General features: G+C 33.9%; 10 protein-coding genes and 4 long non-coding RNA genes across 19 annotated transcripts in view; 2 read left to right on the top strand and 12 right to left on the bottom strand.

Moving 5' to 3' along the window:
- LOC145280197 (putative exonuclease GOR) overlaps positions 1-105997 on the bottom strand; it is a 210008-nt gene extending 104011 nt beyond the window's left edge. Inside the window, exons 1-4 of one of the 2 annotated variants that reach the window (XR_013868570.1) lie at positions 105781-105997; positions 84845-85267; positions 60963-61385; positions 29922-30344 (exon numbers count right to left, since the gene is read on the bottom strand). The gene's annotated coding sequence lies outside the window, so the exon portion shown is untranslated. Of the gene's footprint in view, positions 1-29921; positions 30345-60962; positions 61386-84844; positions 85268-105780 lie in introns of those variants that run through there. The other variant, XM_080131966.1, reaches the window with a different exon arrangement.
- LOC145280207 (putative exonuclease GOR) lies at positions 26602-28465 on the bottom strand. The gene is made up of 2 exons (XM_080131986.1): positions 27975-28465; positions 26602-27707 (listed from the first exon to the last, which is right to left on the bottom strand). The coding sequence occupies exons 1-2, from the start codon at positions 28074-28076 to the stop codon at positions 27588-27590; spliced, it is 222 nt and encodes a 73-aa protein (XP_079988112.1). The 5' UTR covers positions 28077-28465; the 3' UTR covers positions 26602-27587.
- Positions 52074-53589, bottom strand: LOC145280205 (putative exonuclease GOR). The gene is made up of 2 exons (XM_080131984.1): positions 53281-53589; positions 52074-52995 (listed from the first exon to the last, which is right to left on the bottom strand). Exons 1-2 carry the CDS (start codon positions 53416-53418, stop codon positions 52876-52878), a joined length of 258 nt encoding a protein of 85 aa, XP_079988110.1. The 5' UTR covers positions 53419-53589; the 3' UTR covers positions 52074-52875.
- LOC145280203 (putative exonuclease GOR) lies at positions 80618-83668 on the bottom strand. Of its 2 annotated transcripts, XM_080131981.1 has the most exons (3): positions 83601-83668; positions 82894-83001; positions 80618-82608 (listed from the first exon to the last, which is right to left on the bottom strand). In XM_080131981.1, exons 2-3 carry the CDS (start codon positions 82936-82938, stop codon positions 82489-82491), a joined length of 165 nt encoding a protein of 54 aa, XP_079988107.1. In that variant the 5' UTR covers positions 82939-83001; positions 83601-83668; the 3' UTR covers positions 80618-82488. The 2 variants fall into 2 exon arrangements, with proteins under 2 accessions (XP_079988107.1, XP_079988106.1); XM_080131980.1 differs by lacking the exon at positions 83601-83668 and having other exon boundaries at positions 82894-83031.
- On the bottom strand, positions 102684-104905 carry LOC145280202 (putative exonuclease GOR). Of its 2 annotated transcripts, XM_080131979.1 has the most exons (3): positions 104508-104905; positions 103801-103908; positions 102684-103515 (listed from the first exon to the last, which is right to left on the bottom strand). In XM_080131979.1, the coding sequence occupies exons 2-3, from the start codon at positions 103843-103845 to the stop codon at positions 103396-103398; spliced, it is 165 nt and encodes a 54-aa protein (XP_079988105.1). In that variant the 5' UTR covers positions 103846-103908; positions 104508-104905; the 3' UTR covers positions 102684-103395. The 2 variants fall into 2 exon arrangements, with proteins under 2 accessions (XP_079988105.1, XP_079988104.1); XM_080131978.1 differs by lacking the exon at positions 104508-104905 and having other exon boundaries at positions 103801-104121.
- Positions 105998-112772: 6775 nt separating the features above from the next.
- On the bottom strand, positions 112773-113141 carry LOC145280370 (uncharacterized). Its single transcript, XM_080132141.1, has one exon. It carries the CDS (start codon positions 113139-113141, stop codon positions 112773-112775), a length of 369 nt encoding a protein of 122 aa, XP_079988267.1.
- Positions 113142-129043: 15902 nt separating this feature from the next.
- Positions 129044-194976, top strand: LOC145280211 (uncharacterized). The gene is made up of 2 exons (XR_013868579.1): positions 129044-130559; positions 194119-194976. It is a non-coding gene; the product is annotated as an uncharacterized LOC145280211 (long non-coding RNA).
- On the bottom strand, positions 149056-150095 carry LOC145280206 (putative exonuclease GOR). Its single transcript, XM_080131985.1, has 2 exons — positions 149917-150095; positions 149056-149601 (listed from the first exon to the last, which is right to left on the bottom strand). Exons 1-2 carry the CDS (start codon positions 150012-150014, stop codon positions 149442-149444), a joined length of 258 nt encoding a protein of 85 aa, XP_079988111.1. The 5' UTR covers positions 150015-150095; the 3' UTR covers positions 149056-149441.
- On the bottom strand, positions 150236-151105 carry LOC145280210 (uncharacterized). The gene is made up of 2 exons (XR_013868578.1): positions 151032-151105; positions 150236-150425 (listed from the first exon to the last, which is right to left on the bottom strand). It is a non-coding gene; the product is annotated as an uncharacterized LOC145280210 (long non-coding RNA).
- Positions 151190-195219, bottom strand: LOC145280195 (uncharacterized). 2 transcript variants are annotated; one of them, XM_080131961.1, is made up of 4 exons: positions 155603-155736; positions 152586-152708; positions 152286-152454; positions 151190-151732 (listed from the first exon to the last, which is right to left on the bottom strand). In XM_080131961.1, the coding sequence occupies exons 1-4, from the start codon at positions 155627-155629 to the stop codon at positions 151569-151571; spliced, it is 483 nt and encodes a 160-aa protein (XP_079988087.1). In that variant the 5' UTR covers positions 155630-155736; the 3' UTR covers positions 151190-151568. The 2 variants fall into 2 exon arrangements, 1 of the variants encoding a protein (XP_079988087.1); XR_013868569.1 differs by lacking the exons at positions 151190-151732; positions 155603-155736 and adding exons at positions 191690-192112; positions 195093-195219 and having other exon boundaries at positions 152354-152708.
- Positions 195220-213014: 17795 nt separating this feature from the next.
- Positions 213015-225811, bottom strand: LOC145280209 (uncharacterized). Its single transcript, XR_013868577.1, has 2 exons — positions 217101-225811; positions 213015-213638 (listed from the first exon to the last, which is right to left on the bottom strand). It is a non-coding gene; the product is annotated as an uncharacterized LOC145280209 (long non-coding RNA).
- A 1432-nt stretch (positions 225812-227243) lies between these two features.
- Positions 227244-287164, top strand: LOC145280194 (RNA exonuclease 1 homolog). 2 transcript variants are annotated; one of them, XM_080131959.1, is made up of 8 exons: positions 227244-227345; positions 284482-284549; positions 284681-284849; positions 285301-285438; positions 285538-285621; positions 285926-285999; positions 286601-286708; positions 286994-287164. In XM_080131959.1, the coding sequence occupies exons 2-8, from the start codon at positions 284535-284537 to the stop codon at positions 287111-287113; spliced, it is 708 nt and encodes a 235-aa protein (XP_079988085.1). In that variant the 5' UTR covers positions 227244-227345; positions 284482-284534; the 3' UTR covers positions 287114-287164. The 2 variants fall into 2 exon arrangements, with proteins under 2 accessions (XP_079988085.1, XP_079988086.1); XM_080131960.1 differs by lacking the exon at positions 227244-227345 and adding an exon at positions 228415-236678.
- Positions 228306-238561, bottom strand: LOC145280200 (uncharacterized). The gene is made up of 3 exons (XR_013868575.1): positions 237926-238561; positions 229832-229916; positions 228306-228437 (listed from the first exon to the last, which is right to left on the bottom strand). It is a non-coding gene; the product is annotated as an uncharacterized LOC145280200 (long non-coding RNA).
- Positions 258567-259157, bottom strand: LOC145280369 (uncharacterized). The gene has a single exon (XM_080132140.1). The coding sequence runs from the start codon at positions 259155-259157 to the stop codon at positions 258567-258569; it is 591 nt and encodes a 196-aa protein (XP_079988266.1).
- Positions 287165-288358: the final 1194 nt, after the last annotated feature.

Here is a 288358-nt window from a genome sequence, read left to right as displayed (position 1 = left end):
TTGATACAGAGCAAAAGGTTCGATTTTTAGGAAAAAAGCTAATATTAAAGATGGGATGTAGTGTGGTGGAGTTATCTCCCCGTAGTGATTTCCAGATGTCTATTTCGAATTGTTAGTTTTAAATTAAAACAATGTAATTAATATAAAATATATTTTAATATTGAAAGTAAGCACTTGATTAAATAAAATAAACGAACAAAATATACATTTTTTGGCAAGACTGTAGTTTAGGTGGAAAAATAATCTCGACCCCTTTATCACATAAAAGGAACTAATTTCCCTAATCACCGGTACGTTACCATGTCAATAATATGGTATTTCAGAAGTTTTTTTGAAAACTTAAAGAAGACCAACTTTTTACTTATTTATTTTAAACCGTTTCACGATCTTTTTTTCACAATATCTTTTTCTCTCATTTTTTACTTCTTTATTTTAAACAACATTTTTTAATTTTAAACAGAACATTTCACGATATCTTAAGCACCTATTTTAGTACGGTAACAAAAATCACGTGATTCAATTTTTAATTAAAAAAAATATTGTTTAAACTTAAACTTTAAAAAGTCTGATAATTATTTCTATTTATGTATTGTTTATCATTAAGGTACTAGTGTAGAGAGTGATCCGGACGTAAATAATAACGTTATTATTTAAAAAGCCATTCTTAACATGGGGAAGGGAGGGTGTTTTGTGCCTATTCTATACTTTAACCTTACAATTGAATAATAATAATAAAAAAAAAAATATAAAACTTTAATTAAACTTGGAAATACGATTTAAAATTAGCGCGGATCACTCTCTGCACTAGCACCTTCATTAAAAAAAAGTATTCATTGTGTACAAAAAAAAACAACAAAAAAAAAAACGGAACATATAAGACATTTAAATATGAATAGAACTTTTCATAATTGTAACACCTTTTTTTATTTTAATTAAACGCAATATAAATAGAAGTTTTTCGTAAGTTCTTTTCAAAAACAACTTCTGAAATACCTATATTATTGTTTATATATTATTGACATGGTACCGGTGATTAGGGAAATTAGTTTCTTTTATGCGATAAAGAGTTCGAGATTATTTTTCCACCTAAACTACAGTCTTGCCCATTTTTTAGAAAGTATATTATTTAGTTACGGGCAAAAATGGACGAGCTAGTTTTGAAAGCCGATTTATCATAATTTTTTTGGAGGTTGTCGACTACTTTTTGATTGTATTTGAAAGATTAAGGACTAAACTTAATTTCCAAAAGGAAAAAATATTTGTACACATGGGGGGGGGGGAGTTATGAAAATGTGTTCACGGCGAGCTACCCAATTCAGCTAAATTTTGAAGTTAAATAAATTCATTGTAAAAAATCCTTTAAAAGATAAATATTAGTTTTCTGGGTCTATTTCAAAGATAATTAGTAAAGTTCTAAGATATTGAATTAAATCTAAAAAAAAAAAACACCTTGTTTGTACAAAACATAAATTAATTAGTCCAAAACCGAGTGATTCTGGCGTTCGCAGAATGCAATAAACTACATTTTGTAAACACGAAAATTACGAAGGCCCAAAATATGTCATGTAATTAAAAGTTCTTTTATTTTTTTGATTCGTTTTAAAATTGTAAACAAATCAAAACGGCCTTTTCAAGGTATTCACATTAAAACAAAATGATCGGACGAACGAATAATATATTTAAAAAAAAAATGACCAAAACCAACAAACGAAACCTGCGTATGTTAAAATAAAAAAAAAAAAACACGTGCGTGTTTTAAATTACTAATTGTTAATTTAGATATTCACAGTAAAAATGCTGGTGCTACCAGATCAGGCTGTCTACTGACTTCCTGAGATGAAACGCACCTACATAGATGTCTTTGTTTTTTTATTCCCTTTTGCAAAACTTAGTCATGTTCTGCGAAAACAAAAACAAAAACAACATTCTCCTCCCCTTCCCCTCCCTCGTTTTCTTTTTCCTTCACCTCCTCACCCCTTTTTTTTTTTTTTTTTTTTTTTTTGCCTAGTTGGTAGGGCGATAGAACATACCAACTGCCCCCCTGCCGAGGGTAAAAATCCTTCAATGGGACCACCAGTTGACCGTTGGTGGCAACCCGTAATGCATTAAGAACGGGATCCTGGTGGTTGAGTGGAACATGCCTAGGAAATAATAACATGATACTACAACACACCACTTTGGCCCTTACTAGGCTAGACGGGAGGTTGGATAGGCCCGATCCAATCAATCGGTTGGTCATGACAAGCACTAATTCAGACAATCCAAACAAAAACACACTAACACTCAACATAAACAATAAACTGAGTTAATAAGCGATGGCTGAAGGGTCAATCAAGCTGGGAAAAAGGTAACCATCAGGAATAATAAAAATACAGGGAAATCCCATACTTGGGTGGGCATAACCATATATTGTGAATGCTTGGAAACCTCCCCATGTTTGAGTATACCAGCTATGTAGCCCTGGAGAACCGAGGCGAATGGGATTTACCCCCTCATAGTTCTTCCCCATAAGGGGCTCCGAGGAGGGTGGGGAGCATGGCTGATGAATTTTTCAAAAATTATTATGAATGCCAAAAAATCCAAGAGACCACACACAGAAATTGACTCTGACAGCGACAATGAAGATACAAACTTTCCAAGATTCATCGTGCTAGAAGCAACGTCTAATATACCGTTAACTAAAATGTCACCCTTCATTATCCAAAAGGTAATATCAAGCAAAATAACACCTAAAAATGTCAAAAAATTAAGGAATGGTACCATATTGGTAGAAGTACAAAATAAAAAACAGGCCAAAACTCTACTTCAACTACAAAAATTGCATGAAACAAACATCAAAGCTTATCCACACCAAACACTAAACTACTCCAAAGGAGTCATAAAAAACCAGGAAATCTCCGTCTGCACAACAGAAGAAATCAAAACAGAACTAAAAAACCAAGGGGTCACAGATGTAAAAAGAATCACATTTAAAAAAAAAGGAGAGGTAATATATACAAACACTTATATATTAACATTCAATTATCCTCAAATACCAGAGACCATCAATATAGGTTATGAAAGAACGAAAATAGAACAATACATTCCAAAACCTTTACAATGCTACAACTGCCAAAAGTTTGGACATAATAAAGACCAATGTCTAAGATTCTTCACATGTGGAAACTGCAGTGAAAAAAACCCAGACCACGATGAAGAAGACTGTCCAAATAAAACCAAATGCACAAACTGTCAAGAAGAGCACCACTCTCACTCAAAACAGTGCAAAATATATAAGCAAGAGAAGGAAATAATAACAATCAAATATCAAAAAAATATAACCTTCCAAGAAGCCCGCAAAGAAGTCACAAATCGCACCAAAAACTCATATGCCACAATAACCCAACAAGCAAACAAAATGTACAACTACAATGAACTAAACCTTGCTCCAGAAATTGCAAACCTAGCAAAAGAACTAAAGAACATACTTGAAGAATTAAAATCCTTTTTATCAGAACTGAAAATAAATTCTAACAGCCAAATAAAAGTCAGAAACGAACAACCCAGTATAAAAGAAAACGAAACAAAGGAAATCAGAAAAACTTCCATCAATATTGAGGAATCAATCTCTAAAGAAATGAAACCTCCTCAATTATCAAAACGTGAAAGATCCAAGTCACTAACAAGGACAAAAACAGATGTTAAAAATAAACACACAACAACAGAAAAAATGGAAATAGAACAGAACAACAAAAAAACTACCCCCCAAAAACAAAATGACAAACAAAAAACAGAATTAGTATTAATTGAAAATGAAAATAAATTTGAACTAGTTGAAACTGGTAGCCAAAAAAGACAGTCAAGACAAAGTAAATCTAAAAGTCCCAGACCAAAACCCAAAAAAAGCCTCTCACCAGAAACAAGAAACAGACCATCCACTTCCAAAAGAAACACCCAAACTAACATCGAAACTATGGACGTAGACATAAACACCAACAGTCCAAAACCAAAAGAAAATATAAACCATGACTAACAAAATCCTACAGTGGAACATAAGAGGATTAAAAATTAATATCGAAGAAATGCAAATACTTATCAAATCCTTATGTCCTGCAATAATTTGCCTACAGGAAACACACTTAAAAGAAAATGACAAAATTAACATAAAACACTACTCAATATACAACCACATAAACAAATTATCATGCAAAGCCACCGGTGGATCATCAATACTGATAAACGAAAACATTCCACACAGCAAAGTGAACTTAAAAACAAATATGCAAGCTGTTGCAATAACTGCAACACTACACAAAACAGTAACCCTATGCTCACTCTATATACCACCAAATGAAACAATAAACGAAACAGAATTAAACAATATAATCAAACAACTACCTAAACCTTTTCTACTGTTGGGAGACTTCAATAGTCACAATATATGGTGGGGCAGTAAAAAAAACAACAAAAGAGGCCAAACCATAGAAAAAATAATTAACCAAAATGATCTATGCCTACTCAACAACAAAGAGAATACATATATGCACCCACCAACGGGAACCCTATCAGCAATCGATATAACACTATGTGACCCAACTATATACATGGATTATAGCTGGAGAACACATAAGGATACATGCGGAAGTGACCACTTCCCAATCATAATAGAAAACGAGAATCCCAAGCCAGAAGACAAAACACCCCGCTGGAATTTACAAAAGGCAAATTGGGAAAATTTCCAAAATACATGTCAATACAGATTAATACCTGAAGCGAATCCTGACTTAGAACACATCACATATTTCAGCAACACCCTACTCACAATAGCCGAGGAGAACATACCAAAAAGTTCCACTACTACAAAATATAACAAACCCTGGTACAATAAAGAATGCAAAGAAGCTATAAGAGCCAGACGTGCAAACCTAAGGAAATTCAAAAACAGTCCAACGAAAGAAAATTTGGACACCTATAAAAACAGCAAAGCCAAAGCACGGAAAACTATCAAAGAATCAAAACGGAACTCGTGGAAAGACTATGTAACAAAAATTAATCAAAACACAAAACCCAAAAAAGTATGGGAGATGGTCAGAAAAATAGCAGGAAAAAATACAAAGAACCCTATTAAACACCTTATATGCGACAACACAAAGATTACCGACAAACAAAATATCGCAAATAAATTAGCAGAACAATTCTCAATGAACTCATCATCAAAAAACCAAAATAAAAAATTCCAAGCTATAAAGAAAAATGAAGAAAAAATAAAAATAAACTTCAAATCAAAAAATGAAGAAAACTACAATCAATTATTCAACAGTGCAGAACTAGAGGAGGCAATAAACAAATCTCCCGATACAGCAGTCGGCCCCGACGAGATCCATTATCAATTCCTCAAAAAACTACCAAAACCATCACTGGACTACTTATTACAAATTTACAATGAGATATGGATAACTAACAACATTCCAAAAAACTGGAAGCAGGCAACAGTAATCCCAATACCCAAACCAAAAAAAGACCATACAAACCCAACAAACTACCGACCCATTGCACTAACTAGTTGTTTGTGCAAAACTTTTGAGAGAATGATTAACGAAAGGTTAAATTGGTACTTGGAAAGCAAAAATCTAATTACAGAAAGCCAGTCGGGTTTCAGGAAAAATAGAAGCCCCACCGATCACTTAATAAAACTGGAAACACGCATAAGAGAAGCATTTGCAAAAAAAGAACATCTAATAGCAATTTTTTTTGACATGCAAAAGGCGTATGACACCGCTTGGAAATACGGAATCCAAAAAGACCTGTATGAACTAGGACTTAGGGGTAGAATGCCAGAAATTATCAGAAATTTCTTAACAAATAGAAACTTCCAAGTACGGATGGACAACACTTATTCAGTCCAAAAAGATCAAGAAATGGGGGTCCCCCAAGGCAGTATCCTGTCTGTCACCCTCTTCAACATTAAAATAAACAATATCATAAAAAACATAGACCCAGGAATTGAAAACGCCCTATACGTGGACGACCTACTTATATACTACCAATCTAAATATATACAAACAGCCGAACGCAAACTACAACTCTGTCTGAATAAAATAAACAAATGGGCCATAGAAAATGGATTTACATTCTCAGAGGAAAAAACTAAATGCATCCACTTTTGCAAATTACGAAAATTCCACCACGACCCCAACCTGAAACTGGATAACAAGAACATCCCACTCACCGACCAACATAAATATTTAGGTATTATATTCGATAAAAAATTGAACTTTATACCGCATATAAAATATTGAAAAGCAAAATGCCAAAAGACAATGCAATTGATCAAAGTCCTAGCACACACCGATTGGGGTGCAGACAAAGTCACATTATTGAAATTATACCAAACTCTAATCAGATCTAAAATGGACTATGGATGCTTCATCTATGGAGCAGCAAGGAAGTCCTACATAAAAGAACTAAATACAATCCATCATCAAGGATTAAGATTAGCCTTGGGAGCATTTAGAACCTCTCCAGTAGAAAGCCTCTATATAGAGGCCCACGAGCCTCCACTGATTCTAAGACGACAGAAGTTAGCGCTACAATATTACCTAAAGCTGGTATCAAGTCCAACAAATCCTGCATATCAATGTACCCTTCACCCACAATACACACATCTCTTCAACAAGAAAGAAAATATCAAGCCCTACAGCCTCCGGATAAAAAACCTTCTCACAGAAGCCCAAATGGACATTACAAAAATACATAAATATAACAAATCAAAAACTCCACCCTGGATGATCAAACAACCACACATAATATTAAAATTAAATAAATATCCCAAAACGAAAACCCACCCATCAACCTTCCATGAAGAACTACTTATCATCCAGAATACATACAAAGAATATACACAAATTTACACTGACGGATCAAAAGATGGAGATAAAGTAGGATGCGCAGCCATCCACAAAAAAATAAAACTAAAGAAAAGGCTCCCAAACGAATCTTCTATTTTCAGCGCAGAAGCAACAGCCATAGATTCGGCACTGAATATAATAACCAATGATGACCATCAAAAATATATCATATTTACTGACTCACTTTCAATACTCATATCTCTAAAAGAAAAAAAAATGACAAACCCACTTATTACAAAATTGCTAAACAAAATAGATGCCATAACCATGAAAAAAAACATTATCTTTTGCTGGATACCAAGCCATATCGGCATATACATGAATGAACAAGCAGATAAGGCAGCAAAGGAAACTCTGCAACAAAACCACATAAGTGGAAAAATCCCCTATACAGACCTAAAGACTAAAATAAACACATTTTTGAAGAGAAAATGGCAAGAAAACTGGAGCTCATGCACCAAAAACAAACTATTCCAAATAACACCAAATATTGGAACGAGAAACACCAAAAAGTTAACAAGAAAGGAAGAGGTAGTAATGACCAGACTGCGAATAGGTCACACTCACATCACCCACTCACATCTACTAAAAGGGGAGGAGACACCAAACTGTATAACGTGTCAAGAACCCTACACAATACACCATATACTGACAAACTGCATTGACCTTGAACAAATCCGAACAAAGTATTACCAAGAAAAAAATCTGAAAACAATATTAAACAAGATTGATCCCCAAAAAATTATCAATTTTCTGAAAGAAACTAAAATATACTCAAAAATATAAGGAAAGACCCCCCCCCCCCAAAAAAAAACCTTAAGAAGAACAAACCAATATTTAACACAACATAACGAACCTTTCGGCATTAAATGACCCCAAAGTGGTTGATATGCCGTAAAACAGAACAAACAAACAAACAAACACAGTAAAAATGAAATAACCAAAATACTTACAATCTTGTGGGTGTTGTCTGTAAACATTTTAAAGTAAGTTTAAAATGCAATGAAACATTTAAACATCAGATCTTTACGTTATGGTTTAAATTTATATCCGAGCTTGCCAGTATCTGGCCAAACGTGGTCAGAAAGTTTTTTTCCCGCGTAAAAGGATAAAGGATTAAACCCTTATCCTCGAGTGACCTCTTAGCCTTGATGCCTATGTAAAAAAAAAAAAAAATCCATAATGGCTGATTTCAACGTGCTCTCATAAAAGCATGTTTTTTCCGCTGTAAAAAAAAAAAAAAATCTACTCCATAAAATTAAGTTAAATTTTTTTTCGAATACGAATACGTGCAATATAAACATTTTTTTTCGATATTTTCATTTTTTAATGTCTTGATTAAACCGTACAAGTACCGACATTTTAAATGACAAGAAATATTTTTCATCAAAAAAGAAAACTAAAAGAAAGCGGTTCATTTCTTTGTGTGTGTTATGTAGTTTTTAATGCTTTTTAATTGATCTAAAAAATTAAGTTTTCACGAGCGGTTTACAAAAACATTTATGATTTTTGTTCTTTTTTATGGGGGTGGGATGTAGAACTCGTGTAGTTTAACTCTTGCTTCTGAAGTTTAATTAACCGTTTTTCCGTAAGTAAGGTGCCGACGTTTACTGAGTAAAATACCGTTTAATATTTCACAAAAATTCTGTTTACATTGGATAGGGGGCGGTCGAGGGGCTGGGGTGGTGGTGGTGGCCGTTGCCATATCAAACGAAATTAGACTGCAGGATTAATGAAATTAGTGGGTTGTCAGTTGAAAGATGAATATTATGAAAGGATTAGACACAATTTGAATTCGCATAAGGATAATTTATGGTTAGATTTTGCAACTATTGCCTCACAATTTCATGTGCAGCTACCTTTACAGAGAGTATCTATTATCTTTTGAGACAGCTTCCAGGCCAACTATGTCCATGCCTTTTTCTTATAAATTCTATCTTATACAGCGTTTCTTTTGTTAAAAAATAGATGCTATGTTGCATTTAAAAAAAATTTGCATTTTTATGAAATGAGCTATAAATGATATTAGTTTCAACATGTATGCTATTGTTGCTTGTCCTAAAAACAAACCTCAGATTTGAGTGTGTGTGTGGGGGGGGGGGGGATCATAATGTATATACTATTAATACTACTACTTATGATGATAATTATATCCTCCCAAACTGTTGGATATGGTAGACTTTTTAGCATGTTGATTTAGAATAAGTAGTTTATGCACAATTGATGGTTGAATATGGTTAAATTTGTGCTCATTTTTGCACTAAATACTAGCCACTATAATTCCCTAACTGTGCATTGACTGTGTACTATTAGTTTGCTGTATCTTTATTATAACAAAGTCCATACAGAATTTAAGTCAGATTGGCACAGTAGTTTCCAAGAAAAAGTGGAACAGACAGTGACTAAAATAAATATAATATAGATGTAATTGCACAAAATTTGACATAAACTTTAAAATACTGAATACAATTAAAGAATATCTATTATTTTGATTACTATTCTCATCTCCACAATATTTCGGTTGATGTAAGCAAGGTTAAGTCTAATTAGTACCAGATGGGTGATCATTTGAGAATACCAGGCGCTGTATGTAGGACATTGACACTTTCTGCAGCTCCTCCATCCCACTTGGCCTCCAGCTATCTCAACTCTGTCCTGCCGCTGGATCAGGCTGGTTGAAACGAGAGTAAGGCTGGCTCTACATAAACCATTTTCACTTTAAACTCCCAGTGCGAGACCTGCATCATCCATAGGATGATCAGATAGTCTTTGTCGTTGGGTGATCATTTGGGAATACCAGGCGCTATATGTAGGAAGACTTTGATACCTCCCTACAAGAGCTACAAAAACTTAGCATCATCTCCCCTGATGAGGATATACATGCGACTGGGAACCGCTGTTGAATTTAATATTCCCATGAAACTTCCTCCTTTTCTCAATTCGTTATTCATGAGGGAGTAGAAGTGTTAATCTTTGTTATTTTTACTTATTATTGCCTGTAGTGAAGATTGAATTCTCAACTGTTGTTTAGAATTAACAAATGCCTCATCTGTTACTACCTGGTCATGTCTGATGGAATGTGAACAATCTACCCTAGTTTATAAATAACGGGCTCAGTTTGAAATTCTGTATAGATTCTTGGGTTCAAAATAAGAATTCCCAAGTTCCTAATAAAAACTTCTAACAAGCCTTTAATCTAAATTATTCCCCTCACTTATTCACACAAACCTTTCGGTGGCAACTACTCTAAAACCAAATATTGTTTAATAAATGAGTTGGGACTTTTTTTTTTTGTTCTATAGTTCAACTTTATAGATTATTTTGCGCGAAAGAGTTATCCAATTGCATCTTTTCTTTTCCGACATTGGTTGCAACTTCGATTGCCATAGTTACAACTAATGCATTTATAATCCTCTCGAGTTATTTCCCTTGCCTTAGGAGTTAAATTTAAAAAAAAAATCGAAAACACTGAGAATTAGATTATTTGAAATAATATGGAAATAAGTTATTTCCATATCTGCTACATAATGAATTTAGTTTGTTTATTTTTCAATAAAATATATAGTTAGCATTTAGTAGACTATTTTTTTTGGTTCAGTATTTGTTTTTAAAATATATTTGAAAATTCAAGTTAGCTATAAAAACGGTACATTTCAACAAAAAAGAAAAAAAACTGATACTTATGGCGAATGCGGTCTGTGCTAAAATAACGTTATTGTTTAGAAACACATTCTTAATATGGAGAGGAGACAAAAAAAAACAAAAAAAACTATTCTGTAATTTCATCTCATAGTTTAATAAAGATATCGTAAAAATTGAATTTAACTTGAAAAACCCAATCGACCGTCAACTCAAGACGAAAATTATTAAAAATGTAAAAGAGGTGGGGATTACTTTGTTGATATAATAAAGAGACATTGGAAAATTTGAATTTTGCGTACAAAAAAACAAACAAAAAACAGCTAATCAGAATACGCATTTACTTGCTTATAATCAACCAATCAGAATGATTGTAGTACGTATAAAAAATCAAGATGGCGGCTCCCGGTGAAAACAAAATATCTAAACGAAGCCAAACTATATTCTATTACATATTGGCAAAATAAAATCTCGCATTTTCTTGTTCATTTTATTTTTTTTTAACTGTTTTAGTTCAAGACTTAATCTATTATGAATAAATATGAAATTACTAAGTGTTCAGAGGGTGAAATATGCTAGGATAATATTTTTTTATTTTAAATCGCAATATCGAAAACATGAAAATACGTCGTTTGCTTTGAGGAATCGCAATTGTAATAGCACAAAATAAATCTAAATTATAAATCAGTAATTTTCGTAATTTCAACGCTTTTAAGTAATCTAATCTGGGTAAATTTATTGTTACTTCTCCCAACCTCTATGATTTTCTAAGTAATTATTTTAGATGAGTATTCATGAATACATTGAGAAATTTAGCTGAAAGAAAAAAAATATATATATATTAGAATTTTAGTATGGGGATATATTTTCCGGGCCATTCTAACTTTTACAGGAAACTAACTAATCTTTTTATTACTAACTCTTAGTCCAAGTGGCAAAGACATAAAATGATATGTAATAGTCTAAAAATGTAAAACCTCCCCAAAAAGAATATACTGTAAGAAATTGCTTCCCTACACACCCAATTTCCTCCTCCCTGCAGATAGCAAATGAAATTCCACAAAAAAAAGCCATACCTTTTAAAACTCAAATTTTATTCAAGATGTATCAGTAAATGAAAGTTCTTTGGTTCACAGTAAGTCCCTTGCAAAAACAGTGGCTGAATTTGCTATCCATACGTAGTGGAGCCTTTAGTTATGATTCCTCTGTGGGAATGTTAGTTTGGGGTTTCCTTAAACGGATGTCCATGGTGAACACGGCGTGAATGTTTGTCACCCAATATGGCATATTTTAGGACCTCGTGGTCTCTGGAAGAAATAGGAATAATTTCCTATAATCAAATATATCAAGCCGAACACTGTAGAATATCCACATTGGGTAAAATACGTTCAGCAATTATGTCGTCTCTGTATTTAGAGAAATGTCCTTCGTCCACCTACTGCATGGTGTCCAATGAAGGTAAAATCCTGGCACTCTATAACAGAGCACCGCTGTGAGTTTTTACAATACATAATTTATCTGACATAGTAAATAGGAAAAAAATGGTTATCTGCTTTAAGAGGCAAGAATGGTCCGAAAATGAGGGATCATTGTATGTTAAATTTATGTGAAACTGATCTTTCATTCCAAATTTTTTTTTTTCTTTCTGTCAAATTTTTCAGTATATTCATATATAGTTGCATAAAAATAGAATTTCAAACCTTTTGGAGAGTGGCGAGGCAAATTGTTAATCCATAATAATGTCCTGCAATAATTTTATCTATTACGTCTTAATATGCAAATTTGTTTTTTTAATATACGGCAACAGTTTGAAGAGCATTTGTGATCAAAATTGTTGATTGTTTTTTACTTCTGATCTGTGGTGCAATGGGGAAAATAGCTTTTAATTTTATGAATTCTAAAACCCAAAACCTGCTTTCACTACCAATGTTGAAACCGTTTTCATCATAATCTAGTAGGGAGGGTAATGTCAGACGTTCATAAGAACAACATATTTATTAACTGCAAAGAATTTTCCTTACATCGGAGTTTTCATAAGCAGAATTTCTTTCCAAGAATTTTCCATCTGTGAAATGTTACCACAGAAATGCTTCCGTATGCGTTACAACTTAGTCGTCTTCACGTTCAATGTCAACAGACATATTGTCATAAATAACTACTTTTATTAATTTTATTTATCATTTTCAATTCGTGCACAGTGCCTTACAACTTACAATCTATTCATTAACCTTTATCTTGAGCTTTGATAAGTATTGACTCTTCAGTAACAAATAAACGCATTACACATTAAAGTTTTCTATTAATTTCAGACATGATTATATAAACATTTATTGATTTCATTAATAATGATTCACTGGAGGAGATAATTGTAGAATTTAAACTAAGAAATACTTCCTCCCCCCCCCACAGCAATTTACTTTTAAAGGATGCGAAAATAAAAATTTTCATGAAATGTTTTAGATTTATCAAATAAGTAATGAATATTGTTTTAAATCTAATATTTTTGGTGTGTGTGTAAGTTATTGATTTCAAATGCTCATGAAATGGTCTAGACATCAACAGTACTTAGCTACTAAAAAGAATGAGTCACCAACGAAAAAAAAAGGTGGGCTCTGCATTCTAATTTCATTAACTATATATGCCAGCTAGACCAAAATATGAAAAAAAGCTAGAACTGGCAAAAAGTAAAACTATAATGTGCAGAATATCTGGAAAAGAAACAGAAAAGCTTGTAAAATGTTCAATAAATTCTAAAATTACAATAAGAAAACGGACACATCGCATGGAAATGAAAAAAAGCCAAAAAACAAGATTGTGTAGCAGTTAATGAGTAGTACAATAATTCCTGGTACTTGAGGAAACCAAGCTAACTTGAAAAGACTGGTAAAGCATTTAAGGTTTTTGTCAAATTTGTTCACAACCAAACAATTGAAACCAAGAAATAACGAGACTGAAAAGTTTAAAAGACTGTCAAGCAGATACAAGAAATGAATGGTGTTGATACTTACTCATATAAAACAATATTTAAGACAAAAGTTGATTAAAAACTTCCCAATTTTGTTAAGTAGTCCTAAAATGTGGTCACAGGATGACCTTGACTATGTGAATGACATTTCAAGGTTTTCTCCTGTAGAGTTAAGAGTACTCCATGAGGAAACCAGACCACAACATCAAGTGAAACACACTAATCACAAAATGACACCGACTTACAATCACTATTAAAAACATCATGCACTCTCAAATTAAAATTCTGTTTATGAATCAGATATATACTATTAAAAAAGTTAAACCTGTGTTATGACCACCAGACAATAAATTTGCAAGAGGCTGAAAAAACAGTATGCCACATTTGATATAATTTTCTTGCATGGATAGATAGTGCATATAAAGCGTTAGTACAGAAAAAAAAATAGTGGATATATTTGCCTCTGTCCATAGCAAACTTTTGTCTATTTCCCAAGACATATTTTTAGCTTCTAATGGATGGACATTGATGGCAAAATATTTTTATGGTTGTACACCATCTTTCTAGATCTGCACAATTGGTTTATAAAATGCTTGGAACATTGTGCTTCTAACTCAATTTTAAATCAGGACACTGCCACCCCCCCCCCACTTTTTTTTGTTTAGTCTTTGCAGGTGGGTATGCTGACATGTATCAAGGTTGAATTTGGGTCAAATACTTTGACGGTTCCACTTCACTCATAAAATGGAGTGTCTATTCCGAAAGCCATTCTTACCATGGCGAGGTTGATCATGTCTATTCCATACAACGTTCTTAACACGAAGAGATTAGGGATGTCTATTCCAAAATATGTTCTTAACATTAGGACGTTGGGGATTGACCAACAACAACCGTAGTTGATTTTTTTATGAAGAGGAGGCATGCATCCCACTGGGCAACACCGGTTAACAAGTCCTGCTAGTGATCAATGTGGTCAAGCAATGTGAACTCTGGTCTGTACCAAAATGATCAAACATAGTTATAAACATGATTGAAAACATAACCTCCTCGGTGTAGGTAAAAACAGCTATAATTTTGTGACGAGTCATATTGGTATAATATAAATGACTCTACATGAGAAATATCAAGATTTAACAAACAAATCTATTAAGTTATACAGAATATTGAAGCAGTATTACAGAAAATGTTTGAAAAAAAAAAAAGTTTGATTTTCTACAAATATTCTTGACTCTGAAATAGACTATAGATATCAAGTCCAATATAATAAAGAATTTAATTGGAAATAAAATATTTGTATGTTAATTGGTTTGGGGTTCTACTAGGGTTTTACGTAAGTCATCATGTTGTATTTGAATGATTGTCAGCCATCTTTAAATATGGCTGGCGTTCTCGCACATGCACAAGATTTATGCTTGTGAAAAACAGTATAATGTTCAGGAGTCTGACATTCATTTGGCACCATCTTTTCTTCCGCAAAAGGTCACAGAATCAAAAATCTAAAAGGATTTTGACCTTTGGGCCCATAGAAATAGCATAGTCCATATTTTGCATAAGTATCAAAAATATACATTAAAGAAAAATGGAGAGTGTAAGGAGATTATATAGCGATATAATTACAAATATTTTCGCCTTAAAAACATATTTTATGAAGTTTTAGAGGTTTTGATTAAATACGGAATGTCCAAAGCATTTTAATAGAATGTGCTTTGGTGAACTTCAAGCACTCAATATAAATATCACTCGACTAAACCGACAAGCAGCAACATCCCACCCTTACACTATAGAGATCCCTAGATGTTGAAATTCCTTTTGCTCAAATAGTTTCTTCCTTCAAACTTTAAGACTCTGAAATTCCCTCCCAGGTTCCTGTTTTCCTGACTGTACACACATGCACAAGTTCAAGTGTAATGTGAACAGACATCTGACTGCTCAACTCCCTACAAATTTGATTGCACAAAGTAGCCTCTTATGTCAAAGTGGCACTGTGCCTTGTTTTGGAGACTTCATTGTAATCCCAAAGTTATAGAATCAGTCTGTTGATCAGTCATAAAAATTTAGAAGAAAAGATGAAGAAGGTTACATCTGAAGAACCATCAGGTATCGTTGCAGCAATGTTTAATCATAGTAATCCAAAATGATAAAATAAACAAAACGGATTTTAAGATTTTGGTAGAAGAGTGTGAAAAAAATAATTTTTTTTTTTTTTTTGGGGGGGGGAAGAAAAAGAATGAATTTTAACTGAAAGGGAAAGGATGTATTTATGCAAATTAAACTCCAAACAAAACAAACATTTTTATATATATATATATCTTTAAATAAGATACGCGGAAGATTCTCTAGAGCCCTTTCGGCTATCACTCATCAGGAGGAAATCGATAGCGTAACAAAATATTATCTCAAAAGTTTAGAGAGTTCTAAAGGGGAACTATTGAATGTGCCAAAAGTATAGGGACAAACTAAAATTAAATTTATTTTCGTTTAAAAACGATTAAAATATTGGCACAACGAGGGGAGAAAAAAAAAGTGGAACACCTTGCTTATGGATTTTGGGGAGATCATACATTCTGGGACGTTGTGATCCAGAGGGTCTAATCCTGTCATAGACGTCCTTGCAAAAAACATTCTTTTTAATTAGTTCAAGTAGACGCCTTTGCATTTTGACTTCGTTCTTGACGGATAATACTTGCAAGAACAAGGCCAAAATGTAAAGGCATCTACTTGCACTATTTAAAAAGAATGTTTTTTGCAAGGACGTCTATGACAGGATTAGACCCTCTGGGTCACAACGTCCCAGAATGTATGGTCTCCCCAAAATCAATAAGCAAGTTGTTCCATACCGTTGGATGAGACTATACGTATATGTACCGACGTGCTGTATGGTGGTCGCCTGACCACTCCATATTTTTCTGAAGAGAGTCTGATTGAACTCGTTTTAATGTGTATAAAATCTGTGGAGTTTAGTTTTTGTGATATCATGTATTGTCAGGTTGACGGGGTTTCAATGGGGAGTCCGTTGGCCCCAAGTTTAGCGGATATTTTTGTTGGATATTATGAATCCATTCTGTTTAACTCTATAACAAAACCCACTACATATTTCAGATATATGTTGACGACACTTTTACTATTTTTCCATCGCAAGGTAAAGCGTCAACATTTTTAATAGGTTGAATTCTTTGCATGGGGCTCTAACTTTCACTATGGAAAGTGAGAAAGATAATTCCCTTCCCTTCTTGGATGTTCTTGTCGAACGTTCAATGGGGTGGGAGAGCGTTCTCACTACAATTTATAGGAAGCCGACATTTACTGGCCTATATGTGAACTGGTTGTCTTTTTTACCAAAATCATGTAAGATTGGCTTAATTAATACTTAGGTACATAGAGCCCTCATGATTTGTTCACCTAACAGACTAGAGGCCGAACTCGATAAGATCAGGGAAATATTCATCAATAATGGTTATCCTGTTGACCTTATTGATGACTGTATTTTCAAAAAGGCTGCGGATTTTAAATCCCTTAAAATGTTTGGACCTTTGAAATGCCCGGTTTATTTAAAATTACCGTGGATTGGGGATAAGAGTAATAGACTTTTCAAACAGATTCGCAGACGTATTTACCACTGCTTCTATTCTGTGTTGTTGCTTTTGGTATATACTACGAGACCTGTTTTTCCTTCTTTTCACAAGGATAGTTTGCCTTACATCCAAAATAGCAATATTGTGTATCAATTTAAATGCCAGGGCGATGCTGGTTATGTTGGGCGAACATCCTTGCATCTTTTGACTCGTATAAACCAGCACGTTCCATCTTAGATCAGACATGGGAGGATGGGATCTGGTAGTCTCCCTCCTTCTGCAGCCTTGGACTCTGCTATTGGCCAGCATTTGGTTGACAATCCATGCTGTGCTGATAGATATAAAATCGAATGGTTCAAGGTGCTACATACAGCGGACTCCAGAAACCATTTAAAGATTTTGGAGTCTGTCTCTATCGCGGTGCGTAAACCTTCTTTATGCCGGCAAAAAGAAACGGCGAACGCATTCTTTCTCTTTGGGGAACTTTGAATCTTTTCTCCCGCCTTTTTTTTTTTTCTCCCCTCGTTGTGCCTATAAAGTTTAATTTTACTTTGTCCCCGTACTTTTGACACATTCAATAGTTGCCCATTAGAACTCTTTCAACTTTCGAGATAATCTTATTTTGTTACACTATCGATTTCCTCCTAATGAGATGATAGCCGAAAGAGCTCTAGAGAATCTTCCACATATTTTATTTAAAGCTTTATACAAATTTTGTACCTCCAAACATTTAAATATATAAATTTTATTTAGAAAAAAAATAATTTTCATCACGGTGAATAAGTCAAGACTCAGTGATTTTCTCCTGTCTGTGTCAAAAGCACTAAATTATTTTTATTTTTTATGAAAATTCTATTTGATTATTTTTCATAATTTTCGGTGTACAGCATTACTTTTCAATAATAAGTAAGTACCTCATACATTTTTGATGCTATGTTTAGACTGAGACGATCTGAATTTTGATTCTTATCCAGAGTGCCCTTTTTGGAGAGCTAGACTTTCCCCACATTGCCTAACTGTTTCCTTATGAGGAGACGAGTTCATTTATTATTTTAAAACCAATATCAACAGTACAGATAGATGAAATTTTAATAGGTATGTATTTAAAATTACAAAACTATTTTATTTTTAACTCAGGAGTCATCACTTATGAAGGCCAAAAAGACACTCAAGGATGGTTGATAAAATTCGTGGATTGTCAGTTGTAAGATGAAGAATATTATGAAAGGATTGAAAATCATAAATGTTTGAATTCTTATGAGAACAGTTCATGGCAAGTATAAAGTATTTGAACGTATAAAAATTACATAAAACTACAATGTAAAAAGATTAGCTAATTATGCAAAGCACAATTCAAATAATAGTTTATCACCAGAAAACAAAAATAAAGAAATTATTCTGGAAACATTCTATGTTTCATGAGTGAATTTAGTGAAAAAGTTAAAATTTAGATTGAAAAAAAAATCATTAAAAAAAAAAAAGGTTTTCGGCTAAATGTTAATTTTTGATTTTTGTCTAAGATTCAGAACATTAACTTTTAATTTTCTATTTTTATTGAATTCCAAATTTATTTTAATAATTCATAAGCACCAACTTTTCAGATTATAAATTATTTTAAACAAAGGTATTAATGGTTCCTCTACTTGATTTTATAAACTAGTGTTTAGTTCCTGTAAATCATATTTACAAAACACGTTTATGTTTAACTTGTCTAGAAAACTCACTTAAAAGTTGAACAAGTCTATTAAAAAAAAAAAAAAAAAAAAGGAGCCAATTCTACCCTTTGCAACCAAGGCTGCTAAACCCCAATATTTCCTCCTGTATCAGAAAACACGCTATATGATATACATATATCTGTACGTGATGTTGCCAAGTTAATCAAAAACCTTGATTCCAGTAAAGCAACCGGCTCTGACGGTATTCCAATTATAGTACTCAGAAAACTTCAACCAGAACTGGCACCCATACTTACAAAACTGTTTAAACGATGTCTTAAGGAGAATAGCTCCCATCACCCTGGAAAATCTTATCAGTATGCCCTATATTTAAGAATTCAGGTGATCGCTCATCCCCCTCTCAGTACAAGCCAATAAGTCTCCTATGCGTGTTGGAATCTGTGTTAAATACAGAAGTAATCAACCATCTCAATAAAAATAACCTTCTTGGTGACACTCAATATGGTTTCCGTTCTGCTAGATCTACAGCAGATGTGCTTACAGTTATATCTCATAGGATTAGCAAACCTCTCGACGGAGGCAACCTTTCTAGGGCAGTCGCTCTTGACATATCAAAGGCCTTTGATAGGGTATGGCATAAAGGTAGGTTTACTTCACAAGATCTCTAGCTATGGTATAGCTGGAAATGTCTTCTCAATTATTAAATCATTTCTTTCTGATAGGTTGATGAGAGTAGTAGTTGAGGGGCAAAAATTAGAAGCTCACAGTGTTATATATTCGTATCATCGAGAGTTCTCACTAGGGTTATCATTGAGGGGCACTTTTTACGTTTGGGGTATAACATAAAAAAGGATTCCGTGTGCGTATGATTGTCTCTAATATAAATGGTTGTGTATTTGATTATCATAAAGGGAATCGTGTATGTGACATGTATTTTCAGAACCTACCTCTGCTTCTTCGATGTTGGACCATTTGGAAATTTCTCATCCTGGAGGGAGACTTGATACCTGTTTGACGAAGATTTATCACTCCAAGACGATGAATGGGTTTTATAGTTTTTATTTCACTTTCCCCAGAGGTCCTGCAGGAGGTGGAAGTGAAATCGGCTTGTGTGGGTTCTTCTTCACACACGTCAGCGTTCGTCTCCCCCCTCCCCAGTTAAGAGTGGCAGACAACTGAAAACCATCCGTCTTCTTCAAAGCCCAAATCAAATCTCACAGATCTAGCAAACCTGACCACGTCACACATACGTAATCTGGTTAGCTGACCTTCGGTTCTGGTAAACGTGTCTACCTCCACGTTTACTCTCCTCTCTCTCTCTCTGTAACATTCCTTCCCCCCTTTTTATCAAAATGTATGGCGAAGGCATACATTTTCTACTTCCCACATTTACTAAGAATGGGATATATATGCTCACCCCACTTGCAAAGAAAACTGTCATACCTTTATTCAATATACTAAGTAAAATAATATCAACAAATAATACCATGTGGTGCTAATCCTTGCGCCCTCGAAGGTCAACAACTCCCTGTGACCCCATGGTCTCTTCATAATTTAAATCAGAATTTCAGGAGCATCCTTTACTCCCGTCGACACTACGCGTGATCGATAAATTCTCGGCAATCAACCGAATAATAAAATCGAGGTCCATCTGCCTCTTCAAAACGGACTATCATCGTCCTCGGCTTTACAGATCAGCTTTTCTTCCCATAGGTAGCACACACAAAAAAAAATTTCCATCCCAAGCCTTATCCTATTCATCATAAGCCTACTCTTATTACTAGTATTTTGTGGGAAACAAAAAACCTCTTAACATTCCATATGGTGGGTAGCCTTCTATTTTCCTAAGTACTTGCATACATATTTCATTCATCTTCTCTTGAGCGATTCGTAACATAATGGCCACGTCAGCCATTGCACCCTCTCTGCCCCTTACGCCATGTCAGAGGGCATTTCATTTGCTCCCTGAAGTTGATTACAACTAGATCCGCTCACGCTGGACAGAATACATTCCGTTTACTGCTATGTCAGAAAAAACTTCTTTTTTTTTTTTCCAAAGTCTGTAAGCGCAACCTGCCTTGAAGACACATAGCTTCACGGAAAACATCGGATTTCCACACATGAAGTACTCAAACTTGCTCCATGTTGGTTCTATTCGAAATCAATAGAAATCACGTTAATAAAAATAAAATTCGAATCATTTCTCGAGAATAATGAAATTAATAACTACCCATGTAATTCAACACCTCTCCAAAATTCTAACATGCTTGCCACAGAAATTAAATTCCATTCACGCCCCACTTTTTTCTTTCATTTCTTCATATAGTTTATTTAACCCTATATTTATCCTTTTTTTTTCTACCTTACTTATGTGGTCAAAACGTCACTCATGTCGAATAGAACATTTATTCTACTTTTCGAAAATTGAAATTAATACCGACTGAACCTTTGACTCTTCCGAAACTTTTTTTTTTTTAATTATTTATTACACTGTTTAAATCTTATTTCTTTCTCTTTTTCCCTATTTTATTATTACTATTATGATTATTAATTAATTAATTAACAACACGTTCTTTCTTTTATTAATCATTCTTTCATTAGACCCCATAAGCAAAGATTCCACCTCCCCATTCTGCGAAAAAAAAATACATGTCAAAGAACAAGAAAATTCTGCCAATACCGTTTGACAACACATCAATTACATAAAAATAATAAATTAAAAAATACAACAATATCCTATAAGCAATCACAAAGTCCCATCTCACTAACAACAAAATTCCAAATAACAAAACACAGATTCGTGGAAACCCATTTGACCACGTCATCAACTTGGTCGACTGTATAGTGCATCATCTTTTACCATTCCACAGAATTCAAAATTTTAGAAAAATCAAAGTCGTTTACAAACAATACCTAGACATTTACAATTAAAATACCTAGTCGTTTCTAAAATAAAATAAAACGACTCACTTATAAAGTCTCAGACAATCCTAACACTCGATGGAACTAAAATTGTCCATGTCAGAAAAAAAATTCCTAAGAAATAAAATCGTACAATTAGTGAAAAAGGAAAAAAAAAATCACATTTCAGAACCTATCCATTGTTTTTCATCAAAAGTACATATTGTTTTTCCTTAAAAGTTACACTTGGTTCACAGTTTAAAAATGCAACAAAAATATTCATAACACATATTTGTGATTGACGTGTTTATCTTTTGGTAAAGGCTCATTCCTGACGCACACATACTACAGTCATATGTTCTATTTCTTTTTTTTTTTTTTTTTTTTCTGGTTTTCTCACTGGCTGTTGTTGAAAAATTTACAGAATAAGGCCATTCTTTGTTTTTCCCTTCTGATTTTGACATTAAGTGATATTTTTCTTCGTTCATAACGAGCTAATTCCTAATACGATAAAAAATTTTTTTAACTATTTTCTATATATAAAGTTTTACATTCTGTGTGTCTGTATGTCTTCCTTTTCTTTCTTCGTGAACAGGTTGTATGTGTGTATTGCTTTTCTTTTTTTTTTCTTTTTTTTAATTATTTTTCTAATTCGCCTAGTGTTTTAATGGACCCTACGTTGTGTGTGTGTGTGTGTGTGTTGATTTGTATTTTTTTTTCTACTGTTTTTTCTTTTTCGTTTTTTTTTTCATACATTTTATTGTTTTTCTTGTCCTTTTTTTTTTTTTTTCCTTTTTTTTCCCCGTGGCAACCGAAGTCATTTTTTTTCTTTTTTTTCTTTTAAACCCACCCTTGCTAGGTGGTCTGGTCAGTTACGGCACCAAATTGAATATTTGTTATATATTGGTTAACATTGAGGGGCAGGGGCACCATTTAAATCATTGAGGGGCACTTTTTACGTTTGGTGTATAACATAAAAAAGGATTCCGTGTGCGTATGATTGTCTCTAATATAAATGGTTGTGTGTTTGATTATCATAAAGGGAATCGTGTGTGTGACATGTATTTTCAGAACCTACCTCTGCTTCTCTGATGTTGGACCATCTGGAAATTTCTCATCCTGGAGGGAGACTTGATACCTGTTTGACGAAGATTTATCACTACAAGACGATGAATGGGTTTTATAGTTTTTATTTCACTTTCCCCAGAGGTCCTGCAGGAGGTGGAAGTGAAATCGGCTTGTGTGGGTTCTTCTTCACACACGTCAGTGTTCGTCTCCCCCCCTCCCCAGTTAAGAGGGGGAGACAAGAGAAAACCGTCCGTCTTCTTCAAAGCCCAAATCAAATCTCACAGATCTAGCAAACCTGACCACGTCACACATACGTAATCTGGTCAGCTGACCTTCGGTTCTGGTAAACGTGTCTACCTCCACGTTTACTCTCCTCTCTCTCTCTCTCTCTCTCTCTCTCTCTCTCTCTCTCTCTCTCTGTAACAACAGTATTAATGCTGGAGTCCCTCAGGGGCCATCCTGGGCCCAACTCTTTTCCTGATCTACATTAATGATCTTCCAAATCACATCCTTATATCATTTGTAGACATTTATGCTGATGACACTACCATTTATGGTAGCACATCTAAGACAGTAAACGACAAAGTTCTATCTGATTCTCTCTCCTCTGATCTTAAGCACGTGGTACAATAGGGAAAGGAGTGGCTGGTTACTTTTAATGCATCTAAAACCAAGCTTCTCTCTTTACATCATCAACATTCTGATCCACATCTGGCATCAATTGAAATGAATGGCTCTCATATTCAGGAGGTCTCAAGTTTTGACAAGCTTCTGGGTTTCACAATTACTCCTGATCTTAAATGGAACATGTACATCAAATCTGTTACCAAGGCCGCTGGAAAAATGGTGGGATCTTTCTATCGATCCAGTAGATATCTCACTGCTGATGCAATTCTCTATCTATATAAGAGCCAGGTACGTGCAAGGATGGAATACTGTTGCCACATCTGGGCAGGAGCTGCTAGAAAGGACTTGTCCTGCCTTGATAGAGTTCAAAATAGACTTCGTAGCCTCGTAGGAGATGTCCTTTTCTCTTCCCTGCAACCTCTATCTCACAGAAGAGATGTTGCAAGTTTGTCTCTGATGTATCGTTATTTTCATGGAAAGTGTTCGACTGAGCTTCAGTCTATGGTCCACTCACCAACTTTCACAAGAAACACTCATCTAGCTGAAAACACTATCAATAATTAACCCCACTCTTTATCTGTGCCTAAACCCAAATGTAGATTCCATGAACAAAGCTTCTTTTTTAGAACTGCACGCCTGTGGAATTGTCTTCCGCTTTCCTTCTTTCTGGCTGACTACAATATGATTGTCTTCAAGTCTAACGTAAACAAGTTCTTGATGAGCCGTTCTATGTAAGTTAACAAATTTACCGAATTTCCAGTACTAATGATTACTTTATTGTCCAATTTCTACTGTACACCCTTTCACCCTTATCCTCGAGTGGCTTATTGGCCTTCATAATGCGGTGATGCCTGTGTAAAAAAAAAAAAAAAAAAATCTTCAATAGGGTACATAAAAGTGGTGCGAAACTTGCATAATTTTGATTTTAGGAAGTGCTTACGTTTAATGAGTTTTAAGAAGAAATTGAAATTCAGGGAATCTTGCTTAATTGCTATCTAATGACTATGGATTCAATTTAATGCAAATCTTAAGTATGTGAATTTTCAAATTGGAGGTTGTGCTCATATTATGCCCCCTAAAATTCCTTTAAACTATTCCTAAGAAGGTAAAATTTAGAGAATATTTATTTTACCCATCGAAGGTATCCGAATTTTCATGAAAGGCATCCACTTCTTCTTTGCCACCTTTGTATAAACTAAATAAAACTAAATATATCCCACATTACCTACCCTCTTGCCTAACAGCTGTGTTTCGTCATTAATAATGATTGGTTAATTAGTTTAGGAGTGAATCCTATATATATATATAAACATATATACAAATGGAACTTTATATATAAAATAGAGAACATTGTTTTCAGTACTTGCACGAATGCAAACATATTTTGACTTCCAAATCTCATCAGGCCAATGTATAGATTTTTTTCATTTTATACAATATTTGAATACTTTAACCATAACCCTCCTCCTCCACCACCACCACATTCCTCAGTCAATCAAAACTTGAAAATTTTCCCCCTACCTCCTCTGGCCTTCCCTATGAGTTTCCTTGTACTTGATGTCCCCAGGTCAATTGACCCAGCTCCTCCCATGTGCTAGTTGCATTCTTAATGGGTTCATTTCTCATAGCTTTTTCAATAAAGTTCTATTTATAGCCTTGGTACCGTGGCTATTATTTTTGTTTCTAACAATTTTACCTGTGTTCTTGTTATCGAGCTAGGGTGAATATTAGTTTGTCAATCCTACTGTATTTGAATTATAGTAATTTGAGTCCTATTTGGGGTTGATTTAATATACACTTATAAGTAATTCTCTTAAGAGCTTATTATTTACACATATATACAGCATAATTACGTTGACACACTGGTTCCTGTTAAGCGACGTTGAACCTGATCAGTACTAAAATGGATGACCATTTAAGAAGTACCAGATGGTGTATGTGCTCTCTACTATATATTATTTTCAATGAACTTGGATTTTTCCTTTCCACTGGAATCCAGCAGTTTCAAGTCAGGAGTGGTGCAGATGGGAATTTTACATCCCTAGCTTCGCAGTTATATGAGCAAACATTTTTGCAGGAAGTATCCATTGTCTTTCAAGACTCAACAGAGACCATGAATGTTGAGTGTTTAGCAATTGAGCATCAAGTACCATTCTTATAGTCTTTAAAAAAAAAAAGTATTTTAATTGAAAGCAAGAGGATGTATGCATGCACAGTAAGATCAAAAGAGAAAAAAAAACATTTTACGTATAAAAAATTTATTTACAAAAATATTTTTACAATTTTTTTTTTTTTCTTTAATTTTTTGCGTTGCTTCTGTTTGACGATTTTTTAAATTGAATGGAAGTTATTTTTGAGCTGCCTTTAAAATAATATAAAATATTTTTTGAGGAAGAGTGTAAAGATCAAAAAAATTGTATGGAATCTACACGAATGAAACATTATTCTAATGATGTAAAAAAAAAAAAAATGGGAGAAAATAAGGGAAAAAATGTTGGATATAATGTTACTGTGTTTTAAAGTCAGAAAAGAGACAATACAAAACACATGTTAAAAATTACACAAAACTAGAAGTTGTCTAATCGATTTTTTTTTAGTTAGTATAAACGTCTCCAATTTAGAAAAAAGTGAATATAATTCGTTTTTTGGGGTTAAATGATGTTGTGGATGAGTGATTGTTTTGGTAATTGTAAAATGATCGTGTTCGAGTTTTTCTTGTATTTTTATTTATTCTTTTTAACAAAAAGAAAATTGATTGGTAAAAGTGGCTTGTTTAAAATGGATGAGTACTTTTTTTGTATTGCACAGTTTTTGTGGAGCAAGTGAAACCATTCGGCTTGATTGAAGATGACAGTGTAAAGAATGTTATTCGTTTTCTCGAGCGATTCATCAGATGCAGATATTTCATTGTGATACAAGGTCTTTTCTCAAGAATTTCAGGTTAGTCAAAAATGTTTTCTAATAAAAGGGAAATGGATTTATATTCTTGAAAATTCAAGATGCTGCCATAATTCCGATACTGTCCAAATCAAAAATGTTATTCTGCAGTTGAGTAAAACTGACAAATTTGATTCGAGTAGAAAAAAACCATAAAGGTAAGAAAAATTCCTGTAATCAATGCAATTTATATTGAGCATCTATTAATACTTTAGTAATTGATAAGTGATAGAATTTCCTCAAGTCTCCTTCTTAATTTACATGGAGTATAATAATTTTCTATGGCTTCCTGTTGCAGTTGATGATGGACTAATTTCATTGCTGCAATGGCATCTTCTTTACTGTCATGACCATCGGCTGAAAAACAAAACCAAGACAAGGGATTACATTGTGACTCTTAGAAAGTTTTAAAGACTTTTCAAGCATTTAAACTATTGAATAGAGTCATTTATGGCTTTAACATTCTTAACAAATCTTCATATATTGAAAGTTTTGAATGCAATAAATACAGTGTTGAATATACTTACGATTATCCTGGATTTTCATTTGGAGATGATCTTGTGCCAATTTTTTCAGTCCTGTCTTATACGAGTTTCCCGACAAGCGTGCGTACAGAACTGACGTATCAACCACGTTACTGTGGACGATCTAAAGAAAAATAAAAAGTATTAAATCAATGCTAAAAGATTCAAGGAATCACATATTTAACAATGCATGAATAGAAAGAATGCCTCCTCTGCTTTAAATTAATCCATTCAAAATAAATTCTTGTTTTAAAAAGGAAAAGAAAGCTTAATTTACAATGTGTACTTTGTAGGAGGATGTAAAAAAGGTTCTTAATTAGACTATAATTTCTCAATGCTTACCTTAAGGGACCTCAAATCGCATTCTAAACTATGTCCAACAAGGATCGTATGTGCGGAGATATACCGTAAAAGTTGATCCTGTACATCTCTCAACGATGTAGTTACGTTTTTTAGATCTGATTCTTGAATTCCACTAAATCTAAAAGAAAAAAAATGTACACATTTACAAAAAATTATAACCTTTTGATTGGAGTGTCAGATTTACATAATATCAGCTAAAACCCATTTTAATCTAATGAACATGAGGGGGCAGGGTTAATACACTTTTTAACCATATTAGTGCTTAAAATATTTTGTGTGGTAAAATACACTGTCATATTCATATGCAAATCTTTCAATTATTTCGATGAATGATATTTCAAATACGTTGAAATTAAGAGTCCATATATTTTTCATGTCCATGATATTTATAAATGAAAGAATAACAAAAACAAATTAGCTGAAGGTAATTACCACGTATTATAATCCAATATTTGATTATCTGGCTTGACGAACGTTTCATAAACAACATCACATTCCGGATTGATGAGCGTTACTTGAGCAACTTCCATGCCAGCTGTAGTATAGATCTGTTAAATAGTGGAGAAGAAAAAGTTATGAATTTCAAGTCTGGTACAAAAAACTTGCTGAACTTTTGAGATAGGCAATTATTTCAAATGGGATGACTATACTCCTTTTAATATGATCACAAAGCACAAATAGGTTTGAGGTTTGGTTTATCAATTTACAATGCAGTTTTATGTTATTGAATGCAATTAATTGAATAAAAGCTAGGTACAAAATATTTGGGGGAAAGATTGTGTTATGGTGAGACAAGATTAAAAAAAATAACTTACCAGCTCACAATCCAGAGAAAAAACCTGCAGATGCATATGTGACATTGGATAGAAAACTGTTTTTGTATCCTGATGTGTCAAATTTATTATTGTGATGAACATGATACTGAAAATAAAGTGGGAATGCAATTACCATTAAGCATAGAAATTTAGCAAATAAGTTAATTTATACTTTATAAAAAAAAAAAAAACTAAAAGGAATTAGTAAATAATCACAATTAAAATTATAAATTAAAACAATGATAAAATTACAACAACAAATCAATAAAAAATAATTATTTACAACTATACAATATGCATTAAATAAAAATATTGCATTTGTCCAGAATTCCCTCTACATACCTGTGACAGAAAGAAAATATTTTATTCTAATAATCACATAAATTCATCAAATAGTATTGTTTTTATAAATCAAATTTTATTAACCGATTAATGGGAATTTGTAGGCATTACAACAAAAATCTCGCAAGTTTGAATTATGTTAAGTTATTTTGTTTTTTTCTTGACTGTTTTTAAAATGGCATCGCGAGATATTTATTCCTTAGCTAGCCATAAAATATAATTTTTTGTTTTAAAATAAATCTACTTACACAATTAGTGATTTTTGGGATATGCTATTCTCTTTCTGACATGGTTATGTAAAACAAATATAGTCCTTTGTATATTTTTTAACATAGGCAAAATTTTGAACAAGAATCAAAATGTTTACTTACTGGAGCAACTGGAGTTAACTTTTCCATTGCAACATTTATAATGCTTCTCAAAACTATTTCCACCTGGAAAAAACAAAGATTTTATGCATTAAAATTAAGGATACATAAATTTCCAACATAAATTGTATAAAAATTAGAATGGTCACCATTAAAAATAAATATCAATTATTCTAACCATGATAAAATTGTTATCTACAATTCATTATGAATAGTATGCATTCAAAATTAATTTGAATGTAATAAATGTAAACAATTATATTTTCAATGAATTTTCTTTAAATACTTTAGATATACACCTGAACGATGTTGGGTAAACACGGCTAGTATTATATGTTGAAAGAGAAAAGTATAAAAACAAAGACTTACATTGTTTTGTGGCCAATTTTGCCCAGTGGTATGAGCAAAAAATATTTTCAAATGTGTTGGAACAGCGAACACAACGTCTTGCATCATCTTGTGAGAAAAAAAAGGAGAAAGGGGTGTTTATTTTCATATCTAATCACTGAAAACCATAGAAAATTTATAGAAAAATGTTTTGATATTTACTGGCAAAAAATACTCTTCGTTTGTTCTTTCAGAATGATAGAATTTTGTATTTCCTGTACCATCAGGACGGGGGAAATGGTTTTCTCGTAGCTCTTTTTCGGTTAATACATAAGACTCTAATCTTAGATACAATTCAATACCTGCAATAGAAGACAATAAGTTTTGATAAAAAATAGTACATTCTTAAAAACTTAATAAGTAAATATTTTGATTCTTGTTCAAAATTCACCCTAGTTTTAATTTTATAAAAAAAATCATCTTATGCAATTAATAAGAATTCATAGGTATTACATAAAATTAGAAGTATATAATAATTAAAAAAAAAAAAAAAAAAAAAAACTGAAAACAGACCTATTATTGAGTAAACAATAAAATATGGCTTCCATAATAATTATATTGGATGACAGCATTTATTTTTGAATAATGAAATCAATATTTTTACTTTTGTTGAAAAAAAAAAAAAAAAAAAAAATTTTTAATGGAAGCTAGTTTGTGCCAGAATATGTAGAGTAAATTTTGTTTTTAATTTTTTTGTTAAATATCTTGTTATTGTAAAGTCACATGATATTTTTCTTTCAATAAGAGAAAAAAAATACTGATTTCTAGCTATTTACAAACATATTTAAAGCAAGATAGACAAAAATTACCCCCTCAAAAAAAAAAATACTAATAATGAAGGATAACAAACCGGTCAGTTGACGTGTCACTTTCTGCATTATTGGAACTAACGGAAGACTCTTTTCCGGGTGCATTCGGCTAGTTATATTGCATAATATTTGAATCCTGTTTATAACATTCTCCAAGCTTTCAATATTGAATTTACAATTCATAAGTAGTGCGCTCACCTCCGTAGCAGCCTAATGGGAATGAATAATAAAAAGAGGTAAATATATTAAAATTTTCAAATAAAAGAAATGTTATCAATATATTTCTTAAAAACAAACAAAAAATGACATTTTTAATTCATAAAATTCTCAAAATAGCTTACCATTCTAGATGCCATAAGTTGAGAAGTACCATTTTCAATGTACGCCTCAGCAACAAATGTGGTACATATATTGCGGAAATCTTGTGGTAATATTTTGCCTACTAGGTCAGAAAAATACAATTTCTGCAAAGAAAAATAGGTTTTGTTAAAATATGTCAGCACTTATACTCTAATAGTAAGAATTTTTGTTTGTGACATCATTTCAAGAATAAAACGAAGTCACATAAGCATTAAACATGTAAAAGTATAAAATAAACTTTTAACATTTAACAAATGATATCAACCGAAGAGTTAGATTCTTTTTTTTTTTTTTTTCCCCGAGGGTTTCATTTAAAACTAACTTGACAAACACTTGTAATATATATCATCGTATAATAATTAGCTCACTGTGATTGACATTAAAAATATTTAAAATGTTTAAATTCAGTGTTATTTCTCGCGGTTGATGGTAGCTAATCGAGCCACAGATGGCTCGTGTTGCCGAGTTCGAATCTATCGACTGGTGTTAATCGTGACACCTTGCACTGGAGATTCCCGAAAGGCTGAAACACTAGTGTCTGTAGGTATTTAATTATTATAGTAAAAAAAAAAAAAAAAAAATATATATAATTATATGTAAGCCCCTTCAAGAATACTTAAGGATGGCTACTGTCTGTGGAATAACTAACTTTGTGGCGAGGTTCGTATCTCATGACCGGCAGGAATTGTCACAACCTACGCTGATGATTGCATAAGCATTAAACAATAGTGTCTGTAGGTATAAAAAATAATTATTGTTAAATTATATACAAAACATATTCAAGTTGATAAAAATTGTAACATTTTATAAAGTTGAAGAGTTTAAAGACTTAAAAAATATTTCACATTAATCGTTATAAAATATTTTTCTTTATCAAAATGAAACTACTTGATCAATTTACATGAATTTGGGAATATGACGTTTTCCAGTCCATGACGAATACATCAAAGATTTTTCAGTATTTTTTTTAATTATTAGGTTGAATTCTAAATACCAACTAAATATCCATTTCTAAAAACATTAAAAATAAAAGCAATGTTTGTGCAAGGTCCACACTCGTCAAGTGCCAATATTTTATTAAAAATAAATATCTATTTATAAAAAGATTTAAAATAAATGAGCAATTTTGCCTCTTTTTTTTCTTAGTACTTATACAGTTTAATTAAGACATTAAAAAATGAAAATATCGAAAACAGGTTATATTGTACGTTTCTGTTATGGAAGGAAGTCCTCCGGAAAAAAATTCCACTTAATATCATCAAGTAATTTCTTATTTACAGCGAAAAAACTATTGATACAGAGCAAAAGGTTCGATTTTTAGGAAAAAAGCTAATATTAAAGGTGGGATGTAGTGTGGTGCGCTTTAACTGGAGTTATCTCCCCGTAGTGATTTCCAGATGTCTACTTCGAATTGTTAGTTTTAAAATAAAACAATGTAATTAATATAAAATATATTTTAATATTGAAAGTAAGCACTTGATTAAATAAAATAAACGAACAAAATATACATTTTTTGGCAAGACTGTAGTTTAGGTGGAAAAATAATCTCGACCCCTTTATCACATAAAAGGAACTAATTTCCCTAATCACCGGTACGTTACCATGTCAATAATATGGTATTTCAGAAGTTTTTTTGAAAACTTAAAGAAGACCAACTTTTTACTTATTTATTTTAAACCGTTTCACGATCTTTTTTTCACAATATCTTTTTCTCTCATTTTTTACTTCTTTATTTTAAACAACATTTTTTAATTTTAAACAGAACATTTCACGATATCTTAAGCACCTATTTTAGTACGGTAACAAAAATCACGTGATTCAATTTTTAATTAAAAAAAATATTGTTTAAACTTAAACTTTAAAAAGTCTGATAATTATTTCTATTTATGTATTGTTTATCATTAAGGTACTAGTGCAGAGAGTGATCCGGACGTAAATAATAACGTTATTATTTAAAAAGCCATTCTTAACATGGGGAAGGGAGGGTGTTTTGTGCCTATTCTATACTTTAACCTTACAATTGAATAATAATAATAAAAAAAAAAATATAAAACTTTAATTAAACTTGGAAATACGATTTAAAATTAGCGCGGATCACTCTCTGCACTAGCACCTTCATTAAAAAAAAGTATTCATTGTGTACAAAAAAAAACAACAAAAAAAAAAACGGAACATATAAGACATTTAAATATGAATAGAACTTTTCATAATTGTAACACCTTTTTTTATTTTAATTAAACGCAATATAAATAGAAGTTTTTCGTAAGTTCTTTTCAAAAACAACTTCTGAAATACCTATATTATTGTTTATATATTATTGACATGGTACCGGTGATTAGGGAAATTAGTTTCTTTTATGCGATAAAGAGTTCGAGATTATTTTTCCACCTAAACTACAGTCTTGCCCATTTTTTAGAAAGTATATTATTTAGTTACGGGCAAAAATGGACGAGCTAGTTTTGAAAGCCGATTTATCATAATTTTTTTGGAGGTTGTCGACTACTTTTTGATTGTATTTGAAAGATTAAGGACTAAACTTAATTTCCAAAAGGAAAAAATATTTGTACACATGGGGGGGGGGGGTATGAAAATGTGTTCACGGCGAGCTACCCAATTCAGCTAAATTTTGAAGTTAAATAAATTCATTGTAAAAAATCCTTTAAAAGATAAATATTAGTTTTCTGGGTCTATTTCAAAGATAATTAGTAAAGTTCTAAGATATTGAATTAAATCTAAAAAAAAAAAACACCTTGTTTGTACAAAACATAAATTAATTAGTCCAAAACCGAGTGATTCTGGCGTTCGCAGAATGCAATAAACTACATTTTGTAAACACGAAAATTACGAAGGCCCAAAATATGTCATGTAATTAAAAGTTCTTTTATTTTTTTGATTCGTTTTAAAATTGTAAACAAATCAAAACGGCCTTTTCAAGGTATTCACATTAAAACAAAATGATCGGACGAACGAATAATATATTTAAAAAAAAAATGACCAAAACCAACAAACGAAACCTGCGTATGTTAAAATAAAAAAAAAAAAACACGTGCGTGTTTTAAATTACTAATTGTTAATTTAGATATTCACAGTAAAAATGAAATAACCAAAATACTTACAATCTTGTGGGTGTTGTCTGTAAACATTTTAAAGTAAGTTTAAAATGCAATGAAACATTTAAACATCAGATCTTTACGTTATGGTTTAAATTTATATCCGAGCTTGCCAGTATCTGGCCAAACGTGGTCAGAAAGTTTTTTTCCCGCGTAAAAGGATAAAGGATTAAACCCTTATCCTCGAGTGACCTCTTAGCCTTGATGCCTATGTAAAAAAAAAAAAAAATCCATAATGGCTGATTTCAACGTGCTCTCATAAAAGCATGTTTTTTCCGCTGTAAAAAAAAAAAAAATCTACTCCATAAAATTAAGTTAAATTTTTTTTCGAATACGAATACGTGCAATATAAACATTTTTTTTCGATATTTTCATTTTTTAATGTCTTGATTAAACCGTACAAGTACCGACATTTTAAATGACAAGAAATATTTTTCATCAAAAAAGAAAACTAAAAGAAAGCGGTTCATTTCTTTGTGTGTGTTATGTAGTTTTTAATGCTTTTTAATTGATCTAAAAAATTAAGTTTTCACGAGCGGTTTACAAAAACATTTATGATTTTTGTTCTTTTTTATGGGGGTGGGATGTAGAACTCGTGTAGTTTAACTCTTGCTTCTGAAGTTTAATTAACCGTTTTTCCGTAAGTAAGGTGCCGACGTTTACTGAGTAAAATACCGTTTAATATTTCACAAAAATTCTGTTTACATTGGATAGGGGGCGGTCGAGGGGCTGGGGTGGTGGTGGTGGCCGTTGCCATATCAAACGAAATTAGACTGCAGGATTAATGAAATTAGTGGGTTGTCAGTTGAAAGATGAATATTATGAAAGGATTAGACACAATTTGAATTCGCATAAGGATAATTTATGGTTAGATTTTGCAACTATTGCCTCACAATTTCATGTGCAGCTACCTTTACAGAAAGTATCTATTATCTTTTGAGACAGCTTCCAGGCCAACTATGTCCATGCCTTTTTCTTATAAATTCTATCTTATACAGCGTTTCTTTTGTTAAAAAATAGATGCTATGTTGCATTTAAAAAAAATTTGCATTTTTATGAAATGAGCTATAAATGATATTAGTTTCAACATGTATGCTATTGTTGCTTGTCCTAAAAACAAACCTCAGATTTGAGTGTGTGTGTGTGGGGGGGGGATCATAATGTATATACTATTAATACTACTACTTATGATGATAATTATATCCTCCCAAACTGTTGGATATGGTAGACTTTTTAGCATGTTGATTTAGAATAAGTAGTTTATGCACAATTGATGGTTGAATATGGTTAAATTTGTGCTCATTTTTGCACTAAATACTAGCCACTATAATTCCCTAACTGTGCATTGACTGTGTACTATTAGTTTGCTGTATCTTTATTATAACAAAGTCCATACAGAATTTAAGTCAGATTGGCACAGTAGTTTCCAAGAAAAAGTGGAACAGACAGTGACTAAAATAAATATAATATAGATGTAATTGCACAAAATTTGACATAAACTTTAAAATACTGAATACAATTAAAGAATATCTATTATTTTGATTACTATTCTCATCTCCACAATATTTCGGTTGATGTAAGCAAGGTTAAGTCTAATTAGTACCAGATGGGTGATCATTTGAGAATACCAGGCGCTGTATGTAGGACATTGACACTTTCTGCAGCTCCTCCATCCCACTTGGCCTCCAGCTATCTCAACTCTGTCCTGCCGCTGGATCAGGCTGGTTGAAACGAGAGTAAGGCTGGCTCTACATAAACCATTTTCACTTTAAACTCCCAGTGCGAGACCTGCATCATCCATAGGATGATCAGATAGTCTTTGTCGTTGGGTGATCATTTGGGAATACCAGGCGCTATATGTAGGAAGACTTTGATACCTCCCTACAAGAGCTACAAAAACTTAGCATCATCTCCCCTGATGAGGATATACATGCGACTGGGAACCGCTGTTGAATTTAATATTCCCATGAAACTTCCTCCTTTTCTCAATTCGTTATTCATGAGGGAGTAGAAGTGTTAATCTTTGTTATTTTTACTTATTATTGCCTGTAGTGAAGATTGAATTCTCAACTGTTGTTTAGAATTAACAAATGCCTCATCTGTTACTACCTGGTCATGTCTGATGGAATGTGAACAATCTACCCTAGTTTATAAATAACGGGCTCAGTTTGAAATTCTGTATAGATTCTTGGGTTCAAAATAAGAATTCCCAAGTTCCTAATAAAAACTTCTAACAAGCCTTTAATCTAAATTATTCCCCTCACTTATTCACACAAACCTTTCGGTGGCAACTACTCTAAAACCAAATATTGTTTAATAAATGAGTTGGGACTTTTTTTTTTTTGTTCTATAGTTCAACTTTATAGATTATTTTGCGCGAAAGAGTTATCCAATTGCATCTTTTCTTTTCCGACATTGGTTGCAACTTCGATTGCCATAGTTACAACTAATGCATTTATAATCCTCTCGAGTTATTTCCCTTGCCTTAGGAGTTAAATTTTTTAAAAAAATCGAAAACACTGAGAATTAGATTATTTGAAATAATATGGAAATAAGTTATTTCCATATCTGCTACATAATGAATTTAGTTTGTTTATTTTTCAATAAAATATATAGTTAGCATTTAGTAGACTATTTTTTTTGGTTCAGTATTTGTTTTTAAAATATATTTGAAAATTCAAGTTAGCTATAAAAACGGTACATTTCAACAAAAAAGAAAAAAAACTGATACTTATGGCGAATGCGGTCTGTGCTAAAATAACGTTATTGTTTAGAAACACATTCTTAATATGGAGAGGAGACAAAAAAAAACAAAAAAAACTATTCTGTAATTTCATCTCATAGTTTAATAAAGATATCGTAAAAATTGAATTTAACTTGAAAAACCCAATCGACCGTCAACTCAAGACGAAAATTATTAAAAATGTAAAAGAGGTGGGGATTACTTTCTTGATATAATAAAGAGACATTGGAAAATTTGAATTTTGCGTACAAAAAAACAAACAAAAAACAGCTAATCAGAATACGCATTTACTTGCTTATAATCAACCAATCAGAATGATTGTAGTATGTATAAAAAATCAAGATGGCGGCTCCCGGTGAAAACAAAATATCTAAACGAAGCCAAACTATATTCTATTACATATTGGCAAAATAAAATCTCGCATTTTCTTGTTCATTTTATTTTTTTTTAACTGTTTTAGTTCAAGACTTAATCTATTATGAATAAATATGAAATTACTAAGTGTTCAGAGGGTGAAATATGCTAGGATAATATTTTTTTATTTTAAATCGCAATATCGAAAACATGAAAATACGTCGTTTGCTTTGAGGAATCGCAATTGTAATAGCACAAAATAAATCTAAATTATAAATCAGTAATTTTCGTAATTTCAACGCTTTTAAGTAATCTAATCTGGGTAAATTTATTGTTACTTCTCCCAACCTCTATGATTTTCTAAGTAATTATTTTAGATGAGTATTCATGAATACATTGAGAAATTTAGCTGAAAGAAAAAAAATATATATATATTAGAATTTTAGTATGGGGATATATTTTCCGGGCCATTCTAACTTTTACAGGAAACTAACTAATCTTTTTATTACTAACTCTTAGTCCAAGTGGCAAAGACATAAAATGATATGTAATAGTCTAAAAACGTAAAACCTCCCCAAAAAGAATATACTGTAAGAAATTGCTTCCCTACACACCCAATTTCCTCCTCCCTGCAGATAGCAAATGAAATTCCACAAAAAAAAGCCATACCTTTTAAAACTCAAATTTTATTCAAGATGTATCAGTAAATGAAAGTTCTTTGGTTCACAGTAAGTCCCTTGCAAAAACAGTGGCTGAATTTGCTATCCATACGTAGTGGAGCCTTTAGTTATGATTCCTCTGTGGGAATGTTAGTTTGGGGTTTCCTTAAACGGATGTCCATGGTGAACACGGCGTGAATGTTTGTCACCCAATATGGCATATTTTAGGACCTCGTGGTCTCTGGAAGAAATAGGAATAATTTCCTATAATCAAATATATCAAGCCGAACACTGTAGAATATCCACATTGGGTAAAATACGTTCAGCAATTATGTCGTCTCTGTATTTAGAGAAATGTCCTTCGTCCACCTACTGCATGGTGTCCAATGAAGGTAAAATCCTGGCACTCTATAACAGAGCACCGCTGTGAGTTTTTACAATACATAATTTATCTGACATAGTAAATAGGAAAAAAATGGTTATCTGCTTTAAGAGGCAAGAATGGTCCGAAAATGAGGGATCATTGTATGTTAAATTTATGTGAAACTGATCTTTCATTCCAAATTTTTTTTTTTCTTTCTGTCAAATTTTTCAGTATATTCATATATAGTTGCATAAAAATAGAATTTCAAACCTTTTGGAGAGTGGCGAGGCAAATTGTTAATCCATAATAATGTCCTGCAATAATTTTATCTATTACGTCTTAATATGCAAATTTGTTTTTTTAATATACGGCAACAGTTTGAAGAGCATTTGTGATCAAAATTGTTGATTGTTTTTTACTTCTGATCTGTGGTGCAATGGGGAAAATAGCTTTTAATTTTATGAATTCTAAAACCCAAAACCTGCTTTCACTACCAATGTTGAAACCGTTTTCATCATAATCTAGTAGGGAGGGTAATGTCAGACGTTCATAAGAACAACATATTTATTAACTGCAAAGAATTTTCCTTACATCGGAGTTTTCATAAGCAGAATTTCTTTCCAAGAATTTTCCATCTGTGAAATGTTACCACAGAAATGCTTCCGTATGCGTTACAACTTAGTCGTCTTCACGTTCAATGTCAACAGACATATTGTCATAAATAACTACTTTTATTAATTTTATTTATCATTTTCAATTCGTGCACAGTGCCTTACAACTTACAATCTATTCATTAACCTTTATCTTGAGCTTTGATAAGTATTGACTCTTCAGTAACAAATAAACGCATTACACATTAAAGTTTTCTATTAATTTCAGACATGATTATATAAACATTTATTGATTTCATTAATAATGATTCACTGGAGGAGATAATTGTAGAATTTAAACTAAGAAATACTTCCTCCCCCCCCCCCACAGCAATTTACTTTTAAAGGATGCGAAAATAAAAATTTTCATGAAATGTTTTAGATTTATCAAATAAGTAATGAATATTGTTTTAAATCTAATATTTTTGGTGTGTGTGTAAGTTATTGATTTCAAATGCTCATGAAATGGTCTAGACATCAACAGTACTTAGCTACTAAAAAGAATGAGTCACCAACGAAAAAAAAAGGTGGGCTCTGCATTCTAATTTCATTAACTATATATGCCAGCTAGACCAAAATATGAAAAAAAGCTAGAACTGGCAAAAAGTAAAACTATAATGTGCAGAATATCTGGAAAAGAAACAGAAAAGCTTGTAAAATGTTCAATAAATTCTAAAATTACAATAAGAAAACGGACACATCGCATGGAAATGAAAAAAAGCCAAAAAACAAGATTGTGTAGCAGTTAATGAGTAGTACAATAATTCCTGGTACTTGAGGAAACCAAGCTAACTTGAAAAGACTGGTAAAGCATTTAAGGTTTTTGTCAAATTTGTTCACAACCAAACAATTGAAACCAAGAAATAACGAGACTGAAAAGTTTAAAAGACTGTCAAGCAGATACAAGAAATGAATGGTGTTGATACTTACTCATATAAAACAATATTTAAGACAAAAGTTGATTAAAAACTTCCCAATTTTGTTAAGTAGTCCTAAAATGTGGTCACAGGATGACCTTGACTATGTGAATGACATTTCAAGGTTTTCTCCTGTAGAGTTAAGAGTACTCCATGAGGAAACCAGACCACAACATCAAGTGAAACACACTAATCACAAAATGACACCGACTTACAATCACTATTAAAAACATCATGCACTCTCAAATTAAAATTCTGTTTATGAATCAGATATATACTATTAAAAAAGTTAAACCTGTGTTATGACCACCAGACAATAAATTTGCAAGAGGCTGAAAAGACAGTATGCCACATTTGATATAATTTTCTTGCATGGATAGATAGTGCATATAAAGCGTTAGTACAGAAAAAAAAATAGTGGATATATTTGCCTCTGTCCATAGCAAACTTTTGTCTATTTCCCAAGACATATTTTTAGCTTCTAATGGATGGACATTGATGGCAAAATATTTTTATGGTTGTACACCATCTTTCTAGATCTGCACAATTGGTTTATAAAATGCTTGGAACATTGTGCTTCTAACTCAATTTTAAATCAGGACACTGCCACCCCCCCCCCACTTTTTTTTGTTTAGTCTTTGCAGGTGGGTATGCTGACATGTATCAAGGTTGAATTTGGGTCAAATACTTTGACGGTTCCACTTCACTCATAAAATGGAGTGTCTATTCCGAAAGCCATTCTTACCATGGCGAGGTTGATCATGTCTATTCCATACAACGTTCTTAACACGAAGAGATTAGGGATGTCTATTCCAAAATATGTTCTTAACATTAGGACGTTGGGGATTGACCAACAACAACCGTAGTTGATTTTTTTATGAAGAGGAGGCATGCATCCCACTGGGCAACACCGGTTAACAAGTCCTGCTAGTGATCAATGTGGTCAAGCAATGTGAACTCTGGTCTGTACCAAAATGATCAAACATAGTTATAAACATGATTGAAAACATAACCTCCTCGGTGTAGGTAAAAACAGCTATAATTTTGTGACGAGTCATATTGGTAGAATATAAATGACTCTACATGAGAAATATCAAGATTTAACAAACAAATCTATTAAGTTATACAGAATATTGAAGCAGTATTACAGAAAATGTTTGAAAAAAAAAAAGTTTGATTTTCTACAAATATTCTTGACTCTGAAATAGACTATAGATATCAAGTCCAATATAATAAAGAATTTAATTGGAAATAAAATATTTGTATGTTAATTGGTTTGGGGTTCTACTAGGGTTTTACGTAAGTCATCATGTATTTGAATGATTGTCAGCCATCTTTAAATATGGCTGGCGTTCTCGCACATGCACAAGATTTATGCTTGTGAAAAACAGTATAATGTTCAGGAGTCTGACATTCATTTGGCACCATCTTTTCTTCCGCAAAAGGTCACAGAATCAAAAATCTAAAAGGATTTTGACCTTTGGGCCCATAGAAATAGCATAGTCCATATTTTGCATAAGTATCAAAAATATACATTAAAGAAAAATGGAGAGTGTAAGGAGATTATATAGCGATATAATTACAAATATTTTCGCCTTAAAAACATATTTTATGAAGTTTTAGAGGTTTTGATTAAATACGGAATGTCCAAAGCATTTTAATAGAATGTGCTTTGGTGAACTTCAAGCACTCAATATAAATATCACTCGACTAAACCGACAAGCAGCAACATCCCACCCTTACACTATAGAGATCCCTAGATGTTGAAAATCCTTTTGCTCAAATAGTTTCTTCCTTCAAACTTTAAGACTCTGAAATTCCCTCCCAGGTTCCTGTTTTCCTGACTGTACACACATGCACAAGTTCAAGTGTAATGTGAACAGACATCTGACTGCTCAACTCCCTACAAATTTGATTGCACAAAGTAGCCTCTTATGTCAAAGTGGCACTGTGCCTTGTTTTGGAGACTTCATTGTAATCCCAAAGTTATAGAATCAGTCTGTTGATCAGTCATAAAAATTTAGAAGAAAAGATGAAGAAGGTTACATCTGAAGAACCATCAGGTATCGTTGCAGCAATGTTTAATCATAGTAATCCAAAATGATAAAATAAACAAAACGGATTTTAAGATTTTGGTAGAAGAGTGTGAAAAAAATAATTTTTTTTTGGGGGGGGGGGGGGAAGAAAAAGAATGAATTTTAACTGAAAGGGAAAGGATGTATTTATGCAAATTAAACTCCAAACAAAACAAACATTTTTATATATATATATATCTTTAAATAAGATACGCGGAAGATTCTCTAGAGCCCTTTCGGCTATCACTCATCAGGAGGAAATCGATAGCGTAACAAAATATTATCTCAAAAGTTTAGAGAGTTCTAAAGGGGAACTATTGAATGTGCCAAAAGTATAGGGACAAACTAAAATTAAATTTATTTTCGTTTAAAAACGATTAAAATATTGGCACAACGAGGGGAGAAAAAAAAAAGTGGAACACCTTGCTTATGGATTTTGGGGAGATCATACATTCTGGGACGTTGTGATCCAGAGGGTCTAATCCTGTCATAGACGTCCTTGCAAAAAACATTCTTTTTAATTAGTTCAAGTAGACGCCTTTGCATTTTGACTTCGTTCTTGACGGATAATACTTGCAAGAACAAGGCCAAAATGTAAAGGCATCTACTTGCACTATTTAAAAAGAATGTTTTTTGCAAGGACGTCTATGACAGGATTAGACCCTCTGGGTCACAACGTCCCAGAATGTATGGTCTCCCCAAAATCAATAAGCAAGTTGTTCCATACCGTTGGATGAGACTATACGTATATGTACCGACGTGCTGTATGGTGGTCGCCTGACCGCTCCATATTTTTCTGAAGAGAGTCTGATTGAACTCGTTTTAATGTGTATAAAATCTGTGGAGTTTAGTTTTTGTGATATCATGTATTGTCAGGTTGACGGGGTTTCAATGGGGAGTCCGTTGGCCCCAAGTTTAGCGGATATTTTTGTTGGATATTATGAATCCATTCTGTTTAACTCTATAACAAAACCCACTACATATTTCAGATATATGTTGACGACACTTTTACTATTTTTCCATCGCAAGGTAAAGCGTCAACATTTTTAATAGGTTGAATTCTTTGCATGGGGCTCTAACTTTCACTATGGAAAGTGAGAAAGATAATTCCCTTCCCTTCTTGGATGTTCTTGTCGAACGTTCAATGGGGTGGGAGAGCGTTCTCACTACAATTTATAGGAAGCCGACATTTACTGGCCTATATGTGAACTGGTTGTCTTTTTTACCAAAATCATGTAAGATTGGCTTAATTAATACTTAGGTACATAGAGCCCTCATGATTTGTTCACCTAACAGACTAGAGGCCGAACTCGATAAGATCAGGGAAATATTCATCAATAATGGTTATCCTGTTGACCTTATTGATGACTGTATTTTCAAAAAGGCTGCGGATTTTAAATCCCTTAAAATGTTTCGACCTTTGAAATACCCGATTTATTTAAAATTACCGTGGATTGGGGATAAGAGTAATAGACTTTTCAAACAGATTCGCAGACGTATTTACCACTGCTTCTATTCTGTGTTGTTGCTTTTGGTATATACTACGAGACCTGTTTTTCCTTCTTTTCACAAGGATAGTTTGCCTTACATCCAAAATAGCAATATTGTGTATCAATTTAAATGCCAGGGCGATGCTGGTTATGTTGGGCGAACATCCTTGCATCTTTTGACTCGTATAAACCAGCACGTTCCATCTTAGATCAGACATGGGAGGATGGGATCTGGTAGTCTCCCTCCTTCTGCAGCCTTGGACTCTGCTATTGGCCAGCATTTGGTTGACAATCCATGCTGTGCTGATAGATATAAAATCGAATGGTTCAAGGTGCTACATACAGCGGACTCCAGAAACCATTTAAAGATTTTGGAGTCTGTCTCTATCGCGGTGCGTAAACCTTCTTTATGCCGGCAAAAAGAAACGGCGAACGCATTCTTTCTCTTTGGGGAACTTTGAATCTTTTCTCCCGCCTTTTTTTTTTTTCTCCCCTCGTTGTGCCTATAAAGTTTAATTTTACTTTGTCCCCGTACTTTTGACACATTCAATAGTTGCCCATTAGAACTCTTTCAACTTTCGAGATAATCTTATTTTGTTACACTATCAATTTCCTCCTAATGAGATGATAGCCGAAAGAGCTCTAGAGAATCTTCCACATATTTTATTTAAAGCTTTATACAAATTTTGTACCTCCAAACATTTAAATATATAAATTTTATTTAGAAAAAAAATAATTTTCATCACGGTGAATAAGTCAAGACTCAGTGATTTTCTCCTGTCTGTGTCAAAAGCACTAAATTATTTTTATTTTTTATGAAAATTCTATTTGATTATTTTTCATAATTTTCGGTGTACAGCATTACTTTTCAATAATAAGTAAGTACCTCATACATTTTTGATGCTATGTTTAGACTGAGACGATCTGAATTTTGATTCTTATCCAGAGTGCCCTTTTTGGAGAGCTAGACTTTCCCCACATTGCCTAACTGTTTCCTTATGAGGAGACGAGTTCATTTATTATTTTAAAACCAATATCAACAGTACAGATAGATGAAATTTTAATAGGTATGTATTTAAAATTACAAAACTATTTTATTTTTAACTCAGGAGTCATCACTTATGAAGGCCAAAAAGACACTCAAGGATGGTTGATAAAATTCGTGGATTGTCAGTTGTAAGATGAAGAATATTATGAAAGGATTGAAAATCATAAATGGACACTGTTTGAATTCTTATGAGAACAGTTCATGGCAAGTATAAAGTATTTGAACGTATAAAAATTACATAAAACTACAATGTAAAAAGATTAGCTAATTATGCAAAGCACAATTCAAATAATAGTTTATCACCAGAAAACAAAAATAAAGAAATTATTCTGGAAACATTCTATGTTTCATGAGTGAATTTAGTGAAAAAGTTAAAATTTAGATTGAAAAAAAAATCATTAAAAAAAAAAAAGGTTTTCGGCTAAATGTTAATTTTTGATTTTTGTCTAAGATTCAGAACATTAACTTTTAATTTTCTATTTTTATTGAATTCCAAATTTATTTTAATAATTCATAAGCACCAACTTTTCAGATTATAAATTATTTTAAACAAAGGTATTAATGGTTCCTCTACTTGATTTTATAAACTAGTGTTTAGTTCCTGTAAATCATATTTACAAAACACGTTTATGTTTAACTTGTCTAGAAAACTCACTTAAAAGTTGAACAAGTCTATTAAAAAAAAAAAAAAAAAAAGGAGCCAATTCTACCCTTTGCAACCAAGGCTGCTAAACCCCAATATTTCCTCCTGTATCAGAAAACACGCTATATGATATACATATATCTGTACGTGATGTTGCCAAGTTAATCAAAAACCTTGATTCCAGTAAAGCAACCGGCTCTGACGGTATTCCAATTATAGTACTCAGAAAACTTCAACCAGAACTAGCACCCATACTTACAAAACTGTTTAAACGATGTCTTAAGGAGAATAGCTTCCCATCACCCTGGAAAATCTTATCAGTATGCCCTATATTTAAGAATTCAGGTTATCGCTCATCCCCCTCTCAGTACAAGCCAATAAGTCTCCTATGCGTGATGAGTAAGTTGCTGGAATCTGTGTTAAATATAGAAGTAATCAACCATCTCAATAAAAATAACCTTCTTAGTGACACTCAATATGGTTTCCGTTCTGCTTGATCTACAGCAGATGTGCTTACAGTTATATCTCATAGGATTAGCAAACCTCTCGACGGAGGCAACCTTTCTAGGGCAGTCGCTCTTGACATATCAAAGGCCTTTGATAGGGTATGGCATAAAGGTAGGTTTACTTCACAAGATCTCTAGCTATGGTATAGCTGGAAATGTCTTCTCAATTATTAAATCATTTCTTTCTGATAGGTTGATGAGAGTAGTAGTTGAGGGGCAAAAATCAGAAGCTCACAGTGTTATATATTCGTATCATCGAGAGTTCTCACTAGGGTTATCATTGAGGGGCACTTTTTACGTTTGGGGTATAACATAAAAAAAGGATTCCGTGTGCGTATGATTGTCTCTAATATAAATGGTTGTGTGTTTGATTATCATAAAGGGAATCGTGTGTGTGACATGTATTTTCAGAACCTACCTCTGCTTCTTCGATGTTGGACCATCTGGAAATTTCTCATCCTGGAGGGAGACTTGATACCTGTTTGACGAAGATTTATCACTACAAGACGATGAATGGGTTTTATAGTTTTTATTTCACTTTCCCCAGAGGTCCTGCAGGAGGTGGAAGTGAAATCGGCTTGTGTGGGTTCTTCTTCACACACGTCAGTGTTCGTCTCCCCCCTCCCCAGTTAAAAGGGGGAGACAATGGAAAACCGTCCGTCTTCTTCAAAGCCCAAATCAAATCTCACAGATCTAGCAAACCTGACCACGTCACACATACGTAATCTGGTTAGCTGATCTGCGGTTCTGGTAAACGTGTCTACCTCCACGTTTACTCTCCTCTCTCTCTCTCTCTCTCTCTCTCTCTCTCTCTCTGTAACATTCCTTCCCCCCTTTTTTATCAAAATGTATGGCGAAGGCATACATTTTCTACTTCCCACATTTACTAAGAATGGGATATATATGCTCACCCCACTGGCAAAGAAAACTGTCATACCTTTATTCAATATACTAAGTAAAATAATATCAACAAATAATACCATGTGGCGCTAATCCTTGCGCCCTCGAAGGTCAACAACTCCCTGTGACCCCATGGTCTCTTCATAATTTAAATCAGAATTTCAGGAGCATCCTTTACTCCCGTCGACACTACGCGTGATCGATAAATTCTCGGCAATCAACCGAATAATAAAATCGAGGTCCATCTGCCTCTTTAAAACGGACTATCATCGTCCTTGGCTTTACAGATCAGCTTTTCTTCCTATAGGTAGCACACACAAAAAAAAATTTCCATCCCAAGCCTTATCCTATTCATCATAAGCCTACTCTTATTACTAGTATTTTGTGGGAAACAAAAAACCTCTTAACATTCCATATGGTGGGTAACCTTCTATTTTCCTAAGTACTTGCATACATATTTCATTCATCTTCTCTTGAGCGATTCGTAACATAATGGCCACGTCAGCCATTGCATCCCCTCTGCCCCTTACACCATGTCAGAGGGCATTTCATTTGCTCCCTGAAGTTGATTACAACTAGATCCGCTCACGCTGGACAGAATACATTCCGTTTACTGCTATGTCAGAAAAAACTTTTTTTTTTTTTTCCAAAGTCGGTAAGCGCAACCTGCCTGGAAGACACATAGCTTCACGGAAAACATCGGATTTCCACACAGGAAGTACTCAAACTTGCTCCATGTTGATTCTACTCGAAATCAATAGAAATCACGTTAATAAAAATAAAATTCAAATCATTTCTCGAGAATAATGAAATTAATAACTACCCATGTAATTCAACACCTCTCCAAAATTCTAACATGCTTGCCACAGAAATTAAATTCCATTCACGCCCCACTTTTTTCTTTTATTTCTTCATATAGTTTATTTAACCCTATATTTATCCTTTTTTTTTCTACCTTACTTATGTGGTCAAAACGTCACTCATGTCGAATAGAACATTTATTCTGCTTTTCGAAAATTGAAATTAATACCGACTGAACCTTTGACTCTTCCGAAACTTTTTTTTTTTTTTAATTATTTATTACACTGTTTAAATCTTATTTCTTTCTCTTTTTCCCTATTTTATTATTACTATTATGATTATTAATTAATTAACAACACGTTCTTTCTTTTATTAATCATTCTTTCATTAGACCCCACAAGCAAAGATTCCACCTCCCCATTCTGCGAAAAAAAAATACATGTCAAAGAACAAGAAAATTCTGCCAATACCGTTTGACAACACATCAATTACATAAAAATAATAAATTAAAAAATACAACAATATCCTATAAGCAATCACAAAGTCCCATCTCACTAACAACAAAATTCCAAATAACAAAACACAGATTCGTGGAAACCCATTTGACCACGTCATCAACTAGGTCGACTGTATAGTGCATCATCTTTTACCATTCCACAGAATTAAAAAATTTAAGAAAAATCACAGTCGTTTACAAACAATACCTAGACATTTACAATTAAAATACCTAGTCGTTTCTAAAATAAAATAAAACGACTCACTTATAAAGTCTCAGACAATCCTAACACTCGATGGAACTAAAATTGTCCATGTCAGAAAAAAAATTCCTAAGAAATAAAATCGTACAATTAGTGAAAAAGGAAAAAAAATCACATTTCAAAACCTATCCATTGTTTTTCATCAAAAGTACATATTGTTTTTCCTTAAAAGTTACACTTGGTTCACAGTTTAAAAATGCAACAAAAATATTCATAACACATATTTGTGATTGACGTGTTTATCTTTTGGTAAAGGCTCATTCCTGATGCACACTTACTACAGTCATATGTTCTATTTCTTTCTTTTTTTTTTTCTTTCTGGTTTTCTCACTGGCTGTTGTTAAAAATTTACAGAATAAGGCCATTCTTTGTTTTTCCCTTCTAATTTTGACATTAAGTGATATTTTTCTTCATTCATAACGAGCTAATTCCTAATACGATAAACATTTTTTTTAACTATTTTCTATATATAAAGTTTTACATTCTGTGTGTCTGTATGTCTTCCTTTTCTTTCTTCGTGAAAAGGTTGTATGTGTGTATTGCTTTTCTTTTTTTTAAAATTATTTTTCTAATTCGCCTAGTGTTTTAATGGACCCTACGTTGTGTATGTGTGTGTGTGTGTTGATTTGTATATTTTTTTTCTACTGTTTTTTCTTTTTCTTTTTTTCTTCATACATTTTATTGTTTTTCTTGTCCTATTTTTTTTTTTCTTTTTTTTCCCTGTGGCAACGGAAGTCATTTTTCTTCTTTTTTTCTTTTAAACCCACCCTTGCTAGGTGGGCTGGTCAGTTACGGCACCAAATTGAATATTTGTTACATTGAGGGGCAGGGGCACCATTTAAATCATTGAGAGGCAATTTTTACGTTTGGTGTATAACATAAAAAAGGATTCCGTGTGCGTATGATTGTCTCTAATATAAATGGTTGTGTGTTTGATTATAAAAAAGGGAATCGTGTATGTGACATGTATTTTCAGAACCTACCTCTGCTTCTTCGATGTTGGACCATCTGGAAATTTCTCATCCTGGAGGGAGACTTGATACCTGTTTGACGAAGATTTATCACTACAAGACGATGAATGGGTTTTATAGTTTTTATTTCACTTTCCCCAGAGGTCCTGCAGGAGGTGGAAGTGAAATCGGCTTGTGTGGGTTCTTCTTCACACACGTCAGTGTTCGTCTCCCCCCTCCCCAGTTAAGAGGGGGAGACAAGAGAAAACCGTCCGTCTTCTTCAAAGCCCAAATCAAATCTCACAGATCTAGCAAACCTGACCACGTCACAGCTGACCTTCGGTTCTGGTAAACGTGTCTACCTCCACGTTTACTCTCTTCTCTCTCTCTCTCTCTCTCTCTCTCACAACAGTATTAATGCTGGAGTCCCTCAGGGGCCCAACTCTTTTCCTGATCTACATTAATGATCTTCCAAATCACATCCTTATATCATTTGTAGACATTTATGCTGATGACACTACCATTTATGGTAGCACATCTAAGACAGTAAACGACAAAGTTCTATCTGATTCTCTCTCCTCTGATCTTAAGCACGTGGTACAATAGGGAAAGGAGTGGCTGGTTACTTTTAATGCATCTAAAACCAAGCTTCTCTCTTTACATCATCAACATTCTGATCCACATCTGGCATCAATTGAAATGAATGGCTCTCATATTCAGGAGGTCTCAAGTTTTGACAAGCTTCTGGGTTTCACAATTACTCCTGATCTTAAATGGAACATGTACATCAAATCTGTTACCAAGGCCGCTGGAAAAATGGTGGGATCTTTCTATCGATCCAGTAGATATCTCACTGCTGATGCAATTCTCTATCTATATAAGAGCCAGGTACGTGCAAGGATGGAATACTGTTGCCACATCTGGGCAGGAGCTGCTAGAAAGGACTTGTCCTGCCTTGATAGAGTTCAAAATAGACTTCGTAGCCTCGTAGGAGATGTCCTTTTCTCTTCCCTGCAACCTCTATCTCACAGAAGAGATGTTGCAAGTTTGTCTCTGATGTATCGTTATTTTCATGGAAAGTGTTCGACTGAGCTTCAGTCTATGGTCCACTCTCACCAACTTTCACAAGAAACACTCATCTAGCTGAAAACACTATCAATAATTAACCCCACTCTTTATCTGTGCCTAAACCCAAATGTAGATTCCATGAACAAAGCTTCTTTTTTAGAACTGCACGCCTGTGGAATTGTCTTCCGCTTTCCTTCTTTCTGGCTGACTACAATATGATTGTCTTCAAGTCTAACGTAAACAAGTTCTTGATGAGCCGTTCTATATAAGTTAACAAATTTACCGAATTTCCAGTACTAATGATTACTTTATTGTCCAATTTCTACTGTACACCCTTTAACCCTTATCCTCGAGTGGCCTATTGGCCTTCATAATACGGTGATGCCTGTGTAAAAAAAAAAAATCTTCAATAGGGTACATAAAAGTGGTGCGAAACTTACATAATTTTGATTTTAGGAAGTGCTTACGTTTAATGAGTTTTAAGAAGAAATTGAAATTCAGGGAATCTTGCTTAATTGCTATCTAATGACTATGGATTCAATTTAATGCAAATCTTAAATATGTGAATTTTCAAATTGGAGGTTGTGCTCATATTATGCCCCCTAAAATTCCTTTAAACTATTCCTAAGAAGGTAAAATTTAGAGAATATTTATTTTACCCATCGAAGGTATCCGAATTTTCATGAAAGGCATCCACTTCTTCTTTGCCACCTTTGTATAAACTAAATAAAACTAAATATATCCCACATTACCTACCCTCTTGCCTAACAGCTGTGTTTCGTCATTAATAATGATTGGTTAATTAGTTTAGGAGTGAATCCTATATATATATATATATAAACATATATACAAATGGAACTTTATATATAAAATAGAGAACATTGTTTTCAGTACTTGCACGAATGCAAACATATTTTGACTTCCAAATCTCATCAGGCCAATGTATAGATTTTTTTCATTTTATACAATATTTGAATACTTTAACCATAACCCTCCTCCACCACCACCACTACATTCCTCAGTCAATCAAAACTTGAATATTTTCCCCCTACCTCCTCTGGCCTTCCCTATGAGTTTCCTTGTACTTGATGTCCCCAGGTCAATTGACCCAGCTCCTCCCATGTGCTAGTTGCATTCTTAATGGGTTCATTTCTCATAGCTTTTTCAATAAAGTTCTATTTATAGCCTTGGTACCGTGGCTATTATTTTTGTTTCTAACAATTTTACCTGTGTTCTTGTTATCGAGCTAGGGTGAATATTAGTTTGTCAATCCTACTGTATTTGAATTATAGTAATTTGAGTCCTATTTGGGGTTGATTTAATATACACTTATAAGTAATTCTCTTAAGAGCTTATTATTTACACATATATACAGCATAATTACGTTGACACACTGGTTCCTGTTAAGCGACGTTGAACCTGATCAGTACTAAAATGGATGACCATTTAAGAAGTACCAGATGGTGTATGTGCTCTCTACTATATATTATTTTCAATGAACTTGGATTTTTCCTTTCCACTGGAATCCAGCAGTTTCAAGTCAGGAGTGGTGCAGATGGGAATTTTACATCCCTAGCTTCGCAGTTATACGAGCAAAAATTTTTGCAGGAAGTATCCATTGTCTTTCAAGACTCAACAGAGACCATGAATGTTGAGTGTTTAGCAATTGAGCATCAAGTACCATTCTTATAGTCTTTAAAAAAAAAAGTATTTTAATTGAAAGCAAGAGGATGTATGCATGCACAGTAAGATCAAAAGAGAAAAAAAAACATTTTACGTATAAAAAATTTATTTACAAAAATATTTTTACAATTTTTTTTTCTTTTTTTTAATTTTTTGCGTTGTTTCTGTTTGACGATTTTTTAAATTGAATGGAAGTTATTTTTGAGCTGCCTTCTTTAAAATAATATAAAATATTTTTTGAGGAAGAGTGTAAAGATCAAAAAAATTGTATGGAATCTACACGAATGAAACATTATTCTAATGATGTAAAAAAAAAAAAAAAATGGGAGAAAATAAGGGAAAAAATGTTGGATATAATGTTACTGTGTTTTAAAGTCAGAAAAGAGACAATACAAAACACATGTTAAAAATTACACAAAACTAGAAGTTGTCTAATCGATTTTTTTTAAGTTAGTATAAACGTCTCCAATTTAGAAAAAAGTGAATATAATTCGTTTTTTGGGGTTAAATGATGTTGTGGATGAGTGATTGTTTTGGTAATTGTAAAATGATCGTGTTCGAGTTTTTCTTGTATTTTTATTTATTCTTTTTAACAAAAAGAAAATTGATTGGTAAAAGTGGCTTGTTTAAAATGGATGAGTACTTTTTTTGTATTGCACAGATGCTGCCATAATTCCGATACTACCCAAATCAAAAATGTTGTTCTGCAGTTGAGTAAAACTGACAAATTTGATTCGAGTAGAAAAAAACCATAAAGGTAAGAAAAATTCCTGTAATCAATGCAATTTATATTGAGCATCTATTAATACTTTAGTAATTGATAAGTGATAGAATTTCCTCAAGTCTCCTTCTTAATTTACATGGAGTATAATAATTTTCTATGGCTTCCTGCTGCAGTTGATGATGGACTAATTTCATTGCTGCAATGGCATCTTCTTTACTGTCATGACCATCGGCTGAAAAACAAAACCAAGACAAGGGATTACATTGTGACTCTTAGAAAGTTTTAAAGAATTTTCAAGCATTTAAACTATTGAATAGAGAGTCATTTATGGCTTTAACATTCTTAGCAAATCTTCATATATTGAAAATTTTGAATGCAATAAATACAGTGTTGAATATACTTACGATTATCCTGGATTTTCATTTGGAGATGATCTTGTGCCAATTTTTTCAGTCCTGTCTTATACGAGTTTCCCGACAAGCGTGCGTACAGAACTGACGTATCAACCACGTTACTGTGGACGATCTAAAGAAAAATAAAAAGTATTAAATCAATGCTAAAAGATTCAAGGAATCACATATTTAACAATGCATGAATAGAAAGAATGCCTCCTCTGCTTTAAATTAATCCATTCAAAATAAATTCTTGTTTTAAAAAGGAAAAGAAAGCTTAATTTACAATGTGTACTTTGTAGGAGGATGTAAAAAAGGTTCTTAATTAGACTATAATTTCTCAATGCTTACCTTAAGGGACCTCAAATCGCATTCTAAACTATGTCCAACAAGGATTGTATGTGCGGAGATATACCATAAAAGTTGATCCTGTACATCTCTCAACGATGTAGTTACGTTTTTTAGATCTGATTCTTGAATTCCACTAAATCTAAAAGAAAAAAAATGTACACATTTACAAAAAATTATAACCTTTTGATTGGAGTGTCAGATTTACATAATATCAGCTAAAACCCATTTTAATCTAATGAACATGAGGGGGCAGGGTTAATACACTTTTTAACCATATTAGTGCTTAAAATATTTTGTGTGGTAAAATACACTGTCATATTCATATGCAAATCTTTCAATTATTTCGATGAATGATATTTCAAATACGTTGAAATTAAGAGTCCATATATTTTTCATGTCCATGATATTTATAAATGAAAGAATAACAAAAACAAATTAGCTGAAGGTAATTACCGCGTATTATAATCCAATATTTGATTATCTGGCTTGACGAACGTTTCATAAACAACATCACATTCCGGATTGATGAGCGTTACTTGAGCAACTTCCATGCCAGCTGTAGTATAGATCTGTTAAATAGTGGAGAAGAAAAAGTTATGAATTTCAAGTCTGATACAAAAAACTTGCTGAACTTTTGAGATAGGCAATTATTTCAAATGGGATGACTATACTCCTTTTAATATGATCACAAAGCACAAATAGGTTTGAGGTTTGGTTTATCAATTTACAATGCAGTTTTATGTTATTGAATGCAATTAATTGAATAAAAGTTGCTGATTTACTCAAAGCTAGGTACAAAATTTTGGGGGGAAAGATTGTGTTATGGTGAGACAAGATTTAAAAAAATAACTTACCAGCTCACAATCCAGAGAAAAAACCTGCAGATGCATATGTGACATTGGATAGAAAACTGTGTTTTTGTATCTTGATGTGTCAAATTTATTATTGTGATGAACATGATACTGAAAATAAAGTGGGAATGCAATTACCATTAAGCATAGAAATTTAGCAAATAAGTTAATTTATACTTTATAAAAAAAAAAACTAAAAGGAATTAGTAAATAATCACAATTAAAATTATAAATTAAAACAATGATAAAATTACAACAACAAATCAATAAAAAATAATTATTTACAACTATACAATATGCATTAAATAAAAATATTGCATTTGTCCTCTACATACCTGTGACAGAAAGAAAATATTTTATTCTAATAATCACATAAATTCATCAAATAGTATTGTTTTTATAAATCAAATTTTATTAACCGATTAATGGGAATTTGTAGGCATTACAACAAAAATCTCGCAAGTTTGAATTATGTTAAGTTATTTTGTTTGTTTCTTGACTGTTTTTAAAATGGCATCGCGAGATATTTATTCCTTAGCTAGCCATAAAATATAATTTTTTGATTGATTGATTGATTGATTGGTTTTACGGCATATCAACCTATGTGGTCATTTAATGCCGGAGTCCTTTTTTTTTTTTTTTTTTTATTTTTTTTTTTAACTTTTTTTATTGGGAGAGGGGGAATGACTTTTTCAGCCTTTCCTCCCTTTTTTTATAAAATTGAACTAAGAAATTAAATGTATTTATACATGGATGTGTATATTTGGGTGACTTTAAATTTCCTTAAATTTTCTTATATAAATTTACTTTCCTTAGGTATGCTAGAATATTAGCTGAGTTGACCTTTTCAAAAAGGTCTTCCATATTGCTTTCTGTATAATATAATTTTCTAGTTGGGGCAAGGTCATCACACCCAACTAGGATATGTTTTACTGTGAGTGTCTCCTGGCATGGGATGCACTCTGGCGCCGATTCTCCATTTAGTATATATATAAGAATGAGTAAAATTGGTGTGCCCTATGCGCAGCCGAGTCAGTATCACATCTTCTCGGCGTGATCTCTTGATGTCCGGACATCGTTCCTTAAGTTCAGGTTTGATTGAGTATAATTTGTTGCCCTCTTGCTGACTCCACCGCAGTTGCCATTTTTCCTGTATGTATGCTTTTATCTGGGGTCTAAGATCAGTATGTGGAATCTTAAAATTGTCAGTTGGAAGGTGAGAAGATCTTTTTGCAGCTATATCTGCCCTGTCATTGCCTTTGATCCCCACATGGCTGGGGATCCAGACAAGAATAATGTTTTTAGTAGTTGAAAGGATATTGATTTTTTCTATTAATTTTGTTGTTAGTGGATTTTCTTGTTTTTGATTTTGTATAGATAATAGGACTGATAGAGAATCTGTGAGAATGATAAAGTTTTTGGTGGTTTCCTCTGAAATTATGTTGAGTGCTAGATCGATAGCTATAGTCTCTGCAGTGAATATAGATGCTTCATTTTGAAGATTTCTCTTCATTGTGGTTTTATGGTACGTTGCTGCACATCCAGTGTGATTGTTGCTTTTAGACCCGTCTGTGTAGATAAAGGTGTAGTCTGAATATTGTAATTTTAAATGTTGAAGTTCGTCGTGGTATTCAATAGGGTTTGTGGTAGATTTGGACTTTTTGTTTAGGTTGAGTTTTATTTCAACTTGTTTCATGGTCCATGGGGGTGTTTTAGGCAGTATGAAGTTGTGAATGCTGGAGATTGGAATTTTCGATTCTTCAATGCTTTCCTTCATTCGGAGCCCGAACGTTTTGATAGTTTTTCTTCTCATGTTAAAGAGTTCTTCATATTTAGGATAGAAGGTACATTGGTATGCAGGGTTGTTTGGGCAAGACTTCAGTTTCAGTAAATATTGAAGGGCTAACTTTTCTCGCCTTAGATCTAGTGGGGGTTCGTGTGCTTCCGTGTATAGACTGTTCACGGGGGAAGTTCTGTATGCTCCTAGGGCCAATCTTAGGCCAGTATGGTGAATAGGGTCTAGGCTTTTTATATATGATGTTCGGGTTGATCCATATATGAAACAACCGTAGTCTAGCTTTGAGCGGACTAGTGCTCTGTAAAGTTTAAGGAGTGTTTCCCTGTCTGCACCCCAATCGGTATGTGCTACCACTCTCAAAAGATTTACAGCTTTGTTACATTTTTTTTTCAGATAGTTTATGTGTGGGATGAATGTTAACTTTTTGTCAAATAAAATCCCTAAGAATTTGTACTGGTCAGTAACGGGTATGGGCATTCCTTCCATGGTTAGGACAGGATCATTATGCATGTTTGCAGAAATGCATGCATTTCGTTTTTCTTTTGGAGAATCTAAATCCATTCTCTTCCGTCCATCTCATTACTTTGTTTAAGCACAATTGAAGCTTCCTTTCTATTATAGATATATATCTAGATCTACAGCATATTAAGAAGTCATCCACATATAGGGAGCAATCTACCCCAGGGTTAAGGTTTTTTACAATGTTGTTAATTCGGATACTGAACAGGGTCACTGACAGTATACTCCCTTGAGGTACTCCATTCTCTTGTTCTTTCAAGTCTGAGAGAGCTGTGCCAACCTTTATTCTGAACCGTCTATTTTTAAAAAAATTTTCAATAAAAATTGGCATTCTGCCTTTTAGTCCAAGCGCCTTCAGATCCCTTGTAACACCGTACTTCCACACAGTATCGTAGGCTTTTTCCATGTCAAAAAACACTGCTGTTAAATGTTCCTTCCTTACAAAGGCTTCTCTGATGAACGTTTCAAGTCTGATTATGTGGTCTATTGAACTTCGGTTTTTCCTGAATCCTGTTTGAAATTCTGTAATAAGATTCTCTGTTTCCAGGAACCAGATTAGTCTTTTGTTTATAATCCTTTCCATGGTCTTACAAATGCAGCTTGTTAGAGCTATTGGCCTGAAATTCAATGGATCTGAGACGTTACTTGATTGGGATTGGATGTTTGAGTTTTCAGATTTGGGGATTGGTATTATTGTGGCCTCTTTCCAGGTCTCGGGTACGTTTCCACTGGACCATATAATATTGAAAATTTCAAGTAGGTATTTCATTGAGGTTTCTGGAAGTTTTTTGAGGATTTCATATGGAATTTCATCGGGCCCTGTAGCTGTGTCATGGGATTTGGTTAGCGATTCTTTTAATTCAGGCAAGGTAAGAGGTTGGTTGTATTTTTCAGTATTTTGTGATTTAAATAGAATTTTCTTTTTCTCTTCCTTTTCCTCTAATCTTTTTGAATTTCTCTGTCTGTCACATGATGAAATTTTTGATAAATTATCTGCCAGGTTATTGGAAATGTCTTTTTGATTGGTGTATATTTTGTTGCCTTTAGAGATGTGGGATATTGGTGTACTACTACACTTTCCTTCTATTTTCCTCATCATGTTCCAAACTGTTTTCGCCTTGGTATTCACATTAATTTTGGATATATAATTTCTCCAAGTTGTTCTTTTGGATTCCTTTATGATTCGTCTGGCTTTTGCTCTGTTGTTTTTGAAGAAATCCAGATTTTTGCTTGTTGGATACTTTTCGAATTTTCTCAAGGCAGCTCGTCGAGCTCTGATGGCTTTTCTGCATTCTTTTGTGAACCAAGGTTTGTTGTGATTGTTGGTTTTGGTTGTTTTCGGTATGGTATTATTTGCTATGTTTGTGAGTGTTTTAATGAAGTAGTTCAAATGGTCATCTTCATCATTCTTTTCGATAATTAATTGGTGTTTGCACTGTTCCTGGAAGTCTTCCCAATCCGCTTTATGTAGGTTCCATTTGGGTGTTTTTTGTTCAGTGCTAGTACTTAGACTTTCCAGGATGATTGGGAAATGATCACTCCCACAGGTGTCATTGTGTACTTTCCAGTCATAGTCCATATATATGGAAGGATCACATAAGGTAAGGTCAATGGCGGTGAAAGTACCTGTTGCTGGGTACATATAGGTGTAGTTTTGATTATTAAGGAGGCATAGATTATTTTTATTTATTATGTTTTCTATTTCTTTTCCTTTTTTATTTGTTTCTTTACTTCCCCATATTACATTGTGACTGTTGAGATCTCCTAGTAGAAAAAAGGGTTTAGGGAGTTGTTTTATTAATTGAGTTATCTCAGTTTCGTTGATTGTATCTTTTGGAGGGATGTATATTGAGCAAAGTGTTATAGTTCTATGTAGAGTCACTGACACTGCAATTGCTTGCAAGTTTGTGTTTATATTTATTTGTCTTTGAGGGACTTTATTCTTCACAAGTATTGATGTGCCTCCAGAAGCTCTGTCCGTATCTTTATTTATGTAGTTGTAAGATGTGTAGTGTTTTATGTTGATGGTATTATTTTCTTTCAGAAAGGTCTCCTGTAGACAGACAAGTGCTGGGCTCATATTTGTTATTAATAATGTGAGTTCATTTTGGTTTGCTTTTATCCCTCTGATATTCCATTGTAATATTTTGTTCATCATTTGGAATTGTGTTCAACTTCCATCGTCTCCAATCCCTCAAATCTATTTTCTGTCGGAGTCCCTGTTCGAGATATAGATCGGGATCTTTCTTTTCCTGTTTTTGTTTGTTTTGTTTTTTTTGTCTGGGGGGATTTTTGATTCTTTTCTGGCTTGTGATGTGTTTGATGGTTGTTCGGTTGTTTTTGTAGAAATGGTTTGTGGTTTTGTTTCTTTTTGTGGTTCAGTTGTGTCTTTACTTAATATTATCCTTGGATTGGTTGCAGACATTGCACTATTCATTTTCCTCATTTCTTCTAATAGTTCTTTCATTTCCTTTATTAGTTTGCTTAGGACATCAATTTTCTTGTCAGTTGTATCCGTTACATGTATATGACCATTTTGATTGTTGATTGGATTAGTTTTTTTTTGTTGCATCTGCATATGTTTTAGTTTTGATGATTTTCCTGGCCTCTGGGTAGGATATATTCTTTATATGTTTTAGTTTGGTCACTTCTTTTTCTCTTTTCCATATTTCGCAATATCTAGAGCCAGCGCCATGGTTTCCCAGGCAGTTGGCACACTTGAAATCTTTTCTGCAGTCAATGTGTGGGCCACTTTCTCCACATCTTCCACACACTGGTAATCGTGTGCACCGATCTTGATGGTGTCCAAACTTCTGGCACTTGAAGCATTGGAGGGGGTTTGGAATATAAATTTCTACATTTATTTTCATATATCCGACTTTCACTTCTTTGGGTATGGTGAGGGAATCGAAAGTTAGTATATATGTATTGGTATCGATTTTCTCACCGTTTTTTTTTTAATTTGAACTCTGCGAACATCTAACACATTCTGTTTCTGTAAGTTTGTCCTGATTTCCTCCAAGGGACAAAGTGCAAGTTTGTAGCTTTTCACTACTCCTTTGCAGGTATTTAGGGTTGGATGTCTGTAGCATTTGACTTTGATGTTTTCAAATAATTTTAGTTTCAATATTTCTTTAGTTTGTTCTTCGTTATGGGTTTCTATTAGTAGGCTGCCGTTAAATTGTTTTTTAATAGACTTTGGTTTTAGAGTTTTAAGATTTTTTTCAATTTTAAAAGGTGATAGTTTGCTCAAAGGAGTTTCCTCCATTGATTCTATTACTACGAATGTTGAGTTCCTTGGTTTTATCGTCTCTTCGTCAGAGCTACTGATGTCAGAGACATCAGAGTGGGTTCTCTTTGGGTGGTTGGGTGGTTTTTGGGAGGAATAAGCCATATATTTTGTTTTCTTTTTTCGTCATCTTTGTTCCCCACCCACCTCGGAGTCCTATTTGGGAAGAGCCTGGGGAGAAACCCATTCGCCCAGCCTCTACAGGGATACAATGATGATATAACCGACTTTGGTGGTATCATAATGATTATCTGTTCTCTCTTGATATTGCTATGGGATCTGTAGCAATCCTGAGGGGTTTACAGCCTCGTCATCGATATTCACACCTAATCGATTGACCCTCAGCCACCGCTTTCCATCATATATTAGGGAGTAGGGTTATTTGTGGGAGAGGGGGGATGTGTTGTATTAGTAGTGAGTTTTTGGAATGGGCAATATATGGTGGGGCTTGGCGTGACTGGCCGATTGGTCGGATCGGGCCTCTCCGACCGCCCGTCTAATCGAAGTAAGGGCCAAAGTAATGTGTTGCGGTGCCTAAACTTCTATGTATCCTAGTTTAGGTTCGCTCAATCACCAGGATCACGTCCTAAGACTTTACGGGTAGCAACCCACGGCTAACTGGTTGCCCCATTGAGGGATTTTTACCCTCTGCAGGGGGGCAGTCGGTATAATTTTTTGTTTTAAAATAAATCTACTTACACAATTAGTGATTTTTGGGATATGCTATTCTCTTTCTGCCATGGTTATGTAAAACAAATATAGTCCTTTGTATATTTTTTAACATAGGCAAAATTTTGAACAAGAATCAAAATGTTTACTTACTGGAGCAACTGTACATCCTATGGAGTTAACTTTTCCATTGCAACATTTATAATGCTTCTCAAAACTATTTCCACCTGGAAAGAAACAAAGATTTTATGCATTAAAATTAAGGATACATAAATTTCCAACATAAATTGTATAAAAATTAGAATGGTCACCATTAAAAATAAATATCAATTATTCTAACCATGATAAAATTGTTATCTACAATTCATTATGAATAGTATGCATTCAAAATTAATTTGAATGAAATAAATGTAAACAATTATATTTTCAATGAATTTTCTTTAAATACTTTAGATATACACCTGAACGATGTTGGGTAAACACGGCTAGTATTATATGTTGAAAGAGAAAAGTATAAAAACAAAGACTTACATTGTTTTGTGGCCAATTTTGCCCAGTGGTAGGAGCAAATATTTTCAAATGTGTTGGAACAGCGAACACAACGTCTTGCATCATCTTGTGAGAAAAAAAAAAGGAGAAAGGGGTGTTTATTTTCATATCTAATCACTGAAAACCATAGAAAATTTATAGAAAAATGTTTTGATATTTACTGGCAAAATACTCTTCGTTTGTTCTTTCAGAATGATAGAATTTTGTATTTCCTGTACCATCAGGACGGGGGAAATGGTTTTCTCGTAGCTCTTTTTCGGTTAATAAATAAGACTCTAATCTGAGATACAATTCAATACCTGCAATAGAAGACAATAAGTTTTGATAAGTAATAGTACATTCTTAAAAACTTAATAAGTAAATATTTTGATTCGTGTTCAAAATTCACCCTAGTTTTAATTTTATAAAAAAAATCATCTTATGCAATTAATAAGAATTCAGAGGTATTACATAAAATTAGAAGTATATAATAATTTAAAAAAAAAAAAAAAAAAAACTGAAAACAGACCTATTATTGAGTAAACAATAAAATATGGCTTCCATAATAATTATATTGGATGACAGCATTTATTTTTGAATAATGAAATATCAATATTTTTACTTTTGTTGAAAAAAAAAAAAAAAAAATTTTTTAATGGAAGCTAGTTTGTGCCAGAATATGTAGAGTAAATTTTGTTTTTAATTTTTTTGTTAAATATCTTGTTATTGTAAAGTCTCATGATATTTTTCTTTCAATAAGAGAAAAAAAATACTGATTTCTAGCTATTTACAAACATATTTAAAGCAAGATAGACAAAAATTACCCCCTCAAAAAAAAAAAAAAAAAAAAAAAAAAAATACTAATAATGAAGGATAACAAACCGGTCAGTTGACGTGTCACTTTCTGCATTATTGGAACTAACGGAAGACTCTTTTCCGGGTGCATTCGGCTAGTTATATTGCGTAATATTTGAATCCTGTTTATAACATTCTCCAAGCTTTCAATATTGAATATACAATTCATAAGTAGTGCGCTCACCTCCGTAGCAGCCTAATGGGAATGAATAATAAAAAGAGGTAAATATATTAAAATTTTCAAATAAAAGAAATGTTATCAATATATTTCTTAAAAACAAACAAAAAATGACATTTTTAATTCATAAAATTCTCAAAATAGCTTACCATTCTAGATGCCATAAGTTGAGAAGTACCATTTTCAATGTACGCCTCAGCAACAAATGTGGTACATATATTGCGGAAATCTTGTGGTAATATTTTGCCTATTAGGTCAGAAAAATACAATTTCTGCAAAGAAAAATAGGTTTTGTTAAAATATGTCAGCACTTATACTCTAATAGTAAGAATTTTTGTTTGTGACATCATTTCAAGAATAAAACGAAGTCACATAAGCATTAAACATGTAAAAGTATAAAATAAACTTTTAACATTTAACAAATGATATCAACCGAAGAGTTAGATTCTTTTTTTTTTTCCCGAGGGTTTCATTTAAAACTAACTTGACAAACACTTGTAATATATACCATCGTATAATAATTAGCTCACTGTGATTAAAAATATTTAAAATGTTTAAATTCAGTGTTATTTCTCGCGGTTGATGGTAGCTAATCGAGCCACAAATGGCTCGTGTTGCCGAGTTCGAATCTATCGACTGGTGTTAATCGTGACACCCTGCACTGGAGATTCCCGAAAGGCTGAAACACTAGTGTCTGTAGGTATTTAATTATTATAGTAAAAAAAAAAAAAAAAATATATATATATATAATTATATGTAAGCCCCTTCAAGAATACTTAAGGATGGCTACTGTCTGTGGAATAACTAACTTTGTGGCGAGGTTCGTATCTCATGACCGGCAGGAATTGTCACAACCTACGCTGATGATTGCATAAGCATTAAACAATAGTGTCTGTAGGTATAAAAAATAATTATTGTTAAATTATATACAAAAAAAAATTCAAGTTGATAAAAATTGTAACATTTTATAAAGTTGAAGAGTTTAAAGACTTAAAAAATATTTCACATTAATCGTTATAAAATATTTTTCTTTATCAAAATGAAACTACTTGATCAATTTACATGAATTTGGGAATATGACGTTTTCCAGTCCATGACGAATACATCAAAGATTTTTCAGTATTTTTTTTAATTATTAGGTTGAATTCTAAATACAAACTAAATATCCATTTCTAAAAACATTAAAATAAAAGCATTATTTAACAAACATTTCAACATAAATATTTTTTTGTTATAAAATATTTTGGCACTTGATGACGAGTGTGGACCCTGCGTAAGCATTGGTCTATTTCACCACAAAAAAACTTTTTTAGGCCCCCCCCCCCCAATCCAAAGAAAATGCCAAATTAATTTTAAACTCCAAATTGTTACACGTACTGACATGGGTTCGACACCATATGATGGCTCGTGACGTCTCTGAGGTATTGATACCATTGATAAATGGTAGTCACATTTAATTCTCATAGACAGCAGCAACAACACCAGTGATCTGTTTAGACCAGACATACACAATTTTTTATAAATTCTTGTAAAGTTAACTTGGAGTTTTCTAAAAAAAAAAAAAAGATCCTTTTTTAATAGATGTCTTCTGACTCTCATGAATTTTGCAGCGAAAAATTTTTGTGTCACGAGATTTTGAGAGTCATCTCCTGATAACAACCCCTACATTGCATCGTAAAGGCAAGTATTTTTCGTTCTTTGAGGAAATTATGAGAAGAATCAAAGTCCTTTGTCCACTTAAATAGTTGCGTAAGTATTTTTATTATAAATGTACAAAAAAAAATATTTAGTATGAAAAATAAAGTAATGAAATAAAATAAATTTGGAATAAAATAAAAATAAATTTAAAATGAAATGAAAACAAGCACAAAATAAAAGTATGAATGAAATTTACTCAAAGAAAAAAGTCAAAACAAAACACGCTCGATTATTGGAGTTTAAAATCAATTTGACATTTTCTTTAGCTTTTTTTAAAATATTTTTTTGGCCTAAAAAAGCAACTTTTCATGGCTAAATAGACCAATGTTTGTGCAAGGTCCACACTCGTCAAGTGCCAATATTTTATTAAAAATAAATATCTATTTATAAAAAGATTAAAAATAAATGAGCAATTTTGCCTCTTTTTTTCTTAGTACTTATACAGTTTAATTAAGACATTAAAAAATGAAAATATCGAAAACAGGTTATATTGTACGTTTCTGTTATGGAAGGAAGTCCTCCGAAAAAAAATTCCACTTAATATCATCAAGTAATTTCTTATTTACAGCGAAAAAACTATTGATACAGAGCAAAAGGTTCGATTTTTAGGAAAAAAGCTAATATTAAAGATGGGATGTAGTGTGGTGCGCTTTAACTGGAGTTATCTCCCCGTAGTGATTTCCAGATGTCTACTTCGAATTGTTAGTTTTAAAATAAAACAATGTAATTAATATAAAATATATTTTAATATTGAAAGTAAGCACTTGATTAAATAAAATAAACGAACAAAATATACATTTTTTGGCAAGACTGTAGTTTAGGTGGAAAAATAATCTCGACCCCTTTATCACATAAAAGGAACTAATTTCCCTAATCACCGGTACGTTACCATGTCAATAATATGGTATTTCAGAAGTTTTTTTGAAAACTTAAAGAAGACCAACTTTTTACTTATTTATTTTAAACCGTTTCACGATCTTTTTTTCACAATATCTTTTTCTCTCATTTTTTACTTCTTTATTTTAAACAACATTTTTTAATTTTAAACAGAACATTTCACGATATCTTAAGCACCTATTTTAGTACGGTAACAAAAATCACGTGATTCAATTTTTAATTAAAAAAAATATTGTTTAAACTTAAACTTTAAAAAGTCTGATAATTATTTCTATTTATGTATTGTTTATCATTAAGGTACTAGTGCAGAGAGTGATCCGGACGTAAATAATAACGTTATTATTTAAAAAGCCATTCTTAACATGGGGAAGGGAGGGTGTTTTGTGCCTATTCTATACTTTAACCTTACAATTGAATAATAATAATAAAAAAAAAATATAAAACTTTAATTAAACTTGGAAATACGATTTAAAATTAGCGCGGATCACTCTCTGCACTAGCACCTTCATTAAAAAAAGTATTCATTGTGTACAAAAAAAAACAACAACAAAAAAAAAACGGAACATATAAGACATTTAAATATGAATAGAACTTTTCATAATTGTAACACCTTTTTTTATTTTAATTAAACGCAATATAAATAGAAGTTTTTCGTAAGTTGTTTTCAAAAACAACTTCTGAAATACCTATATTATTGTTTATATATTATTGACATGGTACCGGTGATTAGGGAAATTAGTTTCTTTTATGCGATAAAGAGTTCGAGATTATTTTTCCACCTAAACTACAGTTCTAAGATATTGAATTAAATCTAAAAAAAAACCCCACCTTGTTTGTACAAAACATAAATTAATTAGTCCAAAACCGAGTGATTCTGGCGTTCGCAGAATGCAATAAACTACATTTTGTAAACACGAAAATTACGAAGGCCCAAAATATGTCATGTAATTAAAAGTTCTTTTATTTTTTTGATTCGTTTTAAAATTGTAAACAAATCAAAACGGCCTTTTCAAGGTATTCACATTAAAACAAAATGATCGGACGAACGAATAATATATTTAAAAAAAAAATGACCAAAACCAACAAACGAAACCTGCGTATGTTAAAATAAAAAAAAAACACGTGCGTGTTTTAAATTACTAATTGTTAATTTAGATATTCACAGTAAAAATGAAATAACCAAAATACTTACAATCTTGTGGGTGTTGTCTGTAAACATTTTAAAGTAAGTTTAAAATGCAATGAAACATTTAAACATCAGATCTTTACGTTATGGTTTAAATTTATATCCGAGCTCGCCAGTATCTGGCCAAACGTGGTCAGAAAGTTTTTTTCCCGCGTAAAAGGATAAAGGATTAAACCCTTATCCTCGAGTGACCTCTTAGCCTTGATGCCTATGTAAAAAAAAAAAAAAAAAAAATCCATGATGGCTGATTTCAACGTGCTCTCATAAAAGCATGTTTTTTCCGCTGTAAAAAAAAAAAAAAAAAAAATCTACTCCATAAAATTAAGTTAAATTTTTTTTCGAATACGAATACGTGCAATATAAACATTTTTTTTCGATATTTTCATTTTTTAATGTCTTGATTAAACCGTACAAGTACCGACATTTTAAATGACAAGAAATATTTTTCATCAAAAAAGAAAACTAAAAGAAAGCGGTTCATTTCTTTGTGTGTGTTATGTAGTTTTTAATGCTTTTTAATTGATCTAAAAAATTAAGTTTTCACGAGCGGTTTACAAAAACATTTATGATTTTTGTTCTTTTTTATGGGGGTGGGATGTAGAACTCGTGTAGTTTAACTCTTGCTTCTGAAGTTTAATTAACCGTTTTTCCGTAAGTAAGGTGCCGACGTTTACTGAGTAAAATACCGTTTAATATTTCACAAAAATTCTGTTTACATTGGATAGGGGGCGGTCGAGGGGCTGGGGTGGTGGTGGTGGCCGTTGCCATATCAAACGAAATTAGACTGCAGGATTAATGAAATTAGTGGGTTGTCAGTTGAAAGATGAATATTATGAAAGGATTAGACACAATTTGAATTCGCATAAGGATAATTTATGGTTAGATTTTGCAACTATTGCCTCACAATTTCATGTGCAGCTACCTTTACAGAGAGTATCTATTATCTTTTGAGACAGCTTCCAGGCCAACTATGTCCATGCCTTTTTCTTATAAATTCTATCTTATACAGCGTTTCTTTTGTTAAAAAATAGATGCTATGTTGCATTTAAAAAAAACTTGCATTTTTATGAAATGAGCTATAAATGATATTAGTTTCAACATGTATGCTATTGTTGCTTGTCCTAAAAACAAACCTCTATTAATACTACTACTTATGATGATAATTATATCCTCCCAAACTGTTGGATATGGTAGACTTTTTAGCCTGTTGATTTAGAATAAGTGGTTTATGCACAATTGATGGTTGAATATGGTTAAATTTGTGCGTATTTTTGCACTAAATACTAGCCACTATAATTCCCTAACTGTGCATTGACTGTGTACTATTAGTTTGCTGTATCTTTATTATAACAAAGTCCATACAGAATTTAAGTCAGATTGGCACAGTAGTTTCCAAGAAAAAGTGGAACAGACAGTGACTAAAATAAATATAATATAGATGTAATTGCACAAAATTTGACATAAACTTTAAAATACTGAATACAATTAAAGAATATCTATTATTTTGATTACTATTCTCATCTCCACAATATTTCGGTTGATGTAAGCAAGGTTAAGTCTAATTAGTACCAGATGGGTGATCATTTGAGAATACCAGGCGCTGTATGTAGGACATTGACACTTTCTGCAGCTCCTCCATCCCACTTGGCCTCCAGCTATCTCAACTCTGTCCTGCTGCTGGATCGGGCTGGTTGAAACGAGAGTAAGGCTGGCTCTACATAAACCATTTTCACTTTAAACTCCCAGTGCGAGACCTGCATCATCCATAGGATGATCAGATAGTCTTTGTCGTTGGGTGATCATTTGGGAATACCAGGCGCTATATGTAGGAAGACTTTGATACCTCCCTACAAGAGCTACAAAAACTTAACATCATCTCCCCTGATGAGGATATACATGCGACTGGGAACCGCTTTTGAATTTAATATTCCCATGAAACTTCCTCCTTTTCTCAATTCGTTATTCATGAGGGAGTAGAAGTGTTAATCTTTGTTATTTTTACTTATTATTGCCTGTAGTGAAGATTGAATTCTCAACTGTTGTTTAGAATTAACAAATGCCTCATCTGTTACTACCTGGTCATGTCTGATGGAATGTGAACAATCTACCCTAGTTTATAAATAATGGGCTCAGTTTGAAATTCTGTATAGATTCTTGGGTTCAAAATAAGAATTCCCAAGTTCCTAATAAAAACTTCTAACAAGCCTTTAATCTAAATTATTCCCCTCATTCACACAAACCTTTCGGTGACAACTACTCTAAAACCAAATATTGTTTAATAAATGAGTTGGGACTTTTTTTTTCTATAGTTCAACTTTATAGATTATTTTGCGCGAAAGAGTTATCCAATTGCATCTTTTCTCTTCCGACATTGGTTGCAACTTCGATTGCCATAGTTACAACTAATGCATTTATAATCCTCTCGGGTTATTTCCCTTGCCTTAGGAGTTGAATTTAAAAAAAATCGAAAACACTGAGAATTAGATTATTTGAAATAATATGGAAATAAGTTATTTCCATATCTGCTACATAATGAATTTAGTTTGTTTATTTTTCAATAAAATATATAGTTAGCATTTAGTAGACTATTTTTTTTTGCTTCAGTATTTGTTTTTAAAATATATTTGAAAATTCAAGTTAGCTATAAAAACGGTACATTTCAACAAAAAAGAAAAAAAACTGATACTTATGGCGAATGCGGTCTGTGCTAAAATAACGTTATTGTTTAGAAACACATTCTTAATATGGAGAGGAGACAAAAAAAAAACTATTCTGTAATTTCGTCTCATAGTTTAATAAACAGGATATCGTAAAAATTGAATTTAACTTGAAAATCCTAATCGACCGTCAACTCAAGGCGAAAATTATTAAAATGTAAAAGAGATGGGGATTACTTTGTTGATATAATAAAGAGACATTGGAAAATTGGAATTTTGCGTACAAAAAAAACAAACAAAAAACAGCTAATCAGAATACGCATTTACTTGCTTATAATCAACCAATCAGAATGATTGTAGTATGTATAAAAAATCAAGATGGCGGCTCCCGGTGAATTTGCCCTGGATAATGACCAGCGCCACAAGCCCAAGGGGGTCATAGAGGCTGTTAATGGTGGACAAAACACCTCTGCGTGTGTAGGGTTTCCTTTCTGAGGAAACATTGAAGGTGAAGCAGTCACTTATAGGGTCCCAATCGAGCCCTAGACTGCGTTGGACAGGCAACACATCCACATCAAGGTTCAAATCCCTGATGTCACTGGCGAGGTCCTCAGTGGGGAAGGCATCCAGAACCTCCTTGTGGTTGGAGGCTATTTTGTGCAATTTCAACTGACTTCTTCAGGACTGTACGGGTTTCCCTCAGCAAGGAAATGGCATCCGCTGCAGTAGGGACTGATTTTAGTCCATCATCCACGTAAAAGTCTCTGCGCACAAATTGGTTAACTGCAGGGCTGCAATCGAGGTGTTCTCCAACCGACTTCCTGAGGCAGTATGTTGCCACTGCGGGTGAAGGACTGTTGCCAAATACATGGACTTTCATCCTATATTCAATAACTTCCTTGTTGGGGTCATTGTCCTTATGCCATAAGAACCGCAGAAAATTCCTGTGCTCCACTGCCACAAGAAAACAGAAAAACATTTGCTCAATATCAGCCATAAATGCCACCGCCTCCCTGCAAAAACGAACCAGTACTCCTATGAGGCTGTTGTTGAGATCCGGTCCAGTTAGAAGAACATTGTTTAATGATACTCCGTGGTGTTGTGCACTGGAGTCGAAGACAACCCTTATTTTGTTTGGCTTTTTGGGATGGTAAACACCAAACATTGGCAAATACCATCTCTCCCTCCTCGTCCTTGAGTGGTGGAGCAATCTCTGCTTGATTGTTATCAAACATTCTCTGCATGAAAGAGTTGAAATCTTTCTGGAGCTGCGGTCTTTTCTTGAACTGCCGGGTCAAAGAGTTGAGATGACTCACTGGTGGCTGTCGGTTGTTAGGGAGTCGTAGCCGGGATGGTTTGAGTGGGAGAGGCGCCACCCAGCTGCCCTTGTCGTTCTTCCTTACTCCCTCTTCCATTAGATTGAGGAAGATTGTATCCTCTATGGAGTAGGCCAGTTGTTCATCTGCCTTGGTCAGCCGGAATACTGAGTTACCCAACTTAGTCTTGTGATGTTGCTCCGTGGTTTGTAATGCGTTGGGGCAAGGCTCAAAGTTTGTTGGTCGGCTCCTTCCCTGGGTGTTGGTGAGGAAGGTGCTCACAGTATCAGGTTTGTGGGTGCGACCAAGGCACACATTGCCCACTATCACCCAGCCCATGGCTAACTTCTGAGCGTAAGGCGCGTTGCGAGGGCCATTGACTTGGGAGTGGACCTTGTGTACGTCAATGATGTCGCGGCCCAGTAGCAGCAGGATAGGGGCTTCATGATCCAACTCCGGAATTTTCTTTGCCAGGAATCTTAAATGTTCATGATGGCGCGCGGTTTCGGGTGTAGGAATTTCGGAACAGTTGTTGGGCACCTCTGCACATTCAATGAGTGTAGGAAGAGGGAAACTGGCACGTCCATCCAACGATTCAATTCGGTATCCCTGGATTCTCCTTCCGACCATCTCCATTACACCTGCACATGTTCTGAGGAATAAGATAAAGATGGACCATGGATGTTGAATAAGTCGAAAAATTCAGGGTGAGCAAGTGATTTATTGCTATGTTCGTCAATAATGGCATACATCCTTTGTCCTTCGTATCTTTGTCCCTCAGGGTATACATGGACCAGACAAATCTTTGAACAGGATTTGGCGAACAAGTTATCACCACAAACCTGTGTGCAGTGGGTTGCAACACTACTATTCTCCCCGCCATGAGTTTGCATGGCTCCTGACGTTGGAGCTTGTATATCAGGTTCGGGGTGAAGAGCAGCGTTGTGACTGTCATTTCCGCAATCAGAGCACCTCAGTTGGGATTGACAATTTCGATTGGTGTGACCGGGAGAACAGCATCTGAAGCAAAGGTTGTTTTGTCTTAGATAGGCCTGTCGGTCGGGAAAGGGTTTCTTTCTAAAAACCCGGCAGCTGCGAAGAGGGTGAGGCAGATTGTGGATGGGGCACGTTTCCTTTACGCTCCTGGGTGCAACTTGAGTGTTATGTACGGAAATCTCTTTCTGTGCTGAGGCTCCGAATCTGTCCATCTTCTCTGAAGACCAGGTGGTAGGCGTTAGACGAAAACTAGGGTCGTTCTTGTCCTCCGCTTGTTGCTCGATAAATTTTGCGAACACGAAGAATGGGGGAAAAGGTACTTGGTGTCTTCGTTTGTAGGCAGTGCCATGGGAAGTCCACTGGTCCTGCAGTGTGGGAGGAAATTTCTCCACTATTGGCCTGATGCCACGCGCAGTATCCAGGAGGGCAAGCCCAGGGAGATCACCGTCATCTTTGGCAGCCTGGAGTTCGAGGAGGAGGTCGCTTAACTCCCGTAGCCAGTAGTAGTCCCTGGTCACTCTTGGGAACTTGTTCAGCCTTTCAAGGAGGGAGTCTTCTATGGCTTCTGGGGACCCATAGCACTTCTCTAAGCGCTTCCATATTTCTTGTACACCCTTCTCTGGATAATTGATGTAGACTGTCCTCAAGCGGTTTGCATGTGCAGCAGAGGCAGACCCGAGCCAATTTACCAGCAGGTCCATTTCCTCACTTGCTGTCAACCTCATGTCGAGGATGGAATTGCGGAAAGAGGTTCTCCACGCCCTGTAATCTTTGGCTTTGTCCAAAAACTTCAGCATACTTGAATGGAGAAGCTCTCTCCTCGCAAAGTACTGCATCAACTGCCGAGAGTGGTCAGGAATATTTTCTCTGCTGCTTTCTGTATGCGGCTGTGCGTTTGCATGGGAGTTAACGAGGTTGCTCACATTTCTATACGGTCCAGATGCTGGAACGGGAAGCTGTGTGAGTAGAGGAGTTTCAGGAGGAGGTATAGCAGGAGTTTGTGCTGGTTGCAAGTGGCTGTGTATCGTCAAACCAGCAACATACTCTTCGTGCACTGCATGGGGTCAGCAGGGGTCCGGTCGACGTGAAGAAAGTCAGATCCTCGTTCACTGTTGGAGACATGCTCCTTGAAGGTCTGAACTGCAGCTTCTTTGATTGCAATCTCCTTAGCAGCCTGTAGGGCCCTCTCTTCAGACTCCATTTTAATCCTAGCTTCTCGTAGCTGGTTTTCTCTTTCTACAAAGAGTAGACTGGCTTTAGCCATCTCGAGTTCAGCTCGAGCGACCAAGGCCTTTGAAGAAGCAAAGGAGACTCTGGAGTGCGCTTTGCTTGAGGTGGATTTTCCTGCGATAGCGTTGTGGTCTGGGGCTAAAATCGACAAAGAGTGAAGAGGTTTGGTGCGAGACGAGTCTGCGAATGAGAGCAGGTCTAGTTGGCGTAAACCAGAAGAGCGGTCGAATAGCGAAGCCTCAAAACTGGAATCACGTCAGCCGAGGGAAAAGGCGGTCCTACTACGTTCCCTTATGCCACGTGGAGACAATGGGTTTTTTACTGTGCTGTCCTCGGCAAAATGCCTGTCGACACCTTGTTTTAGACAGCCAGTTAACTCAAACCCACCAAAAAACAAACAGACACATTTCGTTAGGGGAAAGTACGAGTATTTATTGCTGAATTAGGTAAAAAAACCTGAAAATAAAACAGAAATAACAAGGTATGAGTTTACTGTGACGGAAAGGACATGTATGCATTAAGAGAGCGGGCTGCATGTAACTAGGCAAAGAGGAGAAAGATTGATAGAAATCTTGCACGACCGTGTCGATATTGGCGTAGATGTAGGGAATGGTAAACTGTTCTAGACATGATAGAATATACTTAGATAAAATAATGTTACTGCAATGAGTAAAGAGATTGGAAGGCATGAAAAATAAACGAACATGAGAACTTATCTAGCAACAAATGAGAAAACTATAAGATAAAAAAGGGAAGGAAGATTATTAGAAAGGCAAGGAAAACAAACAAATAAATTTAAATCCTTAAGTGAAGAAATAATATTAGGTGAAACCGCGAGAAAGCACAGGCATAATCGTTCACGGTTGATAGTTTAAAGGCTTCCAAATCCCTTTCAACTGGTAGTTCACGAAATAAAGAACTTATTGCTCGCCTCCCTATGAGGGAGAACTTGACTCAAGGTCGGTTCAATGTGGGGGGAAAACCAGTTTCCCAAATGGGGGCGCTCGACCTAGCGGTTATCCTTTACGGAGATGGTCCCGACGTCCGCCTCGTTCTGAGTTCGGGGAGAGTCCGTCTGACGTAGGCGGTGTGGAGGCAGAAAATTACCCTAACCCTAAAATATGCGATATGTCACAGACAGATGCTTTTACAAATATTGTGAAACAAATCACAGAATTTTACAGGGTTAACTAACCACGTGGAACTATTCTAATCATGTGGACTGTTTTTTTTGTTTTTAAATTATTTGAACTGTTTATTTTGTAAAATTCCAATTATTTGAACTGTTGAATCATCAGAAATTTGAACTGTTTAAAATAAAAAAAAATAAAAAATTCTAATTATTGGAACGGGTTTCTTTCTCCTTAAGTTAACAACTGGGCACTTTATTGAAGGGGTAATTTTCTGCCTTGACACCGCCTACGTGAGACGGCCTCTCCCCGATCTCAGAACGAGGCGGACGTTGAGACCATCTCCGTAAAGGTTATCCGACCTAGCCAACAAATATAGTTGCAGAGAACCGAAATGCTAAAGGAATTCAGCATACTTCAAATATTGCCCCAATAAGAATAACGTCAGTCTAAATAAATTGCTTATTACATGAAAGCACATTATTCTATGAGTAGAAGAGTAAATTCAGTTTAAACAATACAAAGAAAAACTTAAATTTAAACCTACCCAGTTATGTTAGCGGCATGAGGAGCGAGAAATCAACACCTTTTGTGCTGGCAGGCGAACTGAAAGAGCGTGGATTCGAAAGGCCCGCCAACAAGTGGCTGAAGTCTCATTGATGAGAATCGATAAACAGAGTAATTTTTCCATAAAATTAACCAAAACAATACCTAAAGTTCCTTAAATAGAGATATAGCGTGAAAGAAAGGAGAAAGAATAAAAAAAAAAAGGGAAAGTTTAAGATAACGTCACAGCAAACGAGAAGTCAAAAGTACGGTGACAAGTAAAATATGTCCCCAATAAAAAAGGTCCTTTTGCAAAACATGACACAAGTGGCAAAGACATAAAATGATATGTAATAGTCTAAAAACGTAAAACCTCCCCAAAAACAATATACTGTAAGAAATTTCTTCCCTACACACCCAATGTCCTCCTCCCTGCAGATAGCAAATGAAATTCCACAAACAAAAGCCATACCTTTTAAAACTCAAATTTTATTCAAGATGTATCAGTAAATGAAAGTTCTTTGGTTCACAGTAAGTCCCTTGCAAAAACAGTGGCTGAATTTGCTATCCATACGTAGTGGAGCCTTTAGTTATGATTCCTCTGTGGGAATGTTAGTTTGGGGTTTCCTTAAACGGATGTCCATGGTGAACACGGCGTGAATGTTTGTCACCCAATATGGCATATTTTAGGACCTCGTGGTCTCTGGAAGAAATAGGAATAATTTCCTATAATCAAATATATCAAGCCGAACACTGTAGAATATCCACATTGGGTAACATAAGTTCAGCAATTATGTTGTCTCTGTATTTAGAGAAATGTCCTTCGTCCACCCACTGCATGGTGTCCAATGAAGGTAAAATCCTGGCACTCTATAACAGAGCACCGCTGTGAGTCTTTACAGTTCTGTGTTCATTGTTTGAGTTGAAAAATAAAAGCACGTGTAACAAAATTAGCGCCAAACTGGCGCATTCAAATTGAACCAATCAAAGACCGTCTAGCAAATCATGTTAGGCGGGCAAACAAAATGGCGTTGATTATGGAATTTCTCACAATAGATAATTTATCTGACATAGTAAATAGGAAAAAAATGGTTATCTGCTTTAAGAGGCAAGAATGGTCCGAAAATGAGGGATCATTGTATGTTAAATTTATGTGAAACTGATCTTTCATTCCAAATTTTTTTTTTTCTTTCTGTCAAATTTTTCAATATATTCATATATAGTTGCATAAAAATAGGATTTCAAACCTTTTGGAGAGTGGCGAGGCAAATTGTTAATCCATAATAATGTCCTGCAATAATTTTATCTATTACGTCTTAATATGCAAATTTGTTTTTTTAATATACGGCAACAGTTTGAAGAGCATTTGTGATCAAAATTGTTGATTGTTTTTACTTCTGATTTGTGGTGCAATGGGGAAAATAGCTTTTAATTTTATGAATTCTAAAACCCAAAACCTGCTTTCACTACCAATGTTGAAACCGTTTTCATCATAATCTAGTAGGGAGGGTAATGTCAGACGTTCATAAGAACAACATATTTATTAACTGCAAAGAATTTTCCTTACATCGGAGTTTTCATAAGCAGAATTTCTTTCCAAGAATTTTCCATCTGTGAAATGTTACCACAGAAATGCTTCCGTATGGGTTACAACTTAGTCGTCTTCACGTTCAATGTCAACAGACATATTGTCATAAATAACTACTTTTATTAATTTTATTTATCATTTTCAATTCGTGCACAGTGCCTTACAACTTACAATCTATTCATTAACCCTTATCTTGAGCTTTGATACGTACTGACTCTTCAGTAACAAATAAACGCATTACACATTAAAGTTTTCTATTAATTTCAGACATGATTATATAAACATTTATTGATTTCATTAATAATGATTCACTGGAGGAGATAATTGTAGAATTTAAACTAAGAAATACCCCCTCCCACAGCAATTTACTTTTAAAGGATGCGAAAATAAAAATTTTCATGAAATGTTTTAGATTTATCAAATAAGTAATAAATATTGTTTTAAATCTAATATTTTTGGTGTGTGTGTGTAAGTTATTGATTTCAAATGCTCATGAAATGCTCTAGATATCAACAGTACTTAGCTACTAAAAAGAATGAGCCACCAACGAAAAAAAAGGTGGGCTCTGCATTCTAATTTCATTGACTATATATGCCAGCTAGACCAAAATATGAAAAAAAGCTAGAACTGGCAAAAAGTAAAACTATAATGTGCAGAATATCTGGAAAAGAAACAGAAAAGCTTGGAAAATGTTCAATAAATTCTAAAATTACAATAAGAAAACGGACACATCACATGGAAATGAAAAAAACCCCAAAAAACAAGATTGTGTAGCAGTTAACGAGTAGTACAATAATTCCTAGTACTTGAGGAAACCAAGCTAACTTGAAAAGACTGGTAAAGCATTTAAGGTTTTTGTCAAATTTGTTCACAACCAAATAATTGAAACCAAGAAATAATGAGACTGAAAAGTTTAAAAGACTGTCAAGCAGATACAAGAAATGAATGGTGTTGATACTTACTCATATAAAACAATATTTAAGACAAAAGTTGATTAAAAACTAACCAATTTTGTTAAGTAGTCCTAAAATGTGGTCACAGGATGACCTTGACTATGTGAATGACATTTCAAGGTTTTCTCCTGTAGAATTAAAAAGTACTCCATGAGGAAACCAGACCATAACATCAAGTGAAACACACTAATCACAAAATGACACCGACTTACAATCACTATTAAAAAAGTCATGCACTCTCAAATTAAAATTCTCTGTTTATGAATCAGATATATACTATTAGAAAAGTTAAACCACCAGACACAATAAATTTGCAAGAGGCTGAAAAGACAGTATGCCACATTTGATATAATTTTCTTGCATGGATAGATAGTGCATATAAAGCGTTAGTACAGAAAAAAAAAATAGTGGATATATTTGCCTCTGTCCATAGCAAACTTTTGTCTATTTCCCAAGACATATTTTTAGCTTCTAATGGATGGACATTGATGGCAAAATATTTTTATGGTTGTACACCATCTTTCTAGATCTGCACAATTGGTTTATAAAATGCTTGGAACATTGTGCTTCTAACTCAATTTTAAATCAGGACATTGCCACCCACCCCCACTTTTTTTTGTTTAGTCTTTGCAGGTGGGTATGCCGACATGTATCAAGGTTGAATTTGGGTCAAATACTTTGACGGTTCCACTTCACTCATAAAATGGGGTGTCTATTCCGAAAGCTGTTCTTACCATGGCGAGGTTGGTCATGTCTATTCCATACAACGTTCTTAACACGAAGAGATTAGGGATGTCTATTCCAAAATATGTTCTTAACGTTAGGACGTTGGGGATTGACCAACAACAACCGTAGTTGATTTTTTTATGAAGAGAGGGCATGCATCCCACTGGGCAACACCGGTTAACAAGTCCTGCTAGTGATCAATGTGGTCAAGCAATGTGAACTCTGGTCTGTACCAAAATGATCAAACATAGTTATAAACATGATTGAAAACATAACCTCCTCGGTGTAGGTAAAAACAGCTATAATTTTGTGACGAGTCATATTGGTAGAATATAAATGACTCTACATGAGAAATATCAAGATTTAACAAACAAATCTGTTAAGTTATACAGAATATTGAAGCAGTATTACAGAAAATGTTTGAAAAAAAAAAAAAAAAAAAAAAAGTTTTATTTTCTACAAATATTCTTGACTCTGAAATAGACTATAGATATCCAGTCCAATATAATAAAGAATTTAATTGGAAATAAAATATTTGTATGTTAATTGATTTGGGGTTCTGCTAGGGTTTTAAGTAACTCATCATGTTGTATTTGAATGATTGTCAGCCATCTTTAAATATGGCTGGCGTTCTCGCACATGCACAAGATTTATGCTTGTGAAAAATAGTATAATGTTCAGGAGTCTGACATTCATTTGGCACCATCTTTTTTTCCGCAAAAGGTCACAGAATCAAAAATCTAAAAGGATTTTGACCTTTGGGCCCATAGAAATAGCATAGTCCATATTTTGCATAAGTATCAAAAATATACATTAAAGAAAAATGGAGAGTGTAAGGAGATTATATAGCGATATAATTACAAATATTTTCGCTTTAAAAACATATTTTATGAAGTTTTAGAGGTTTTGATTAAATACGGAATGTCCAAAGCATTTTAATAGAATGTGCTTTGGTGAACTTCAAGCACTCAACATTAATATCACTCGACTAAACCGACAAGCAGCAACATCCCACCCTTACACTATAGAGATCCCTAGATGTTGAAAATCCTTTTGCTCAAATAGTTTCTTCCTTCAAACTTTAAGACTCTGAAATTCCCTCCCAGGTTCCTGTTTTCCTGACTGTACACACATGCACAAGTTCAAGTGTAATGTGAACAGACATCTGACTGTTCAACTCCCTACGAATTTGATTGCACAAAGTAGCCTCTTATGTCAAATTGGCACTGTGCCTTGTTTTGGAGACTTCATTGTAATCCCAAAGTTATAGAAGCAGTCTGTTGATCAGTCATAAAAATTTAGAAGAAAAGATGAAGAAGGTTACATCTGAAGAACCATCAGGTATCGTTGCAGCAATGTTTAATCATAGTAATCCAAAATGATAAAATAAACAAAACGGATTTTAAGATTTTGGTAGAAGAGTGTGAAAAAAATAATTTTTTTGGGGGGGAAAAGAAAAAGAATGAATTTTAACTGAAAGGGAAAGGATGTATTTATGCAAATTAAACTCCAAACAAAACAAACATTTTTATATATATATATATATCTTTAAATAAGATACGCGGAAAATTCTCCAGAGCTCTTTCGGCTATCACTCATCAGGAGGAAATCGATAGCGTAACAAAATATTATCTCAAAAGTTTAGAGAGTTCTAAAGGGGAACTATTGAATGTGCCAAAAGTATGGGGACAAACTAAAATTAAATTTATTTTCGTTTAAAAACGATTAAAATATTGGCATGAGGGGAGAAAAAAAAAAAAAGTGGAACACCTTGCTTATGGATTTTGGGGAGATCATACATTCTGGGACGTTGTGATCCAGAGGGTCTAATCCTGTCATAGACGTCCTTGCAAAAAACATTCTTTTTAATTAGTTCAAGTAGACGCCTTTGCATTTTGACTTCGTTCTTGACGGATAATACTTGCAAGAACAATAAGCAAGTTGTTCCATACTGTTGGATGAGACTATACGTATATGTACCGACATGCTGTATGGTGGTCGCCTGACCGCTCCATGGTTTTCTAAAGAGATTCTTGTTGAACTCGTTTTAATGTGTACAAAATCTGTGGAGTTTAGTTTTTGTGATATCATGTATTGTCAGGTTGACGGCGTTTCAATGGGGAGTCCGTTGGCCCCAAGTTTAGCGGATATTTTTGTTGGATATTATGAATCCATTCTGTTTAACTCTATAACAAAACCCACTACATATTTCAGATATATGTTGACAACACTTTTACTATTTTTCCATCGCAAGGTAAAGCGTCAACATTTTTAATAGGTTGAATTCTTTGCATGGGGCTCTAACTTTCACTATGGGAAGTGAGAAAGATAATTCACTTCCCTTCTTGGATGTTCTTGTCGAACGACAACGGGTGGATGTGGGTGGGGGTCTTTCTCACTACAATTTGTAGGAAGCCGACATTTACTGGCCTATATGTGAACTGGTTGTCTTTTTTACCAGTACATAGAGCCCTCATGATTTGTTCACCTAACAGACTAGAGGCCGAACTCGATAAGATCAGGGAAATATTCATCAATAATGGTTATCCTGTTGACCTTATTGATGACTGTATTTTCAAAAAGGCTGCGGATTTTAAATCCCTTAAAATGTTTCGACCTTTGAAATGCCCGGTTTATTTAAAATTACCGTGGATTGGGGATAAGAGTAATAGACTTTTCAAACAGATTCGCAGAAGTATTTACCACTGCTTCTATTCTGTGTTGTTGCTTTTGGTATATACTACGAGACCTGTTTTTCCTTCTTTTCACAAGGATAGTTTGCCTTACATCCAAAATAGCAATATTGTGTATCAATTTAAATGCCAGGGCGATGCTGGTTATGTTGGGCGAACATCCTTGCATCTTTTGACTTGTATAAACCAGCACGTTCCATCTTAGATCAGACATGGGAGGATGGGATCTGGTAGTCTCCCTCCTTCTGCAGCCTTGGACTCTGCTATTGGCCAGCATTTGGTTGACAATCCGTGCTGTGCTGATAGATATAAAATCGAATGGTTCAAGGTGCTACATACAGCGGACTCCAGAAACCATTTAAACATTTTGGAGTCTGTCTCTATCGCGGTGCGTAAACCTTCTTTATGCGGGCAAAAAAGAAACAGCGAACGCATTGTTTCTCTTTGGGGTACTTTGAATCTTTTCTCCCGCCTTTTTTTTTTTTTTTTTCTCCCCTCGTTGTGCCTATAAAGTTTAATTTTACTTTGTCCCCGTACTTTTGACACATTCAATAGTTGCCCATTAGAACTCTTTCAACTTTCGAGATAATCTTATTTTGTTACACTATCAATTTCCTCCTAATGAGATGATAGCCGAAAGAGCTCTAGAGAATCTTCCACATATTTTATTTAAAGCTTTATACAAATTTTGTACCTCCAAACATTTAAATATATAAATTTTATTTAGAAAAAAAATAATTTTCATCACGGTGAATAAGTCAAGACTCAGTGATTGTCTCCTGTCTGTGTCAAAAGCACTAAATTATTTTTATTTTTTATGAAAATTCTATTTGATTATTTTTCATAATTTTCGGTGTACAGCATTACTTTTCAATAATAAGTAAGTACCTCATACATTTTTGATGCTATGTTTAGACTGAGACGATCTGAATTTTGATTCTTATCCAGAGTGCCCTTTTTGGAGAGCTAGACTTTCCCCACATTGCCTAACTGTTTCCTTATGAGGAGACGAGTTCATTTATTATTTTAAAACCAATATCAACAGTACAGATAGATGAAATTTTAATAGTTTTGTAATTTTAAATACATACCTATTTTATTTTTAACTCAGGAGTCATCACTTATGAAGGCCAAAAAGACACTCAAGGATGGTTGATAAAATTCGTGGATTGTCAGTTGTAAGATGAAGAATATTATGAAAGGATTGAAAATCATAAATGGACACTGTTTGAATTCTTATGAGAACAGTTCATGGCAAGTATAAAGTATTTGAACGTATAAAAATTACATAAAACTACAATGTAAAAAGATTAGCTAATTATGCAAAGCACAATTCAAATAATAGTTTATCACCAGAAAACAAAAATAAAGAAATTATTCTGGAAACATTCTATGTTTCATGAGTGAATTTAGTGAAAAAGTTAAAATTTAGATTGAAAAAAAAAAAATCATTAAAAAAAAAAAAAGGGTTTCGGCTAAATGTTAATTTTTGTCTGTAAGATTCAGAACATTAACTTTTTAATTTTCTATTTTTATTGAATTCCAAATTTATTTTAATAATTCATAAGCACCAACTTTTCAGATTATAAATTATTTTAAACAAAGGTATTAATGGTTCCTCTACTTGATTTTATAAACTAGTGTTTAGTTCCTGTAAATCATATTTACAAAACACGTTTATGGTTAACTTGTTTAGAAAACTCACTTAAAAATTGAACAAGTCTATTAAAAAAAAAAAAAGGTTATAACCTGAAAATTTAGAGCTAAATCATTGTAATAAAAAACTATTTAAATTAAAATGGGTTTTAGAGTGAAGGTGGAAGAAGAGTAAAACAATGGGGGGGGGTATAATAATAATAAAAAAAAAAAAAAGAATTTTAATTGAAAGCAAGAGGATGTATGCATGCACAGTAAGATCAAAAGAGAAAAAAAAAACATTTTACGTATAAAAAATTTATTTACAAAAATATTTTTACAATTTTTTTTTTTTTTGCGTTGTTTCTGTTTGACGATTTTTTAAATTGAATGGAAGTTATTTTTGAGCTGCCTTCTTTAAAATAATATAAAATATTTTTTGAGGAAGAGTGTAAAGATCAAAAAAATTGTATGGAATCTACACGAATGAAACATTATTCTAATGATGTAAAAAAAAAAAAAAAAAAAAAATGGAAGGAAATAAGGGAAAAAATGTTGGATATAATGTTACTGTGTTTTAAAGTCAGAAAAGAGACAATACAAAACACATGTTAAAAATTACACAAAACTAGAAGTTGTCTAATCGATTTTTTTTAAGTTAGTATAAACGTCTCCAATTTAGAAAAAAGTGAATATAATTCGTTTTTGGGGGTTAAATGATGTTGTGGATGAGTGATTGTTTTGGTAATTGTAAAATGATCGTGTTCCAGTTTTTCTTGTATTTTTATTTATTCTTTTTAACAAAAAGAAAATTGATTGGTAAAAGTGGCTTGTTTAAAATGGATGAGTACTTTTTTTGTATTGCACAGATGCTGCCATAATTCCGATACTACCCAAATCAAAAATGTTGTTCTGCAGTTGAGTAAAACTGACAAATTTGATTCGAGTAGAAAAAAACCATAAAGGTAAGAAAAATTCCTGTAATCAATGCAATTTATATTGAGCATCTATTAATACTTTAGTAATTGATAAGTGATAGAATTTCCTCAAGTCTCCTTCTTAATTTACATGGAGTATAATAATTTTTTATGGCTTCCTGCTTCAGTTGATGATGGACTAATTTCATTGCTGCAATGGCATCTTCTTTACTGTCATGACCATCGGCTGAAAAACAAAACCAAGACAAGGGATTACATTGTGACCCTTAGAAAGTTTTAAAGAATTTTCAAGCATTTAAACTATTGAATAGAGAGTCATTTATGGCTTTAACATTCTTAGCAAATCTTCATATATTGAAAGTTTTGAATGCAATAAATACAGTGTTGAATATACTTACGATTATCCTGGATTTTCATTTGGAGATGATCTTGTGCCAACTTTTTCAGTCCTGTCTTATACGAGTTTCCCGACAAGCGTGCGTACAGAACTGACGTATCAACCACGTTACTGTGGACGATCTAAAGAAAAATAAAAAGTATTAAATCAATGCTAAAAGATTCAAGGAATCACATATTTAACAATGCATGAATAGAAAGAATGCCTCCTCTGCTTTAAATTAATCCATTCAAAATAAATTCTTGTTTTAAAAAGGAAAAGAAAGCTTAATTTACAATGTGTACTTTGTAGGAGGATGTAAAAAAGGTTCTTAATTAGACTATAATTTCTCAATGCTTACCTTAAGGGACCTCAAATCGCATTCTAAACTATGTCCAACAAGGATCGTATGTGCGGAGATATACCGTAAAAGTTGATCCTGTACATCTCTCAACGATGTAGTTACGTTTTTTAGATCTGATTCTTGAATTCCACTAAATCTAAAAGAAAAAAAATGTACACATTTACAAAAAATTATAACCTTTTGATTGGAGTGTCAGATTTACATAATATCAGCTAAAACCCATTTTAATCTAATGAACATGAGGGGGCAGGGTTAATACACTTTTTAACCATATTAGTGCTTAAAATATTTTGTGTGGTAAAATACACTGTCATATTCATATGCAAATCTTTCAATTATTTCGATGAATGATATTTCAAATACGTTGAAATTAAGAGTCCATATATTTTTCATGTTCATGATATTTATAAATGAAAGAATAACAAAAACAAATTAGCTGAAGGTAATTACCGCGTATTATAATCCAATATTTGATTATCTGGCTTGACGAACGTTTCATAAACAACATCACATTCCGGATTGATGAGCGTTACTTGAGCAACTTCCATGCCAGCTGTAGTATAGATCTGTTAAATAGTGGAGAAGAAAAAGTTATGAATTTCAAGTCTGATACAAAAAACTTGCTGAACTTTTGAGATAGGCAATTATTTCAAATGGGATGACTATACTCCTTTTAATATGATCACAAAGCACAAATAGGTTTGAGGTTTGGTTTATCAATTTACAATGCAGTTTTATGTTATTGAATGCAATTAATTGAATAAAAGTTGCTGATTTACTCAAAGCTAGGTACGAAATTTTTGGGGGAAAGATTGTGTTATGGTGAGACAAGATTTAAAAAAATAACTTACCAGCTCACAATCCAGAGAAAAAACCTGCAGATGCATATGTGACATTGGATAGAAAACTGTGTTTTTGTATCCTGATGTGTCAAATTTATTATTGTGATGAACATGATACTGAAAATAAAGTGGGAATGCAATTACCATTAAGCATAGAAATTTAGCAAATAAGTTAATTTATACTTAATAAAAAAAAAACTAAAAGGAATTAGTAAATAATCACAAAATTATAAATTAAAACAATGATAAAATTACAACAACAAATCAATAAAAAATAATTATTTACAACTATACAATATGCATTAAATAAAAATATTGCATTTGTCCAGAATTCCCTCTACATACCTGTGACAGAAAGAAAATATTTTATTCTAATAATCACATAAATTCATCAAATAGTATTGTTTTTATAAATCAAATTTTATTAACCGATTAATGGGAATTTGTAGGCATTACAACAAAAATCTCACAAGTTTGAATTATGTTAAGTTATTTTGTTTGTTTCTTGACTGTTTTTAAAATGGCATCGCAAGATATTTATTCCTTAGCTAGCCATAAAATATAATTTTTTGTTTTAAAATAAATCTACTTACACAATTAGTGATTTTTGGGATATGCTATTCTCTTTCTGGCATGGTTATGTAAAACAAATATAGTCCTTTGTATATTTTTTAACATAGGCAAAATTTTGAACAAGAATCAAAATGTTTACTTACTGGAGCAACTGTACATCCTATGGAGTTAACTTTTCCATTGCAACATTTATAATGCTTCTCAAAACTATTTCCACCTGGAAAGAAACAAAGATTTTATGCATTAAAATTAAGGATACATAAATTTCCAACATAAATTGTATAAAAATTAGAATGGTCACCATTAAAAATAAATATCAATTATTCTAACCATGATAAAATTGTTATCTACAATTCATTATGAATAGTATGCATTCAAAATTAATTTGAATGAAATAAATGTAAACAATTATATTTTCAATGAATTTTCTTTAAATACTTTAGATATACACCTGAACGATGTTGGGTAAACACGGCTAGTATTATATGTTGAAAGAGAAAAGTATAAAAACAAAGACTTACATTGTTTTGTGGCCAATTTTGCCCAGTGGTAGGAGCAAATATTTTCAAATGTGTTGGAACAGCGAACACAACGTCTTGCATCATCTTGTGAGAAAAAAAAAAGGAGAAAGGGGTGTTTATTTTCATATCTAATCACTGAAAACCATAGAAAATTTATAGAAAAATGTTTTGATATTTACTGGCAAAATACTCTTCGTTTGTTCTTTCAGAATGATAGAATTTTGTATTTCCTGTACCATCAGGACGGGGGAAATGGTTTTCTCGTAGCTCTTTTTCGGTTAATAAATAAGACTGTAATCTTAGATACAATTCAATACCTGCAATAGAAGACAATAAGTTTTGATAAGTAATAGTACATTCTTAAAAACTTAATAAGTAAATATTTTGATTCTTGTTCAAAATTCACCCTAGTTTTAATTTTATAAAAAAAATCATCTTATGCAATTAATAAGAATTCATAGGTATTACATAAAATTAGAAGTATATAATAATTAAAAAAAAAAAAAAAAATGAAAACAGACCTATTATTGAGTAAACAATAAAATATGGCTTCCATAATAATTATATTGGATGACAGCATTTATTTTTGAATAATGAAATATCAATATTTTTACTTTTGTTGAAAAAAAAAAAAAAAATTTTTTTTAATGGAAGCTAGTTTGTGCCAGAATATGTAGAGTAAATTTTGTTTTTAATTTTTTTGTTAAATATCTTGTTATTGTAAAGTCAAAGGATATTTTTCTTTCAATAAGAGAAAAAAAATACTGATTTTTAGCTATTTACAAACATATTTAAAGCAAGATAGACAAAAATTACCCCCTCAAAAAAAAAAAAAAAAAAAATACTAATAATGAAGGATAACAAACCGGTCAGTTGACGTGTCACTTTCTGCATTATTGGAACTAACGGAAGACTCTTTTCCGGGTGCATTCGGCTAGTTATATTGCGTAATATTTGAATCCTGTTTATAACATTCTCCAAGCTTTCAATATTGAATTTACAATTCATAAGTAGTGCGCTCACCTCCGTAGCAGCCTAATGGGAATGAATAATAAAAAGAGGTAAATATATTAAAATTTTCAAATAAAAGAAATGTTATCAATATATTTCTTAAAAACAAACAAAAAATGACATTTTTAATTCATAAAATTCTCAAAATAGCTTACCATTCTAGATGCCATAAGTTGAGAAGTACCATTTTCAATGTACGCCTCAGCAACAAATGTGGTACATATATTGCGGAAATCTTGTGGTAATATTTTGCCTATTAGGTCAGAAAAATACAATTTCTGCAAAGAAAAATAGGTTTTGTTAAAATATGTCAGCACTTATACTCTAATAGTAAGAATTTTTGTTTGTGACATCATTTCAAGAATAAAACGAAGTCACATAAGCATTAAACATGTAAAAGTATAAAATAAACTTTTAACATTTAACAAATGATATCAACCGAAGAGTTAGATTCTTTTTTTTTTTTTTTTTCCCCGAGGGTTTCATTTAAAACTAACTTGACAAACACTTGTAATATATATCATCGTATAATAATTAGCTCACTGTGATTGACATTAAAAATATTTAAAATGTTTAAATTCAGTGTTATTTCTCGCGGTTGATGGTAGCTAATCGAGCCACAGATGGCTTGTGTTGCCGAGTTCGAATCTATCGACTGGTGTTAATCGTGACACCCTGCACTGGAGATTCCCGAAAGGCTGAAACACTAGTGTCTGTAGGTATTTAATTATTATAGGTAAAAAAAAAAAAAAATATATATATATAATTATATGTAAGCCCCTTCAAGAATACTTAAGGATGGCTACTGTCTGTGGAATAACTAACTTTGTGGCGAGGTTCGTATCTCATGACCGGCAGGAATTGTCACAACCTACGCTGATGATTGCATAAGCATTAAACAATAGTGTCTGTAGGTATAAAAAATAATTATTGTTAAATTATATACAAAAAAGATTTAAGTTGATAAAAATTGTAACATTTTATAAAGTTGAAGAGTTTAAAGACTTAAAAAATATTTCACATTAATCGTTATAAAATATTTTTCTTTATCAAAATGAAACTACTTGATCAATTTACATGAATTTGGGAATATGACGTTTTCCAGTCCATGACGAATACATCAAAGATTTTTCAGTATTTTTTTTAATTATTAGGTTGAATTCTAAATACGAACTAAATATCCATTTCTAAAAACATTAAAAATAAAAGCATTATTTAACAAACATTTCAACGTAAATATTTTTTTGTTATAAAATATTTTGGCACTTGATGACGAGTGTGGACCCTGCGTAAGCATTGGTCTATTTCACCACAAAAAAACTTTTTTAGGCCCCCTCCCCCAATCCAAAGAAAATGCCAAATTAATTTTAAACTCCAAATTGTTACACGTACTGACATGGGTTCGACACCATATGATGGCTCGTGACGTCTCTGAGGTATTGATACCATTGATAAATGGTAGTCACATTTAATTCTCATAGACAGCAGCAACAACACCAGTGATCTGTCTAGACCAGACATACACAATTTTTTATAAATTCTTGTAAAGTTAACTTGGAGTTTTCTAAAAAAAAAAGATCCTTTTTTAATGGATGTCTTCTGACTCTTATGAATTTTGCAGCGAAAAATTTTTGTGTCACGAGATTTTGAGAGTCATCTCCTGATAACAACCCCTACATTGCATCGTAAAGGCAAGTATTTTTCGTTCTTTGAGGAAATTATGAGAAGAATCAAAGTCCTTTGTCCACTCAAATAGTTGTGTAAGTATTTTTATTATAAATGTACAAAAAAAAATATTTAGTATAAAAAATAAAGTAATGAAATAAAATAAATTTGGAATAAAATAAAAATAAATTTAAAATGAAATGAAAACAAGCACAAAATAAAAGTATGAATGAAATTTACTCAAAGAAAAAAGTCAAAACAAAACACGCTCGATTATTGGAGTTTAAAATCAATTTGACATTTTCTTTAGCTTTTTTTTAAATATTTTTTTGGCCTAAAAAAGCAACTTTTCATGGCTAAATAGACCAATGTTTGTGCAAGGTCCACACTCGTCAAGTGCCAATATTTTATTAAAAATAAATATCTATTTATAAAAAGATTAAAAATAAATGAGCAATTTTGCCTCTTTTTTTCTTAGTACTTATACAGTTTAATTAAGACATTAAAAAATGAAAATATCGAAAACAGGTTATATTGTACGTTTCTGTTATGGAAGGAAGTCCTCCGAAAAAAAATTCCACTTAATATCATCAAGTAATTTCTTATTTACAGCGAAAAAACTATTGATACAGAGCAAAAGGTTCGATTTTTAGGAAAAAAGCTAATATTAAAGATGGGATGTAGTGTGGTGCGCTTTAACTGGAGTTATCTCCCCGTAGTGATTTCCAGATGTCTACTTCGAATTGTTAGTTTTAAAATAAAACAATGTAATTAATATAAAATATATTTTAATATTGAAAGTAAGCACTTGATTAAATAAAATAAACGAACAAAATATACATTTTTTGGCAAGACTGTAGTTTAGGTGGAAAAATAATCTCGACCCCTTTATCACATAAAAGGAACTAATTTCCCTAATCACCGGTACGTTACCATGTCAATAATATGGTATTTCAGAAGTTTTTTTGAAAACTTAAAGAAGACCAACTTTTTACTTATTTATTTTAAACCGTTTCACGATCTTTTTTTCACAATATCTTTTTCTCTCATTTTTTACTTCTTTATTTTAAACAACATTTTTTAATTTTAAACAGAACATTTCACGATATCTTAAGCACCTATTTTAGTACGGTAACAAAAATCACGTGATTCAATTTTTAATTAAAAATTTAAAAAAATATTGTTTAAACTTAAACTTTAAAAAGTCTGATAATTATTTCTATTTATGTATTGTTTATCATTAAGGTACTAGTGCAGAGAGTGATCCGGACGTAAATAATAACGTTATTATTTAAAAAGCCATTCTTAACATGGGGAAGGGAGGGTGTTTTGTGCCTATTCTATACTTTAACCTTACAATTGAATAATAATAATAAAAAAAAATATAAAACTTTAATTAAACTTGGAAATACGATTTAAAATTAGCGCGGATCACTCTCTGCACTAGCACCTTCATTAAAAAAAGTATTCATTGTGTACAAAAAAAAACAACAACAAAAAAAAAACGGAACATATAAGACATTTAAATATGAATAGAACTTTTCATAATTGTAACACCTTTTTTTATTTTAATTAAACGCAATATAAATAGAAGTTTTTCGTAAGTTGTTTTCAAAAACAACTTCTGAAATACCTATATTATTGTTTATATATTATTGACATGGTACCGGTGATTAGGGAAATTGGTTTCTTTTATGCGATAAAGAGTTCGAGATTATTTTTCCACCTAAACTACAGTTCTAAGATATTGAATTAAATCTAAAAAAAAAAAACACCTTGTTTGTACAAAACATAAATTAATTAGTCCAAAACCGAGTGATTCTGGCGTTCGCAGAATGCAATAAACTACATTTTGTAAACACGAAAATTACGAAGGCCCAAAATATGTCATGTAATTAAAAGTTCTTTTATTTTTTTGATTCGTTTTAAAATTGTAAACAAATCAAAACGGCCTTTTCAAGGTATTCACATTAAAACAAAATGATCGGACGAACGAATAATATATTTAAAAAAAAAAATGACCAAAACCAACAAACGAAACCTGCGTATGTTAAAATAAAAAAAAAACACGTGCGTGTTTTAAATTACTAATTGTTAATTTAGATATTCACAGTAAAAATGAAATAACCAAAATACTTACAATCTTGTGGGTGTTGTCTGTAAACATTTTAAAGTAAGTTTAAAATGCAATGAAACATTTAAACATCAGATCTTTACGTTATGGTTTAAATTTATATCCGAGCTCGCCAGTATCTGGCCAAACGTGGTCAGAAAGTTTTTTTCCCGCGTAAAAGGATAAAGGATTAAACCCTTATCCTCGAGTGACCTCTTAGCCTTGATGCCTATGTAAAAAAAAAAAAAAAAAAAAAAAAATCCATGATGGCTGATTTCAACGTGCTCTCATAAAAGCATGTTTTTTCCGCTGTAAAAAAAAAAAAAAAAAAAATCTACTCCATAAAATTAAGTTAAATTTTTTTTCGAGTACGAATACGTGCAATATAAATATTTTTTTTCGATATTTTCATTTTTTAATGTCTTGATTAAACCGTACAAGTACCGACATTTTAAATGACAAGAAATATTTTTCATCAAAAAAGAAAACTAAAAGAAAGCGGTTCATTTCTTTGTGTGTGTTCTCTAGTTTTTAATGCTTTTTAATTGATCTAAAAAATTAAGTTTTCACGAGCGGTTTACAAAAACATTTATGATTTTTGTTCTTTTTTAGGGGAGTGGGATGTAGAACTCGTGTAGTTTAACTCTTGCTTCTGAAGTTTAATTAACCGTTTTTCCGTAAGTAAGGTGCCGACGTTTACTGAGTAAAATACCGTTTAATATTTCACAAAAATTCTGTTTACATTGGATAGGGGGCGGTCGAGGAGCTGGGGTGGTGGTGGTGGTGGCCGTTGCCATATTAAACGAAATTAGACTGCAGGATTAATGAAATTAGTGGGTTGTCAGTTGAAAGATGAATATTATGAAAGGATTAGACACAATTTGAATTCGTATAAGGATGATTTATGGTTAGATTTTGCAACTATTGCCTCACAATTTCATGTGCAGCTACCTTTACAGAGAGTATCTATTATCTTTTGAGACAGCTTCCATGCCAACTATGTCCATGCCTTTTTCTTATAAATTCTATCTTATACAGCGTTTCTTTTGTTAAAAAATAGATGCTATGTTGCATTTAAAAAAAACTTGCATTTTTATGAAATGAGCTATAAATGATATTAGTTTCAACATGTATGCTATTGTTGCTTGTCCTAAAAACAAACCTCAGATTTGAGTGTGTGTGTGTGGGGGGGGATCATAATGTATATACTATTAATACTACTACTTATGATGATAATTATATCCTCCCAAACTGTTGGATATGGTAGACTTTTTAGCCTGTTGATTTAGAATAAGTGGTTTATGCACAATTGATGGTTGAATATGGTTAAATTTGTGCTCATTTTTGCACTAAATACTAGCCACTATAATTCCCTAACTGTGCATTTGTTAAAGAGCATCTCTCCTCTCTCTCTCTCTCTCTGGCTCTTTCATACTCTCTCTATTTTCTCTCTCTGTGTCTCTATTAGATAGTAGATCGAGAGGGAGAGGGTGGGAGGAGGTCAGAGAGATATTTTTGTAGTAAATCCACGTTGCAGGAAGTGACGTTTCATCTAACCGGATGTCATGTGATGCTACGTGGCAAGGTTGGTGAAACGTTGAGTCTCTCAGAAAAAGCCGAGCCGAGCAGAAGTCTAAAATGGTTCTCTCCTAAGTAAGGGGGGAGATGCGCGTCCCAGACGTGGGACGTGGTAGGTACCCACAGTGGAGACCATCGATGGCGACATCTGCAGATCATGCCTGGGAGAATAAAAGGTTGAAAACCCAACAGCTGTCTTCATCTTGTGTATTCCGGTGAAAACAGCAAGAGAGCTCCACCCAGATGAAGACTCTCCCAGAGCAGCAAAACCAGGTATGAACTTCTATGTATAAACACATACATCCACAAGTGTCCTAACCACCAGACAAACGGTTTAAGGGATCTTGGGTCCCGTTCTCTCGTCTCTTAACACTTGTAATATCTCTCTCATCGTCATAAACTTTTTCTCTTCATTAGTAAAATGGACACGTCATCACCAGGGTACCAGTATCCCTCAAGTAAAGTGTCAAAGTCCAAATCCGTTTCTTCTCCCTCCCTTAAATAACATATATGTTATTTAAGGGAGGGAGAAGAAACGGATTTGGACTTTGACACTTTACTTGAGGGATACTGGTACCCTGGTGATGACGTGTCCATTTTACTAATGAAGAGAAAAAGTTTATGACGATGAGAGAGATATTACAAGTATACATATATGTTATTTAAGGGAGGGAGAAGAAACGGATTTGGACTTTGACACTTTACTTGAGGGATACTGGTACCCTGGTGATGACGTGTCCATTTTACTAATGAAGAGAAAAAGTTTATGACGATGAGAGAGATATTACAAGTGTTAAGAGACGAGAGAACGGGACCCAAGATCCCTTAAACCGTTTGTCTGGTGGTTAGGACACTTGTGGATGTATGTGTTTATATATAGAAGTTCATACCTGGTTTTGCTGCTCTGGGAGAGTCTTCATCTGGGTGGAGCTCTCTTGCTGTTTTCACCGGAATACACAAGATGAAGACAGCTGTTGGGTTTTCAACCTTTTATTCTCCCAGGCATGATCTGCAGATGTCGCCATCGATGGTCTCCACTGTGGGTACCTACCACGTCCCACGTCTGGGACGCGCATCTCCCCCCTTACTTAGGAGAGAACCATTTTAGACTTCTGCTCGGCTCGGCTTTTTCTGAGAGACTCAACGTTTCACCAACCTTGCCACGTAGCATCACATGACATCCGGTTAGATGAAACGTCACTTCCTGCAACGTGGATTTACTACAAAAATATCTCTCTGACCTCCTCCCACCCTCTCCCTCTCTCTCTCGATCTACTATCTAATAGAGACACAGAGAGAGAAAATAGAGAGAGTATGAAAGAGCCAGAGAGAGAGAGAGAGAGGAGAGATGCTCTTTAACACATTGACTGTGTACTATTAGTTTGCTGTATCTTTATTATAACAAAGTCCATACAGAATTTAAGTCAGATTGGCACAGTAGTTTCCAAGAAAAAGTGGAACAGACAGTGACTAAAATAAATATAATATAGATGTAATTGCACAAAATTTGACATAAACTTTAAAATACTGAATACAATTAAAGAATATCTATTATTTTGATTACTATTCTCATCTCCACAATATTTCGGTTGATGTAAGCAAGGTTAAGTCTAATTAGTACCAGATGGATGATCATTTGAGAATACCAGGCGCTGTATGTAGGACATTGACACTTTCTGCAGCTCCTCCATCCCACTTGGCCTCCAGCTATCTCAACTCTGTCCTGCCGCTGGATCAGGCTGGTTGAAACGAGAGTAAGGCTGGCTCTACATAAACCATTTTCACTTTAAACTCCCAGTGCGAGACCTGCATCATCCATAGGATGATCAGATAGTCTTTGTCGTTGGGTGATCATTTGGGAATACCAGGCGCTATATGTAGGAAGACTTTGATACCTCCCTACAAGAGCTACAAAAACTTAACATCATCTCCCCTGATGAGGATATACATGCGACTGGGAACCGCTTTTGAATTTAATATTCCCATGAAACTTCCTCCTTTTCTAAATTCGTTATTCATGAGGGAGTAGAAGTGTTAATCTTTGTTATTTTTACTTATTATTGCCTGTAGTGAAGATTGAATTCTCAACTGTTGTTTAGAATTAACAAATGCCTCATCTGTTACTACCTGGTCATGTCTGATGGAATGTGAACAATCTACCCTAGTTTATAAATAATGGGCTCAGTTTGAAATTCTGTATAGATTCTTGGGTTCAAAATAAGAATTCCCAAGTTCCTAATAAAAACTTCTAACAAGCCTTTAATCTAAATTATTCCCCTCATTCACACAAACCTTTCGGTGACAACTACTCTAAAACCAAATATTGTTTAATAAATGAGTTGGGACTTTTTTTTTCTATAGTTCAACTTTATAGATTATTTTGCGCGAAAGAGTTATCCAATTGCATCTTTTCTCTTCCGACATTGGTTGCAACTTCGATTGCCATAGTTACAACTAATGCATTTATAATCCTCTCGGGTTATTTCCCTTGCCTTAGGAGTTGAATTTAAAAAAAATCGAAAACACTGAGAATTAGATTATTTGAAATAATATGGAAATAAGTTATTTCCATATCTGCTACATAATGAATTTAGTTTGTTTATTTTTCAATAAAATATATAGTTAGCATTTAGTAGACTATTTTTTTTTGGTTCAGTATTTGTTTTTAAAATATATTTGAAAATTCAAGTTAGCTATAAAAACGGTACATTTCAACAAAAAAGAAAAAAAACTGATACTTATGGCGAATGCGGTCTGTGCTAAAATAACGTTGTTTAGAAACACATTCTTAATATGGAGAGGAGACAAAAAAAAAACAAAAAAAAACTATTCTGTAATTTCGTCTCATAGTTTAATAAACAAGATATCGTAAAAATTGAATTTAACTTGAAAATCCTAATCGACCGTCAACTCAAGGCGAAAATTATTAAAATGTAAAAGAGATGGGGATTACTTTGTTGATATAATAAAGAGACATTGGACAATTTGAATTTTGCGTACAAAAAAAACAAACAAAAAACAGCTAATCAGAATACGCATTTACTTGCTTATAATCAACCAATCAGAATGATTGTAGTATGTATAAAAAATCAAGATGGTGGCTCCCGGTGAAAACAAAATATCTAAAAGAAGCCAAACTATATTCTATTACATATTGGCAAAATAAAATCTCGCATTTTCTTGTTCATTTTATTTTTATTTAACTGTTTTAGTTCAAGACTTAATCTATTATGAATAAATATGAAATTACTAAGTGTTCAGAGGGTGAAATATGCTAGGATAATATTTTTTATTTTAAATCGCAATATCGAAAACATGAAAATACGTTGTTTGCTTTGAGAAATCGCAATTATAATCGCACAAAATAAATCTAAATTATAAATCGGTAATTTTCGTAATTTCAACGCTTTTAAGTAATCTAATCTGGGTAAATTTATAATTGAACATTGTTATTTCTCTCCCAACCTCTATGATTTTCTAAGTAATTATTTTAGATGAATATTCGTGAATACATTGAGAAATTTAGCTGAAAGAAAAAAAAAATATATATATATTTTAGAATTTTAGTATGGGGATATATTTTCCGGGCCATTCTAACTTTTACAGGAAACTAACTAATCTTTTTATTACTAACTCTTAGTCCAAGTGGCAAAGACATAAAATGATATGTAATAGTCTAAAAACGTAAAACCTCCCCAAAAAGAATATACTGTAAGAAATTGCTTCCCTACACACCCAATTTCCTCCTCCCTGCAGATAGCAAATGAAATTCCACAAACAAAAGCCATACCTTTTAAAACTCAAATTTTATTCAAGATGTATCAGTAAATGAAAGTTCTTTGGTTCACAGTAAGTCCCTTGCAAAAACAGTGGCTGAATTTGCTATCCATACGTAGTGGAGCCTTTAGTTATGATTCTTCTGTGGGAATGTTAGTTTGGGGTTTCCTTAAACGGATGTCCATGGTGAACACGGCGTGAATGTTTGTCACCCAATATGGCATATTTTAGGACCTCGTGGTCTCTGGAAGAAATAGGAATAATTTCCTATAATCAAATATATCAAGCCGAACACTGTAGAATATCCACATTGGGTAAAATACGTTCAGCAATTATGTTGTCTCTGTATTTAGAGAAATGTTCTTCGTCCACCTACTGCATGGTGTCCAATGAAGGTAAAATCCTGGCACTCTATAACAGAGCACCGCTGTGAGTTTTTACAATACATAATTTATCTGACATAGTAAATAGGAAAAAAATGGTTATCTGCTTTAAGAGGCAAGAATGGTCCGAAAATGAGGGATCATTGTATGTTAAATTTATGTGAAACTGATCTTTCATTCCAAATTTTTTTTTTTCTTTCTGTCAAATTTTTCAGTATATTCATATATAGTTGCATAAAAATAGAATTTCAAACCTTTTGGAGAGTGGCGAGGCAAATTGTTAATCCATAATAATGTCCTGCAATAATTTTATCTATTACGTCTTAATATGCAAATTTGTTTTTTTAATATACGGCAACAGTTTGAAGAGCATTTGTGATCAAAATTGTTGATTGTTTTTTACTTCTGATCTGTGGTGCAATGGGGAAAATAGCTTTTAATTTTATGAATTCTAAAACCCAAAACCTGCTTTCACTACCAATGTTGAAACCGTTTTCATCATAATCTAGTAGGGAGGGTAATGTCAGACGTTCATAAGAACAACATATTTATTAACTGCAAAGAATTTTCCTTACATCGGAGTTTTCATAAGCAGAATTTCTTTCCAAGAATTTTCCATCTGTGAAATGTTACCACAGAAATGCTTCCGTATGGGTTACAACTTAGTCGTCTTCACGTTCAATGTCAACAGACATATTGTCATAAATAACTACTTTTATTAATTTTATTTATCATTTTCAATTCGTGCACAGTGCCTTACAACTTACAATCTATTCATTAACCCTTATCTTGAGCTTTGATAAGTACTGACTCTTCAGTAACAAATAAACGCATTACACATTAAATTTTTCTATTAATTTCAGACATGATTATATAAACATTTATTGATTTCATTAATAATGATTCACTGGAGGAGATAATTGTAGAATTTAAACTAAGAAATACTCCCCCCCCCCACAGCAATTTACTTTTAAAGGATGCGAAAATAAAAATTTTCATGAAATGTTTTAGATTTATCAAATAAGTAATGAATATTGTTTTAAATCTAATATTTTTGGTGTGTGTGTAAGTTATTGATTTCAAATGCTCATGAAATGCTCTAGATATCAACAGTACTTAGCTACTAAAAAGAATGAGTCACCAACGAAAAAAAGGTGGGCTCTGCATTCTAATTTCATTAACTATATATGCCAGCTAGACCAAAATATGAAAAAAAGCTAGAACTGGCAAAAAGTAAAACTATAATGTGCAGAATATCTGGAAAAGAAATATAAAAGCTTGGAAAATGTTCAATAAATTCTAAAATGACAATAAGAAAACGGACACATCGCATGGAAATGAAAAAAACCCAAAAAACAAGATTGTGTAGCAGTTAATGAGTAGTACAATAATTCCTGGTACTTGAGGAAACCAAGCTAACTTGAAAAGACTGGTAAAGCATTTAAGGTTTTTGTCAAATTTGTTCACAACCAAATAATTGAAACCAAGAAATAATGAGACTGAAAAGTTTAAAAGACTGTCAAGCAGATACAAGAAATGAATGGTGTTGATACTTACTCATATAAAACAATATTTAAGACAAAAGTTGATTAAAAACTAACCAATTTTGTTAAGTAGTCCTAAAATGTGGTCACAGGATGACCTTGACTATGTGAATGACATTTCAAGGTTTTCTCCTGTAGAGTTAAGAGTACTCCATGAGGAAACCAGACCACAACATCAAGTGAAACACACTAATCACAAAATGACACCGACTTACAATCACTATTAAAAAAGTCATGCACTCTCAAATTAAAATTCTGTTTATGAATCAGATATATACTATTAAAAAAGTTAAACCTGTGTTATGACCACCAGACACAATAAATTTGCAAGAGGCTGAAAAGACAGTATGCCACATTTGATATAATTTTCTTGCATGGATACATAGTGCATATAAAGCGTTAGTACAGAAAAAAAAATAGTGGATATATTTGCCTCTGTCCATAGCAAACTTCTGTCTATTTCCCAAGACATATTTTTAGCTTCTAATGGATGGACATTGATGGCAAAATATTTTTATGGTTGTACACCATCTTTCTAGATCTGCACAATTGGTTTATAAAATGCTTGGAACATTGTGCTTCTAACTCAATTTTAAATCAGGACACTGCCACCCACCCCCCCACTTTTTTTTGTTTAGTCTTTGCAGGTGGGTATGCTGACATGTATCAAGGTTGAATTTGGGTCAAATACTTTGACGGTTCTACTTCACTCATAAAATGGGGTGTCTATTCCGAAAGCCGTTCTTACCATGGCGAGGTTGGTCATGTCTATTCCATACAACGTTCTTAACACGAAGAGATTAGGGATGTCTATTCCAAAATATGTTCTTAACATTAGGACGTTGGGGATTGACCAACAACAACTGTAGTTGATTTTTTTATGAAGAGGAGGCATGCATCCCACTGGGCAACACCGGTTAACAAGTCCTGCTAGTGATCAATGTGGTCAAGCAATGTGAACTCTGGTCTGTACCAAAATGATCAAACATAGTTATAAACATGATTGAAAACATAACCTCCTCGGTGTAGGTAAAAACAGCTATAATTTTGTGACGAGTCATATTGGTAGAATATAAATGACTCTACATGAGAAATATCAAGATTTAACAAACAAATCTATTAAGTTATACAGAATATTGAAGCAGTATTACAGAAAATGTTTGAAAAAAAAAAAGTTTGATTTTCTACAAATATTCTTGACTCTGAAATAGACTATAGATATCAAGTCCAATATAATAAAGAATTTAATTGGAAATAAAATATTTGTATGTTAATTGGTTTGGGGTTCTACTAGGGTTTTACGTAAGTCATCATGTTGTATTTGAATGATTGTCAGCCATCTTTAAATATGGCTGGCGTTCTCGTGCATGCACAAGATTTATGCTTGTGAAAAATAGTATAATGTTCAGGAGTCTGACATTCATTTGGCACCATCTTTTCTTCCGCAAAAGGTCACAGAATCAAAAATCTAAAAGGATTTTGACCTTTGGGCCCATAGAAATAGCATAGTCCATATTTTGCATAAGTATCAAAAATATACATTAAAGAAAAATGGAGAGTGTAAGGAGATTATATAGCGATATAATTACAAATATTTGTAAATATTTTCGCCTTAAAAACATATTTTATGAAGTTTTAGAGGTTTTGATTAAATACGGAATGTCCAAAGCATTTTAATAGAATGTGCTTTGGTGAACTTCAAGCACTCAATATAAATATCACTCGACTAAACCGACAAGCAGCAACATCCCACCCTTACACTATAGAGATCCCTAGATGTTGAAATTCCTTTTGCTCAAATAGTTTCTTCCTTCAAACTTTAAGACTCTGAAATTCCCTCCCAGGTTCCTATTTTCCTGACTGTACACACATGCACAAGTTCAAGTGTAATGTGAACAGAAATCTGACTGCTCAACTCCCTACGAATTTGATTGCACAAAGTAGCCTTTTATGTCAAAGTGGCACTGTGCCTTGTTTTGGAGACTTCATTGTAATCCCAAAGTTATAGAAGCAGTCTGTTGATCAGTCATAAAAATTTAGAAGAAAAGATGAAGAAGGTTACATCTGAAGAACCATCAGGTATCGTTGCAGCAATGTTTAATCATAGTAATCCAAAATGATAAAATAAACAAAACGGATTTTAAGATTTTGGTAGAAGAGTGTGAAAAAAATAATTTTTTTTTGGGGGGGGGGGGAGAAAAAGAATGAATTTTAACTGAAAGGGAAAGGATGTATTTATGCAAATTAAACTCCAAACAAAAACATTTTTATATATATATATATATATATATCTTTAAATAAGATACGCGGAAGATTCTCTAGAGCCCTTTCGGCTATCACTCATCAGGAGGAAATCGATAGCGTAACAAAATATTATCTCAAAAGTTTAGAGAGTTCTAAAGGGGAACTATTGAATGTGCCAAAAGTATGGGGACAAACTAAAATTAAATTTATTTTCGTTTAAAAACGATTAAAATATTGGCACAACGAGGGGAGAAAAAAAAAAAGTGGAACACCTTGCTTATTGATTTTGGGGAGATCATACATTCTGAGACGTTGTGATCCAGAGGGTCTAATCCTGTCATAGACGTCCTTGCAAAAAACATTCTTTTTAATTAGTTCAAGTAGACGCCTTTGCATTTTGACTTCGTTCTTGACGGATAATACTTGCAAGAACAAGGCCAAAATGTAAAGGCATCTACTTGCACTATTTAAAAAGAATGTTTTTTGCAAGGACGTCTATGACAGGATTAGACCCTCTGGGTCACAACGTCCCAGAATGTATGGTCTCCCCAAAATCAATAAGCAAGTTGTTCCATACTGTTGGATGAGACTATACGTATATGTACCGACGTGCTGTATGGTGGTCGCCTGACCGCTCCATGGTTTTCTAAAGAGATTCTTATTGAACTCGTTTTAATGTGTACAAAATCTGTGGAGTTTAGTTTTTGTGATATCATGTATTGTCAGGTTGACGGCGTTTCAATGGGGAGTCCGTTGGCCCCAAGTTTAGCGGATATTTTTGTTGGATATTATGAATCCATTCTGTTTAACTCTATAACAAAACCCACTACATATTTCAGATATATGTTGACAACACTTTTACTATTTTTCCATTGCAAGGTAAAGCGTCAACATTTTTAATAGGTTGAATTCTTTGCATGGGGCTCTAACTTTCACTATGGAAAGTGAGAAAGATAATTCACTTCCCTTCTTGGATGTTCTTGTCGAACGTTCAATGGGTGGGGGTGGGGGTGGGGCTTTCTCACTACAATTTGTAGGAAGCCGACATTTACTGGCCTATATGTGAACTGGTTGTCTTTTTTACCAAAATCATGTAAGATTGGCTTAATTAATACTTAGGTACATAGAGCCCTCATGATTTGTTCACCTAACAGGCTAGAGGCCGAACTATATAAGATCAGGGAAATATTCATCAATAATGGTTATCCTGTTGACCTTATTGATGACTGTATTTTCAAAAAGGCTGCGGATTTTAAATCCCTTAAAATGTTTCGACCTTTGAAATGCCCGGTTTATTTAAAATTACCGTGGATTGGGGATAAGAGTAATAGACTTTTCAAACAGATTCGCAGAAGTATTTACCACTGCTTCTATTCTGTGTTGTTGCTTTTGGTATATACTACGAGACCTGTTTTTCCTTCTTTTCACAAGGATAGTTTGCCTTACATCCAAAATAGCAATATTGTGTATCAATTTAAATGCCAGGGCGATGCTGGTTATGTTGGGCGAACATCCTTGCATCTTTTGACTCGTATAAACCAGCACGTTCCATCTTAGATCAGACATGGGAGGATGGGATCTGGTAGTCTCCCTCCTTCTGCAGCCTTGGACTCTGCTATTGGCCAGCATTTGGTTGACAATCCGTGCTGTGCTGATAGATATAAAATCGAATGGTTCAAGGTGCTACATACAGCGGACTCCAGAAACCATTTAAACATTTTGGAGTCTGTCTCTATCGCGGTGCGTAAACCTTCTTTATGCCTGCAAAAAGAAACGGCGAACGCATTGTTTCTCTTTGGGGAACTTTGAATCTTTTCTCCCGCCTTTTTTTTTTTTTTTCTCCCCTCGTTGTGCCTATAAAGTTTAATTTTACTTTGTCCCCGTACTTTTGACACATTCAATAGTTGCCCATTAGAACTCTTTCAACTTTCGAGATAATCTTATTTTGTTACACTATCAATTTCCTCCTAATGAGATGATAGCCGAAAGAGCTCTAGAGAATCTTCCACATATTTTATTTAAAGCTTTATACAAATTTTGTACCTCCAAACATTTAAATATATAAATTTTATTTAGAAAAAAAATAATTTTCATCACGGTGAATAAGTCAAGACTCAGTGATTGTCTGTGTCAAAAGCACTAAATTATTTTTATTTTTTATGAAAATTCTATTTGATTATTTTTCATAATTTTCGGTGTACAGCATTACTTTTCTATACCAAGTAAGTACCTCATACATTTTTGATGCTATGTTTAGACTGAGACGATCTGAATTTGGATTCTTATCCAGAATGCCCTTTTTGGAGAGCTAGACTTTCCCCACATTGCCTAACTGTTTCCTTATGAGGAGACGAGTTCATTTATTATTTTAAAACCAATATCAACAGTACAGATAGATGAAATTTTAATATGTATTTAAAATTACAAAACTATTTTATTTTTAACTCAGGAGTCATCACTTATGAAGGCCAAAAAGACACTCAAGGATGGTTGATAAAATTCGTGGATTGTCAGTTGTAAGATGAAGAATATTATGAAAGGATTGAAAATCATAAATGGACACTGTTTGAATTCTTATGAGAACAGTTCATGGCAAGTATAAAGTATTTGAACGTATAAAAATTACATAAAACTACAATGTAAAAAGATTAGCTAATTATGCAAAGCACAATTCAAATAATAGTTTATCACCAGAAAACAAAAATAAAGAAATTATTCTGGAAACATTCTATGTTTCATGAGTGAATTTAGTGAAAAAGTTAAAATTTAGATTGAAAAAAAAAAAATCATTAAAAAAAAAAAAAAGGGTTTCGGCTAAATGTTAATTTTTGTCTGTAAGATTCAGAACATTAACTTTTTAATTTTCTATTTTTATTGAATTCCAAATTTATTTTAATAATTCATAAGCACCAACTTTTCAGATTATAAATTATTTTAAACAAAGGTATTAATGGTTCCTCTACTTGATTTTATAAACTAGTGTTTAGTTCCTGTAAATCATATTTACAAAACACGTTTATGTTTAACTTGTTTAGAAAACTCACTTAAAAATTGAACAAGTCTATTAAAAAAAAAAAAAGGTTATAACCTGAAAATTTAGAGCTAAATCATTGTAATAAAAAACTATTTAAATTAAAATGGGTTTTAGAGTGAAGGTGGAAGAAGAGTAAAACAATGGGGGGGGGTATAATAATAATAATAAAAAAAAAAAAAAGAATTTTAATTGAAAGCAAGAGGATGTATGCATGCACAGTAAGATCAAAAGAGAAAAAAAAAACATTTTACGTATAAAAAATTTATTTACAAAAATATTTTTACAATTTTTTTTTTTTTTGCGTTGTTTCTGTTTGACGATTTTTTAAATTGAATGGAAGTTATTTTTGAGCTGCCTTCTTTAAAATAATATAAAATATTTTTTGAGGAAGAGTGTAAAGATCAAAAAAATTGTATGAAATCTACACGAATGAAACATTATTCTAATGATGTAAAAAAAAAAAAAAAAAAAAAAATGGAAGGAAATAAGGGAAAAAATGTTGGATATAATGTTACTGTGTTTTAAAGTCAGAAAAGAGACAATACAAAACACATGTTAAAAATTACACAAAACTAGAAGTTGTCTAATCGATTTTTTTTAAGTTAGTATAAACGTCTCCAATTTAGAAAAAAGTGAATATAATTCGTTTTTGGGGGTTAAATGATGTTGTGGATGAGTGATTGTTTTGGTAATTGTAAAATGATCGTGTTCCAGTTTTTCTTGTATTTTTATTTATTCTTTTTAACAAAAAGAAAATTGATTGGTAAAAGTGGCTTGTTTAAAATGGATGAGTACTTTTTTTGTATTGCACAGATGCTGCCATAATTCCGATACTACCCAAATCAAAAATGTTGTTCTGCAGTTGAGTAAAACTGACAAATTTGATTCGAGTAGAAAAAAACCATAAAGGTAAGAAAAATTCCTGTAATCAATGCAATTTATATTGAGCATCTATTAATACTTTAGTAATTGATAAGTGATAGAATTTCCTCAAGTCTCCTTCTTAATTTACATGGAGTATAATAATTTTTTATGGCTTCCTGCTTCAGTTGATGATGGACTAATTTCATTGCTGACATGGCATCTTCTTTACTGTCATGACCATCGGCTGAAAAACAAAACCAAGACAAGGGATTACATTGTGACCCTTAGAAAGTTTTAAAGAATTTTCAAGCATTTAAACTATTGAATAGAGAGTCATTTATGGCTTTAACATTCTTAGCAAATCTTCATATATTGAAAGTTTTGAATGCAATAAATACAGTGTTGAATATACTTACGATTATCCTGGATTTTCATTTGGAGATGATCTTGTGCCAACTTTTTCAGTCCTGTCTTATACGAGTTTCCCGACAAGCGTGCGTACAGAACTGACGTATCAACCACGTTACTGTGGACGATCTAAAGAAAAATAAAAAGTATTAAATCAATGCTAAAAGATTCAAGGAATCACATATTTAACAATGCATGAATAGAAAGAATGCCTCCTCTGCTTTAAATTAATCCATTCAAAATAAATTCTTGTTTTAAAAAGGAAAAGAAAGCTTAATTTACAATGTGTACTTTGTAGGAGGATGTAAAAAAGGTTCTTAATTAGACTATAATTTCTCAATGCTTACCTTAAGGGACCTCAAATCGCATTCTAAACTATGTCCAACAAGGATCGTATGTGCGGAGATATACCGTAAAAGTTGATCCTGTACATCTCTCAACGATGTAGTTACGTTTTTTAGATCTGATTCTTGAATTCCACTAAATCTAAAAGAAAAAAAATGTACACATTTACAAAAAATTATAACCTTTTGATTGGAGTGTCAGATTTACATAATATCAGCTAAAACCCATTTTAATCTAATGAACATGAGGGGGCAGGGTTAATACACTTTTTAACCATATTAGTGCTTAAAATATTTTGTGTGGTAAAATACACTGTCATATTCATATGCAAATCTTTCAATTATTTCGATGAATGATATTTCAAATACGTTGAAATTAAGAGTCCATATATTTTTCATGTTCATGATATTTATAAATGAAAGAATAACAAAAACAAATTAGCTGAAGGTAATTACCGCGTATTATAATCCAATATTTGATTATCTGGCTTGACGAACGTTTCATAAACAACATCACATTCCGAATTGATGAGCGTTACTTGAGCAACTTCCATGCCAGCTGTAGTATAGATCTGTTAAATAGTGGAGAAGAAAAAGTTATGAATTTCAAGTCTGATACAAAAAACTTGCTGAACTTTTGAGATAGGCAATTATTTCAAATGGGATGACTATACTCCTTTTAATATGATCACAAAGCACAAATAGGTTTGAGGTTTGGTTTATCAATTTACAATGCAGTTTTATGTTATTGAATGCAATTAATTGAATAAAAGTTGCTGATTTACTCAAAGCTAGGTACGAAATTTTTGGGGGAAATATTGTGTTATGGTGAGACAAGATTTAAAAAAATAACTTACCAGCTCACAATCCAGAGAAAAAACCTGCAGATGCATATGTGACATTGGATAGAAAACTGTGTTTTTGTATCCTGATGTGTCAAATTTATTATTGTGATGAACATGATACTGAAAATAAAGTGGGAATGCAATTACCATTAAGCATAGAAATTTAGCAAATAAGTTAATTTATACTTAATAAAAAAAAAACTAAAAGGAATTAGTAAATAATCACAAAATTATAAATTAAAACAATGATAAAATTACAACAACAAATCAATAAAAAATAATTATTTACAACTATACAATATGCATTAAATAAAAATATTGCATTTGTCCAGAATTCCCTCTACATACTTGTGACAGAAAGAAAATATTTTATTCTAATAATCACATAAATTCATCAAATAGTATTGTTTTTATAAATCAAATTTTATTAACCGATTAATGGGAATTTGTAGGCATTACAACAAAAATCTCGCAAGTTTGAATTATGTTAAGTTATTTTGTTTGTTTCTTGACTGTTTTTAAAATGACATCGCGAGATATTTATTCCTTAGCTAGCCATAAAATATAATTTTTTGTTTTAAAATAAATCTACTTACACAATTAGTGATTTTTGGGATATGCTATTCTCTTTCTGGCATGGTTATGTAAAACAAATATAGTCCTTTGTATATTTTTTAACATAGGCAAAATTTTGAACAAGAATCAAAATGTTTACTTACTGGAGCAACTGTACATCCTATGGAGTTAACTTTTCCATTGCAACATTTATAATGCTTCTCAAAACTATTTCCACCTGGAAAGAAACAAAGATTTTATGCATTAAAATTAAGGATACATAAATTTCCAACATAAATTGTATAAAAATTAGAATGGTCACCATTAAAAATAAATATCAATTATTCTAACCATGATAAAATTTGTTATCTACAATTCATTATGAATAGTATGCATTCAAAATTAATTTGAATGAAATAAATGTAAACAATTATATTTTCGATGAATTTTCTTTAAATACTTTAGATATACACCTGAACGATGTTGGGTAAACACGGCTAGTATTATATGTTGAAAGAGAAAAGTATAAAAACAAAGACTTACATTGTTTTGTGGCCAATTTTGCCCAGTGGTATGAGCAAATATTTTCAAATGTGTTGGAAGAGCGAACACAACGTCTTGCATCATCTTGTGAGAAAAAAAAAAGGAGAAAGGGGTGTTTATTTTCATATCTAATCACTGAAAACCATAGAAAATTTATAGAAAAATGTTTTGATATTTACTGGCAAAATACTCTTCGTTTGTTCTTTCAGAATGATAGAATTTTGTATTTCCTGTACCATCAGGACGGGGGAAATGGTTTTCTCGTAGCTCTTTTTCGGTTAATAAATAAGACTCTAATCTGAGATACAATTCAATACCTGCAATAGAAGACAATAAGTTTTGATAAGTAATAGTACATTCTTAAAAACTTAATAAGTAAATATTTTGATTCTTGTTCAAAATTCACCCTAGTGTTAATTTTATAAAAAAAATCATCTTATGCAATTAATAAGAATTCATAGGTATTACATAAAATTAGAAGTATATAATAATTAAAAAAAAAAACAAAAAAAACTGAAAACAGACCTATTATTGAGTAAACAATAAAATATGGCTTCCATAATAATTATATTGGATGACAGCATTTATTTTTGAATAATGAAATATCAATATTTTTACTTTTGTTGAAAAAAAAAAAAAAAAATTTTTTTAATGGAAGCTAGTTTGTGCCAGAATATGTAGAGTAAATTTTGTTTTTAATTTTTTTGTTAAATATCTTGTTATTGTAAAGTCACATGATATTTTTCTTTCAATAAGAGAAAAAAAATACTGATTTCTAGCTATTTACAAACATATTTAAAGCAAGATAGACAAAAATTACCCCCTCAAAAAAAAAAAAAATAAATAAAAAAAATAAAAAAATACAAAAAATACTAATAATGAAGGATAACAAACCGGTCAGTTGACGTGTCACTTTCTGCATTATTGGAACTAACGGAAGACTCTTTTCCGGGTGCATTCGGCTAGTTATATTGCGTAATATTTGAATCCTGTTTATAACATTCTCCAAGCTTTCAATATTGAATATACAATTCATAAGTAGTGCGCTCACCTCCGTAGCAGCCTAATGGGAATGAATAATAAAAAGAGGTAAATATATTAAAATTTTCAAATAAAAGAAATGTTATCAATATATTTCTTAAAAACACAAAAAATGACATTTTTAATTCATAAAATTCTCAAAATAGCTTACCATTCTAGATGCCATAAGTTGAGAAGTACCATTTTCAATGTATTCCTCAGCAACAAATGTGGTACATATATTGCGGAAATCTTGTGGTAATATTTTGCCTATTAGGTCAGAAAAATACAATTTCTGCAAAGAAAAATAGGTTTTGTTAAAATATGTCAGCACTTATACTCTAATAGTAAGAATTTTTGTTTGTGACATCATTTCAAGAATAAAACGAAGTCACATAAGCATTAAACATGTAAAAGTATAAAATAAACTTTTAACATTTAACAAATGATATCAACCGAAGAGTTAGATTCTTTTTTTTTTCCGAGGGTTTCATTTAAAACTTGACAAACACTTGTAATATATATCATCGTATAATAATTAGCTCACTGTGATTAAAAATATTTAAAATGTTTAAATTCAGTGTTATTTCTCGCGGTTGATGGTAGCTAATCGAGCCACAAATGGCTCGTGTTGCCGAGTTCGAATCTATCGACTGGTGTTAATCGTGACACCCTGCACTGGAGATTCCCGAAAGGCTGAAACACTAGTGTCTGTAGGTATTTAATTATTATAGTAAAAAAAAAAAAAAAAATATATATATATATAATTATATGTAAGCCCCTTCAAGAATACTTAAGGATGGCTACTGTCTGTGGAATAACTAACTTTGTGGCGAGGTTCGTATCTCATGACCGGCAGGAATTGTCACAACCTACGCTGATGATTGCATAAGCATTAAACAATAGTGTCTGTAGGTATAAAAAATAATTATTGTTAAATTATATACAAAAAAAAATTCAAGTTGATAAAAATTGTAACATTTTATAAAGTTGAAGAGTTTAAAGACTTAAAAAATATTTCACATTAATCGTTATAAAATATTTTTCTTTATCAAAATGAAACTACTTGATCAATTTACATGAATTTGGGAATATGACGTTTTCCAGTCCATGACGAATACATCAAAGATTTTTCAGTATTTTTTTTAATTATTAGGTTGAATTCTAAATACAAACTAAATATCCATTTCTAAAAACATTAAAAATAAAAGCATTATTTAACAAACATTTCAACATAAATATTTTTTTGTTATAAAATATTTTGGCACTTGATGACGAGTGTGGACCCTGCGTAAGCATTGGTCTATTTCACCACTAAAAAACTTTTTTAGGCCCCCCACCCAATCCAAAGAAAATGCCAAATTAATTTTAAACTCCAAATTGTTACACGTACTGACATGGGTTCGACACCATATGATGGCTCGTGACGTCTCTGAGGTATTGATACCATTGATAAATGGTAGTCACATTTAATTCTCATAGACAGCAGCAACAACACCAGTGATCTGTTTAGACCAGACATACACAATTTTTTATAAATTCTTGTAAAGTTAACTTGGAGTTTTCTAAAAAAAAAAAAATCCTTTTTTAATGGATGTCTTCTGATTCTCATGAATTTTGCAGCGAAAAATTTTTGTGTCACGAGATTTTGAGAGTCATCTCCTGATAACAACCCTACATTGCATCGTAAAGGCAAGTATTTTTCGTTCTTTGAGGAAATTATGAGAAGAATCAAAGTCCTTGGTCCACTTAAATAGTTGCGTAAGTATTTTTATTATAAATGTACAAAAAAAAGTATTTAGTATGAAAAATAAAGTAATGAAATAAAATAAATTTGGAATAAAATAAAAATAAATTTAAAATGAAATGAAAACAAGCACAAAATAAAAGTATGAATGAAATTTACTCAAAGAAAAAAGTCAAAACAAAACACGCTCGATTATTGGAGTTTAAAATCAATTTGACATTTTCTTTAGCTTTTTTTAAAATATTTTTTTGGCCTAAAAAAGCAACTTTTCCACTTAATATCATCAAGTAATTTCTTATTTACAGCGAAAAAACTATTGATACAGAGCAAAAGGTTCGATTTTTAGGAAAAAAGCTAATATTAAAGGTGGGATGTAGTGTGGTGCGCTTTAACTGGAGTTATCTCCCCGTAGTGATTTCCAGATGTCTACTTCGAATTGTTAGTTTTAAAATAAAACAATGTAATTAATATAAAATATATTTTAATATTGAAAGTAAGCACTTGATTAAATAAAATAAACGAACAAAATATACATTTTTTGGCAAGACTGTAGTTTAGGTGGAAAAATAATCTCGACCCCTTTATCACATAAAAGGAACTAATTTCCCTAATCACCGGTACGTTACCATGTCAATAATATGGTATTTCAGAAGTTTTTTTGAAAACTTAAAGAAGACCAACTTTTTACTTATTTATTTTAAACCGTTTCACGATCTTTTTTTCACAATATCTTTTTCTCTCATTTTTTACTTCTTTATTTTAAACAACATTTTTTAATTTTAAACAGAACATTTCACGATATCTTAAGCACCTATTTTAGTACGGTAACAAAAATCACGTGATTCAATTTTTAATTAAAAATTTAAAAAAATATTGTTTAAACTTAAACTTTAAAAAGTCTGATAATTATTTCTATTTATGTATTGTTTATCATTAAGGTACTAGTGCAGAGAGTGATCCGGACGTAAATAATAACGTTATTATTTAAAAAGCCATTCTTAACATGGGGAAGGGAGGGTGTTTTGTGCCTACTTTAACCTTACAATTGAATAATAATAATAAAAAAAAAATATATAAAACTTTAATTAAACTTGGAAATACGATTTAAAATTAGCGCGGATCACTCTCTGCACTAGCACCTTCATTAAAAAAAGTATTCATTGTGTACAAAAAAAACAACAAAAAAAAAACGGAACATATAAGACATTTAAATATGAATAGAACTTTTCATAATTGTAACACCTTTTTTTATTTTAATTAAACGCAATATAAATAGAAGTTTTTCGTAAGTTGTTTTCAAAAACAACTTCTGAAATACCTATATTATTGTTTATATATTATTGACATGGTACCGGTGATTAGGGAAATTAGTTTCTTTTATGCGATAAAGAGTTCGAGATTATTTTTCCACCTAAACTACAGTTCTAAGATATTGAATTAAATCTTAAAAAAAAAACACCTTGTTTGTACAAAACATAAATTAATTAGTCCAAAACCGAGTGATTCTCTCTGGCGTTCGCAGAATGCAATAAACTACATTTTGTAAACACGAAAATTACGAAGGCCCAAAATATGTCATGTAATTAAAAGTTCTTTTATTTTTTTGATTCGTTTTAAAATTGTAAACAAATCAAAACGGCCTTTTCAAGGTATTCACATTAAAACAAAATGATCGGACGAACGAATAATATATTTTTAAAAAAAATGATCAAAACCAACAAACGAAACCTGCGTATGTTAAAATAAAAAAAAAAAACACGTGCGTGTTTTAAATTACTAATTGTTAATTTAGATATTCACAGTAAAAATGAAATAACCAAAATACTTACAATCTTGTGGGTGTTGTCTGTAAACATTTTAAAGTAAGTTTAAAATGCAATGAAACATTTAAACATCAGATCTTTACGTTATGGTTTAAATTTATATCCGAGCTCGCCAGTATCTGGCCAAACGTGGTCAGAAAGTTTTTTTCCCGCGTAAAAGGATAAAGGATTAAACCCTTATCCTCGAGTGACCTCTTAGCCTTGATGCCTATGTAAAAAAAAAAATTAAAACAACAAAAAAAAAATTCCATAATGGCTGATTTAAACGTGCTCTCATAAAGCATGTTTTTTCAGCTGTAAAAAAAAAAAAAAAAAATCTACTCCATAAAATTAAGTTAAATTTTTTTTCGAATACGAATACGTGCAATATAAACATTTTTTTTCGATATTTTCATTTTTTAATGTCTTGATTAAACCGTACAAGTACCGACATTTTAAATGACAAGAAATATTTTTCATCAAAAAAGAAAACTAAAAGAAAGCGGTTCATTTCTTTGTGTGTGTTATGTAGTTTTTAATGCTTTTTAATTGATCTAAAAAATTAAGTTTTCACGAGCGGTTTACAAAAACATTTATGATTTTTGTTCTTTTTTATGGGGGTGGGATGTAGAACTCGTGTAGTTTAACTCTTGCTTCTGAAGTTTAATTAACCGTTTTTCCGTAAGTAAGGTGCCGACGTTTACTGAGTAAAATACCGTTTAATATTTCACAAAAGTTCTGTTTACATTGGATAGGGGGCGGTCGAGGAGCTGGGGTGGTGGTGGTGGCCGTTGCCATATCAAACGAAATTAGACTGCAGGATTAATGAAATTAGTGGGTTGTCAGTTGAAAGATGAATATTATGAAAGGATTAGACACAATTTGAATTCGTATAAGGATGATTTATGGTTAGATTTTGCAACTATTGCCTCACAATTTCATGTGCAGCTACCTTTACAGAGAGTATCTATTATCTTTTGAGACAGCTTCCATGCCAACTATGTCCATGCCTTTTTCTTATAAATTCTATCTTATACAGCGTTTCTTTTGTTAAAAAATAGATGCTATGTTGCATTTAAAAAAAAATTTGCATTTTTATGAAATGAGCTATAAATGATATTAGTTTCAACATGTATGCTATTGTTGCTTGTCCTAAAAACAAACCTCTATTAATACTACTACTTATGATGATAATTATATCCTCCCAAACTGTTGGATATGGTAGACTTTTTAGCCTGTTGATTTAGAATAAGTGGTTTATGCACAATTGATGGTTGAATATGGTTAAATTTGTGCTCATTTTTGCACTAAATACTAGCCACTATAATTCCCTAACTGTGCATTGACTGTGTACTATTAGTTTGCTGTATCTTTATTATAACAAAGTCCATACAGAATTTAAGTCAGATTGGCACAGTAGTTTCCAAGAAAAAGTGGAACAGACAGTGACTAAAATAAATATAATATAGATGTAATTGCACAAAATTTGACATAAACTTTAAAATACTGAATACAATTAAAGAATATCTATTATTTTGATTACTATTCTCATCTCCACAATATTTCGGTTGATGTAAGCAAGGTTAAGTCTAATTAGTACCAGATGGGTGATCATTTGGGAATACCAGGCGCTGTATGTAGGACATTGACACTTTCTGCAGCTCCTCCATCCCACTTGGCCTCCAGCTATCTCAACTCTGTCCTGCCGCTGGATCAGGCTGGTTGAAACGAGAGTAAGGCTGGCTCTACATAAACCATTTTCACTTTAAACTCCCAGTGCGAAACCTGCATCATCCCTAGGATGATCAGATAGTCTTTGTCGTTGGGTGATCATTTGGGAATACCAGGCGCTATATGTAGGAAGACTTTGATACCTCTCTGCAAGAGCTACAAAAACTTAACATCATCTCCCCTGATGAGGATATACATGCGACTGGGAACCGCTTTTGAATTTAATATTCCCATGAAACTTCCTCCTTTTCTCAATTCGTTATTCATGAGGGAGTAGAAGTGTTAATCTTTGTTATTTTTACTTATTATTGCCTGTAGTGAAGATTGAATTCTCAACTGTTGTTTAGAATTAACAAATGCCTCATCTGTTACTACCTGGTCATGTCTGATGGAATGTGAACAATCTACCCTAGTTTATAAATAACGGGCTCAGTTTGAAATTCTGTATAGATTCTTGGGTTCAAAATAAGAATTCCCAAGTTCCTAATAAAAACTTCTAACAAGCCTTTAATCTAAATTATTCCCCTCATTCACACAAACCTTTCGGTGGCAACTACTCTAAAACCAAATATTGTTTAATAAATGAGTTGGGACTTTTTTTTTTTTTTTTTTCGATAGTTCAACTTTATAGATTATTTTGCGCGAAAGAGTTATCCAATTGCATCTTTTCTCTTCCGACATTGGTTGCAACTTCGATTGCCATAGTTACAACTAATGCATTTATAATCCTCTCGAGTTATTTCCCTTGCCTTAGGAGTTGAATTTTTAAAAAAAATCGAAAACACTGAGAATTAGATTATTTGAAATAATATGGAAATAAGTTATTTCCATATCTGCTACATAATGAATTTAGTTTGTTTATTTTTCAATAAAATATATAGTTAGCATTTAGTAGACTATTTTTTTTGGTTCACTATTTGTTTTTACAATATATTTGAAAATTCAAGTTAGCTATAAAAACGGTACATTTCAACAAAAAAGAAAAAAAACTGATACTTATGGCGAATGCGGTCTGTGCTAAAATAACGTTATTGTTTAGAAACACATTCTTAATATGGAGAGGAGACAACAAAAAAAAAACAAACCTATTCTGTAATTTCATCTCATAGTTTAATAAACAAGATATCGTAAAAATTGAATTTAACTTGAAAATCCTAATCGACCGTCAACTCAAGACGAAAATTATTAAAAATGTAAAAGAGGTGGGGATTACTTTGTTGATATAATAAAGAGACATTGGAAAATTTGAATTTTGCGTACAAAAAAAACAAACAAAAAACAGCTAATCAGAATACGCATTTACTTGCTTATAATCAACCAATCAGAATGATTGTAGTATGTATAAAAAATCAAGATGGCGGCTCCCGGTGAATTTGCCCTGGATAATGACCAGCGCCACAAGCCCAAGGGGGTCATAGAGGCTGTTAATGGTGGACAAAACACCTCTGCGTGTGTAGGGTTTCCTTTCTGAGGAAACATTGAAGGTGAAGCAGTCACTTATAGGGTCCCAATCGAGCCCTAGACTGCGTTGGACAGGCAACACATCCACATCAAGGTTCAAATCCCTGATGTCACTGGCGAGGTCCTCAGTGGGGAAGGCATCCAGAACCTCCTTGTGGTTGGAGGCTATTTTGTGCAATTTCAACTGACTTCTTCAGGACTGTACGGGTTTCCCTCAGCAAGGAAATGGCATCCGCTGCAGTAGGGACTGATTTTAGTCCATCATCCACGTAAAAGTCTCTGCCCACAAATTGGTTAACTGCAGGGCTGCAATCGAGGTGTTCTCCAACCGACTTCCTGAGGCAGTATGTTGCCACTGCGGGTGAAGGACTGTTGCCAAATACATGGACTTTCATCCTATATTCAATAACTTCCTTGTTGGGGTCATTGTCCTTATGCCATAAGAACTGCAGAAAATTCCTGTGCTCCACTGCCACAAGAAAACAGAAAAACATTTGCTCAATATCAGCCATAAATGCCACCGCCTCCCTGCAAAAACGAAGCAGTACTCCTATGAGGCTGTTGTTGAGATCCGGTCCAGTTAGAAGAACATTGTTTAATGATACTCCGTGGTGTTGTGCACTGGAGTCGAAGACAACCCTTATTTTGTTTGGCTTTTTGGGATGGTAAACACCAAACATTGGCAAATACCATCTCTCCCTCCTCGTCCTTGAGTGGTGGAGCAATCTCTGCTTGATTGTTATCAAACATTCTCTGCATGAAAGAGTTGAAATCTTTCTGGAGCTGCGGTCTTTTCTTGAACTGCCGGGTCAAAGAGTTGAGATGACTCACTGGTGGCTGTCGGTTGTTAGGGAGTCGTAGCCGGGATGGTTTGAGTGGGAGAGGCGCCACCCAGCTGCCCTTGTCGTTCTTCCTTACTCCCTCTTCCATTAGATTGAGGAAGATTGTATCCTCTATGGAGTAGGCCAGTTGTTCATCTGCCTTGGTCAGCCGGAATACTGAGTTACCCAACTTAGTCTTGTGATGTTGCTCCGTGGTTTGTAATGCGTTGGGGCAAGGCTCAAAGTTTGTTGGTCGGCTCCTTCCCTGGGTGTTGGTGAGGAAGGTGCTCACAGTATCAGGTTTGTGGGTGCGACCAAGGCACACATTGCCCACTATCACCCAGCCCATGGCTAACTTCTGAGCGTAAGGCGCGTTGCGAGGGCCATTGACTTGGGAGTGGACCTTGTGTACGTCAATGATGTCGCGGCCCAGTAGCAGCAGGATAGGGGCTTCATGATCCAACTCCGGAATTTTCTTTGCCAGGAATCTTAAATGTTCGTGATGGCGCGCGGTTTCGGGTGTAGGAATTTCGGAACGGTTGTTGGGCACCTCTGCACATTCAATGAGTGTAGGAAGAGGGAAACTGGCACGTCCATCCAACGATTCAATTCGGTATCCCTGGATTCTCCTTCCGACCATCTCCATGACACCTGCACATGTTCTGAGCGAATAAGAGAAAGATGGACCATGGATGTTGAATAAGTCGAAAAATTCAGGGTGAACAAGTGATTTATTGCTATGTTCGTCAATAATGGCGTACATCCTTTGTCCTTCGTATCTTTGTCCCTCAGGGTATACATGGACCAGACAAATCTTTGAACAGGATTTGGCGAACAAGTTATCACCACAAACCTGTGTGCAGTGGGTTGCAACACTACTATTCTCCCCGCCATGAGTTTGCATGGCTCCTGACGTTGGAGCTTGTATATCGGGTTCGGGGTGAAGAGCAGCGTTGTGACTGTCACTTCCGCAATCAGAGCACCTCAGTTGGGATTGACAATTTCGATTGGTGTGATCGGGAGAACAGCATCTGAAGCAAAGGTTGTTTTGTCTTAGATAGGCCTGTCGGTCGGGAAAGGGTTTCTTTCTAAAAACCCGGCAGCTGCAAAGAGGGTGAGGCAGATTGTGGATGGGGCACGTTTCCTTTACGCTCCTGGGTGCAACTTGAGTGTTATGTACGGAAATCTCTTTCTGTGCTGAGGCTCCGAATCTGTCCATCTTCTCTGAAGACCAGGTGGTAGGCGTTAGACGAAAACTAGGGTCGTTCTTGTCCTCTGCTTGTTGCTCGATAAATTTTGCGAACACGAAGAATGGGGGAAAAGGTACTTGGTGTCTTCGTTTGTAGGCAGTGCCATGGGAAGTCCACTGGTCCTGCAGTGTGGGAGGAAATTTCTCCACTATTGGCCTGATGCCACGCGCAGTATCCAGGAGGGCAAGCCCAGGGAGATCACCGTCATCTTTGGCAGCCTGGAGTTCGAGGAGGAGGTCGCTTAACTCCCGTAGCCAGTAGTAGTCCCTGGTCACTCTTGGGAACTTGTTCAGCCTTTCAAGGAGGGAGTCTTCTATGGCTTCTGGGGACCCATAGCACTTCTCTAAGCGCTTCCATATTTCTTGTACACCCTTCTCTGGATAATTGATGTAGACTGTCCTCAAGCGGTTTGCATGTGCAGCAGGGGCAGACCCGAGCCAATTTACCAGCAGGTCCATTTCCTCACTTGCTGTCAACCTCATGTCGAGGATGGAATTGCGGAAAGAGGTTCTCCACGCCCTGTAATCTTTGGCTTTGTCCAAAAACTTCAGCATACTTGAATGGAGAAGCTCTCTCCTCGCAAAGTACTGCATCAACTGCCGAGAGTGGTCAGGAATATATGTATCGTCAAACCAGCAGCATACTCCTTCGTGCACTGCATGGGGTCAGCAGGGGTCCGGTCGACGTGAAGAAAGTCAGATCCTCGTTCACTGTTGGAGACATGCTCCTTGAAGGTCTGAACTGCAGCTTCTTTGATTGCAATCTCCTTAGCAGCCTGTAGGGCCCTCTCTTCAGACTCCATTTTAATCCTAGCTTCTCGTAGCTGGTTTTCTCTTTCTACAAAGAGTAGACTGGCTTTAGCCATCTCGAGTTCAGCTCGAGCGACCAAGGCCTTTGAAGAAGCAGAGGAGACTCTGGAGTGCGCTTTGCTTGAGGTGGATTTTCCTGCGATAGCGTTGTGGTCTGGGGCTAAAATCGACAAAGAGTGAAGAGGTTTGGTGCGAGACGAGTCTGCGAATGAGAGCAGGTCTAGTTGGCGTAAACCAGAAGAGCGATCGAATAGCGAAGCCTCAAAACTGGAACCACGTCAGCCGAGGGAAAAGGCGGTCCTACTACGTTCCCTTATGCCACGTGGAGACAATGGGTTTTTTACTGTGCTGCCCTCGGCAAAATGCCTGTCGACACCTTGTTTTAGACAGCCAGTTAACTCAAACCCACCAAAAAACAAACAGACACATTTCGTTAGGGGAAAGTACGAGTATTTATTGGTGAATTAGGTAAAAAAACCTGAAAATAAAACAGAAATAACAAGGTATGAGTTTACTGTGACGGAAAGGACATGTATGCATTAAGAGAGCGGGCTGCATGTAACTAGGCAAAGAGGAGAAAGATTGATAGAAATCTTGCACGACCGTGTCGATATTGGCGTAGATGTAGGGAATGGTAAACTGTTCTAGACATGATAGAATATACTTAGATAAAATAATGTTACTGCAATGAGTAAAGAGATTGGAAGGCATGAAAAATAAACGAACATGAGAACTTATCTAGCAACAAATGAGAAAACTATAAGATAAAAAAGGGAAGGAAGATTATTAGAAAGGCAAGGAAAACAAACAAATAAATTTAAATCCTTAAGTGAAGAAATAATATTAGGTGAAACCGCGAGAAAGCACAGGCATAATCGTTCACGGTTGATAGTTTAAAGGCTTCCAAATCCCTTTCAACTGGTAGTTCACGAAATAAAGAACTTATTGCTCGCCTCCCTATGAGGGAGAACTTGACTCAAGGTCGGTTCAATGTGGGGGGAAAACCAGTTTCCCAAATGGGGGCGCTCGACCTAGCGGTTATCCTTTACGGAGATGGTCCCGACGTCCGCCTCGTTCTGAGTTCGGGGAGAGTCCGTCTGACGTAGGCGGTGTGGAGGCAGAAAATTACCCTAACCCTAAAATATGCGATATGTCACAGACAGATGCTTTTACAAATATTGTGAAACAAATCACAGAATTTTACAGGGTTAACTAACCACGTGGAACTATTCTAATCATGTGGACTGTTTTTTTTGTTTTTAAATTATTTGAACTGTTTATTTTGTAAAATTCCAATTATTTGAACTGTTGAATCATCAGAAATTTGAACTGTTTAAAATAAAAAAAAATAAAAAATTCTAATTATTGGAACGGGTTTTTTTCTCCTTAAGTTAACAACTGGGCACTTTATTGAAGGGGTAATTTTCTGCCTTGACACCGCCTACGTGAGACGGCCTCTCCCCGAGCTCAGAACGAGGCGGACGTTGGGACCATCTCCGTAAAGGTTATCCGACCTAGCCAACAAATATAGTTGCAGAGAACCGAAATGCTAAAGGAATTTAGCATACTTCAATTATTGCCCCAATAAGAATAACGTCAGTCTAAATAAATTGCTTATTACATGAAAGCACATTATTCTATGAGTAGAAGAGTAAATTCAGTTTAAACAATACAAAGAAAAACTTAAATTTAAACCTACCCAGTTATGTTAGCGGCATGAGGAGCGAGAAATCAACACCTTTTATGCTGGCAGGCGAACTGAAAGAGCGTGGATTCGAAAGGCCCGTCAACAAGTGGCTGAAGTCTCGTTGATGAGAATCGATAAACAGTTATTTTTCCATAAAATTAACCAAAACAATACCTAAAGTTCCTTAAATAGAGATATAGCGTGAAAGAAAGGAGAAAGAATAAAAAAAAAAAGGGAAAGTTTAAGATAACGTCACAGCAAACGAGAAGTCAAAAGTACGGTGACAAGTAAAATATGTCCCCAATAAAAAAGGTCCTTTTGCAAAATATGACACAAGTGGCAAAGACATAAAATGATATGTAATAGTCTAAAAACGTAAAACCTCCCCAAAAAGAATATACTGTAAGAAATTTCTTCCCTACACACCCTATGTCCTCCTCCCTGCAGATAGCAAATGAAATTCCACAAACAAAAGCCATACCTTTTAAAACTCAAATTTTATTCAAGATGTATCAGTAAATGAAAGTTCTTTGGTTCACAGTAAGTCCCTTGCAAAAACAGTGGCTGAATTTGCTATCCATACGTAGTGGAGCCTTTAGTTATGATTCTTCTGTGGGAATGTTAGTTTGGGGTTTCCTTAAACGGATGTCCATGGTGAACACGGCGTGAATGTTTGTCACCCAATATGGCATATTTTAGGACCTCGTGGTCTCTGGAAGAAATAGGAATAATTTCCTATAATCATATATATCAAGCTGAACACTGTAGAATATCCACATTGGGTAACATAAGTTCAGCAATTATGTTGTCTCTGTATTTAGAGAAATGTCCTTCGTCCACCCACTGCATGGTGTCCAATGAAGGTAAAATCCTGGCACTCTATAACAGAGCACCGCTGTGAGTCTTTACAGTTCTGTGTTCATTGTTTGAGTTGAAAAATAACAGCATGTGTAACAAAATTAGCGCCAAACTGGCGCATTCAAATTGAACCAATCAAAGACCGTCTAGCAAATCATGTTAGGCGGGCAAACAAAATGGCGTTGATTATGGAATTTCTCACAATAGATAATTTATCTGACATAGTAAATAGGAAAAAAATGGTTATCTGCTTTAAGAGGCAAGAATGGTCCGAAAATGAGGGATCATTGTATGTTAAATTTATGTGAAACTGATCTTTCATTCCAAATTTTTTTTTTCTTTCTGTCAAATTTTTCAATATATTCATATATAGTTGCATAAAAATAGGATTTCAAACCTTTTGGAGAGTGGCGAGGCAAATTGTTAATCTATAATAATGTCCTGCAATAATTTTATCGATTACGTCTTAATATGCAAATTTGTTTTTTTAATATACGGCAACAGTTTGAAGAGCATTTGTGATCAAAATTGTTGATTGTTTTTTACTTCTGATCTGTGGTGCAATGGGGAAAATAGCTTTTAATTTTATGAATTCTAAAACCCAAAACCTGCTTTCACTACCAATGTTGAAACCGTTTTCATCATAATCTAGTAGGGAGGGTAATGTCAGACGTTCATAAGAACAAAATATTTATTAACTGCAAAGAATTTTCCTTACATCGGAGTTTTCATAAGCAGAATTTCTTTCCAAGAATTTTCCATCTGTGAAATGTTACCACAAAAATGCTTCCGTATGGGTTACAACTGAGCCGTCTTCACGTTCAATGTCAACAGATATATTGTCATAAATAACTACTTTTATTAATTTTATTTATCATTTTCAATTCGTGCACAGTGCCTTACAACTTACAATCTATTCATTAACCCTTATCTTGAGCTTTGATAAGTACTGACTCTTCAGTAACAAATAAACGCATTACACATTAAAGTTTTCTATTAATTTCAGACATGATTATATAAACATTTATCGATTTCATTAATAATGATTCACTGGAGGAGATAATTGTAGAATTTAAACTAAGAAATACTTCCCCCCCCCCACAGCAATTTACTTTTAAAGGATGCGAAAATAAAAATTTTCATGAAATGTTTTAGATTTATCAAACAAGTAATAAATATTGTTTTAAATCTAATATTTTTGGTGTGTGTGTAAGTTATTGATTTCAAATGCTCATGAAATGCTCTAGATATCAACAGTACTTAGCTACTAAAAAGAATGAGCCACCAACGAAAAAAAGGTGGGCTCTGCATTCTAATTTCATAAACTATATGCTGACATGTATACAGGTTGAATTTGGGTCAAATACTTTGACGGTTCCACTTCACTCATAAAATGGGGTGTCTATTCCGATCCAAAAGCCGTTCTTACCATGGCGAGGTTGGTCATGTCTATTCCATACAACGTTCTTAACACAAAGAGGTTAGGGATGTCTATTCCAAAATATGTTCTTAACATTAGGACGTTGGGGATTGACCAACAACAACCGTAGTTGATTTTTTTATGAAGAGCGGGCAAGCATCCCACTGGGCAACACCGGTTAACAAGTCCTGCTAGTGATCAATGTGGTCAAGCAATGTGTACTCTGGTCTGTACCAAAATAATCAAACATAGTTATAAACATGATTGAAAACATAACCTCCTCGGTGTAGGTAAAAACAGCTATAATTTTTTGACGAGTCATATTGGTAGAATATAAATGACTCTACATGAGAAATATCAAGATTTAACAAACAAATCTATTAAGTTATACAGAATATTGAAGCAGTATTACAGAAAATGTTTGAAAAAAAAAAAGTTTGATTTTCTACAAATATTCTTGACTCTGAAATAGACTATAGATATCAAGTCCAATATAATAAAGAATTTAATTGGAAATAAAATATTTGTATGTTAATTGGTTTGGGGTTCTACTAGGGTTTTACGTAAGTCATCATGTTGTATTTGAATGATTGTCAGCCATCTTTAAATATGGCTGGCGTTCTCGTGCATGCACAAGATTTATGCTTGTGAAAAATAGTATAATGTTCAGGAGTCTGACATTCATTTGGCACCATCTTTTCTTCCGCAAAAGGTCACAGAATCAAAAATCTAAAAGGATTTTGACCTTTGGGCCCATAGAAATAGCATAGTCCATATTTTGCATAAGTATCAAAAATATACATTAAAGAAAAATGGAGAGTGTAAGGAGATTATATAGCGATATAATTACAAATATTTGTAAATATTTTCGCCTTAAAAACATATTTTATGAAGTTTTAGAGGTTTTGATTAAATACGGAATGTCCAAAGCATTTTAATAGAATGTGCTTTGGTGAACTTCAAGCACTCAATATAAATATCACTCGACTAAACCGACAAGCAGCAACATCCCACCCTTACACTATAGAGATCCCTAGATGTTGAAATTCCTTTTGCTCAAATAGTTTCTTCCTTCAAACTTTAAGACTCTGAAATTCCCTCCCAGGTTCCTGTTTTCCTGACTGTACACACATGCACAAGTTCAAGTGTAATGTGAACAGACATCTGACTGCTCAACTCCCTACAAATTTGATTGCACAAAGTAGCCTCTTATGTCAAAGTGGCACTGTGCCTTGTTTTGGAGACTTCATTGTAATCCCAAAGTTATAGAAGCAGTCTGTTGATCAGTCATAAAAATTTAGAAGAAAAGATGAAGAAGGTTACATCTGAAGAACCATCAGGTATCGTTGCAGCAATGTTTAATCATAGTAATCCAAAATGATAAAATAAACAAAACGGATTTTAAGATTTTGGTAGAAGAGTGTGAAAAAAATAATTGGATGGGGGGGGGGAAAGAAAAAGAATGAATTTTAACTGAAAGGGAAAGGATGTATTTATGCAAATTAAACTCCAAACAAAACAAACATTTTTATATATATATCTTTAAATAAGATATGCGGAAGATTCTCCAGAGCTCTTTCGGCTATCACTCATCAGGAGGAAATCGATAGCGTAACAAAATATTATCTCAAAAGTTTAGAGAGTTCTAAAGGGGAACTATTGAATGTGCCAAAAGTATAGGGACAAACTAAAATTAAATTTATTTTCGTTTAAAAACGATTAAAATATTGGCACAACGAGGGGAGAAAAAAAAAGTGGAACACCTTGCTTATGGATTTTGGGGAGATCATACATTCTGGGACGTTGTGATCCAGAGGGTCTAATCCTGTCATAGACGTCCTTGCAAAAAACATTCTTTTTAATTAGTTCAAGTAGACGCCTTTGCATTTTGACTTCGTTCTTGACGGATAATACTTGCAAGAACAAGGCCAAAATGTAAAGGCATCTACTTGCACTATTTAAAAAGAATGTTTTTTGCAAGGACGTCTATGACAGGATTAGACCCTCTGGGTCACAACGTCCCAGAATGTATGGTCTCCCCAAAATCAATAAGCAAGTTGTTCCATACTGTTGGATGAGACTATACGTATATGTACCGACGTGCTGTATGGTGGTCGCCTGACCGCTCCATGGTTTTCTAAAGAGATTCTTATTGAACTCGTTTTAATGTGTACAAAATCTGTGGAGTTTAGTTTTTGTGATATCATGTATTGTCAGGTTGATGGGGTTTCAATGGGGAGTCCGTTGGCCCCAGGTTTAGCGGATATTTTTGTTGGATATTATGAATCCATTCTGTTTAACTCTATAACAAAACCCACTACATATTTCAGATATATGTTGACGACACTTTTACTATTTTTCCATCGCAAGGTAAAGCGTCAACATTTTTAATAGGTTGAATTCTTTGCATGGGGCTCTAACTTTCACTATGGAAAGTGAGAAAGATAATTCACTTCCCTTCTTGGATGTTCTTATCGAACGACAATGGATGGATGGGGGTGGGGGTCTTTCTCACTACAATTTGTAGGAAGCCAACATTTACTGGCCTATATGTGAACTGGTTGTCTTTTTTACCAGTACATAGAGCCCTCATGATTTGTTCACCTAACAGACTAGAGGCCGAACTCGATAAGATCAGGGAAATATTCATCAATAATGGTTATCCTGTTGACCTTATTGATGACTGTATTTTCAAAAAGGCTGCGGATTTTAAATCCCTTAAAATGTTTGGACCTTTGAAATGCCCGGTTTATTTAAAATTACCGTGGATTGGGGATAAGAGTAATAGACTTTTCAAACAGATTCGCAGAAGTATTTACCACTGCTTCTATTCTGTGTTGTTGCTTTTGGTATATACTACGAGACCTGTTTTTCCTTCTTTTCACAAGGATAGTTTGCCTTACATCCAAAATAGCAATATTGTGTATCAATTTAAATGCCAGGGCGATGCTGGTTATGTTGGGCGAACATCCTTGCATCTTTTGACTCGTATAAACCAGCACGTTCCATCTTAGATCAGACATGGGAGGATGGGATCTGGTAGTCTCCCTCCTTCTGCAGCCTTGGACTCTGCTATTGGCCAGCATTTGGTTGACAATCCGTGCTGTGCTGATAGATATAAAATCGAATGGTTCAAGGTGCTACATACAGCGGACTCCAGAAACCATTTAAACATTTTGGAGTCTGTCTCTATCGCGGTGCGTAAACCTTCTTTATGCGGGCAAAAAAGAAACAGCGAACGCATTGTTTCTCTTTGGGGTACTTTGAATCTTTTCTCCCGCCTTTTTTTTTTTTTTTTTTCTCCCCTCGTTGTGCCTATAAAGTTTAATTTTACTTTGTCCCCGTACTTTTGACACATTCAATAGTTGCCCATTAGAACTCTTTCAACTTTCGAGATAATCTTATTTTGTTACACTATCAATTTCCTCCTAATGAGATGATAGCCGAAAGAGCTCTAGAGAATCTTCCACATATTTTATTTAAAGCTTTATACAAATTTTGTACCTCCAAACATTTAAATATATAAATTTTATTTAGAAAAAAAATAATTTTCATCACGGTGAATAAGTCAAGACTCAGTGATTGTCTCCTGTCTGTGTCAAAAGCACTAAATTATTTTTATTTTTTATGAAAATTCTATTTGATTATTTTTCATAATTTTCGGTGTACAGCATTACTTTTCAATAATAAGTAAGTACCTCATACATTTTTGATGCTATGTTTAGACTGAGACGATCTGAATTTTGATTCTTATCCAGAGTGCCCTTTTTGGAGAGCTAGACTTTCCCCACATTGCCTAACTGTTTCCTTATGAGGAGACGAGTTCATTTATTATTTTAAAACCAATATCAACAGTACAGATAGATGAAATTTTAATAGTTTTGTAATTTTAAATACATACCTATTTTATTTTTAACTCAGGAGTCATCACTTATGAAGGCCAAAAAGACACTCAAGGATGGTTGATAAAATTCGTGGATTGTCAGTTGTAAGATGAAGAATCTTATGAAAGGATTGAAAATCATAAATGGACACAGTTTGAATTCGTATGAGAACAGTTCATGGCAAGTATAAAGTATTTGAACGTATAAAAATTACATAAAACTACAATGTAAAAAGATTAGCTAATTATGCAAAGCACAATTCAAATAATAGTTTATCACCAGAAAACAAAAATAAAGAAATTATTCTGGAAACATTCTATGTTTCATGAGTGAATTTAGTGAAAAAGTTAAAATTTAGATTGAAAAAAAAGAAATCATTAAAAAAAAAAAAAGGGTTTCGGCTAAATGTTAATTTTTGATGTTTGTCTGTAAGATTCAGAACATTAACTTTTAATTTTCTATTTTTATTTAATTCCAAATTTATTTTAATAATTCATAAGCACCAACTTTTCAGATTATAAATTATTTTAAACAAAGGTATTAATGGTTCCTCTACTTGATTTTATAAACTAGTGTTTAGTTCCTGCAAATCATATTTACAAAACACGTTTATGGTTAACTTGTCTAGAAAACTCACTTAAAAATTGAACAAGTCTATTAAAAAAAAAAAAAAAAAAAAAAAAAAAAAGGGTTATAACCTGAAAACTTAGTGCTAAATCATAGTAATAAAAAACTATTTAAAAACAAAATGGATTTTAGAGTGAAGGTGGAAGAAGAGTAAAACAATTGGAGGGGGGGTTTGATAAAAAGAAGTATTTTAATTGAAAGCAAGAGGATGTATGCATGCACAGTAAGATCAAAAGAGAAAAAAAAAACCATTTTACGTATAAAAGATTTATTTACAAAAATATTTTTACAATTTTTTTTTTTTTTCTTTTTAATTTTTTGCGTTGTTTCTGTTTGACGATTTTTTAAATTGAATGGAAGTTATTTTTGAGCTACCTTCTTTAAAATAATATAAAATATTTTTTGAGGAAGAGTGTAAAGATCAAAAAAATTGTATGGAATCTACACGAATGAAACATTATTCTTATGATGTAAAAAAAAAAAAAAAAATGGAAGGAAATAAGGGAAAAAATGTTGGATATAATATTACTGTGTTTTAAAGTCAGAAAAGAGACAATACAAAACACATGTTAAAAATTACACAAAACTAGAAGTTGTCTAATCGATTTTTTTTTAGTTAGTATAAACGTCTCCAATTTAGAAAAAAGTGAATATAATTCGTTTTTTGGGGTTAAATGATGTTGTGGATGAGTGATTGTTTTGGTAATTGTAAAATGATCGTGTTCGAGTTTTTCTTGTATTTTTATTTATTTTTTTTTAACAAAAAGAAAATTGATTGGTAAAAGTGGCTTGTTTAAAATGGATGAGTACTTTTTTTGTATTGCACAGTTTTTGTGGAGAAAGTGAAACCATTCGGCTTGATTGAAGATGACAGTGTAAAGAATGTTATTCGTTTTCTCGAGCGATTCATCAGATGCAGATATTTCATTGTGATACAAGGTCTTTTCTCAAGAATTTCAGGTTAGTCAAAAATGTTTTCTAATAAAAGGAAAATGGATTTATATTCTTGAAAATTCAAGATGCTGCCATAATTCCGATACTGTCCAAATCAAAAATGTTATTCTGCAGTTGAGTAAAACTGACAAATTTGATTTGAGTAGAAAAAAACCATAAAGGTAAGAAAAATTCCTGTAATCAATGCAATTTATATTGAGCATCTATTAATACTTTAGTAATTGATAAGTGATAGAATTTCCTCAAGTCTCCTTCTTAATTTACATGGAGTATAATAATTTTCTATGGCTTCCTGCTGCAGTTGATAATGGACTAATTTCATTGCTGCAATGGCATCTTCTTTACTGTCATGACCATCGGCTGAAAAACAAAACCAAGACAAGGGATTACATTGTGACTCTTAGAAAGTTTTAAAGAATTTTCAAGCATTTAAACTATTGAATAGAGAGTCATTTATGGCTTTAACATTCTTAGCAAATCTTCATATATTGAAAGTTTTGAATGCAATAAATACAGTGTTGAATATACTTACGATTATCCTGGATTTTCATTTGGAGATGATCTTGTGCCAATTTTTTCAGTCCTGTCTTATACGAGTTTCCCGACAAGCGTGCGTACAGAACTGACGTATCAACCACGTTACTGTGGACGATCTAAAGAAAAATAAAAAGTATTAAATCAATGCTAAAAGATTCAAGGAATCACATATTTAACAATGCATGAATAGAAAGAATGCCTCCTCTGCTTTAAATTAATCCATTCAAAATAAATTCTTGTTTTAAAAAGGAAAAGAAAGCTTAATTTACAATGTGTACTTTGTAGGAGGATGTAAAAAAGGTTCTTAATTAGACTATAATTTCTCAATGCTTACCTTAAGGGACCTCAAATCGCATTCTAAACTATGTCCAACAAGGATCGTATGTGCAGAGATATACTGTAAAAGTTGATCCTGTACATCTCTCAACAATGTAGTTACGTTTTTTAGATCTGATTCTTGAATTCCACTAAATCTAAAAGAAAAAAAAATGTACACATTTACAAAAAATTATAACCTTTTGATTGGAGTGTCAGATTTACATAATATCAGCTAAAACCCATTTTAATCTAATGAACATGGGGGGGGCAGGGTTAATACACTTTTTAACCATATTAGTGCTTAAAATATTGTGTGTGGTAAAATACACTGTCATATTCATATGCAAATCTTTCAATTATTTCGATGAATGATATTTCAAATGCGTTGAAATTAAGAGTCCATATATTTTTCATGTCCATGATATTTATAAATGAAAGAATAACATAAAAACAAATTAGCTGAAGGTAATTACCGCGTACTATAATCCAATATTTGATTATCTGGCTTGACGAACGTTTCATAAACAACATCACATTCCGAATTGATGAGCGTTACTTGAGCAACTTCCATGCCAGCTGTAGTATAGATCTGTTAAATAGTGGAAAAGAAAAAGTTATGAATTTCAAGTCTGATACAAAAAACTTGCTGAACTTTTGAGATAGGCAATTATTTCAAATGGGATGACTATACTCCTTTTAATATGATCACAAAGCACAAATAGGTTTGAGGTTTGGTTTATCAATTTACAATGCAGTTTTATGTTATTGAATGCAATTAATTGAATAAAAGTTGCTGATTTACTCAAAGCTAGGTACAAAATTTTTGGGGGAAAGATTGTGTTATGGTGAGACAAGATTTAAAAAAATAACTTACCAGCTCACAATCCAGAGAAAAAACCTGCAGATGCATATGTGACATTGGATAGAAAACTGTGTTTTTGTATCCTGATGTGTCAAATTTATTATTGTGATGAACATGATACTGAAAATAAAGTGGGAATGCAATTACCATTAAGCATAGAAATTTAGCAAATAAGTTAATTTATACTTTATAAAAAAAAAACTAAAAGGAATTAGTAAATAATCACAATTAAAATTATAAATTAAAACAATGATAAAATTACAACAACAAATCAATAAAAAATAATTATTTACAACTATACAATATGCATTAAATAAAAATATTGCATTTGTCCAGAATTCCCTCTACATACCTGTGACAGAAAGAAAATATTTTATTCTAATAATCACATAAATTCATCAAATAGTATTGTTTTTATAAATTAAATTTTATTAACCGATTAATGGGAATTTGTAGGCATTACAACAAAAATCTCGCAAGTTTGAATTATGTTAAGTTATTTTGTTTGTTTCTTGACTGTTTTTAAAATGGCATCGCGAGATATTTATTCCTTAGCTAGCCATAAAATATAATTTTTTGTTTTAAAATAAATCTACTTACACAATTAGTGATTTTTGGGATATGCTATTCTCTTTCTGACATGGTTATGTAAAACAAATATAGTCCTTTGTATATTTTTTAACATAGGCAAAATTTTGAACAAGAATCAAAATGTTTACTTACTGGAGCAACTGTACATCCTATGGAGTTAACTTTTCCATTGCAACATTTATAATGCTTCTCAAAACTATTTCCACCTGGAAAAAACAAAGATTTTATGCATTAAAATTAAGGATACATAAATTGTATAAAAATTAGAATGGTCACCATTAAAAATAAATATCAATTATTCTAACCATGATAAAATTGTTATCTACAATTCATTATGAATAGTATGCATTCAAAATTAATTTGAATGAAATAAATGTAAACAATTATATTTTCAATGAATTTTCTTTAAATACTTTAGATATACACCTGAACGATGTTGGGTAAACATGGCTAGTATTATATGTTGAAAGAGAAAAGTATAAAAACAAAGACTTACATTGTTTTCTGGCCAATTTTGCCCAGTGGTATGAGCAAATGTTTTCAAATGTGTTGGAACAGCGAACACAACGTCTTGCATCATCTTTGAGAAAAAAAAAGGAGAAAGGGGTGTTTATTTTCATATCTAATCACTGAAAACCATAGAAAATTTATAGAAAAATGTTTTGATATTTACTGGCAAAATACTCTTCGTTTGTTCTTTCAGAATGATAGAATTTTGTATTTCCTGTACCATCAGGACGGGGGAAATGGTTTTCTCGTAGCTCTTTTTCGGTTAATACATAAGACTCTAATCTTAGATACAATTCAATACCTGCAATAGAAGACAATAAGTTTTGATAAATAATAGTACATTCTTAAAAACTTAATAAGTAAATATTTTGATTCTTGTTCAAAATTCACCCTAGTTTTAATTTTATAAAAAAAATTATCTTATGCAATTAATAAGAATTCATAGGTATTACATAAAATTAGAAGTATATAATAATTAAAAATAAAAAAAAAAACTGAAAACAGACCTATTATTGAGTAAACAATAAAATATGGCTTCCATAATAATTATATTGGATGACAGCATTTATTTTTGAATAATGAAATATCAATATTTTTACTTTTGTTGAAAAAAAAAAAAAAATTTTTTTAATGGAAGCGAGTTTGTGCCAGAATATGTAGAGTAAATTTTGTTTTTAATTTTTTTGTTAAATATCTTGTTATTGTAAAGTCACATGATATTTTTCTTTCAATAAGAGAAAAAAAATACTGATTTCTAGCTATTTACAAACATATTTAAAGCAAGATAGACAAAAATTACCCCCTCAAAAAAAAATTTAAAAAAATACTAATAATGAAGGATAATAAACCGGTCAGTTGACGTGTCACTTTCTGCATTATTGGAACTAACGGAAGAGTCTTTTCCTGGTGCATTCGGTTAGTTATATTGCGTAATATTTGAATCCTGTTTATAACATTCTCCAAGCTTTCAATATTGAATTTACAATTCATAAGTAGTGCGCTCACCTCCGTAGCAGCCTAATGGGAATGAATAATAAAAAGAGGTAAATATATTAAAATTTTCAAATAAAAGAAATGTTATCAATATATTTCTTAAAAACAAACAAAAAATGACATTTTTAATTCATAAAATTCTCAAAATAGCTTACCATTCTAGATGCCATAAGTTGAGAAGTACCATTTTCAATGTACTCCTCAGCAACAAATGTGGTACATATATTGCGGAAATCTTGTGGTAATATTTTGCCTACTAGGTCAGAAAAATACAATTTCTGCGAAGAAAAATAGGTTTTGTTAAAATATGTCAGCACTTATACTCTAATAGTAAGAATTTTTGTTTTTGACATCATTTCAAGAATAAAACGAAGTCACATAAGCATTAAACATGTAAAAGTATAAAATAAACTTTTAACATTTAACAAATGATATCAACCGAAGAGTTAGATTCTTTTTTTTCTTTTTTTCTGAGGATTTCATTTAAAACTAACTTGACAAACACTTGTAATATATATCATCGTATAATAATTAGCTCACTGTAATTGACATTAAAAATATTTAAAATGTTTAAATTCAGTGTTATTTCTCGCGGTTGATTTAATTATTATAGTAAAAAAAAAAAATATATATATCATTATATGTAAGCCCCCTTCAAGAATACTTAAGGATGGCTACTGTCTGTGGAATAACTAACTTTGTGGCGAGGTTCGTATCTCATGACCGGCAGGAATTGTCACAACCTACGCTGATGATTGCATAAGCATTAAACAATAGTGTCTGTAGGTATAAAAAATAATTATTGTTAAATTATATACAAAAAAAATTTAAGTTGATAAAAATTGTAACATTTTATAAAGTTGAAGAGTTTAAAGACTTAAAAAATATTTCACATTAATCGTTATAAAATATTTTTCTTTATCAAAATGAAACTACTTGATCAATTTACATGAATTTGGGAATATGACGTTTTCCAGTCCATGACGAATACAAAGATTTTTCAGTATTTTTTTTAATTATTAGGTTGAATTCTAAATACGAACTAAATATCCATTTCTAAAAACATTAAAAATAAAAGCATTATTTAACAAACATTTCAACATAAATATTTTTTTGTTATAAAATATTTTGGCACTTGATGACGAGTGTGGACCCTGCGTAAGCATTGGTCTATTTCACCAAAAAAAAAATATTTTAGCCCCCCCCCCCAATCCAAAGAAAATGCCAAATTAATTTTAAACTCCAATTTGTTACACGTACTGACATGGGTTCGACAAAAATATTTAGTATAAAAAATAAAGTAATGAAATAAAATAAATTTGGAATAAAATAAAAATAAATTTAAAATGAAATGAAAACAAGCACAAAATAAAAGTATGAATGAAATTTACTCAAAGAAAAAAGTCAAAACAAAACACGCTCGATTATTGGAGTTTAAAATCAATTTGACATTTTCTTTAGCTTTTTTTAAAATATTTTTTTGGCCTAAAAAAGCAACTTTTCATGGCTAAATAGACCAATGTTTGTGCAAGGTCCACACTCGTCAAGTGCCAATATTTTATTAAAAATAAATATCTATTTATAAAAAGATTAAAAATAAATGAGCAATTTTGCCTCTTTTTTTCTTAGTACTTATACAGTTTAATTAAGACATTAAAAAATGAAAATATCGAAAACAGGTTATATTGTACGTTTCTGTTATGGAAGGAAGTCCTCCGAAAAAAAATTCCACTTAATATCATCAAGTAATTTCTTATTTACAGCGAAAAAACTATTGATACAGAGCAAAAGGTTCGATTTTTAGGAAAAAAGCTAATATTAAAGATGGGATGTAGTGTGGTGCGCTTTAACTGGAGTTATCTCCCCGTGGTGATTTCCAGATGTCTATTTCGAATTGTTAGTTTTAAAATAAAACAATGTAATTAATATAAAATATATTTTAATATTGAAAGTAAGCACTTGATTAAATAAAATAAACGAACAAAATATACATTTTTTGGCAAGACTGTAGTTTAGGTGGAAAAATAATCTCGACCCCTTTATCACATAAAAGGAACTAATTTCCCTAATCACCGGTACGTTACCATGTCAATAATATGGTATTTCAGAAGTTTTTTTGAAAACTTAAAGAAGACCAACTTTTTACTTATTTATTTTAAACCGTTTCACGATCTTTTTTTCACAATATCTTTTTCTCTCATTTTTTACTTCTTTATTTTAAACAACATTTTTTAATTTTAAACAGAACATTTCACGATATCTTAAGCACCTATTTTAGTACGGTAACAAAAATCACGTGATTCAATTTTTAATTAAAAATTTAAAAAAATATTGTTTAAACTTAAACTTTAAAAAGTCTGATAATTATTTCTATTTATGTATTGTTTATCATTAAGGTACTAGTGCAGAGAGTGATCCGGACGTAAATAATAACGTTATTATTTAAAAAGCCATTCTTAACATGGGGAAGGGAGGGTGTTTTGTGCCTATTCTATACTTTAACCTTACAATTGAATAATAATAATAAAAAAAAATATAAAACTTTAATTAAACTTGGAAATACGATTTAAAATTAGCGCGGATCACTCTCTGCACTAGCACCTTCCTTAAAAAAGTATTCATTGTGTACAAAAAAAAACAACAAAAAAAAAAAACGGAACATATAAGACATTTAAATATGAATAGAACTTTTCATAATTGTAACTGTCGTGATAATACATACTTTGGAAGCATTGATAAACAGACTCGAAGGTGGTGTAAAATGCGTTCTTTATTGTCTAGTAGTAAACGTTGCACTGAGAAACAATGGCGGACGAGATTCATACGTCACGGGCCAAGGGGCATAACTCTAGGCGACTAATAGTCTCTTAGCCTATATTATGACATCCCTTCCCTTCCATATATATGTATATAGACCAAGGGCGATATTTAGCCTTTATCTGATTAAGGGATAACATAGTCTCTAATATATTATTTAGCTTGTCTCCATTGTTCTAGGGTAATGGTATTGTCTCTTTTTTTTAGGATAGTGTAACCTATAAGTTCAGTTTCTGAGGAGCATTCACTCGTCTCTGAGATCTTCTTAATTCGGGGGTGAGTTTTTCAGTTCGGGTGTGAGGCGTGCCGCTGGAGTGTTGTTCGGTGGTCAGCTGTTCGATTTGTTTAGGGGGGGGGGACCTTCCTTCTGGGTGGGATCCGGTGGAGAGTCGCTGGGGCGAGGTTGGTCGGATCTATTTGCGGTTGTTGATCTCCTCCCAGCTGGTCTGAGGAACTGCCTGTTCCTTCTATAGGTGTTACCGTTCTCAGATTCAACTATGTAGGATCTGGGTGTCACGCTGGAGCGCTGAATTTTTCCAGGCTCCCATATCTTTGCTTTTTCCTGCTGGACATAGACATTCTGTCCTGCATGTAGGTGGGAGTGGTGTCTGTTATGTTTCCTGTCATAGCAGACCTTAGAATGATCTTTCTGTTTCTGTATGGCTGTCCTAGTCTGCTCATCGCCAAGTTGTTGCTTGGATACTAGGGGTGTCTGTATTTTTCGTCCGTTGAGTAACTCTGCCGGGGACTTAATGTCTGATGACAGCGGCGTGGCTCTGTAAGCCATCATTGCTAGGTAGCTGTCTTGACCAGTTTCCCCTGCCTTCGTCAAAATTTTCTTGCATGTTCCCACCATTCTTTCGGCGAATCCGTTAGACTTGGGGTAATGTGGGGACGATGTCCTGTGTTGGAAGCTGTACGTCCTGGCGAAATCCTTGAAATCTTTACTTGTAAATTGTGGACCATTGTCCGAGTACAAGATTTCCGGCACTCCTTGTTCCTCAAATATCGTCTTAATACTTTTAATAACGGATATTGATGAGGCGGACGGAAGGCGTCCTACGAAGGGGTTTCGGCTGTACTGATCTGCCACAAGCAGATATTCTTTCCCTGCCAACGTGAACAAGTCTGTGCTGACGTACTGCCAGGGGTACGTAGGGGTTTCGTGCTGGAGTATTGATTCGGGCGGGATACTGGCTTGGTATTTCTGGCATGTGTGGCACTCTCGGACTATATCTTCTATGTCCTTATTTAACCCTATCCAGTACACCGCTGAACGCGCTCGTAACCTCGTTCTCTCTACTCCTTGGTGTGAAGCATGCAGCTCTTCCAGTATGCCTCTTTGCAACGAGGCTGGGATAATGATTCTCTGGCTCTTGAGTAGAATTCCATCCTGGACCCCAATCTCATCTCTGAAATTCCAGAATGGCAGGAGAATTCCTGGGCAGTCAGCCCGGTTGGAAGGCCAGCCGGTCAATACCATGCTTACAAGTTGCTTTAGGAGTGGATCCTGGGATGTTTCCACTCTTATATCTTTAACTCTCGTCGGCGCAAAGTTGAGGTATGAGATCATGCTATGGACGTTGAGATCGATCCCTTCAATGTGCCCACTGGGTCTGGGTGCTACTCGTGACAAGCAGTCTGCAATTGGAACTGTTTTTCCTGGGGTATATTTTACAGTAAAATCATATCCCTCGACCTTCAATAACATTCTAGCCAGTCTTGGGGGTGCTTGTGCTAGATTTTTCAATGCTATCGACTCCAATGGCTTGTGATCCGTATGAATTGTCGTTTTGTGGCCCCAAACGTAACTGTGAAATTTCTCCAGGCCAAAGACGATAGCCAACATCTCCCTCTCTATGTTTGAGTAGCGTGTTTCTGGTCCGGAAAGTGCTTTGCTCGCGAATGCTACTGGTCTGTCGTTTTGTAGCAGAGCCGCGCCTATACCCATTGAAGACGCATCTACCTGTAGCACTATTGGTTCTTTAGGGTCGAAGTATCGGAGTGTCGTATGATTTCCGATCTCTTTTTTGATTTCTTCGAATGCCTGTTGCTCCTGTGAAGACCATGTGAAGTCATTCTTCTTCGATGTTAACTCACGTAGGGGTTTTGTCAGTGTCGCGAGTTGTGGAGAGAATTTGTTCAAGTAGTTCACCAGGCCTAGGAAGCTGGTGAGCTGCTTTGCATCCTCGGGGGGTTGCATCTGTGTGATCGCCTCTATTTTCCGGGGATCTGGCTTGACACCGTCTCTTGAGATTATGTGGTCGTAGAAAGGGATTTCGGAGGTTTTCACCACAAATTTCTCTGAATTAAACCTGCAGTTTCTTTCCCTTGCTCTAAACATTAGCTGCCTCAGTGCCTTGTCATGGTCACTGCCGTCTTCCTCGAATCCGTACACTACTATGTCGTCGCATATGGATAGGACATTTTCGAGGTCTCCGAAGTTTTCCTGCATGGCTCTTTGGAACTCATCTTGGGCAGATTTGACTCCCATGGGGTACCTGTTGTACATGTATCTGCCATGTGGGGTAATGAATGTTGTGAGACGTCTCGACTTTTCGTCCAGTTTCAAATGCCAGTAGCCGGACTTGATATCGACTTTTGTGAACCATCTAGCGTTGTCTAGTTCCGCAGTGATGTCTTCGAATGTCGGAGTCGCATAGTGTGGTCTGTGCACTGCTTTATTTAAGTCTCGGGGGTCGAGGCATAGCCTGACCGATCCGTTCCTTTTAGTGGTACAGACGAATGAGTTTACCCAGGGCGTTGGGTCCTTTACAGGGGAAATTATTCCCTGGGCCTCTAAGGAGTCCAACTCCAATTTCAACTTTCCTTTTAGGGATATTGGGACTCGACGTGGTGGGTGGACAACTGGTGGTACTTCGGGGTTTAAATGGATGGTGTGTTCACCTGGCAGACAACCAATGGAGTCGAATACGTCTGGAAATTCCTCAATGATTTTCCTCCTTTCTCCAAGGTTTCCCATCGTACATGGTTCCTGCACGGGGACCGGTTTCATGTCGTGCGGGGGAGTAGGCCGGGATGCTTTGTCTGTCACATGAGTTGTGTCCGTTTTTATAGCCAAGTTAAGGGTGACTAGCCCTAATTCTCTTGATGTTTGGAGTCCTATTAGTATAGGGTCTCTTGATTTCACCACGTGAAAGGTCGCTTTAACGAACTTGTCGCGGGATCTGACCCCTAAACGACAGGTCCCTTCTTGGTCTATCGTTGAGCCTCCAAACGCAATTAGCCTTATAGCTGATTTTTCCAGTGGTACTCCTTTCAGTTCCTTGAATACCTGTTTAGGTAACAGGTTGCTCATTGCACCTGTGTCGATTTTCGCATCAACCTCTATTTGGGCTTTGCTATTGCCTATCTTCAGTTTTGTGAAAGCTTCTGTGGTCGCTAACGGTAATTCCTTTACTGTGTGAAAGTACAGCTCCTCTGTGGGACTGTCGTCGTTGCTACCCATATGTGCTGCTGCCATGTGGATTTTATTCTTATTATATTTCCTCTGTGGCTGGAATGACTGTCTGCGTGTGTGCCCCTCGTCTCCCATTTTAGAGTGGCAAACTTTAGCAAAGTGTCCCTTTTTATTGCATTTTAGGCAGTATTTGCCTTTAGCTGGGCATTTATATTGATGGTGTTTTGTGCCACAATTACCACATGTGGTAGGTCCACTGGGCTGTCTGGCTCTAACTGCGAGTGTAGAGCTGTCTTCTACTGCTGTTGTACGTAATGCTTCCATTTGTTTACACGTGGCTTCTTCTGTCTCGACGATTCCAAGTGCTTTCTCGATCGTGAGATCGCTTTCTTCTCTTATTAGGGACTTTTGTGCAGACTGTAAATAAATACCGAATATGAATAGGTCCAACACAATGGTCTCTTCCACCGTCCGACTGTATTCACACTGTTTGGCTGTCTGACGCAGCCGACTTAGAAATGCGTGTGCCGATTCGTCCGCGTTTTGTTTACATTTTAGTAGGTTGTGTCTAGCTACATGAAAGTTCGATCGCGGATTCGCATATTCCTTAAAAAATTGGATATATTTATCCAATGTCCTTTCTTCTCCCTGTCGAAAGGGAAAAGTGTCACTTATTTCCTGGCCCTCGATACCAGACCATATTAGCAAGTAATTTAACTTTGTGTCTGAATCTACGTCTTTCATTGGGCCGTCGAAATATAAATGAACTTGCCTGATAAATCGGTCCATTGATTTGGCCAAATTTGAAGTGTTCCAATCGATTGTTGGAGGTGGTAGTTGCGAATATGTATTCATCGTCGATTGCGAGAAAAATACCGACACCACGTGTGTTTTTGTATTAATTTTTTTTTTAGATCCCGAAAATGTTCGTTTTTTTCTTTTTTTTTTTTAGGGTAATATTGTTACTATTCCTTTGATTCTTTAGAGGATCCCACTTCCGACACCATGTCGTGATAATACATACTTTGGAAGCATTGATAAACAGACTCGAAGGTGGTGTAAAATGCGTTCTTTATTGTCTAGTAGTAAACGTTGCACTGAGAAACAATGGCGGACGAGATTCATACGTCACGGGCAACGGGGCATAACTCTAGGCGACTAATAGTCTCTTAGCCTATATTATGACAGTAACACCTTTTTTTATTTTAATTAAACGCAATATAAATAGAAGTTTTTCGTAAGTTCTTTTCAAAAACAACTTCTGAAATACCTATATTATTGTTTATATATCATTGACATGGTACCGGTGATTAGGGAAATTAGTTTCTTTTATGCGATAAAGAGTTCGAGATTATTTTTCCACCTAAACTACAGTCTTGCCCATTTTTTAGAAAGTATATTATTTAGTTACGGGCAAAAATGGACGAGCTAGTTTTGAAAGCCGATTTATCATAATTTTTTTGGAGGTTGTCGACTACTTTTTGATTGTATTTGAAAGATTAAGGACTAAACTTAATTTCCAAAAGGAAAAAATATTTGTACACATGGGGGGGGGGGGGAGTTATGAAAATGTGTTCACGGCGAGCTACCCAATTCAGCTAAATTTTGAAGTTAAATAAACTCATTGTAAAAAATCCTTTAAAAGATAAATATTAGTTTTCTGGGTCTATTTCAAAGATAATTAGTAAAGTTCTAAGATATTGAATTAAATCTAAAAAAAAACTCACCTTGTTTGTACAAAACATAAATTAATTAGTCCAAAACCGAGTGATTCTGGCGTTCGCAGAATGCAATAAACTACATTTTGTAAACACAAAAATTACGAAGGCCCAAAATATGTCATGTAATTAAAAGTTCTTTTATTTTTTTGATTCGTTTTAAAATTGTAAACAAATCAAAACGGCCTTTTCAAGGTATTCACATTAAAACAAAATGATCGGACGAACGAATAATATATTTTAAAAAAAAATGACCAAAACCAACAAACGAAACCTGCGTATGTTAAAATAAAAAAAAAACACGTGCGTGTTTTAAATTACTAATTGTTAATTTAGATATTCACAGTAAAAATGAAATAACCAAAATACTTACAATCTTGTGGGCGTTGTCTGTAAACATTTTAAAGTAAGTTTAAAATGCAATGAAACATTTAAACATCAGATCTTTACGTTATGGTTTAAATTTATATCCGAGCTCGCCAGTATCTGGCCAAACATGGTCAGAAAGTTTTTTTCCCGTGTAAAAGGATAAAGGATTAAACCCTTATCCTCGAGTGACCTCTTAGCCTTGATGCCTATGTAAAAATAAAAAAAAATTAAAAAAAAAAAATCCGTAATGGCTGATTTCAACGTGCTCTCATAAAAGCATGTTTTTTCCGCTGTAAAAAAAAAAAAAAAAAAATCTACTCCATAAAATTAAGTTAAATTTTTTTTCGAATACGAATACGTGCAATATAAACATTTTTTTTTTCGATATTTTCATTTTTTAATGTCTTGATTAAACCGTACAAATACCGACATTTTAAATGACAAGAAATATTTTTCATCAAAAAAGAAAACTAAAAGAAAGCGGTTCATTTCTTTGTGTGTGTTATGTAGTTTTTAATGCTTTTTAATTGATCTAAAAAATTAAGTTTTCACGAGCGGTTTACAAAAACATTTATGATTTTTGTTCTTTTTTATGGGGGTGGGATGTAGAACTCGTGTAGTTTAACTCTTGCTTCTGAAGTTTAATTAACCGTTTTTCCGTAAGTAAGGTGCCGACGTTTACTGAGTAAAATACCGTTTAATATTTCACAAAAATTCTGTTTACATTGGATAGGGGGCGGTCGAGGAGCTGGGGTGGTGGTGGTGGCCGTTGCCATATCAAACGAAATTAGACTGCAGGATTAATGAAATTAGTGGGTTGTCAGTTGAAAGATGAATATTATGAAAGGATTAGACACAATTTGAATTCGTATAAGGATGATTTATGGTTAGATTTTGCAACTATTGCCTCACAATTTCATGTGCAGCTACCTTTACAGAGAGTATCTATTATCTTTTGAGACAGCTTCCATGCCAACTATGTCCATGCCTTTTTCTTATAGATTCTATCTTATACAGCGTTTCTTTTGTTAAAAAATAGATGCTATGTTGCATTTAAAAAAAATTTGCATTTTTATGAAATGAGCTATAAATGATATTAGTTTCAACATGTATGCTATTGTTGCTTGTCCTAAAAACAAACCTCTATTAATACTACTACTTATGATGATAATTATATCCTCCCAAACTGTTGGATATGGTAGACTTTTTAGCCTGTTGACTTAGAATAAGTAGTTTATGCACAATTGATGGTTGAATATGGTTAAATTTGTGCTCATTTTTGCACTAAATACTAGCCACTATAATTCCCTAACTGTGCATTGACTGTGTACTATTAGTTTGCTGTATCTTTATTATAACAAAGTCCATACAGAATTTAAGTCAGATTGGCACAGTAGTTTCCAAGAAAAAGTGGAACAGACAGTGACTAAAATAAATATAATATAGATGTAATTGCACAAAATTTGACATAAACTTTAAAATACTGAATACAATTAAAGAATATCTATTATTTTGATTACTATTCTCATCTCCACAATATTTCGGTTGATGTAAGCAAGGTTAAGTCTAATTAGTACCAGATGGGTGATCATTTGAGAATACCAGGCGCTGTATGTAGGACATTGACACTTTCTGCAGCTCCTCCATCCCACTTGGCCTCCAGCTATCTCAACTCTGTCCTGCCGCTGGATCAGGCTGGTTGAAACGAGAGTAAGGCTGGCTCTACATAAACCATTTTCACTTTAAACTCCCAGTGCGAGACCTGCATCATCCCTAGGATGATCAGATAGTCTTTGTCGTTGGGTGATCATTTGGGAATACCAGGCGCTATATGTAGGAAGACTTTGATACCTCCCTACAAGAGCTACAAAAACTTAACATCATCTCCCCTGATGAGGATATACATGCGACTGGGAACCGCTTTTGAATTTAATATTCCCATGAAACTTCCTCCTTTTCTCAATTCGATATTCATGAGGGAGTAGAAGTGTTAATCTTTGTTATTTTTACTTATTATTGCCTGTAGTGAAGATTGAATTCTCAACTGTTGTTTAGAATTAACAAATGCCTCATCTGTTACTACCTGGTCATGTCTGATGGAATGTGAACAATCTACCCTAGTTTATAAATAACGGGCTCAGTTTGAAATTCTGTATAGATTCTTGGGTTCAAAATAAGAATTCCCAAGTTCCTAATAAAAACTTCTAACAAGCCTTTAATCTAAATTATTCCCCTCACTTATTCACACAAACCTTTCGGTGGCAACTACTCTAAAACCAAATATTGTTTAATAAATGAGTTGGGACTTTTTTTTTTTTTTTTTTCTATAGTTCAACTTTATAGATTATTTTGCGCGAAAGAGTTATCCAATTGCATCTTTTCTCTTCCGACATTGGTTGCAACTTCGAGTGCCATAGTTACAACTAATGCATTTATAATCCTCTCGAGTTATTTCCCTTGCCTTAGGAGTTGAATTTAAAAAAAATCGAAAACACTGAGAATTAGATTATTTGAAATAATATGGAAATAAGTTATTTCCATATCTGCTACATAATGAATTTAGTTTGTTTATTTTTCAATAAAATATATAGTTAGCATTTAGTAGACTATTTTTTTTGGTTCAGTATTTGTTTTTAAAATATATTTGAAAATTCAAGTTAGCTATAAAAACGGTACATTTCAACAAAAAAGAAAAAAAAACTGATACTTATGGCGAATGCGGTCTGTGCTAAAATAACGTTATTGTTTAGAAACACATTCTTAATATGGAGAGGAGACAAAAAAAAAACTATTCTGTAATTTCATCTCATAGTTTAATAAACAAGATATCGTAAAAATTGAATTTAACTTGAAAATCCTAATTGACCGTCAACTCAAGGCGAAAATTATTAAAATGTAAAAGAGATGGGGATTACTTTGTTGATATAATAAAGAGACATTGGAAAATTGGAATTTTGCGTACAAAAAAAACAAACAAAAAACAGCTAATCAGAATACGCATTTACTTGCTTATAATCAACCAATCAGAATGATTGTAGTATGTATAAAAAATCAAGATGGCGGCTCCCGGTGAAAACAAAATATCTAAACGAAGCCAAACTATATTCTATTACATATTGGCAAAATAAAATCTCGCATTTTCTTGTTCATTTTATTTTTTTTTAACTGTTTTAGTTCAAGACTTAATCTATTATGAATAAATATGAAATTACTAAGTGTTCAGAGGGTGAAATATGCTAGGATAATATTTTTTTATTTTAAATCGCAATATCGAAAACATGAAAATACGTCGTTTGCTTTGAGGAATCGCAATTGTAATAGCACAAAATAAATCTAAATTATAAATCAGTAATTTTCGTAATTTCAACGCTTTTAAGTAATCTAATCTGGGTAAATTTATTGTTACTTCTCCCAACCTCTATGATTTTCTAAGTAATTATTTTAGATGAATATTCGTGAATACATTGAGAAATTTAGCTGAAAGAAAAAAAATATATATATATATTTTAGAATTTTAGTATGGGGATATATTTTCCGGGCCATTCTAACTTTTACAGGACACTAACTAATCTTTTTATTACTAACTCTTAGTCCAAGTGGCATGACATAAAATGATATGTAATAGTCTAAAAACGTAAAACCTCCCCAAAAAGAATATACTGTAAGAAATTGCTTCTCTACACACCCAATTTCCTCCTCCCTGCAGATAGCAAATGAAATTCCACAAACAAAAGCCATACCTTTTAAAACTCAAATTTTATTCAAGATGTATCAGTAAATGAAAGTTCTTTGGTTCACAGTAAGTCCCTTGCAAAAACAGTGGCTGAATTTGCTATCCATACGTAGTGGAGCCTTTAGTTATGATTCCTCTGTGGGAATGTTAGTTTGGGGTTTCCTTAAACGGATGTCCATGGTGAACACGGCGTGAATGTTTGTCACCCAATATGGCATATTTTAGGACCTCGTGGTCTCTGGAAGAAATAGGAATAATTTCCTATAATCAAATATATCAAGCCCAACACTGTAGAATATCCACATTGGGTAAAATACGTTCAGCAATTATGTCGTCTCTGTATTTAGAGAAATGTCCTTCGTCCACCTACTGCATGGTGTCCAATGAAGGTAAAATCCTGGCACTCTATAACAGAGCACCGCTGTGAGTTTTTACAATACATAATTTATCTGACATAGTAAATAGGAAAAAAATGGTTATCTGCTTTAAGAGGCAAGAATGGTCCGAAAATGAGGGATCATTGTATGTTAAATTTATGTGAAACTGATCTTTCATTCCAAATTTTTTTTTTTTCTTTCTGTCAAATTTTTCAGTATATTCATATATAGTTGCATAAAAATAGAATTTCAAACCTTTTGGAGAGTGGCGAGGCAAATTGTTAATCCATAATAATGTCCTGCAATAATTTTATCTATTACGTCTTAATATGCAAATTTGTTTTTTTAATATACGGCAACAGTTTAAAGAGCATTTGTGATCAAAATTGTTGATTGTTTTTTACTTCTGATCTGTGGTGCAATGGGGAAAATAGCTTTTAATTTTATGAATTCTAAAACCCAAAACCTGCTTTCACTACCAATGTTGAAACCGTTTTCATCATAATCTAGTAGGGAGGGTAATGTCAGACGTTCATAAGAACATATTTATTAACTGCAAAGAATTTTCCTTACATCGGAGTTTTCATAAGCAGAATTTCTTTCCAAGAATTTTCCATCTGTGAAATGTTACCACAGAAATGCTTCCGTATGGGTTACAACTTAGTCGTCTTCACGTTCAATGTCAACAGACATATTGTCATAAATAACTACTTTTATTAATTTTATTTATCATTTTCAATTCGTGCACAGTGCCTTACAACTTACAATCTATTCATTAACCCTTATCTTGAGCTTTGATAAGTACTGACTCTTCAGTAACAAATAAACGCATTACACATTAAAGTTTTCTATTAATTTCAGACATGATTATATAAACATTTATTGATTTCATTAATAATGATTCACTGGAGGAGATAATTGTAGAATTTAAACTAAGAAATACTCCCCCCCCCACAGCAATTTACTTTTAAAGGATGCGAAAATAAAAATTTTCATGAAATGTTTTAGATTTATCAAATAAGTAATAAATATTGTTTTAAATCTAATATTTTTGGTGTGTGTGTGTGTAAGTTATTGATTTCAAATGCTCATGAAATGCTCTAGATATCAACAGTACTTAGCTACTAAAAAGAATGAGCCACCAACGAAAAAAAAGGTGGGCTCTGCATTCTAATTACCCAAAGAAATAAACAATGGAACACACTTGATGCAAATGAAAAAAATAAAGTTTGTGTAGCAATCGATGAGTAGTACAATAATTTCTGGTACTTGAGGAAACCAAGCTAACTTGAAAAGACTGGTAAAGCATTTAAGGTTTTTGTCAAATTTGTTCACAACCAAATAATTGAAACCAAGAAATAATGAGACTGAAAAGTTTAAAAGACTGTCAAGCAGATACAAGAAATGAATGGTGTTGATACTTACTCATATAAAACAATATTTAAGACAAAAGTTGATTAAAAACTTCCCAATTTTGTTAAGTAGTCCTAAAATGTGGTCACATGATGACCTTGACTATGTGAATGACATTTCAAGGTTTTCTCCTATAGAGTTAAAAAGTACTCCATGAGGAAACCAGACCACAACATCAAGTGAAACACACTAATCACAAAATGACACCGACTTACCATCACTATTAAACAAGTCAAGCACTCTCAAATTAAAATTCTCTGTTTATGAATCAGATATATACTATTAGAAAAGTTAAACCTGTGTTATGACCACCAGACACAATAAATTTGCAAGAGGCTGAAAAGACAGTATGCCACATTTGATATAATTTTCTTGCATGGATAGATAGTGCATATAAAGCGTTAGTACAGAAAAAAAAATAGTGGATATATTTGCCTCTGTCCATAGCAAACTTTTGTCTATTTCCCAAGACATATTTTTAGCTTCTAATGGATGGACATTGATGGCAAAATATTTTTATGGTTGTACACCATCTTTCTAGGTCTGCACAATTGGTTTATAAAATGCTTGGAACATTGTGCTTCTAACTCAATTTTAAATCAGGACACTGCCACCCACCCCCCACTTTTTTTTGTTTAGTCTTTGCAGGTGGGTATGCTGACATGTATCAAGGTTGAATTTGGGTCAAATACTTTGACGGTTCCACTTCACTCATAAAATGGTGTGTCTATTCCGAAAGCTGTTCTTACCATGGCGAGGTTGGTCATGTCTATTCCATACAACGTTCTTAACACGAAGAGGTTAGGGATGTCTATTCCAAAATATGTTCTTAACGTTAGGACGTTGGGGATTGACCAACAACAACCGTAGTTGATTTTTTTATGAAGAGAGGGCATGCATCCCACTGGGCAACACCGGTTAACAAGTCCTGCTAGTGATCAATGTGGTCAAGCAATGTGAACTCTGGTCTGTACCAAAATGATCAAACATAGTTATAAACATGATTGAAAACATAACCTCCTTGGTGTAGGTAAAAACAGCTATAATTTTGTGACGAGTCATATTGGTAGAATATAAATGACTCTACATGAGAAATATCAAGATTTAACAAACAAATCTGTTAAGTTATACAGAATATTGAAGCAGTATTACAGAAAATGTTTGAAAAAAAAAAAAAAGTTTGATTTTCTACAAATATTCTTGACTCTGAAATAGACTATAGATATCAAGTCCAATATAATAAAGAATTTAATTGGAAATAAAATATTTGTATGTTAATTGGTTTGGGGTTCTACTAGGGTTTTACGTAACTCATCATGTTGTATTTGAATGATTGTCAGCCATCTTTAAATATAGCTGGCGTTCTCGCACATGCACAAGATTTATGCTTGTGAAAAACAGTATAATGTTCAGGAGTCTGACATTCATTTGGCACCATCTTTTCTTCCGCAAAAGGTCACAGAATCAAAAATCTAAAAGGATTTTGACCTTTGGGCCCATAGAAATAGCATAGTCCATATTTTGCATAAGTATCAAAAATATACATTAAAGAAAAATGGAGAGTGTAAGGAGATTATATAGCGATATAATTACAAATATTTTCGCCTTAAAAACATATTTTATGAAGTTTTAGAGGTTTTGATTAAATACGGAATGTCCAAAGCATTTTAATAGAATGTGCTTTGGTGAACTTCAAGCACTCAATATAAATATCACTCGACTAAACCGACAAGCAGCAACATCCCACCCTTACACTATAGAGATCCCTAGATGTTGAAAATCCTTTTGCTCAAATAGTTTCTTCCTTCAAACTTTAAGACTCTGAGATTCCCTCCCAGGTTCCTGTTTTCCTGACTGTACACACATGCACAAGTTCAAGTGTAATGTGAACAGACATCTGACTGCTCAACTCCCTACGAATTTGATTGCACAAAGTAGCCTCTTATGTCAAAGTGGCACTGTGCCTTGTTTTGGAGACTTCATTGTAATCCCAAAGTTATAGAAGCAGTCTGTTGATCAGTCATAAACATTTAGAAGAAAAGATGAAGAAGGTTACATCCGAAGAACCATCAGGTATCGTTGCAGCAATGTTTAATCATAGTAATCCAAAATGATAAAATAAACAAAACGGATTTTAAGATTTTGGTAGAAGAGTGTGAAAAAAATAATTTTTGGGGGGGGGGAAAGAAAAAGAATGAATTTTAACTGAAAGGGAAAGGATGTATTTATGCAAATTAAACTCCAAACAAAACAAACATTTTTATATATATATCTTTAAATAAGATATGCGGAAGATTCTCCAGAGCTCTTTCGGCTATCACTCATCAGGAGGAAATCGATAGCGTAACAAAATATTATCTCAAAAGTTTAGAGAGTTCTAAAGGGGAACTATTGAATGTGCCAAAAGTATAGGGACAAACTAAAATTAAATTTATTTTCGTTTAAAAACGATTAAAATATTGGCACAACGAGGGGAGAAAAAAAAAGTGGAACACCTTGCTTATGGATTTTGGGGAGATCATACATTCTGGGACGTTGTGATCCAGAGGGTCTAATCCTGTCATAGACGTCCTTGCAAAAAACATTCTTTTTAATTAGTTCAAGTAGACGCCTTTGCATTTTGACTTCGTTCTTGACGGATAATACTTGCAAGAACAAGGCCAAAATGTAAAGGCATCTACTTGCACTATTTAAAAAGAATGTTTTTTGCAAGGACGTCTATGACAGGATTAGACCCTCTGGGTCACAACGTCCCAGAATGTATGGTCTCCCCAAAATCAATAAGCAAGTTGTTCCATACTGTTGGATGAGACTATACGTATATGTACCGACGTGCTGTATGGTGGTCGCCTGACCGCTCCATGGTTTTCTAAAGAGATTCTTATTGAACTCGTTTTAATGTGTACAAAATCTGTGGAGTTTAGTTTTTGTGATATCATGTATTGTCAGGTTGATGGCGTTTCAATGGGGAGTCCGTTGGCCCCAACTTAGCGAATATTTTTGTTGGATATTATGAATCCATTCTGTTTAACTCTATAACAAAACCCACTACATATTTCAGATATATGTTGACAACACTTTTACTATTTTTCCATCGCAAGGTAAAGCGTCAACATTTTTAATAGGTTGAATTCTTTGCATGGGGCTCTAACTTTCACTATGGGAAGTGAGAAAGATAATTCACTTCCCTTCTTGGATGTTCTTGTCGAACGACAACGGGTGGATGTGGGTGGGGGTCTTTCTCACAATTTGTAGGAAGCCGACATTTACTGGCCTATATGTGAACTGGTTGTCTTTTTTACCAGTACATAGAGCCCTCATGATTTGTTCACCTAACAGACTAGAGGCCGAACTCGATAAGATCAGGGAAATATTCATCAATAATGGTTATCCTGTTGACCTTATTGATGACTGTATTTTCAAAAAGGCTGCGGATTTTAAATCCCTTAAAATGTTTGGACCTTTGAAATGCCCGGTTTATTTAAAATTACCGTGGATTGGGGATAAGAGTAATAGACTTTTCAAACAGATTCGCAGAAGTATTTACCACTGCTTCTATTCTGTGTTGCTGCTTTTGGTATATACTACGAGACCTGTTTTTCCTTCTTTTCACAAGGATAGTTTGCCTTACATCCAAAATAGCAATATTGTGTATCAATTTAAATGCCAGGGCGATGCTGGTTATGTTGGGCGAACATCCTTGCATCTTTTGACTCGTATAAACCAGGACGTTCCATCTTAGATCAGACATGGGAGGATGGGATCTGGTAGTCTCCCTCCTTCTGCAGCCTTGGACTCTGCTATTGGCCAGCATTTGGTTGACAATCCGTGCTGTGCTGATAGATATAAAATCGAATGGTTCAAGGTGCTACATACAGCGGACTCCAGAAACCATTTAAACATTTTGGAGTCTGTCTCTATCGCGGTGCGTAAACCTTCTTTATGCCTGCAAAAAGAAACGGCGAACGCATTGTTTCTCTTTGGGGAACTTTGAATCTTTTCTCCCGCCTTTTTTTTTTTTTTTTTCTCCCCTCGTTGTGCCTATAAAGTTTAATTTTACTTTGTCCCCGTACTTTTGACACATTCAATAGTTGCCCATTAGAACTCTTTCAACTTTCGAGATAATCTTATTTTGTTACACTATCGATTTCCTCCTAATGAGATGATAGCCGAAAGAGCTCTAGAGAATCTTCCACATATTTTATTTAAAGCTTTATACAAATTTTGTACCTCCAAACATTTAAATATATAAATTTTATTTAGAAAAAAAATAATTTTCATCACGGTGAATAAGTCAAGACTCAGTGATTGTCTGTGTCAAAAGCACTAAATTATTTTTATTTTTTATGAAAATTCTATTTGATTATTTTTCATAATTTTCGGTGTACAGCATTACTTTTCTATACCAAGTAAGTACCTCATACATTTTTGATGCTATGTTTAGACTGAGACGATCTGAATTTTGATTCTTATCCAGAATGCCCTTTTTGGAGAGCTAGACTTTCCCCACATTGCCTAACTGTTTCCTTATGAGGAGACGAGTTCATTTATTATTTTAAAACCAATATTAACAGTACAGATAGATGAAATTTTAATAGGTATGTATTTAAAATTACAAAACTATTTTATTTTTAACTCAGGAGTCATCACTTATGAAGGCCAAAAAGACACTCAAGGATGGTTGATAAAATTCGTGGATTGTCAGTTGTAAGATGAAGAATATTATGAAAGGATTGAAAATCATAAATGGACACTGTTTGAATTCTTATGAGAACAGTTCATGGCAAGTATAAAGTATTTGAACGTATAAAAAGTACATAAAACTACAATGTAAAAAGATTAGCTAATTATGCAAAGCACAATTCAAATAATAGTTTATCACCAGAAAACAAAAATAAAGAAATTATTCTGGAAACATTCCATGTTTCATGAGTAAATTTAGTGAAAAAGTTAAAATTTAGATTGAAAAAAAAATCATTAAAAAAAAAAAAGGTTTTCGGCTAAATGTTAATTTTTGATTTTTGTCTAAGATTCAGAACATTAACTTTTAATTTTCTATTTTTATTGAATTCCAAATTTATTTTAATAATTCATAAGCACCAACTTTTCAGATTATAAATTATTTTAAACAAAGGTATTAATGGTTCCTCTACTTGATTTTATAAACTAGTGTTTAGTTCCTGTAAATCATATTTACAAAACACGTTTATGGTTAACTTGTTTAGAAAACTCACTTAAAAATTGAACAAGTCTATTAAAAAAAAAAAAAAAAAAAAGGTTATAACCTGAAAATTTAGTGCTAAATCATAGTAATAAAAAACTATTTAAAAACAAAATTGATTTTAGAGTGAAGGTGGAAGAAGAGTAAAACAATGGGGGGGGGGGTATAATAATAATAAAAAAAAGAATTTTAATTGAAAGCAAGAGGATGTATGCATGCACAGTAAGATCAAAAGAGAAAAAAAAAACATTTTATGTATAAAAAATTTATTTACAAAAATATTTTTACAATTTTTTTTTTTTTTTTTAAATTTTTTGCGTTGCTTCTGTTTGACGATTTTTTAAATTGAATGGAAGTTATTTTTGAGCTGCCTTCTTTAAAATAATATAAAATATTTTTTGAGGAAGAGTGTAAAGATCAAAAAAATTGTATGGAATCTACACGAATGAAACATTATTCTAATGATGTAAAAAAAAAAAAAAAAAAAAAAAATGGAAGGAAATAAGGGAAAAAATGTTGGATATAATGTTTCTGTGTTTTAAAGTCAGAAAAGAGAGAATACAAAACACATGTTAAAAATTACACAAAACTAGAAGTTGTCTAATCGATTTTTTTTAAGTTAGTATAAACGTCTCCAATTTAGAAAAAAGTGAATTCGTTTTTGGGGGTTAAATGATGTGGATGAGTGATTGTTTTGGTAATTGTAAAATGATCGTGTTCCAGTTTTTCTTGTATTTTTATTTATTCTTTTTAACAAAAAGAAAATTGATTGATAAAAGTGGCTTGTTTAAAATGGATGAGTACTTTTTTTTGTATTGCACAGATGCTGCCATAATTCCGATACTACCCAAATCAAAAATGTTGTTCTGCAGTTGAGTAAAACTGACAAATTTGATTCGAGTAGAAAAAAACCATAAAGGTAAGAAAAATTCCTGTAATCAATGCAATTTATATTGAGCATCTATTAATACTTTAGTAATTGATAAGTGATAGAATTTCCTCAAGTCTCCTTCTTAATTTACATGGAGTATAATAATTTTTTATGGCTTCCTGCTTCAGTTGATGATGGACTAATTTCATTGCTGCAATGGCATCTTCTTTACTGTCATGACCATCGGCTGAAAAACAAAACCAAGACAAGGGATTACATTGTGACCCTTAAAAAGTTTTAAAGAATTTTCAAGCATTTAAACTATTGAATAGAGTCATTTATGGCTTTAACATTCTTAGCAAATCTTCATATATTGAAAGTTTTGAATGCAATAAATACAGTGTTGAATATACTTACGATTATCCTGGATTTTCATTTGGAGATGATCTTGTGCCAATTTTTTCAGTCCTGTCTTATACGAGTTTCCCGACAAGCGTGCGTACAGAACTGACGTATCAACCACGTTACTGTGGACGATCTAAAGAAAAATAAAAAGTATTAAATCAATGCTAAAAGATTCAAGGAATCACATTTAACAATGCATGAATAGAAAGAATGCCTCCTCTGCTTTAAATTAATCCATTCAAAATAAATTCTTGTTTTAAAAAGGAAAAGAAAGCTTAATTTACAATGTGTACTTTGTAGGAGGATGTAAAAAAGGTTCTTAATTAGACTATAATTTCTCAATGCTTACCTTAAGGGACCTCAAATCGCATTCTAAACTATGTCCAACAAGGATCGTATGTGCGGAGATATACCGTAAAAGTTGATCCTGTACATCTCTCAACGATGTAGTTACGTTTTTTAGATCTGATTCTTGAATTCCACTAAATCTAAAAGAAAAAAAAATGTACACATTTACAAAAAATTATAACCTTTTGATTGGAGTGTCAGATTTACATAATATCAGCTAAAACCCATTTTAATCTAATGAACATGAGGGGGCAGGGTTAATACACTTTTTAACCATATTAGTGCTTAAAATATTTTGTGTGGTAAAATACACTGTCATATTCATATGCAAATCTTTCAATTATTTCGATGAATGATATTTCAAATACGTTGAAATTAAGAGTCCATATATTTTTCATGTCCATGATATTTATAAATGAAAGAATAACAAAAACAAATTAGCTGAAGGTAATTACCGCGTATTATAATCCAATATTTGATTATCTGGCTTGACGAACGTTTCATAAACAACATCACATTCCGGATTGATGAGCGTTACTTGAGCAACTTCCATGCCAGCTGCAGTATAGATCTGTTAAATAGTGGAGAAGAAAAAGTTATGAATTTCAAGTCTGATACAAAAAACTTGCTGAACTTTTTAGATAGGCAATTATTTCAAATGGGATGACTATACTCCTTTTAATATGATCACAAAGCACAAATAGGTTTGAGGTTTGGTTTATCAATTTACAATGCAGTTTTATGTTATTGAATGCAATTAATTGAATAAAAGTTGCTGATTTACTCAAAGCTAGGTACAAAATTTTGGGGGGAAAGATTGTGTTATGGTGAGACAAGATTTAAAAAAATAACTTACCAGCTCACAATCCAGAGAAAAAACCTGCAGATGCATATGTGACATTGGATAGAAAACTGTGTTTTTGTATCCTGATGTGTCAAATTTATTATTGTGATGAACATGATACTGAAAATAAAGTGGGAATGCAATTACCATTAAGCATAGAAATTTAGCAAATAAGTTAATTTATACTTTATAAAAAAAAAAAAAACTAAAAGGAATTAGTAAATAATCACAATTAAAATTATAAATTAAAACAATGATAAAATTACAACAACAAATCAATAAAAATAATTATTTACAACTATACAATATGCATTAAATAAAAATATTGCATTTGTCCAGAATTCCCTCTACATACCTGTGACAGAAAGAAAATATTTTATTCTAATAATCACATAAATTCATCAAATAGTATTGTTTTTATAAATCAAATTTTATTAACCGATTAATGGGAATTTGTAGGCATTACAACAAAAATCTCGCAAGTTTGAATTATGTTAAGTTATTTTGTTTTTTTCTTGACTGTTTTTAAAATGGCATCGCAAGATATTTATTCCTTAGCTAGCCATAAAATATAATTTTTTGTTTTAAAATAAATCTACTAACACAATTAGTGATTTTTGGGATATGCTATTCTCTTTCTGGCATGGTTATGTAAAACAAATATAGTCCTTTGTATATTTTTTAACATAGGCAAAATTTTGAACAAGAATCAAAATGTTTACTTACTGGAGCAACTGTACATCCTATGGAGTTAACTTTTCCATTGCAACATTTATAATGCTTCTCAAAACTATTTCCACCTGGAAAAAACAAAGATTTTATGCATTAAAATTAAGGATACATAAATTTCCAACATAAATTGTATAAAAATTAGAATGGTCACCATTAAAAATAAATATCAATTATTCTAACCATGATAAAATTGTTATCTACAATTCATTATGAATAGTATGCATTCAAAATTAATTTGAATGAAATAAATGTAAACAATTATATTTTCAATGAATTTTCTTTAAATACTTTAGATATACACCTGAACGATGTTGGGTAAACACGGCTAGTATTATATGTTGAAAGAGAAAAGTATAAAAACAAAGACTTACATTGTTTTGTGGCCAATTTTGCCCAGTGATAGGAGCAAATATTTTCAAATGTGTTGGAACAGCGAACACAACGTCTTGCATCATCTTGTGAGAAAAAAAAAAAGGAGAAAGGGGTGTTTATTTTCATATCATAAACTAATCACTGAAAACCAAAGAAAATTTATAGAAAAATGTTTTGATATTTACTGGCAAAATACTCATCGTTTGTTCTTTCAGAATGATAGAATTTTGTATTTCCTGTACCATCAGGACGGGGGAAATGGTTTTCTCGTAGCTCTTTTTCGGTTAATAAATAACATTCCAGTCTTAAATACAATTCAATACCTGCAATAGAAGACAATAAGTTTTGATAAGTAATAGTACATTCTTAAAAACTTAAAAAGTAAATATTTTGATTCTTGTTCAAAATTCACCCTAGTTTTAATTTTATAACAAAAATCATCTTATGCAATTAATAAGAATTCATAGGTATTACATAAAATTAGAAGTATATAATAATTTAAAAAAAAAAAAAAAAAAATGAAAACAGACCTATTATTGAGTAAACAATAAAATATGGCTTCCATAATAATTATATTGGATGACAGCATTTATTTTTGAATAATGAAATATCAATATTTTTACTTTTGTTGAAAAAAAAAAAAAAAAAAAATTTTTAATGGAAGCTAGTTTGTGCCAGAATATGTAGAGTAAATTTTGTTTTTAATTTTTTTGTTAAATATCTTGTTATTGTAAAGTCACATGATATTTTTCTTTCAATAAGAGAAAAAAAATACTGATTTCTAGCTATTTACAAACATATTTAAAGCAAGATAGACAAAAATTACCCCCTCAAAAAAAAAACAAAAAGAAAAACTAATAATGAAGGATAACAAACCGGTCAGTTGACGTGTCACTTTCTGCATTATTGGAACTAACGGAAGAGTCTTTTCCTGGTGCATTCGGTTAGTTATATTGCGTAATATTTGAATCCTGTTTATAACATTCTCCAAGCTTTCAATATTGAATTTACAATTCATAAGTAGTGCGCTCACCTCCGTAGCAGCCTAATGGGAATGAATAATAAAAAGAGGTAAATATATTAAAATTTTCAAATAAAAGAAATGTTATCAATATATTTCTTAAAAACAAACAAAAAATGACATTTTTAATTCATAAAATTCTCAAAATAGCTTACCATTCTAGATGCCATAAGTTGAGAAGTACCATTTTCAATGTACTCCTCAGCAACAAATGTGGTACATATATTGCGGAAATCTTGTGGTAATATTTTGCCTACTAGGTCAGAAAAATACAATTTCTGCAAAGAAAAATAGGTTTTGTTAAAATATGTCAGCACTTATACTCTAATAGTAAGAATTTTTGTTTGTGACATCATTTCAAGAATAAAACGAAGTCACATAAGCATTAAACATGTAAAAGTATAAAATAAACTTTTAACATTTAACAAATGATATCAACCGAAGAGTTAGATTCTTTTTTTTTTTTTTTTTCCCCGAGGGTTTCATTTAAAACTAACTTGACAAACACTTGTAATATATATCATCGTATAATAATTAGCTCACTGTGATTGACATTAAAAATATTTAAAATGTTTAAATTCAGTGTTATTTCTCGCGGTTGATTTAATTATTATAGTAAAAAAAAAAAATATATAATTATATGTAAGCCCCTTCAAGAATACTTAAGGATGGCTACTGTCTGTGGAATAACTAACTTTGTGGCGAGGTTCGTATCTCATGACCGGCAGGAATTGTCACAACCTACGCTGATGATTGCATAAGCATTAAACAATAGTGTCTGTAGGTATAAAAAATAATTATTGTTAAATTATATACAAAAGAAATTCAAGTTTATAAAAATTGTAACATTTTATAAAGTTGAAGAGTTTAAAGACTTAAAAAATATTTCACATTAATCGTTATAAAATATTTTTCTTTATCAAAATGAAACTACTTGATCAATTTACATGAATTTGGGAATATGACGTTTTCCAGTCCATGACGAATACATCAAAGATTTTTCAGTATTTTTTTTAATTATTAGGTTGAATTCTAAATACGAACTAAATATCCATTTCTAAAAACATTAAAAATAAAAGCATTATTTAACAAACATTTCAACATAAATATTTTTTTGTTATAAAATATTTTGGCACTTGATGACGAGTGTGGACCCTGCGTAAGCATTGGTCTATTTCACCACAAAAAAACTTTTTTAGCCCCCCCCCCCCCCCCAATCCAAAGAAAATGCCAAATTAATTTTAAACTCCAAATTGTTACGTGTACTAAATGACATGGGTTCGACACCATATGATGGCTCGTGACGTCTCTGAGGTATTGATACCATTGATAAATGGTAGTCACATTTAATTCTCATAGACAGCAGCAACAACACCAGTGATCTGTCTAGACCAGACATACACAATTTTTTATAAATTCTTGTAAAGTTAAAAAAAAAAAAGATCCTTTTTTAATGGATGTCTTCTGACTCTTATGAATTTTGCAGCGAAAAATTTTTGTGTCACAAGATTTTGAGTCATCTCCTGATAACAACCCCTACATTGCATCGTAAAGGCAAGTATTTTTCGTTCTTTGAGGAAATTATGAGAAGAATCAAAGTCCTTTGTCCACTCAAATAGTTGCGTAAGTATTTTTATTATAAATGTACAAAAAAAATATTTAGTATAAAAAATAAAGTAATGAATTTAAAATGTAATAAAATAAATTTGGAATAAAATAATAAATTTAAAATGAAATGAAAACAAGCACAAAATAAAGTATGAATGAAATTCACTCAAAGAAAAAAGTCAAAACAAAACACGCTCGATTATTGGAGTTTAAAATCAATTTGACATTTTCTTTGGCTTTTTTAAAAATATTTTTTTCGCCTAAAAAAGCAACTTTTCATGGCTAAATAGACCAATGTTTGTGCAAGGTCCACACTCGTCATCAAGTGCCAATATTTTATTAAAAATAAATATCTATTTATAAAAAGATTAAAAATAAATGAGCAATTTTGCCTCTTTTTTTCTTAGTACTTATACAGTTTAATTAAGACATTAAAAAATGAAAATATCGAAAACAGGTTATATTGTACGTTTCTGTTATGGAAGGAAGTCCTCCGAAAAAAAATTCCACTTAATATCATCAAGTAATTTCTTATTTACAGCGAAAAAACTATTGATACAGAGCAAAAGGTTCGATTTTTAGGAAAAAAACTAGTATTAAAGATGGGATGTAGTGTCGGCGCTTTAACTGGAGTTATCTCCCCGTGGTGATTTCCAGATGTGTATTTCGAATTGTTAGTTTTAAAATAAAACAATGTATTTAATATAAAAAATATTTTAATATTGAAAGTAAGCACTTGATTAAATAAAATAAACGAACAAAATATACATTTTTTTTTATGTATATTTATAACTATTTAACAGAAAAATGAAACAAATTTTAGAAAGTATATTATTTAGTTATGGGCAAAAATGGATGAGCTAGTTTTGAAAGCCGATTTTTTTGGAGGTTGTCGACTACTTTTTGATTGTATTTGAAAGATTAAGGACTAAACTTAATTTCCAAAAGGAAAAAATATTTGTACACATGGGAAAAAAAAAAAAAAGTTATGAAAATGTTTTCACCGCTAGCTACCCAATTCAGCTAAATTTTGAAGTTAAATAAATTCATTGTAAAAAATCCTTTAAAAGATAAATATTAGTTTTCTGGGTCTATTTCAAAGATAATTAGTAAAGTTCTAAGATATTGAATTAAATCTAAAAAAAAAAACACGTTGTTTGTACAAAACATAAATTAATTAGTCCAAAACCGAGTGATTCTGGCGTTCGCAGAATGCAATAAACTACATTTTGTAAACACGAAAATTACGAAGGCCCAAAATATGTCATGTAATTAAAAGTTCTTTTATTTTTTTGATTCATTTTAAAATGTAAACAGAAATCAGAACGTCCTTTTCAAGGTATTCACCCTAAAACAAAATGATCGGACGAACGAATAATAAAAAAAAAAAAAAAAAAAAAAAAATAAAAAAAAAAATGACCAAAACCAACAAACGAAACCTGCGTATGTTAAAATAAATTTAAAAAAAAAACACATGCGTGTAAATGCATGTTTTAAATTACTAATTGTTAATTTAGATATTCATATTAAAACATAGTAAAAATGAAATAACCAAAATACTTACAATCTTGTGGGTGTTGTCTGTAAACATTTTAAAGTAAGTTTAAAATGCAATGAAACATTTAAACATCAGATCTTTACTCTCGTGGTCAGAAAGTTTTTTTCCCGCGTAAAAGGATAAATGATTAAACCCGTATCCTCGAGTGACCTCTTAGCCTTGATGCCTATGTAAAAAAAAAAAAAAAAAATCCATAATGGCTGATTTCAACGTGCTCTCATAAAAGCATGTTTTTCCGCTGTAAAAAAAAGAAAAAAGAAAAGAAAAACTACTCCAGTTTGTTAAAAAGGAGTCAGATGCAATTCAATCTGTTGTGATACTTTTATGCATTGGGCAGACAAGTGTAGCAGAATTACTAGTAATTCAAAGGAATAACCAGCTTTCGTGCGCAAGAAGTGTAAGCGAATGAAGATGGATGAGAACTCAAAAGCCAATAAGTGTGTGTGGTGAAGTTAAGTTTGTTGAAACGTTTTATTACTTTTGTGATATCATTAGAACACAGAGCAGATGTTAGTGTGATTGAAAGAATTAGGAGTGGATAGAGTAAGAAAACTTCTGTCATTACTAACTAGCAAAGCATTACCACGGTCAATCAAGTGAAGAGTTTATCATGCATGTGCACATAGTCATGATATATGAAAGTGAAATCTGATTAATGGGGTCCGAGGAAGTGTGTTGCATAAATAGAAATAAGTGAATATGATGGATGTATAATGTAAAACTTGGGTTTACTTCTGATAACCTCAGAGGAAGATTATATGTGCTGATTATAAGGTTTGGTTTGCGGCATATCAACCATCTAGGATAATTATTTTATATTCTTTGAATACATTGCTATGAAAAGACAATTTCAGGAAAAAATAATGAATTTTTAACTGAAAAAGATAATGAATTCATGCACAGTTAAATAAAAAAGAAATTATAACTTGAAATTTTGAATGTTTAATCATAGTAATCCAAAATATATGAAATAAACCAAAGGAATTTTAGAAGAAGAATGTATAAAAATAACATTTTTCGCTAAAAGGAAGATATATTCATGCGCAATTAAATAAAAAAATACAAAAAAAAAGGACAAAGTATTTTTATCATACAAAACGTTTATTTTTACAAAAAAAACAAACAAACTATACAGATTATGGAAAAGTTTCTGTGTTGCCTCTTTGTGACTTTTTAAAAAAGTTGCATTGAATTTTATCCCTTTTCTCAAGCTATTCATCAGATGCAGACAATTTTATTGTGATAAGTTTTATTTTCAACAATTTTAGGGCAGTCAAAAATATTTTCAAATGAAAGGAAAATGGTTTAATATTCTTTGAAAATTCAAGATGCTGCCATAATTTCAATATTGCCAAAATCGGAAATGTGATTCTGCAGTCGAGTGAAACTGACAAATTTATTGGTGTAGAAAAAAAAAAAAAAAACTGATAAAACGTGAGAAAGTGTTCTTTCTCTATATCATGCTGATAAACTGGAGACTGAATATAAAATTCTAATCCATATTTTTGATTTGTCTCTTGAAAAAATGATATATCCATAACAGATGTAATTTATAAGCATTATGATAAATTCTAAATTTCAAATGAAAGATAAGATTATTTATAGACATTCTTGTATTAATACTTTAGTTATTCGATTCTGTCTATTTGTTGATCATTGTAAAAGAGCCAAACATTTGTTAGTTTGTGTGGAATCAACACACAAGCATACTTGTCAGGTGTATAGTGAAAGAAATCAATACTAAAGAGTCACACCGAGCAGAATATTTTTTCGTGGTGTCTTACTGCAATGCCATCTTCTTTACTGTCATGACAATTGGCTGAAAGAAAAACAAAGATAATTTCTGGCTTTATAATTGTTAGCAAGTCCTCAAGGGGTTTGCAGTCCTAAATTTGCTGCCTTAGAACTATGTGAATGAACATGTATCATTGTCACATTTTTTCAAAATGCATGAAAATGTGGTATATTGATTGCATAGAAATGCGATGCGATAGAACAAATCTGAGATCAGATTTGGCTTTGCCACAGCCAAATCAGTCTAAATCAACTTTAAATGCCAGAAAAAAATGCTATAAAAGAAATATTATAATCATTAACGATGATAATCACGTTGACACCCCAGTTCCCGTTAGTTCAAAGTTAAGCAACATGGAGCGTGGTCAGTACTAAAATGGGTGACCATTTGGTGCTGTATGTGCTCTCTTTGTATTGTCCTCGACTTCTCGTTGACACTCGACCCAAGCAGTGTCGATTCAGAAGAGGTGAGGTTAGATTTTGCAACTATTGCCTCACAATTTCATGTGCAGTTACCTTTACAGAGAGTATCTATTATCTTTTGAGACAGCTTCCATGCCAACTATGTCCATGCCTTTTTCTTATAAATTCTATCTTATACAGCGTTTCTTTTGTTAAAAAATAGATGCTATGTTGCATTTAAAAAAAATTTGCATTTTTATGAAATGAGCTATAAATGATATTAGTTTCAACATGTATGCTATTGTTGCTTGTTCTAAAAACAAACCTCAGATTTGAGTGTGTGTGTGTGGGGGGGTCATAATGCATATACTAATAATATACTACTACTTATGATGATAATTATATCCTCCCAAACTGTTAGATATGGACTTTTTAGCCTGTTGATTTAGAATAAGTGGTTTATGCACAATTGATGGTTGAATATGGTTAAATTTGTGCTCATTTTTGCACTAAATACTAGGCACTATAATTCCTTAACTGTGCATTGACTGTGTACTATTAGTTTGCTGTATCTTTATTATAACAAAAGTCCATACAGAATTTCAGTCAGATTGGCACAGTAGTTTCCAAGAAAAAGTGGAACAGACAGTGACTAAAATAAATATAATATAGATGTAATTGCACAAAATTTGACATAAACTTTAAAATACTGAATACAATTAAAGAATATCTATTATTTTGATTACTATTCTCATCTCCACAATATTTCGGTTGATGTAAGCAAGGTTAAGTCTAATTAGTACCAGATGGGTGATCATTTGAGAACACCAGGCGCTGTATGTAGGACATTGACACTTTCTGCAGCTCCTCCATCCCACTTGGCCTCCAGCTATCTCAACTCTGTCCTGCCGCTGGATCGGGCTGGTTGAAACGAGAGTAAGGCTGGCTCTACATAAACCATTTTCACTTTAAACTCCCAGTGCGAGACCTGCATCATCCATAGGATGATCAGATAGTCTTTGTCGTTGGGTGATCACTTGGGAATACCAGGCGCTATATGTAGGAGGACTTTGATACCTCCCTACAAGAGCTACAAAAACTTAACATCGTCTCCCCTGATGAGGATATACATGCGACTGGGAACCGCTTTTGAATTTAATATTCCCATGAAACTTCCTCCTTTTCTCAATTCGTCATTCATGAGGGAGTAGAAGTGTTAATCTTTGTTATTTTTACTTATTATTGCCTGTAGTGAAGATTGAATTCTCAACTGTCGCTTAGAATTAACAAATGCCTCATCTGTTACTACCTGGTCATGTCTGATGGAATGTGAACAATCTACCCTAGTTTATAAATAACGGGCTCAGTTTGAAATTCTGTATAGATTCTTGGGTTCAAAATAAGAATTCCCAAGTTCCTAATAAAAACTTCTAACAAGCCTTTAATCTAAATTATTCCCCTCCCTCACTTATTCACACAAACCTTTCGGTGGCAACTACTCTAAAAACAAATATTGTTAAATAAATGAGTTGGGATTTCTTTTTGTTCTATAGTTCAACTTTATAGATTATTTTGCGAGAAAGAGTTATCCATTGCATCTTTTCTCTTCCGACATTGGTAGCAACTTCGATTGCCATAGTTACAACTAATGCATTTATAATCCTCTCGAGTTATTTCCCTTGCCTTAGGAGTTGAATTTAAAAAAAATCGAAAACACTGAGAATTAGATTATTTTAAATAATATGGAAATAAGTTATTTCCATATCTGCTACATAATGAATTTAGTTTGTTTATTTTTCGATAAAATATATAGTTAGCATTTAGTAGACTATTTTTTTTGGTTCAGTATTTGTTTTTAAAATATATTTGAAAATTCAAGTTAGCTATAAAAACGGTACATTTCAACAAAAAAGAAAAAAAACTGATACTTATGGCGAATGCGGTCTGTGCTAAAATAACGTTATTGTTTAGAAACACATTCTTAATATGGAGAGGAGACAAAAAAAACAAAAAAAAAACTATTCTGTAATTTCATCTCATAGTTTAATAAACAAGATATCGTAAAAATTGAATTTAACTTGAAAATCCTAATCGACCGTCAACTCAAGACGAAAATTATTAAAAATGTAAAAGAGGTGGGGATTACTTTGTTGATATAATAAAGAGACATTGGAAAATTTGAATTTTGCGTACAAAAAACAAACAAACAAAAAACAGCTATTGTAGTATGTATTAAAAAAATCAAGATGGCGGCTCCCGGTGAAAACAAAATATCTAAAAGAAGCCAAACTATATTCTATTACATATTGGCAAAATAAAATCTCGCATTTTCTTGTTCATTTTATTTTTTTTGAACTGTTTTAGTTCAAGACTTAATCTATTATGAATAAATATGAAATTACTAAGTGTTCAGAGGGTGAAATATGCTAGGATAATATTTTTTTTATTTTAAATCGCAATATCGAAAACATGAAAATACGTCGTTTGCTTTGAGGAATCGCAATTGTAATAGCACAAAATAAATCTAAATTATAAATCAGTAATTTTCGTAATTTCAACGCTTTTAAGTAATCTAATCTGGGTAAATTTATAATTGAACATTGTTATTCCTCTCTCAACCTCTATGATTTTTTAAGTAATTATTTTAGATGAGTATTCATGAATACATTGAGAAATTTAGCTGAAAGAAAAAAAAAAATATATATATATATATTAGAATTTTGGGTTTGTATTACTGTACACAGATTCGAAAAAGTTGTCAAAAAACAAATATAGAACAAATAAATGTTATCAAAGGCAAGATAAGTTACTTTTCTACCTAACTGGATATAATTCACGTGTTTTTATTCAATTTAACATGTTTATTCAGCTCGAAAAACATGCAATGTTTACCGATGTATTGGAAAATTCAAAATGGCAGCCGACTGTCTCTCGGAGAGGTACCCTGGGAAAAGGTATTATAAATAATAAACTAGACAAAATACTGTTAGAAATTCGCTCAATATATGTTACCGTGACATAAGTTGACATGTATTCGGTTGTTTTCTACTTTTCCCACATGAGAAAAAATATATATATATTAGATTTTAGTATGGGGATATATTTTCCGGACCATTCTAACTTTTACGGGAAACTAACTAATCTTTTTACTACTAACTCCTATGAGGGAGAACTTGTCGGTTCAATGCGGGGGGGAAAACCACTTTCCCAATGAGGGCACTCGACCTAGCCAACAAATATAGAGAACCGAAATGCTAAAGGAATTTAGCATACTTCAAATATTGCCCCAATAAGAATAACGTCAGTCTAAATAAATTGCTTATTACATGAAAGCACATTATTCTATGAGTAGTAGAAGAAGAGTAAATTCAGTTTAAACAATACAAAGAAAAACTTAAATCCTACCCAGTTATGTTAGCGGCATGAGGAGCGAGAAATCAACACGTGCTTTCGTGCTAGAAGCCGAACTGAAAGATCGCGGATTCGAAAGGCCCGCCAACAAGTGGCTGAAGTCTCGTTGACGAGAATCGATAAACAGTTATTTTTCTATAAAATTAACCAAAACAATACCTAAAGTTCCTTAAATAGAGATATAGCGTGAAAGAAAGGAAAAAAAAAAAAAAAGGGAAAGTTTAAGATAACGTCACAGCAAACGAGAAGTCAAAAGTACGGTAACAAGTAAAATATGTCCCCAATAAAAAAGGTCCTTTTGCAAAATATGACACTCCCCATCAGAGATTGTAATCTCAAATGTTCATCTTGGAGGTTTAGCTCTAATATAACCTGCGTTTGGATTTTAAGTCTCTTGTAAAGAAATACAGCGTTGCAAGGAGATAAATGTCAGTGGTAATAAGTAATAGTGAAAATGATAAAGGGAACATGCATGTTGAAAGTCTTAGTGGGTAGATGATATAGCGTGAAAGAAAGGAGAGAAAAAAAAAAAGGAAAAGTTTAATATAACGTCACAGCAAACGAGAAGTCAAAAGTACGGTGATAAGTGTTGTGTAAATGAAGAAAAAAAGAAATAAGACCGAACGACCGACCGCGTTTTTGTGTGGCTTACCTCGTGTTCATAATGAAGAAGAAAGAAAGAAAAATGGCTGCCCTGTTTCTTTATATGCCTGCAAGGTGACCACGAGGTATGGCAATGAGATGCTCCTGATTGGAAATAAAAGAGGAGTGATTTGGGGAAGGAAGGTATTCTGAAGTTAGATTGACTCTTGTCCTGTGCGTTATTCAACCAGCGATTTATACCTTTTATTTTTATTACCGTCCGATTTTTTTCTACACGACGCTTTCTTTTTTCCCCCCCTTTGTCTTTACTGTTTTTTTTTTACAGTTGTTTCTTTTTTTCTTGGACTTTTTTTTAACCGTCTTTTTAACGGTTCGGCTATGGCCGCTTCGGCGAGCCAAACGCCTATTGTCGTCACAATGGAGATGGAGAACGTCGCAGCTGCAACGACGAACCCGTGGACAAAACCCCCAAAAGTCGATATTAACGTCACTGAATTCGTTGAGAAAGCAAAACAATGCCTTGATCAAGTTACTGACTCAGGACTAATTGTCAACATCCCGAAATTGGATGAAATAAGGAAAAGGTGCCTAACAGTATTTGTGGTTGACAGGAAGACCAAGAAAGTAATAAGAGCAACCGTGGACATAATCATCAATCTACTGGCAACCGCAGGACTTAGACCTTTATGCGTCATAAAGTGCAAAGGTTACAATACCTGGAGTGCACTCTTTAACTCATCACAAGAGTGCCTCACTATTTCCCAAAAGGAAATAATTACCCAGCAATTCATCCTGAGGACGGAATACCTAGGGAAGCGACGCACGACAGTATCGGTCTTCCATGTACCACACCACGTAGATGGCGAACACCTCGGTGCCTTTTTCCTGAAGTTTGGGGAAATAGTACACATTGAAGTTGACGAATTCCACGGGGTGTGGGCATTCTTGCTGAACAAGGAAGATTTCGTAAGCATCCCCTTCTTCCTTGAGGTGGGTGAAGAAAAGTTGCCCATCATAGTGGCCGGCAGGCGACCTACATGCTGGCACTGTGGTGAGATCGGACATCTCACATCAGATTGCCCATCAAAAAAGCCCACTCCTAACACAAAGAAAATAAAAGGTGAGCATCTGGGAGCCAGCACACCAAAAAGTGTACCCAACCAAACTACCAGCGAAACAACCAACACCAAAGACGAGACCCTCAGAGGAGAACCATGGCAGATCGCCCCTGGGAAAAAGACCCCCGGACGTGTTTCCCTCGAGCAGATGAGAGAAGAGGCTATGCTGCAACACGACCCAGGCAGAGAAAAATACATAGAAATAGTAAATCTCAAGAAAAAACTGGACACCAAAAAACAGACACTCCAATCCCCATGCAAGTCACCTCCTTCCAAAAATACCAGACTCATCACTACACAGTCCCCCGCAACATCCAAAACTCCTTCCCCTTTTAAAATGCCTCCTCCAGTCACAACTCCTGTCCCCTCCAAAATGCCTAAACTAATTCCACTAAGTCCTCTTAAAAAACATAAATCCTCCTCTCCTGTACCAGCCACCTCTAAGTCCCCTCATAATACTCCTCCTGTATCTCCAGTAAAAACCCCTACTAACCCTACTAACACATATACTGACATGGACACTACCCCCTCACCTGAACACAAAAAAAAGACCGTCTACCTCCCTGGAAAAGATATTTGCATCTTAAACTCAGCTGCCATAAATAATAACAAGAACTTTAAAGGTGCAGACCCCAGCAAACTAATTGATTTCAGGGAGGTAGGGGGGAAGCTAATAGACATCCCCACCAATTTCCCTAAAGCTAGACGCATACTAACTGTAATCAGAAAAAAAGAAGAGGCAAAAGACCTATGGCAAATGCTGGAGGAGGCTTTCAATATTTCCCCTCCCCTAGCCATATTTAAAGACACAGATATTAAAAATCTAAAAAAATGTTGCGTTGGGAGGGTCCCGGTAAAAATGCCCCCCTCCCTGTATAGGATAGTAAAACTAACCTATCCCCTGCATGTCGGCGGTATCTCTCGTGACGGACTCATCGATACTGCGATGGGTACTTATTCCCTCACGAGAGCCGTCGGCATGCTCACGACCGCGATGTTCGTTCCTGGTTCCCAACCCTAAGGCACCACCATGGATCTCAAGCTTGCTAGTTTAAATGTCCGAGGGCTAAGGGCCGACTCGCGCAAATGGCGCTTGAGTTTGGACCTGCAGCACCTCGGAGTGGATATCTGTTGTGTGCAGGAAACCCACCTTATTCCTGGTGACCATTTGAGTGCACTGTCTAGGACCTTTGAGGCTTACTCAGCGCACTATAATTCTCGCTCGAGAGGGGTTTCCTGGCTAGTTAAAAGGTCTCTAGATGCGTCGTGTGACCCGTGTTACTTGGATCCGGAGGGAAGACTGTGTTTTGGATGTTAACATAAAGGGTAGGGCATTACGTCTTATTGGGGTTTATGCGCCCAATAGCCATTCTGAGCTGGCTGGTTTTTTTCGGCGGATCGAGCAGTTCATAGATGTTTCCAGAACGGTTATCTTAGCGGGAGACTGGAACGCCGTCCTGGATCCCGAGTTAGATCGATTTGGGTTAACATCTAGGGGAACTAACAGAGATCGGGATGCTGTTTTATTTCGTGAATTTGTGGATAAGTTTGATCTTATCGACAAATTCCGAAATGAAAAGCCCCGTGACTTAGTGTGGACTTGGACAGGTAGAGGCGGCTCCGATTCGATACAGCTCTCGAGCTATATCGACCGGTTCTTAGTTAGGCGAGTCGACGTAGGAGTATTGGATTGTCCAAGTTTCCACAACATAGTTTACTCGGATCACAGACTTGTTCGTGTACGGGTAAACTTAGATAGACCTAAGCCTAGATTAGCCGGTTACTGGAAGCTCAAGACGTCGTTGTTTGATGTGAAGGGCTTCCGTGACGGGCTATTACTAACCCTACAGCGGGAATTGACGGGGGCAATTATTGGGAATAAGTGGTGGGTAAAAGTTAAGGAAGCCATTAGGTCCTTTGCTGCTGACTTTAGCAAAAGACTCAATCTAGATTCTAGGGCAGCTAAAGTGACACTAGAGTCTAGACTAGATCGTGCGGTGGAGGAGGGGGATAGTGCTAGCGTTAATATAATAAGGGCTCGGCTTGCCTCCCTTGCTGAAAAGGAGCACCAAGCCTTAGCGATTAGGACTAGGTTAAAAAGAATGCCCCAGGAAGCAACAAACATGGCCGCTGAACTGCGTGCAGAGGAGCTTAGGCAAGCGGCTAATAGGCACATCGCTCGTGTTACATTGCCGGACGGGCGTACCGTGACCACAAACCAGGGTGTGCTGGAGGCGTTTAGATCCCATTTCCAGGAGCTTTTTTCCATGGAACCCGGTCTGTCATTAGAACAATTCGACACCTATTTGGCTGACTTTTCTCGTCTTTCGACGACCGAAGCGGCTAGGTGCGAAGGTGGCATAACAGAGGATGAAGTCATTGAAGCCTTAAAGCGGGTCGGCCTTAATAAGTCACCGGGGATCGATGGTCTTCCCTATGAAGTGTATTTGAGGTTGTCGCACATCTTTGTCCCTCTACTGACGGTTTTGTTTAACTCATGGTTTAGGAACGGCTCAATCCCCAAGTAGTTTACCATGGGTGTGATAAAACTTGTCCGTAAAAGCAAAGATGGTGGGGATGGGTTAGGTAATTTCAGGCCCTTAACGATGCTTAACGCTGAGTTAAAGATTTTGGCCAAGATTCTCGCAAATCGTCTGCAGCTTGTCCTGGCGCGTCTTATTAGCCCCGAGCAAACATGTGCCGTGAAGGGCAGGACAATCCAGGATAACTTGCACTCGATACGCCTGATGATAGAAAAAGTCGACACTGAGGCCGCGCTGATCAATTTAGATCAGTCCAAAGCCTTCGATAGGGTTGACCATCGGTACTTGAGGGCTGTTTTATCGGCGGCCGGTTTTGGTCCGCAATTTCGCTCTTGGGTTCATCTTCTCTATGCTAACCCCGCGGTGATGGTGGAAGTAAATGGGAAGAGGTCGAGACCCTTCAGTTTGTCACGTTCCATTCGTCAAGGGTGCCCGTTATCACCCATGCTATATGTGCTTGCGATCGAGCCATTTTTGCGCAGGCTAAGGGTGAATCCGGTCCTACGCGGAATCACTTTGCCAGGTGTGGATGCCCAGGCGAAGTACTCCGCCTATGCCGACGACGTAACTGTGCTTGTAACGAGCAGTGCTGAGATTAGTGTCGTCGGTGTAGAAATCAGATTGTATGAAACGGTAACAGGGGCCAAAATTAACTGCGACAAGTCTTCGGGTTTGCGCATTGGTGCCTGGAGGGGTATGCCCCTTCAGGGGCCCTTTAGTTGGAGCGATGGGCCTTGCAAGATACTCGGCGTCTGGTTTGGTCCTGACCTCCAGCTGGAGAAAAATTGGTCGGAGGTTCTGAAAGCGGTACTGTCTGCAGCTTCACGGTGGATCAGTAGAAACCTTTCATTAAAGGGGCGAGCGGAGGTGTGTAATATTCACATCTATCCAATCGCTATTTATCGTCTATCAGTGCTTCCAATCCCGTCAGATACACTGCTATATTTGCAGAGGGCTCTTTTCAACTTCTTATGGCTTGGAAGGGCCCCTAAGGTCTGTCGCGATGTCTGCTACCTACATCCTTCTGAAGGTGGTCTAGGTATGCCAAACGTGGAGATTCGGCTATACACGCTACGGCTCTACTACCTAGATCGAATGTGCACACAAGATAGGGAAAACGGTGGCCTCTGGATGGAGGACACCAAGAAAGCCTTCCCGGCTTTAAGAGGGGTGCACTACTCCGAGGGGGAGGCACACAGGTTGCCCCGAGGTGAATGTCCCTTCTATCGCGAGTGCCGGCGCGCACTGAAGTCCCTCTTAAGAGTGAAGGAAAGCCTCTCTAACACTCTGCTGTTGTCCCGAAAGGCATTATATCGGGTTTTAGTGAGGGGATCCGTAACGGATGTCATCGGTGGGAGGCTCCCTTTGACAAAGGAGCAGCTCCGCTCAATCTGGCCTTGGGCGCCTGGGTCAGGATGCCTCACTAACGACGAGGCTTCCCTGACCTGGCTGGTAATTCGGGATGCTCTATGGGTCGGTAAGAGACTCCACTCAGCTGGCTTGGTGGATTCGCCTATTTGTAAACGGTGCGGCGATGAGGACGAGACTTTATGTCACGCCTTCGTTTATTGTCGCATCGTGGCGCCGCTGATTGAGTTTGTTACAGGTCTCATGGTCCGTATACTAAACACATCCTCATTAACCTTGGTTCCTATTAATGTCTGTAGCAATTGGGCTCCGACAACGGATAAGCTCAGAAAAGATTTGTGTTTGACCTTGCTAGCTGTGATGAGAGGTGTTATCTGGAACACACGTATGAAAGTGGTCTATGGATCTGAGGACTTCGCTCCCCTCGACCTTATACGACTCTTCCGTCATTATTTAAAGGATCGTATCAAGGCCGAGAGAGTTAGACTCTCTCCGTCAGACTTTGTTGAAAGGTGGGTGTCAGTTGCGCGTGTGTGTCGGGTGAGAGAAGCAAGTCTTGACTGGTTCTTGGATGTTCCTTAGGGAAAGAATTTTGGGTGACAGGAACGAACGTCAGCCCTGACTCGTTTTTAGTCCAGAGTAGGTCATGATATAGGCAAGAGTAGGACTATTATTTAGGCTTCTTTGTTCATAACCTAGCTAGTGTGTGATAGCGATCATTAGGCCCCTTTTAAGTTTGTCCCTGCGTTTTTTTTTTTTTAACCCCACTCCCCTCCCAAATTAGGTGACAGATCGCTTGATTCGCCAGAGATGCGGGTTCCCTTTCGAAGTTTTCGTAAGAGGTGTTTTAAATAAAGCGTTCGGACCCGCATCACCCTTTCGACTGGCGAATCGGTGCATCTGCCATAGTTTAACAACGGGGGGGTCTTTTGTTACTAACATTGTAAATACCTCATTTGTATCTTGTATATAAAATTTTTATCTTCCCAAACCCCCCTTTCTTATGGGTTTTAATTAGGTCATCATGGTATGATGTTCTTATGGTGATTGATGAAGGATGTATACGCTGATGGATGTATAGTATGAATGTGGTATTATGGTGTAAGTAGAGTGAAAGTAGGAACTAGTTAGGTTAGATTAGTTAGCACTAGTCAGAGAAGACCGTCCTTTCCCCTCCCCCATCTTCGGCCTTGTGCCAAATTTTTCTGTAAATTTTCTGAAAATAAATACCATTCTGAAGTTAGATTGAGAGCAGAGAAGTTGTATTTGTAGAAGAGAAAAGTCGGAGAAGGGGAGAGAAAAGCTAAAGTTGCAGAAGTTCATTTTGGAGTGGAGAGAAGATGCGTCAAGCGGTAACCGGAAGGTGAAAGTTCGGACAGCAGTGTCACGCAAGCGACAAGCTATTTCGGAGTATCAAGCAATTAACATGGCTGAGTGGAGACTGAGCACTCAGATGTTGAGACCCTTTACTGGGGAGGGCGACCTGATTAAGTGGCTGGAGAAATTAAAAATGGTGGCGAAGCTGCAAAAGATAGAAGATGTGGTCACCCTGCTGCCGCTATACTTAGAGGGGGAAGCCCTCACGATTTACCAGCAGATGCGAGATGAAGACAAGGAAGACCTTGCCTTAGTGGAGCAAAGGCTGAAATTGGCCTTCGCGGAGGGCCCATTTGAAGCACTTGGCAAGCTGTCAAGTTTGAGGTGGACCGGCGAGTCCATTGACGTCTTTGCGGCAGAGATCAGGAGACTGGCAGGGTTGGCTGGTTACGTGGGGAGGAGCCTGGAGATGACGGTAAAGCTGTACCTAGTGAACGGCTTCCCAGAGGAAATCTCTGCGAACATGCAGAGAATCACGGGGATCCATTCTATGGAAGTGGACGATCTTTTGGTCCACGCCAGAGTCCTAGTGAAAAATGTTAAAAGCCAAATCGTGGCTGCAGCTGTGAGTGGAAATATGTGCATGAGGCCTCACTTGAATGAGAGGCAGCCGGCGAGGCGACAGGAGGGGAGACCTGCCATCAAGTGTTTCCGGTGCCAGGGTCCTCATCTGATCAAGGACTGCAAAGAGCCGAGACCGGGGATCACGTGCTCCCGATGTGGACAAGTGGGGCATATTAGCCGCTATTGTGTTGCTGCACGGGACCAGGGAAACGAGTGAAGGGGAGCTATTGCGCCAGTGGTTACCCCTTCTGTGTGGAAATGGCGCATGATGGAACATTGCCTCGGTTACCGGTGGTAGTCAATGGGAAGAGAGCCATAGCCCTTGTCGACACAGGCTGCACTACAACGCTGTTAGCAAGGAATGTCGCGAGGTCATGGAGCGGAACCAGGATTATTAGGACCGTGGATGGCAGGGATGTGAAATGCCTAGGAGAGACGACAGCGGAAGTAATGGTGCAATGGGTGCCCATTGGACTGCAAGCCCTAGTGTTGAATCATCTGGTCGGTGGTGTCGACGTAATTATAAGTATGAGTGCAATTAACTGACTGGGGGGCGCTACGTTAAGAGGGGGCCAAGTGACGTTTGGACGTCTTGGCGCAGTGGGGATGGCAGGAGTGGAAGGTGATAGAACTGTCAGAACCCCAAAACCGGAGGTTTGCTGCATTGAGGACAAAGATTTCCTGGCGAAGTTTGATGGCGTGAGGTGGACGGTGGAATGGAAATGGATCTCCGGGCCCCCAGAACTACAGAATAAGGTGGGCTGCTACGAAAACACCTTGCGAGGAGAAATAAGAAAAGGATTCGAGGTGGATAAAAGAAGGAATTCTGAAACCGTGGACAGGGGAAGAAAAAGGAGTGTTGCCACTACTGGCGGTTGTTCAGCCTACCAAAAACAAGATTAGGCCCGTGCTGGATTTTAGGGAATTGAACAGATACGTAGCCTGTCACACTGGAACGGGGATCGACGTATGTGAGGATGTCATGAGGAAATGGAGAAGAATGGGGCGGGCCACTAAGATTGTCGATCTGAAATCGGCATATCTGCAGATCCATGTAGATGAAAAACTCTGGCAGTACCAACTGGTCCGGTACAAGGGGCGGGTGTATTGTCTGACGAGGTTAGGCTTTGGGCTGAGTTCAGCCCCCAAAATTATGACTGCCGTACTGAAGACAGTGCTGAGCAAAGACTGTACAGTGGAGGAGGCCACTAGCTCGTACATTGACGACATCCTGGTGGAGGAGGCAGAGGTGACAGCAGAGAAAGTAAGAAGCCATGTCGAGAAGTATGGGTTAACCGCAAAACCGGCGGAGGCCCTAGATGGAGGAGCGGTGCTGGGGTTGAAACTAAGGCGAGATGGAAAAGACAGCCTTGTCTTCGAACGAGGGAATGCAATACCCGAAGTCGGATCTGAGCTGACGAGGCGAGAACTCTTCTCAGTCTGCGGGAGGCTGGTCGAGCACTATCCTATCGCTGGCTGGCTCAGGATAGCATGCAGCTTTATTAAACGACAAACAGACACTGATGACTGGGAAGGCCGTGTGACGAAGGAGGTCATGAACATGCTGCAAGAAGTCATTGCGAGAGTGAGGAATGAGGACCCAGTGAAAGGGAAATGGTATGTCAGCGGCGAAGACGTGGGTGTGGTTTGGTGCGATGCCAGTAACCTGGCGTTGGGCGTCGTACTAGAGATAGGAGGTGTAACTGTGGAGGATGCGGCGTGGCTAAGAAAAAACAACGACTTCTCCCATATCAACGTAGCAGAACTAGATGCCGCTATAAAAGGAATCAATCTGGCCCTGAAATGGGGATTGAAAATAATTGAAGTCAAAACCGATTCGGCAACGGTAGCGTCGTGGATTCGGTCGGCAGTAACTGGCGATAAGAGAGTTAAGACAAGGGGTGCTGCGGAAATGCTGGTCAAGCGCAGACTCTGAGCGCTCACCGACCTGATAGCGGAATTCCAGTTGAGAGTATCTGTTGTGTTGGTCCCGTCAGAAAAAAACAAGGCGGATTCGATGACACGCGTGAAGAAGGCCTGGCTGCAGGAGGGAAAGGAGGTCTCCTCGGTATGCTGTGCAGGGGAAGAAGTCAAAGAGTCACACGAAATGCACCACTTTGGTCGAGAACGAACGTTATTCCTAGCCAGAGAGGTTTACCCGGAGACCACCGAGGAGGAGGTTAGGGAGGTGGTGGAGAACTGTCGAGAGTGCCAATCAATTGACCCTGGACCGTCCAGACACGAAGCAGGAGAGCTACACGTTGCGGAGGACTGGAAGCGATTGGCCATTGACGTGACACACTATCGCCACAAATTGTATCTGTCGATGGTCGACTGTGGACCGGGAAGGTTTGCCATCTGGAGAGAGATCAGGGCAGAAGCTGCATGGGCGATCGGAGGGGTCATCGAGGAGATATTTTTGGAGAGAGGGCCGGTTGAGGAACTCTTAATGGACAATGGCCCCGCTTTCCGATCAGAAACCTTCAAAGGGGTGTGCGATAAGTGGGGAGTAAGGCAATTTTTCAGAGCAGCGTATCGGCCGAGTGGCAACGGAATAGTGGAGAGGAATCATCGCACCATTAAAGCCGCTGCGGAAAAAAGCAACGTATCACCCATAGAGGCGGTGTTTTGGTATAACATCTCGCCGAAAACCAAACAAGATGAAACAACTGTGCCTCATAGGGCCGTTTTCACATATAAGTGGCGGCATCCGTGCAACAAAGCAGCAGGAATTGAGAGTGAAGAAGCCACTATCAAAGTAGGTGAAGAGGTGTGGGTGAAACCCCCCAATGCACAGTGTACCACTCGTTGGAAAAGAGGGGTCATAACAGGATTGCAGTCAAAGAACAATGTGATGGTGAATGGCGTTCCCCGGCATATCTTAGACCTGCGTCGTGTGACATTGCCGGTATGCAGTGAGGGCAGTGAAGAAGAAGAAATCGAGGGCCACCGAGAAGCAAATGATGCTGCTCGACCTGACTTAGGCCCGCGTTGTAGTGAACCTGAAAACGTTAACCCTCGAGAAGTTGTCCCCCAGAGGCCTCGACGTGAGAGGAGGCGGCCTGCTTGGATGGAGGATTACGAAGTATCCTATTGATCTCGAAGATCAGGGGGGCGTGTGGTGTAAATGAAGAAAAAAAGAAACAAGAACGACCGACCGCGTTTTTGTGTGGCTTACCTCGTGTTCATAATGAAGAAGAAAGAAACAAAAATGGCTGCCCTGTTTCTTTATATGCCTACAGGGTGACCACGAGGTATGCAAATGAGATGCTCCTGATTGGAAATAAAAGAGGAGTGATTTGGGGAAGGAAGGTATTCTGAAGTTAGATTGAGAGCAGAGAAGTTGTATTTGTAGAAGAGAAAAGTCGGAGAAGGGGAGAGAAAAGCTAAAGTTGCAGAAGTTCGTTTTGGAGTGGAGAGAAGACGCGTCAAGTGGTAACCGGAAGGTGAAAGTTCGGACAGCAGTGTCACACAAGCGACAACAAGTAAAATATGTCCCCAATAAAAAAGGTCCTTTTGCAAAATATGACACTCCCCGTCAGAGATTGTAATCTCAAATGTTCATCTTGGAGGTTTAGCTCTAATATAACCTGCGTTTGGATTTTAAGTCTCTTGTAAAGAAATACAGCGTTGCAAGGAGATAAATGTCAGTGGTAATAAGTAATAGTGAAAATGATAAAGGGAACATGCATGTTGAAAGTCTTAGTGGGTAGATGTTTTCTGAGCAGGAGCAGGGGGGGAGAGAAGAAGCACAGTCTCTGTCACAGGCCTAAGAAACAGTTTATTAGAGTCTTTCTTGTGAACTTTTACTTCAACTTGTCTCACCCTGCCATCCTCACTAGGAATGACGTGGGTGATCAGTCCCAAAGGCCACTCATGTCTTTTAGAATCCTGGTCTTTTAAGAGCACTATGCTACCAGGCTACAAGTTCGGGATATTGATAGTCCATTTATTTCGGGTTTGCAAAAGGGGTAAGTATTGGCCCTTCCACCTGTGCCAGAATGTCTGCGCCAAGTGTTGAACATACCTCCATTGTCGCCGAGAAGCGTCCTTTATGTCAAATGTATGTGCCTGGAGGTGCGAGAACGGGTCCAGTCTTTTGGGTTAGGAGTATCTAAGGAGTCAAGGGGGCTGGATCCTCTGGGTCTGAGGAAACTTGAATGAGAGGCCTGTTTTTGATAATTGCGGCCACTTCAGCTAAGAAGGTGGTGAGCACTTCATGTGTCAATCTGGTGCTTCCATGCTGGAGTAGCGTGGAATCGAGGATTCTCTTGGCAATCCCTATCATTCTCTCCCACACTCCACCCATGTGAGGTGCATGTGGAGGGTTGAAGAGCCAGGAACAACCATGATCGGCGAGGTGTCTATTTACCGTGCTGGTATTCAGGTTGGACTCGATATTCAACTCTTTCCTAGCTCCGATGAAATTGGAACCTTGATCTGAACGGATGATTTTCACGGGACCCTGAATGGAAAAAAAACGTCTGAGGGCATTTATCAAGCAAGAGGTATCCAGTGACTCCAAGACTTCAATGTGAACTGCTCTTGTTGCACATGAAGATCGCAGCCCACCTTTTGCTGTTGGCTAAGCCTCCCCTCGTTCGTTGAGACGTGATGGGCGAAGGCCCAAACACATCAAGTCCCACATTGGTAAAGGGGGGTTCAAAGGACAGGCGGTCCTCCGGTAGATTGGCCATCTTTTGAATTTGAGTAGGTCCGCGAAGCTTTCTACAAACTACACAGCAGTGTATAATCCTGCTTATGGGCTTCTTTCCGCCGACAATCCAGAAGCCGGCGGAACGGACTGCACCTTCTGTGAAGTGACGGCCTTGGTGGTGTATAAGCTGATGGTGGTGCTTAATAAGCAAGACTGCTACATGGTGCTTTCCTGGCAAGATGAGGGGATGTATGTCGCTGTGATCCAGTGTGGCTTTATGGCTGCGCCCACCAACCCTGAGGAGACCTTCATTATCGATGAAGGGATCTAATTTGCGGAGTTGGCTGTTCTTGGGGAGCTCCTTGTTTTCAGACAGGCAGGAGAATTCCAAGGCATAGATGTCTCTTTGGGCCGACTGGACGATTATATTTACCGATTGCGCCAGTGCTTCTACTGGAAGTGGTCTTTTGCAGTAGTGCCAACCGTTACAGTCATCTGTGGTGCCGCTTCTGTGAAACGACTGGGATATGTGGATCAGACGAGCAACTGCTCTTCTTGCTGTTTTCCAAGTGGAGAATCTTGTGAAGCGGTGGCCCTCTAGCCACACTGGAGAACCATGGGAGGCAAAAGCCGCTACCTTCGGCCGGATTTCAGAGTCACTTTCCGGATTCACTAAGCAATGGGTTTTTGGTTCAGAAAAGTTGAAGGTGGGCTTGGAAATGAATAGTGGTCCTTTAAGCCAAGCTGTGGTTGAAAGTTTGGTTGCAGGAATTGATCTGGTCCCGCTGTCGGCTGGGTTTCTATCTGTGGGCACATAGTGCCATTGTTCAGGCCGCGATGACTGACGGATGCACCGCACTCGATTGCCGACATACACATAAAACCAATGTTGCTCGTTGCTGATATAGCCAAGGACCACTTTGCTGTCGGTGAAAAAGAAGGTGAAATTGATTTCCATGTCCAACTCTGAAAGGATTAGGTCGGCCAATTCCACTGCTAGGATGGCTGCACACAGTTCCAGTCTGGGTACTGATGTCTCTGATTGTGGTGCCAACTTGGTTTTACCCATAACAAAACCTACCTCACAGGAATCGTCGGAGTAGGTGACTCGCAGGTAGGCTACAGGCGCTATAGCCTTAGTTGACGCATCTGAGAAGACACACAACTGTCTGCATAGTGCTGTGGTCAGGGGTTTTGTGGTGTAAGTCCTTGGTATCTGAAGGTTGTGTAATTCTTGCAGGGAATCGCGCCAGACAGTCCAAAGTTGTTCCTTCTGGGGGGGGGGGGGGCAAGGGAGTATCCCAATCAAAATCACCAGATGTTAACTCTCGCAAAATGAATTTGCCCTGGATAATGACCGGCGCCACAAGCCCAAGGGGGTCATAGAGGCTGTTAATGGTGGACAAAACACCTCTGCGTGTGTAGGGTTTCCTTTCTGAGGAAACATTGAAGGTGAAGCAGTCACTTATAGGGTCCCAATCGAGCCCTAGACTGCGTTGGACAGGCAACACATCCACATCAAGGTTCAAATCCCTGATGTCACTGGCGAGGTCCTCAGTGGGGAAGGCATCCAGAACCTCCTTGTGGTTGGAGGCTATTTTGTGCAATTTCAACTGACTTCTTCAGGACTGTACGGGTTTCCCTCAGCAAGGAAATGGCATCCGCTGCAGTAGGGACTGATTTTAGTCCATCATCCACGTAAAAGTCTCTGCGCACAAATTGGTTAACTGCAGGGCTGCAATCGAGGTGTTCTCCAACCGACTTCCTGAGGCAGTATGTTGCCACTGCGGGTGAAGGACTGTTGCCAAATACATGGACTTTCATCCTATATTCAATAACTTCCTTGTTGGGGTCATTGTCCTTATGCCATAAGAACCGCAGAAAATTCCTGTGCTCCACTGCCACAAGAAAACAGAAAAACATTTGCTCAATATCAGCCATAAATGCCACCGCCTCCCTGCAAAAATGAAGCAGTACTCCTATGAGGCTGTTGTTGAGATCCGGTCCAGTTAGAAGAACATTGTTTAATGATACTCCGTGATGTTGTGCACTGGAGTCGAAGACAACCCTTATTTTGTTTGGCTTTTTGGGATGGTAAACACCAAATATTGGCAAATACCATCTCTCCCTCCTCGTCCTTGAGTGGTGGAGCAATCTCTGCTTGATTGTTATCAAACATTCTCTGCATGAAAGAGTTGAAATCTTTCTGGAGCTGCGGTCTTTTCTTGAACTGCCGGGTCAAAGAGTTGAGATGACTCACTGGTGGCTGTCGGTTGTTAGGGAGTTGTAGCCGGGATGGTTTGAGTGGGAGAGGCGCCACCCAGCTGCCCTTGTCGTTCTTCCTTACTCCCTCTTCCATTAGATTGAGGAAGATTGTATCCTCTATGGAGTAGGCCAGTTGTTCATCTGCCTTGGTCAGCCGGAATACTGAGTTACCCAACTTAGTCTTGTGATGTTGCTCCGTGGTTTGTAATGCGTTGGGGCAAGGCTCAAAGTTTGTTGGTCGGCTCCTTCCCTGGGTGTTGGTGAGGAAGGTGCTCACAGTATCAGGTTTGTGGGTGCGACCAAGGCACACATTGCCCACTATCACCCAGCCCATGGCTAACTTCTGAGCGTAAGGCGCGTTGCGAGGGCCATTGACTTGGGAGTGGACCTTGTGTACGTCAATGATATCGCGGCCCAGTAGCAGCAGGATAGGGGCTTCATGATCCAACTCCGGAATTTTCTTTGCCAGGAATCTTAAATGTTCGTGATGGCGCTCGGTTTCGGGTGTAGGAATTTCGGAACGGTTGTTGGGCACCTCTGCACATTCAATGAGTGTAGGAAGAGGGAAACTGGCACGTCCATCCAATGATTCAATTCGGTATCCCTGGATTCTCCTTCCGACCATCTCCATGACACCTGCACATGTTCTGAGCGAATAAAAGAAAGATGGACCATGGATGTTGAATAAGTCGAAAAATTCAGGGTGAGCAAGTGATTTATTGCTATGTTCGTCAATAATGGCGTACATCCTTCGTCCTTCGTATCTTTGTCCCTCAGGGTATACATGGACCAGACAAATCTTTGAACAGGATTTGGCAAACAAGTTATCACCACAAACCTGTGTGCAGTGGGTTGCAACACTACTATTCTCCCCGCCATGAGTTTGCATGGCTCCTGACGTTGGAGCTTGTATATCGGGTTCGGGGTGAAGAGCAGCGTTGTGACTGTCACTTCCGCAATCAGAGCACCTCAGTTGGGATTGACAATTTCGATTGGTGTGACCGGGAGAACAGCATCTGAAGTAAAGGTTGTTTTGTCTTAGATAGGTCTGTCGGTCGGGAAAGGGTTTCTTTCTAAAAACCCGGCAGCTGCGAAGAGGGTGAGGCAGATTGTGGATGGGGCACGTTTCCTTTACGCTCCTGGGTGCAACTTGAGTGTTATGTACGGAAATCTCTTTCTGTGCTGAGGCTCCGAATCTGTCCATCTTCTCTGAAGACCAGGTGGTAGGCGTTAGACGAAAACTAGGGTCGTTCTTGTCCTCCGCTTGTTGCTCGATAAATTTTGCGAACACGAAGAATGGGGGAAAAGGTACTTGGTGTCTTCGTTTGTAGGCAGTGCCATGGGAAGTCCACTGGTCCTGCAGTGTGGGAGGAAATTTCTCCACTATTGGCCTGATGCCACGCGCAGTATCCAGGAGGGCAAGCCCAGGGAGATCACCGTCATCTTTGGCAGCCTGAAGTTCGAGGAGGAGGTCGCTTAACTCCCGTAGCCAGTAGTAGTCCCTGGTCACTCTTGGGAACTTGTTCAGCCTTTCAAGGAGGGAGTCTTCTATGGCTTCTGGGGACCCATAGCACTTCTCTAAGCGCTTCCATATTTCTTGTACACCCTTCTCTGGATAATTGATGTAGACTGTCCTCAAGCGGTTTGCATGTGCAGCAGAGGCAGACCCGAGCCAATTTACCAGCAGGTCCATTTCCTCACTTGCTGTCAACCTCATGTCGAGGATGGAATTGCGGAAAGAGGTTCTCCACGCCCTGTAATCTTTGGCTTTGTCCAAAAACTTCAGCATACTTGAATGGAGCAGCTCTCTCCTCGCAAAGTACTGCATCAACTGCCGAGAGTGGTCAGGAATATTTTCTCTGCTGCTTTCTGTATGCGGCTGTGCGTTTGCATGGGAGTTAACGAGGTTGCTCACATTTCTATACGGTCCAGATGCTGGAACGGGAAGCTGTGTGAGTAGAGGAGTTTCAGGAGGAGGTATAGCAGGAGTTTGTGCTGGTTGCAAGTGGCTGTGTATCGTCAAACCAGCAACATACTCCTTCATGCACTGCATGGGGTCAGCAGGGGTCCGGTCGACGTGAAGAAAGTCAGATCCTCGTTCACTGTTGGAGACATGAAGAGGTTTGGTGCGAGACGAGTCTGCGAATGAGAGCAGGTCTAGTTGGCGTAAACCAGAAGAGCGGTCGAATAGCGAAGCCTCAAAACTGGAACCACGTCAGCCGAGGGAAAAGGCGGTCCTACTACGTTCCCTTATGCCACGTGGAGACAATGGGTTTTTTACTGTGCTGCCCTCGGCAAAATGCCTGTCGACACCTTGTTTTAGACAGCCAGTTAACTCAAACCCACCAAAAAACAAACAGACACATTTCGTTAGGGGAAAGTACGAGTATTTATTGGTGAATTAGGTAAAAAACCTGAAAATAAAACAGAAATTACAAGGTATGAGTTTACTGTGACGGAAAGGACATGTATGCATTAAGAGAGCGAGAGAGAACGGGCTGCATGTAACTAGGCAAAGAGGAGAAAGATTGATAGAAATCTTGCACGACCGTGTCGATATTGGCGTAGATGTAGGGAATGGTAAACTGTTCTAGACATGATAGAATATACTTAGATAAAATAATGTTACTGCAATGAGTAAAGAGATTGGAAGGCATGAAAAATAAACGAACATGAGAACTTATCTAGCAACAAATGAGAAAACTATAAGATAAAAAAGGGAAGGAAGATTATTAGAAAGGCAAGGAAAACAAACAAATAAATTTAAATCCTTAAGTGAAGAAATAATATTAGGTGAAACCGCGAGAAAGCACAGGCATAATCGTTCACGGTTGATAGTTTAAAGGCTTCCAAATCCCTTTCAACTGGTAGTTCACGAAATAAAGAACTTATTGCTCGCCTCCCTATGAGGGAGAACTTGACTCAAGGTCGGTTCAATGAGTGGCTTCCGGGCCTTGATAAGTGGTGATCACTGTGTAAAAAAAAAAAAAAAAAAAGTTTCCCAAATGGGGGCGCTCGACCTAGCGGTTATCCTTTACGGAGATGGTCCCGACGTCCGCCTCGTTCTGAGTTCGGGGAGAGTCCGTCTGACGTAGGCGGTGTGGAGGCAGAAAATTACCCTAACCCTAAAATATGCGATATGTCACAGACAGATGCTTTTACAAATATTGTGAAACAAATCACAGAATTTTACAGGGTTAACTAACCACGTGGAACTATTCTAATCATGTGGACTGTTTTTTTTGTTTTTAAATTATTTGAACTGTTTATTTTGTAAAATTCCAATTATTTGAACTGTTGAATCATCAGAAATTTGAACTGTTTAAAATAAAAAAAAATAAAAAATTCTAATTATTGGAACGGGTTTTTTTCTCCTTAAGTTAACAACTGGGCACTTTATTGAAGGGGTAATTTTCTGCCTTGACACCGCCTACGTGAGACGGCCTCTCCCCGATCTCAGAACGAGGCGGACGTTGAGACCATCTCCGTAAAGGTTATCCGACCTAGCCAACAAATATAGTTGCAGAGAACCGAAATGCTAAAGGAATTTAGCATACTTCAAATATTGCCCCAATAAGAATAACGTCAGTCTAAATAAATTGCTTATTACATGAAAGCACATTATTCTATGAGTAGAAGAATAAATTCAGTTTAAACAATACAAAGAAAAACTTAAATTTAAACCTACCCAGTTATGTTAGCGGCATGAGGAGCGAGAAATCAACACCTTTTGTGCTGGCAGGCGAACTGAAAGAGCGTGGATTCGAAAGGCCCGCCAACAAGTGGCTGAAGTCTCATTGATGAGAATCGATAAACAGAGTTATTTTTCCATAAAATTAACCAAAACAATACCTAAAGTTCCTTAAATAGAGATATAGCGTGAAAGAAAGGAGAAAGAATAAAAAAAAAAAGGGAAAGTTTAAGATAACGTCACAGCAAACGAGAAGTCAAAAGTACGGTGACAAGTAAAATATGTCCCCAATAAAAAAGGTCCTTTTGCAAAACATGACACAAGTGGCAAAGACATAAAATGATATGTAATAGTCTAAAAACGTAAAACCTCCCCAAAAAGAATATACTGTAAGAAATTGCTTCCCTACACACCCTATGTCCTCCTCCCTGCAGATAGCAAATGAAATTCCACAAACAAAAGCCATACCTTTTAAAACTCAAATTTTATTCAAGATGTATCAGTAAATGAAAGTTCTTTGGTTCACAGTAAGTCCCTTGCAAAAACAGTGGCTGAATTTGCTATCCATACGTAGTGGAGCCTTTAGTTATGATTCCTCTGTGGGAATGTTAGTTTGGGGTTTCCTTAAACGGATGTCCATGGTGAACACGGCGTGAATGTTTGTCACCCAATATGGCATATTTTAGGACCTCGTGGTCTCTGGAAGAAATAGGAATAATTTCCTATAATCAAATATATCAAGCCGAACACTGTAGAATATCCACATTGGGTAAAATACGTTCAGCAATTATGTCGTCTCTGTATTTAGAGAAATGTCCTTCGTCCACCCACTGCATGGTGTCCAATGAAGGTAAAATCCTGGCACTCTATAACAGAGCACCGCTGTGAGTCTTTACAGTTCTGTGTTCATTGTTTGAGTTGAAAAATAAAAGCACGTGTAACAAAATTAGCGCCAAACTGGCGCATTCAAATTGAACCAATCAAAGACCGTCTAGCAAATCATGTTAGGCGGGCAAACAAAATGGCGTTGATTATGGAATTTCTCACAATAGATAATTTATCTGACATAGTAAATAGGAAAAAAATGGTTATCTGCTTTAAGAGGCAAGAATGGTCCGAAAATGAGGGATCATTGTATGTTAAATTTATGTGAAACTGATCTTTCATTCCAAATTTTTTTTTTTCTTTCTGTCAAATTTTTCAATATATTCATATATAGTTGCATAAAAATAGGATTTCAAACCTTTTGGAGAGTGGCGAGGCAAATTGTTAATCCATAATAATGTCCTGCAATAATTTTATCTATTACGTCTTAATATGCAAATTTGTTTTTTTAATATACGGCAACAGTTTGAAGAGCATTTGTGATCAAAATTGTTGATTGTTTTTTACTTCTGATCTGTGGTGCAATGGGGAAAATAGCTTTTAATTTTATGAATTCTAAAACCCAAAACCTGCTTTCACTACCAATGTTGAAACCGTTTTCATCATAATCTAGTAGGGAGGGTAATGTCAGACGTTCATAAGAACAACATATTTATTAACTGCAAAGAATTTTCCTTACATCGGAGTTTTCATAAGCAGAATTTCTTTCCAAGAATTTTCCATCTGTGAAATGTTACCACAGAAATGCTTCCGTATGGGTTACAACTTAGTCGTCTTCACGTTCAATGTCAACAGACATATTGTCATAAATAACTACTTTTATTAATTTTATTTATCATTTTCAATTCGTGCACAGTGCCTTACAACTTACAATCTATTCATTAACCCTTATCTTGAGCTTTGATAAGTACTGACTCTTCAGTAACAAATAAACGCATAACACATTAAAGTTTTCTATTAATTTCAGACATGATTATATAAACATTTATTGATTTCATTAATAATGATTCACTGGAGGAGATAATTGTAGAATTTAAACTAAGAAATACTCCCCCCCCCCACAGCAATTTACTTTTAAAGGATGCGAAAATAAAAATTTTCATGAAATGTTTTAGATTTATCAAATAAGTAATAAATATTGTTTTAAATCTAATATTTTTGGTGTGTGTGTGTAAGTTATTGATTTCAAATGCTCATGAAATGCTCTAGATATCAACAGTACTTAGCTACTAAAAAGAATGAGCCACCAACGAAAAAAAAGGTGGGCTCTGCATTCTAATTTCATTGACTATATATGCCAGCTAGACCAAAATATGAAAAAAAGCTAGAACTGGCAAAAAGTAAAACTATAATGTGCAGAATATCTGGAAAAGAAACAGAAAAGCTTGTAAAATGTTCAATAAATTCTAAAATTACAATAAGAAAACGGACACATCGCATGGAAATGAAAAAAAGCCAAAAAACAAGATTGTGTAGCAGTTAATGAGTAGTACAATAATTCCTGGTACTTGAGGAAACCAAGCTAACTTGAAAAGACTGGTAAAGCATTTAAGGTTTTTGTCAAATTTGTTCACAACCAAACAATTGAAACCAAGAAATAACGAGACTGAAAAGTTTAAAAGACTGTCAAGCAGATACAAGAAATGAATGGTGTTGATACTTACTCATATAAAACAATATTTAAGACAAAAGTTGATTAAAAACTTCCCAATTTTGTTAAGTAGTCCTAAAATGTGGTCACAGGATGACCTTGACTATGTGAATGACATTTCAAGGTTTTCTCCTGTAGAGTTAAAAAGTACTCCATGAGGAAACCAGACCATAACATCAAGTGAAACACACTAATCACAAAATGACACCGACTTACAATCACTATTAAAAAAGTCAAGACAGTATGCCACATTTGATATAATTTTCTTGCATGGATAGATAGTGCATATAAAGCGTTAGTACAGAAAAAAAAATAGTGGATATATTTGCCTCTGTCCATAGCAAACTTTTGTCTATTTCCCAAGACATATTTTTAGCTTCTAATGGATGGACATTGATGGCAAAATATTTTTATGGTTGTACACCATCTTTCTAGATCTGCACAATTGGTTTATAAAATGCTTGGAACATTGTGCTTCTAACTCAATTTTAAATCAGGACATTGCCACCCACCCCCCACTTTTTTTTGTTTAGTCTTTGCAGGTGGGTATGCTGACATGTATCAAGGTTGAATTTGGGTCAAATACTTTGACGGTTCCACTTCACTCATAAAATGGGGTGTCTATTCCGAAAGCTGTTCTTACCATGGCGAGGTTGGTCATGTCTATTCCATACAACGTTCTTAACACGAAAAGGTTAGGGATGTCTATTCCAAAATATGTTCTTAACGTTAGGACGTTGGGGATTGACCAACAACAACCGTAGTTGATTTTTTTATGAAGAGAGGGCATGCATCCCACTGGGCAACACCGGTTAACAAGTCCTGCTAGTGATCAATGTGGTCAAGCAATGTGAACTCTGGTCTGTACCAAAATGATCAAACATAGTTATAAACATGATTGAAAACATAACCTCCTCGGTGTAGGTAAAAACAGCTATAATTTTGTGACGAGTCATATTGGTAGAATATAAATGACTCTACATGAGAAATATCAAGATTTAACAAACAAATCTTAAGTTATACAGAATATTGAAGCAGTATTACAGAAAATGTTTGAAAAAAAAAAAAAAAAAAAAAAAAGTTTTATTTTCTACAAATATTCTTGACTCTGAAATAGACTATAGATATCAAGTCCAATATAATAAAGAATTTAATTGGAAATAAAATATTTGTATGTTAATTGGTTTGGGGTTCTACTAGGGTTTTAAGTAACTCATCATGTTGTATTTGAATGATTGTCAGCCATCTTTAAATATAGCTGGCGTTCTCGCACATGCACAAGATTTATGCTTGTGAAAAATAGTATAATGTTCAGGAGTCTGACATTCATTTGGCACCATCTTTTCTTCCGCAAAAGGTCACAGAATCAAAAATCTAAAAGGATTTTGACCTTTGGGCCCATAGAAATAGCATAGTCCATATTTTGCATAAGTATCAAAAATATACATTAAAGAAAAATGGAGAGTGTAAGGAGATTATATAGCGATATAATTACAAATATTTTCGCCTTAAAAACATATTTTATGAAGTTTTAGAGGTTTTGATTAAATACGGAATGTCCAAAGCATTTTAATAGAATGTGCTTTGGTGAACTTCAAGCATTCAACATTAATATCACTCGACTAAACCGACAAGCAGCAACATCCCACCCTTACACTATAGAGATCCCTAGATGTTGAAAATCCTTTTGCTCAAATAGTTTCTTCCTTCAAACTTTAAGACTCTGAAATTCCCTCCCAGGTTCCTGTTTTCCTGACTGTACACACATGCACAAGTTCAAGTGTAATGTGAACAGACATCTGACTGTTCAACTCCCTACGAATTTGATTGCACAAAGTAGCCTCTTATGTCAAAGTGACACTGTGCCTTGTTTTGGAGACTTCATTGTAATCCCAAAGTTATAGAAGCAGTCTGTTGATCAGTCATAAAAATTTAAAAGAAAAGATGAAGAAGGTTACATCTGAAGAACCATCAGGTATCGTTGCAGCAATGTTTAATCATAGTAATCCAAAATGATAAAATAAACAAAACGGATTTTAAGATTTTGTTAGAAGAGTGTGAAAAAAATAATTTTTTTTGGGGGGGGGGGGGGGAAGAAAAAGAATGAATTTTAACTGAAAGGGAAAGGATGTATTTATGCAAATTAAACTCAAAACAAAACAAACATTTTTATATATATATATATATATCTTTAAATAAGATATGCGGAAGATTCTCCAGAGCTCTTTCGGCTATCACTCATCAGGAGGAAATCGATAGCGTAACAAAATATTATCTCAAAAGTTTAGAGAGTTCTAAAGGGGAACTATTGAATGTGCCAAAAGTATGGGGACAAACTAAAATTAAATTTATTTTCGTTTAAAAACGATTAAAATATTGGCACGAGGGGAGAAAAAAAAAAGTGGAACACCTTGCTTATGGATTTTGGGGAGATCATACATTCTGGGACGTTGTGATCCAGAGGGTCTAATCCTGTCATAGACGTCCTTGCAAAAAACATTCTTTTTAATTAGTTCAAGTAGACGCCTTTGCATTTTGACTTCGTTCTTGACGGATAATACTTGCAAGAACAAGGCCAAAATGTAAAGGCATCTACTTGCACTATTTAAAAAGAATGTTTTTTGCAAGGACGTCTATGACAGGATTAGACCCTCTGGGTCACAACGTCCCAGAATGTATGGTCTCCCCAAAATCAATAAGCAAGTTGTTCCATACTGTTGGATGAGACTATACGTATATGTACCGACATGCTGTATGGTGGTCGCCTGACCGCTCCATGGTTTTCTAAAGAGATTCTTATTGAACTCGTTTTAATGTGTACAAAATCTGTGGAGTTTAGTTTTTGTGATATCATGTATTGTCAGGTTGACGGCGTTTCAATGGGGAGTCCGTTGGCCCCAAGTTTAGCGGATATTTTTGTTGGATATTATGAATCCATTCTGTTTAACTCTATAACAAAACCCACTACATATTTCAGATATATGTTGACAACACTTTTACTATTTTTCCATCGCATGGTAAAGCGTCAACATTTTTAATAGGTTGAATTCTTTGCATGGGGCTCTAACTTTCACTATGGGAAGTGAGAAAGATAATTCACTTCCCTTCTTGGATGTTCTTATCGAACGACAACGGGTGGATGTGGGTGGGGGTCTTTCTCACTACAATTTGTAGGAAGCCGACATTTACTGGCCTATATGTGAACTGGTTGTCTTTTTTACCAGTACATAGAGCCCTCATGATTTGTTCACCTAACAGACTAGAGGCCGAACTCGATAAGATCAGGGAAATATTCATCAATAATGGTTATCCTGTTGACCTTATTGATGACTGTATTTTCAAAAAGGCTGCGGATTTTAAATCCCTTAAAATGTTTGGACCTTTGAAATGCCCGGTTTATTTAAAATTACCGTGGATTGGGGATAAGAGTAATAGACTTTTCAAACAGATTCGCAGAAGTATTTACCACTGCTTCTATTCTGTGTTGTTGCTTTTGGTATATACTACGAGACCTGTTTTTCCTTCTTTTCACAAGGATAGTTTGCCTTACATCCAAAATAGCAATATTGTGTATCAATTTAAATGCCAGGGCGATGCTGGTTATGTTGGGCGAACATCCTTGCATCTTTTGACTCGTATAAACCAGCACGTTCCATCTTAGATCAGACATGGGAGGATGGGATCTGGTAGTCTCCCTCCTTCTGCAGCCTTGGACTCTGCTATTGGCCAGCATTTGGTTGACAATCCGTGCTGTGCTGATAGATATAAAATCGAATGGTTCAAGGTGCTACATACAGCGGACTCCAGAAACCATTTAAACATTTTGGAGTCTGTCTCTATCGCGGTGCGTAAACCTTCTTTATGCCTGCAAAAAGAAACGGCGAACACATTGTTTCTCTTTGGGGAACTTTGAATCTTTTCTCCCGCCTTTTTTTTTTTTTTTCTCCCCTCGTTGTGCCTATAAAGTTTAATTTTACTTTGTCCCCGTACTTTTGACACATTCAATAGTTGCCCATTAGAACTCTTTCAACTTTCGAGATAATCTTATTTTGTTACACTATCGATTTCCTCCTAATGAGATGATAGCCGAAAGAGCTCTAGAGAATCTTCCACATATTTTATTTAAAGCTTTATACAAATTTTGTACCTCCAAACATTTAAATATATAAATTTTATTTAGAAAAAAAATAATTTTCATCACGGTGAATAAGTCAAGACTCAGTGATTGTCTCCTATCTGTGTCAAAAGCACTAAATTATTTTTATTTTTTATGAAAATTCTATTTGATTATTTTTCATAATTTTCCGTGTACAGCATTACTTTTCTATACCAAGTAAGTACCTCATACATTTTTGATGCTATGTTTAGACTGAGACGATCTGAATTTTGATTCTTATCCAGAATGCCCTTTTTGGAGAGCTAGACTTTCCCCACATTGCCTAACTGTTTCCTTATGAGGAGACGAGTTCATTTATTATTTTAAAACCAATATCAACAGTACAGATAGATGAAATTTTAATAGGTATGTATTTAAAATTACAAAACTATTTTATTTTTAACTCAGGAGTCATCACTTATGAAGGCCAAAAAGACACTCAAGGATGGTTGATAAAATTCGTGAATTGCCAGTTGTAAGATGAAGAATATTATGAAAGGATTGAAAATCATAAATGGACACTGTTTGAATTCTTATGAGTTCATGGCAAGTATAAAGTATTTGAACGTATAAAAATTACATAAAACTACAATGTAAAAAGATTAGCTAATTATGCAAAGCACAATTCAAATAATAGTTTATCACCAGAAAACAAAAATAAAGAAATTATTCTGGAAACATTCTATGTTTCATGAGTGAAAAAGTTAAAATTTAGATTGAAAAAAAAAAATCATTAAAAAAAAAAAAAAGGGGTTTCGGCTAAATGTTAATTTTTGATGTTTGTCTGTAAGATTCAGAACATTAACTTTTAATTTTCTATTTTTATTGAATTCCAAATTTATTTTAATAATTCATAAGCACCAACTTTTCAGATTATAAATTATTTTAAACAAAGGTATTAATGGTTCCTCTACTTGATTTTATAAACTAGTGTTTAGTTCCTGTAAATCATATTTACAAAACACGTTTATGGTTAACTTGTTTAGAAAACTCACTTAAAAATTGAACAAGTCTATTAAAAAAAAAAAAAAGGCTATAACCTGAAAATTTAGAGCTAAATCATAGTAATAAAAAACTATTTAAATTAAAATGGGTTTTAGAGTGAAGGTGGAAGAAGAGTAAAACAATGGGGGGGTATAATAATAATAAAAAAAAAAGAAAAGAATTTTAATTGAAAGCAAGAGGATGTATGCATGCACAGTAAGATCAAAAGAGAAAAAAAAAACATTTTACGTATAAAAAATTTATTTACAAAAATATTTTTACAATTTTTTTTTTTTTTGCGTTGTTTCTGTTTGACGATTTTTTAAATTGAATGGAAGTTATTTTTGAGCTGCCTTCTTTAAAATAATATAAAATATTTTTTGAGGAAGAGTGTAAAGATCAAAAAAATTGTATGGAATCTACACGAATGAAACATTATTCTAATGATGTAAAAAAAAAAAAAAAAAAAAAAATGGAAGGAAATAAGGGAAAAAATGTTGGATATAATATTACTGTGTTTTAAATTCAGAAAAGAGACAATACAAAACACATGTTAAAAATTACACAAAACTAGAAGTTGTCTAATCGATTTTTTTTTAGTTAGTATAAACGTCTCCAATTTAGAAAAAAGTGAATATAATTCGTTTTTTGGGGTTAAATGATGTTGTGGATGAGTGATTGTTTTGGTAATTGTAAAATGATCGTGTTCCAGTTTTTCTTGTATTTTTATTTATTCTTTTTAACAAAAAGAAAATTGATTGGTAAAAGTGGCTTGTTTAAAATGGATGAGTACTTTTTTTGTATTGCACAGTTTTTGTGGAGCAAGTGAAACCATTCGGCTTGATTGAAGATGACAGTGTAAAGAATGTTATTCGTTTTCTCGAGCAATTCATCAGATGCAGATATTTCATTGTGATACAAGGTCTTTTCAAGAATTTCAGGTTAGTCAAAAATGTTTTCTAATAAAAGGGAAATGGATTTATATTCTTGAAAATTCAAGATGCTGCCATAATTCCGATACTGTCCAAATCAAAAATGTTATTCTGCAGTTGAGTAAAACTGACAAATTTGATTTGAGTAGAAAAAAACCATAAAGGTAAGAAAAATTCCTGTAATCAATGCAATTTATATTGAGCATCTATTAATACTTTAGTAATTGATAAGTGATAGAATTTCCTCAAGTCTCCTTCTTAATTTACATGGAGTATAATAATTTTCAATGGCTTCCTGCTGCAGTTGATGATGGACTAATTTCATTGCTGCAATGGCATCTTCTTTACTGTCATGACCATCGGCTGAAAAACAAAACCAAGACAAGGGATTACATTGTGACTCTTAGAAAGTTTTAAAGAATTTTCAAGCATTTAAACTATTGAATAGAGAGTCATTTATGGCTTTAACATTCTTAACAAATCTTCATATATTGAAAGTTTTGAATGCAATAAATACAGTGTTGAATATACTTACGATTATCCTGGATTTTCATTTGGAGATGATCTTGTGCCAATTTTTTCAGTCCTGTCTTATACGAGTTTCCCGACAAGCGTGCGTACAGAACTGACGTATCAACCACGTTACTGTGGACGATCTAAAGAAAAATAAAAAGTATTAAATCAATGCTAAAAGATTCAAGGAATCACATATTTAACAATGCATGAATAGAAAGAATGCCTCCTCTGCTTTAAATTAATCCATTCAAAATAAATTCTTGTTTTAAAAAGGAAAAGAAAGCTTAATTTACAATGTGTACTTTGTAGGAGGATGTAAAAAAGGTTCTTAATTAGACTATAATTTCTCAATGCTTACCTTAAGGGACCTCAAATCGCATTCTAAACTATGTCCAACAAGGATCGTATGTGCGGAGATATACCGTAAAAGTTGATCCTGTACATCTCTCAATGATGTAGTTACGTTTTTTAGATCTGATTCTTGAATTCCACTAAATCTAAAAGAAAAAAAAATGTACACATTTACAAAAAATTATAACCTTTTGATTGGAGTGTCAGATTTACATAATATCAGCTAAAACCCATTTTAATCTAATGAACATGAGGGGGCAGGGTTAATACACTTTTTAACCATATTAGTGCTTAAAATATTTTGTGTGGTAAAATACACTGTCATATTCATATGCAAATCTTTCAATTATTTCGATGAATGATATTTCAAATACGTTGAAATTAAGAGTCCATATATTTTTCATGTCCATGATATTTATAAATGAAAGAATAACATAAAAACAAATTAGCTGAAGGTAATTACCGCATATTATAATCCAATATTTGATTATCTGGCTTGACGAACGTTTCATAAACAACATCACATTCCGGATTGATGAGCGTTACTTGAGCAACTTCCATGCCAGCTGTAGTATAGATCTGTTAAATAGTGGAGAAGAAAAAGTTATGAATTTCAAGTCTGATACAAAAAACTTGCTGAACTTTTGAGATAGGCAATTATTTCAAATGGGATGACTATACTCCTTTTAATATGATCACAAAGCACAAATAGGTTTGAGGTTTGGTTTATCAATTTACAATGCAGTTTTATGTTATTGAATGCAATTAATTGAATAAAAGTTGCTGATTTACTCAAAGCTAGGTACAAAATTTTTGGGGGAAAGATTGTGTTATGGTGAGACAAGATTTAAAAAAATAACTTACCAGCTCACAATCCAGAGAAAAAACCTGCAGATGCATATGTGACATTGGATAGAAAACTGTGTTTTTGTATCCTGATGTGTCAAATTTATTATTGTGATGAACATGATACTGAAAATAAAGTGGGAATGCAATTACCATTAAGCATAGAAATTTAGCAAATAAGTTAATTTATACTTTATAAAAAAAAAAAAACTAAAAGGAATTAGTAAATAATCACAATTAAAATTATAAATTAAAACAATGATAAAATTACAACAACAAATCAATAAAAAATAATTATTTACAACTATACAATATGCATTAAATAAAAATATTGCATTTGTCCAGAATTCCCTCTACATACCTATGACAGAAAGAAAATATTTTATTCTAATAATCACATAAATTCATCAAATAGTATTGTTTTTATAAATCAAATTTTATTAACCGATTAATGGGAATTTGTAGGCATTACAACAAAAATCTTGCAAGTTTGAATTATGTTAAGTTATTTTGTTTGTTTCTTGACTGTTTTTAAAATGGCATCGCGAGATATTTATTCCTTAGCTAGCCATAAAATATAATTTTTTGTTTTAAAATAAATCTACTTACACAATTAGTGATTTTTGGGATATGCTATTCTCTTTCTGGCATGGTTATGTAAAACAAATATAGTCCTTTGTATATTTTTTAACATAGGCAAAATTTTGAACAAGAATCAAAATGTTTACTTACTGGAGCAACTGTACATCCTATGGAGTTAACTTTTCCATTGCAACATTTATAATGCTTCTCAAAACTATTTCCACCTGGAAAAAACAAAGATTTTATGCATTAAAATTAAGGATACATAAATTTCCAACATAAATTGTATAAAAATTAGAATGGTCACCATTAAAAATAAATATCAATTATTCTAACCATGATAAAATTGTTATCTACAATTCATTATGAATAGTATGCATTCAAAATTAATTTGAATGAAATAAATGTAAACAATTATATTTTCAATGAATTTTCTTTAAATACTTTAGATATACACCTGAACGATGTTGGGTAAACACGGCTAGTATTATATGTTGAAAGAGAAAAGTATAAAAACAAAGACTTACATTGTTTTGTGGCCAATTTTGCCCAGTGGTATGAGCAAATATTTTCAAATGTGTTGGAACAGCGAACACAACGTCTTGCATCATCTTGTGAGAAAAAAAAAAGGAGAAAGGGGTGTTTATTTTCATATCTAATCACTGAAAACCATAGAAAATTTATAGAAAAATGTTTTGATATTTACTGGCAAAATACTCTTCGTTTGTTCTTTCAGAATGATAGAATTTTGTATTTCCTGTACCATCAGGACGGGGGAAATGGTTTTCTCGTAGCTCTTTTTCGGTTAATAAATAAGACTGTAATCTTAGATACAATTCAATACCTGCAATAGAAGACAATAAGTTTTGATAAGTAATAGTACATTCTTAAAAACTTAATAAGTAAATATTTTGATTCTTGTTCAAAATTCACCCTAGTTTTAATTTTATAAAAAAAATCATCTTATGCAATTAATAAGAATTCATAGGTATTACATAAAATTAGAAGTATATAATAATTAAAAAAAAAAAAAAAAAAAATGAAAACAGACCTATTATTGAGTAAACAATAAAATATGGCTTCCATAATAATTATATTGGATGACAGCATTTATTTTTGAATAATGAAATATCAATATTTTTACTTTTGTTGAAAAAAAAAAAAAAATTTTTTTAATGGAAGCTAGTTTGTGCCAGAATATGTAGAGTAAATTTAGTTTTTAATTTTTTTGTTAAATATCTTGTTATTGTAAAGTCACAGGATATTTTTCTTTCAATAAGAGAAAAAAAATACTGATTTCTAGCTATTTACAAACATATTTAAAGCAAGATAGACAAAAATTACCCCCTCAAAAAAAAAAAAAAAAAAAAAAATACTAATAATGAAGGATAACAAACCGGTCAGTTGACGTGTCACTTTCTGCATTATTGGAACTAACGGAAGACTCTTTTCCGGGTGCATTCGGCTAGTTATATTGCGTAATATTTGAATCCTGTTTATAACATTCTCCAAGCTTTCAATATTGAATATACAATTCATAAGTAGTGCGCTCACCTCCGTAGCAGCCTAATGGGAATGAATAATAAAAAGAGGTAAATATATTAAAATTTTCAAATAAAAGAAATGTTATCAATATATTTCTTAAAAACAAACAAAAAATGACATTTTTAATTCATAAAATTCTCAAAATAGCTTACCATTCTAGATGCCATAAGTTGAGAAGTACCATTTTCAATGTACGCCTCAGCAACAAATGTGGTACATATATTGCGGAAATCTTGTGGTAATATTTTGCCTATTAGGTCAGAAAAATACAATTTCTGCAAAGAAAAATAGGTTTTGTTAAAATATGTCAGCACTTATACTCTAATAGTAAGAATTTTTGTTTGTGACATCATTTCAAGAATAAAACGAAGTCACATAAGCATTAAACATGTAAAAGTATAAAATAAACTTTTAACATTTAACAAATGATATCAACCGAAGAGTTAGATTCTTTTTTTTTTCCGAGGGTTTCATTTAAAACTTGACAAACACTTGTAATATATATCATCGTATAATAATTAGCTCACTGTGATTAAAAATATTTAAAATGTTTAAATTCAGTGTTATTTCTCGCGGTTGATGGTAGCTAATCGAGCCACAAATGGCTCGTGTTGCCGAGTTCGAATCTATCGACTGGTGTTAATCGTGACACCCTGCACTGGAGATTCCCGAAAGGCTGAAACACTAGTGTCTGTAGGTATTTAATTATTATAGTAAAAAAAAAAAAAAAAAAAATATATATATAATTATATGTAAGCCCCTTCAAGAATACTTAAGGATGGCTACTGTCTGTGGAATAACTAACTTTGTGGCGAGGTTCGTATCTCATGACCGGCAGGAATTGTCACAACCTACGCTGATGATTGCATAAGCATTAAACAATAGTGTCTGTAGGTATAAAAAATAATTATTGTTAAATTATATACAAAAAAAAATTCAAGTTGATAAAAATTGTAACATTTTATAAAGTTGAAGAGTTTAAAGACTTAAAAAATATTTCACATTAATCGTTATAAAATATTTTTCTTTATCAAAATGAAACTACTTGATCAATTTACATGAATTTGGGAATATGACGTTTTCCAGTCCATGACGAATACATCAAAGATTTTTCAGTATTTTTTTTAATTATTAGGTTGAATTCTAAATACGAACTAAATATCCATTTCTAAAAACATTAAAAATAAAAGCATTATTTAACAAACATTTCAACGTAAATATTTTTTTGTTATAAAATATTTTGGCACTTGATGACGAGTGTGGACCCTGCGTAAGCATTGGTCTATTTCACCACAAAAAACTTTTTTAGCCCCCCCCCCCCAATCCAAAGAAAATGCCAAATTAATTTTAAACTCCAAATTGTTACACGTACTAAATGACATGGGTTCGACACCATATGATGGCTCGTGACGTCTCTGAGGTATTGATACCATTGATAAAGGGTAGTCACATTTAATTCTCATAGACAGCAGCAACAACACCAGTGATCTGTCTAGACCAGACATACACAATTTTTTATAAATTCTTGTAAAGTTAAAAAAAAAAAAGATCCTTTTTTAATGGATGTCTTCTGACTCTTATGAATTTTGCAGCGAAAAATTTTTGTGTCACAAGATTTTGAGTCATCTCCTGATAACAACCCCTACATTGCATCGTAAAGGCAAGTATTTTTCGTTCTTTGAGGAAATTATGAGAAGAATCAAAGTCCTTTGTCCACTTAAATAGTTGCGTAAGTATTTTTATTATAAATGTACAAAAAAAAATATTTAGTATAAAAAATAAAGTAATGAATTTAAAATGAAATAAAATAAATTTGGAATAAAATAAATTTAAAATGAAATGAAAACAAGCACAAAATAAAAGTATGAATGAAATTCACTCAAAGAAAAAAGTCAAAACAAAACATGCTCGATTATTGGAGTTTAAAATCAATTTGACATTTTCTTTGGCTTTTTTTAAAATATTTTTTTCGCCTGAAAAAGCAACTTTTCATGGCTAAATAGACCAATGTTTGTGCAAGGTTCACACTCGTCATCCAGTGCCAATATTTTATTAAAAATAAATATCTATTTATAAAAAGATTAAAAATAAATGAGCAATTTTGCCTCTTTTTTTCTTAGTACTTATACAGTTTAATTAAGACATTAAAAAATGAAAATATCGAAAACAGGTTATATTGTACGTTTCTGTTATGGAAGGAAGTCCTCCGAAAAAAAATTCCACTTAATATCTCAAGTAATTTCTTATTTACAGCGAAAAAACTATTGATACAGAGCAAAAGGTTCGATTTTTAGGAAAAAAACTAGTATTAAAGATGGGATGTAGTGTCGGCGCTTTAACTGGAGTTATCTCCCCGTGGTGATTTCCAGATGTCTATTTCGAGTTGTTAGTTTTAAAATAAAACAATGTAATTAATATAAAAAATATTTTAATATTGAAAGTAAGCACTTGATTAAATAAAATAAACGAACAAAATATACATTTTTTTTTAATGTATATTTATAACTATTTAACAGAAAAATGAAACAAATTTTAGAAAGTATATTATTTAGTTACGGGCAAAAATGGATGAGCTAGTTTTGAAAGCCGATTTATCATAATTTTTTTGGAGTTTGTCGACTACTTTTTGATTGTATTTGAAAGATTAAGGACTAAACTTAATTTCCAAAAGGAAAAAATATTTGTACACATGGGAAAAAAAAAAAGTTATGAAAATGTTTTCACCGCGAGCTACCCAATTCAGCTAAATTTTGAAGTTAAATAAATTCATTGTAAAAAATCCTTTAAATGATAAATATTAGTTTTCTGGGTCTATTTCAAAGATAATTAGTAAAGTTCTAAGATATTGAATTAAATCTAAAAAAAAAAAATTACCTTGTTTGTACAAAACATAAATTAATTAGTCCAAAACCGAGTGATTCTGGCGTTCGCAGAATGCAATAAACTACATTTTGTAAACACGAAAATTACGAAGGCCCAAAATAGGTCATGTAATTAAAAGTTCTTTTATTTTTTGATTCGTTTTAAAATGTAAAAAGAAATCAGAACGTCCTTTTCAAGGTATTCACCCTAAAACAAAATGATCAGACGAACGAATAATATATTAAAAAAAAAAATAAAAAAAAAAAAACGACCAAAACCAACAAACGAAACCTGCGTATGTTAAAATAAAAAAAAAAAAACATGTGCGTGTTTTAAATTACTAATTGTTAATTTAGATATTCACAGTAAAAATGAAATAACCAAAATACTTACAATCTTGTGGGTGTTGTCTGTAAACATTTTAAAGTAAGTTTAAAATGCAATGAAACATTTAAACATCAGATCTTTACTCTCGTGGTCAGAAAGTTTTTTTCCCGCATAAAAGGATAAAGGATTAAACCCATATCCTCGAGTGACCTCTTAGCCTTGATGCCTATGTAAAAAAAAAAAAAAAAAAATCCATAATGGCTGATTTCAACGTGCTCTCATAAAAGCATGTTTTTCCGCTGTAAAAAAAAGAAAAAAGAAAAGAAAAACTACTCCAGTTTGTGAAAAAGGAGTCAGATGCAATTCAATCTGTTGTGATACTTTTATGCATTGGGCAGACAAGTGTAGCAGAATTACCAATTATCCAATGCACAATTCAAATAATAGTTTATAAAAAAAATATCTTCAGGATATTTTGAGAGTAATTTCTTTAATCATGAATGTCAAAAACTTAATACAACTTAAATTAATAAAAGATAGAGGTAACTACAAGTCTGGAAAGTAATTGAGGGAATAATTAAGCAAAGTTGAAACGTTTTATTACTTTTGTGATATCATTAGAACACAGAGCAGATGTTAGTGTGATTGCAAGAATTAGGAATGGATAGAGTAAGAAAACTTCTGTCATTACTAACTAGCAAAGCATTACCACGGTCAATCAAGTGAAGAGCTTATCATGCATGTGCACATAGACATGATATATGAAAGTGAAATCTGATTAATGGGGTTCGAGGAAGTGTGTTGCATAAATAGAAATAAGTGAATATGATGGATGTATAATGTAAAACTTGGGTTTACTTCTGATAACCTCAGAGGAAGATTATATGTGCTGATTATAAGGTTTGGTTTGCGGCATATCAACCATCTAGGATAATTATTTTATATTCTTTGAATACATTGCTATGAAAAGACAATTTCAGGAAAAAATAATGAATTTTTAACTGAAAAAGATAATGAATTCATGCACAGTTAAATAAAAAAGAAATTATAACTTGAAATTTTAAATATTTAATCATAGTAATCCAAAATATATGAAATAAACAAAAGGAATTTTAGAAGAATGTATAAAAATAACATTTTTCGCTAAAAGGAAGATATATTCATGCGCAATTGAATAAAAAAATACAAAAAAAAAAAGGACAAAGTATTTTTATCATACAAAACGTTTATTTTTACAAAAAAAACAAACAAACTATACAGATTATGGAAAAGTTTCTGTATTACCTCTTTGTGACTTTTTAAAAAAGTTGCATTGAATTTTATCCCTTTTCTCAAGCTATTCATCAGATGCAGACAATTTTATTGTGATAAGTTTTATTTTCAACAATTTTAGGGCAGTCAAAAATATTTTCAAATGAAAAGGAAAATGGTTTCATATTCTTTGAAAATTCAAGATGCTGCCATAATTTCAATATTGCCAAAATCGGAAATGTGATTCTGCAGTCGAGTGAAACTGACAAATTTATTGGTGTAGAAAAAAAAAAAACTGATAAAACGTGAGAAAGTGTTCTTTCTCTATATCATGTTGATAAACTGGAGACTGAATATAAAATTCTAATCCATATTTTTGATTTGTCTCTTGAAAAAATGATATATCCATAACAGATGTAATTTATAAGCATTATGATAAATTCTAAATTTCAAATGAAAGATAAGATTATTTATAGACATTCTTGTATTAATACTTTAGTTATTCGATTCTGTCTATTTGTTGATCATTGTAAAAGAGCCAAACATTTGTTAGTTTGTGTGGAATCAACACACAAGCATACTTGTCAGGTGTATAGTGAAAGAAATCAATACTAAAGAGTCACACCGAGCAGAATATTTTTTCGTGGTGTCTTACTGCAGTTGATAATGGACTAATTTCATTGCTGCAATGCTATCTTCTTTACTGTCATGACAATTGGCTGAAAGAAAAACAAAGATAATTAATTTCTGGCTTTATAATTGTTAGCAAGTCCTCATGGGGTTTGCAGTCCTAAATTTGCTGCCTTAGAACTATGTGAATGAACATGTATCATTGTCACATTTTTTCAAAATGCATGCAAATGTGGTATATTGATTGCATAGAAATGTGATGCGATAGAACAAATCTGAGATCAGATTTGGATTTGCCACAGCCAAATCAGTCTAAATCAACTTTAAATGCCAGAAAAAAATGCTATAAAAGAAATATTATAATCATTAACGTGATAATCACGTTGACACCCCAGTTCCCGTTAGTTCACCAAAGTTAAGCAACGTGGAGCGTGGTCAGTACTAAAATGGGTGACCATTTGGTGTTGTATGTGCTCTCTTCGTATTGTCCTCGACTTCTCGTTGACACTCGACCCAAGCAGTGTCGATTCAGAAGAGGTGTGGTTAGATTTTGCAACTATTGCCTCACAATTTCATGTGCAGTTACCTTTACAGAGAGTATCTATTATCTTTTGAGACTGAACGAAGGCTTCCATGCCAACTATGTCCATGCCTTTTTCTTATGAATTCTATCTTATACAGCGTTTCTTTTGTTAAAAAATAGATGCTATGTTGCATTTAAAAAAAATTTGCATTTTTATGAAATGAGCTATAAATGATATTAGTTTTTGAGTGTGTGTGTGGGGGGGGGGGTCATAATGCATATACTAATATACTATTCTCATCTCCACAATATTTCGGTTTATGCAAGCAAGTTTAAGTCTAATTAGTACCAGATGGATGATCATTTGAGAAAACCAGGCGCTGTATGTAGGACATTGACACTTTCTGCAGCTCCTCCATCCCACTTGGCCTCCAGCTATCTCAACTCTGTCCTGCCGCTGGATCAGGCTGGTTGAAACGAGAGTAAGGCTGGCTCTACATAAACCATTTTCACTTTAAACTCCCAGTGCGAGACCTGCATCATCCCTAGGATGATCAGATAGTCTTTGTCGTTGGGTGATCACTTGGGAATACCAGGCGCTATATGTAGGAGGACGTTGATGACCTCCCTACAAGAGCTACAAAAACTTAACATCGTCTCCCCTGATGAGGATATACATGCGACTGGGAACCGCTTTTGAATTTAATATTCCCATGAAACTTCCTCCTTTTCTCAATTCGTCATTCATGAGGGAGTAGAAGTGTTAATCTTTGTTATTTTTACTTATTATTGCCTGTAGTGAAGATTGAATTCTCAACTGTCGTTTAGAATTAACAAATGCCTCATCTGTTACTACCTGGTCATGTCTGATGGAATGTGAACAATCTACCCTAGTTTATAAATAATGGGCTCAGTTTGAAATTCTGTATAGATTCTTGGGTTCAAAATAAGAATTCCCAAGTTCCTAATAAAAACTTCTAACAAGCCTTTAATCTAAATTATTCCCCTCACTTATTCACACAAACCTTTCGGTGGCAACTACTCTAAAAACAAATATTGTTAAATAAATGAATTGGGATTTTTTTTTGTTCTATAGTTCAACTTTATAGATTATTTTGCGAGAAAGAGTTATCCATTGCATCTTTTCTCTTCCGACATTGGTAGCAACTTCGATTGCCATAGTTACAGCTAATGCATTTATAATCCTCTCGAGTTATTTCCCTTGCCTTAGGAGTTGAATTTAAAAAAAAATCGAAAACACTGAGAATTAGATTATTTGAAATAATATGGAAATAAGTTATTTCCATATCTGCTACATAATGAATTTAGTTTATTTATTTTTCAATAAAATATATAGTTAGCATTTAGTAGACTATTTTTTTTTGGTTCAGTATTTGTTTTTAAAATATATTTGAAAATTCAAGTTAGCTATAAAAACGGTACATTTCAACAAAAAAGAAAAAAAACTGATACTTATGGCGAATGCGGTCTGTGCTAAAATAACGTTATTGTTTAGAAACACATTCTTAATATGGAGAGGAGACAACAAAAAAAAAAACAAACCTATTCTGTAATTTCATCTCATAGTTTAATAAACAAGATATCGTAAAAATTGAATTTAACTTGAAAATCCTAATCGACCGTCAACTCAAGACGAAAATTATTAAAAATGTAAAAGAGGTGGGGATTACTTTGTTGATATAATAAAGAGACATTGGAAAATTTGAATTTTGCGTACAAAAAACAAACAGCTATTGTAGTATGTATTAAAAAAAATCAAGATGGCGGCTCCCGGTGAAAACAAAATATCTAAACGAAGCCAAACTATATTCTATTACATATTGGCAAAATAAAATCTCGCATTTTCTTGTTCATTTTATTTTTTTTAAACTGTTTTAGTTCAAGACTTAATCTATTATGAATAAATATGAAATTACTAAGTGTTCAGAGGGTGAAATATGCTAGGATAATATTTTTTTATTTTAAATCGCAATATCGAAAACATGAAAATACGTCGTTTGCTTTGAGGAATCGCAATTGTAATAGCACAAAATAAATCTAAATTATAAATCAGTAATTTTCGTAATTTCAACGCTTTTAAGTAATCTAATCTGGGTAAATTTATAATTGAACATTGTTATTCCTCTCTCAACCTCTATGATTTTTTAAGTAATTATTTTAGATGCGTATTCATGAATACATTGAGAAATTGGCAGAATTGCAGTTTAATGCCCCATAGATCGCCGATTTCCAAAGTCGCATAACCAGCAAGTACACCGTCTGACCGGTGTATAGGTCAAATATCCCCTAAAAAAATAGTAACATTTTGCGGTCGTGGTTTCAGACAACAGTCAACAAGAAAAAAAATCGAAATAAATTTGCATACATGTTTTTAAATGAATTTTTTATTTTATAAAAAATAAAAGTACAAGCAATGAATAAGAAATTTAATTTATATATATCGTAAATTCTTTTACAAAGAAAATACTTTTTTTTTAATGAATTTTTTATTTTACAAAAAATATTTAATTTATATATATCGTAAATTCTTTTTCGATATTTTTGTTTTTTATAATTTTTTATTGTAATTTTCAATTTTTGACAACAATAAAATAAATAAATAAGAAATACTTTTTCTCAAGTAAGATAATTTAGATATTTTCCAATGAACTAAAAACGGTCGACCTAGACGAGAGTACCCAAAATGGCCGACCAGGACTGAGATATGACACGTGACCGGATGTAATGGAAGAAATATCTCATGTATTTAATTTAAGCCGTCGTTTCGTATCTTACAACATCGTATCTTACAACATATACAACAAATACTTTATTGTAACTTTTTCTTTAATAATCTATATTTAATAAATATTTATATAAAATTATCAGAATTGAAAAAAAAGCCAAGCTGGCAACCCTGATAGGCACTTGAATGTACTTTGGCAACACGGCTCTAGCTGAAATAATTTATTAAGGAAACAACGTAAATAAATAAATTAGAGAAAAGGGAAAAAAAACAGGTCGACCTAGACGAGAGTACCCAAAATGGCCGACCAGGACTGAGATATGACACTTGACCGGATGTAATGGAAGAAATATCTCATGTATTTAATTTAAGCCGTCGTTTCGTATCTTACAACATCGTATCTTACAACATATACAACAAATACTTTATTGTAACTTTTTCTTTAATCTTTAATAATTTATAAATATTTATATAAAATTATCAGAAAAAAGCCAAATTTGAAGCCAAAATTGAAAAAGAAACCAAGCTGTCAACCCTGATAGGCACTTGAATTTACTTTGGCAACACTGCTTAATAAATTATTTCAGCTAGAGCCGTGTTGCCAAAGTACATTCAAGTGCCTATCAGGGTTGCCAGCTTGGCTTTTTTTTCAATTCTGATAATTTTATATAAATATTTATTAAATATAGATTATTAAAGAAAAAGTTACAATAAAGTATTTGTTGTATATGTTGTAAGATACGATGTTGTAAGATACGAAACGACGGCTTAAATTAAATACATGAGATATTTCTTCCATTACATCCGGTCACGTGTCATATCTCAGTCCTGGTCGGCCATTTTGGGTACTCTCGTCTAGGTCGACCAAAAAACAATTTGCAACTTACCTGCATGGCGTCGTCTGCTGAAATTTACGGCAAATGAGTCGTTTATAAGATATGCATTTTTTTTTAACGGTAAATGTTACCTTACCAAAACAAAACGAAGTAAAAAAAAAAACAAAAAACAAAAAAACGGAAAATTCATCGGCTCTAGATGAAGGGAAAAAAAACATAACGAATGAAGGTTTTTGTTCATATTTTTTTAGACAGGGTATTTATTTAGAAAAGGAAAAAAAAAAAGGTTTTTGTCCATATTTTTAGACAGGGTATTTAGAAAAGGAAAAAAAACATCACGAATGAAGGTTTTTGTTCATATTTTTAGACAGGGTATTTTTCTGTTACGTGCGTTAAGAACAGATTAAAATTTCTTATTGCTGTGTCTGTTTTCATACCATACGCTTCCCTATACATGGCCTCGTCCACATGTAAGATACGATGTTGTAAGATACGAAACGACGGCTTAAATTAAATACATGAGATATTTCTTCCATTACATCCGGTCAAGTGTCATATCTCAGTCCTGGTCGGCCATTTTGGGTACTCTCGTCTAGGTCGACCCTAAAAACGATATATTTCCGAAATACTTTTTTTAAAATGAATTTTTTTATTTTACAAAAAATATTTAATATATATATATATATATATATATATATATATATATATATATATCGTAAATTCTTTTACGAAGAAATACTGTTTCTCAAATAAGATAATTTAGGGTGCTTGTGCAGTTTACACGAAAATTTCAAAAAAAAGAAAAATTATATTCTACGTACTCGTTATGGGATGAAGTTCTCATTTTTGATGAGTTTTTCGAATCTTCGAAATCGTTTTTACGGCACTAAAAAAAACTACTTGATGAAATTACGTTAATTTTTTTTTATGAGAATTTTAACCCATAACGAGTACGTAGAATATAATTTTTTTTTTAATTTTCGTTTTTTAATACTAGGTGTAAACTGCACAAGCACCTAATTTAGATATTTTCCAATGAACTAAAAACGATATATTTCCGAAATACAAACAATAAAATTATTAAAAAAATTACTTTTAAAATTCCTTCTCCACATAAATTCTTTTAAATAAGACGGGAACAGCTCATCGCGTGTCCCACACTGACGCCTTAGCTTGCGCTTAGCGTGCATCCACAGTCCTTCAATTGTTTGGGTGTGTATAGCTTGATTGACTGGATCAACAAAATGTTTTTTGTGTATAATTATTTGATGTTCATAGTCACCAACTGCTATGTTTTCAATGCCATAGTATGCACCCCATTTGTCAGACATGATTCTGCTTCCCGGCAAAATCCATTTTTGGATTAAAGGTAAAAGTGTGTTGGCACTTCGATCAGCTACTTCGACCATGAAGCAAGAACCGTTGTTTCTTTGAACACCACCAAAAACCCAATGGCCTTCCTTCCAGTGGCCTCGGTGATATTTTCTGTGGAAATATTTGGTTTCGTCTATTTCAACTTCGATTCGGTTTCCTGAATCATCTCTCCCACCTATGGGTCGTTCATTATTTATTTCAAGCCATTCCCTGCATACTTCACGAAAAAAATTACACCAATCAACAATGGTGTGTTCAGCCATGTGTACCTCTCGTACCATATCTACTTGAGGGGCATCATTGGCCCACAGGTATGTTAAAACAACAAGGTTCTTTAATGGCAAATGGCTTCTAACATAGAACGAATCATTTCGTACACTCTGTGATGTATTGTCTCTTCTACAACGCCAACGATAACCATCTATACCTGTTTTAAAATTATGTAATGTCGCAGGATTACTGCAGACATCACAAGAAGCTTCATTTTTTATAAGGCGACGACGAGCTATCCATTGTAAAATAGAGTACGGTTCCTCTAATTGAGGCAATAAAGTTGTTAATGTAATCACCTCGTGTTATTTCACTTTTAGTCATAATTTCAATGGTTGGCACAATAAAGGTTTTCGCACGTGGTCCCATTTTAATTTAATTTTTTAGATATATATCTAAAGACTTTAGGGGAAGTCAATTTCAGAGAAAATGTATTTAAAAAAAATGTTACTATTTTTTTTTGGGGGGGGGGGGCATTTGACCTATACACTGGTCAGACGGTGTACTTGCTGGTTATGCGACTTTGGAAATCGGCGATCTATGGGGCATTAAACTGCAATTCTGCCGATTTTTAAAGTTTAAAAATTGAAAAATATTCATCTCGTAAAAATCAATTGATTTCATTACGTAAAAAAATGGCTGCCTGAGCGCACGCACTTTGTAAACACTTTTTAAAAAAATGAAAAATAATATTTCTATTATTTTTTAAACAACTTAAATAGTTTATTTTGGAAGTATATTCTATAAAGAAATAAATAACCCACTTTAGAAAGAGAAATTACGAGTTTTCTATATTTTATTCGCAGTTTTCTGTTAGGGGTGTCAAAAATTCCCCAAAAAATTCTGATACACCTAACACAGTAGGGTCCAAAAGTTAAGGAACCGTTGATCATTTTTTTTGAATGGCTTCTAACTTTGTCTATGAAAAAGAAAAAAATTTGAATTTTCGAATGGTAGTTAAATAAAAAAAAAATTTTCTTTTGATTTTGAATACATATTAATTTTTTACATATAAATAAATTTAATTAAATTAAAGGCGTCAAAAAATTAAGGAACGCAGAAAATTAGCAATTTTAATAGCAACTTAACAAAATGTTGATTTCGAATATATTACAAAAAGCTATCTATACAAGAAAAACAGCTTATTTGTGACCATTCTGATGAAAAAAAAAAGTCCATAGGGGAGATTGTTAAAAGCGTTCTTTTTAAAAACTTTGGGTTTGTATTACTGTACACAGATTCGAAAAAGTTGTCAAAAAACAAATATATAACAAATAAATGTTATCAAAGGCAAGACAAGTTTCTTTTCTACCTAACTGGATAATTTTTCGTGTTTTTATTCAATGTAACATATTTATTCAGCTCGAAAAACATACAGTGTTTACCGATGTATTCGAAAATTCAAGATGGCGTCTGATTCTCCGAATATATGTCAACCTATGTCACGGTAACATATATTGAGCGAGTTTTTGACAGTATTTTATCCGTTTTTTTTTTTATTTATAACACCTTTTCCCAAACTTACCGTGTTAAAGAGAGAATCAGACGCCATCTTGAATTTTCCAATACATCGGTAAACACTATGTTTTTCGAGCTGAATAAATATGTTACATTGAATAAAAACACGAAAGATTATCCAGTTAGGTAGAAAAGAAACTTATCGTGCCTTTGATAACATTTATTTGTTATATATTTGTTTTTTGACAACTTTTTCGAATCTATGTGTACAGTAATACAAACCCAATTTTTTTTCTCTCTCTCGGAGATCAAAATGGATACATACAATATAACCTTTTTTAAAAATTGTTTTTTTTTTTTTTTCGATATTTTAATTTTTTTTTAATGTCTTAAATTGTACAATTGCCGATTTTTACAGTTAATTTATTTAAATTTCAAATTTAGCTGAATTTTCCGGCTTTTTGCCATGCCATGATAACATTTTTTGGGTTTGTATTACTGTACACATAGATTCGAAAAAGTTGTCAAAAAACAAATATAGAACAAATAAATGTTATCAAAGGCAAGATAAGTTACTTTTCTACCTAACTGGATATAATTCACGTGTTTTTATTCAGTGTAACATGTTTATTCAGCTCGAAAAACATGCAATGTTTACCGATGTATTGGAAAATTCAAAATGGCAGCCGACTGTCTCTCGGAGAGGGTACGTTTGGGAAAAGGTATTATAAATAATAAACTAGACAAAATACTGTTAGAAAACAACCGAATACATGTCAACTTATGTCACGGTAACATATTGAGCGAATTTCTAATAGTATTTTGTCTGTTTTTTTTATTTATAACTAATTTTCCCAAATTTACCGCCTCAAAGACAGAGTCGGCTGCCATTTAAAATTTTCAAATACATCGGTAAACATTGTATGTTTTTCAAGCTGAATAAACATGTTACATTAAATATAAACACTAAAAACATATCCAGTTGAGTAGAAAAGTAACTTATCTTGCCTTTGATAACATTTATTTGTTATATATTTGTTTTTTGACAACTTTTTCGAATGTATGTGTACAGTAAAACAAACCCGAAAATTATTTAAAAAAAAAAATTGATAAAATCGTTTTTTCTGGGGTTTTTTTTTTTTCGCTTTTTTTATGACCTGCCCTACCGTAGTATAAACACCCCCAACCTTCCCATGTTAAGAACGGCTTTCGAGATTGGATATTTTTTAAAATCCGAAAACCATTCTTAACACAGGGAGATGGGGGACATAGTAAATATTTACCGAAAAATCTTTTCAAAAAAAAAAAAGAGGACGATTTTTCATCATATATTTCTGTTAAAGAAATTTGAAAATTTTATATTATAAAAGGCGTATAAAGTCTATTTTGGCATGAAAAAAGATAGTGAAAGAGTACATATATCCGTAATTGTTTAATTGGAAATGTTTCGATTTAATTAATGGAAAGTTTTTCCTGAAACGTGTGTGTGTATATACTAGCAGTCCCGCCCGGCTTTGTTCGGGCCCTATGTACTTTATGTGCATATGTATATATTAAAAAGTGTGAATATGTAAAGTAATACCTTTTTGTACAATAGTCTTCCTTAACTACCATAGAGAAAAGACAGACAGACATTTTTACTTTTATAGATATCTAAATAGATAAATAGATTGGATGCAATATATAGTAATGATTTAAAAAGTATTTAAAAAAAAGCAAGACTCGTGCGCCACCACCGAGAACCAAAACGTTCAGCTCAGGATTTATTTTGCCTCTGCCGTCAATGACTGGACTATGAAAACATGTTTACTGTAAAGCTAAAAATTAAAATATGAACCAATAGCTAATACGTTATGCATTCGTAATGCCGGCATTCGACCTTCACTTAGCAAATTTCATTTTTTAAAATATTTTCACACTTTTGCATGGATTTTTCCAGGCTAAAACCCAAATATAAAGTTTTGCATGGATTCAAATACTATATATATGAAGTTTCATGTCTGTAGACCAAAAACTCTAGGAGGATTAACTACTAAGGAGGCTGTCCTATCAGCAGGTGCAAAGTACCGGGGCTGCTGTATTGCCATTTGGTGAATGGATTCTGGACCATACAGCAGTTTCTGGTAGGGCCTCTCGATGCCATACTAGTGGGTAATTGTTACGGCTTTACTTTATCATGTGCCACCAAAAAAAAAAAAAATGTCTTGTCTTTTTTCTCTCTTATTTTCCCTCTCTGTCCTGCTCCAACCAAGTCTACCGACCTGCTCCACAAACCCCAAAACCTCAACAATCATGACAAATCTCCAAAAAAGAAACACGAATAAACCTAGAACCCCATCCTCCAACGTAGACCCCAACTACCAGGTCTCCTCCAACATCAGGGGTCTACGTTCCAACCTTCCAGAGGTTGAAACCCAATTACAGGAGACAAAACCGTACATATTCTTTCTAAGTGAAACTGGCATAGGGCCAACCACTTCTCTAGACAAATTCATAATTAAAGGATACTCCAACTTAACATCTAAATCTGACCCCCCCCCCCCCCCAAGATCGCCATGGGCATGGAATATGTGCCTACATCAAAGATGGCTTTCCATGTGGTAGGGATATCTCCAGTGAAGACCCTAATTTACGTTATATGTGCTTCCGGGTTGCACTAGCTTACATCACTGCATTTATGTTTGCCCTCTATCGCCCCCACAACAGTGGGGTTACTATCTTTAAGAGCATGTCTGAGAAAATTGACCACATCCTGTCTGCTCATCCTTTGGCTAACATTCACATTTGCGGTGACTTCAATGTCTATAATGTGGAATGGCTGACCCACTCAAATAAAACCGATGACGAGGGGAGGTTTTGTCATGATTTTGCCATTGCCTATGACCTCACTCAGATTGTTCACGAACCCATCCGTGTGCCTGATACACCCGGTCAATATGCAAGCCTTCTAGACCTTTTCCTCACACCATCCCCTGAGCTGTGTTCATGTTCCGTTCTATCTCCTCTGGGATCCTCTGATCACTCCGTTGTAACAGTTAAGATAAAAATGAAATGTTATAAGTCTTCAGACGTACCTCTCCACCGTACTGTATATTGATACTCTATGGCTGACTGGGACAGCTTCAGTACATTCCATGTTTAAAAAGGATGTGTCCTCTGTAGTATCAGACCATCCAAAAAATTCCAACAAAAACCTAATAGCTAGCCATGGTTCTCCCCTGAATGTGCTGCTGCCATCACGCACAGAAATTACTTTTTCCATAACTACCAACGTAATAGATGTACTGGGATTAAAGCTGCTTTCAGGACTGCTAGCAACCACTGTAAAAGAGTAATAAAACATGCAAGAGAGCTATATGCTCAGTCTGTTAAATCCAAAGTAGCTGAGCAGCGGTTTGGTTCCCACCAGTTCTGGCAAATAGCAAACAGGATCTTGAACAGAAGCGTGCGTTCTATCCCAACTATCATCAATGGACCTGAGGTCATCTCGTCAGCATCAGACAAGGCCAGACTATTTGCAAAGAACTTTGCAGCTAATTTTACCGTATGCGACAGTGACCATCAACTCCCTGTATTTCCTCCTATAACAGACAACACGCTATGCAACATACAAATATCTGTGCGTGAGGTCGCCAAGCTAATCAAGAACCTTGATTACAGTAAAGCAACTGGCCCTGACAGCATTCCAGTTATAGTGCTGAAAAAGCTCCAACCAGAACTTGCCCCCATACTTACAAAATTGTTTAAGCGTTGCCTTAAGGAGAAGTGCTTTCCAACACCCTGAAAAACCTCATCAGTATGCCCTGTATTTAAGAGTTCAGGTGAAAAGTCATCTCCCTCTCAGTACAGACCAATAAGTCTCCTGTGTGTCATGAGTAAGTTGTTGGAATCCATATTAAATAAAGAAGTAGTCAACCACCTCAACAGAAACAACCTTCTTAATGACATGCAATATGGTTTCCGCTCTGCAAGATCTACAGCAGATGTGCTAACGGTTATATCACATAGGATTAGTGAATCTCTTGACAAAGGTTTCCTTTCTAGGGCAATTGCTCTTGACATATCGAAGGCCTTCGATAAGGTATGGCATAAGGGCCTATTTCACAAGATTTCCAGCTACGGTATTACTGGAAATGTTTTCTCAATCATTAAATCATTTCTCTCTGATAGGGTCATAAGAGAAGTGGTTGATGGGCAAAAATCAGAGGCCCACAGTATTAATGCTGGAGTCCCCCAGGGGTCCATCCTGGGCCCAACTCTCTTCCTGATCTACATCAATGATCTCCCAAAACACATACTTAAATCATTCGTTGACATCTGTGTTGATGACACGACCATCTATGGCAGCACATCAAAGGCCGTAAATGAAATCTCTCCTCTGATCTTGAGCACGTGGTACAATGGGGGAAGAGGTAGCTGGTCACTTTTAATTCATCCAAAACCAAGCTTCTATCTTTACATCATCAACGCTCTGATCCCCATCTGGCATCAATTGAAATGGATGGCTCTCGTCTTGGGGAGGCTCCATGTTTTGACAAGCTTCTGGGTTTGACCTTTACTCCTGATCTGAAATGGAACACGTACATCAAATCTGTTGCCAGGGACACTGGGAAAATGGGATCCTTCTACCGCTCCAGAAGATATCTCACTGCTGATGCAATTCTCTATCTGTATAAAAGCCAAGTACGTCCAAGGATGGAGTACTGCTGCCACATCTGGGCAGGAGCTGCTAAAATAGCCTATCCTGCGTTGACAGAGTACAAAATAGACTTTGTGGTTTAGTGGGGGATGCCCTTTTCTCTTCCCTGCAACCTCTCTCCCACAGAAGAGACGTTGCGAGCCTGTCTTTGTTTTATCGTTATTTCCATGGCAGGTGCTCGTCTGAGCTCCAATCCCTCGTCCCCCCTCACCAATCTTTCATGAGAAACACCCGTCTGGCTGAAACTACTGCCAATAATTTTCCCCACTCTTTATCTGTGCCTAAATCCAAACGTAGATTCCATGAGAAAAGCTTCTTTCTTAGAACTGCACGCCAGTGGAACTCTCTGCCGCTTGCCTGTTTCCCACCTGACTACAACTTGGACGTCTTCAAGTCCAACATAAACAAACTCCTGACAAACCGCCCCCTTAAGTAAGACACTCTATCAAAACCCCCAATACTAATGATTACTACAATACTATCTCATTGATTACTGTACATGCAATAACCCTTATCCCTGAGTGGCCTTCGGGCCTTGATAAGTGGTGACCCTCATGTAAAAAAAAAAAAAGAGTTTGGTAGGTAAAATTTGTAAAACAAAAATATATGTATACATAAATATATATGGAAACAATTTTGTGTTTACTATAACTTTTTTACGCAAATATTACGCAAGTATAAATCGTGTAGATTATCTGCATGAATATAATTACACGTAATAGTTAACTAAAGATGATTATCCTATGAGAAAACTGAAACAACTAATAGGGAATTAATGTTTAAAAGAATATCCAAATTAGTTAGACCTTTTGCTAGTGAATGCAAGTCCACAACCCATATATAAGAAAATTTTATTGTCTTTTTAAATAGAAAAGAGGGTTTTTAATATGAATATCAATATGCAGAAAAGAAAAACGAATTTATAGGAGTATAGATTATTATTAAAAACAGAAAATGAGAATGACATATTCATAATTATTAAATTATGAGCGAGCACCATTTGAAAACCAATACATTGTATAAAAATGTATCAAAATATAATTGTAAAGACATTTATTGAAAAATCTGCGTAAGAAAATATAATTTTAATAAAACAATTTTTTTATTATTTATCTCGTACTTCGATCATAGTTTAAAATACTGATGTCTTCCTCTGATTTTAATGACAGGTGATAGCGTCTCCATTTTCGGTGATAAACTGTAGAAGTACCAAGGTTTCGTTTTCATTTTATCATGTTTTTAATTAAATCTGACATTTAACGCATGTAGCCGCGATATTTTTAAAATGAGATTTCTTTGTAGGCTCCCTTGTATCGTATCATTTTTTCCACAATTTCTTCCTGCATATTTTTCAATCAAATTAATTTTTCTAAGTAAACTGCAGTGCAATTATTTTTCACATATTTAAGGCTTTTAGATTTAATTCTTTTGATCTCCTTTGTTTTTTAAACTTACACTATACCACGTGGAAGGAAAAAAGAAAAACGAGAATGCTGATCTGATAAATAACCATATCAACCTGACAACTTGTTTGCTTCTTTTAAAAGAAAATAAACAGTATTTAAATAGAAATAAAGACCTTTTTTTCTAAGAAAAGTATGGGCATTTTTAGTTCTACTATGGACTTTTTCTGCAGTTAAGTGTGTAACAAATACACATAGAATCAATGTTTATTGATACATTAAAGAAAAGTATTTCCCATAAAATAGCCAAAAAATATCACCAAATGTATTCAGATATCCAATTAATGTACGAGAATTTCTTCCAAAAGTTTCTTAATATTACCTACTATGGCCAATGGTCACTCAAGGAAAAAGGTTAATAAGGTTTTCAGTTGAATGATGACCAAAACTATATTGCATAAAGTTAATTTTTGGTTTTAAATCGTATTTTTCGTTTTGAAATTAAATTTTTATTTACTTTTAAAAAATTTTAACAATTAAACTTTTAATTATTGCCTTTTGTTTTGCATAAATTGTGTGCCATTTAAATTATTTTATAGAAAAAAAATAACTTTTAAACACTTTTTAAATAAAAAAATCAAGTTTTAACTATATGAAGAATTTTAAAGCAAAAATAGATGCACATGCTAGTCGATAATTTCGAATAAATATTAAAAAAAGAAATGACTGCAGTAGATAAAAAAATTGGCATAAATGTTCACTTTTACATCCATAAAAAAAATCAATTATTTACAAGCAATAATGTTTTTATTTTTACTAAGGCATCATCACTTAGTAAAGATAAAACCACTCGGGTTTAATGAAACTAGTGGGTTGTCAGTTGAAAGATGAATATTATGAAAGGATTGAAAAGTATGAATGGAATAGACAATTATAATTCGTATTAGAATGATTTATGTCAAGTATTGGAGTTTATAAACATTATATAAAACTACAATTTAAAACAATTAACTGATTACCCAATGCACAATTCAAATAATAACTTATGCAAAAACATAAAAAACAAAAACAAAACAAGAACAACCTCTCGTAATATTCTGTATTGCATGAGTATCAAAAATTTAACAGAACTTTAATAAAAGATAGCGGTAACTACAGGTTTTAAAAGTGATTGAAAGAATAATTGAGCAGTAAATAAGTCAAATAAGCATAAATGAAATACAGTATGAGAGAATTATCTTAATAAAAATAACTTATATTTTACTTTAAATTTAATAGAACTTAAATTAATAAAAATAGAGGTAACTACAAATCTTGAAAGTGATTGAGGGAATAATTAAGCAGCAAATAAGTCGGATAAGCATAAATGAAAGTTTGGTTTTATGCCGTGAAAAATATGACTGATGCTATATTTATCATGAGACTAATGCAAGAGAATTATCTTATTAATAATAATCTGTATTTTACTTGTGTGGATCTATCAAAAGCTTTTGACGGTGACAAGAAAGCTTGCCTGGTGAGCTTTGCTTAAACTAGGGGCATATGAGTGGTTTGTGTAGATTGAGCATTTCTGTATATTGTTTGAACAAAGTCATGATAGAATTAACAGCACATTTAGGGACAGCTTTCATGTTCAAGTACGAGTACATCAGGACTCCTTACAGAGTTTGTTAAAAGCATTGTCGAGGGAGTTTCTTACGAGTTGTCCAAAAGAGATGCTGTATGCTGATGATTTAATATTCACCTATGAAACGATGGAAGACTTACTTGTTAAGTTAAAAACTTGGAAAACTGCTATGGAAAGTTATAGTCTTAAGGTGAATGTTCAGTAGTTGTAATGCTGTTAAACTCCAAAAAAGAATAAAGTCCCTCTATTAAGTTTATGAAAAAGGAGTCAGATGCAATTCAATCTGTTGTGATACTTTTATGCATTGGGCAGACAAGTGTAGCAGAATTACTAGTAATTTACAGGAATAACCAGCTTTCATGCGCAAGAAGTGTAAGCGAATGAAGATGGATGAGAACTCAAAAGCCAACAAGTGTGTGTGTGTGTGTGTGTGTGTGTGTGTGTGTGTGTGTGTGTGTGGTGAAGTTAAGTTTGTTGAAACGTTTTATTACTTTTGTGATATCATTGGAACACAGAGCAGATGCGAGTATGATTGCAAGCATTAGGAGTTTATCATGCATGTGCACATAGTCATGATATATGAAAGTGAAATCTGGTTAATGGGGTCCGAGGAAGTGTGTTGCATAAATAGAAATAAGTGAATATGATGGATGTATAATGTAAAACTTGGGTTTACTTCTGATAACCTCAGAGAAAGATTATATGTACTGATTATAAGGTTTGGTTTGCGGCATATCAACCATCTAGAATAATTATTTTATATTCTTTGAATACATTGCTATGAAAAGACAATTTCAGGAAAAAATGATGAATTTTAACGGAAAAGAAAAATAATGAATTCATGCACAGTTAAATAAAAAAGAAATTATAACTTGAAATTTTGAATGTTTAATCATAGTAATCCAAAATATATGAAATAAACAAAAGGAATTTTAGAAGATTTTGGAAGAAGAATGTATATAAACAATTTTGCTAAAAGGAAGATATATTTATGTGCAATTGAATCAATAAAATAAAAAAGGACAAAGTATTTTTATCAAACAAAACGTTTATTTTTACAAAAAAAAAAAAAATTATTTTTATACAGATTTTGGAAAAGTTTCTGTGTTGCCTCTTTGTGATTTGCATTGAATTTTATCCCTTTTCTCAAGCCATTCATCAGATGCAGACATTTTTATTGTGATAAGTTTTATTTTCAACAATTTTAGGGCAGTCAAAAATATTTTCAAATGAAATGAAAATGGTTTCATATTCTTTAAAAATTCAAGATGCTGCCATAATTTCAATATTGCCAAAATCGGAAATGTGATTCTGCAGTCGAGTGAAACTGACAAATTTATTGGTGTAGAAAAAAAAAAAAAACTGATAAAACGTGAGAAAGTGTTCTTTCTCTATATCATGTTGATAAACTGGAGACTGAATATAAAATTCTAATCCATATTTTTGATTTGTCTCTTGAAAAAATGATATTTCCATAACAGATGTAATTTATAAGCATTATGATAAATTCTAAATTTCAAATGAAAGATAAGATTATTTATAGACATTCTTGTATTAATACTTTAGTTATTCGTCTTTTTTTTTGTAGATTCACAAGATGTTGATCATTGTAAAAGAGCCAAACATTTCTTAGTTTGTGTGGAATCAACACACGAGCATACTTGTCAGGTGTGCAGTGAAAGAAATCAATACTCAAGAGTCACGCCGAGCAGAATATTTTTTCGTGGTGTCTTACTGCAGTTGATAATGAACTAATTTGCTGCAATGGCATCTTCTTTACTGTCATGACAATTGGCTGAAAGAAAAACAAAGATGATTAATTTCTGGCTTTATAATTGTTAGCAAGTCCTCATGTGTTTTGCAGTCCTAAACTTGCTGCCTTAGAATGAACATGTATCATTGTCACATTTTCGGAGTTCTATATTGTATAACTATCGTGATATTCCTAAGTTTTATTCATTCCCTAATTAGCTAAGAAGCCTCTATCTATTACTAACGGTTTTTATGACAATGCATTTATAAAGAATATAAAAAAAGTTTTCTAATTGTTTAAGTGATTATTTTCAAAATGCATGCAAATGTGGTATATGATTGCACAGAAATGTGATACGATAGAACAAATCTGAGATCAGATTTGGTTTTGCCACAGCCAAATCAGCCTAAATCAACTTTTGATGTCAGAAAAAAAACAAATGTTATAAAAGAAATATTATAATCATTAACTATGATATTCACGTTGACACACCAGTTCCTGTTAGTTCACTAAAGTTAAGCAACATGGAGCGTTCACACAAACTTTTTGGTGGCAACTACTCTGAAAAAAAGCTTGTAAAATAAATGAGTTGGGACTTTTTTTTTTTATATCCAATTGCATCTTTTCTCTTCCGACATTGGTAGCAGCTTCGGTTGCCATAGTTACAACTAATGCATTTATAATCATCTAGTGTTATGTCCCTTGCCTTAGGAGTTGAATTTTAAAAAATCGAAAACACTGAGAATTAGATTATTTGAAATAATATGGAAATAAGTTATTTCCATATTATCTGCTACATAATGAATTTAGTTTATTTTTCAATAAAATCTATAGTTAGCATTTAGGAGACTTTTGTTTGGTTCAGTATTTGTTTTTAAAATATATTTGAAAATTCAAGTTAGCTATAAAAACGGTACATTTCAACAAAAAACAAAACAAAAAAAATGATACTTATGGCGAATGCGGTCAGTGCTGAAATAACATTATTTAGAAACACATTCTTAATATGGAGAGGAGACAACAAAAAAAAAACAAACCTATTCTGTAATTTCATATCCTAATTTAATAAACAAGATATCGTAAAAATTGAATTTAACTTGAAAATCCTAATCGACCGTCAACTCAAGGCGAAAATTATTAAGATGTAAAAGAGGTGGGGATTACTTTGTTGATATAATGTGTATGAAACTATAAAGAGACATTGGAAAATTTGAATTTTGTGTACAAAAAAAAAAAAAAACCCACAGCTAATCAGAATATGTTTAAAATTTAAGTTTTTTTTGTGTGTAAGTTATTGACTTCAAATGCTCATGAAACCCTTGATTCATTTTAGTCTCTAGATATCAACAGTACTTAGCTACTAAAAAGAATGAGCCACCAACGAAAAAAAGATGGGCTCTGCATTCTAATTTCATTAACTATATATGCCAGCTAGACCAAAACATGAAAAAAAGCTAGAACTGGCAAAAAGTAAAACTATAATGTGCAGAATATCTGGAAAAGAAACAGAAAAGCTTGGAAAATGTTCAATAAATTCTAAAATGACAATAAGAAAACGGACACATCGCATGGAAATGAAAAAAACCCAAAAAACAAGATTGTGTAGCAGTTAACGAGTAGTACAATAATTCCTGGTACTTGAGGAAACCAAGCTAACTTGAAAAGACTGGTAAAGCATTTAAGGTTTTTGTCAAATTTGTTCACAACCAAATAATTGAAACCAAGAAATAATGAGACTGAAAAGTTTAAAAGACTGTCAAGCAGATACAAGAAATGAATGGTGTTGATACTTACTCATATAAAACAATATTTAAGACAAAAGTTGATTAAAAACTTCCCAATTTTGTTAAGTAGTCCTAAAATGTGGTCACAGGATGACCTTGACTATGTGAATGACATTTCAAGGTTTTCTCCTGTAGAGTTAAGAGTACTCCATGAGGAAACCAGACCACAACATCAAGTGAAACACACTAATCACAAAATGACACCGACTTCCCATCACAATTAAACAAGTCATGCACACTCAAATTAAAATTCTGTTTATGAATCAGATATATACTATTAGGAAAGTTAAACTTGTGTTATGACCACCAGACACAATAAATTTGCCAGAGGCTGAAAAGATAGTATGCCACATTTTATATAATTTTCTTGCATGTAAAGCATTAGGTACAGAAAAAAAAATAGTGGATATATTTGCCTCTGCCCATAGAAAACTTTTGTCTATTTCCCAAGACATACTTTTAGCTACTAATGGATAGACATTGATGGCAAAATATTTGGTATGGTTGTACACCATCTTTCTAGATCTGCACAATTGGTTTATTAACAGGATGACCTTGACTTGGAACATTGTGCTTCTAAGTCAATTTTAAATCACGACACTGCCACCCACCCCCACTTTTTTTTTTTTTTTTTGGTTTAGTCTTTGCAGGTGTGTATGCTGACAACATGTATCAAGGTTGAATTTGGGTCAAATACTTTGACAGTTCCACTTCACTCATAAACTGCGGTGTCTATTCCGAAAGGCGTTCTTAACACGAGGAGGTTAGAGGTGTCTATTCCAAAACATGTTCTTAACATTAGAACGTTGGGGATTGGCCACCACCAACAACCGTAGTTTATTTTTTATGAGGAGGGGGCATGCATCCACCGGGCTGCACCAGTTAACAAGTCCTGCTAGTGATCAATGTAGTCAAGCAATGTGAACTCTAGTCTGTACCAAAATGACCAAACATAGTTATAAACATGATTGAAAACATAACCTCCTCGGTATAGGTAAAAACAGCTATAATTTTGTGTGACGAGTCATATTGGTAGAATATAAATTTCTCTACATGAGAAATATCAAAATTTAACAAAAAAATCTATTAAGTTATACAGAATATTGAAGCAGTATTACAGAAAATGTTTGGGGGGGGGGGAAGCTTTATTTTCTACAAATATTCTCGCCTCTGAAATAGACTATAGATATCAAGTCCAATATCAATATAATAAAGAATTTAATTGGAAATAAAATATTTGTATGTTAATTGGTTTGGGGTTCTACTAGGGTTTTACGTAAGTCATCATGTTGTATTTGAATGATTGTCAGCCATCTTTAAATATAGCTGGCGTTCTCGCACATGCACAAGATTTATGCTTGTGAAAAACAGTATAATGTTCAGGAGTCTGACATTCATTTGGCACCATCTTTTCTTCCACTCCCAACCAAAGTCACAGAATCAAAAATCTAAAAGGATTTTGACCTTTGGGCCCATAGAAATAGCATAGTCCATATTTTGCATAAGTATAAAAAATATACATTAAAGGAAAATGGAGAGTGTAAGGAGATTATATAGCGATATAATTACAAATGTGTAAACATTTTCGCCTTAAAAAAAAATATTTAATGAAGTTTTAGAGGTTTTGATTAAATACGGAATGTCCAAATCGACCCCCTTCCCCACCACATTCGATGAACTTTTTGTGTTTTAAGTTGTCTTTCATAAAAAGCCATCAAACCTGATAAAAAAGGAACACATTTTAAAAAAATTATTTCCGTTACATCTTCGGTTTTCATGGAAAATATGGTTTGCAATCGTTCATCTTCTAAAATGTAATCTTTCTTCTGTTCAATCATTGACGGTAGCTTCGGTTGCCATAGTTACAAATGATGCATTTCTACAGTATAATAGAGTGACTTCCCTTGTCTTAATAAAAAAAAGCCGGCAAACTCGAGAATTAGTTACTACCATCATTATTTATTACAAAATAAATAATAAACTATAAAATAAATAAATAATTATAAAGCTAAAGTGGTATTTTTTAGGTGGGCTTCTACCAGTATTATTTATTTATTTTTAACGATTATCGAAATTCTAAAGATGTGACAGTCGCATATCCGCCATTTTTCTTGTTCTATCGTACGCAGTATCACTCGACACTATTCGTTTTTCAAACCAAATAAACGCTTTAAAATAAGCCAAAACGCAAAAAAAAAATTTGTTAGGTGTAAAAATAACTTCTTTTGCCTTTTGTTAACATTTATTTTGTGGCCACTTTTAGTTTTGTCTATTGTAAAACATGGCCGAAATATTCAGTTGGAAGAATAATAAAATGTGCTTTTACGCTTGTTTATAGTTTGAATGTGTATACGCGTGCGACGGTGTGGGCGTACATGTGAATGTGTTGCTTTTCGTTAATGTGTGTGTGCGCGCGTGCGCATGAATGGACAGTGTAAGCGTTTGTGTTGATGTCGCTTTTTGTCAGTGCAAGAGGACGAGACAGGTAGAAACATTGTTCGCCTGTTAACTAGCTGCTGCTGATTGATAGTTGAAAACATCACGTGACAGCTATTTTTGCTTTTTTCGCTAGACATTCCGCCAGAAGCCAGGTTTTGTAGAAGAAAAAAAAAATAAATAAATAAAAATAAATTCGTTCTTATATCTTTATAGAGTAGTTACGGGCAAAAATGGCCGAATAAAGATAGGGGGACATAGTTTTGAAAGCCGATTTATCATTTTTTTTTTTTTTTAGGTTTCTTCATTGTATTTGACTAAAGTTAATTTACTAAAATGGCACATCTTAATATTCTGTCATTTACATCATTAAGTGGTATTGACAATTTTTGTAAATCAACTAAGTCATCAATCAATGAACCGTTGTCATACAACAAAAGGAACTGTACTAAATGCTGTATATAGGCTATGTTGAATTTCATTTCATCCACTGGTGCTATCAGATCAGGCTGTCTATTGGCTTCCTGAGACGAAATGCACCTACATTGATGTTCCTTTTTGTTTTTCTATTCTCTTTTGTAAAACTTAATTATGTTCTCCAAAAACAAAAACTCCTTTCCTCCCCCTCCCCTTTTTTCCTCTCCTCCCCCTCCCCTTTTTTCCTCTCCACTTCCTCCCTTCGCCCTATCGGTGGGGCTTTAGAATACACCAGCTACCCCCCTGCAGAGAGTAAAAGTCCCTCAATGGGGCCACCAGTTTGCCGTGGGTGGCGTCCCGTGACACCTTGGAACGGAATCCTGGTGGTTGAGGGTTGCGGAGGATAGAAATGGTTTCCTCCCCTTCCCAACACACCACTTTGGCCCTTACCTTGGCTAGACAGGCGGTCGGAGAGGCCCGCTCCGATCAATCGGCTGGTCACGCCTAGCCCTAAATCAGACAAACACAACAAGAAAACACGCTTGCGCTCCCCACATTAGGCAATAAACTGATTTAGTAAGCGGTGGCTGAAGGGTCAATCAACTTGCTGAGTACGGACGAAACATGGCTGGAAAACCAACATCCCTTCCAAAAATAAGGCACTTGGAGGGGACGAAGGAAACACAGGTGCTGGAATCCAACAGTAAGAAGAGTATACTTCTGCTGTATCCCTGTTGTGTTTGGGGCGAATGGGTTTCCCCCCCCAAACACTTCCCACATAGGGCTCCGAGGTGGGTGGGGAGCAGCAGAAATGATAAATAAACAAAAATAGAAATGGAAAAAAAAAGAAAAAGCCTCCCAAAAGAAATCACATGGAAATATCGGATATTTCCAGCTCAGAGGAAGAAGATTTACAAAAACAAGACTTTCCAAGATTTATCACCCTGGAAGCTGAAGATGACAACCCCCTGACAAGACTGTCCCCATTCTTGATACAGAAAGTAATTGCTGCAAGAATATCACCCAAAGCAGTTAAGAATTTAAGAAATGGAACAATTCTAGTAGAAGTGAATATAAAAAAAAAAAAGATGCCAATATCCTTTTAAAAATGGAAAAATTCCATAATAAAAAGATCAAAGCATATCCCCACGGTAAAATGAATTCATCAAAAGGCGCTATAAGAAGCAAAGAACTATCATACTGTTCAAGTGACGAAATAAAAATCGAACTAAAATCCCAAGGACTAACAGACATAAAAAGAATATCAATTAAAAAAAATGGGAACTCAATTTTAACCAACACCTATATCATAACGTTTAACACACCAAAGGCCCCAACAGAAGTAAAAATCGGTTATACAAACATAAAAGTTGAACTATTCATACCAAACCCACTTAGATGTCAAAAATGCCAAAAATTCGGACACCATGAGGATGTATGCTACAATCAACCTGTCTGTGGCAAATGTAACCAAAGAAACCTAGACCACAATTCAAACGAGTGTACAAACAGATGCAAATGTGCAAACTGCGGAGAGGACCACCCAGCCTATGCAAGAAGCTGTGACATATGGAAAAAAGAAAAAGAAATCGTAACAGTAAAACAAAAGCAAAATATCTCATTCCCCGAAGCAAGGAAAATTGTAGGCAGATATATGACTGAGAAAAGTTATGCACAAATTACCAAAAAGGAAATTACAGAAAAAAAAGATAAATACGATATACTCATTGAAAAATTAAGAAAACTTGGACCAAACGACTGGCAAAAATTCATAACTGAAATAAAACCAATAATTACAGATACCACAAAAACGAACACATACTCTGAAATAAAACAAAGAAAAGAAAAACCAATTAATAAAAACACCAAATCAAACAGAAATAGAATCCGCACAAACCCCTAGCACATCCAGAATCAAAGAATTACCAATACAAGAAAGAATTAACAAAAAAGAGAATGAAACAAAGCAAGAACTAAAACCCTCCTACAGAACACCATGATCACAAACAAAAACAAATAAAAGCCCTAGCTCACAAACCAAAGATAAAGACAAACAAAAAAACACTATGCCACCAGGACTCGAAAGCCATGAAGTCATGGAGATTGAGAAATCTAACAACCCAAAACAAAAGAAAGAAAATATAAACCATGGCTAACAAAACCCTACAGTGGAACATAAGAGGATTAAAAATTAATATCGAAGAAATACAAATATTTATCAAATCCCTATGTCCCGCAATAATTTGCCTACAGGAAACACTTAAAAGAAAATGACAAAATTAACATAAAACACTACTCAATATACAACCACATAAACAAATTATCATGCAAAGCCACCGGTGGATCATCAATACTGATAAACAAAAACATTCCACACAGCAAAGTGAACTTAAAAACAAATATGCAAGCTGTTGCAATAATTGCAACACTACACAAAACAGTAACCCTGTGTTCACTCTATATACCACCAAACGAAACAGAATTAAACAATATAATCAAACAACTATCTAAACCTTTTCTACTCCTGGGAGACTTCAATAGTCACAATATATGGTGGGGCAGTAAAAAAAAAAAAACAACAAAAGAGGCCAAACCATAGAAAAAATAATTAACCAAAATGATCTATGCCTACTCAACAACAAAGAGAATACATACATGCACACACCAACGGGGGAACCCTATCAGAAATCGATATAACTCTATGTGACCCAACTATATACATGGATTGTAGCTGGAGAACACATAAGGATACATGCGGAAGTGACCACTTCCCAATCATAATAGAAAACGAGAATCCCAAACTAGAAGACAAAACACCCCGCTGGAATTTACAAAAGGCAAATTGGGAAAAATTCCAAAATACATGTCAACACAGATTAATACCTGAAGCGAATCCTAACTTAGAACACATCACATATTTCAGCAATACCCTACTCACAATAGCCGAGGAGAACATACCAAAAAGTTCCACTCCTACAAAATATAACAAACCCTGGTACAATAAAGAATGCAAAGAAGCTATAAGAGCCAGACATGCAAACCTAAGGAAATTCAAAAACAGTCCAACGAAAGAAAATTTGGACACGTATAAAAACAGCAAGGCCAAAGCACGGAAAACTATCAAAGAATCAAAACGGAACATGTGGAAAGACTATGTAACAAAAATTAATCAAAACACAAAAAAGTATGGGAGATGGTCAGAAAAATAGCAGGAAAAAATACAAAGAACCTTATTAAACACCTTATATGCGACAAGATTACCGACAAGAAAAATATCGCAAATAAATTAGCAGAACAATTCTCAATGAACTCATCATCAAAAAACCAAAATAAAAAATTCCAAGCTATAAAGAAAAATGAAGAAAAAATAAACTTCAAATCAAAAAAATGGAGGAAATTACAATCAATTATTCAACAGCACAGAACTAGAGGAGGCAATAAACAAATCTCACAATACAGCAGTCGGCCCCGACGAGATCCATTATCAATTCCTCAAAAAACTACCAAAACCATCACTGAACTACTTATTACAAATTTACAATGAGATATGGATAACTAACAGCATCCCAAAAAACTGGAAGCAGGCAACAGTGATCCCAATACCTAAGCCAAAAAAAAATCATACAAACCCAACAAACTACCGACCCATTGCACTCACTAGTTGTTTGTGCAAAACTTTTGAGAGAATGATTAACGAAAGGTTAAATTGGTACTTGGAAAGCAAAAATCTAATAACAGAAAGCCAGTCGGGTTTCAGGAAAAATAGAAGCCCCACCGACCACTTAATAAAACTGGAAACACGCATAAGAGAAGCATTTGCAAAAAAAAGAACATCTAATAGCAATTTTTTTTGACATGCAAAAGGCGTATGACACCGCTTGGAAATACGGAATCCAAAAAGACCTGTATGAATTAGGACTTCGGGGCAGAATGCCAGAAATTATCAGAAATTTAACAAATAGAAGCTTCCAAGTACGGATGGACAACACTTATTCAGTCCAAAAAGATCAAGAAATGGGTGTCCCCCAAGGCAGTATCCTGTCTGTCACCCTCTTCAACATTAAAATAAACAATATCATAAAAAACATAGACCCAAGAATTGAAAACGCCCTATATGTAGACGACCTACTTATATACTACCAATCTAAATATATACAAACAGCCGAACGCAAACTACAACTCTGTCTGAATAAAATAAACAAATGGGCCATAGAAAATGGATTTACATTCTCAGAGGAAAAAACTAAATGCATCCACTTTTGCAAATTATGAAAATTCCGCCACGACCCCAACCTGAAACTGGATAACAAGAACATTCCATTCACCGACCAACATAAATATTTAGGTATTATATTCAATAAGAAATTGACTTTCATACCACATATAAAATATTTAAAAGCAAAATGCCAAAAGACAATGCAATTGATCAAAGTCCTAGCACACACTGATTGGGATGCAGACAAAGTCACATTATTGAAACTATACCAAACTCTAATCATATCTAAAATGGACTACGGATGCTTCATCTATGGAGCAGCAAGGAAGTCCTACATAAAAGAACTAAATACAATCCATCATCAAGGATTAAGATTGGCCTTGGGAGCATTTAGAACCTCTCCAGTAGAAAGCCTCTATATAGAGGCCCATGAGCCTCCACTGATTCTAAGACGACAGAAGTTAGTGCTATAATATTACCTAAAGCTGGCATCATGGCCATCAAATCCTGCATACCAATGTACCCTCCACCCACAATACACACATCTCTTCAGCAAGAAAGAAAATATCATCAAGCCCTATAGCCTCCGGATAAAAAAACCTTCTCACAGAAGCCCAAATGGACATTACAAAAATACATAAATATAACAAATCAAAAACTCCACCCTGGATGATCAAACAACCACACATAATATTAAAATTACATAAATATCCCAAAACGAAAACCCACCATCCAGAATACATACAAAGAATATACACAAATTTACACTGACGGATCAAAAGATGGAGATAAAGTAGGATGTGCAACCATCCACAAAAAAATAAAACTAAAGAAAAGGCTCCCAAACGAATCTTCTATTTTCAGCGCAGAAGCAACAGCTATAGATTTAGCACTAAATATAATAACCAATGATGACCATCAAAAATATATATTTACTGACTCACTTTCAATACTCATATCTCTAAAAGAAAAAAAAAAAAAATGACAAACCCACTTATTACAAAATTGCTGAACAAAATAGATGGCATAACCATGAAAAAAAAAACATTATCTTTTGCTGGATACCAAGCCATATCGGCATCTACATGAATGAACAAGCAGATAAGGCAGCAAAGGAAACTCTGCAACAAAACCACATAAGTGGAAAAATCCCCTATACAGACCTATAGACTAAAATAAACACATATTTGAAGAGAAAATGGCAAGAAAACTGGAGCTCATCTACAAAAAACAAATTATTCCAAATAACACCAAATATTGGAACGAGAGACACCAAAAAGTTAACAAGAAAGGAAGAGGTAGTAATGACCAGACTACGAATAGGTCACACTCACATCACCCACTCACATCTACTAAAAGGGGAGGAGACACCAAACTGTATAACAGTGTCAAGAACCCTACACAATACACCATATACTGACAAACTGCATTGACCTTGAACAAACCCGAACAAAGTATTACCAAGAAAACAATCTAAAAACGATATTAAACAAGATTGATCCCCAAAAAATTATCAATTTTCTGAAAGAGATTAAAATATACTCTAAAATATAAGGAAAGACCTCCCCCCCCCAAAAAAAAACCTAAAGAAGAACAAACCAATATATAACACATCATAACTAACCTTTCGCCATTAAATGACCCCAAAGTGGTTGATATGCCGTAAAATAGAACAAACAAACAAACATTTCATCCATTGTTGGTACACTGTGTAGGCCCCTCCATGTTGTTGAATTCATCAATTTTTTTTTCCCGGGTGAGGGGTTATGAGGGCCATTTGAAGGTAAGGGTTATATGTAAAAATATAAATGGCCGAAATTGTTAGTAAATAAAAAAGACAAAAAACAAAGATACATTTCACCAACAACATCAAGATTTGTACCCATCTACAAAATGAAGATTTTCTCTTTTTCCTTCCCCAATCCCATCACCTGACAGGCTAAACAAGAGTGCTGTTGCTTGTATGAGAACTTCTATTACAAAATTTTTTTTTTTTTTTATACATAGTGTCACCACTTATCAAGGCCCGGAGGTCATTCGAGGATAAGTGTTATTGAGTGTACAGTAGTCAATGGGATAATTTCGTAGTAATCGTTAGTAATGGAAATTTGGTAAACTGGATTACTTAAGGGGATGGTTCGTCAAGAATTTGTTTCCGTTGGACTTGAAGACAACCAAATTGTAGTCAGCTGGAAAATGGGCAAATGGAAGAGAATTCCACAAGCGTGCAGTTCTAAGAAAGAAGCTTTGTTCATGGAATCTGTTTTAGGCACAGATACAGAGTGGGGAAAATTATTAACAGTGGTTTCAGATAGACGAGTGCTTTTTGTGAAAGTTTGGTGAGAGGAGACCATAGATTGGAGCTCAGACGAGCACTTGCCATGGAAATAACGCTAAAGCAGAGATAGGCTCGCATTGTCTCTTCTGAGGGGAAAGAGATTGCAGGGAAGAGAAAAGGGCATCCTAAACTATGAAGTCTATTTTGAACTGTCAAGGCAGGATAAGCTGAGAAAAAGAATGAATTTTAACTGAAAGGGAAAGGATGTGGAACTCTCTTGCGCTTGCCTGTTGCAACCTGACTACAACGTGGATGTCTTCAAGTCCAGCATAAACAAATTCCTGACAAACGGCCCTCTTAAGTAAGACACTATCAAATCTCCAATACTATCTCATTGACTACTGTACACACAATAACCCTTATCAAAGCCCAGAAGCCACTCAGGGATAAGTGGTGACCCTCATGTAAAAAAAAAAAAAAAAAAAGTATTTATGCAAATTAAACTCAAGAAAAAAAAAAAACAATTTTATATATATATTTACAAAAACAAAATCATTTTCATCACGGTGAATGAGTCAAGACTCAGTGATTGTCTCCTGTCTGTGTCAAAAGCACTAAATTATCTTTATTTTTTATGAAAATTCTATTTGATCAGTTTTCATAATTTTTGGTGTACAGCATTACTTTTCTATACCAAGTAAGTACCTCATACATTTTACATGTTTTTACATGTTTAGACTGAGATGATCTGAATTTTGATTCTTATCCAGAGTGCCCTTTTTGGGGAGCTAGACTTTCCCCACATTAAAGATTGATCTTTTGTCTAACTGTTTCCTTATGAGGAGACGAGTTCATTTATTATTTTAAAACCAATATCAACAGTACAGATAGATGAAATTTTAATAGGTATGTATTTAAAATTACAAAACTATTTTATTTTTAACTCAGGAGTCATCACTTATGAAGGCCAAAAAGACACTCAAGGATGGTTGATAAAATTCGTGGATTGTCAGTTGTAAGATGAAGAATATTATGAAAGGATTGAAAATCATAAATGGACACGTTTGAATTCTTATGAGAACAGTTCATGGCAAGTATAAAGTATTTGAACGTATAAAAATTACATAAAACTACAATGTAAAAAGATTAGCTAATTATGCAAAGCACAATTCAAATAATAGTTTATCACCAAAAAACAAAAATAAAGAAATTATTCTGGAAACATTCTGTTTCATGAGTGAATTTAGTGAAAAAGTTAAAATTTAGAAACAATCATTTTAAAAAAACGGGTTTCAGCTAAATGTTAATTTTTCATTTTTGTCTAAGATTCAGAACATTAACCTTTTAATTTTCTATTTTTATTGAATTCCAAATTTATTTCAATAATTCATAAGCATCAACTTTTCAGATTATAAATCATTTTAAACAAAGGTATTAATGGTTCCTCTACTTGATTTTATAAACTAGTGTTTAGTTCCTGCAAATCATATTTACAAAACACGTTTATGGTTAACATGTATAGAAAACTCACTTAAAAATTGAACAAGTCTAATAAAAAAAAAAAAAAGAAGGTTATAACCTGAAAATTTAGTGCTAAATCATAGTAATAAAAAACTATTTAAAAACAAAATGGATTTTAGAGTGAAGGTGGAAGAAGGGTGTAAAACAATTGGGGGGGGGGTTAAAAAAGAAGAATTTTAATTGAAAGCAAGAGGATGTATGCATGCACAGTAAGATCAAAAGAGAAAAAAAAAAACATTTTACGTATAAAAAATTTATTTACAAAAATATTTTTACAATTTTTTTTTTTTCTTTTTAATTTTTTGCGTTGTTTCTGTTTGACGATTTTTTAAATTGAATGGAAGTTATTTTTGAGCTGCCTTCTTTAAAATAATATAAAATATTTTTTGAGGAAGAGTGTAAAGATCAAAAAAATTGTATGGAATCTACACGAATGAAACATTATTCTAATGATGTAAAAAAAAAAAAAAAAAAATGGAAGGAAATAAGGGAAAAAATGTTGGATATAATATTACTGTGTTTTAAAGTCAGAAAAGAGACAATACAAAACACATGTTAAAAATTACACAAAACTAGAAGTTGTCTAATCGATTTTTTTTAGTTAGTATAAACGTCTCCAATTTAGAAAAAAGTGAATATAATTCGTTTTTGGGGGTTAAATGATGTTGTGGATGAGTGATTGTTTTGGTAATTGTAAAATGATCGTGTTCGAGTTTTTCTTGTATTTTTATTTATTCTTTTTAACAAAAAGAAAATTGATTGGTAAAAGTGGCTTGTTTAAAATGGATGAGTACTTTTTTTGTATTGCACAGTTTTTGTGGAGCAAGTGAAACCATTCGGCTTGATTGAAGATGACAGTGTAAAGAATGTTATTCGTTTTCTCGAGCGATTCATCAGATGCAGATATTTCATTGTGATACAAGGTCTTTTCAAGAATTTCAGGTTAGTCAAAAATGTTTTCTAATAAAAGGGAAATGGATTTATATTCTTGAAAATTCAAGATGCTGCCATAATTCCGATAATGCCCAAATCAAAAATGTTGTTCTGCAGTTGAGTAAAACTGACAAATTTGATTCGAGTAGAAAAAAACCATAAAGGTAAGAAAAATTCCTGTAATCAATGCAATTTATATTGAGCATCTATTAATACTTTAGTAATTGATAAGTGATAGAATTTCCTCAAGTCTCCTTCTTAATTTACATGGAGTATAATAATTTTCTATGGCTTCCTGCTGCAGTTGATGATGGACTAATTTCATTGCTGCAATGGCATCTTCTTTACTGTCATGACCATCGGCTGAAAAACAAAACCAAGACAAGGGATTACATTGTGACTCTTAGAAAGTTTTAAAGAATTTTCAAGCATTTAAACTATTGAATAGAGAGTCATTATGGCTTTAACATTCTTAACAAATCTTCATATATTGAAAGTTTTGAATGCAATAAATACAGTGTTGAATATACTTACGATTATCCTGGATTTTCATTTGGAGATGATCTTGTGCCAATTTTTTCAGTCCTGTCTTATGCAATTACCATTAAGCATAGAAATTTAGCAAATAAGTTAATTTATACTTTATAAAAAAAAAAAAAACTAAAAGGAATTAGTAAATAATCACAATTAAAATTATAAATTAAAACAATGATAAAATTACAACAACAAATCAATAAAAAATAATTATTTACAACTATACAATATGCATTAAATAAAAATATTGCATTTGTCCAGAATTCCCTCTACATACCTGTGACAGAAAGAAAATATTTTATTCTAATAATCACATAAATTCATCAAATAGTATTGTTTTTATAAATCAAATTTTATTAACCGATTAATGGGAATTTGTAGGCATTACAACAAAAATCTCGCAAGTTTGAATTATGTTAAGTTATTTTGTTTGTTTCTTGACTGTTTTTAAAATGGCATCGCAAGATATTTATTCCTTAGCTAGCCATAAAATATAATTTTTTGTTTTAAAATAAATCTACTTACACAATTAGTGATTTTTGGGATATGCTATTCTCTTTCTGACATGGTTATGTAAAACAAATATATTCCTTTGTATATTTTTTAACATAGGCAAAATTTTGAACAAGAATCAAAATGTTTACTTACTGGAGCAACTGTACATCCTATGGAGTTAACTTTTCCATTGCAACATTTATAGTGCTTCTCAAAACTATTTCCATCTGGAAAAAACAAAGATTTTATGCATTAAAATTAAGGATACATAAATTTCCAACATAAATTGTATAAAAATTAGAATGGTCACCATTAAAAATAAATATCAACTATTCTAACCATGATAAAATTGTTATCTACAATTCATTATGAATAGTATGCATTCAAAATTAATTTGAATGAAATGTAAACAATTATATTTTCAATAAATTTTCTTTAAATACGTTACTCAAGAATAGGTCTACACCTGAACGATGTTGGGTAAACACGGCTATTATTATATACTATCGGTGGTACCTGGTATTGGCCGGGTGTTTGGAGGTGTAAAAGAAAGTTTTGGTAGGTTTGTTGGTTGTTTTATGGCATATCAACTCTTTTCAGGTTATTTAATGCAGAATCCAAATATTTTGAAGAAAAATTTTTTTAATAGAATATATTTGTTGTTTTCAAGTCGGTTTCAAGTCCCATAGTTGGGACCCTAACAGGTACTACCACTCCGGGTCAGAGTGGACCTGGGAGCAATGACAATTAAAGGGTGGCTCCACACTCCCCTAAGCCCGTTGGGGCCTCACCACTGGATATAGTTTTAAGGTCATATCCAGGACCTTTTGGTAGGTAGACTGGTGCATGTTTAATGAGGTCAAACATGACGCCACAGGGAATGAAACACACTTAACGTTTCCGCACTGAATTTTAACTGCAGGGTAGTTTTTTTTTTTTTTTTTTTTTACTCAACTTTGTTGTTTTGTTTCCCCAACACGTTGGGGAAAACCAGCTCCACCTTTATTAGGGGAGTGTGTCCAAATGAAAGCAATTGTCTGATATGATGGTGAAAATAGACATTGACCAAAAACATCCATCGCTTTCGTGTGCCGGGAACTGCTGATACGATTCCAGTTTCGCTTTTTTAGACTGAAAAGTGAAACTGGCGTAGCAATTGAGAGAAAAAAAAAAAAAAAAAACTTGAAAATAGAGCGTAAAAGTCAGACAAATTAAAGATAGATGCTACCCACATTCTTAACTCGTAGATATAATTTAGACAGAATATAAAAAGTTTTAAGGAGAGAGAGAAAGAAAAATATAAAAACAAATTTATTATTCCTTAATTGGAATTCATTTTTGAGATGAGCATTATATATTAATTTATTTTTATTTTGGACTATTATTCTCATCTTTATTAGTTGTTTTTCATCTTTTATTGGTTTGTTTATTCACAACGTTTCGCCCAACTATTCCTCTGGCCTTCGTCAGGTGGTAACCGCGACGGATAGGAACTTCGAATTTCCTACCTGCATTCTCAGCCATCACTGCAAAATGTGGTGAGACGACAGCAACTACGGATCTAATAAAGATGAGAATAATAGTCTGAAATAAAAATAAATTAATATATTTAAAGACTTACATTGTTTTGTGGCCAATTTTGCCCAATGATATGAACAACTTTTTTGGGAATGTGTTGGAACAGCGAACACAACGTCTTGCATCATCTTGTGAGAAAAAAAAAGGAGAAAGGGGTGTTTATTTTCATATTATATAAACTAATCACTGAAAATCATAGAAAATTTATAGAAAAATGTTTTCCTATTTACTGGCAAAATGTTCTTTCAGAATGATAGAATTTTGCATTCCTGTACCATCAGGACAGGGGAAATGGTTTTCTCGTAGCTCTTTCTCAGTTTAAATATGACATAATCTGTTATACAATTCATGACCTGCAATAGACAACAATAGGTTTTGATAAAAAGTTTTGTACATTCTTAATTATGAAATTTTATTAAAGGTTTAAAGAATTTTAAAGCTTTTAAACTGTTGAATAGAGAGCCATTTTGGCTTCAACATTCTTAGCAAATCTTCCTATATTGAAAGTTTTGAATGGAATGGTGTTGAATGTGCTAAAATATATTTACGATTATCCTGGGTTTTCATTTTGAGATAATCTTGTACCAATTGTTTCAGTTCTGTTTAATTTCTGACAAGTGTGCATATTACTATAAAAAAAACTTGACACTTCAAAAGTATGTGGACCCGATCTCACCCCGGCTGTGCTATTAAAAAAGTGCTCCCTCGAAGTAGCTCCAGTTCTCTCCAAACTCTACAACAAATGCCTTAATGAATCTTGCTTTCCAGACTGCTGGAAAACTGCTTCTGTGGTACCAGTTTTCAAGAATTCTGGCGAAAGAACTGACCCAGTAAATTATTGCCCTATTAGCCTCCTCCCACTTTTCGCCAAAATATTTGAGTCCATAATTAACCAAGCTCTAGTCCATCACCTTACAGATGCTAAACATCTGACCAACCAACAATATGGATTTAGGTAAGTCCGTTCCACAACAGATATTCCTAACTAATCTCTGAATGTATATACCATTCACTGGATAAAGCAGGGGAGAGTAGAGTGGTAGCTTTAGATATCTAAGGCTTTTGACAGGGTATGGCATGAGGGTCTCCTCAGGAAAATTAGATCATACAGTATCACTGGAAGAATATTTAACATAATTAAATCCTTAAATATGAGAAAAATCCAGGTTGTCCTCGATGGTCATACATCTAAACAATATAAATGCAGGAGTGCCTCAGGGGTCTATCCTTGGACCTTTATTATTCCTAATATTCATAAATGACCTCCCAGACAAAAATTATCTGAGATGGGTATATATGATGACACCACACTATAATAGGCATGACAAGAAAACAAATGAACACATATCTAAAGAAATGGCAGAAACACTAAAGGATGACCTCCAATCTGTAGTGGAATGGGGACAAAAATGGATGGTCACATTCAATGCTGGCAAGACTAAACTTGTTTCCTTTAATAATTACAAGAAACCTTTACCACCAATAGCAATGGCCAATGACTCTTTATCTGAAAGTACATTTTTAAACTCCTTGGCCTAACATTCACAGGAAACAGAAGTTGGAACAATTACATTGAAAGCATTGCGAGGACTGCTGCGAGGAAGGTAGCCTCTCTCTACCATGCTGGAAAACTACAAACACTAAAGTATCCTGTACCTCTATAAGGCCACCATCCGCCCATGTATGGAGTATTGTTATATTTGGATTGGTGCATCTGCTACTAGTCTTGCTCCTGGACAGGGTTCAAAAGAGTCACCATTCTGATAGGTCCTGAACAGTCATCTAAGCCTCAGCCTCTGTCCCATCAACGAAATGTTGCATCCCTCTGCTTGTTCTACAAGTGTTTTAATGAGGAATGCTCTGACGAACTGCAATCACTTGTGCCACCATGACGTCGTAAACACCCTCAACAAACCCAAAAGGCAGCTAAATCACACCCCCACAGAGATCCCTAGATGTAACAGCTTTCTACTCCAGTAGTTTCTTCTCCAGAACCGCTCGACTTTGGAATTTCATTCCAGGTCCCTGCTTCCCTAACTGTACTGACATGCAGAAGTGTAAATAATGTGAACTGACATCTTGGTGTCCAACTCCCTACATAGTACCCCAGTAGCTGTTGCCCTTGATAGTAGCCCCCTACACCAAAGTGGCAATGTGCCTTGTCTGGGGTGAAAATGTAATAAAATAAAAAATACATGTGATTTTTGGAATATGTTTTCTGTCAGTTATGTAAAAAAGATTCTATGTATATATATTGAACAAGTAGCAAAACATTTGTTTACTACTTGAGCAAGTTTACATCCTATGAAGTTAACTTCTCCATATATAAATTGTATAAAAATTAGAATGGTCACCGTTAAAAATAAATAACAATTATTCTAACCATAATAAAATTATCTACAATTCATAGTGAATAGTATGCATTCAAAATTAATTTGAATAAAATAAATGTTTATTATATTTTCAATGAATTTTTTTAAATACTTTAGATATACACCTGAACAATGTTGGGTAAACACGGCTAGTATTATATGTTGAAAGATAAAAGTATAAAAACAAAGATTTACATTGTTTTGTAGCCAATTTTGCCCAATGGTATGAGCAACTTTTTGAAAAGTGTTGGAACAGCAAACACATCTTGCATCATCTTGTGAGAAAAGGGTTTATTTTCATATATTAACTAATTACTGAAAATCAATGTTTGCATACTTACTGGCAAAAATATTCATTGTTCAATCAGAAGGATTTAATTTTGCTTTTCCTGTGCAATCAAGACGGGAAATGGTTTTCTTTTAGCTCTTTCCCGGTTAAAATGATTTTAATCGGTTATACAATAGAAGACAATAGGTTTTGATAAATAATTTTGTACCTTCTTAAAAATTCAGAGATCATGAAAATATTCAAATTGTTTTGATACAGATTATAATGATTTTTGAACTATTCATATTTCTTGTTTTTCTTTAAATTTTTAGTATGATAGTAAATCCTTTGATTCTCTCCAGAATACCCCTAGTTTTTATAAATAAAATCATTTTTATGCAATTAGGAATTTGTAGACATCAAATAAGTATATAATTATGATGCAATTCTCTATCTATATAAAAGCCAAGTACGTCCAAGGATGGAATACTGTTGCCATATCTGGGCAGGAGCTGCTAAAAACAGCCTATCCTGCCTTGACAGAGTACAAAATAGACTTCGTGGCTTAGTGGGGGATGCCCTTTTCTCTACCCTGCAACCTCTCTTCCACAGAAGAGACGTTGCGAGCCTGTCCTTGTTTTATCGTTATTTCCATGGCAGATGCTCATCTGAACTCCAATCTCTGGTCCCCCCTTGCCAATCTTTCACGAGAAACACCCGTCTAGCTGAATCCACTGTGAAAAATTTCCCCCACTCTATATCTGTGCCTAAATCAAAACGCGGATTCCACGAACAAAGCTTCTTTTCTTAGAACTGCACGCCTGTGGAACTGTTCTGTCTGCCTGCTTCCCTCCGGACTACAATTTAGATGTCTTCAAGTCCAATGTTAACAAATTCCTAATGAACCGCCCCCTTAAGTAAACACTTCAGCAAATCTCCTCACTAACTTTATGTACTTGCAATAACCCTTATCCCTGAGTGGCTTCCGGGCCTTGATAAGTGGTGATCACTGTGTAAAAAAAAAAAAAAAAAAAAAAAAGACGTTGAGTAAGCAATAAAACATAACTCCCATCTTAGATAAACGTTTATTTTCAAATGAAATATCAATGTTGTTACTTCTGTTGAAAGAAAAAAAGTCAATTTTTCTTAAAAAATTGAAAAAAAAAAAGAAGGTTATTAATGTATATTTGAGAACTTTCTAGCTATTTACAACATATTTAAAGCAAGATAGACCCCCCCCCCCCGCCAAATACTAATGAACAAACCAGCTAGTAGACGTTTCACTTTCATTGACAGAAAACTTTTCCAGGTACATCCGGCTTCTTATATAGTGACACTTGAAGCAAGTTTATAACATTCTCCAAACTGTCAAGATTGAATTTACTATTCATAACTAGTGCGCTCACTTCGGAAATGAAATATTTTTAATTCATAAAATCTTCAAAATAGTTTACTATTCTAGATTTCAGAAGTACCATTTTTGATGTACTCAGCAACAAATGCAGTACACGTATCTCATCTGGTAATATTTTGCCTACTAGGTTAGCAAAAAAATAATTTCTGCAAATAAAATAGGTTTTGTTAAAACAATTTCAGCAGTTTTACTTTAATAGCAAGAATTTGTGACAGTTTCAAGAATATAAAATAAACCTTAATCATATAACAAATGATATCAACCGAAAAGTGAGTTTTTTTTTTTTTTGAGGGTTTCATTTTAAACTACCTTGACAGACACTTGAAATATATATATATATATGGGAGAGAAGACCCTTCAAGAATACTTAAGGATGTGAACTCACTGCAGAATAACTAAATAGCAATCAACTAGGGTTGATGCAATGTTCATGACTTCTGCTCATTTGAATACTCTAGGTTCGAATGATGTATTCATCCAAATTCGATGTTTAATAGTTCTTAATTCAACTTATTCCCATAGCAATTGTTTAGTGGCCCTCAGGTATAAAGGCTTTGCAAATGGAGCAAAAAGATCGCTTTGTGGTTGGGTTTGTATCTCATGACCAGCAGGAATTGTCACAACCTAAACAATCATGTGTAGGTTTAATTATGAGATCAACTACTTCATTTATTGTAACGAAGTTTCATAATAACATTTATATTCTTAAAACATAAAGTACAAGCATTTCCTTATCTTGCAAAACATTTTGAAAAGAAAAAAATTAGTAAAATAAAATTTAAGCTTTAGGCACTTTCAAAGTTTTATTTCAAATTTTGAAGAATAACATTGATAAACAGGCATCAATATTTTCAGAATATTTTGGAATTGAGCACTTTCAACAATAACCAAAACTGTATCCGTCATGGTATGAAGATGTCATTCTAAAATTCATGTGAATTGATCAAATAGTTTTAATTTTAACTAAAAGTAAAATTTCATAAAACAAAAAAGGTCTGTTTCAAGGGCAGATCAGTGGGCAACAATTGGAACATTACGGCAGAAACATTAAAAATAAAATCATGAAAAATTTCAGTGTACATATCTATTTTTATTAAACGCATTCTGGAAAAAAATTGTTTGATTTTAAAATTGTGAACAATCAGAAAGGACTTTCAAGATATTCACAGTAAAACAAAGTGACTGATCGGCTGAACAAAAAAATGTAAAAAGTAAAGAAAAAAATGAAGACTTGATGTCTTGCTTTGTCTAGGGACTGGTCAAAAATGGACAAGCCACTTTCAGTTCTTTATAGAGACAACCCCCCCCCTCACCCCTACTTTAAGGAGTTGGGACATTATTGAACTTGTTATATTAATGGATTTGGAAGTAGTTGTACAGATTTACTATATTAAAAAAATTAAAGAAAAAAAAAATTGAATACTAATTATTGGTAGGGGGTGCTCAGTTTCTAATGCAATGTTCTAGTAAGCCGGTCACCCATTTTATAACCACTCGAAATTTTTAGCCATTATTTCGAATTTAGAAAAAAAACTTAACTGCCTAAAAAGGCTAAATTTGGCCTAAAAACATTGAATTGTTTTAAAATTCATGATTTACAAGGCCATTGCATTAGAAACTGAGAACCCCTACATATTTAAATATTGACTTTAAAATTTTTAAATACTTTTTTATAAAGTAGGGAGATGAATCGATTTTCATTATTGTCCATTTCCTCCTAAAATCGGGAGAGGATAAAAGACGTGCTTGAAAATATTTTTTGTGGGAATTTGAAATTTAACAGTCGAAAAGATCAGATAGTGCTAAATAGATTTTAACATTAAAATTAAATTTTAAATTTTTATTTTTTGGTCAAGGTCATCCCTTACGGCAACTGAAGACGCCTCAACATTTAATTGAAGACATAGGTTTTCGGGTATCCTGAAAAGGAATATCGCAGGAAAAATTAGCACATACAGTTTGAGATACCTGTATTTTTTAAATAAATCACTGGTCTGGTAACCATGTTTGAACTGGCCGCACATGAAAGTAGCAAACCCTCTTGTTTTTAGCACAATTCAGAAAGCTGTTAATGGAGAGGTTGAGGATGTTTATTCTGACAGGCATTTTATTTTCAACCTTCCCATGCTAAGGTCTTCCAGAAGCAACAGGTTGGATAACCACTGCACATTGACCAAACTTTCTTGAATTTGAATTTTTGAAAGTAATTTTTTTGTAGAACTATCTAAAAATTACGTTTAATAGAAATAACTTCAGTTTGTGCATGCTTACATAACCACTTCATTGAAACGAAGATGGTGGCCAATTCAAACTAAAAATTACATAAATACAAGTATTTATATTTGTAAAACGATTTGCCTGAGCTAATTTTTCCTGTGATATTCGTTTTCAGCATACCTGAAAACCTATAAAGTGGTCATTTAAAAAAAAAAAAAGAAAAAAATGACAAGGCATCTTAAGTGGCCATAACAAAGCACAGTAATCTCCAAAGTAAGCTTGATTATCTAGCGTAAAAAATAATTGTGTCGGCAGTAAAATTGTGGGCGTAATGGAAAAGCCATCCCGGTGTGAGTAAAAACCAGTGTAACATGAAAAATCTCACATTGGCCTAAAAATGTTCCGCCATTAGACTATGATGAGATCGGGTTGCAGGTTTCAGTTAAAAATAAGTAATGTTTTTGTGGTAGGATACACCTAATTAGCATATGTGGAGGGTCAACCATATAAATATAGTTGGTACCGTGAAGATGAGAGAGAACCAATGAGATTGGTCAAAGACTACCCAGCCGACATCTTCTCCAGGGATGGTCTCCCCATGACTATACCAATGGACTATGTAAATATTGTATATACTTTCTTGCTCAATATATCTGTTCTATTTTACTTGTGTGTTACCACTGTACCAGTAGGTGTATCAGAAATTTGGAATTTGACACCCCTAACAGAAAACTGCGAATAAAACTCGTAATTTCTCTTAAAGTAGGTTGTTTATTTTCTAAAGTTTAAAAAAGTAATAGAATTTTTTTTTTTTTTTCCACTTCTGAATTGTTTTTAGTATTATAAAGATATATTTCTGAAATTGATTTCTTTCATATGAAATTGTTTAATTTTTTTTTTCTACTCCTTTCTTTTCATTTAATTTCTTTACTATTTTAATTTTTTTTTTATCCCAATTTCTAGCTGATGGGTATTTTGACGTTATTTAATGCCAGCTTCTACGATCGATTTTTTTTTTTTTTTTACTACCTTAAACTTATGGCCCACTGGCAATCCTCTGCTAATTTCTGCAAGGTAAGGTTCTAGAACAAGAATTAAGCACTTGAAATCCTCAACCGTAATCTGCTAATCTGAAGTCACGCTGTCTATTTACTATAGATGCATATGTTAAGTAATTCTGATCGGATCAACATATTTGGTCTAAACAGTTCTTTTAGCAATTTAACTGTCTCGGAGAATAACCAACTTATTTTTTTTCCTTGGTAGAATAAAATCTATAAATTTGCGATGTTCACTGTACCTAGTTTTCTAAGTAATAGACTGACTTTTCTGGAGTTCAACCCGCTTTCAGTCTGGAGAAAATATCCTCATAACGTTTATAATATGCTCCAAACATTTTCGTTAGGTGTATCAGAATTTTGGGGGAATTTTCGACACCCCTAACAGAAAACTGCGAATAAAATAAAAAAAAAACTCGTAATTTCTCTTTCTCAGGTGGGTTATTTATTTTCTTTATTTTTCATTTTAAAAAAAAAAGTGTTTACAAAGTGCGTGCGTGCGTTCAGGCAGCCATTTTTTTTTTTTTTTTTTTTTTTTACGTAATGAAATCAATTGATTTTTACGAGCTGAATATTTTTCAATTTTTAAACTTTAGAAATCTATCAATTTTTCTATTGGTTCAATTTTTACGTTTTTTTTTTTTTTTTTTTTTTTTTTCAGGGTCAATGTGAAATTTTATGCTCTTTCCAATAAACTGAATATTTTAGACAAACGTTGTTTTATAAATTCACCCCCCTTGTGAGAAAACTCTCTCATAGCCTGAAAATAGGCCCAGTGTCAGACGTAACGAAATGAAACAGAACTTACCGTGGTCTTGAAGAAAAAGTTGACTGCCATAGGTAGGTCTGTTGCAAAATTAGTTGGTCTTATTTTGCTGGCATGGGCCGAGTAGTTCATAATCCCTTGATGAGATTAATGTACAGTCGTTGCATTTAGGCTCTGGGAGACTTGGAGTGGTTTTAGTCAATCCTGTCGAAGAATACGACTACCAGGCCATTTCCTGCTGTCTTTTTTCACGACTGTCTTCAGCTAGGAATTTTTTGGTCAGCAAGGGAAATTAAGATTTCCCGCTGAAAAAAAAAGGGTTTGGTCGGGGAGGCCCTTTAGTGGCCAATCCCCGATCTTGTCTCATTAGCGACAAGACAATCAGTGGTCCCGTAACATCGTGTTATTCCTGACACCCTCATTTTGAAATATCTATGAGAATTTTAATAATTAATTTGTGCACAAGTTTTATATCACAAATTGAAAATAAAACATCAATAAATAAAATAATCAAATTTAAAAAAAAAAAAGTTGTGCAAATTTACCTGTAAAGTCCAAAGGGTAAATTTTTTTTTTTTTTTTTTTTTTTTTTTAAGTGGAAGCTTATTTTTTGTTTAGAATTTTCCAGTCAATATTTTTCGGTCAGTGTATATTTTTATATTTAATTCCTGGTTTCCTTTTTTTTTTTTTTTTTTTTTTTTCTCGATATAAAAAAAAAAAGACGATACCGAATAATGCAGATTTATAGTATAATAAATCAAAAATTCAGGTATTTCTTTGAGATATTAAAAAAAAAAAAAATTACATTTACTATGCTCGTAAATCTGTAATCCGTGTAAATCCAAAAATAAGATATCAGTTTTCACGTATGATAGCATAAAAACGTCAACAAAAAAAAAAAAAAAAAAAAAAGGATGTTATCTCCCTTTGGTATTTATAAGCCGAACAGAAAAACCATAAGCATTCTTTTAAACTGGTCGACACTGTCGCTAACCCACGTCCACGTTCTGTGTTAAGAATTTCAGTCTCTGGTTTCCATTTGCAATTACAAATTTTATATATATCGGTATTTTCATTTATTATATATTGACTCCGGTCACGACTACGCAACTGTTTAGTGTTTCGTTTTATTTATATAGTTTTGCATACCTCAGACTTATTTACTTGTCTTTAAAGAATTTTCGGCAAGACTGGAGTTTAGGGGGAAAAATAATCTCGAACCCTTTATCACATAAAAGGAACTGATTTCCCTAATCACTGGTACGTTACTATGCCAATAATATATATACAATAATTTGAAATAGAGAAATAATAAATTGCAAGATATTACGCGTGTTTAATATTAAGTTGTATCGTTTATAACTACTCGCGTAATTTAATAATCACGCGATTCAATTTTTAATTAAAAAAAAAATATTGTTTAAACTTAAACTTTAAAAAGTCTGATAATTTCTCTGCACTAGCATCTTCATTAAAAAAGGTATTCATATTGTAAAAAAAAAAAAAAAAAAAAAAGCACGGAACATATAAGACATTTAAATATGAATAGAACTTTTCATAATCGTAACCTACGAAAACCTTGTTTATTTTAATTAAAAGCAATATAAAAAGAATAATTACTGGTAAATTTATACAAATACCGTGACAGCGAATTAGTAGAAAAAAATGTACTTTCCTTGTAGAGTTTTTTTTTTTTTTTTTTTTTTTTTTTATTACATTTTCACCCCAAACAAGGCACATTGCCACTTTGGTGTAGGGGGCTACTATCAGGGGAAACATCTACTGGGGAACTATGTAGGGATTAGGGCAGCGAGATGTTGGTTCACGTTGCACTTGAACTTATGCATGTCAGTACAGTTGGGGAAGCAGTGACCTGGAATGGAATTCCAAAGTCTAGCAGTTCTGGGGAAGAAACTACTGGAGTAGAACGATCTTTTACATCTAGGGATCTCTACAGTGTGGGGGTGGGATTTAGCAGCTTGTCGGGTCTGTCGAGGGTGTTCACGTCGTGGGGGCACAAGTGCTTGCAGTTCTTCAGAGCATTCACCATTATAATACTTGTAGAACAGGCAGAGGGATGCAACGTTTCGACGATGGGACAGAGGCTGAAGTTTTGATGCCAGTTTAGGGCCTATCAGATTTGCGACTCTCTTTTGAACCCTGTCAAGGAGAGAGAGACTAGTAGCCGATGCACCGGCCCAAATATGACAGCAATACTCCATACATGGGCGAATAGTGGCCTTATAGAGGTACAGGATACTTTCGGGTGTTAGAAGTTTTCTAGCACGGTAGAGAGAGCCCACCTTCCTCGCAGCGGCCCTGGCAATGCCCTCGATGTAATTGTTCCAGCTCATGTTTCCTGTGAACGTTAGGCCAAGGAGCTTGAAAGACGTACTCTCAGCTAAAGAGTTGTTGGCCATTGCTATAGGTGGTAGAGAAGGTTTCCTGTAATTATTGAATGAAACCAGTTTTGTCTTGGTGGCATTGAACGTTACCATCCATTTTTGTCCCCATTCCACTACTGATTTGAGGTCATCCTCTAGTGTTTCTGCCATTACTTTAGATATATGTTCATTTGTTTTCCTGTCGTGCCTGCTATAGAGTGTGGTGTCATCAGCATATATACCCATCTCAGAGGCAATTTTATCGGGGAGGTCATTTATGAATATCAGGAACAGCAGAGGACCAAGGATAGATCCCTGGGGCACTCCGGCATTTATATTATATTGTTTAGACGTACGACCGTCGAGGACAACCTGGATTTTTCTCTTATCTAAGAAGGATTTAATTATGTTAAGTATTCTACCAGTGATACCGTAAGATCTAATCTTCCTGAGGAGACCCTCATGCCATACCCTGTCAAAAGCCTTAGATATATCTAGAGCTACCGCTCTGCCCTCTCCCGCTTTGTCCAGTGAATGGTATATGCGTTCAGAGATTACAGTGAGGATGTCTGCCGTGGAACGGGCTTGTCTAAATCCATATTGATGGTCGGTCAGAAGTTTAGCATCTGTAAGGTGCTGGACTAGAGCATGGTTAATTAAGGTCTCAAATATTTTGGCAAAAAGTGGGAGGAGGCTAATAGGGCGATAATTTAATGGGTCAGTTCTTTCCCCAGAATTCTTGAATACTGGTACCACAGAAGCAGTTTTCCAGCAGCTCGGAAAGCAAGATTCATTAAGGCATTTGTTGTAGAGTTTGGAGAGAACTGGAGCTACTTCGGCTGAGCACTTTTTTAATAGCACAGCTGGGATGAGGTTGGGTCCACATGCTTTGGAAGTGTCAAGGTTTTTTATGATAGCATGCACCTGAGCAGGGATGATTTCCAGATCGTCTAGCTTGGCGTCTGTCCGCATAGGAAAGTCAGGTAGGGGGTGGTTTAAAGGGTCCAGTGTAGAGTTGGAGGCAAACCGACTGGCAAGCATGTTAGCCTTCTCGGTTGCTGAGCAAAGAACCTCGTGATTGTTGGTTAGTGGGGGAATCGTTGATTGCCCATTATTTACTACACTGTTGTAGATTTTCCAGAAGTCACGAGTTCCTAATTTTTGTGCTTCGATGCGTTTTTTAGTGGTTTCCGTAAATTCCCTCTTAGCTGTCGCTATTTCTTTCTTAACGTTACTTCTAGCTTCTATGTACTTTTGTCTGTTTGAACTGGACTTATGTCGGTTAAACCTTCGGATTGCATGCTGCCTTTGAGCAATGGCAGTTGCGCAAGTCGAAGTAAACCATTGGGGAGAGTGGGGCTTGCTATAGAATTTCCGCATGGGAACATGCGCTTCGATTGCAGTTTTGAACCATTCAGTGGTCTCAGTTGCACACTGTTCAGCAGGAAGAGAAAAAATATTTCCCCATGGGGCGTCTCTGATAAGATCTCTGATAGCTTCCCAGTCAGCCTTTTTATAATATCTCGTTGTTTTGAGCACTGGCTTTTCAGTTTTGGGTCTAGAGTTTAGGGCGATCTCAACCATTATTACCGCATGATCAGCGTTCCCAAGTGGGCTGTCGGATTTCGTTACACAATCATCAGGAATTGTGGTCAAAAACAGATCTAATAGTGATGCGTGTTGTTCTTCCTGATCAGGGAAGCGGGTTGGAAAAGTAACAATTTGCGATAGGGAGTGAGATACAGAGAAGCTATGAGTTGCGCTGCCTGCTGCATCTGTATAAGTAGAGAATCCAAGCCAGTTTTTGTGATGGACATTAAAGTCACCAAATACATGTACTTGGGCGCTAGTGTCGAAGGAGAGTGCTGTGTCTATGCTGTCAGATACTTTGTTTATTATGGTGCAGTCTTGGGTCGAAGGAGAGCGGTAGAGAAAGTAAAAATAGCTAATGTTGTGTTGCATGATTAGTCTAAAGCACATAAAGGCTTGATCATCCGTTTCTAGGTTTGTTTCTCTAGTCAGGGGAAGGGTATTACGAATGTAAACTCCAAGTCCGTGCATATGTCTGTCAGAGTCCTTACGGCAGAGTGGGAGATATCCAGGCATGTTAAAGTAGTTAGAGGGGATGGAGGAGTGTAGGTTAGTCTCACTTAGTGCTAAGATATCCGGGGTATTTGTTAGGAGAAATGCTTCAACATCAGCTAAATTAGTTCTAAGCCCACGGATATTTGTGAATGCAAGCCTCAAGGGAGGAGGCAAGTTGAATTTGTTTGACCCTAAGCCTGGTTTAAGCTTATTTTTAGATTGTACTGTCATCATGTTTTTTAACGAGTTTCAGTTGGGTTAGGGGAAGCCGAACAGGAGGTTATGCAGAATATCACACATGCATCACAAGTAGACCATCAGTTGACCCACCATCAACTAGGACTGTGGCCTCAGGAAAGCACACCGGGGATGAGTCCAGGGTCCCTTTCCATGCGTGCCATGGCACTGCAAACATCCCGATATTATTTAACTGTTGATGGAGCAGCCGCTCTAAGCGCTACCAAAGAGTTAGGGCTCCTGTACTACCAGTCGGAAACAGCAGCCAGTAACTGTCAATCCGGTACCCTCAACCCATCAGAGGAAGGTCAACCCAATCTAATTGCTCAGGCATATGTGGTACTCAAGCATTCTCAAATGCCCAGCTTTAGGGGTGGGGTGTGTCGGGAGTGGGGGAAACGGCGTTCATTGCCCTAGACAAGAAACAAGATCTACCAATGGGTGTTTCTGTCGAATCACTGATAGTATCTCTGCGCCTGACTAATAGGCAAAGAAGGAGTGTGGAAGCCGGGCGATAGGCAGGACCTATCTACTCCTTAAGCAATTTAGGTATTGCAAACCGGTAATTTGTTTGAGTCACCAGCTCTAGGAAGGCTGTCATCCAAGACTGAAGAGGCCTCCCTCCTCTTTGGTTTAGTTTCAGAGTTTTCCTTCTCCTAGACGGATGATCTGAGAAGATCTACTGGGTCCGTCACCACTGAGAGGGTTTGCTCCGCGCCTGGGTTCTAATCCAGGTATTTCTGCGACCCCGCGTGGTTAGATAATGTTATTGGGTTAGTTTGTAGAGGTTATATCTGCTAAATAGTTACACTCCTCAAAGTGGATTAGGGATATTGTTATTTCATTGTTACTGGATAAAGGGGTTGAGTAGAGCTCATGCAGTGTAAGCAACTATGATTGTAAGGAGGCTTGTTAGGAGATAGTGTGGTTAGAGGCTTTCATTTTTGTTTATGAATATTTTTTTCTCATTTTTTTTTCCTTTTTTATTTTTTTCCTTTTTTATTTTTTTTATTTTATTTTTTATTTTATTTTTATTTATTTTTTTTTTATCCATGTGAGCTTGGGTCTAGTATAATATTTAAGTGTGAGTAGGAGTTAAGAATTGAACTACGAGTTGTGCCAAAACTATATTTTAGATGATATCAGGGCATGAGATGCGAGTGCAATATAGTACGGGTAAAACAGTAAGTTTTGAGTCATGTGTAATTTGATAAATAGATATATGGGCTGGTTTTAGTAGGTGCGAATAAAGTTGGAGGTACAAGGTGAGTATCTATTATTGAGAGAAGATGTTTGCAGCTTTCAAGTAAAAGTTATGGACATTTAGCATAGCAAGGAGCATTGGTTCAGTTTCGTATTAGCGTTGCAAAGATATCTAAGAGGGGACAGTTGTGTAATGCAGTGCGGTGTGCTTTGCTTCCGAGTACATACTTTAGCTGTTTAATCCCAACTGGAATAGGAATGAACTCCAATGCATGTCTAGAGGGTAGAATTGTATAGATGTTTAGTGATGACTAAGCAGTTAGCATGTGAGAGTCAGGGGCTGGAAGTTAAAGATTCCAGTACAAAACGGAGTGAAATGTAGGAGTTAAGTGGCGGTTTGGTGGGAATGAGCAGATTGTTAGCCTTCAAGGGATAGGAGTTATTAGTTTACAAGAAACAGATCAAGGATTTAGAGTGGCAGGTAAGTTTTTTTTTTTTTTTTTTTTTTTTTTGCGCATGCAGGCTAGACAGAGGTAATCGTCTTGGAGGTAAAATGTATATTGGGATTTCGTAGCTAGCAGTTAGGTGTTTGTTCCAGTTACAAGAACTAGTTCATGGCGGTCTGAAATTCCGTATTTTGTACTTATAGGAAGACATTAAGGTAACGTACAGGAGCATAGCATCCACTCAGGAAGAATAGCTCTAGTATCACAGCTAAGATACTGCATATTTAGGTAACGAATAGTGAAAGTTAAATTAGGTGGCACTTTTTTTTTTTTTTTTTTTTTTGCACCTTACCATGGCTGTTACTATTAAGTATTGTACTTAAATAAAGTTCTTCTGTCATCTAAATAAGCTAAAAAGGGATTCCCCCTCCGTATTACTACGTCGATGTGACATGGTAAAAAGAAATTAGTCAGGAAATTGTTTTTAAAATAAGTGAATCAAGAATGGTCAAGATGTCTGAGAGATAAGATAAAATTACATCGAAAAAAAAAAAAATAAAATAATAAAAATAATAATGTGCTGAACACGAATCTGAAAACCGCATCCGTCGCAAATTAATAGTTTCGGAGATAATAACGTTTTAAGAAGTGGGGGATCAATTTTCTATAATAATTTAATGTAAAGTGAGCACCCACTTTTTGGCCACTCTCGACAAATTTTTGAAATCACTAACCCCCCCCCTCTCGACAAATCCTGTGAAATCACTACGCGGCTTCCCTTCCCCCCCTCCCCACAAATCCGTTTAAATCACTACGCCCCCCCCTCCCCTCTTTTTCAAATTTATGTGACCCTTTTATTTTACTTTTTGGGGAGGGGTGAGGAGAGGGCGCAGTAATTTTATATGATTTCTCTTTCTATAATAATTTAATGTAAAATCAGCACCCACTTTTTGGCCACTCTCGACAAATCTTTGAAATCACTCACTACCCCCCCCCCCTCTCGACAAATCCTGTGAAATCACTACGCGGCTTCCCTTCCCCCCCTCCCCACAAATCCGTTTAAATCACTACGCCCCCCCCCCCCCCCTCCCCTCTTTTTCAAATTTATGTGACCCTTTTATTTTACTTTTTGGGGAGGGGTGAGGAGAGGGCGCAGTAATTTTATATGATTTCTCTTTCTATAATAATTTAATGTAAAATCAGCACCCACTTTTTGGCCACTCTCGACAAATCTTTGAAATCACTCACTACCCCCCCCCCTCTCGACAAATCCTGTGAAATCACTACGCGGCTTCCCTTCCCCCCTCCCCACAAATCCGTTTAAATCACTACGCCCCCCCCCCTCCCCTCTTTTTCAAATTTATGTGACCCTTTTATTTTACTTTTTGGGGAGGGGTGAGGAGAGGGCGCAGTAATTTTATATGATTTCTCTTTCTATAATAATTTAATGTAAAATCAGCACCCACTTTTTGGCCACTCTCGACAAATCTTTGAAATCACTCACTACCCCCCCCCCCCCTCTCGACAAATCCTGTGAAATCACTACGCGGCTTCCCTTCCCCCCCTCCCCACAAATCCGTTTAAATCACTACGCCCCCCCCTCCCCTCTTTTTCAAATTTATGTGACCCTTTTATTTTACTTTTTGGGGAGGGGTGAGGAGAGGGCGCAGTAATTTTATATGATTTCTCTTTCTATAATAATTTAATGTAAAATCAGCACCCACTTTTTGGCCACTCTCGACAAATCTTTGAAATCACTCACTACCCCCCCCCCTCTCGACAAATCCTGTGAAATCACTACGCGGCTTCCCTTCCCCCCCTCCCCACAAATCCGTTTAAATCACTACGCCCCCCCCTCCCCTCTTTTTCAAATTTATGTGACCCTTTTATTTTACTTTTTGGGGAGGGGTGAGGAGAGGGCGCAGTAATTTTATATGATTTCTCTTTCTATAATAATTTAATATAAAATCAGCACCCACTTTTTGGCCACTCTCGACAAATCTTTGAAATCACTCACTACCCCCCCCCCCCTCTCGACAAATCCTGTGAAATCACTACGCGGCTTCCCTTCCCCCCCTCCCCACAAATCCGTTTAAATCACTACGCCCCCCCCTCCCCTCTTTTTCAAATTTATGTGACCCTTTTATTTTACTTTTTGGGGAGGGGTGAGGAGAGGGCGCAGTAATTTTATATGATTTCTCTTTCTATAATAATTTAATGTAAAATCAGCACCCACTTTTTGGCCACTCTCGACAAATCTTTGAAATCACTCACTACCCCCCCCCTCTCGACAAATCCTGTGAAATCACTACGCGGCTTCCCTTCCCCCCCTCCCCACAAATCCGTTTAAATCACTACGCCCCCCCCCCTCCCCTCTTTTTCAAATTTATGTGACCCTTTTATTTTACTTTTTGGGGAGGGGTGAGGAGAGGGCGCAGTAATTTTATATGATTTCTCTTTCTATAATAATTTAATGTAAAATCAGCACCCACTTTTTGGCCACTCTCGACAAATCTTTGAAATCACTCACTACCCCCCCCCTCTCGACAAATCCTGTGAAATCACTACGCGGCTTCCCTTCCCCCCTCCCCACAAATCCGTTTAAATCACTACGCCCCCCCCTCCCCTCTTTTTCAAATTTATGTGACCCTTTTATTTTACTTTTTGGGGAGGGGTGAGGAGAGGGCGCAGTAATTTTATATGATTTCTCTTCTATATTTTTATAAAGTAATAGGGTTCGTGTGTTTCTGTCTGTGTGTACAGCTCTCCACCATCAACGAAATATAAAGGAGGTAAGAGGGTAGATCTCTCCTGGTAGAGAAACATTAGAACCCATTTTAGGATGTTTCTGTTATAGGAGACATAAGAATCTTTGCCTAATTTCTTTATATACTATTCTACAAACCACCCCCATATCGAATGACTTATGCTCATTTGCATATCACATTATATTAAATCTCTTTAACTAATTACCTCGACCTTATTACATATTGGAAATATTCTAATCATTTCAACTGTACTATTTACAAAATCTATTTAACATTTAATCTATCTTCTATCTTCTATCTATCTATATCTATATCTATCTTCTATATATCTATAAAAACAGAGATGTGTGTGTGCCACAGACGATTTCTGATTGGTTAATCCAATAATCACATCTCCTAAAAAACAATCGTTTCTACGCTCTTACCTTTACCATAAAATATTATGGCTTTATTTATTGTCCATCTTGGAAGGGTTTAATTTTTTAATAACTTGTTATTTACAAATTAAAAAAAATACGAAACTATTATACGAAACTAAACTACACGAAATACGCGCACACACGCACACACACACGTTCACTACCGTCACGTTGTTATGGCAACCAAACCCGCTGACTTCTTTTTCTCATTTCACTCGTGGTCTTAAATTCATTTCGGGTTTGTATTACTGTACACATAGATTCGAATAAGTTGCAAAAAAACAAATATATAACAAATAAATGTTATCAAAAGCAAATTTTTCGTGTTTTTATTCAATTTAACATGTTTATTCAGCTCGAAAAGCATACAGTGTTTACCGATGTATTGGAAAATTCAAGATGGCGGCCGATTCTCTCTTTAACACGGTAAGTTTGGAAAAAGGTGTAATAAATAAAAAACCGGTTAAAATACTGTTAAAAACTCGCTCAATATATGTTACCGTGACATAGGTTGACATATATTCGGCGGGTTTTTAATAGTATTTTGTATAGTTTTTTATTTATAACACCTTTTCCCAAACTTACGGTGTTAAAGAATGTGTGAGACGCCATCTTGAATTTTCCAACACATCGGTAAACACTGTATTCTTTTCGAGCTGAATAAACATGTTAAATTGAATAAAAACACGAAAAATATATCCAGTTTTTATCGGTTTTTTACCTTCTCTGCAGAAGTACAAAAAAAAAAAAAAAAAAAAAAAAAAACGGAAGGTACTTTTACAGAATGTTAAACTAACCCTAACCGATGTTATATGTTTAGTTTAGGAAAAGTCAGAAGAAATAAAAATCATTATTGCATGAAATATACGTATTTAGTTGAAGTATTGTTTATGTCAATTCTTTCGAAGAAATTTAGCAAGAATACCTGTAAACCAGGAAATCGGTAAAATGTCATCATGGATGAATACTTGTCTATTATAATTTCTACCCTTGACAAAAACTTAGCCATAACAAAAGAGATTTATTGTTCGGATTGTTTTTGAGATTGATTTCTAAAAAGATATTTTATAAATAAAATCGACTTTAAAATTAAAGACTTAAATTACAATAATTGAATTTAAACATTCTTATTTCAATATTTGGCACATAACACATGCAAAAATGATCACAATGTCAGGATTTCATTTTATTTCAGAATCGATGGCAAATACTAATATTTAACATTAGTTTATCATTTAAGCCGATAAAAAGCCCTTTTTTTTCCGAGTCATAAAAGGATTTGGAGTTTCCTAATCAACCTTTCGGGTGCAGTTGCACGCTCTCAAAATAACTAAAGTGTTGGCTTTAAAAAAATTGGTTCATTAAAACTAAACAGGTTTAGTTTTAATAAAAAAAGAAAAATTAAAAAAAAATCGCTTTGGTAATTAGATATGTCGTATGGTTATCCCTAATCGCTGAATAAAACCGCTAACGAGTTGAATGATTACGACATAAAATTAAACTCGGGTTCCTGAAACGGAAACTTCGTTTGTTTTTTTCTTATATTTACATTGTTATTTTGTTTTCATTTTCAATCATTCGAACAGTTTTCTTTTTCAAGTAATCCAAGTTACAAAATTCCCACTGTTTACTATGCTAAAGTCACAATGACTAATGTATACCTATTAACCCTTATCCTTGAGTGGCCTCTGGGCCTTGATAAGTGGTGACACCCATGTAAAAAAAAAAAAAATCACTCGAACAGTTTTCTTTTATAATGTACAGTTTTAAAAGTTTAAAAACGATATAGTTTTTACTTCAGGAAAATTAATGGGTCAGTTTTTACGATGTGCCCTGTTAAAATACTGTTAAAAACTCGCTCAATATATGTTACCGTGGGTGCCCGGAAAACTCGTCCCGGGAAAACTCGTCTCCGGAAAACTCGTCTCGGGAAAACTCGTCTCCGGAAAACTCGTCTCGGGAAAACTCGTCCCCTTTCGCTAGGTAGGAAAACTGGTCCCTTATTGAATTAATATCGATTGAAAACACATTTTATGATCGTTCTTGAAGGAGAAATTGTTTTTTTTAAAATAGACTATAGCCCCCCGTCCATAATATTGAAAAAAAATTTTTTTACTTGTTTGATGTTTTTTTTTTTTTTTTTAAATAAAATCGATTTTCTAAGTGTCCGTTTTCTACCTAACTGGCTAAGTTCTTAGTGGTTTCACTTATTTTAAAGCGTTTATTATGTTCATAAACGAGACCGCATATTTTTTTATATTAATATAAAAAGAATTTACTTATTTACTGTTGTTATAAAAGGGTAAAATCGATTTGGGTTTGTATTACTGTACACATAGATTCGAAAAAATTGTCAAAAAACAAATATATAACAAATAAATGTTATCAAAGGCAAGATAAGTTACTTTCCTACCAAACTGGATATATTTTTCGTGTTTTTATTCAATGTAACATGTTTATTCAGCTCGAAAAACATACAGTGTTTACCGATGTATTGGAAAATTCAAAATAGCGGCCGACTCTCTCTTAAACACAGTAAGTTCGGGAATAGGTGTTATAAATAATAAACTAGACAAAATACTATTAAAAAAAACACCGAATATATGTCAACCTATGTCACGGTAATATATATTGAGCGAATTTCTAACAGTATTTTGTCTAGTTTATTATTTTTCGAATCTATGTGTACAGTAATACAAACCAAAATTTTAATATTTTTTAAAATATAATTTAGAGAGGGGGGGGTTATATCTCCCTCGGAAAAACAACCAACAAAAAATGAAATTAAAAAGATTCTTGATAAACGATAGCGGAGTTTTCAATAAAATTGATTAATAAATTTATTTAGTGATTACTTTTTCTCTTAATGATTGATTTTAGAATTTTGAAGTAAAAATTAAAAAATGAGTTAACGAGAGATTGTTAGCACATGGCATCTCTCGCGCCAAAAAAATATTTCGCTTTTAATTTATTAGTTAATTTTTGCAAAATTTGACAGGACGACAATAAATGTTGATAATTGATAGAATTATAATTTTAAATAACGCATGAGTGCATTATGAGAGAAAACAAAAACATAATAACAAAAAACTATCATAATTAAAAAACCAAAACAAAAAAGTAACGCTCCCAGTTTTTAATTTTTTTGTTTTGTTTTTTTTATTATTGTTTTTATGACTCCAAAAAACATCGTTAAAATAAGAACCAAAAAATTTTTTAATTAACTTTGTATGAACATAATAAACGCTTTAAAATAAGTGAAACCACTAAGAACTTAGCCAGTTAGGTAGAAAAAAAAAAAAAAACATTAAACAAATAAAAATATTTTTTAAAAATATTATGGGTGGGGGGCTATAGTCTATTTTAAAAAGCAATATCTCCTTCAAGAACGATCATAAAATGTGTTTTCAATCGATATTTATTCAATACGGGACCAGTTTTCCTACCTAGCGAATGGGGACGAGTTTTCCCGAGACGAGTTTTCCGGAGACGAGTTTTCCCGAGACGAGTTTTCCCGGGACGAGTTTTCCCGGGACGAGTTTTCCTAAATTCGTTACCGTGACATAGGTTGACATATATTCGGCGGGTTTTTAATAGTATTTTGTATAGTTTTTTATTTATAACACCTTTTCCCAAACTTACGGTGTTAAAGAGGGTGTGAGACGCCATCTTGAATTTTCCAACACATCGGTAAACACTATGTTTTTCGAGCTGAATAAATATATTACATTGAATAAAAACACAAAAAAGATATCCAGTTATGTAGAAAAGTAACTTATCTTGCCTTTGATAACATTTATTTATATATTTGTTTTTGACTATTTTTTCGAATCTATGTGTACAGTAATCTTGCCAGGATGCGGAGGAAAATGAATAAAGGGGGAGGGGAATAAAATAAAAACATTTTGGAAACAGAGTAAGTTTGAAAGAATTGCTTTGCACAGAAAGAAATTAATGAAAAAATAAAATTAAATTTCTTTTCTTTCTTTATTTTTTTATAGTTTTTTATGAAAAAGGAAGTCAAAATTAATACTATAAAAAACAATTTTTATTAAGAGCGAACCTCAGTCGTCAGGTCTGTAAAAAAAAGACGTGGAATAATAAATGTTTTCTAATACAAATTGTTTTTACTTATGTGTTCATTTGTCTCTTTGAAGTTCGTTTGTTTAATATATCGGTTTGCAATATAATTTTGTCATTCTGTCAGACTCAAATTTTAAATCTATATATCTATAAAAGTGAAAGTGTGTGTGTGTGTGTGTGTGTGTGTGTGTGTGTGTGTGTGTGTGTGTACATTTCCCTACGAAATAACTCTGTCAATTTTTAGTCTACAGACTCGAAATTTGATATACAGGGTACTGAGATTTGGAAAAATCTATGTGATCGGTTTTTAGCCAGAAATTTGGCGATTAAGGGGTCAAAGTTCAACGATTTGAGCTTTGAGAACTCTACCAAACTTCTCCGACAATTTTGGGTCTACACACTTTAAATTTTAGATATAGCTTCCGTGGACATGGATCTAACTTAATAACTTGATTTGAGCCCAAAACAATAAATTTTCAGGGGTCATAATAGGGGTCAAAGTTTAAAAAATTACCCCCTTTTTTTTTGCTCAGCATACACCTCCAAACACCCGGGCAACGCCGGGCACCCATGCTAGTTCTATAATAATTTAATGTAAAATCAGCACCCACTTTTTGGCCACTCTCGACAAATCTTTGAAATCACTCACTACCCCCCCCCTCTCGACAAATCCTGTGAAATCACTACGCGGCTTCCCTTCCCCCCCTCCCCACAAATCCGTTTAAATCACTACGCCCCCCCCCTCCCCTCTTTTTCAAATTTATGTGACCCTTTTATTTTACTTTTTGGGGAGGGGTGAGGAGAGGGCGCAGTAATTTTATATGATTTCTCTTTCTATAATAATTTAATGTAAAATCAGCACCCACTTTTTGGCCACTCTCGACAAATCTTTGAAATCACTCACTACCCCCCCCCTCTCGACAAATCCTGTGAAATCACTACGCGGCTTCCCTTCCCCCCCTCCCCACAAATCCGTTTAAATCACTACGCCCCCCCCCCCTCCCCTCTTTTTCAAATTTATGTGACCCTTTTATTTTACTTTTTGGGGAGGGGTGAGGAGAGGGCGCAGTAATTTTATATGATTTCTCTTTCTATAATAATTTAATGTAAAATCAGCACCCACTTTTTGGCCACTCTCGACAAATCTTTGAAATCACTCACTACCCCCCCCCTCTCGACAAATCCTGTGAAATCACTACGCGGCTTCCCTTCCCCCCCTCCCCACAAATCCGTTTAAATCACTACGCCCCCCCTCCCCTCTTTTTCAAATTTATGTGACCCTTTTATTTTACTTTTTGGGGAGGGGTGAGGAGAGGGCGCAGTAATTTTATATGATTTCTCTTTCTATAATAATTTAATATAAAATCAGCACCCACTTTTTGGCCACTCTCGACAAATCTTTGAAATCACTCACTACCCCCCCCTCTCGACAAATCCTGTGAAATCACTACGCGGCTTCCCTTCCCCCCCTCCCCACAAATCCGTTTAAATCACTACGCCCCCCCCTCCCCTCTTTTTCAAATTTATGTGACCCTCTCCTCACCCCTCCCCTTCCCCAAAAAGTAAAAAAAAAAAAGGGTCACATAAATTTGAAAAAGAGGGGAGGGGGGGTCGTAGTGATTTAAACGGATTTGTGGGGAGGGGGGGGAAGGGAAGCCGCGTAGTGATTTCACAGGATTTGTCGAGAGGGGGGGGTAGTGAGTGATTTCAAAGATTTGTCGAGAGTGGCCAAAAAGTGGGTGCTCATTTTACATTAAATTATTATAGAAAATTGATCCCCCACTTCTTAAAACGTTAATATCTCCGAAACTATTAATTTGCGACGGATGCGGTTTTCAGATTCGTGTTCAGCACACAGAACTCTACAAGAAAAGGACATTTTTTTCTACTAATTTGCTGTCACGACACACATTATATATATATATATATATATATAGACAACACAAAAATCAAAAGAAAACCACAAAAGTAGACTTACATTAGTTAGCGTCATCGTGTTCTTCTTCGTCGCTGAATTCCTCATCAGCGAGAACTGGAGCAACAACACGTTGGTGCTCTCCTTGGGGGGGATAGAGACGTCCAGCCATAACAAAAAAATGGTGTAAAAGAGCCTCCTTCTCGTCATAATTTGTTATAAATAAATATCTTGCTAAATACTGGCGGAGATAAGTGGCTCTAATACCTGGTCGTTTAACCCACTCTTTGAGATCCCTCCAGAGACGTTCAATTGTTTGTGTGTGTATGTTAATATTGGTTGGATCAACAAAGTTCTGAGAATGATTTATCATATAGTGAGTGTACCCGTGGGTTCTCAGGGAGTGATATGCCCCCCACCGGTCACTCATTATAATGGATCCTCCACGGATATATTTTTTTATTAGAGGAAGTAAGGTAGCTGTGTCTCTCTTCTCACCGACAGGCTCCAAAAGTGGGATAACAAATTTTTTCTTTGAGTCTCGCTCTATTCCCCCAAAGAGCCAAATTTGTGACAGAGGTCGACCTTTGTTATTTTTTCGGCGCACCAGGAAGGTTTCGTCTATTTCAACGACGATATCTTGCCCGCCGATAGAGTCCTGGTTCCCAAGCCAGAACTCTGCGACTTCGCTACAAAAAGAGCGCCAGTCCACAGATGTTTTGGGAGTTATATTTAAACAACTGGTGACTGTCTGGTGGTCCCACCGTTTACTCAACCAGTGGTTTACAAACAGAATTACCTTCCATGGAGGAATGTGGGAATTCTGTAAGAATGTCCCCTTATAGTCACTTGCATAAAAGGAACAGTGGCGCCTTTTTTTGGTTTTAGGAATGCGGAATGTACTGTTGCAGCGCCATTCGCCCATTCTCCCCTGCTCCCTAAAGGTGCAGTTTTTGTTACGTGTGCAACTGACGACAGTTGGTAAGACACCGTGTCTTCTTAAAAAATCCACTGACGTTTCTGGTTCCTCGTAAAAGACTTTAATAGCCTTGTAGTGATTATAAGAGCAGTGGTCACAGGCAGACATAATGTTGGAAAAGTGGAAAAGTTAATCAAAGTAGCGTTGAGTGGAAATTAAGTTAACGAAAGTCAAAGTAAAAGAGGTTTGCAAATAAAGGAGCGAAATTGAGTGAAATTGGGGGTAAAAATCCGAAATTGTATCCGAAATGGTAAATTTATACAAATAACGTGACAGCGAATTGGGTAAAAATCCGAAAGTGTATCCGAAATTGGGTAAAAATCGATTTTGTGCGCGTAAAATTGGGATACTGCGCATGAGCAAGTAAAATTGGGGTGGTGAAGTGGTGGGGAATTAATTAAAAAGAAAAGGAAATAATTAATTTATTTATTTTTTTATTATCGCTTATTTTCATTATGGATTATCTCCACTTGTTTTGATTTAAGAGTAGAGCCGATGTACGCCATTTTTGAAAGAAAATATTCCCTTTTAAAAATGTTAATATCTCCGAAACTATTAATTTGCGAGGGGTACGGTTTTCAGATTCGTGTTCAGCACACCGAAACATAACAGAATACTACGTCTGTTTTTACTAATTCGCTGTCACGGTGTTTGTATAATAATACCGGAGAAATAAATGGGGTAGAACCATGTCTTAGTTCATTAGGCATAGAGCGAGATTACGCGTGTCGGCTTTGCTCGACATCATATTGAAATCTTGTTTTAGAACCGTGCTTTAGTTCAATAGGCACGGAGCAAGATACATGCGTCAGTCTTCTCCGACGTGCTGATGAAATCTGTTGTTTGAAACACAAAATTCCCGCCAATTCTGAATCCTCCTTAGCAACTGAACAACGCAATACCATTGGTTGAAATAATCGCGTGATTGCAAATCACGCGGTTATCGCCCTTGCATTCTGAAATTTCTAACAGTACCTATTCTCTACTTTAACCTTACAATTGAATAAAAAAAAAAAACATTAAACTTTAATTAAACTTAGAAATACGATTTAAAATATAGCGCGAATCATAAGTGAGCACCCATTTTTTATTAATAAATGTTTAGTAATTATTTTTCTTTTAATATTCATAAACAGTAAAAACGTCGTCATTTAAAAAGAAAATGCTATTTAAAAAGAAAAAGTCTATAAAAGTGATTAAAAACAAAGGCGATAAAAGTGAGATATTATTAATGTGTAATTTCTTTTATTTCAATATTCATGAACAGTAAAACTTATAAAACGTCCATAAATTCATGATCGTTTAGTTACTATGGCAACTAAAACATGTCCTTTGCTCATGCGTAGGGAGAAGTCAGTGTTTTTATGGTGTTCGGCAGGGAACTCAAATCGCGACCAGCACCAAATTTTATTTGACTTTTTAAACTTTATTTGAGTAAAAAAAAAAAATTAATTTTTCAGGTAATTTCTACACTTTATCGCAGACAGTTTCGGCGATAAAGTAAAAGTTATTACGTTTGTATTAAAAAGTGGTCTAAAAACAAATATATAACAAATGTTATCAAAGGCAAGATAATTTACTTTTCTACCAAACTGGATATATTTTTTGTGTTTTTATTCAATGTAACATCTTTATTCAGCTCGAAAAACTGTTTTGGAAAATTTTAAATGGCGGCCGACTCTCTTTAACATGGTACGTTTGAAAAAAGGTGTTATAAATAAAAAACTAGACAAAATACTGTTAGGAACTCGCTTATGTTACCGTGACATAGGCTGACATATTTTCTGTGGGTTTTTAATAGTATTTTGTCTAATTTTTTTTATTTATAACACCTTTTCCCAAACTAATCGTGTTAAAGAGTCGACCAACTGCCATTTTAATTTTTTCAATCGGTTTCAAGCTGAATAAACATGTTACATTAAATAAAACACAAAAAAATATATCCAGTTTGGTAGAAAAATAACTTATCTTGCCTTTGATAACATTTGTTATATATTTGTTTTTTGACAACTTCTGTGCACAGAAACCCAAAATGTAATAATTTTAATAGCTATAATTTGTTTGTAACATTTGCTTTTTGGGATTATTGAAATTGTTTTGGTTTTCATAAATTTTATATAGTCTGAAAAATTAAGTTCCAAGTTTGATAAAAATTCTTTTTCTATTTTCAGTCTCAAAAACCTACATTATTGACCTCCATTTTAAAGAATTTTGAAGGAAATGAGCCAGTTTTGTGTCCTGCTGTGTTAGCTCGTGTTGTGTGGTTGGTTAATAGAGAGAAACGAAAAGACGCGTGTTGTTAGTTTTAAATATAAAACATGGAGGACTTTATTTCCAGTGCGCATGCATGGTTGTTGCAAAACAAGGATTGGCATGAAACGAAATGATAACGTTGTTACAAAACTAGGATTGTAACGAAACGATAACATCGTTACATCCCCTCTTTACCAATATGAAGATTATGATATTGAGCATATTCAATATATGATAAAAGGTAAGGGCTAATTCAGGGTAGACTGCCTGAATAGCTACAGCGAAGCAGGGGATTATTCTGCCCCATGAATTGCTTGCTATACTTCTCTAGAAAATGTTCACAAGTTCATTTTTGATGGTGGTCGTACCATCCTGCTACTGCGAGTGTATTGTTGGGAGTCTTTGTGGAGACTGAGTTGTACATGCAGGTGGTTCTGCAAATGTTACATGCTTTGGCGTTTGTGGTGGTGTTGGCCTTATTGGAGCACTCCTAATATGCTGCCGGTTTCTCCGTCGCATATATCCGTTTGCAGTTTGTAGGAGATATGATCGGGGACCATCTGCTTGAGAAGCTACGGTTGCGAAGTCCCTGTTTCCGTGTGTAGGGTTTTGTGCTCTTACCCTCTGGCCGGGATATAAAGGTGGTAGGTCTTCCTTGAGCGCATGCTGGTCAAAATATTTCTTTTGCTTGTGTTGCCTTTGTTTAAAAGCATCATATATTTGATCCTGATCTTGGTGGTTTTCTATTTTTGTTGCAATTGGGGATTGGATTCGTCTACCCATGAGTAGCTGTGCGGGGCTGGGTATGGTGTTTGAGATAGGTGTGCAGCGCCAGTGCAATAATGCAATTTCGGGTGTTGTCCTAGATTGCTTGGCCTTTTTGAGGATGGTCTTGATGGTCCTTATCTGGCGCTCTATGAAACCATTTCCCTGTGGTCTTCGAGGTGAGGTGGTCTGATGGTTGAAACCCCATTCTGTGGCAAATTCGTGGTAAAGGGCGCTTGAGAAGTGCGGCCCGTTGTCACTAACCACTTCTGACGGTATGCCAAACTCTGCGAAGGTTTGTTGCGTTATTTTTATGACGACACTGCTTGGTGAGTGGGCAGGTAACTGTTTGATAACAGGGTACTTGGAGTAGTAGTCTGCTATGATCAGCCATTGATGTCCATGGAGTTCAAAAAGGTCTGTTCCAACTACGTCCCATGGCTTTGTCGGAATGTCGTGCTGCAGAAGAGGCTCTGACATTTGTGATGGCTGATGTTGACAGATGCTACATGAGCTTGTGAATTGTTCGATGTCTCTGTTTATATTTTTCCAATAGACAGTGTCTTTGGCTAGGAGTTTGGTTTTCTCCTGTCCTAAGTGAGCGGTGTGGAGTTGCTTTAGGATATCTTCTTGGAGGGTCTGAGGAATGACAATTTGTTGTCCTTTAAGGATAAGGCCGTCATCAATTGATAGCTGATCTCTTAGGCTCCAGAATTCTCTGATATCGGTAGGCAGTTGCTTGATTGTCTCAGGCCATCCCATGAAAATGGTATCTCTTAGCTGGTTAAGCAGAAGGTCAGCTGTTGTGCAGTCTCTCAGTTTTTCAATGCGGTCAGCAGAGAAACGAATGGTGTCAACTCGAACATCCAGATCGATAGGGTCCGAATTACCAGGTGATGGCAGGCGTGATAACCCATCAACCAATATGTTTTCGGATCCCTTGTTGTAGGATAATCTGAAATTATATCCCTGAAGCTGGATGAGCATTCGTTGTAGGCAAGCTGGAGCTGAGGTGAGAGGTTTGTCAATGATCATGACAAGAGGTTTGTGGTCAGTGACAATTTGGAAACCATGACCGTATAAATATGTGTGGAATCTATGTGTGCCAAACACGATTGCCAGTAGTTCCCGCTCGATACATGCGTATCATTGTTCTGTTTGTGTCAGACTCTTGCTTGCGTATAAGACAGGCATTAAATTGCCAGCTGAGTCTGGTTGTAGAAGCGCTGCTCCTATTCTATGAAGACTTGCGTCACAGTGTAAGTAGATTGGGCGCTTGGGGTCAAAGTAGTGAAGCAGGGACGTTTCAGACACTTCACTCTTCAGGTTTTTGAAAACCGTCTGGTGGTGTGGCTCCCATTGGAATTCTGACTCTTTGTGAAGTAAGTCACGTAATACAGTGGTTTTTGAGCTGAAATCCTTAATAAAGCGGGATAGGTATGTCATTACACCTAGAAACTGTTGCAGTTCTGTTTTATTGCGTGGTTCTGGCATTTCCTGTAGGTCTCGTACCTTTGCTGGGTCAGGTTTCATTCCAGAATGGGTGTATATATTTCTGAAGGAGATTTCCTGGCGTTTTATCTCGCATTTCTTGGAATTCATTGTGAGGCCCTCTTGTGTGGCGACTTCCATGAGGTGCCTTAGGTTGTTGTCATGTTCACGTTCTGTTGAGCCATATACAACAATATCATCCGCTATACCGCATGCTCCAGTGCACTTCTCAAGTATTCTGTCCATCTCGAGCTGGTAGATGTCTTGGCTCACGTTTAAACCAAATGGAAGTCGTTGGAAGCAGTACCTTCCAAATGGTGTTTGAAAAGTGGTCAGGATCTGGCTTTCCTGGTCAAGCTTTATAGACCAGTATCCTGCCTTAGCATCCAGTTTTGAGAAGTATTTTGCACCTGCAAACCAGTGATTGAGTTCTTCAACTGTTGGGATTTGATGATACGGCCGCATTAGGGCTTTGTTTAGTGCCCTTGGGTCTAAGCAGACCCTTATTGTGTTGTCGCGTTTGGTTACATATGTAAGGGAGCTTACCCAGTCAGTTGGCTCCTCAATACGACGAATGACATTCTATGACTCCATCTTGTCTAGTTCAGCCTTGATCTTCTCCCGCATGGCTATTGGCGTTCTTCTTGGTGCGTGTGGCATGGAGTGTTAGGGTTGACAGTGAGCTTGGTGGTGTGGCATGGAGTGTTAGGGTTGACAGTGAGCTTGTGTGTTTTCTTGAACTCGCCAATGCGGTCGAATCTGTCGGGGTATAAACGCATCAGATCATCTATGCTGTTGATAGGTTGTTGCTGAACGGATATGGCACAGTTCATTGTCACAACGTTGAAGGCTACAGATGTTGGTAGGCCCAGTATAGCTGGTCCTGGAGTGTTGACCACATAAAATTGAGTGTTGAGCCATGAAGAGTCCTTCTTTGCACCTGATGTTTGTGGTGCCATGGCATTTTATTTCAGTGTTGTTGTATGCTGTCAGTACGCATTTCGTTGGGTTTAGTGATCCAGGTATTGGGTTTCCGTCTTCGTTTATGGCGGAGAGGCACATACTGCGGAATATGCGTAAAGATAGTGTGTTTGCCTGTGCACCCGTGTCTACCTTCAGTTTGAGGCTGTGCGTACCTGGGTGGTCTGTCAATATAACGTTGATATTGACAAATGTTCATTTTGTGTTGTTTTTTGTTTGTGCAGTGGATGTTCACTGTTAATAGTGCTGAATGTGAGGTGCTCCATCGCCGTGTGCAGTTTTGTTGTGGCTCGGTCATCATGTTCAGCAACGCTGTCGACTTTTCGGCCTGTTCTATGTTGTCTGTGCCTTGGCTGGCTGCAGCTTTTGTGCCAGGGTTTTTCTTGTTTCCTGGGTCTGATGTTTGTTTGTTTGTTTTATTATGGATTAACGGCATATCAACCCTTTTCAGGTTATTCAATGCCAAACTCAGGATTAGAAAAAAAAAATTATGTATTCAAAGAACTTTATGACGTCGAGTATCAATCAATTCTGTATAGTTCAATAGTTTTGTTTGTTTTAATATCTAACGATCTTTTTTTTTTAAAGTTTTATATATCCTCATATATTCATTCATAAGGTTTAGTTGGGTTGATTCAGAGAATGATTTATATTTTTGTAAAGATCCTTGTTACTCTTAAAAAGGATAATATTTCCTCTAGACAGTTGTTTTCGAAAAGTTTCTTCATGCTGTTGTGTTTGAGGTATTGTTTTCTATCTTTATCTAGAGCTCTACATTCCACAAAAAGATGTTTAATGGTGCAAGTTTTCTGGCAGAATGGGCATTGTGGTTGTTGTTCTTGTTTTAGAATGAAGGAGTGTGTGAGTTTTGTATGGCCAATATGTATTCTAGTTATAACGACTTGTTCTTTTCTGGATTTGGGGGGAGTTTGTCTCCATTTTTCCAGTATGGGTTTGATTTGGTATAATTTGTTATTTGTGTTATTCCATTGTCATTGCCATTTTGCATGAATTAATTGATTAATTTTGGGTTTGAAGTCAGTATATGGTATGTTTATTGTATCTGGTTTTAAGTTTAGAGCTGATTTGGCCGCTAAGTCGGCTCTTTCATTTCCTCTTATCCCAATGTGACTTGGGATCCAACATATAAATATTTCTTTGTGTTCGGATAATGAATCAATTCTATTTGTTAGTTTGATTAGTGGGTTTTCAAGTTTTTTGTTATTCAGAGATGTCAAAACGGAAAGTGAATCTGAAAAAATTAGGAATTTCCTATGTTCATCTTTTTCTATAATGCTGAGTGCGAGGTCGATGGCACATATTTCGGCAGTAAAAATAGAGCTTTCTGTTGGAAGAGCTTTTTTAAGAGTTTTTTCATTCGACACGGCAGCACATGCCACTCTATTATGGTCTTTAGAGCCATCGGTGAAAATAGGTAGATGGTCTGGATATTTTAGGAGAATATCATAGGCTTTTTCGTGGTAGATATTAGGGTAGGATTTCGCTTTTGGGAGTTCATTCAAGTTTAAGATTACTTTTGGTTTTTTAAGTATCCAAGGTGGGGTTTTAGGTAGTATATGTTCTTGGATATTTTCTACAGTCATTTCTGATTCCTGCAGTATTGCTTTCATTCTAAGACTAAAGGGCTTTATGGCCTTTCTTTTTGCTTCAAATGCCTCTTTATATCTCGGATTGAATGTAGCTTCATATGCTGGATTATTTCGTTGTGCTTTTAATTTAGTGTAATATTGTGCACCCAGTTTTTGACTCCTTATATTTATAGGGATTTCGTTGGCCTCTGCATGGAGGCTTTCAACTGGGGATGTTCTAAAAGCACCAAGAGCTAACCTCAGTCCTCCATGGCAGATTGGATCTAAAATCTTTAGGTAGGACTTTCTGGCTGATTGGTATATAAAACTACCATAGTCGAGTTTTGATCTTTTCAAAGTCCTATATAATTTCATTAGGGTTTCTTGATCGGCTCCCCATTCTGTATGGGCTATTACCCGTAGTAGTTGCAGTCTTTTGTTGCAACTATTTCTTAGATTCTTCAGGTGGGGGATGAATGACAGTTTTTTGTCAAATATAAGGCCCAGGAATTTGTGTTCTTCTACGGTGGGGATTATTGTTCTTCCAAGCTTCAATGTAGGATCATTATGAAGTTTTCTAATGTGGCAGAAATGAACGCATTTGGTTTTTGATTGGGAAAATTTATATCCATTTTCCATTGCCCATTTGTCTAATTTATTTAAGCAGTGTTGGAGTTTGCGTTCAATGGTGCATATATACTTTGATCTGCAGAACACCAGTAGGTCATCTACATATAAAGATCCCTCAACACCAGGGTCCAAACATTTCACTATGCTGTTCATTTTAATATTGAACAGTGTCACAGATAAAATGCTACCTTGAGGTACTCCTTCCTCTTGATTTGTGGTGTCTGAGTAAGTAGTTCCAATGCGGACTCTAAACTTTCGGTCAGATAAAAATCCTTTTATAAATTGTGGGAGTCTGCCTTTTAGTTCAAATTCGTGCAAGTCTCTCATAATTCCATATTTCCACGTAGTGTCGTAGGCCTTCTCCAGATCAAAAAATACTGCTGATAGGTGCTCATTTCTAATAAAGGCTTCCCTTATGGCTGTTTCCAATCTAACCAAGTGATCTGTTGTGCTTCTCTTATTACGGAATCCACATTGTAGGTTGGAGATAGGTTGTTGGTTTCTAGGTACCAAACCAATCTATCATTTATCATTCTCTCCATTATTTTGCACAAGCAGCTAGTCAGTGAGATTGGTCTGTAGTTTTGTGGATTCAAATGGTCTTTTCCTGGTTTTGGTATTGCTATTATTGTGGTTTGCCTCCACGAGTCAGGAATTTCACCTTCTGTCCATAATTTGTTGTAAATTTTTAGTAGCAACTTCAATGATTCCAAAGGGAGTTGTCGCAGGAATTCGTAATGGATTTCATCAGGTCCTACGGCTGTGTTGTGGGATCTTTTAATAGAATCTTCTAATTCAGTTAATGTAAGTAGTTTATTATAATCTTCTAGGTTTTTTAATTTAAAGTTTAGTTTGTATTGTTCGATATTTTGTTTAATTGTTATAAATTTAAAGTTATGGTTTTGGTTAGATGAGTTTTGAGAAAAAGTTTCGGCTAGTAGGTCTGCTATATTCTTTTCATCGGTTACTCTGGTGTTGTTTTTAAGCAGGTGTTTAATTGGTGTTGATTGATGTTTACCTGAAATTTTTCTAATCATCTCCCATACTACTCTCGGTTCTGTAGAGGAATTTAGTTTATTGACATACTTTTCCCAACTCTCTTTTTTAGCTGCTTTTATTACCCTACGAGCTTTAGCTCTATTTAATTTGTATTCTATCAAATTTGAAGTTGTGGGTTGTTTCTGAAATTTCTTCAGTGCAATTTTTCGCAATTTGATGGATTCCCGACATTTATTGTCAAACCAGGGTCTGTTGTACCGATTAGATGCTGAAGTTTTAGGGATGCATTCATTTGCAATTTCTACTAGTGTTTCTGTAAAAAATTCTACAGTGTTGTTTGTCTCTGAATCATTCAACTTATGTCGACATTTTTCTTTGTATAATTGCCAGTTGGCCTTATTTAGCTTCCATCTGGGAAGTTTTTCGCTGTTGAATTCTGGAATTTCTATCACTAATGGAAAATGGTCACTGCAGCAAGTGTCATCATATACTTTCCAGGTTAAGTCCATATATAGTGATGGATCACACAAGCTAAGGTCAATGGCTGAATGGTTTCCACCAGTTGGGTTGATGTGTGTAGGTGTTCCATCGTTGAGGAAGCATATATCGTTTTCATTGATAAATTCTTCCAACGTTTTGTTCTTTTTATTGGTGTCTTTACATCCCCATAGTATGTTATGACTATTGAAATCTAATAGGGCGAAAGGTTTGGGTAATTGATCAATCAATTTTTTAATCTCGTTTTTATCTATGTCATCGTTTGGAGGTATATATAGTGAACATACTGTCATTGGTTTATGTAGTGTGGCATTAATAGCAATTGCTTGGATTTGGTTGTTATGTTTATTTTGCTATGGGGTATATCGTTTCTGATTAGAATTGTTACTCCCCCGGAGGCCCTGCCCCCAAAGTTATGAGTGAAATTAAAAATTTCATATTGCTTAATATTAATTTTGTCTCCTGGTTTCAGAAAAGTTTCTTGAAGACACACCACTGCAGGGCGCTCCTGCGCTAGTAGCAGAAGCAGTTCATTCATGTTTGTTTTTAAACCGCGACAGTTCCACTGGATTATTTTTTGTTTTTTGTTAGTCATTGGTATCAGATCTTCGGTCTTCTATGTCCATTTCTTCAAATCTGTTTTGTGTAGGGATTCTTGGTCTGGAACTTGAGCGTGATCTGTCTAGTTTTGTTTTAGTTTCTTTTTTGAGTGGAGGTTTATTTCTTTTCTCTTCATGGGCATATTTTGGTGTCTGTCCACTCTGTAAGTGGAGATGTTTCTATGGGTGTTGTATTTTGGGGTTTTATGGGTTTATTTGATTTAGTTTTAGCTTGAGAGGTTTGTTCAGTTATAGGAACTTTTTTTTCATTGTTGAATTGTTTTATAATTTTTTTAAATTCTTCCATAAGTTCCTTCATTTCATTAAGTAATTTAATAATGTCCTCGGATTTAATGTTGAGTGAATTTATTTTTGTTTGTTTATTTGGTTCGGTAGTTTGCTGTATGTTTTTTTTTGTTATTTCAGAATATTTTGCATTTTCTGATAGTTTGCGAGCTTCTTGGAAGGTAATATTTTTTGTATATTTTATTTTGTTGATTTCTTTTTCACTCTTCCATTTGTTGCATTCTTTTGAATTGGCGCTATGGCCTTTTTGACAATTGATGCATTTTGGCTCTTTTTTACAATCTGTATGAGGTTCATTATCTCCGCACCTTATACATATTGGAGGGCGGGTACACCGGTCTCGATGGTGTCCGTATCTCTGGCAATTGTAACACCTGAGTGGGTTTGGTATGTAGTGTTCAACGTTTACCATTTCATACCCTATTTTAATTTTGTTTGGAATTTGGTGAGTATTGAATGTTAAAATGTAAGTATTTGTTTTTATTATTTTGCCAAGTTTATTAATTTGGACTCTTTTAACGTCAGTGACGTTTTGTTTTTGTAGGTTAGTCTGAATTTCTTCCAAGGGGCACAGTGATAATTCAGTACTCCTGATTACGTCTTTGCTAATGTTCAGAGATTTGTGAGGGTAAATTTTAACATTTTGATTGTTAAAACGTTTCCATTTGGAAATTTCAACAGCATATTTTTGGTTTTCTACTTCGAGAAGTAATGTACCATTATTTTGTTTTTTAACCATTTTAGGTTTGATGCTAGATAGAATCTTTTCAATTTTGAATGGGGATATTTTGGTTATTGGTTCCCCTTCAGTTGCTTCTATAACTATGAAGCGGGGAACATTCTGGTTTTTTTGATGAAGCTCTGTTTCAGTGTCAGAACTACTGGCATCAGATACTTCGGTGTGGTTTCTTTTTTGAGGCTTTCTGGATTCCATTAATATATTTGGTTTGTTTCATTTTTCATGCTCCCCACCCACCTCGGAGTCCTATATGGGAAGTGTTGGGGGAGATACCCATTCGCCCCAACCCAACAGGGATACAGGAAAAGTATACTCTTGCTGGTGGATTCAAGCACCTGTGGTTCTTCAATTTCTTTCTGAAGGCCTCGTTTTCAGTAAGAATTTCAGTTTTTCAGTCGTGTTTAGTCCATTATTCAGCAAGTTGATTGGCCCTCCAGCCACCGCTTACTAAATCAGTTTATTGTATAGTGTGGGAAGTGCAAGCATATTTTCTTGTTATGTCTGTCTGATTTAGGGCTAGGCGTGACCAACCGATTGATTGGATCGGGCCTATCCAACTGCCCGTCTTAGCTTAAGTAAGGGCCAAAGAGGTGTGTTGCATCTCATGTCCTTAAAATATCCTGGACATGATCTACTCAACCACCAGGATTCCGTTCGTAAGCCTTACGGGATGCCACCCACGGTCAACAGGTGGCCCCATTGAGGGACTTATACCCTCTGCAGGGGGGCAGTCGGCATATTCTAATGCCCCACCGACAGTCAACCGGGAAGTAGGGAAGGAAAAAGAAAGGAGGGGAGGAGGGAAGGAGGGAAGGAGGGTTGTTGTTTTTGTTTTTCGTAGAACATAATTAGGTTTTACAAGAGAGAATAGAAAACAAAAACAAATCAATGTAGGTGCATTTCGTCTCAGGAAGCCAATAGACAGCCTGATCTGGTAGCACCAGTCCTGGGTCTGAGTCTCGCTGAGAAGCACAATTTGGCCCAATGGCCCATTTTCCCGCAGGAGCTGCATATGTCGTTCTTGGCAGGGCAATGCTCCTTGCCAAAACGGTGGTCCCGTCCACAATTTTTACACAAGTTGCTGGTATTTCTGTTGCCTTCCTGGCGTTCGCGACCACCGCGATTTATGGTGTCTATCTGTAACGGGCCATGTAGTTGGTGTATTTTGTTTATATACACGGCTGAAGCCTCATGTGTGTGCTAATTTCACAGCCTCTTCTATTGTGTAGCCCTTCGGCTTGTTCAACAGTTCTTTTTGTAAGTCCGGTATGGGCGTGTTGGCTATCAGTATTTCTACTAAACGTTCGTTCATTTCATGGGCTGTGAAATCGCATTTCTTCGCCTGTAAGCGACACCTGTTTAGAAATATGTCGGTCGTCTCCGTAGGTTTTTGTTGGTATCTACTGAGTTCGAGCCTACATATACGGTGGTTGGTTGCCGGTTCCAGCTGCTCCAAAAATGCGTTGAAAATTTTGTTGCCGTCTCTCCGTCTCCGTTTGACATAGACCAACTGTTGTATCTACGAATTCCTTCCTCGCCAGTTGCAAGTAGAATGATAGGCACTTTCTATTCTTTAGTTCCCTTCGCTGTGAAATAAAGTTCCAAACGTTGTTGGAATATCTTGAATGACTCTGCAATGTTAGGCGAGTCCCAGTCGAGAATGGGAACTGATATCGATATATTAGCCATAGTAGTAGTAGTGTTGTTGCGAGCTTCAACGAGCGTGTGTGTGTGTGTTTTACGAAGTTTTGGTTCGAAAAGAAAAGAGAAAAAAAAAATATAATGTCTTACTTTGTTTTATTTTATTTTTCCCTTTATCTTGCCGCTGTCACCATGTCATGCTGTGTTAGCTCGTGTTGTGTGGTTGGTTAATAGAGAGAAACGAAAAGACGCGTGTTGTTAGTTTTAAATATAAAACATGGAGGACTTTATTTCCAGTGCGCATGCGTGGTTGTTACAAAACAAGGATTGTCATGAAACAAAATGATAACGTTGTTACAAAACTAGGATTGTAACGAAACGAAACGATAACATTGTTACATTTTGAATGGCCACATATTTTATAGGGTAGTAATTCAACATCTTCCACTGAGGAAGATATCAGAGTGGGCAACTAGCATAAATGTAGAAAATGGTTTTCCTGTAATTACACTTAATCATGTCGCCAATGTTTGCAAAAAAATGGACAATTACAAGAGATTTTTCTTGTCTAAGTCTGCAGTTCATTAGTTTATGCAAAAAACCTGTGCATAAACTGTTCCACCCAGAGTCCTTTTTCTCCACCACCACCAGTAGTCCCTCTACCACCACCACCAGTAGTCCCTCTACCACCACCACCACGAGCACCCTTAAAAGTACTTCAATACAGACAGATTTTTAAAAAATGCTACAAAAAACAAAACTATTTTTTCCAGAATTCTGTTTTATATATGCAAGATGCATAATGTGGCAACAAAGAATTTGCCACATTTGGTAAATTCTCTATGTAAATTTTTAAATGAAAAATGTAAAATTTTTTCAGCAGCTACAGTGTTTAAGATGCCAGCAGAGTTAGGTTTTATTGCAGATTATATGACTGGATAAAATCCTTAATTCTGATGCGTGTACTTTGATTTTTGACGCCACCACCAAGGATGGCGAACATATTAATAATGTTATGTTGATAACGCCTGAGTCAACCCATGTCATAGCCGTCCAGAGTGTACCTGTAGCAGTGTCAGAATTTTGGTGGAATTTTTTACACCCCCAACAAAAACTGCGCATAAAATATAAAAAACTCGTAATTTCTGTTTTTAAAGTGAGTTTATTTTCTTTATGGAATATACTTCCAAAATAAACTATTAAAGTTGTTTAAAACATAATAAAAATATTTTTTATTTTTTAAAAGACTGTGTAGACAAAATGTCCGTGTATTCAATCACCGCAAGCGGATATTTTGTCAACATGGTTTTTTAACAAGAAATAATATTTTTGTTTGAAACGACTTTAATAGTTTATTTTGGAAGTATATTCCATAAAGAAAATAAACACACTTTAAAAACAGAAATTACGAGTTTTTTATATTTTATTCGCAGTTTTGTCTTAGGGGTGTCAAATTTGCAATGACGATTTTCCCAAAGATTCTGACACCGCTAGTGTACCTGGTGATTATGCAAAGGACTATGCAAATCACATCAATGACTGCATTAGTAAATTGGCTCAGGTACACTCTAAAATTTTTGGTGAACCTGCAATTAGCATAAAAAATAAAATTGAAAAAATTGGCTCGTGTTTGACAGACAGAGCAGCTGTCAATCACCGTACTGTAGAAATATTGGAATTACAATGGGAAAAGCAATTAATAGAGCTCAATTGCAACATAATCCTTTGCAATTACAAAGGAGGTATGTCTGCAATTGAAGCATTTTGAGGATGCTAGTGTTAGTGAGTTAGTCCTTAGTGGCAAGAATTGTATAGGGCATCAGATAATTATGAAAATGTCTTCTCTTAGATATAATAATACTTTAGGTTTAATTAAAGAGTTTAAGGATTTCTTAGGAGATAAATTTTCAACTAAGGTAGTTCCTAGATATAGAGGTAATAGAATCCATATAATTTTTCATTTAGCTTGTGTTTACTTTACACAGAAGAATTTTTATCATTTTTAAGCCGTTTTAGGAATACTAAACAATTGTGCAAAGATTTAGAAGCTGCCTTTGGGAATGAAGTAGCATATTTAGAGTTACAGGTTTTAGATGTTATAGGTAAGCTTCTTTCTTTTTACACATCTTTGAAAGATCAGTATACAGTCACAGATGGGATCCGGATAGTGGAAGGTGTAGTTGATCAGTCAAAGATTTTAGTTCAAGATCCCATAAAAGTGTTAGAAAGAACTTGATTTTTTGGGGAATCCAATTGACTTTGATGAGGATTTAAGTAAACTGATGAGGCATCCTCCTTCCCAATATTGTGACTTGTTTACGTTGATGATAAAAAAGTCTTTAGAAGCTATCATCGGTGTCATCCAAAGGCAGTATACAGTTAGTTTTGCTAGGGTAGATAAATTAAGAACAGATGCTCTGACCTCAGCTAGGTTACACACTATAGAAGCAGAAAGTGTCTTTTGTGAGTATAGTGGTAGGAAACAGTCGTCATCTACTTTAGATACTTTTACAATAAGCAATCTCATCAAAGCAAATAGAAATAAGGTTTTAGATGTCTTCCATGGCGAAAAAAATAGATGTAGAATTTCAGGATAAATTAATAAGTTTAGCAATTAAACAGAGCACAGAAGACCATAAAGTAAATACGCAATATAAAAAAAACATTAAATAAAACTGTTAAGAAAAGAATTTCAGATAAACATAGAAAACAATTAGAAGTAGAATTTAAAAAACTAGAAAGAAATCATCCATCTCTTCCAAATAACCTATTGATAGAGAAGTTCCCAGATCATGTAGAAATTAGGGATATTTTGTTAGGCAGTATCATAGGTAGGAGTATTTTACATATCTGGGAAGATTATAATGTAGATAAACAATTCAACGGTCTAGTAATTAGTTTTGAAAATAACAAGTATACAGTAGAATATGATAAAGAAGATGAAGTAATTGAAGAGGTGGTATTAACTAAATACAAATTTGTCGCAGACTATGCAAATAACGAATTAATTTTTATCTAATTTTTTTTTTTTTTTACATCCTTGCCATTTTTTGTTACAAAATAAATTTAGTTTTAGTTGTAGGAAAAATCTTAGTCTTAGTAAAATTTAAAGTAATTGCTTTTTCCATTGTTTAATTCTAATATATAACTGTTAATGTTAATTGTGCTTATTTTCTTGTTTTAAAATTATACTTTCATCCCGAATGTAAAATTAGTACATGAAATTTTACATTAATTTTTTGTTAAAAAAAAAAAAAAAAAAAATACTGTAAACATTTTCTCGTGGATTTTAAATCTATCCAAGAAAATAAAGATTTTCTTTTGTTGGTTCACAACAAATTATTTAAAACCTTTTATTCCAAATTCAACATGTCTGCTGGAAAAATGTATTTGTTTTTCTTGTTCAAAAAAATTATTGCAAACTTTCTATCATGTTTTATAAATCTGTCCAAGGAAATTTAGATTTTCTTATTTTATTGTTTAAAAAAAATTTAATCCAAACCTTTTATTCTGAATTCAAAATGTCTGCTGGAAAAATTTATTTTCTTGTAAAAAAAAATATTGAAAAACTTTATTCTGGAATTTAAATCTGTCTAAAGAGAATTTATATTTTCTTATTTTCTTGTTTAAATAAAATTATTTAAACTTTTATTCTGATTTCAAAATGTACGCTGGAAAATTTTTATTTATTTTCTTGTTTTAAAGACATTTGCAAACTTATCTTAATTTTTTTCCCCTGAATTTAAAATAAACTCAATTTCTTTTTTATTTCAATAAATTCAAATGGAATTTCTTTGCCTTTCTGCTTAATTTCTCACATCTTTGAAGAATTTATAAAAAATTATTTGATTAAAATCTTACATTTGAAAATAGGAAATGTCAATCCTAAAGTTTTGTTTATATTTTTGATATATACATAAACATTCGTTTATTTTATACAAAACGGAATAAAAAACTTATATTATAAAGAAGACGTGTTTTGGTTTGTTATTACATTAAATGTTTGTTTAATCATATAGGGTAAATATGAAGAATTCCACCCTTTATTCATATAGGGTCAATATGAAGAATTACTCCACCCTCGAAAATTCCTTTAAAATTACGGCCAAATTATGTTCATTGCCCACTCGCAATGTGGCCATAAAGTGGGTGCCCATTTGACGTCACATTATTATAGAAAAGTGACCCCCCACTTTGTGACCATTTGTAAAATTTCTTATCTTGGAAACTACTAGTTTCGTTTGCCGTATATATAAATGGTTATTTCCGTTTTCAGCGCCCCCGAAAACCTTTAAAAGTGGAAAATTTGGAGGAATATAATCCCATATCGAGATTACTAACGTTTCTGAATTAGTGTTTTTTTACACTTATAGGCTTCCGTAGATAACAAAGCGAGAATCTTAACATCCGGTTTCTTTAAACTTTCTTTAAAGACACGATTTACCGTGAGTGGTTGAAAAATCCTTCCATTTAAAAAATACATGGATTATAATACATAAATATGAATAAATTCTCATACAGGAAGATTAAAAGAAAGCATATCTTAGTCATGTGGAACAGGTAAGTGATGTTTTGCCAGTTAAATAAATATCGTAAGATTCAACTAGTGTTATTTGTTCGACATTCCGTGAAATGTTAAGTGAAGAAATTAGTGTTGTGCCGATGAATCGGAATCGGGAATCGGTTAAATCGGTAATTTTCGGGGAATCGGAATCGGCATCGGAATCGGAAAAATTTGTGTATAATTTCCGATTCCAAAATCGATTCTTTGAATATTTTTCAAAAGTTAATTTTCAATTGCTTGTACCGATTATAAATATTTATTTCTTTTAAACTATTAGTAAAACTAAACTCTATAGATCTACGTACTCGTTATAGAATGAAGTTCTCATAACAAAATCACGTAATTTCATTAAATAGTTTTTGTTTTACGCTCCCTTGACTAATTATCGCAGTTTTTTTAGGAAGATTCCGAATTTCCCAAATCGTTTTTACGGCATAAAATAAAAACTATTTGATGAAATTACGTGATTTTTTTTATGAGAACTTCATTCCATAACGAGTACGTAGAATATATATATATATATATATATATATATATATATATATATATATATATTACTTGTTTATTGTTATATAAACATGCTCACATCCCGCTGCTACAAACAGCCACTTGTTTCAATCAAACAACAGATATCATCAGGCAGCGACTTGACTATTCAAAAGTTCAATGAATAATGGATTTTTATTTTAGGTAGGAACTCTTTAGAAGTTGGAGTTAAAAAACTTAAAACACAGGACTTTAATTAAATAAAAAAGTAAAAAGGGAGAGGCAATTTAAATAAAGTTAAAAGATTACAATGGGGAGAGAGTGATTGAGAAGAAAAAAGGAATAGAGACAGAAATAGAGAAAGAAAATATAGAGAAAACAAAATAGAGAGAAAAAGAAGAGAGAAAATATATACATATATATATATACACATACACACACACATACACACATATACATATATATATACATATATATATATATATATATATACATACACACATATATACATACTCTATTCCTATATATATATATATACATACATATATATATACATACTTCATTTCTCCCCTCCCCCCCCCCTCCACATCATATATATATATATATATATATATATATATGATATGGAGAAGAAAAGAAAAAAGAAACAAAGGGTTATAATAAAGAGAATAAGAACTAGAAGGAAAAGGAAAGAATAATGAGATCTAGTTAAATAGAGAAAGAGAGAAAGTAAGAATTTGACAGTATATAGAAAAAGAAAAAGAAAAAGAAAAAATCTGCGTGTCAACCAATTTATGAACAATTATACAATTCAGTAATGAAGCATATTATTACAAATACAAACAGAAGATACAATCCAAGCGTCAGAAATGAACGTGTCAAAAAAGGCAGTGAATGTATTCTGCTAGCATATTTATCCTCTTACATACGTCCACGAGTAAAATCAACGCAATTCAAACATACGTCTACCATTAATTAGGCCCTTTATGCTAAATGATATAAGTTTAAAGTTTTCGCGTTTTTATTAGATAAATATATGAATAAAAGAAAAAAATAATGATAAAACAATATTAAAATTATTATTAATAACAATAAACATAATAGTAATGATAATAATAATAATAATAATAATAATAATAATAATAAAAAAAACAGAATAAAATTAATATTTATTATCTTTTTAATATAACATATTTAGCCATAAGAGGGGATTAAATAAATTAAATAGGTCCAATAATTATAAATAAAAAACTACTAATATTTATGTATATAAAAAGAATATAATACAAATATATATATATAGATAGATATATAACCACACACACACATATATATACCCAAATATACACACACATGCACACACATATATATATATACATATATATATATATATATACATATACATGCACATAAGTAAAGGTGTAACTATACTATTAAGTTGGAAGTTTAAGCTATTTAAGTATAGATATAAAGTCATATTAAATCACAAAATAATACATTCAATACCAGATTACTAATAACACAGATACAAGTACACTTACCTATAAATATATTCAGGCAAAAGAAGTAATTAAATCAACGAAATACTCAAAAATAGCGACGCACAGGTAGATAGTACCCTAATTAAAAATAATAAGATACATATGTATATACTCACAGAGAACCAACCGACATACTAATAAGCATATATATATATATATATATATAATCTTATGTATACACATACATACAAAAAATACACAAATATATGCACACAATCATATACTAATACACAACAACGCACACACACATATATACTCACACATAAATATGTATAATTTACATAAATTATATATATAGAAATACATAAGAATACAAATAATTTGGCAAGGGTACAGATAGATGCATACACACATAGAAACATACAAATGGATTGAATAAACATGGGAGGGTATACCAAATAATATAGAAATATATAGATCTAAGTACACACGGTCATAAAATAAATACATAGACACATACATATACACATAGACACACATGTATATAAGATAGGATAAGTAAAGAATGAAATCAGGAGAGGAGAAAGTATATTAATAGAATATTAATAAATTATAGAAATCAGTGACAATTTTTAATTTATTTAAATTTTATATCTAAACTAAATTACTTAAAAGATGGGTTTTATAATGTTTGCAATTAATTGAATTTTCGTGCTTCTTATTTAATAATTTATCTCTTTCTCTAAAAGTAAGTATAAATAATTTCTCATAAAGACATAGGTAGCAAGGCGAGTTTAAAGATGAACAGGTTTTCGCTTTCTTTAAAATTTTCCAATTTACTATTGGGGAGTAACCTTGCTCTACTAGTTCATTGTAATATTTAGACAAGGAAGTTCTATTTTTGTACTCATTATTTTCAAAAGAGCACTTGTGACCGGTAAATCTTTCTTTAAAATTGTTATTTGTCATTCCTATGTAATATTTTTTTTCATTCGGATTTTCCTTAGTAGAAATAGTTGCTTGGTACACTACAGAAGTAATTTGACAATTTCCTTTAAGAGGGCATTTTGATTTAATTCTACAGTTACAACTTTCGGTAGCAATGGGTGTGCTATTTTTGTTTAATATTTTGTTATTATGTTTTTTAATTATTTTTTCAAGGTTTTCATTACAACTATAACTAAGTTTTATTGTATTTTTATTGAAAATTTTATGTAGTATGTTATTAATAGGGAAGTGCTTTTTAATTAAGTTTAAGAATTTCATTCCTAGATTTGTTTTAAGTTTCAGATTAAAAGGGGGATTGTACCATAGGATTTTTCTCTTACGGTTTCTATTTGTATTTGTGTTTGGGTGTGTTGGTTCTATGAACTCAATTTGGGTGTTTTTGTATCCACTATCCTTAAGGGCCCTGTTATAGAAATATTTATGTTTATTAAATGTTTCAAGATTGGAAGAATTGTCACTGATTCTTTTACTAATGGATTTGGGGATATGCCTAATGATAGATTTTGGGTGATTTGATAGGGGGTGTACATAAATTGGGTTTGAGTTTTCCTTCCTATATGGTTGGTAGATGCCTTTCCTTAAATCAAAGTTCACATCCAAAAAATTTACAGTTTTAACATCTGATATAATATCCACTTTTAATTTAATTCTACGGAATTCATTTAAGATAATCTTTTTGGTTCTTTCACATTTAGGGCCGTTGGATTCCTTGATGATCATCAGTCCATCATCACGATACAAGCCTATATCCATGACATTGATGTCTTTGGTTAAGTTGTATAGTATGAATAGACCTACTAAGTCTGTCATTTCAGCCGAATCCAAAGACCCCATGGAAATGTCAAACAGGTCATTTTGATCTTTTTTCAACCACTGATCATTTCCACTAATTAATGTAGTATTTCTACATGTCCGTATAATTTCAATTTCAGTGTCTTTTATATCAGACAGGAGTTTAGCAAACTCCATCACCTCTTCGAATAGTTCCTTAGATATGGAGGGATAGTAATTCACAATATCGAATTGTAAGAAAGTACAATTCTTTTTATTATGTATATTGGAAAACCATTTAATGGTATCCGCTGTGTTAATCCATAGATTTAGCTTATATGTTGATTTAATTTGATAGTTAACTCTTTCTAGTATATTTTTACTTAATTTACCTATTTCGGGTTTCGTAGGATTAATTAACCTAGTTGTAGGTTTATTTTCAAAATTTATCTTATGGTCTTTAAGCAAAATATATGACTGTTTTTTTTGTAAAATTCCCACTCTATTACTAATTTTAAGTTTGTCAGTTATTTCTTTACTATCCTTGTCAATTTTTTTGCAAATATCTATATTTGATTTTTTGTAATTTTTTGTAATATTTTCTTTAATAAGCTTGTTATATTCATGTGTAGTTAGTTTGTAGAAATTTTGCGTCTTATCTGCTTTAACGTAAAGGTAATCCGAGGTGTTGATTTTCTTAATGGTAAAATCCAACTGTTTTTGAAAATGATTCTTTTTCCCATGGAAAGACAAGCCTCTAATAAGGTCCATATTTGCAAAAAAATTGACAAGGATAGTAAAGAAATAACTGACAAACTTAAAATTAGTAATAGAGTGGGAATTTTACAAAAAAAACAGTCATATATTTTGCTTAAAGACCATAAGATAAATTTTGAAAATAAACCTACAACTAGGTTAATTAATCCTACGAAACCCGAAATAGGTAAATTAAGTAAAAATATACTAGAAAGAGTTAACTATCAAATTAAATCAACATATAAGCTAAATCTATGGATTAACACAGCGGATACCATTAAATGGTTTTCCAATATACATAATAAAAAGAATTGTACTTTCTTACAATTCGATATTGTGAATTACTATCCCTCCATATCTAAGGAACTATTCGAAGAGGTGATGGAGTTTGCTAAACTCCTGTCTGATATAAAAGACACTGAAATTGAAATTATACGGACATGTAGAAATACTACATTAATTAGTGGAAATGATCAGTGGTTGAAAAAAGATCAAAATGACCTGTTTGACATTTCCATGGGGTCTTTGGATTCGGCTGAAATGACAGACTTAGTAGGTCTATTCATACTATACAACTTAACCAAAGACATCAATGTCATGGATATAGGCTTGTATCGTGATGATGGACTGATGATCATCAAGGAATCCAACGGCCCTAAATGTGAAAGAACCAAAAAGATTATCTTAAATGAATTCCGTAGAATTAAATTAAAAGTGGATATTATATCAGATGTTAAAACTGTAAATTTTTTGGATGTGAACTTTGATTTAAGGAAAGGCATCTACCAACCATATAGGAAGGAAAACTCAAACCCAATTTATGTACACCCCCTATCAAATCACCCAAAATCTATCATTAGGCATATCCCCAAATCCATTAGTAAAAGAATCAGTGACAATTCTTCCAATCTTGAAACATTTAATAAACATAAATATTTCTATAACAGGGCCCTTAAGGATAGTGGATACAAAAACACCCAAATTGAGTTCATAGAACCAACACACCCAAACACAAATACAAATAGAAACCGTAAGAGAAAAATCCTATGGTACAATCCCCCTTTTAATCTGAAACTTAAAACAAATCTAGGAATGAAATTCTTAAACTTAATTAAAAAGCACTTCCCTATTAATAACATACTACATAAAATTTTCAATAAAAATACAATAAAACTTAGTTATAGTTGTAATGAAAACCTTGAAAAAATAATTAAAAAACATAATAACAAAATATTAAACAAAAATAGCACACCCATTGCTACCGAAAGTTGTAACTGTAGAATTAAATCAAAATGCCCTCTTAAAGGAAATTGTCAAATTACTTCTGTAGTGTACCAAGCAACTATTTCTACTAAGGAAAATCCGAATGAAAAAAAATATTACATAGGAATGACAAATAACAATTTTAAAGAAAGATTTACCGGTCACAAGTGCTCTTTTGAAAATAATGAGTACAAAAATAGAACTTCCTTGTCTAAATATTACAATGAACTAGTAGAGCAAGGTTACTCCCCAATAGTAAATTGGAAAATTTTAAAGAAAGCGAAAACCTGTTCATCTTTAAACTCGCCTTGCTACCTATGTCTTTATGAGAAATTATTTATACTTACTTTTAGAGAAAGAGATAAATTATTAAATAAGAAGCACGAAAATTCAATTAATTGCAAACATTATAAAACCCATCTTTTAAGTAATTTAGTTTAGATATAAAATTTAAATAAATTAAAAATTGTCACTGATTTCTATAATTTATTAATATTCTATTAATATACTTTCTCCTCTCCTGATTTCATTCTTTACTTATCCTATCTTATATACATGTGTGTCTATGTGTATATGTATGTGTCTATGTATTTATTTTATGACCGTGTGTACTTAGATCTATATATTTCTATATTATTTGGTATACCCTCCCATGTTTATTCAATCCATTTGTATGTTTCTATGTGTGTATGCATCTATCTGTACCCTTGCCAAATTATTTGTATTCTTATGTATTTCTATATATATAATTTATGTAAATTATACATATTTATGTGTGAGTATATATGTGTGTGTGCGTTGTTGTGTATTAGTATATGATTGTGTGCATATATTTGTGTATTTTTTGTATGTATGTGTATACATAAGATTATATATATATATATATATATATATATATATATATATGCTTATTAGTATGTCGGTTGGTTCTCTGTGAGTATATACATATGTATCTTATTATTTTTAATTAGGGTACTATCTACCTGTGCGTCGCTATTTTTGAGTATTTCGTTGATTTAATTACTTCTTTTGCCTGAATATATTTATAGGTAAGTGTACTTGTATCTGTGTTATTAGTAATCTGGTATTGAATGTATTATTTTGTGATTTAATATGACTTTATATCTATACTTAAATAGCTTAAACTTCCAACTTAATAGTATAGTTACACCTTTACTTATGTGCATGTATATGTATATATATATATATATATGTATATATATATATGTGTGTGCATGTGTGTGTATATTTGGGTATATATATGTGTGTGTGTGGTTATATATCTATCTATATATATATATTTGTATTATATTCTTTTTATATACATAAATATTAGTAGTTTTTTATTTATAATTATTGGACCTATTTAATTTATTTAATCCCCTCTTATGGCTAAATATGTTATATTAAAAAGATAATAAATATTAATTTTATTCTGTTTTTTATTATTATTATTATTATTATTATTATTATTATTATTATTATCATTACTATTATGTTTATTGTTATTAATAATAATTTTAATATTGTTTTATCATTATTTTTTTCTTTTATTCATATATTTATCTAATAAAAACGCGAAAACTTTTAAACTTATATCATTTAGCATAAAGGGCCTAATTAATGGTAGACGTATGTTTGAATTGCGTTGATTTTACTCGTGGACGTATGTAAGAGGATAAATATGCTAGCAGAATACATTCACTGCCTTTTTTGACACGTTCATTTCTGACGCTTGGATTGTATCTTCTGTTTGTATTTGTAATAATATGCTTCATTACTGAATTGTATAATTGTTCATAAATTGGTTGACACGCAGATTTTTTCTTTTTCTTTTTCTTTTTCTATATACTGTCAAATTCTTACTTTCTCTCTTTCTCTATTTAACTAGATCTCATTATTCTTTCCTTTTCCTTCTAGTTCTTATTCTCTTTATTATAACCCTTTGTTTCTTTTTTCTTTTCTTCTCCATATCATATATATATATATATATATATATATATATGATGTGGAGGGGGGGGGGGAGAAATGAAGTATGTATATATATATGTATGTATATATATATATATAGGAATAGAGTATGTATATATGTGTGTATGTATATATATATATATATATGTATATATATATGTATATGTGTGTATGTGTATGTGTATATATATATATGTATATATTTTCTCTCTTCTTTTTCTCTCTATTTTGTTTTCTCTATATTTTCTTTCTCTATTTCTGTCTCTATTCCTTTTTTCTTCTCAATCACTCTCTCCCCATTGTAATCTTTTAACTTTATTTAAATTGCCTCTCCCTTTTTACTTTTTTATTTAATTAAAGTCCTGTGTTTTAAGTTTTTTAACTCCAACTTCTAAAGAGTTCCTACCTAAAATAAAAATCCATTATTCATTGAACTTTTGAATAGTCAAGTCGCTGCCTGATGATATCTGTTGTTTGATTGAAACAAGTGGCTGTTTGTAGCAGCGGGATGTGAGCATGTTTATATAACAATAAACAAGTATTATCAGCTCTTTTTATTGAGCACTATCTAACAACCTCGTTGAATTCATTAGTCCATTACTTTTGAATATAAAAAAAACCCGAGTATATATATATATATATTTTTTTTTTTTTTTTCGTTTTTTAACATAGTGTAAACTGCACAAGCACCCTTTTTTAATACGTGAAGACAGTTTAGAGCTTCATCCTAGATCTAAAAATAATTTGGTTTTTAGTGGGTTTACAAATATCGTCCAAAAGTAGAATTTCAATGAGAGGGGACTTTTAAATGTAAATATAATTTCTTTTTCAATCTGAAAAATTTCTAAATGTTTTCTCTTTATCTATTTTATCCAGACTTTGATAAATTCATTGTGAGATATTCATGTATATTTTTAACTTTTCCGAAAACCGAGAAAAATGCAACGGTGTCAGACAATGTGGCTCCAGGAAAATAAAATAAAACTCTATTCGTTTGAAATCTTTTCATATTAAACTCCTTGAGAAATTTGGCAAGTGGGTGTGAAAAAGTATTGTTGTCGAAACCAACGGCATCGAAGGTGTTAATTACCCCATAATACTTTCAACTCAACTTTTGAGTGAGATTGGCGGGCTTCAGCGAGGCCTCCGTGATATATCTCACGGAGGCCTCGGCTTCAGACGGCATTGGCGCCGCCGTAGCAATCCTTAAGTATAAACATAAACAATACTGGCAGAATCAAAGAAAATCACACTGGAAGCATATTTAAAATTAAATCAAAGGCCAAGCCTTTTCACAATTTTGCCCATTCCTTGTTGGTCCCCCCGATTTATCGGAGAGGGACTATAGTTTTCAGTGGCGTTCGTCCGTTCGATTCCCGGATAACCGTCCATTACTTTTTTCTGAAATTTTGCCACAAGTTGTACTCCAATACGTAGATGTGCACAACATCGAGTTTTTTTTAAAGAAAACTCTCGTTGCTCCCCCAGGGGCTGAAAAGGGGTCAAAAATGCCCAAAATGGCAAAAATGACACTTTTGGCCCCATAACTTTTTTCCCGTCCATTAGATTTTACTGAAACTTGTCCAAAATGTGAAAGCAATTGTTGCAAATGTAAATTCAGTATTGCTGACCCTGGCAAAACTCTGGTTTACGCCCCCCGGGAACTTTTAGGGCTAAAAACTACCCCTTTTTTAGGCTCTTTTTTTCATATTTGTCTAAAATGTGATTATGTATCTCTATTTAGTGTTTTTTTATGGTGCTGAACTCAAATTTACATGTCTTAAGGCCTGAAACATAGCCGTTTGTCCATTTTTACAAGTAATCAGCTCCCCCATGGGGGCAAAAGAGGTAAAAAAAATACCTCAAAATGACTCTAAATAGACAAAATTGACATATTTTTCAGAATAACTTTTCATCCATTCATTAGATTTTTCTGAAACTTGGCAAAACCATGGGCATACCTGATATACACCTGATGGAAGTATCACTGACCCTGGGAAAAATCAGTCACAAGCCCTGGAGGTTTTAGGGCTAATATTGGGTGTGGAGCAAAAGTTGAACTTAGTCATTTTTCTGAAAACTTTTGAAAATTTTTTTTTCACTCAAAATTGTTTTTTTATCAGTTATGTATCACTTTTTTTTATCACTTTATTCGATCCCCCCTCCTCACATAGAGGGGGACCATGCATGCACGGCTTGTTATATTTGTCAATACCGATTGCCGAGTGAGGGAGCAGCAAACATACTGACAAAACCCAACACTTTTATATTCTACTTTTCATTTAATTAGCAATAATGTTTGATATTATTTTTCTGGGCAAAATATTTCTTTAATTTTAGACAATTCTTTCGCTACTTTGAAAATAAACTGCATTCTTCTAAAGGTTACCTAGCGAATTTTCGCAAAGTTTCAATTTTTGTTTTGTTTATTTTACGCATATAAAATAAGTTTAGATCTTTAGTTTTACTAATAGTTTAAAAGAAAGAAATATTTATAATCGGTACAAACAATTTAAAATGAACTTTTTAAAAATATTAAAAGAATCGATTTGGGAATCGGAAATTAGGCACAAATTTTTCCGATTCCAATACCGATTCCGATACCCCCAAAATTACCGATTTATCCGATTCCCGATTCCGATTAATCGACACAACACTAATATAAAACGATTAGGAATTTAAAATAGACGGTCAGTTTCACAAATAAATATAACGTAACATGAGCTGTAGTGTGTTACCAATTTTAAATTATGTGCGCTTATTGGGGATAGGGTGTCTACTTTTTAAGCGATTACACATGGTTTTACAACGTTGCAAACCGAACTTAATTTAGTGTAGGCACTGCCAAAAATGGCCGCAAAATCAAGTTGTTGTTGTTTTTTAAAACTAAATTACATTTATTAAAATCCATTATTTCTGAGTAACTTTTTTTTTTCCAGAAAGATAAAACCCTGAATTTTATCATATAGAAAACAGAATAATGTAAAACTTTTTCTACTATTTTTAATTCAATTTTAAATGTTAAATTTTCCCAAAAAGTTAACAATTGACATTTTTTGTCTTGCACAAAAAACGTACTTAAATATTTAAAAAAAAGGGTTTTTGAAATAATTAATTTATTTATTTATTGTCTAAGATTTAGGATGATTTTCTAAGAGAATATGCAAAAATATTACAATATAAGTACCTGAATTTCAAATAATTCCACTTATTCATATAGGTAACCAGATATTTCGCGTCGTCGTAGAGTTCAGATCGACTCTGTTTACTTTTGATGGGAAGAAAACTATGGAAGACCAAACAGGCCAAAAAAAAACTTATTTTTCAGTGACGAAAATTTCAATGTATTATTAAGCTGAGGCTGGCCAGTACCAGATGGGTGACCATTTGTATGAGTTTGGTTTTTAATGTGTATGTGTGTGGGGGCTAGGCTCCCCAAAATGGGGGGGGGGCAATTTAAAGCAGAATAAAAAAAAATTATTTCAGCGCGTTTGGTCCACCGTAGTCGAAAGGCGGCAAACGTTTTCAAACGAGATCGAAAAAAATGATGCTATTTTTAACACAAAGGGCACAATATTTATCGAATTTTTTTTTTTTGTATCGATTATTCAAAGCATGCCCTGTTTAATAATGGTCATGCATTATTCGGCTCGCTAAAAAAAAATTGTTAATTTATTTATCAAAAATTTTAAAATGGCTTTTTTCGTATAAATATTAAAAAAAATTTTTTTGTTTTGCTTAACTTAAATTAATTATTTTACTTAACATATTCACCGAATTTCACACTTCAAAACTCAAAAGCGGGATAATTAAACACAATCGAACTTCTGATATTCAGACGTCAAAATAAGGTATGCAAACAATTTTTTTTTTTTTTTTTTTTTTTTTTTTAATCTATAATTCTGTCCCTTACAACAACACAATATGTTTTGTTCAGTTTCAGATGATTATTTTAAGCATATTTGTTCCCACTTCAAAACAAGGGGGGGTTTTGTAAGCAAAAAAAAATATATATAAAAATATCGTTTATGAAAAATAAGTACACTGTTATAAAGTTCATTCTTCTCCTAATAATCGCTGAAAATTTCGTATTGATCGGATAATTACCTGATTTTTGGTAGATTTTTAAAAAGACGGTCCGTCAAAAAGTACTGACCTGCCCCCCCCCCCCCAGTTTTGGCGGTGCCTAATTTAGTGGGAAACACTTTAGTTAATATCCATAAAGAATTAGGATGGCCAGAAATGATGATCATTTTACGTTAAATTTATATTCGAAACTGATCTTACACTCTAAATTCTAAATGATCGCTTTTCTTTCCGCCAATTAAAAAAATGTTCTAACACGTAATCTATAAAAGTAATATTTCATTTTGGAATAGGGATTTAGCTGCGAGAGAAAGCACAGAAAGCTCACGCAATCTCACGTTAAAAATGGTTTTCATAATAGTAATATTATTATTTAAAAATTCGTTCGTAACAATGAGATGTGGCTTTGCTAAGTGGCGTTGTTAAATATATTGTTCTTACATCGTTTTCTTATTTTGCCTACCAATCTTCGAATATTTTCCACTATTCATGTAAGTAGCATGTTATACAGTAAATACGAACTGGTACAATATAGCTTTGTTTTAAAATCAAAATAAATGTTTTGTTGTGTTACAATTTTTAATCAATTACAAGGCAAACATTTGAGATAAAATATACGCGGACATTAACCAGGGGTTTATGTAATAATTTGAAAATTTACGAAAAAACAAACAAAAAAAATCTCTAATTAAATATGTATAAATTTTACAAGAATCGGAATCGGGAATCTTGAATGGAATCGGAATCGGGAAAAATTTTGGCATCGTCCCATCACTAGAAGAAATCCAAGGAAAAATAAATAAAATTGTTTATTTCTCTATTAAAGCTTTTATGATATTAAAATTTGGTCTTTGCTCGTTTTATTGAAATAAAATTTACGGGTTTAAATTACATTTTCGTATTGTTATAATCTGATAGATGGATAGGTGTCTATTCAAACAAATGTTTGTTATCGCGACTTGGCTGAAAATTCTGATACACCTACTACTGTGTGTGTGTACATGAAACCCTCGAACAAAAGAAATAGAATCTAACGTTTTGGTTGATATCGTTTGTTAAATGATTAAAGTTTATTTTATATTTTTACATGTTTAATGCTTATGTCACTTCGTTTTATTCTTGAAACGATATCACAAACAAAAATTCTTGCTATTAGAGTAAAAGTGCTGAAATTGTTTAACAAAATCTATTTTTCTTTGCAGAAATTTTATTTTTCTGACCTAGTAGGCAAAATATTACAAGATTTCCGCAATATATGGCATCTAGAATGGTAAGCTATTTTGAGAATTTTATGAATTAAAAATGTCATTTTTTATTTGTTTTTAAGAAATATATTGATAACATTTCTTTTATTTGAAAATTTTAATATATTTACCTCTTTTTATTATTCATTCCCATTAGGCTGCTACGGAGGTGAGCGCACTACTTATGAATTGTAAATTCAATATTGAAAGCTTGGAGAATGTTATAAACAGGATTCAAATATTACGCAATATAACTAGCCGAATGCACCCGGAAAAGAGTCTTCCGTCATTTCCAATAATGCAGAAAGTGAATCGTCAACCGACCGGTTTGTTATCCTTCATTATTAGTATTTTTTTTTTTTTTTTTTTTTTGGAGGGGGGTAATTTTTGTCTATCTTGCTTTAAATATGTTTGTAAATAGCTAGAAAATCCTCAAACATTCGCAATCAGTTTTTCTTTTCTTATTGAAAAAAAAAAAATGTGACTATACAATAACAAGATATTTAACAAAAAACAAACGCTGTCATCCAATATAATTATTATGGGAGTTATATTTCATATTTTATTGTTTACTCAATAGGTCTGTTTTCAGTTTTTTTTTATTTGTTATATACTTCTAATTTTATGTAATACCTATGAATTCTTATTAATTGCATAAGATGATTTTCTTTATAAAATTAAAACTAGGGTGAATTTTGAACAAGAATCAAAATATTTACTTATTAAGTTTTTAAGAATGTACTATTATTTATCAAAACTTATTGTCTTCTATTGCAGGTCATGTATTGTATCTGAGATTAGAATCTTATGTATTAACCGAAAAAGAGCTACAAGAAAACCATTTCCCCCGTCCTGATGGTACAGGAAATACAAAATTCTATCATTCTGAAAGAACAAACAAAGAGTATTTTGCCAGTAAATATGAAAACATTTTTCTATAAATTTTCTATGATTTTCAGTGATTAGTTTATATATGAAAATAAACACCCCTTTCTCCTTTTTTTTTCTCACAAGATGATGCAAGACGTTGTGTTCGCTGTTCCAACACATTCGAAAATAGTTGCTCATTCCACTGGGCAAAATTGGCCACAAAACAATGTAAGTCTTTGTTTTTATACTTTTCTCTTTCAACATATAATACTAGCCGTGTTTACCCAACATCATTCAGGTGTATATCTAAAGTATTTAAAGAAAATTCATTGAAAATATAATTGTTTACATTTATTTCATTCAAATTAATTTTGAATGCATACTATTCATAATGAATTGTAGATAACAATTTTATCATGGTTAGAATAATTGATATTTATTTTTAATGGTGACCATTCTAATTTTTATACAATTTATGTTGGAAATTTATGTATCCTTAATTTTAATGCATAAAATCTTTGTTTCTTTCCAGGTGGAAATAGTTTTGAGAAGCATTATAAATGTTGCAATGGAAAAGTTAACTCCATAGGATGTACAGTTGCTCCAGTAAGTAAACATTTTGATTCTTGTTCAAAATTTTGCCTATGTTAAAAAATATACAAAGGACTATATTTGTTTTACATAACCATGTCAGAAAGAGAATAGCATATCCCAAAAATCACTAATTGTGTAAGTAGATTTATTTTAAAACAAAAAATTATATTTTATGGCTAGCTAAGGAATAAATATCTCGCGATGCCATTTTAAAAACAGTCAAGAAACAAACAAAATAACTTAACATAATTCAAACTTGCGAGATTTTTGTTGTAATGCCTACAAATTCCCATTAATCGGTTAATAAAATTTGATTTATAAAAACAATACTATTTGATGAATTTATGTGATTATTAGAATAAAATATTTTCTGTCACGGGTATGTAGAGGGAATTCTGGACAAATGCAATATTTTTATTTAATGCATATTGTATAGTTGTAAATAATTATTTTTTATTGATTTGTTGTTGTAATTTTATCATTGTTTTAATTTATAATTTTAATTGTGATTATTTACTAATTCCTTTTAGTTTTTTTTTTTTATAAAGTATAAATTAACTTATTTGCTAAATTTCTATGCTTAATGGTAATTGCATTCCCACTTTATTTTCAGTATCATGTTCATCACAATAATAAATTTGACACATCAGGATACAAAAACACAGTTTTCTATCCAATGTCACATATGCATCTGCAGGTTTTTTCTCTGGATTGTGAGCTGGTAAGTTATTTTTTTAAATCTTGTCTCACCATAACACAATCTTTCCCCCCAAAATTTTGTACCTAGCTTTGAGTAAATCAGCAACTTTTATTCAATTAATTGCATTCAATAACATAAAACTGCATTGTAAATTGATAAACCAAACCTCAAACCTATTTGTGCTTTGTGATCATATTAAAAGGAGTATAGTCATCCCATTTGAAATAATTGCCTATCTCAAAAGTTCAGCAAGTTTTTTGTATCAGACTTGAAATTCATAACTTTTTCTTCTCCACTATTTAACAGATCTATACTACAGCTGGCATGGAAGTTGCTCAAGTAACGCTCATCAATTCGGAATGTGATGTTGTTTATGAAACGTTCGTCCAGCCAGATAATCAAATATTGGATTATAATACGCGGTAATTACCTTCAGCTAATTTGACGGAATAAAAAAAACTTATATTAAAAAGAAAACGTGTTTTGGTTTGTTATTACATTAAATGTTTGTTTAATTGGTTATCCTTTACGGAGATGGTCTCGACGTCCGCCTCGTTCTGAGTTCGGGGAGAGGCCGTCTTACGTAGGCGGTGTCGAGGCAGAAAATTACCCTAACCCTAAAATATGCGATATGTCACAGACAGATGCTTTTACAAATATTGTGAAACAAATCACAGAATTTTACAGGGTTAACTAACCACGTGGAACTATTCTAATCATGTGGACTGTTTTTTGTTTTTAAATTATTTAAACTGTTTATTTTGTAAAATTCCAATTATTTGAACTGTTGAATTATCAAAAATTTGAACTGTTTGTTTTGTAAAATTCTAATTATTTGAAGTTTTTATTTTGTAAACTGCTAATTATTTTAACTGTTTATTTTTTAAAATTCTAATTATTTGAACTGTTTAAAATTAAAAAAAATAAAAATTCTAATTATTGGAACGGGTTTTTTCTCCCTAAGTTAACAACTGGGCACTTTATTGAAGGGGTAATTTTCTGCCTCGACACCGCCTGTGTCAGACGGCCTCTCCACGAGCTCAGAACGAGGCAGACTTTGGGACCATCTCCGTAAAGGTTATCCGTTTAATCATATAGGGTAAATATGAAGAATTCCACCCTTTATTCATACAGGGTGAATATGAAGAATTACTCCACCCTCGAAAATTCCTTTAAAATTACGGCCAAATTGTGTTCATTGCCCACCCCCAATGTAGCCATAAAGTGGGTACGCATTTGACGTTACATTACAGTAAAGTGACCCCCCACTTTCTGACCACTAAAATTTCTTATCTTGGAAACTACTAGTTTCATTTGCCGTATATATAAATGGTTATTTCAGCTTTCAGTGCCCCCGAAAACCTTTAAAAGTGGAAAATTTGGAGGAATATAATCCCATATCAAGATTACTAACGTTTCTGAATTAGTGTTTTTTTACCCTTGTAGGCTTCCGTAGATAACAAAGCGAGAATCTTAACATCCGGTTTCTTTAAACTTTCTTTAAAGACACGATTTACCGTGAGTGGTTGAAAAATCCTTCCATTTAAAAAATACATGGATTATAATACATAAATATGAATAAATTCTCATACAGGAAGATTAAAAGAAAGCATATCTTAGTCATGTGGAACAGGTAAGTGATGTTTTGCCAGTTAAATATAAGATTCAACT

Source organism: Euprymna scolopes, chromosome 7 (genome assembly GCF_053919585.1).
Source record: "Euprymna scolopes isolate OS-2025 chromosome 7, ASM5391958v1, whole genome shotgun sequence".
Classification (NCBI taxonomy): domain Eukaryota; kingdom Metazoa; phylum Mollusca; class Cephalopoda; order Sepiida; family Sepiolidae; genus Euprymna; species Euprymna scolopes.
Note: the sequence above shows the minus strand (reverse complement) of the source record. Positions and strands in the feature narration are given on the sequence as shown.

Excerpts from the sequence above, each read along its gene's own strand:
- LOC145280207 (XM_080131986.1), bottom strand. The coding sequence starts at position 28,076 with ATGTTCATCACAATAATAAATTTGACACATCAGGATACAAAAACAGTT. Across the intron at positions 27,708-27,974 it reads TTTCTCTGGATTGTGAGCTG|ATCTATACTACAGCTGGCAT; the intron begins GTAAGTTATTTT and ends ACTATTTAACAG.
- LOC145280205 (XM_080131984.1), bottom strand. The coding sequence starts at position 53,418 with ATGGTAATTGCATTCCCACTTTATTTTCAGTATCATGTTCATCACAAT. Across the intron at positions 52,996-53,280 it reads TTTCTCTGGATTGTGAGCTG|ATCTATACTACAGCTGGCAT; the intron begins GTAAGTTATTTT and ends ACTATTTAACAG.
- LOC145280203 (XM_080131980.1), bottom strand. The coding sequence starts at position 83,031 with ATGGTAATTGCATTCCCACTTTATTTTCAGTATCATGTTCATCACAAT. Across the intron at positions 82,609-82,893 it reads TTTCTCTGGATTGTGAGCTG|ATCTATACTACAGCTGGCAT; the intron begins GTAAGTTATTTT and ends ACTATTTAACAG.
- LOC145280202 (XM_080131978.1), bottom strand. The coding sequence starts at position 103,938 with ATGGTAATTGCATTCCCACTTTATTTTCAGTATCATGTTCATCACAAT. Across the intron at positions 103,516-103,800 it reads TTTCTCTGGATTGTGAGCTG|ATCTATACTACAGCTGGCAT; the intron begins GTAAGTTATTTT and ends ACTATTTAACAG.
- LOC145280370 (XM_080132141.1), bottom strand. The coding sequence starts at position 113,141 with ATGTTTTTCTGTTTTCTTGTGGCAGTGGAGCACAGGAATTTTCTGCAG.
- LOC145280206 (XM_080131985.1), bottom strand. The coding sequence starts at position 150,014 with ATGGAAGTTGCTCAAGTAACGCTCATCAATCCGGAATGTGATGTTGTT. Across the intron at positions 149,602-149,916 it reads ATATTGGATTATAATACGCG|ATTTAGTGGAATTCAAGAAT; the intron begins GTAATTACCTTC and ends TTTTTCTTTTAG.
- LOC145280195 (XM_080131961.1), bottom strand. The coding sequence starts at position 155,629 with ATGTTTACAGACAACACCCACAAGATT. Across the intron at positions 152,455-152,585 it reads AACTTATGGCATCTAGAATG|GCTGCTACGGAGGTGAGCGC; the intron begins GTAAGCTATTTT and ends CATTCCCATTAG. Across the intron at positions 151,733-152,285 it reads AGTGACACGTCAACTGACCG|GTATTGAATTGTATTTAAGA; the intron begins GTTTGTTATCCT and ends CTTCTATTGCAG.
- LOC145280369 (XM_080132140.1), bottom strand. The coding sequence starts at position 259,157 with ATGGACAGAATACTTGAGAAGTGCACTGGAGCATGCGGTATAGCGGAT.
- LOC145280194 (XM_080131959.1), top strand. Across the intron at positions 284,850-285,300 it reads AGTGAATCGTCAACCGACCG|GTCATGTATTGTATCTGAGA; the intron begins GTTTGTTATCCT and ends CTTCTATTGCAG. Across the intron at positions 286,000-286,600 it reads TAGGATGTACAGTTGCTCCA|TATCATGTTCATCACAATAA; the intron begins GTAAGTAAACAT and ends CTTTATTTTCAG.